This window comes from Petromyzon marinus, chromosome 43 (genome assembly GCF_048934315.1).
Source record: "Petromyzon marinus isolate PM22_M1 ecotype Great Lakes invasive population chromosome 43, UKy_Petmar_22M1.pri1.0, whole genome shotgun sequence".
Lineage (NCBI taxonomy): Eukaryota > Metazoa > Chordata > Hyperoartia > Petromyzontiformes > Petromyzontidae > Petromyzon > Petromyzon marinus.
This window is the reverse complement of record NC_133709.1, coordinates 4,339,258-4,613,013: the sequence shown is the minus strand read 5'-3', so window position 1 is coordinate 4,613,013 and position 273,756 is coordinate 4,339,258. Positions and strand designations below refer to the sequence as shown.

Below are 273,756 nucleotides of genomic sequence, written 5' to 3'. Positions count from 1 at the left end.
GTCGTCTCTTCGCCGCGTCTCAAATATCACAACATCCATTACTGCGCGCTGCGTTCGACACCCTGCCAATTACACACTCCGAGGTGGCGGGGGGGGGGGGCTGTCCTTTCGCTCTCTCGTTTTTCTTTTTACAGCAGTTCCCTTCTTGAGACCATTATCTAATTACTTCTTGACAGCCTTGGGTTTTTTATTGACGCAAAAATAATTTCATTTTTTTAAAATCTGATATACACGTACAGGGGGTGTGTGGCGTAGGAAGAAGAGGAGGAGAGTGGTGGCGGTGGTGGTGGTGGTGGTGCTGGTGGTGCAATAGTGGGGAGGAGGGTGGTGCTGGTGATGCAGCAGTGGGGAGGAGGATGGTACTGGTGGTGGTGCAGTAGTGGGGAGGAGGATGGTGGTGGTGGCGATGGTGGTGCAATGGGGGGGGAGGGTGGTGCTGGTAGTGCAATAGCAAGGCTGGCACGGCCCGGTTTTATTCATTCGGGTTTTTAATCGGTTTTTATATAAAACCGGAGCACCTGGATCCTGCCCCAAATCCGGTTTTATTAAAGTTAAGTCGGGATTTCAGTCACGCGCACCCATTAGCGACGTTCGGGCCGGGGCCCGGGCTCAGCCGCCGTGCGCGTGAGCCACGCGGTGCGTTCGGCCCTCGCCCAGACTTTCGTCGTCAGTTCCTCACTCGTCGGAGGCGACTATCCCGCAGCTCCAGAAGATCAGCCATCAAACTGTTCAGCGTGGCCACGTCGACCGCCGCCGCTGCGTCTGAGCGAAACTTCTCGACGATGGGATTTATCCCATTCCAAGTTGAGGAACGGCCTGACGCCCGACACAGTCGAGAAGCTCGTCTTCATTAAGTCGAACCTCAACGCGTTCTACGACTACTCGACGCCCGACGACAACACCGAGTCCAGCAGCGAGAGCGACGACGAAGACGACGCGGCGGCGGACGACGACGAGGAGCAGATTGAAGTGTGCACGAGAGGCCGATAATAAAACCAGGTTTTAATCGGAAAATCGGGTTTAATTCCATTAAAACCAATAACCTGATTTGTCGGGCAAAAAAAATCGGGTTTTTCCCACCCTTGTGCAATAGTGGGGACGGTGGTGGTTGGTTGTGGGTGGTGGTTGACACAAACTTAAGAGATGCGAGACGAGTAGGGAGCTGCAGAGCTTCATAGCTCATCAGATTCCTCCCGGATAAATAAAGGTACGGAGATGAGACCCACCGCAACCCCCATCCGCCCCGAGCGTTTCACGATGACAGGAGTCTCTCGAACTGCTTTGGTTGCCAGCGGCGTTCGCTCGGTTTGCTTGCTTTGCTTTGCTCAGCGCCACTCGAACGTCCGTACGTTGAACTTCTTTCGCGCCGTACTTAGCCCACCGTACTAATCCGAGTTGCTTTATACACCGACTGACTCCCTTTGCAACGTCCACGGGGATCTCACCTCCGCGCAAAGGGTGGAGCTCCAGCGCTGTCCTTCAGACAGTATCGTCCCTTCACCTGATGAAGGCCGCTTGTGTTGTGGCCGAAACGTCGTGAGAATTGTATTGTGTTATTTTATTTTATCAATTTATTATTTTATTCTCATTCTACGTGACTTTACCGAAAGAACCAAAGAAGATAATTGCGGTATTTAAGAGACAGCGAGGCCGAGACGGAGGTGTTCGTGTTGTGTTTGCGTGTGCAGTTAAAAGCGAAGGGGTGGTGGACAGGGTGGGGGGGGCGAAGCGATGGATAGCCAAGCCAGCCGCGATGCGATCTGTGAAGCCGGGCAACCTGAGTTCGATTACCGGCCACGGCTCTCCATCGGTGGCGAGCGATATGCGAACAGGCGGTTCTGGTCACGCACAATCCCGTCGACCGTGCCCTCTGCCCAGCGTGGTGAAGTATGGCCAAACGGGTTAGGGTCCGAAAGAAAACAGTTTCGAGTTGGCCTTTGTTGAACCGGATCAGAACTCGAGAGACCAGGATGGAGGAGTCTCGTTTGCGAAAGCAAATTCAAGTAATTGACGGAAAGGACAGCAAATGTATTTGGCCAAAAAATAACTGCGTCACTTGGGGTCCCGCACGGTGGCAGGATGTTAACTACCTCGCCTGGTATGCAAGAGGTCGTGAGTTCGATCCCAACCCTGTCGGATTTTTATTGTTTGTAGTTTGCGTGTCTGTCTCTCTCTTTCCCCGTGGTCGCGTGGATTTTTTTCCGGGTCCTCCGGGGTTTTCCCTCCACATTTAGAATCAGAGCATTTGGCCGCTTTACATTTCCACGTGATGATAATAAAGCCACTTCGTTGAGCTATCATTTGTGGGCAGGTCGCTTCTGAAAAAGAGTGGCATATGATCCTTCTTGGCGGTACCTCGGGGTACCAAATAATACAAAATGTCCGAGGCAATTAAATGTTTTATTTCTGGGACACTATTTTTTTCCCAGGGGTGTTACTTCACTCCGCGACTGGGGTAACCAATCAATCCGAAATCAGTGCCACACTCCGCGATGTCGAAACGCAGCGAGGACGATTGTGCTGAAACCCTGAACGCTCGCGGCACGCACCGTGATAATGCATCGTGAGTACAGCTCGTCGAGATGAGTCGACTGCCGCATCGCCGACCATCAACAGGCTCAAAACGACTGCATCACGGACATGATGCGAGAGCCGGGGTTCTATGGCACCCCGGGGGGTACCGCCATCAGGTTCATCTAGCACAGTGGTGCCTTACCTGATGAAATAAAACATCGCTTCGTTTATTCTCGTTCACAAATCGAAACGCGTAACCCACACGCCCTCGGCAACCATTCACCGGGCGATGGATTGGAACGCCGGGGTTTCTTTTAAACGACGCAAAATGCATCTGAAATCCCCATCCACCCCCCCCCCCTCTCCTCCTGCCCCACTTGCGCACGAGGAGTCGCTGGCAGCGTCGGCGGCTGCCCCGCGTGCCGACTCGGGGCTGAATGTCGCTCCCTCCTACGGCTTGCGAGCCGCAGAAAGTTCACGCGGCTCCATCCCCCCCCCCGCCCCCAATTGGCGCTATAATTGATTGATTGACGCAATTAAAATGGTCCGGCTGGGGCCCGATACCCCCTCGACCCCCACCCCCTGGCACATCCCACGCTTCAGCCCCCCGCCCGCGTCCTCCACACCCCCCCCCCCACGCTCCACCCTTCCCGTGATGACATATTTAAGCGATGATTAAAATTGCGCTCTGTCATCTCTCTAGCGGAGAGGCGCGTGGGCCGCGAGTTGGCGTGAACTCACTGAGCTCACTGCGTGACGTCCAATTACTGGGGGGGGGGGGGGGAGTCGTGGGGGGGGGGTGATTCATAATGGCCGTGACGGAGACATGGAGCCCGACAACATTGAGAACATGAGTTCAAGCCCTGAATCTGGGTCTCTCTGTTGCTGTCTTGGGGGGGGGGGGGGGGGGGAGGTCGTCATGATGGAGCCCCAACGGTGGCTAGGAGATGTTAACTACCTCGCTTGCTGTACACGAGGTCGTGGGTTCGATCCCGACCCTGGCACCTGCTGCTGTATATTTGGAGTTTGCGGTGTCTCTCTCCCCGTGGTCGTGTGGATTTTTTTCCCCTCCACATTTAGAAACGTGTGTTGAGAGTAATTTGTCTGCTGTAAAGTTCCACACGATAAGCCACTTCGTTGAGCTGTCATGTTTGGCCAGGTTCGCCTCTAGCTCAGTGGGCCTTTCCTGGTAGAATAAAAAAAAAAGTTTACAGTTTAGTGATAATCTGCATGGGTTTCAGCCTTGCGTCTAAGTGTCGTTCTCCCAGGGAGTTCATGGTGGCCGTGTCGGAGACACACTGAGTCGGTACTGCTGAGATCGTGGTCTGGGTGTGTCCCAAAAGGTTCATAATTGACTTGTGGTCAATTATGAACCTTTTGGGACAGCCCCATTGATGGTCCCCTTTGTTGTCTCCACCGTAACCCTCCGCATGGATTTCAGGATTCACCCAGTTCGGCTTGGACAAATTCTCACAATCCGTACCGTCGTCGTGTATGCGTGATATTGAACTTCTTTTGCACCGCACGTAGCCAACCGTGCTAATCGGAGGTGCGGCAGGGAAGGACATCAAACTAAACATAAAAGGCGATTCTAATAGAAACAAGTTTCCAATGTAGATTTAAACGTGCGTATAGTGAGGGAAAAAAGTATTTGATCCCTTGCTGATTTTGTACGTTTGCCCACTGACAAAGAAATGATGTCTATAATTTTAATGGTAGGTTTATTTGAACAGTGATAGACATAATCAGAATCAGATCAGAATCAGAAATGGTTTTATTCGCCATGAAAGTTCAGACCGACACGGAATTTACTTTGGCAGGATGGTGCATACATTCAACATATAGGAATCTAAAATCTTAAATAAGTTTTAAACAAGTCTTACTATAATAAGGGTTAAAAGTCTAACTAACACCAAGGGGCTGAAGTATATAAAATTGAATAAATATCGAATATAAAATAGCTTTAAGATATAATTAAAAAATACAAATAGGTTAACATACTTAATATCGGCAAGGTGTCATTATGTAGATAAAATGTTAAAATCAGTGTAAGCCCTTGGCCTTTTTTTAACAGGCCAGCAGCAGATGGGAAGAAACTGTTTTTATGGCGTGAGGTTTTGGTCCTGATGGACCGAAGCCTTCTGCCGGAGGGGAGTAGCTGAAACAGAGAGTGTCCAGGGTGGGAGGAATCGGCCATAATCTTCCTCGCTCGCCTCATGGTCCTTGTCGTGTGCAGGTCCTCGAGGGTTGGTAGATTGCAGGCAATTACCTTCTCAGCAGTGTGGATGATACGCTGCAGTCTGCTCTTGGCATTGGCAGCAGCGTACCAGACGGTTATGGAGGAAGTGAGGATGGATTCAATGATTGCTGTATAGAATTGCACCATCATTGTCTTTGGCAGGTTGAATTTCTTCAGCTGCGTAGAAGAAAGTACATCCTCTATTGAGCTCTCTTGGTGAGGGAGCTGATGTTCAGTTCCCACTTGAGGTCCCGGGAGAGAATAGTGCCCAGGAAGCGGAAGGACTCTACAATTTTGACTGGGGAGTCTAACAGGGTGATGGGGGTGAGTGGGGCTGTATTCTTCCTGAAGTCCACAACCATCTCAACTGTCTTTAGAGCATTTAGCTCTAAGTTGTTCTGGCTACACCAGGTCACCAGGTTGTCAGCTTCCCACCTATAGTCAGACTCATGCCCACCAGAGATCAGCCCAATGAGGGTGGTGTCGTCCGCAAACTTCAAGAGTTTGACGGACAGCTGATTGGAGGTGCAACTGTTGGTATACAGGGAGAAGAGCAGTGGGGAAAGGACGCAGCCCTGAGGAGTTCCGGTGCTGATGGACCTGGAGTCAGAGACTTGTGTTCCCAGCTTAACGCACTGCTTCCTGTCAGACAGGAAGTCTGTGATCCACCTGCAGGTGGAGTAGGGCACGTTCAGCTGGAACAGCTTGTCCTGAAGCAGGGTAGGGATGATGGTGTTGAAGGCAGAGCTGAAGTCCACAAACAGGATCCTAGCGTAGGATGCTGGGGCGTCCAGATGCTGTAGGGTGAAGTGGAGGGCCATGTTAACTGCGTCGTCCACAGACCTGTTGGCTCTGTAGGCAAACTGAAGGGGGTCCAGGAGAGGGTCTGTGATGGCTTTGAGGTGTGCCAGGACCAGGCGCTCAAAATACTTCATTACCACAGATGTAAGGGCGACCGGTCTGTAATCATTTAGTCCTGTTGGCCTTAGCGTTTTTGGGCACAGGGATGATGGTGGAGGACTTGAGAGAGGCTGGTACATGGCATATCTCCAGGGAGGTATTAAAGATGTCGGTGAACATTGGAGACAGCTGGTCAGCGCAGTGCCTGAGGGTGGCTGGAGAGACAGAGTTCGGCCCGGCTGCTTTGCGTGGATTCTGCTCTTGAAAAGTCTATTAACTTCTCCCTCCTGAAAGGAGAAAGTCGTCTCTGTAGTATGGGTGGGGGATGGGGCCTCTTGGGTGGGAAGGGGTAGTTCAGGACAGTCCAATTGTCTTTCAAATCTGCAGTAGAACTCGTTCAGGTCGTTGGCTAGGCGGGAGTCGTTAGTGGTGTGGGAGGCTCTGGGTTTGTAGTTGGTGATCTGCCTGAGCCCTCTCCAGACAGAAGCAGAGTCGTTAGCAGAGAACTGGTGTTTTAGTCTCTCTGAGTACAGTCGTTTAGCCTCTCTCACCGCTTTGCTAAACCTGTTCTTCGACTCCTTGATTCTGTCTCTATCCCCACTCCAAACGCTTCCTCCTTCTCCAACCTCAACCTTTATGCTTTGGGGGTGTTTTTCTGCTCAGGGGACAGGACAACTTCACCGCATCAAAGGGACAATGGACGGGGCCATGTACCGTCAAATCTTGGGTGAGAACCTCCTTCCCTCAGCCAGGGCATTGAAAATGGGTCGTGGATGGGTATTCCAGCATAATAATGACCCAAAACACGGCCAAGGCAACAAAGGAGTGGCTCAAGAAGAAGCACATTAAGGTCCTGGAGTGGCCTAGCCAGTCTCCAGACCTTAATCCCATAGAAAATCTGTGGAGGGAGCTGAAGGTTCGAGTTGCCAAACGTCAGCCTCGAAACCTTAATGACTTGAAGAAGATCTGCAAAGAGGAGTGGGACAAAATCCCTCCTGAGATGTGTGCAAACCTGGTGGCCAACTACAAGAAACGTCTGACCTCTGTGATTGCCAACAATTGTTTTGCCACCAAGTACTAAGTCATGTTTTGCAAAGGGGTCAAATACTTCTTTCCCTCAATAAAATGCAATTCACTTTATAACATTTTTGACATGCGTTTTTCTGGATTTTTTTGTTATTCTGTCTCTCACTGTTCAAATAAACCTACCATTAAAATTATAGACTGATCATTTCTTTGTCAGTGGGCAAACGTACAAAATCAGCAGGGGATCAAATACTTTTTTCCCCTCACTGTAGCTCCAGTGGCTTCCTAATGTCGGGAAGGAGAAGAGCGTTCCAGACGGCCGCAGAAGCGCATCTGAAAGCGCCGCGACGCGGTGACCGCCGTCTGTGTTCAATGGCCAGCAAACCAAATGCCGCTTGCTGCCGATGCTGCCGCCGCTACTGCTGCGAGGGTGATGACCGGAGTTCGCCTGCTGGTGGTTTATTCTCCTTGACGAGATCAGCCAAGGTATCGTGGTTCATTTGTGGCAAGCACTTTGTGTGTAAAATGAGTAAAAGAGCGGCGGTTGAAGCGTGGTGTGGACGGGACGTGAAAATAGATGTCTTTATCATGGGACCTTTTTTTGGCCAGTATCAAGGTATTAAACATACGAATAGGTTTTTACCCTTTCTGGTAATACAACAGGTGGTGAGCCCTTGACTTAAAGCTTTCGTGACTGCAGGAATTAATATTATTTGGGTCTTTCGGTAAAGTCACAGTAGATGGGTTTTCAAAAGAAAATAACAAAAAAACTACGACGTTTCGATCGCAACACAAGCGGTCGCCATCAGGAAGAGGGGTGGGGGGGAAGGGTTAGCTTCTCATGGAAAACTGTTTATAAAGGTTTGAAATGGGCGTAGCCCAAATGTTAATGTAAGTGGTGGGAAGCAACCGCGACGGACTATAATAAGGGAGATAGTTAGCTGCTCACCCCGAGCGATAAGTGCTCTGCTCCGTGCATTGTTTCTAGATTGAAAGCTTTCGTGACTGCAAGGATTCATACTCTTTGGTTTTGCGCCCGAAACGTCGTGATTTAATTTAGTTTGCATTTTTTTTGTCCGTGCATTGTCTTTGTGCCGTTCGCCTTTTGGCGTTTTCTGGTCTGACACTGCTCGTGAGACAAGGCCAGGAAGAAGGCTGTCTCTGATGCAGGCCCATCAGTTTCAAGGACAATGCACCATATATTATCAGAACATGTTTGTTTGCATGTTCACCACAAGTATTGCGTGTGGCTAATGCAGACTTGAATCCTTGCAAAAGGTTTTTATTTGGTGATTGAACATTTTAACACCTTTCAAGTTTTATTGCCAGAAAGGGTTAAACCTATACTCTTATTTCTCACAATAGATGTCTGTTATACATTTTCTCTTTCTACTGTTGGAGGAAACCCGCTCCTTATTGCAATTTAACGCCAATCCGACCACCTCTGCCGCCTCTCCCGACCCTCACCTTAAGGAGTGGGGGCGAGAGATAAGATTATACGAAGGGAGATAGGTAGAATTAATTAATTATCGACTTGTTCACTCTCCCTGCACTGCCCCCCCCCCAGCCTCTCCCGCCCCTCCGCTTTTATCAGATTTTCTTATTTGTGTGTCTGTTCATAATTCGAAAACGAATTATCGCATATTATCCGGATTTCAAGACGCTCCGGAAAGTAAATCGCAACTAAAAACTTATACCCGGTGTCAATAAAGTTCTGCAAATGTGGTCTCACATACACACACACATCTACCGGATTATAAGACGCGCCCCCAACTTTTGCTTTCATTCACTATGGAAAAGTGTGCGTCTTATAATCCGGGCAAAACGGTAATAAATTGTACCCTCTTTGTCAAGCCACTGCTGGAAGAAGGCCACCCCCACGCCGCGTCGGTCACGTGGAGTGTTTGACCATACTTCACCACGCTGGTCAGTACGGGTTGTTAAAGGGGTGGTAAGCGGGGGGGGGGGGGGGTGCCTCATGTTAGCTGTCGCCGGGAATCGAACTCGGGTGGAAGTCATCGAGCTCAGAGTGCAGTGCGCTAATCTCTGCGCCACCCATTCACCAGGTTTAATAATGGCCATTGTCAAAGTGTAAAGACACGCGCTTGGGACATGACGCGCGTGGGACGTCACGCTCGTGGGACGTCACGCGCGTGGGACGTCACGAGCGTGGGACGTCACGCGCGTGGGACGTCACGAGCGTGGGACGTCAGGAGCGTGGGACGTCAAGCGCTTGGGACATGACGCGCGTGGGACGTCACGAGCGTTGGACGTCACGCGCGTGGGACGTCACGCGCGTGGGACGTCACGAGCGTGGGACGTCACGAGCGTGGGACGCCAAGCGCTTGGGACGTCACGCTCGTGGGACGTCACGCTCGTGGGACGTCACGCGCGTGGGACGTCACGAGCGTGGGACGTCAAGCGCTTGGGACATGACGGGCGTGGGTCGTCACGCGTGGGACGTCACGCTCGTGGGACGTCACGCGCGTGGGACGTCTCACGAGCGTGGGACGTCACGCGCGTGGGACGTCACGTTCGTGGGACGTGACGCTCGTGGGACGTCACGAGCGTGGGACGTCACGCTCGTGGGACGTCACGCTCGTGGGACGTGACGCGCGTGGGACGTGACGCGCGTGGGACGTCACGAGCGTGGAACGTGACGCTCGTGGGACGTCACGCTCGTGGGACGTCACGCTCGTGGGACGTCACGAGCATGGGACGTCACGCGCGTGTAAAACTCGAACGGCGTCCGTAGATTCAGAGGCGCTCCCAATAATTGTACGAGGTGTGTGGCCCTAATAAGTCTCAAGGCTCCTGCATTGGGATGTTTGACCAATTCAATTTAAAATGATTTTTTTTCTGTGACACGTATCATCACCATCAACATCATCATCATCAGCTATGATTATTCCACTGCTGGATGAAGAAGACCTGCCCCAATCCGCCGTCACCACCTCGCGATCTTGCGATGTAACACTCACTCCGTCCAACATTTTTACTAACTTCTTCGTCCAATCTCACCCTTGCCTGACGTGCGAGTATGCGTTACAAAATAGGAACGTGCGAATATGCGTTACAAAATAGGTACGTGCTCGCTAACATAACTTTCCCCGGCAGTATATACATAGATACTTATAGACAGTATATATATGTTTGTTCGATCTGACCCAAAACAACAACAAAAATAGGCTAGAATGAGTCATTCACAACAGCGGTCGCGAAAGCCAACACGTCTCAAATATTGTGTAATAGGAATTCTGCGCGTATATTGAAGAGATAATAAAGCCATAAACAATAATAAAAAAACAACACTCGCTTATGTAATAAAGTAGAGGTAATGCATCTGTAATAAAAGCACCGGGAGGGAACAGCCTTCAACAGCCGTGAGGTCGCGGTCTGTGGGAGTTGGGGGGGGGCGTGCTGCTGTGGGGTCCCCAAAGACACCGAGTCGAGAGATGGATCCAGGAGGGTCGTCCGGGACCACAAATGACAAGAGAGGTGGGGGAGCGGGGTTGGAGAGCGAGGGGTCCTCAACGGGGAGGAGAAGGGGAGCGCCTCGAGATCGTCGTGGGCCAGAGAGACCCACACATCCCAGCGGTCGTGGGGGATCAGGACACAGATTCTAAAAGGGGACCACGAATCCCCTCTGCTATCAGGGGGGGGGGGGGTAGGGGGAGGGTGGCTTTATGCGTTTTACTGTTGTGCCACGTGTTGTTCGGGCACCATGTCCGACGTTTCGCCGCACCCACGGCCAAGAGCTTCTTCAGCAACCGTAGTCGAGTTCCGGATCTGAAGACTATTCGCTCAGTTCACCTATACGCAGTGTTTGTGTGTGTGCGTGTGTCAGAGGGGAGACTTCGCACAGAGAGTTGGCCATTGCGCGTCTGGTTGGAGTCGCTCACTCGCCCCGCCCCCCCCCCCCCAAGTCTCAACATTGTGAAAAAGCACCCCCTTCCCACCCCGCCCTTACCGGCCCCCCATTTTACCCCCCACGCCTGTTCTCGTGGCAGGGCTGTGGAGGGGGCAGCTGGGGCAGCTGGGGCGGCGGGGGCGGTGGTGGTGGTGTAATTTCTACCCCCACCATCACCACCACCACCACGGCCAGCACCGCCGTTATTTATCGTTCAGTGCGCTTATTGTGCCGCTTCTATTTTATTTCATTTCACGAGGGTTTCATATTTCCGAGGTGAGCCGTAGGGTAACATTTCCCCCGTAATCATTTTAAAGGGGTGGGGGTGTAGGGGCGGGGGAGGAAGGAAATAAATAAATGAATGCTGACAACGGCTGATATAAAAGTTTGCGCCTGGCGAGGCGCGCAGGGGATGCTGTGGACAATGAGAAATGATTTGGGCTGGCGGGGCGGGGGGGGGGGAGAGGCGGGACAGAGGTTATCGGTGCTGCGCTACGAACCCGGCGACCCCAGTTCGATCTCCGCTCAGGACCAGCAGTGCCGGTGACGATTGTCCGAAGCGGTCGTGGGCCTCCCACTTAACTAGGTCGACTCGGCTTTAAATGAGTACCTGGTGCGATGTGTAGTCCTAACGCTATTTACCCAGCACATAGCAGAGCGTCTTGCTCGCTGCGGTCCGATGTCCGAGAGGACGAAACGGAGCGTAGGTGCCAGCTCGCGTGCTCTGCGTGAGCTGGATTGTCACATCGCAGGGTAGCGGCGGCTTGGGGACCCGGGGGAGTCCTTCATCCATCCAGCAGTGGGTTGATCATGGCTGCTGATGATCATCATCATGATTGATGTATGCGGGATGAAGGCCTCCTTCCCTCCCGCACGCCGTGTCGGTCATGGGGTATAACAACAATAATAATAATAATGCCAATACCATTGTCCTGTGTTTACCCAGGCAAGCCTCGGTGAGTCTCAAGACCATGTTTTGCCGAAAGGCTTCCTGCCACACCGTGGACGTGTGGGCCAAATTTCGTGTGCGCGAGGTTCGGCTTCGTTCGGGAAGAAATCCGAGGAACCGGAGAAAGCCCCGCAGGTACACGGTGGGGGGGGGGATGGTGACGCGTAGCGCAAACATCTCGTCCGCAATATTCCTTCTCGCCGAGGAGCACATAAACGCATCTCCTCCTGTGCGCTCGCGCGGTTAAGTAAAGGGCATCAATCAATCAAATCAAGAGGCCGGACCATCTCTCCTCCCCCCCCACCACCCCACCGCACTCTTGGATCATCGTGGCCATGATCCCGTGCGTCTAATAAGAACGGCTCGTGTGGCCGCTCTGTCACCCACGCACTAATGTGCCCTCTGCAAGTCGCCGCCGCCGCCGCGTCTCGCTCCGCCTAAAGGCCATCGTGGTACGGAGCGTGTCGGCGAGCGCTCGCCTCGACCCTCACCCCGTCACCAGCCGCGCTGACGAGCGCCGCGTTGTGACACCGGTTTATAAGGCGCTTCTGAGAGGAAGACGCAACACCACAACCCACCCCCCACTCCCACACACACTTTGCGTCTTAGGAAACCAACCTGAGTGACGAACGTCTGAAACTGTCCCTGTTCCTCTAGGTCGACTTAGCCTTAAAAGAGTGTCCGTGCCTGGGGCTGTCCCCTCCACGCCTCTTCGCGGGGTCCTGTCGCGCCGAGATCGGGTGGCTGTTGCGGAGTTTCTGTCTCCCCTTCTGCCTTTGCGATCGGCACATTGCGCCTGGGGCTCGCGTTGAGTTTCAGTTTAAAAAGAAAGAAAAAAGTGTCCAAAACGAGAGTACATGGGACGGTATTTACACATGTGACAAGGATGATTCTGCTACAATATAGGTTTTTTTGGAGGGGGTTGGATATCGTAAAGATAAATGTGTCGTTGAATCCGCCACCACCCGACACAGCCAATGATCCTCCTATTGCTGTTTTTTGTCCTTCCACCGCACTTCCGATTAGCACGGGTGGCTACGTACGGTGCCAAAGAAGTTCGGCACACATGCATACACGCTGCTGATGCTGTCGATGATGCTGCTGCCGCTGATGCTGCTGCTGCAGGCTCGCTCACAACGCTGATGATGATGATGATGCTGCTGCTGCAGGCTCGCTCACTACGCTGATGATGATGATTATTATTGCCTCTCCACATTAATCCCCGTCCCATTAATTCACTCGCGGCAAGCGGCCTCGTGCCACGTTACACGCGTTTTCACACCAGCCCGTAATCACTGATAATATAATTGTTGCCATCACGTTAATTACTCGCGGATCTTTGCTCCCTCCCTCCCTCCCCCCGGGGTGGTGAGTATTAGCACTGGATCGGAGTGCGCAATGGAGAAGAACGATCCGTGCCCTTATGCCCCCACGTTGAGTGGTGTTGGTATGGAGAATGATCGGTGGGGGTAGGGTCTGGGGTGGGGGGGGAGTGTTGAATTATTTTTGGGGAGGGGGGGGTGCAAGGGAGTGGGGTAGGAGGGGAGGGGTGGGGGGGGGGCGCTGAGATGATGGATGGAATGAGAAGCGGGGAGGATGGGCGGCGGGCGAGGAGTCATGTGGGAGACTCATTTCGCGCTTGATTAGGGGGGTAATTGGCGCGCGCCGAGCCCCTGTGATTGAGAGCATCGCGGGGGGCCCATAACGCGGAACAGCGGGGGGGGGGGTGGGGGGGGGCTTTGGGAGGCGGAAGGGGTGGGGGGGCAGCAGAGGGTGCGCGAGGCGGGCTCTGGGGGCTCTATAACAGCCATATTGAACTGAAGCTTGACTTAAACAAATTTAATCGCAAATCAAATCGCAATATCTGTCACAAAAATCGCAATTAGATATTTACCCCAACTCGTTCAGCCCTCGCGCGCGATGCAGTGGCGCAATCGATTGAAGAATCGATTTTAATCGATGCATCGTCACGTAACCCACAAAGTCTGGTTTGGTGTCCTGTGACCTGAGTAAAATGGCACCTAGCCTGACATGGCCAGTAAGATCGATATTTTTAAATATACTGCATATCGATGACGATTTGTGTAAATACTAACTTATAAGGGGGTCGGGGGGGGGGGTACACCGACAGGAAAGGCGAGGGGATCTGACCCTTTTATAGCCCCCCTACCCCCTCAACCCCCCTCCCTCGGACGCTCCGGGGATGATTTTGAGACTTTAACACCGTGAGCGGTGAGCGGGAGGAGACGCGAGGAGGGAGAGGAGGAGGAGGAGGGGGCGGCGAGATTCGTGCGCGATTAGACACGGGCGGGCGGTCATCGTCTGCCGCCTCACGGCGCAGTTAACGCGTTGACGCTCGAGCCTCCTTCAAGCTCCCACAGCCCCGGGCGCTTCTCTCTCTCACACTCTCTCTCACACTCTCTCTCACTCTCTCACTCACTCTCTCTCTTTCTCACTCACTCACTCGATCACTCTCTCTCACTCTCTTTCTCTCTCACTCTCTCTCACTCACTCTCTCTCTCTCTTTCTCTCTCACTCACTCTCTCTCTCTCACACTCTCTCTCACTCTCTCGATCACTCGCTCTCACTCTCTCACTCACTCTCTCTTCCTCACTCTCTCTCACTCTCTCTCACTCTCTCACTCACTCTCTCTCTTTCTCACTCACTCACTCTCTCACTCTCTCTCTTTCTCACTCACTCACTCACTCACTCTCTCACTCTCTCTCTTTCTCTCTCACTCTCCCTCTCTCTCTTTTTTATAACTACGACAAGTGCTGCACCTGCACGCAGCCCTTCCCAAAGTCAAACGGCCTCCGACGGGTAGCTTAGATCTGCATGCAGAGCTCTCCGTCATCTGCCACCGAGCACACGGCCTCCTCCAGCGCCCACTGCTCCTTGAAGGCCGGCACGGCGTGGGTCAGCCGCACATGGCGGAACTCCAGCCACACCCTGGCTCCGACCAGAGCGCGGAAGATGCCCAGGCTGCTGGCTGGACGTTGCCCCTCCAGGGCTACCTTCCTCGCCCTGTATATGGCGAGCTTGGCGTAGCCGAAGAGCACATTGACCAGCCCCTGAAGATGCTGGGGTCCGTCGCCCTTCGGGTATCCAAAGATGAGGACCGTCGGGGAGAAGTGGAGGCTGAACCTTAGGAGGCTGTTTCTCAGGACCTTGAACAGCGAGTCCAGGCTCTTGCACTCCACGTATTGGTGCGCCACCGTCTCCACTTTACCGCAGAACCGGCACTCCGGGGACGTGTCGGTGAAGCGCGCCAGGGAGACGTGGGTGGTGACGGTGCCGTGGGCGATGCTCCAGCTGAGGTCGCCGATGCGGTTGTACGTCGGTCTGCAGTAGAGTTGCCTCCAGCGAGGCCTCTCCGGAGAGATGCAGGGCAGGGCTTTCCTCCAGGCATGGTCCTTGTGGCTCCTCAAGGTGTCCTGTTGGTGGAACCGGACCATGTAGGAGTAGAGCACCTTCCTCTTTACATTTGCGAAGGCCACCTCCGGTAGGTCTTCTAGCCGGCATAGGTTGTGATCTGCCTTCGTTTGTCGGCATTGGCGATGCAGTGGCACGACTGAGAGCTCCGGTGGAGGGGGATCGAGAGGGGCCTCGTCATCCCCAACGCCGATGGGGGGCGTTCTCCCCGCTGCCGCTGAGAAGGCCCCCTTGGCTTCGGCCAGGATCCGGGCAGCCACCCGGAGCGACTGCAGCCCCCCTGTCTTTGCGGCCACGTCTGCTGGTCCGAGCCACCGGCCCCGTGTTTCAGGCTCCACCAGATCTCCCATCCTGGTGAGCTGCGCATTGGCGAGGCGCCTCTCCATGCCATGGTGGATGGCAGCTCTGTCTGTGGGTTCCTGAGGATCGGTTCGAAGACCAGATCCTCGGCCGATCGCGGTTGGTTCAGCCTCCTGACGGCGAGGGAGCTCCATGTCTGCAGGACGCTTCTGTAGAAGGGTGGCAGCTGTCCCAGTGGGAGGCCCTACAGGTCCATGTAGAATAGTTGCTTGGAGCACTGCAGACCCCCCAGCTGTTTCAGGAGGAAAGAGGCCGTGACGCTCCAGGCCGGTGCCGGGGCGGCGTGCAGGAACTTTTGCGCGGCCTGCAGTCGGAAGGTGGCCAGCTGACTCCGCACACACACTAGCCCGTGACCGCCCTCGTCCAGTGGCAGGGCCAAGACCCCAGCCGCGACCCGGTGTCCTCCACCTGACCAGAAGAAGTCGAAGACTCGCTTCTGAAGTGCGTTGACGAGGCTCATGGGGGGGTGCAGGGAGAAAAGCCGGTGCCACAGCATGGACGTCACCAGCTGGTTCACCACCAACGTCTTTGTCCTGAAGGTGAGGAACTTGCACAGGAGACTCCAGGTGCCCAGCCGCTCCTTCACCTTCTCCTCCAGCTCGACCCAGTTCCTCTGCGGTGGTTCTTCCTCTGGTCCGAGGAACACTCCCAGGTGGTGCAGCGATGTTGTGCTCCAATTGATGGCTTTTGCCTTCTCGGGACACTCGGTCATGTTCCACGCTCCAACCAGCAGGCCGCTGCACTTTTGCCAGTTCATTATTGATTAGGAGGCTTTCGAAAAGACCTCCTGGCACTCATGCAGCAGGGCGACATCATCCAGAGAGCGCAGGATGAGGAGGACGTCGTCGGCGTATGCCGTCAGGACCAACTTGACGCTTGGTTCCCTGAGCACCAGGCCGCTGAGTCTCCGCCTTATGAGACTCAGGAAAGGCTCTAATGCCAGGGCATGAAGTTGGCCCGACAAAGGGCATCCCTGTCTCACTCCTCGCTCGAATTTGACCGGGGCAGTGAGGGCGCCGTTGATCTTGATCATGCACTCCGCCTTGGTGTAGAGTAGGCGGATCGTTTGGACAAAGGCATCCCCAAAACCAAAGGTCTTGAGGACTCCCAGCAGGTATTTGTGGTCCACTCTGTCAAAAGCCTTTTCCTGGTCAAGAGCCAGAAACGCGATTGGGATGCCCAACCTCTGGGATATCGCGATGAGGTCCCTGACCAGGAAGATGCCGTCGTGGATGGCTCGTCCGGGGATGGTGTAGGACTGGTCCCCTTTTACGACTTGTGCAATCACCCCTTTCAGTCGCAGAGAGAGAGCCTTCGTCAATATTTTGTAGTCTGTCACTCTCACTCTCTCTCACTTTCTCTCTCTCACTCTCTCTCACTCTCTCACTCACTCTCTACCTCTCTCGATCACTCTCTCACTCTCGTTCACTCGCCTGTGAGTGATGCTCCCCGTGTCTCGCGCACATAAGCGCGTGAACCCCCCCCCCCCCCCCACCACCACCACCACAATATCGCCTTGACAGACTGTTGGGGCGAGCGTCGTTCGCTAGCGCCGACGAAAGCCGGTGCGGTACACGACGAGAGAGGTGGGGGGGGGGGCCGTGTGACCAGTACCACGTCCGGCCGGCCACCGTTGCTTCCCCAGTGGCTGATACGCACCGCACGAGGTACTCACTTAAGGCTGAGTCGACCCGAGGGAGGCCCCGTACCGATTCAGATAATCGTCACCGGCGTTTGTGGCCGTGATCGGGTTCGTAGCGCAGCGCGCTAGCCACTGCACTACTCTCTCACACGCACACACATAACGAAGACAAGGATCCCTGTAGAGTACAGCATTTGATCGGCTACTGGGACAAGTGTTGTTAGCGAGCACCTATCAAGGCCGGTACGATTCATGAAGGGGTGTAATAACCTGCTGTGTCCTGATTTTTGGGCCACCCTGTACAGAGTTGCTTCATATTCCCAGGGGGGGGGGGGTAGCGCTAACTACTGCTCCATCACTACCACTATAATCTATGAAACAGATATAGGGGGTGACTAGTGTACTCATGATTTGTAAACGGACAAGGATGTACACATCACACGCAGTCTTCTGGCTGGCCATCAAACAAAGGCGGGCACAGTCTCAGATGTGCTTCTGCGGCCGCCAGGAACGCCCTTCCTTCCCGATATAGGGAAGCCGCTGAAGTGATGATGCTCCTTTAAATAATCTCGACGAAAAACTAATTTCTTCACAATCGCTTTTTTTCCGTGTCCACTTTGTGTCGTCCTAGCCCCGGGCACCTGCGAGAAGCACGGTTGGCTACACACGGTGCGAAATAAGTTCAACGTGCGTGTTACATACGTACTGCCACTGCTGCTGCTGCCTCTGCTGCTTGCTCGCTGACAGAGGTTGTCAAAAAAAAGTTTGGCCCCACATCGCACCGGGCACACGGTGACCATGCCCGCACGAGCGAGCTGGGCTAATTAGCGGGCCCGGGTCTCGCGGGAGGAGACCCCCGGGGCCCGTGGGTGCAGCGGGGCGAGGTGGTGACACCGCGTCCCCACCCCACTGTCTCGCATCTCTCATCGCCACTTCCTCCCTGACACTCTTATTGCAACGAGGTGACAACAAAATATAATACATCCGAGTTTTTAAAAAATATATTGTGTGGGTATACATATATACACACACACACACGCACCAGAGGCTTCAAAAAATGTGTCGTGCACCCTCGTCCACCCGACAAAGCCATATTAATAAAGTCGTCACTTGCGAAGAGATGGTGCGGTATAGGGTGCCTCGAACAATTTTTTTTAACACCTCTGAGAATTTGTTACGATACCACGAGAAAGGTGCCTCTGAGTTCTGGAGATCACCTGGAGAAGATTCCAGGCCACGCGTTGACGACGATGGCGAACAAGTGGGAGACTCTTTGACTTTTTGAAGCGACTAACATTACATTTCTTGCTGTGGTTTTCACACCTGATGATGATTGCTTGTGTTGCAGTCGAAACGTCGTGAGAATTTTATTGTTTTATATATTTCTTATTTTATTGTTTCCCTTCTACGTGGTGACTTTACCGAAAGAACCAAGAATATGAATCACTGCAGCACGAAAGCTTTAAATCAAAATAGATGGACTCGTCCATCTGAACAAACTGTCAAATCGCTCTCCGTGGTGCTAACGTTAAAAATAACCGCCACTTTTTTCAAATTTTCTTGCTGTGGTTTTCACACCTGATGATGATTGCTTGTGTTGCAGTCGAAACGTCGTGAGAATTTTATTGTTTTATATGTTTTATTTATTTTATTGTTTCCCTTCTACGTGGTGACTTTACCGAAAGAACCAAGAATATGAATCCCTGCAGTCACGAAAGCTTTAAATCAAAACATTACATTTGTTATCATGTTACAGTGTATTATCCGTTCTTTTTCCATTTAAAACGATAGTCGCATATATGGTATACAACAAATGATTTGGTGATACTGCATTGGCAATGATGCACAAAGCACAAATAATAACTACTGGACATCGTTGAAAAACGAGCTTCATAGCTCATTGGATTACTCTGGTTTAAATAAATTATTCTTGTCAAAGAATCTGATTCTGAATGATAATAAAAACAAGACATGCGTCAATCACACACTGTGGCCTTCAAACGAAACGTATACATTAGAAGACGTTTCGGGCAATTCCCCTGAATTCATAGCGCATAAATAGAGAGGCCAGGGAGAAAGATGGAGTGGATAATGAGAGTTGGAGAACGCACTTGACACCACTGATCATCAAGCCCCATGGCGTAAACAAAGTGTAGTCTCCAACTCTATGTACGTACATATATTGTGTTCGTGATTCGTTTTACCCTTTCCTATACAATGCACTCATATCGTGTGTGTTTGTGCTGTCTATTGTTGGTACGTTCTGACCCGCCCGCCACTGAACATTTGTGAAAAAGAGCTTTATAGCTCACCGGATTCCTCCAATATAAATACATATTCTGATTCTGAAATAGATATATATATAAACTACTATCATTGTAGACGTTTACAGAGAGGGATTCGGCAAATGCTTAGGATGGCATTCATCCACCAGCGGATTGACCATGGCTGATGATGACAGTTACAGGAGTGGGGAGTGGTGGCGCAGTGATTAGCCACGCTGCGCTATGAACCCCGCCACCTGAAATCAAATCCCGGCCACGGCTGACACCGGTGGTGAGTATCTATGGGAGCTTTTTTTGGGCAGCATCAAAAAGATAAATGGTGAAAAATGAGAAGAGGTTTTACCCTTCATGGCAATAAATGAACCTTATGGCGGGACCCCGCGGTCCCAGAAGCCCCGGGCTCTCGCGTAAACTGCGTTGCGACGTCATGTTATGTCTTGTGAAGGCGAACGATGCGGCAATCGATTCCTCTCGACGAGCTCTACACGATGCGCTAATCAGAGTTTCAAAGTTTTGTTTCTTCTGCGCATTCGTCCTCGCCGCTGCGCTTGGACACGACACGACAACAGGACGATCCGCGGCAGGCGGCTCGCGCGGCGTTTGTGTGCGCGGTGGGACGGAGTCGCCAATAATTAATTAATTCATTAATTAATTACTCCCTTTTTTCCGATTATTCGGGACCCCGAGGTACCGCCGTAAGGTTCAAATGGTAAAACCTCTTTAATGCCATAAAGTGGTGAGTCATTACTGAACCGCTCCCCACCCCCCCCCTCAATTCCCCCTTCACCATTATCGACCCCATTACCAACATGGCATCTGAAAGCCTTCATCCAACAGCGAATTGAGAATGGCTGGAATAATTACGAATATATGTGAATTATATACATATATAATGGGCTGGCCAATCGGACTAGGATGGTCACTGCACTTTTTTCAGATGCGCTTCCGCGGCCGTCTGGAACGCTCTTCCTAGGCGATATTAGGAAGCCACCGGAGCGATGATGCACTCTTAAATCATCATCATCATCATCCAGATTGACAAACTCATTTCTTTACAACGGGCTTCCTGTTGTCCTTCCCCCGCACCTCCGACGAGCACGGTTGACTCTGTACGGTGCGAAAGAGGTTCAACACACATACAAATGTATTATATTATGACGGGGTATTGGTGGAGGGGGGGGGTGGGTGTTTGGGGGGGTATAACAATAGTGACGAGTGACCGAGGGGTGATGAACTCGGTATGAGCCTCTCTCTCTGCGTGCCATTTTCAGCTGTCAATTACCCTAATTACTGCACTGCTGTGGGGTGGGGGGTTCATTCGGCGGGTCACGTGAAACGGGGAGCGGACAACGAGAGCAGCTGAACATTTTGAAATCGAGCTGGGCTCTTCCGATTATTTGAGTAATGTACGTTGAACTTCTTTCGCGCCGTACGTCGCCGACCGCGCTACTCGGAGGTGCAGGGGAAGGGCAGCACAACTGAACGCACAGAAATCTGTACGATTTAAAGGTGCGGGAGCGGGCAGTGGCTTCCTAATATCAGGAAGGAAGAGCGTTCCAGACGGCCACATCATTAACATCACCGCCATCAAACGTCAACATCCCCCACTTCCTCATCATGCAGCTACCTCCTCAACATCACCACCATCAACATCGCCACCATCAACATCGCCACCATCAACATCGCCACCATCAACATCACCACCATCAACATCACCGACATCAACATCACCACCATCAACATCACCGACATCAACATCATCACCATCAACATCTCCGACATCAACATCATCGCCATCAACATCGCCATCATCAACATCACCACCATCAATATCACCGACATCAACATCATCACCATCAACATCGCCACCATCAACATCACCACCATCAACATCACCGACATCAACATCATCACCATCAACATCATCACCATCAACATCGCCACCATCATGAATTTACGTTGAACTTCTTTCGCACCGTACGTCGCCGACCGTCCTATTCGCGGGTGCGGGGGAATGACAACAAAACTAAACATACACACAAAGCAGTTTGTAAAGAAATGAGTTTGTCAATCTGTACGATTTAAAGGTGCCAGAGCTCGCAGTCGCTCCCTAATATCGGGAAGGAAAAAGCGTTCCAGACCGACCACAGAAGCGCGTCTGACCACCGTCTTGGTTCCACGGAGAGCCAAAAGCCGCTGCTCGCTGCTGCTGCTGCTGCTGCGAGGATGACCCCGAGTAATCGATGAACGTAAATTTATTAGTAATCGATTACTAGGGGACATCGTGGGTGGGTGACGACAGGTGGGGTGAGGTGGGGGGGTATGCCATGCCGGATTAAGCGAGTGCGGGGCCTATAGAATATGTTATCAAGGGGCCCCAAATCAAATAAAAACACGTAAATATTAAAACACGTAAATGTTTTACTTGCATAGTAAAGTAATTGTATATTTTGTATTTGCTATACAGCCAGATAATCCGAAAATCGCTAAGCGTAAACACCCAGTCGTTAGTAAAAGTTGAAGTCGGTATAGTACTATAGTAATAGAGCAAGTGCAGAATCACTGAAACCGGAATCGATAGCTTGAACGCATTTAGCGTGGGGCCCTTGAAAGTGTGGGGCCCGTAGCGACTACATATGTACTACATATGTAGTAGCTACTACATATGTAGCTACTACATATGTAGTAGCTGCGTGTGCTGCTAGGATAATCCGCCACTGCTGGGGTATGATTGGGGGGGGGGGGCGATAGAGTCAGGTTGGAGGTGGCACGTGGAGTGAAATGTCGGACAATGACCCGAACAACAATAACCGCCATTCGCCACTAAGTGGCGGCGATGTCACCACAACGCTTGTGCCAGGCCATGTGCACCTTGAGACCACGTGAAGTGTCGAACGCCTGCTGACAGGAGGTCACGGGGCAGACCCAGGTGCCACGGGTCGACTGACTAAGATGACTGGCTGATGCACCACCTGTGCCCCCTACTGTGCCAACCTGCTGTGCTTTAGCCACACGGCGCTCCGCTTGTTGTTGTGAGCGTCGCTCCTCTGCCCTCCGTTGTTGTTGGAGGGCGACTGCCTCCAACTGCCCAGTAGCGTCCTTCACGAGCCTCCTCCACAGAGGCCGATCTTGACACCGCTGGTACCAGTCATCGGAAAGTCCACTCAGCTCCACGTCCTCCTGTACCACATCACTCCATCTCTTCTCTAGCCCGTGCCGCGCCCGTTTAGCCCCCTCGATCCGGCCGACCAAAAGCTGTTTCGGCATGCAGTGGCTGGGCATGCGGGTTACATGACCCAGCCAACGCAGCCTTGCCTGCCGAAGGAGCTCACCAATGGGACCTTGCCCAGATCTTTCAAAGATTTGTGAGCTTCTCACACAATCCAGCCTGGTTAAACCCAGGATGGATCGTAGGCAGGCTAGCCTAAATGTTTATAACTGGCGAATATGTTCCATTAGGGGGTCCACTTTTCGGAAGCGTAGAGAAGGGAGGGAATAACCGTGGCCGAGAAGACCTGAAGCTTAGTGCGGAGCGACAGACCAGGTAGCTTCCACACAGCGTTACGCAACCGATGAAAAGATAATGCCACTCGACTGATTCTGAGTGAGACCTCTACTGTTAAACTGGAGCCGGTCATAAGCACACTGCCCAGGTATGGGAAACTCTCCACTCTCTCCACAACTGCTCCATCACCGATTGGGAGTTGTGGGGGTGGAGTGTCCGATGGTACAAAATACCCAGGCAGGTGCTAAGTTTTGGTGGGGCTGATGGTAAGGCCCCATCTCATTTGGCACGCTCCAGTCTCAGCAGCAGCGTCTCCAACTCCTCCTCTGAATGAGCAGCTATTACCAAATCATTGGCATACATGACGTGGTTGAGCAATAGGGAGCCATCCCTTGACCGCACCCGGGCATCGATCAGCCTCCCATTATATCTGTACCAAATGGAGATTCCCCTGGTACAGCTATTGAAGGCTTCACGAACTACGTGGTCAAAATAGATGTCAATTAATTTGGGAGCCAGAGGACATCCCTGTCGCACCCCAAGGAGTACAGGGAATAGCTCTGACTCCCGGCCATGTAGTTTTACCCGGGCCCGCTCACCATCATGAAGGTCCTTAATGATTGTGAGCAGAGGGTCAGGGACTCCAAAAGCCCGAAGAACAACCCAGAGCCCAGGCCTACTGATGGTATCATAGGCTTTGACCAGGTCAATAAAGCAGAGATGTAGATCTTGTTGGAATTCCCTACACCTCTGCTGTAGGAGACGGACAGAAAATATGGCATCTGTGCAGGACCGCCCTTTCCTGAAACCGCATTGGGGCTCCATAAGCCTCTCCTCAGCGTGCCTGGCAGGCGATGCTGAATAATCATTGCCAGGACCTTTCCCGGCACACTGAGGAGTGAGATGCCCCTGTAGTTGTTACAGTCTGTGCGGTCCCCCTTCTTAAAGAGGGGGACCACCAGGGCATCCTTCCAATCCTGCGGAACCTGTCCAGTGGTCCAGGCTGTTGTTATCATGTCATATAGGGCAGTCTGTGCACAAACGCCACCCTCTCTCAGCATTTCGCTTGGGAGATCATCTCTACCCGGTGCCTTTTCTGGTCTCAGACTCCGGATCGCCCTCAGTACTTCCTCAACAGATGGCACCTCAGCCAGCCACTCACAGGAGTTGACTTCTTCCAATATTTGAGGCACTCCAGCCTCAGCAGAGTCATCCCCACTTTGTTCCACGATGTTTTCCTGGCTGAGGTATTTCCCCTCCCCCAGGACCTCAGAAATGCTCAGCAAATCTGCAAACCTGTTGCTGGGGGTCAGAGATTGGATCACCGTTTTTTCCCCTAGTGATGGTAATAGGTGTGGCGCTGCAGGCTACTTTTTTGATGGAGTTAAATAGAGATTTGTGATCGTGGGCCACTGAGGCAGACTCCATCTCCTCAGCAACCCGCGACCACCACCCATCCTTGCAGCGCCTCACGGCTCTCCGAACCTCTGAGCGAAGGCTGCGGTAAGCCTCCTCATTCTCTGACGTGGGATTCTGTAGCTGATGAGAGTGGGCTTGTCGCTTTTTCTCAACCATCCTGAACACCTCCTCTGTCAGCCAGGGTCTCTGGGGAGGTCTGGACCGCGTACCCAAAGCAGCCATTGCAGCTGCATGAGTCACAGTCCTAAACCTCGCCCATTTACCCTCGACATCAGGAGGAGTGGGGGACGATGCCAACCCCAGCCGCACGCGATGATGAAATTCTCGCTTCTAACTTTCATCAGATAACTGAGACCAGGCCACTTTAGGTTGGAAAGGGGTCCTGGGTGTACACCCACCACCGGAGTGGAAGAATGGCAGGCGCATCTTACAGATGACTAGTCGATGGTCAGAGGGCAGATCAGCTCCACGGTAGGTCCTGGTGTCAAGGACATGGGCTCGCATCTGCTGGTCCGTCACTATGTAGTCCAGCAGATGTTCTTGCTTGGACCCGGCATGCATCCATGATCCATTGTGTGGATGCGCCGATGCCGAAACAGCGTGTTGGTAATTACAAGCCCATGGGCTGCACAAAAATCTAGCAGCCTCCTACCGTTGTTATTGAGCTGATCTGGCCCATGCCCTCCAATCACTCCAGACCAGATGCCAGCATCATGACCAACTCGGGCATTGAAGTCACCCAACAAGATGACTCTATCCCGAGGGGCCACTTTAGCCAGCACCTGTGACAGGAGGTCATAGAAGGCATCTGACTCATCGGCTTTGCCTGCATCCCTCCACGGATGTTCGTCTTCAGTGGGGGCATAAGTAATCACGACCACCACTCCTCGCCTCCGGTTGATGGGAAGGTGAGCCCAAAGTAGCCTGGGGCTTATAGCTTCCAACACCTCACCGCCATGCTCACACGCCCCCTTAATTCTGTTGTTCAAAAGAAGAGCCACACCCTGTTGTTTGGCAGTCTGCTGCCCCGAGTAGAGGACTGTCCACCCCTCATGGTGGCAGGAGCCAGAACCGGTCCACCGGACCTCCTGAATGCCACAGAGATCCAGGCGGTACCGGTCCAGCTCCCGACAAAGGAGTGTCAGCCTCTCCTCCGCAGTGAGCGTTCGAACATTCTACGTGGCCACACGAAGTGGCTTTTCGTTGTTTCTGGAGGAGCCCCGAGGATAGAGATTCAATCTCCTGGCTCTGCCAATTGGGGTTTGGCCAGGAGACGTCATAGACGCCTGTCCCCCCGGGGCCTCTGGCACAAGTTTTTTAGTTATATATTTAAGTCGTGGTTTCGTGGTATTTTTTTAAGGTGGAGGGGTTACCAGCCCCTCGCACCCATCCAGAGCCCCTGTTTAGCCACTGTGGTGGTCACAGATGCTAGGAGGGGAGGGGCCAATCGGAATTGGCCCTCCCCCCACAGCACTGTCCACGACAGAGTTGCCCGTCCGGCACCGCGAGGAGGTAGGGGGTTGTTTTGACCCGAACACACACAGACAGACAGACCAGGCAGTCTGCGACGTCACCGCGGTCAATCTCATAAGCATTGTCGGACGAAATCAAGGGAACTTTTGCCTTCGCAATGTGTCCACTCACCTGTGTGTGTTAGGAATGCTGCTCCCCGACTCCTCTCCTCGTGCCGCGGCCCCTCGAATCCGCGACCCCACCCCCTCCATATCCTCCCTGTAAGGCAAAACTCGCGGCGGGTGCTTGGCCACCTGTAATTAATCCCTCGTCTCCCCGCGCGTTGTTGCTCACACTCGCGCACACGCAGTCACTCAAATCCGGCGTCGCCACTCTCACGGCGCCGCGCACCAATTGTACGCGCGGAACGGGGGGTCAGGGGTCAAAGGGCAGTGACGTCACTCGCACCCGCGTTGCCACCGCAAGAGTGTAATGGAGATGATTTAAAGGGGGGCGGTGGGCGGGTTTTCGGGATGGGTTTTAGCACGAGTATTGCTGTGCACTGGGGAATTCAAGAAATGCTTTAATCGTCCTCCGGCTCTTCTACGCAGTGATTAATAACTGACGACGGGATTCGCGCGCAAACTCGACACAACGGCGGACGAACGTCGGCCGGGTTCGCACACAATGGTCGCCCCGATAGAGTTATTCACGCTCCAATCTCCGTGTTACGACGAGCGGACTCACGCCACCATGTGCTCTCCCCACACTCGCAGAAACCACACGAGACTATTATTGATCACTAACGGTTTATTCTCGGCGAGTCCGAGGCTAAATATTACGTAGCCCGGAGTCAATATTAGTAGAATAACTAACCTATTCCCGACGGTCTAAGACCCAACCCGTCCCGCCTATTTCGAATTACTCTTTTTAGGAATTCTCACACTGGTCTCTATCTCTCTCTCCCGTACCCACGGTTCGACTCGTGCGGAGCTCCTGGAGCGAATCCTGGCTGCACTGCGACTCGTCACACGGACGTTCGAGTGGCTGGAAAGTCGACGGCCCCAATCGCTGGCTTGAGGAGAACACGAACTCACCATCGTGCTCTCCTCTTCCATTTTATCCTCCTCTACATCAAAAGAACCCCTCGGCTAATCCGGCGGCCTTCACGGCCAATCAGATCGATGCACCCGCACCGGTGCTCTCAGAGACGTCCGTTTCCCCCTTTACACAACAGAGGGGCCGCCGCTGGGCTGCTGCATTGGCAGTGGTGCACAAGCACACTTGTCCTGCCAATCAGACGCTTACCCTGGTGCTCACGCAGGTCTTTAGCCAATCAGGCGCCTACCCTGGTGCTCACGCAGGTCTTTAGCCAAATTAGGCGCCTACCCGGCTGATTCTGCCTCCTTTGTGCTCGAGCCCATCGTTCATGTCCCCCCCCCTCTACCTGCCGTGCTGTGTGTCTTAACCGCGGTGGCTGAGTAGCCTCGTCGTGACCATGCAATTTCACGTCAATTCACGGCGCCGCAGTGCCATTTAACCTCGGGGAAGCCTCGGCCATTTCCCTGGCCCCAGGAAACCGTGGAGAATGTTCCCACGAGGAGGGCTCCTGGGTGAAAACCTGGAGGCCATGTGACTTCCCCACGAGGTCCTACGTGGGGGTGTGTGTGTGTGGTCATGTGGGGGGGGGCGGTGAGGGAAAAGCAGCGTCGGCCAGGCTGCTTTGTTGTGGTGGCATCGCAGGCGCGGCGCCGACAGAGCGGCTTCGCCGCTGCGGCATCACCGCTGCGGCATCACATGTGCTGAGAGAACAGGTGAGCAACGAGGGATGGAGGGAGGGAGCGAGGAATGGAGGGAGGGATGGAGGGAGGGGGGAGGGAGGGAGCTATGGAGGGAGGGATACATGGAGGGAGGGAGCTCGCCACAGCACCCGCTCATTTGCCATGGCACCAAGGTGGGGTTTCGCGTCGGGGGGAAACGGCCAGGCAGTTTACAAAATTCGCCCAATCTCTGGAGAGACAAAGACGGCTGTGGGTAAGCGCCGCTTATATCCACAACACCGCCCGCAATGCCAAATGCAACGCCGGCCTTTAACAATAGCAATAAGCGCTCGCCAACAACACGTGGCCCTGTGTACGTGTACACACACACACATGTATTATGTATGAATGTGTTACAGACGGGGTGGTTTGTGCGCCGCGTTCAGTAATGAGAGACGCCACGTGGAAGTTACAAAAGTCATCCCAGCGGACCACAGACCCCTCTCTCCCCAGACACCTCCCCTCCCACCTCCCCCCACCTCCTCACCCCCTCCCACCTCCTTCCCCCATGCTTTCACCTCATCCTCCCCCCTCCTCCATTCTCATTTTAATTCCTCTTCCTTCATCCAAACTCCCCCCCCCACTCCCCTCTCCACCCGTGGGCGGACGAGGGCAGAACGGGTCCCATCCTTATTAAGACGCCTCTGTCAAACCGGGGCATTGGGGGGGGGGGTCACCGCAACGGGAGCCGAACCGCGGTCTTCCTCGTCGTGTGGTCATTTCAGCGGGGTCACTGTGGGACTGGGGGGGGAGGGGGGTTGGAGTAGCCGGGTTGGAGGGAGGGGTGGGTGGGTGATGACAGCCCGATGGGGTTGTGATTGTGGTTGGTAGTGGTCCCCAACTCACCAGCGAGCGAGCTAAAACAAAAACAACCACCACCATTGGAACGTCAGCCGCTCGTACACGCGGCGGTTGATTTCGTTGTGCCTCTGTCGGGTGGCGGAGGGGCGGCTATTAACGACGCACACATTTTGGTCACGTGGTTAACGTGGCCTAACCCACCCCCAATAAGTTAGAATTCACGTGAAAAACCACCGAGCGACGGTTCGACTCGGGACGCGTTCCCCAATGTCCCCATCGCTTGCGGGGTGGAATTGCCGAAGCGCCGCTACTGCACGCAGCGTGCGTAGCTGGCGTTAAGGAGTCCGTGGCTTCGTTCGCAAGAGCGAGGGGTTACCGTGCGTGCCGGGATCGTACCCGCAACGTCAACATTGCCCACACGACGTTTTTATCGAATTCAAAGTGGCGATTTGTTGATTGTTCGACGTCGTTGACAAAATGTAGGGCAAGTCCGCGAGCGCTTATCACGTTCACAGCCCACCACAATGACGACCAGCGCCGTGGAGGCAGTGAGGGTTGATGGATCGCACACGGATGATGCCAAACTCTCTTCCCGTGGGCGTCGAGGAGGAGCGCTACCTTGGCTCGTCAGGAGAAGGCAGGACAGCAAAAAATGTGGACTCCACGTGTTCTGTCCGTATGGGATAGAGCGTTCCCCCTCGCGCGTGTGAGTTTTTCGACCGGGTGCTCCGGTTTCTTCCCACATGTGTAAGCACTAATTAATTGTACTATTTGTGTCTTTCCGTAAAGTCACGAGGGTAGGTTCAAAGAAAAAGAACAAAAACGACCGTCGCTTGTGTTGCGATCGAAACGTCGTAGTTTTTTTTGTTTGTTATTTTCTTTGAACCTACCTGCGTGACTTTACCGAAAGACTCTTTGGTCTTTTCGGTAAAGTCACGTAGAAATAATAAAAATAAAATTATATAATAGCATACGACGTTTCGATTGCAACACGAGCAATCATCATCAGGTACAGAAGAGCTAAATTTAAGAGAGAGAGGAAACACATAACCGCAGATATATATACAAACCTTAAGTAGAGGGAATTAACACAGACACACCAGGGGACAGAGAGAGAGACGGAGCAACACTAAATCAAACAGGGTTTAGCAAAATTTGGAAACTATATAAAGCAACACAGACGGTCGGTTAAAACACAATTAACGCATGGTCTGCAGCCACGAAAGCAACCAATCAAGTTTTACCGAAAGACCCAACGAATATGAATTCCTGCAAGGCACGACAGCTTTAAGTCACTAATTAATTGGCCGATAACACCTTGAAATATGTCGGACCGCAGAGAGCTTGGGGAATCGTTGGTGTCCGGCTCATCACGTGGCTGCCTACTTAGCTTCTCTCGAGTCGTCCTCTGTCTGCGGCAGTGAGCGAACACTCCGTGGCATTGGCGCGTTACGAGTTAAACTATTGTTACGATCATCAACATCGCTATTATAATGACCAGATGTGCATTTCTCACCAGATATTTTCCGGAACGCTGCTACTATATTGGCTACCTTGGGAGTAGGGATTTTCGGCTTAAGGCACTGTCACTACGTGTGCACGGCACGATGAACGTGGATAAGCCGCGCCTTTGTTGTAACACCCAGACGACAAGGTACGCTTGTCCGTAATCATTCTACACGAAGGACGCCTCGTCAACCGAAGCACGGTTCACACCCACGTGGTTTCACACACCAGCGCAGCCAACGCACGCACACTAAACCGACATGGATGTAGCTGGCGAACAAAAACAAAATATTCCCGGAACAGCGTTTTGCACCGATTTATTCAACCGACAGAGCTCAGACACAACAGTCGTGCGTGCTGTCAGGACACGGGGCAGATGATCCCCAACGCAAGAAGATCCCTGTGTTTGATCCTCCACGAAGCTCAAGGTCTACCCGAAACCGCATCCGCACAAACCATGGCAGCAGATGCGGATACCGGATGCACTAAATGGAAAGTTCTAAACGCTCTCCGGCGTTCGACTGTGGTCATCCAGCAGAGACCGTACAACATTTAACGACGCGATGCCCGATCCATGAATACGAAAAGGATATCGATACACTCCGCTGCTCCTGACCGGGTCATCTGGCTTGAGCACCTGAACGTGTAGATGACGTCTCGCCAGCGTGGGCGCCGCTTTGGCAAGATGTTAACTACCTCCCCTGGTATACAGGCGGTCGTGGGTTCGATCCAGACCCTAATAACGCCTGTATATTCGGAGTGGTCGGGTGGATTTTTCTCCGGGTATTGCGGTTTTCTGACTCCACGCTTAGAATCAACATCACGCGTTGAGAGTATTTGGCTGCTGTAAAAAAAAAATCCACACGATAAGCCACTTCGTTGAGCGATAATTTGTCCGCTTCTGGGATAAAAAAAAGACATTTTGCTCAGTGTGGGCTTTTTACCTGGTAAAATATTTTTTTTTTCAAAAAACTTTAGTTTAGTAGAATGTGAAATTGTTGTTGTTGCGCTGCATCTACATCAGATGAGGTGAACGGGGCGGCCCACGGCGTGGCCCACAACACGCACCAGCCTTGTGGTCGCTGCTGGCCCATGCAGCGTGTGCCTCTCTCTATATACACACACTACACGGTGCGTGGCATTGCTTGGTCGAACTATATGCCCCCTCCGCCCCTCACTTGAGATTAAAATCTTCACAATCTCAAGGTGGGGGGGGGGGGGGGGGTGGGGGGCATGGGGCATGGCTACCCCCCCCCCATCCGTCCCCAGCTTGAGATTCCAGAAATTGGTTTATTTATGTTTATCAGAGAAAATGCGTGCATTATGTATGTACCAATGTAAGGTCCTCTTTACCATTAGCATATCTGGAACGCCTCCCCACCAACCGCCCGCACCAATGTTGAGGATTTTGTTGCTGCTGCTGTATACGTACGTTGAACTTCTTCCGCACCGTACCTAGCCAACCGTGCTAATCGGAGGTGCGGGGGAAGGACAACAAACTAAACGCACAAAATCACTCCTGTGTTTAGTTTGTCGTTCTTCACCCGCACCTCCCGTTAGTACGGTGCAAAAGAAGTTCAACGTACGTACGTACGTACATACAACCAACATTCTCTACAGGAGCCTGGTCTATCTTGGCAGCGAAGAGGGCAGAGCTGCCACGAGAGACATTGAGGCAATTGTTCGCCTAAGTCCAGGGTCTTCATATAGATGATGATGATGATGAGCAGCCTGCTGTAGCCTAGTCCAATCGAGCTTCTCCAAGAAGAACGTAGCGGTGTCGGCTCCAGACTGACGCCGCTTCAGCGTCAAGGTACAAGTTACTTTGTGTAACCCGCTTGCTTATGGACTGCAGGCAGAGGCCAGTGTCGCACCGGCTTCGCAAGCAAGCCGGGCCTTGGGCAGTCCGGAATCCAGTGTCAGTAAAGGAAAAGTCCACGATTGGCATCGTGCATGCCTCGAGACCAGAATAAGTCTGTGGTCAGTCTCGCTGCATTGCATCGGCAACGGTTCAGGTGGATGCGGCGGAGACACAAAGAGACGATGCCAATAAATCGACGGCGTAGGCTGCTGGCACACCGCGAACAGTACTTTACCATCGCCAGGGCTGCCAACTCTTAACTAAAACTATATTTTATTTTAGCAGGTAAGGCACACCGAGCTATAGAGATCTTTGTTCAGAAGCGACCTGGTCACGAATAATCGCTCGACGACGTGGCTTTATCACGTGGAAATGTCCAGCAGCCAAATGCTACAAACGCGTGATGTCGATTCTGAATGTGGAGGGGAAACCCCCGGAGACAAATCCACGCTAACACGGGGAGACAGAGACACGCGGACTCCAAATATACAGCAGCAGTTGTCAGGGTCGGGATCGAACCCACGACCTCCTGTATGACAGGCGAGGTAGTTAACATCTCCTAGCCACCGCGGCGGCCCCTCACCTCCGTCCACTGTTGGATCTTCCTCACCCTCACATCACCTCCCCCCCCCCCACCCGCCACACCAGATCGTGACTCGTTGTTCATCTTCTCGCCCGTCCGCAGACCGGCTTAACGCTCAATCGCCATCCGTCTGCCGCAAGCAAGGGCCATCGCGATGTTTCCCCGGTCACCTGTGGGGTGGAGGATGAGGCGGGGTGGGGGGGGAGGGGGAGAATTGGTGAGGAAATAGGTGAGCAATTGAGGATGAGGGATCAGGTGAGTAGCACCCGCGGGACAAGAGTGAAACGCGGCTAATCGTCACGGCACCCGGGTCGGTGACCGCGCGCGTGCCCCACGGTTGGGTTCGCGTCGCGGGCAAGCGGCCAGGTGTTTTTTTTTCTTTTTACCAAATGTGCCCAATTACCGGGGAGACAAAGACGGCTGGGCGCGCGCATACATGCACGCACGCACGCACGCTGCTTCCCCCAAGCCACCGCCACCACTCGCTCAAACGCCAAATGCCACCACACCGGGTTTTTTGAAAAATAAGCTCTCGCTAACCGCAAATGCTTCGATGTAGGAGGCTAGGCTTGCGTGTATGTGTAGCGACATGGAATGAGTCACTGTAGCGCGTGCCGCTGGGAGATTGGTAGACAATAGGATTAGGGGTAGCCGCCCGTTCTACCAGTTGGACATGTGGGCAGGGCATGGAGCCCTCTGGGGGATCCAGAGGGGTGCGGGGGGGAAGAGGGCGGAGCCTGGCCACGCTGTTCATGATATAAGGCGAGCTCCGACTCACAAGTCAGGGCTGCTGCGATTGGGAGTGGAACTCCTCGTGCCGTCATCATCGTGATCTTTGCCCTCTTCAAGCTGGGGGGTCTGGCAGCGTGTTGGCTGTCCCGACCCAGTATGTGGTCATCCCCTAAGGCTGTGAAGGCCGGAATAAAAGAAAGAGAGAGTACTTCCTACTCGTGTCTGTCAATTAGGACACTACATATGTACGCTGAACTTCTTTCGCGCCGTACGTCGCCAACCGTGCAAATCGGAGACCAAACATTTCTCAGCAGAAGTATCTCCACCCCCCCCCCCCAAAAAAAAAGTGCAGTTTACCGCAAATGTAAGCGTCAACACAATACCGGTACCAGATCTCGGTACAAATACATTTCTGCCGCGCGATAATGAATACCGATTGCCGGATTGTTTTCTCCCTCGCCTGGTACGCAGGAGGACGTGAGTTCGATCCCGGACCCTGACGATGCCTGTTGTATATTCGGAGCTCGCGTGCGCTCTCTCTCTCTCTCCCCGTAGTGGCCGCGTGGATTTTTCTCCAGGTTCCTCCGGTTTTTCTCTCCTCCACATTAGGTTGATTTGGTTGCTCCCAGAAATTCCCACGTGTGATTTATGATGATGATGATGATGATAATGAGCCACTTTAATAAGCTATCATGTGTGGTCAGATGGCCTCTGAAAAAGAGCTCATAACTTAGTGGATTTTACCTGCGGGTCAAGTATTTAATTAAATGTTTCAACGGTTAAGCACCACCGAGATGTGTAGATATGAAGCGACCTGGCCACAAATGATAGATCAACGATGATGGCTTATTACGTGGAAATTTATACAGCAGCCAAATATTCTAAACACATGTTGATTCTAAATGTGGAAGGAAAAACCGGAGGTCCTGGAGAAAATTCCACGAGACCGTGGGGGAGAGAGAGAGAGACCATGCAAACTCAAAATATACAGCAGCAGGCGTCAGGGTCGGGATCGAACTCACGACATCCTGTATACCAGGCGAGGTAGTTAACATCTCCTCGCCACCGTGCCAGCCTGCCGCCCTATGTCGTATTGTTCTCGAAAGTTCTGGCCAGCTTACCGGCTTCCCTCGTCTACATCCCGTCTTTGAGCCTCGAAGTCACCCCACACCCCACACACCCCACACACCCCACACACCCCACACACACCCCACACACCCCACACACCCACACACACCCCACACACCCCACACACCCCACACACCCCGCACATCCCGCACACCACACACACCCCACACACCCCACACACACCCCACACACCCCACACACCCCGCACATCCCACACACCCCACACACCCCACACACCCCACACACACCCCACACACCCCACACACCCCACACACCTGCCTTGCCATCCCCGCTGGGGGCCCCGTGCCACCAGAGTCTCAATGACCTCTTCGTGACTCCGTGTTTTGTTCTTCGAGCGAGCGCGACTCGCTAATTTCGTCCGCCGGCGGGTTTAGCGCGTCACGCGCGCCATCAAATCTGCCGCAAGCACGGCCCGCAACAGCGTCAAGGTCGCTCTCGTCCCTCCGACGTATTCCTGCTCACCTGTCGAGGACACCTAATATCCCTCTCTCTCTCTCTCTCCCTCTGTCTCTGCCTGCCCGAGCCTGCTCGGGCCTCCATGGTAACAATTTGCCCCACACGATGCAATCGCCAATGGATCATCATCATCATCACCATCGTCATCATCATGTCGGGCCGCACGAAAAATCCGTCCTCGGTTGCGATGGAGCTGGATTCGGCTGCACCTGCCACGCTTGCACGGGGGTGGTGGTGGGTTGGGGGAGGGGGTAGTGGGTTGGGGGGGGTAGTGGGGGGGGGGGGCAATTATTGTGGCCGTCTCTAAAGAATAATACCTGCAGGAACTAAATAAGAATGCGTTATGAAAAATACTTAGACAGTACACGCAAGCAGTGCCGGATTATCCTAGTAGCACAAGTAGCTACAGTGAGGGAAAAAGTATTTGATCCCCTGCTGATTTTGTACGTTTGCCCACTGACAAAGAAATGATCAGTCTATAATTTTAATGGTAGGTTTATTTGAACAGTGAGAGACAGAATAACAACAACAAAATCCAGAAAAACGCATGTCAAAAATTGTACAAATTTATTTGTATTTTAATGAGGGAAATGAGTATTTGACCCCCTCTCAATCAGAAAGATTTCTGGCTCCCAGGTGTCTTTTATACAGGTAACGAGCTGAGATTAGGAGCACACTCATAAAGGGAGTGCTCCGAATCTCAGCTTGTTACCTGTATAAAAGACACCTGTCCACAGAAGCAATCAATCAATCAGATTCCAAACTCTCCACCATGGCCAAGACCAAAGAGCTCTCCAGGGATGTCAGGGACAAGATTGTAGACCTACACAAGGCTGGAATGGGCTACAAGACCATTGCCAAGCAGCTTGGTGAGAAGGTGACAACAGTTGGTGCGATTATTCGCAAATGGAAGAAACACAAAAGAACTGTCAATCTCCCTCGGCCTGGGGCTCCATGCAAGATCTCACCTGGTGGAGTTGCAATGATCATGAGAACGCTGAGGAATCAGCCCATAACTACACGGGAGGATCTTGTCAGTGATCTCAAGGCAGCTAGGACCATAGTCACCAAGAAAACAATTGGTAACACACTACGCCGTGAAGGACTGAAATCCTGCTGCGCCCGCAAGGTCCCCCTGCTCAAGAAAGCACATATACAAGCCCTCGGAAGTTTGCCAATGAACATCTAAATGATTCAGAGGACAACTGGGTGAAAGTGTTGTGGTCAGATGAGACCAAAATGGAGCTCTTTGGCATCAACTCAACTCGCCGTGTTTGGAGGAGGAATGCTGCCTATGACCCCAAGAACACCATCCCCACCGTCAAATATGGAGGTGGAAACATTATGCTTTGGGGGTGTTTTTCTGCTCAGGGGACAGGACAACTTCACCGCATCAAAGGGACGATGGACGGGGCCATGTACCGTCAAATCTTGGGTGAGAACCTCCTTCCCTCAGCCAGGGCATTGAAAATGGGTAGTGGATGGGTATTCCAGCATAATAATGACCCAAAACACACGGCCAAGGCAACAAAGGAGTGGCTCAAGAAGAAGCACATTAAGGTCCTGGAGTGGCCTAGCCAGTCTCCAGACCTTAATCCCATAGAAATCTGTGGAGGGAGCTGAAGGTTCGAGTTGCCAAACGTCAGCCTCGAAACCTTAATGACTTCAAGAAGATCTGCAAAGAGGAGTGGCACAAAATCCCTCCTGAGATGTGTGCAAACCTGGTGGCCAACTACAAGAAACGTCTGACTTCTGTGATTGCCAACAAGGGTTTTGCCACCAAGTACTAAGTCATGTTTTGCAGAGGGGTCATCTACTTATTTCCCTCATTAAAATGTAAATCACTTTATAACATTTTTTGACATGCGTTTTTCTGGATTTTTTTGTTGTTATTCTGTCTCTCACTGTTCAAATAAACCTACCATTAAAATTATAGACTATCATTTCTGTGTCAGTGGGCAAACGTACAAAACCAGCAGGGGATCAAATACTTTTTTCCCTCACTGTACATATGTAGCTACGGGCCCCGCACTTTCAAGGGCCCCGCGCTAAATTATTTCAAGCTATCAATTCCGGCTCAGTGATTCTGCACTTGATCTATTACTATAGTACTATACCGCCTTCAACTTTTACGAACGACTGGCTGTTTAAGGTTAGCGATTTGTCGTATTATCTGGCTGTATAGCAAGTGAAAAAATACAATGGCTTTGCTATGCAAGTAAAACACGTGTGTTTTAATAATTTTATTTAGATCTCCAAACTTTCTTTGCGATTGGTTGCGACGCTGCTGCTGCTGTTGTTGCTGTTGTTGCTGGGTGATGTCATTTATTTATTTTGTTTCCTTCCACTTTCTCGACGTCGACATTTCTATTTTTCTCCGCCGGGTCGCCCACTCGCCTCGCCCTGGCCCGATTATTAAATTACGGGCCACGTCACTCACGGCGCGGATGGCGATGCCGAAGATAATTTATTGGGATCGATCCGCAGCGACGGGGAGATGAGAGGAAGTTGTTGGCTGACGGGTGACGCGCAGCGGCTCGGGGTGGCAACGGGGGGGGGGGGGGGGGGGTGAGGGAGACAGGGGTCTGTGATGTGAGGGAGACAGGGGTTGGTGAGGGAGACAGGGGGTGGTGAGGGAGACAGGGGTTGTGATGCAAGGGAGACAGGGGTTGTGATGTGAGGGAGACAGGGGTTGGTGAGGGAGACAGGGGTTGTGATGCAAGGGAGACAGGGGGTGGTGTGGGAGACAGGGGGTGGTGTGGGGGACAGGGGGTGGTGAGGGAGACAGGGGTCTGTGATGTGTTGGAGACAGGGGTTGGTGTGGGAGACAGGGGTTGTGATGTAAGGGAGACAGGGGGTGGTGAGGGAGACAGGGGGTGGTGAGGTAGACAGGGGTTGTGAAGTAAGGGAGACAGGGGGTGGTGTGGGAGACAGGGGTTGTGATGTAAGGGAGACAGGGGGTGGTGTGGGAGACAGGGGTCTATGATGTGAGGGAGACAGGGGTTGGTGAGGGAGACAGGGGGTGGTGAGGGAGACAGGGGTCTGTGATGTGTGGGAGACAGGGGTTGGTGTGGGAGACAGGGGTTGTGATGTAAGGGAGACAGGGGGTGGTGAGTCGCGAGCTGAAGACATTCTCCATTGGGCCCCTTGCAGTAAGCAGTGCACCTCTTTGTGTCAGAGAACAGCACCTGAAGAAAACGCTAAATGAAGACTATTACGCCTCTTTAACACCGCTGCATATAACCTGCAGTGAACGTTGTTAGTAGCACCGTCAATAATACCTACGATAGGTTTAAATAGCAAAGCTGGTATTTTATCATGAATTGAAAAACCAAATTGAGACGCAAATGTTAATGGACACTGCGTGAGGAGGCCTTCATCCAGCAGTGGATTGAGACAGATATCAATGACCACTGTGTGAGGTCTTCATCCAGCAGTGGATTGAGACACAGATATCAATGAACACTGCGTGAGGTCTTCATCCAGCAGTGGATTGAGACACAGATATCAATGAACACTGCGTGAGGAGGCCTTCATCCAGCAGTGGATTGAGACAGATATCAATGAACACTGCGTGAGGTCTTCATCCAGCAGTGGATTGAGACAGATATCAATGAACACTGCGTGAGGTCTTCATCCAGCAGTGGATTGAGACAGATATCAATGAACACTGCGTGAGGTCTTCATCCAGCAGTGGATTGAGACAGATATCAATGAACACTGCGTGAGGAGGCCTTCATCCAGCAGTGGATTGAGACAGATATCAATGAACACTGCGTGAGGTCTTCATCCAGCAGTGGATTGAGACACAGATATCAATGAACACTGCGTGAGGTCTTCATCCAGCAGTGGATTGAGACACAGATATCAATGAACACTGCGTGAGGAGGCCTTCATCCAGCAGTGGATTGAGACAGATATCAATGAACACTGCGTGAGGTCTTCATCCAGCAGTGGATTGAGACAGATATCAATGAACACTGCGTGAGGTCTTCATCCAGCAGTGGATTGAGACAGATATCAATGAACACTGCGTGAGGTCTTCATCCAGCAGTGGATTGAGACAGATATCAATGAACACTGCGTGAGGAGGCCTTCATCCAGCAGTGGATTGAGACAGATATCAATGAACACTGCGTGAGGTCTTCATCCAGCAGTGGATTGAGACACAGATATCAATTAACACTGCGTGAGGTCTTCATTCAGCAGTGGACTTAGACCAATATCATTGGACACTGCGTAAGGAGGTCTTCATCCAGCAGTGGATAGAGACCCGGTGCTCCGACACGCGACGCCCATGCGTGTGTCCGCAACACTTAATATGGAGACACTTGCACATACCGTAAACTGGGGGTCTGTGTTTTTTTATTATTATCACGGGGTAATTAAATGATTGAAGCGAGTAAAACGTATCCCGCTGTACACGAAGCTGCGTGCAAGGTACAAACCTCGAGACGAAGTTGATGGGGGAGCTGACGGAGATGAAGTTGATGATGATGAGGAGGAGGTGCATGAGTAGGAGGATGAGGGTTGAGAAAGAAGGCAGGGAGGGAGGTGTGAGCGTGAAGCAATGCCGATGATGATGGTGGTGAGGAGGACGACGATGAGGTGCTTGTATGAGTGTGATGTTGTTGAGAATTCAGTTAAGTGGGTGGGAGCGTGGGGGGGGGGGGGGCTTTGAGGTCGATGATGATGAGCAGGAGGATGATGATGAGCAATGTAGGAAGATGAGTAGGAGGATGGGTAGGCGGCGAGCACCATGCCCCCCTCACAATTTCGCCCATGACGTCAACCCCCTTTCTCAAATCCCCCTTTATAAGGCACGGGGCTTACAGCCCTTCGCACCAACCACTGACAGAGATCAGCACCACCGCCACCAACCACCACCGCCACAAACCACCGCCGCCACCACCACGAGCAGACGCTGTCACCACCTCCACCACCACCAAACAGCAGCCGCATCACCACCACCACCACCAACTTACCATCGGCATCATCTCTCGAAACACCATGAAACCTGCTAGCGCTGCGGCCACCCTCGCGTGCCTGGTGCTGGCCACTCTGGTGGCCGACCCGGCCGAGGCGTGGTACAAACAGGCCACCGGTCCTAGCTACTACTCAGTGGGACGCGCCTCGGGCCTCCTCTCCGGCATCCGCCGCTCGCCGTTCGCGCGCCGCTCGCTGCCCCCCGCGGACGGCGAAGCCGGAGGCGCGGCGGGGCCGGCGGCGGCGATGCCCGACGATGACGAGGAGACGGCGGCGGCGGTGGTGGCGGCTCGGGGCATCGCGGACGCTGAGGGCGTGGAGCTGGTGCGCAACCTTCTGCCCGTGCTCATGCAGCAGCATCCGAAGCGCGTGGGCAGCGCTGGGCGCGGCACGGTGCGTGAGTGTGTGAGTGTGCAGGCGTGGGTCGGTGTGTACAGGTGTGTGTGTGTGAGTGTGCAGGCGTGGGTCGGTGTGTACAGGTGTGTGTGTGTGAGTGTGCAGGCGTGGGTCTGTGTGTACAGGTGTGTGTGTGTGAGTGTGCAGGCGTGGGTCGGTGTGTACAGGTGTGAGTGTGTGTGTGCAGTCGTGGGTCGGTGTGTACAGGTGTGCGTGTGTGCATGCGTGGGTCGCTGTATACAGGTGTGTGTGAGTACAGACGTGGGTCGCTGTATACAGGTGTGTGTGAGTGTGCAGTCGTGGGTCGGCGTGTACAGGTGTGTGTGTGAGTGTGTGTGCAGGCGTGTGTCGGTGTGTACAAGTGTGTAAGTGTGCATGCGTGGGTTCACTGTGTACAGGTGTGAGTGTGTGTGCAGGCGTGTGTCGGTGTGTACAGGTGTGCGTGTGTGTGTGCATGCGTGGGTCGCTGTGTACAGGTGTGAGTGAGTGTGTGTGCAGTCGTGGGTCGGCGTGTACAGGTGTGTGTGTGTGTGAGTGTGCAGGCGTTTGTCGGTGTGTACAGGTGTGTAAGTGTGCATGCGTGGATTCACTGTGTACAGGTGTGCGTGTGAGTGTGTGTGCAGGCGTGTGTGGGTGTGCCCAGGTGTGCGTGTGTGCATGCGTGGGTCGCTGTGTACAGGTGTGCGTGTGTGTGTGCAGGCGTGTGTCGGTGTGTACAGGTGTGAGTGAGTGTGTGTGCAGTCGTGGGTCGGCGTGTACAGGTGGGTTGACAGGCGTAGGTTGGTGTGTACACGTGTGTTTAAAAAAAGAACTGCTTTTTTTTGTTTAGTTCCTTATCGTTTCCCGCGCACCTCCGATTAGCACGGTTGGCTACGTACGGCGCGAAAGAAGTTCAACATACATACGTACAGCCGTGGAACGGTGTGTACAGGTGTGGGTACAGGTGTGGATATGTGTGTACAAATGTGTGCACATATGTGCGTCGGTGTTTGCAGGCGTGTGTACAGGCGTGTGTACAGGCGTGGGTCGGTTCACACAGTGTGTCACAGGTGTCTTTATTTCTAGAGCACTATTTCGTGCAAAATATGCAATTCAAAGTGCTGTGCAGATTAACGAAAACATTGTAAAAATACGAAATCACAAGAACAATAAAAGCTATTTCCATACAAAACTATTTTGCATTATAATAATTTGCTATCGAAGGGATATCAAAAAATCTCACACTATAAAAAATAATCTTAAGTAAAAGCAAGTTTTAAAAGATTGCGAAGCCCTCAGATCCGCTGGCAGGCAGTTCCACAAGCCTGATGAGACCCAGAGGCTTAAAAGCGTCCCGGGGTTGGTTTCGGGTTAAACAAACTGCTGCCGGTTAATGTTGGCCTCCGATCAGCGCGGTTGCCTACGTACGGTGCGAAAGAAGTTCAACATACACACGTCTGCAGAGCCAATATGCCCATGGGCTAAACGTGTATATTGATTTATTTAATTGACTGGCATGTGAAAACACAGAGCCTAATGGATGTCTGCTTGTGCCTGTGTGTATACGTACATGCGCCTGTGTACGTAGCCGTGTCCGTATCGGAGTGCCCGTGTATGTATCTGCATGTGTCCGTGTGTATATAGTAGTGTTGCGGTTAGCGCGCTGCGCTACGGACCTGGCGTCCCGGGTTCGATTCCCGCTCACGGCCAACACCAGTGACGATTATCTGAACCGGTCCTGGGCCTCCCCTAGGTCGACTCAGCCTCAGAATGAGTACCTGGTGCGATGTGTAAACATCGCCACTGGGGAGCCAAAGGCGGCCGGGCGTGGTGTTTGGCACCCACCCCCTCGTGCGCCGTGCCTTCACAGGTGCTCGCTAACAGCACTTGACTCTATAGTCTGTGCACCCATGTACCGGTGTGTGTATGTACCTGTATGTATATACACCCGTGTACCTCGTGCATATACCTATATATACACCAGTGTGTCTATATATGCACATGTTGAGGAGCGGTAGTGTAGCACTTCGTGCGCTGTGCTACACGATCCCGGCCTCCCAATCATCTGAAACGGTCCTGGGCCTCCCCTAGGTCGACTCAGCCTCAAATGAGTGTCCACATCGCTCTCTGGGGAGCGGTGGTGCCGGCCACCCACCCTCTCGCGAGTCGCGTCGGCCTCGCTTACAGCACTTTCCCCAACAGTCCGTTAAGGCTATCGCGTATGTACCGCGTGTGTGCGTGTGCGTGCGTGTGCGTGCGTGTGCGTGCGTGTGCGTGCGTGTGTGTGCGTGTGTGTATATCTGTGTGCCTGTGCCGCTCCCTCCGCGCAGGGCATCTGCGTGAAGGACGTGACCCCGTACCTGCAGAGCTGCGAGCCCCTGTCCGAGCTCCCGGCCACTCTGCAGTGCAAGGCGGAGGTCTACCTGACCCTCGACTCACGGGACTGCCTCTACCCTTGAGCGCACACACGCGCCAAGACACACGAGCATACATACACACGTGCACGTGCATATACACACACACATACACACGCGTCAAACCTGTTCGTCAGATGAGTCCACACCACCACGCCCCAAGCACTACTCATCTGTCTCCCCTTTTCTGAGACCCCCTTCCCTCCTAATCACGTCTCCCTTCCTCCCCATGTCCCCCGTCTCATCATCATCGTCGTCACCATCATCACTGTCATCAATACCAATGCTACCAACGGCACCACCAGCATTAACGCTAATTATACTTTACCGCGATTATCACCACATCATCACTAGCATCATCACTACCAGCACCACCACCATCAGCATCCCCATCACTACCAGCACCACAAACATGACCATCGCAAATCATCACCACCATCACAGTCACCAGCATCATCACTACCAGCACCACCACCATCATCACCAGATTTCCGAGACATAGAGTGGCAAATTGTGATCAATACAAAGACACAGGTTCCACCGTATAGCCTGGACATACTATTGAGGCAAGTGCTGTTAGCGAGCACCTATGAAGGCAGACACGGCACACGAGGGGGTGAGTATCCTGCACCACGCCCGGCCGCCTGTCTCTCGAGTGGTACACGTTTGAGGCTGAGTCGACCTAGGGGAGGCCCAGGACCGGTTCAGATAATCGCCACCGGTGTCGTTGGCCGTGAAGCGAGAATCGAACTCGGGTTCGCCGGGTTCGTCGCGCAGCGTAGCGCTAACCGCTACACCACCGCTCCCCACTGACAAACACAAACCACACACGCGCGCCTCGGCTCCTCCAACCCACGGGCCCCTGCGCGCTCCATCGCTACACCACTGATACACAACACCCGCGTAGACCGCTCGGGTTGCAGCGAAAGGACTCCACGACTACGATATATGGCACGAAAAATAAATACAATGTTTACCGATAATCGTATCGTCCGGTTTTTTTGGGGGGGAAAAAATATCGTTGTCGTGATTATTGATGCTGAGTATATCTCTCTTAATAATTTTATTTCCAGACATATGTTTTAAATAACACGCTCAATATTAAAGGTTGTAAATAAAACGCTTATGAGACGTTGTTCGACAATGAAATAGTATTCCTACTTACATAGACAGCAAATCGAATACAAGGACCGGTTCAGATATTCGCTGTAGCTGTTATTGGTCGTGAGTGGGAATCGAACCACTGGACTGCACACAGTCATATACGTGTGTACACAAAGACAAAGATCCCCCGTATAGGCATCACAGACTGTTGGGGGCAAGTGCTGTGAGCGAGCACCTGTAAAGACCGGCACGGCACACGTGGGTGGCCGGCACCACGCCCGACCGCATTCGTCTCCCCAGTGGCGATGTTTACACCTCGCACCGGGCACTCATTTGAGGCTGAGTCGACCTAGGGGAGGCCCAGCACCAGTTCAGATAATCGTCGCTGATGTGTCGACACACACACACACGCATACATACCGATACATACATACAGACCCCCTAAACCTACACACCAAACACAGTCCTACACACAGACACACTCACAAACTAAACACCACGTAGATGCACACGTACTGACAGAGATGCACACACATACACGCGCACACACAAAGGAGCACATTAACGACACATGCACACATGCAGATACACATACATAAACACAGAGACATATATATACAGACACACAGGCGTGCACACACAACTAAGTACATACGTACACCCGGACATACACAAACACACAAAGACAAAGGCAGGCAAACACACACACATTCAGACGCCATAAACACGCCGTGTTTGTGTTTCCTTCACCTATTGCCACGTTGTGCGCGTCGTGCGCCCATCTGTGCCTCAGTGTGTGCGTGTGAGTACGTGTGTGTTTCTTGTGTGTGTGTGTTTGCTTGTGTGTGTGTGTGTTTGCTTGTGTGTGTGGTTTTTTTTGCTTGTGTATACGTGTGCGCGCGTGTCTGTAAAGATCTTCGTGTGTCTATGCGTGCGCACATGTGCGTGTGTGTTGGTGTATAAACGTGTGTGTGAGTGGGTATCTGCCTATGTGTTTACATGACTACATGCAACCAGACTTTGAAAATATCGCGCGCTCTCTCTCTCTCTCTGTGTTCGTCCGTCTGATGCTAAGACTTTGGTCCCCATTAAAATTAAAATAAATCTCTATGCTGTATTACTGCGCTGTTACTGAGTGAGTGAGCGAGTGCAAGGGCGGGGGGAAGAGAAGACCAAAGAGCTGCTGGTGGGAGATACTGAGTCTAAGGCTCTCTGACTTGATTTGAAGCTTTCGTGACTGCAGGAATTACTCTTTGGTTCTTTCGGTAAAGTCACGTAGAAAGAAAATAAATTAAATAATATTTAGTTATTTAACTTATTTTCTTGCTACGTGATTTTCCCGACTTTAGCAAATAAATTTAAAAATATTATAAGATTAAATAAAAAAAAATCTTTCTACGTGACTTCACCGAAAGAACCAAAAAGTCTAAGGCTCTCTCTCTCTCTCTGAGCCTGAGTTCCAGGGTGAGTGTGCCGTTATATGGGTCTCTATGTGAGTTAATGGGCCACTGTGTGAGTGTATGGGTCTTTGTATGATGAGTCTATGGGTCTCTGTGTGATACGTCTATTGGTATCTGTGTGAGGAGTCTATGGGCCACTGTGTGAGTCTATGGGTCTCTGTGTGACGAGTCTATGGGTCTTTGTGTGATAAGCATATGGGTCTCTGTGTGAGTCTATAGGTCTCTGTGTGACGAGTCTATGGATCTCTGTGTGAGTATGGGTTTCCTTGTGAGTCTGCGGGTCTCTGCAGGAGTTCATGAGTCTCTGTGTGTGAGTTAATGGGTCTCTGTGCGAGTTTGTGGGTGCACATCTTCAGTGGTGCCCATTTATTTATACAGCTAACAAGAGTGGATTACTTGATATCCCCACTCCTTCCAAACGGTTATACACAGGCCACGCGCCGTCTCTTGTCAGCTCCGGTCCAAGGCCACGTGCATGGATAGCTGTACACGTGCGTGACCGACGGGTTCACTGTGAGAGAGAACGCACGACGATTGTTCAGTGGCAAAAATGAAACAATTCAATTATGGCTCTTGTTTTGTCAATCCACTGCTGGACGTATGCGCGCCAAGCCTTCACGGGGGCCTACACTGAATGGCTTAATAACCTCGATATCCACTGATAACCTTTGCACATTTCACATTGCAACGCGAAAGAAGAAGAAAATGATGACGACAAGAATGATGATGAGCCGAACTGACTCTCAAGACTCATTTTCAGCAGCGCCCTATATTGGGAATTTTGGCCAATTCCATTAATAGGACATTTGGCTTCGTGTTGGGGAGAAAATCGGAGAGCTTGGAAAAAACCCGCCACACTTATGAGGGGTGGGGGGGGGGGAGTAAATGCTGAAAACTCTGCACAGATGGATTCAATAATCCAATTGCTGAATTGCCATTTCCCAGCCACGTCGCAGCCCAAGTCCAAAATCCTACGAGGTCGGCCGCGTTCAGGGTGATCTGGCCGTAGGTTATAGCCCAAAACGTCAGCCAACTCTATAAAGCAGTGCTGGTATCAGCAATTATGTCCAATAATGTGTCAATCCACTGCTGGATGAAGGCCTCCATATGCCTTTCTTTCGTGGGTGATATGTTGACCATACTTCACCACGCTGATCAGGGCGAGTTGGTGAAGCAGTGTACAGCGACAGCGCCTGTTCAGATGTTAGCCCTGCTCGGGAATCGAACTGAGGTGGCCAGGGTCATAGCGCATTGCAGGGTCCCACTGCGATAATAATGTTTCTGCTATATGAGTTACGACTGCTATGCAAAAGGGCCATTTCTCGAAACGTCATAGGGCACGCATGGCTTAGAACAGAAATTGGGTTCATCGAGATAATTAGAGTGAGATGGAAACATTTTCCAAATACAGGTCTCCTTTTATGGGCAATAAAAGTGAGTTTATCGACCATAGGAAACTTATTGACCGAGGGGGGAGGAGGGAGGCGGGAAGGGGGTAGGGGCAGTGTGGAGGGGGGGATGAAGGTGGGGGGAGGGGCAGTGGGGGGAGGGAGTGAGCGGTGGCTTTGCGCAGTGGTTAGCGCAACCTCCCCGCGTGGTGAAGTATGGTCAAACTCCAACGACCGACACGGCGTGGAGAGGCGTCCATCCAGCAGTGGATCGTCAGGGCTGTAACCGAGTATAAATTTTGACTTAAAAATTTCGTGACTGCAGGAATTCATATTCTTGGTTCTTTCGGTAAAGTCACGTAAATATAATTCATTATTAAATACATTTTTTTAAATTAAAATAATACAAATTAAAATAAAATGAAAAATAATTAATTGAAAATAATAAAAGCAAAAAAACAATAAAAATAGTCAAATAAAATTAGAAATAAAAATGAATTGAAAATAATAAAAGCTAAAAACCCACGACGTTTCGATCGCAACACAATCGAGTATATTTAAATTTTGATTTAAAGTTTTCGTGACTGCAGGGGATTCATATTCTTATTTTATTGTTTCCCTTCTACGTGACTTTACCGAAAGAACCAATAATACGAGTATATATATACGTGACTTTACCGAAAGAACCGCGTACAGTTATTGTTGGTGTACGTAAAAAGGATAACCTTTGTGTGTGTGTGTCCAATAAAAGTTAATATATTGACCGTGTCATTGACTCTTCTTCGTTATCATCATCGGCCATGGTCAATCCACCGCTGGACGAAGGCCTGCCCTCGAAGTCGCCGTCGCTCACCATCACGCGATGCGCTAATCCACCCAGTAACTGCCCCACGAGTTGATTCCATCGCTCCGTCTCCACGGTCAATGGCCCCGTCGATGTTTGCACGCTCCGCAACTACGGAAAGGCCCTGGACCGGTTCGAAATATTCACTGCTAATGCCACTCTTGCGTATGATGGCAATACGTGCTGGAGCCGAATGCCAATATCGAGGTCCGCTTTGCCATGACGAGGGGGCTTCAGGAGAGGGCCCGCGTGGTTTCTTTTTTTCCGGTGCGCCTCCCACGTTAAAGAGTTGCGTGGCCGTGGGGTCCATCGATTGGGTTGCGTGGCCGCAGTCGCACGCGCCACCGCGGCTGGTGTTCGTGATTATCCATCAACGGAGGTAGAAGAGCGCAATCGGTCTCTTGATGCTCCGATGCGGTTCATGGTTGGACGTCTGTGAACGACTGAACGACCGCACATCTGTGGAAAATTAGAGCTTTGTGGCTCATCGGATTCCTCTCAAGTATAAATAAATATTCTGATTCTCAGCTTAACACGTAGGTTTTCGCGACCAATATCATCCATACTAGAGGGTTTTTTTCTGGGGTCAGATCGCGTAAATATATAAATGTGTCGTTAAAAAATATATGGCTGTCGCCTGATTAAGCTAGTTGTAATTACTGGCGAAACGTCGTACTCAGATTGTAAATGTTGTGGCTTGGCTCTCCAACACAACTGGCGTGCTGTACAAGTGCCGAATTGGCCACGTTCTGTTTACGTGACAACCCTTACTTTTTTCTGATCGCTACCGCTGGTGTTGCGATAGAAATGTCGTAGTTTTTTGTTATTTTCTTTTAATCTCCGTGACTCCAGCGAAAGACCCGAAGAATATGAACCCTTACTAGTTGGCTGTGTCGGGTAGTGGCGGGTTTTAACGACACATTTAGATATTTACGCATTCTGATTCTCGTCACGCCACCGAGTGTCTTTCGAGGAGGGATGGCCAGAGCCAGCAGGTGCAATCATGGTGTGGGGCTCGTAATGAGGCGGTGATTCAGGACATCCGCGTTTGTTCCACTCGGCTCGCCACGAGCGTTCTTCCGCAACCGGGCGAGAAATGTTCACCGCTTGATGTTGCCCCCCCGTGAATCGGGACTCTTAACTCATCGGGGCTCTGACTCAGGGAGTAGTGCGCTCACAACAACGACCGCACCGCTCTCCGTAGGTGTATGTACGTTGAACTTTCTTTCGCACCGTACGTAGCCAACCGTGCTAATTGGAGGTGCGTAGGGAAGACAACAAACGAAACAAACAAGCAGTTCTAAAGAAATGAGTTTTTTTTTTTTAATCGAGATGCGAATATCGGAAGGAAGAGCGTTCCAGACATCCACTGGGGAGACAAAGGACGTCCGGGCGTGGTGCTGGCCATATCACCCTCTCGTGCACCGTTCCACCTTAATATGTGTTCGTTCATAGTCTCTCAGGGTTTCTGGGGTGTCCGTGCGTGCGTTTGTATGTGGGGAACGGTGGTGCAGCGGTTAGCGCACTACACACGCTTTGCAATCGCGCGCACCGAGTTTGTTTCGCAACTCACGTCCAACATCGGTGACGAACACATCTCGATCGGTCCTGGGACTCCCCTAGGTCGGCTCGGCCTTAAATCAACACCTTTATGCGGCGTGTAAACATTCGCGCATTGGGGAGACAAATGCAGGCGGGCGTGCCTCTGCCCAACCACCGCTTCGCGCGCGCCGTTTTCACGACCTCAATAGGCGCTCGCTCGCTGCACTCGCCCCAAATTGCCACGCCGTCGGACGTCTGCCCTCTGCGTGGGTTGCTTTGCTGCGCGATTGAACGCCAACGGAGCGTCGCGTGAGTCGCGTGCGTCGCGCGCGTCCGTCGCAAACAAAGTCGCGCGCGGTGAAGCTCGGAACGACGCTTGCGCGGAGACGGAGAGCGAGCAGGATGAGGATCGAGGATGACAGGAGCCGCGCGCGAGTTTGTGCGGGGGTTGAGAGGGGGGTGGGTGGTGCCGCGGGCGGCCACGGCCACGCTCCGTTAACTCCGGCAGCATGCGAGTGGCCCTAGCCTGCCTGCCGACCTCCTCCTCCCTACCCAGTGAGCGCCCTGTCACCGGAGATGCGTGCGATGCCCCTGTCAGAGAGAGAGGGAGGGCGGGGATGGGAGGATTGGAGTGTGATGAGAGTTGCGGTGGTGGTGGTGTAAGTGGTCGCTAACGGCACTTGCCCCAACAGTATGTTAAGGCGATACGGGGGGTCTTTGTCTTTGTCTTGGTGGTAGTGGTGCGTAGTGAGTGGTAAGCGCGCTGCGCTACGAACCCCGGCGACCCGAGTTCGATTTCCCGCTCATGGCCAACACCGGTGACGATTATCTGAACCGGTCCTGGGTTGACTCGGCCTCAGTTGAGTACATGGTGCGGTGTGTAGTAAGCATCGCCACTGGGGAGACAAAGGCGGCCGGACGTGGTCCTGGCCACCCACCCCTCGTGTGTCGTGACGGCCTCTAAAGATGCTCGCTAACAGCGCTTGCCCCAAAAGTCTGTTTAGGCGATACGGGGGATATTTACCTTTGGTGTGCGGTGAAAATGGTCGGAATGTAATGAATGTGCAATGAGATTATGGTGTGCGTGATGATTGAGTGCGATGTGTGGATTGGGATAGCGCTGTATGATGAGAATGTGGGGTGTGATTCATGGCTGGGGCCGTGGTGATCACAGCGTGGTGTGACGAGAGCGTGATGTGTGATGGTGAATACGTAGTTGTGTGTGATGAGAGTCGTGGGGGTGTGATGAGCGAGTGGTGTTTGGCGAGATTCTTGGTGCGTCATGAAAACGATGTGCATGTGTGATGACAGCATGGTGTGATGACGCGTGGTGTGAGTGTGCGTTCCTTGGTGGGAGCATCAGGTGCAAGTAATACCCCCACTCCCCCCGCTCCCCCCCCCCCCCAACAGGTGTTAAGGTTAGAGGTATGTGACTCATCTAAGTCGGCTTCGCTTTAATTCCATCTGACGGTGCGCGACGAGGCCGTGATGACCTCATTCTCCACCCTGGTGCACGCGGAACATGTTTCTGCATCTTTCACAATTTCATTGCATTTGTCCCGTCGGTGTCATGCCACGAGACGGCGCGTCCATCCGGATCTCTTCCGGCAGTGAGCGGCGTGCATCTCCCCGTGCCAGAGAACGGCCCGCGGAACGAGGTGTCACAGAATCACTTTTGTGATATTGATTTGTCCACATCCTGGGGAGTGCTGAACTTTTCGCACACGCCCTGCTCTGGTGAAATGTCCGTTGCATGGCAGCCGAACACATTTATTTTTTCCACTGAAGTGGTATCTAGGCCCTGGGAATGCATTGCTAAGTGGATTGTGCTCACAAGAATACATCTTCCCACGCTGCAATGTGCCAGCGACATTTTTCGCATGTTTACTTTATCATATAAATTCGTTTATGTAGCAAGGCTTTGTGATTATTGAAGAGGTTGTCCGACACTTAGTAGCCACTATTCGTGTAACTATTCATATGTTTATTTTTTAATTGGTCACCAGAAATGTTTTAAAGATGTAATTATCATCAGGTCAATAGTGCAATGTGCGGGCTCCAGTTCTTATTGTCCACTATATATTTGGTCTACATGTTCTGCAAAAGGCCCATTACCCTAAACGTCGCCTATTATATATTTTTTCCCTTCAACGCCACAGCGTTATTGACGAATGTCTTGAGTCTCTTGTCATTTTTTTTGGGAGGGTTTTCAGTTGTAACATTTCGTCAATTGTGAAACGGAATGTCATGCATTCAGTGCGCAGTCACTGGGAGCTGGCGTGAGACCATCACCGACTGGCTACGCTTGGGAATCCGGAATTAGTTAGCGGGCGACCGAAACTCGGATTGAAATTCAGAATCTCAGCGGTGGCACTCCATTCTCTGACCTCTGCGACACTCGGCCACCTCCAACCCCCCCACCCCCACCCCTGGGAGTATGAAGCAACTCTGTACAGGGTGGCACAGAAATCAGGACACAGCAGCTTATTCCACCCCTTCATGAATCGGACCGGCCTTAATAGGTGCTCGCTAACAGCACTTGCCCCAGTAGCCGATACAATTCTATACTCTACAGGGATCTTTGTCTTCGTTATGTGTGTGCGTGTGAGAGAGTAGGGGAGCGGTAGTGCAGTGGTTAGCGCACTGCACTACGAACCCGGTGACCCGAGTTCGATTCTCGCTCACGACCACAAACACCGGTGACGATTATCTGAATCGGTCCGGGCTCAGGTCGACTCAGCCTCAAATGAGTACCTGGTGGCGATGTATAAACATCGCCACTGGGGGAGAAAAAGGCGGTCGGGGGAGAAAAAGGCGGTCGGGCGTGGTGCCGGCCCCCCCACCCCCCTCGCGTGGCGTGCCGACCTTCATAGGTGCTTGCCAACAGCACTTGCCCCAACAGTCTGCGGACGCTATAGGGGGATCCTTTACCTTTGGTGAATGTGTATGCGTGAACATCAGCACTTCAGAAATAAAAGCTGGCGAGCACCTATTAACACCGTACCATCCTTGCTGATGTACCGTATGTTCCGTATTATAAGACGCTCTGGAAAGTAAGACGCACCCAAGACTTGTGCCCGGTGTTAATAAAAGTGTACAAATGTGGTCTCACACGCACACGCATACACACCGGATTATAAGACGCACCCCTAGCTCTGCGTCCTATGATCCGAATGAACGGTCGGCGCACTCGCGAGATGCTGGGTTGCGATGCATTGGCGTCCTCTGCAGGGCCACGTGCGTTACTGCAGGCGTGAAAGCCAGCTGCTGCCAGAGCGCTCGCTCGCTGTCCGAAAATGTCAGTGTTCGTCTCAGTCTATCATCACCATAGCAATAATTATGGTCATTTACAGATACAAATTTACTTGCGAAAGGTTTCGTTCATCGTCGAGAAAAAAATATATCTAGGCGCGTGAAATCGCAATTGCCCCAGCTCTGTGATCCTATATTGTGGCATTTCGATTAGTCACTGCGGGTACACGTGGGTGCAAACTCATTACCGAATTATAATCTCACCATGAGATGAAACGGAGCGAACGAGACAACATAATCGAGCAAGCGAGATAAATAAGCATTTGTTTTGTTTTAATTCGAACCCCAAACTCAATCAAAAGTGACGGGGCAGATGGGAGGGGCGGGGTCAGTGGGGAGGGTTTGGGCCGGTGGGGGAGGAGCGGGACTAGTTGGGGGAGGAGCGGGGCTGGTGGGGAAGGGGCGGGGCCGATTGGGGGAGGGGCGGGGCCGGAGGGGCGAGGGGAGGACTGGCGGCGGAGGGGGTAGACCCAGTCACGTGATTCCCTGGTGACATCATCCCGATGGGAGGGGGGGCGGGGTTTGTTTTGGGGGGAGGGGCGGGGTGAGAGCCAATCACGTGGTAAACGTGGAAACCTCTTTCCCGTCATGCACTGCGCGCGCTCCAGATGTTCCGCCAGCCATCTTGGTAAATAGAAGCGGACAGTAGTCGGGAGAGAAGCGGGCAAGCAAGCTCGGTCGTCATCAGCAGCAGCAACAACATCAACAACACCAGCAACAACAACATCAGCAGCAGCAGCGGGGGAAGGCGCAGCACTGGCCGCGATGTTTCGCAGCACCGGCTCCTTCGACCGGCTGCTGGGTGAGGCCAGTTCCGCGGATGCGGTGGTGGTTGATGTGGTGGTTGTGGTTGTGGCGGTGGTTGTGGCTGTGGTGGTGGTTGATGTGGTGGTTGTGGCTGTGGTGGTGGTTGATGTGGTGGTTGTGGCTGTGGTGGTGGTTGATGTGGTGGTTGATGTGGTTGATGTTGTGGTTGATGTGGTGGTTGTGGCTGTGGTGGTGGTTGATGTGGTTTGTTAGCTGTGGTGGTGGTTGATGTGGTGGTTGTGGCTGTGGTGGTTGATGTGGTGGTTGTGGTTGATGTGGTGGTTGTGGCTGTGGTGGAGGTTGATGTGGTTTGTTAGCTGTGGTGGTGGTTGATGTGATGGTTGTGGCTGTGGTGGTGGTTGATGTGGTGGTTTGTTAGCTGTGGTGGTTGTGGTGGTGGTTGATGTGGTGGTTTGTTAGCTGTGGTGGTTGTTGATGTGGTGGTTGATGTGGTGGTTTATTGGCTGATGTGGTGGTTGATGTGGTGGTTGTGGCTGTGGTGGTGGTTGATGTGGTGGTTGATGTTGTGGTTTGTTGGTTGATGTGGTGGTTTGTTGGCTACGGTGGTTGATGTGGTTGTTGTTGGCTGCGGTGTTGGTTGATGTAGTGGTTGTCGCGGCGGTAGTGGCTGTTTTGGCTGCTGTGGTGGTTAATGATGTGGTTGTTGTGGTTGCGATGGTGGTTGATTGTGGTTGTTGTGGCTGCAGTGGTGACTGTTGTGGTTGCGGGGGTGGTGGTTGTGGTTGTTATGGCTGCAGTGGTGGTTGATGTGGTTGTTGTGGCTGCAGTGGTGGTTGATGTGGTTGTTGTGGCTGCAGTGGTGGTTGATGTGGTTGTTGTGACTGCAGTGGTGGTTGATGTGGTTGTTGTGACTGCAGTGGTGGTTGATGTGGTTGTTGTGACTGCAGTGGTGGTTGATGTGGTTGTTGTGGCTGCAGTGGTGGCTGTTGTGGTTGCGGCGGTAGTGATGTGGTGGTTGTGGCTGCGGTAGTGGTTGTTGATGTGGTTGGTGTGGCTGCAGTGGTGATTGATGTGGTTGTTGTGGCTGCAGTGGTGTTTGATGTGGTGGTTGTGGCTGCGGTAGTGGGTGTTGATGTGGTTGTTGTCGCTGCAGTGGTGGCTGACGCGGTGGTAGTTTGTGGACTTTGTGGCCGCGGTGGTGGTTATTGGTTGTTGTGACCGGTGTGGTTGATGGGATTATGGTGGCAATTGTGTTGGCGGTAGTTGTGATTGGTGCGGTTGTAAGGGGTAGTGTTGCGCTAGTAGTTCTAGTTTAAGTGTTGGTGGTTGTGATTTCGGTTTTTGGTGGTTATACTTAATTTTGTGGTAGTTGCGGGTGTAGCTAATGCGGTTGTGCGCATGGTGATTTTCTTGGACGTGGTAGGTGTGGTCGAAGAGGCGGTGATTGCACTTGATGCGGTTGTAGTCGGTGCCGTGGTGGTGATTGTGATTGACGTGATGATGTTTGATAAGGAGGTGGTTGTATTTGTATCGAATAGTTGTTGTTGTTTGAAATGGCAGTCGTAGTGATTGCAGTTTCATTCGTGGTGTTTGTACTGCCCGTGTGTAATGCCATACGGAAGCTTGACAGACTGAACGAGGCTGCGGCTTCCTCTCGCTGCTCCAGGAGACGGGGGATGGTGGTAGAGGTGGTGGTGGTTGCGTCGTCGGTGCTGATCGCGGTGGTTGTGATGTCGGGATCGCGGTCAGAACTCCTGCTGGACGTGTTGCCGTTGCTGTGGGAATGGCTGTACTGGTGGGAGTAGTGAGTGGTGCGTGGTTTGGGGTGGATGTCGGGGTGACGGTAATGGGGAATCGTGTTTGTGGTGATAGCAGCATTGGTTCGGGGTTAGAGACGAGGGTGTGGTTGGAATCGTTGTGGGGGGGGGGGGGAATTAGGATCGGGGAGTTTTGGAGGAGCCCGGAGATGTCGTGGTCATGCTGTTTTCAGTCGGCATCTACAGTGGCCTCTTTGTTTAGCGGTGTGGTTATTTCGGAACTGATTGCCGTTGTCAGAACCAGGGTGCAGGTGTCGTGTAGAGAGGTCTGGGAGTTGGCCAACGTTTCTCGAGTGCCGTTAAGATATGGATGTGATCGAACTGGTGGTCGTCGTGGTATTGAGAGTTATGTGGTCGCGGTGTCATTTGTATACAGTATCGTGCTGTTGTGCGGTGTGGTCCCGTACAGAATTTGCACACGCACACATGGGGAGGGAATTCCAGACAACAGGACTGACGGCACAGAGGGACCGACCCTCGCATCCAAAATCTAAATCTTTATTTGGACTGCCGGAGCAATCCGATGAGCAGCAAAAAGCTCTTTTCCACAGATGTCCTGTATGGGCGGGTCGGACCAGAGTGGACGTCATTACGACCCGACAGTATTGTCGCGTCATGCTTGCTAAGCCCACTTTAGTGCGGCCCGCACTGGTGGAGTATGGAGCAAGTGATAATCCAGTGCTTGGCGGTGTGTGTGTGTGACTTGGTTATGAACTCGCTCTGCATTCGAATTAAGACCACGCGCACACGTGCGCACTGCATATGTGTGTGGTGGTGTTAATCGTTAAAGTCTTGACTTGTTTGCTGTCCTGGTTTTCAGTGTACTTTTGACGTCGTTTGTTTACTTTACAAACAACTATGTCAGCACACGTCTGGATTTATCCCGTCCCGCTGCACATTGCAAACATGGCAGGGGCGGGGAGTGACCACTTCTCACACTTTTTACACGTAGGCTTTCACGACCAATATTATTATTCTTAATTAGGTTATTTTGGGTTAGATTTAAGTAAAACATATTTGAATCTAACTTGCCAAATGCATCACCGCCCTCAGCACACCGATGTGTTGGAGAGTGATAATGGAGATTACCACATTTATGCGCGACCTAACCCAAAATTAACCAATTATGAATAACATCTAACCATGGTGGTGAGTGTAGACACGTGAAGAGTGACTTGGTTGCCTAGGACCAATTCAGATATAACTTGCCTTTTAATGTTACACCAGTGACTGAGTACAGTCATAATAGTTGTGCACTCGCTGTGTTCTGCAGCAGTCTAAAGAACTTTAAGGAAGACAGCCAAAAATACAGCTCTTGTAGATACTATGGGCATGGGGCCCTGTCTGACATGCGTTTGAAGCCTCATTCGTGAAGGACGAATGATTCAAGTGGCGTTTGACAATCACTGCCGTCGTGCCCGTGACATCACTGAAGTGACATTTTTTTTAAGTGTACGGTAGGCACGACACGGTGAGGTCACTCGACGTTACATGCAACATGCACAAACGTGACTTTAATCTTTTTTTCTCATTTAACACAGCTTGAAGTCCATATCAGATAGCCCTGCACACACAGCTAAGTCCTAGATCTGTAACAATTATTTCTATCCCTTGGTCATTTGTCAAGAATCGGGGTCTCAAATGAATCAAACCATGTCTTCCGCAGACAAAGCCACGAGCCAGCTGCTGCTGGAGACAGACTGGGACTCCATCCTGCAGATCTGTGACCAGATTCGTCAGGGTGATGTCCCGTGAGTGACTTACTCTCCTCATCAGCCCAAGTGACTCGCCACACTGTCTGCATGCCTAACCCTTTCACCAGTCGCTGTGAGATCCACTCCACCTCATTGAGTGTGGATTATAACGTTCATGTGGGGAGGGGGGGGTGAAAGGATGTGTCATGGGCAGCGTGCTCGAAGAAGAATATTTTACGTGACTGCTTTGGCAGTGATGCAGAAGCACAAGTGAAAAACGCAACTCGATGTTTGTCGATAACTGCCTTATGACAGAGAAGTGTATAATAGGTCAACAAATGTTTTCGACATAGCCCCTTTCCTCAGAGTGGCACGGAACAGAAGCATGGAGAGTAACAACGAAAATGGAACAACAAAACATAACTTTTTTCAGAAAAGGATACTGGGGAAAAAGAGGAACATGTGGATGGAGAACGAATGCAAATGAAATACAAACGCGTTGACTGTTAAGAAAATTAAGTGACCTAGAGCAGGACATATGGTCAATAGAAATTATAATAGAAATTATGGCTGATGACAGAATGGTATCCAAAGGAAAATGCCCAAGGGAATGACGACTGTGAAGATGGAAGAATGAGGTCAGTTCATGTGTAGGCCTCATATCCGGCAATGCAGGGCAGTGAGGGATTGCATTGTTTTGGAGTAACTCTCATCCAACAGTGGATAGACAAGTGACTGATGACGATAACAAAGGCAGCGTTAAGGACAGGATTATGGAGAAGTTGGTGAACGTTCTTGACAATTGTTCAACTCGCCATGATTGCCTGGTGGTGGTGGCGGCACACACCTGGTGAGGGGTTGGTGGATCACACAAGTGTGACCAGATTTGTATAACTTTATTGAAGCTCGGCACAAGTTAGAGGTGCTCCTTTCATTTCCGAAATGGTTAAATAATCTTGAGAATGCAGACTTTATTGTCGCAATGCACGTCGTGGGTGTGTATGCAATGTTTACGGATACACGGAGAATCCTCCATTTGTCCTCGACAATGAATGTTTTTCTCCCCTCCAACCACCCCCCCCCCCATCTATGACGGAATTTGCGGTTCACCACGCAGGGTCAAATACGCCATGCCGGCCATCAAGAGGAGGGTCAGCGAGAAGAACCCACACGTTGCCATGTTCGCCCTCCAGGTGGGTGATGCGCCTCTCCGGAGGACAGACGACGAACCGTGATTATGATAGAGTAAATACCTGCGCAACCAGTTTTTTTACAAGAAACACCCAACAGGCGTTTTGCGGTGATGTGTTTAACCTCGTGCGCATAGGTGCTCACTAACAGCACCTGCCCCGGACAGACAGTCTCTTTAAAGGCTCCACGCGACATCTTCGTTTTTGTGTGTGTGTGTGGCCAGGTGCTGGAGTCTGTGGTGAAGAACTGTGGGCAGCTGGTGCATGATGAGTTGGCCACCAAGCAAACAATGGAAGAGTTCAAGGAGCTGTGCAAGGTGGTTGACCCATCTACCTCTTTTTTTTTTCCCATTGCGTCATCCGAGCCCTGTCTGTCCGGCCTGTCGCGGATCAGGAGGCCCGGGTTGCTTTTCCACTGCAGATCCAGAGCCATGCCACTGATGTCACACCATGTGTGATGTTGAGACGCATGCAGATGATGCAATGACGCATACATGCACGTGCGCACATACTTATATGCCACATTGACGTACACTCGCATGTGTACACACTTCCTCAGCACCCCAAAGCTGCGGACACACTGGGCACCATTTTTGCTATGTTCTGGTGTGATTATGTCACACGCGTTGAACGCACAATTAGCCCATTAGCCCTGTTCCAAACCCTGCTTGTCCCCGAGCAAGGTTCTGGTGTCTTGTGAGGTCGGCATATAAACGGTTTGGTTCCAGCTTGGCTCGTCAAATAGCCAGTGGAAAACCGCCTGTACAGTGATGGCCTCATGCTGCCACAGCTCGACTCGATTGTGCTTGTAGAAAGAGGTATTTGTTGGGCCTAACCCTGAGCCTATCATTCCATTCACATCGGAGTCCTGTCTAATGACTTATCCTCTTAAGCTCAAATCCAACACTCATTCTCTTAATGAAAACGCTCAACATTGGTTTACTTTAGTTCTTGGGAGCATTAGTGCACCGCATTAACCAGGTTGACTCAGATAGACTGCCCCTTGTAGTTGGGCAGTTTATAATGTGAGTTGAATGGTGTTCATCTGCTTTTACACTAACAGTTTAACACGTAGGCTTTTGTGACAAATATCCATAATAAAAAAAATGGGTTAGATCACGTAAATATAAATGAGGTGTTAAACCCGCCACCACCCAACGCAGCCAATTATTAAGGTTTGTCACGTAAACAACGTGCCAATAATGTTGGTAGCAATACAATACAATGTTAGTAGCAATACAAGATACGTTTCGCTACCCATGCGTCTCATTCACACGGCCGACTTGCTGTGCAGTCGCAACCAGCGGTGCTGTTTGTCACATCATGTTCGCTGGAGCATGGTGCCCCGGTGTGCCCTCCTTAAACTCTCCCAGGCAGGATGCAACCTGCATGCGGAATGGATATGCGTTGCCCAGCTTTGCGTGCAGCATTGGTGGAACGAAAAGGTGGCCACAGTGCACGCTGGTTCGGGTCGGGCAATAATGCAACAAATCTTCTCTTAGGCGAGTGGCCATATTAGTATTATGCGGACATTCGTGCACAACTAACTTTGGATTCCACTCATTGCATTTGTTCCGTTGTCCTCCGATGCGGGCCTGTGTATAGAACCTGCTAAGCTAGTCCGACAGATGGTGTTTAAAATGTTGTCAGTCAATGTAAATTCTTACCAATTGCAAGCATACAAACAAGAGGGGGTGGGGGGAGCTGTGATTGGAGGCGGCGTGTCACGTTCAGTGGGTGGAGCTGTGTTCTCTCGACAGTGGTGGGTGGGTGATGGGTGGGGTAGTGTAGTGGTTAGCGTGCTGCGGTACGCTACGAATCCGGCAACTCTGACTTCGGCGTGTCGCTGTGTTCTCAGTGAGAGGGGGTAGGGTGGGGTGGGTGAGTGGTGGGAGGCGTGTCGCTGTGTTCTCAGTGAGGGGTTGGGGATTAGTGGAGGGGTGGGGTGGATGGGTGAGTGGAGGGAGGCGTGTCGCTGTGTTCTCAGAGGGGTTGGGGAGATGTGGAGGAGAAGGGGTGGGTGAGTGGTAGGAGGCGTGTCGCCGTGTTCTCAGTGAGAGGGGTTGGGGAGATGTGGAGAGGTGGGTGGATGGGTGAGTGGTGGGAGGCGTGTCGCTGTGTTCTCAGAGGAGTTGGGGAGATGTGGAGGAGAAGGGGTGGGGTGGATGAGTGGTGGGAGGCGTGTCGCTGTGTTCTCGGTGAGAGGGGTTAGCGAGACGTGGAGGGGTGGGAGGGGCACAGCAGTGTGGGGAGGAGTGTGGCCAGACCCCCGTCGGTGGTGGTGGGGGGTGATGGTGTAAGCGTTTCACGTGAGCCGTGACTCGAGAATGGAAATACCCACGTGCCTGTTTGAGAGCCCCGCGATTGGCTTGGGCGCGTCTGGCGTCTTGGGTAATGCTTCACCAGGAAGTGAGGGGGGCCTCCGCTGGGAGCAACCTTTAGAGCCCGCGCACCTCGCACGAGACGCAAAGTCTCGCAATTTGGACTTATTACGCCGTGAGAACCGGTAAGTTTCCTTGGGCATGAGTGGAAGGCGCCTTGTAAATAAATGTAAATTATTATTACTATGCGTACGACTCGCGGGATGTCTCGTTCACGGTCCGGGCGGGTGAGCGCACACCGTTCTTCATGGTCTGTTAGCTGTGGGGTTTTTTATTGTTGAGAAATTGTGAAGTCCCTGACGGCATTACTGTGCGTTGAGCCTGCGTTGATTTATAATACAGCTTGCGTTCATTTGTATTATTATACGTGTGTATATCATACAGGGTCATATATTTATGGATATGAAAGCAAAACGTTGGTAAATTCTTGCTCAAATCAGCATTAGCGGCCATCTCCCTGTTTACAGCCTTGACCCAGTGGTGGATATTTCTTCGTGTCAGCGGCGGGGACGGGTTTCCACAGGGAAACCACCGTTGACCTCCCCACAAAGTGGTACAGATTGTATCTGCCCCTGGAGTGATGATTGGCCGAGTCAAACCCCAAACATGGTTTGAACTCGGTTTAACATGTAGGCTTTCGTGACCAATATCCATAAATATATAAATGTGTCGTGAAACCCGACACCACCCGACACAGCCAACTAGTAAGGGCTGTCACGTAAACAGAACGTGGCCAATTCGGCACTAGTACAGCACACCGGTGTGTTGGAGAGCCAAGCCACAACATTTACAATCTCAGTACTCCGTTGACTGTGTCGGGTGGTGGCGGTTTTTAACGACACATTTACGCGATCTAACCCAAAAAAAACCCTCTTATGGATGGTTTGAACTAGTATTGCGAGTCACTCGCTCTACCGCCTAGTTACCTGGTCGGATAATAGATACCGCACTAAAATAATGTGGTGAAATTATGGAGAGAACTTATGTTTAATCACAGCCTCTGCATTGTCTGCCTCCAATTTCAAAACGCTTGTGACATTTTAACACTCTCCGAATACGCTTTGTGCAAATGAATCTGGTCTGATTTGCTAACGGCAATCCATATCTTTGTGGGGTATCTACGAATGCGTCATGGGATATAAATGTGTAAGGGTATGCGTACACCTTCAGTGCTACGACGCACCAAATTGTGAAGCAGTTAGATTGGTTAATACATTTTAAAAAAGACATTTTTATTCTTCGATTTATGTGTTTTTTAGGCTTGTACACGGGTTTATTTTTAAACCTGCGCTCTCTCCTCCTCTCCCTCGCACACGTGTGACTCTCCACCGCAGAAGTATTCGGACCCAGTGAAGTCGAGGCTGCTGGGTCTCATTCAGGCCTGGTCGCAAGCCTTCCGCCACGAGCCCAAATACCGCGTGGTGCAGGACACCTACCAGATTATGAAGATGGAGGGTGAGAAGTTCGCACGCTCTTGCGTTGGGCTTTGACGCTCGCAAAGTCAAAGCCCACGCTCGCGATGCGTGCGTCAATTTGCGCCCGTGAGAATGGATTATTTGCGTTTAAATCACAGTTGCTGAGCACAGGCCCAAATGCGTCACGTGATGTTCTAGAATGGTATGCCATATGATACGCTACATATTAGTCTAATGGAGTGAACAAAATTGTATAACCTGAGACGGAGAGAAATGGGAGACTGTTCAATAAGACGATAGCATGGCTCGTGTAAACGTTTCGCTGATGTGCGTTTAGTTCTCGGAAAGGAATTGGCGATAACTTTTAAGTTCCGAAACCTCTGTCAACGCGGCACTTGAACCACAGTGGTGAGGTCACGCAAGTTCAGGGGTCTTGCTCGTTAAGGGATGACATTGATTGATCCAATTCGTTGGGAGCAGGAAATGTGTTTTTATTGAGCTGGCTGCGTTAAGCTGACAACTGGTGTTTCGATGTAGTCTTACAATTTGGGATTCGGTGTAAGAATGTATTTTTGTTCTGCATTGCTTTTACAGTCTCATTTGTCTTGTCTATTATAGAGGTTTTTCCGTTTCGCATAGATATTAATACGTCGTTAAACCCGCCACCACTCGACACAGCCAATTAGTAAGGTTTGTCGCGTAAACAAAACATGCCAATTCGTGACTAGTTCAGCACGCCGGTGTGTTGGAGAGTAACCCACAACATTTACAATTCTAATATTACCACCAGCCTCGTCAAGGAAATAATTTAAATACATTGCAAATAATGTATGTTCAGGTGTGTGAGTTGACGTGTGTGTGTGTGCGAACGATGTTGTGTGTTCCAGGATTCACATTTCCAGAGTTCAAGGAAAGTGACGCTATGTTTTCGGCAGAGAAGGTAAGGCTTAGTGGGTGGAATAACCTGCGATGGGGGTCGCGTTCATACAACTTTGTCCTGCTTGTGTTTTTACGGGATGGTGTGTAGCTCCCTTGAAAGATGGAGCGGCGCATGGTGCTGTTGTGTTGTAAGCTGTAGTGGAATTGTCTGTGGTGCATCCGTGTTGGGGGCCTTATGCACGTGCTGTGTTGAGATTCGCATTGCATGAGGTGTTATGCTTTCTATGTCCATGGCGAGTGTTGCGTTTGTGGTCATTGTGTCTTGTTGGTATGTGTTGTTGTTGGGTGCTGTCGTGTACATGGTGTTTTGAATTGTGTGTGATGTTTTGTATGTGCTATGGTGCAGTTGTGCCTTGCATGTTTTTGGTGTGCGTTGTGAAGTGAGTTGTGGTGCGTATTGCGGTTTGTGGTATGTTTTGTGTGTGTTTTGATGTACATTGTGTGCTGTAGTATATTGTGTGTTGCTTGTGTAGGCGTGCCTTGTATGGCCTCAACGTGAATAAAGCCTGGCACAAGCGCCGTGGTGACGTCACCGCCACTTGGTGGCGAATGGCGGTTGTTTTATGTGTGGTGGTGTGCGTTGCGTGTATGGTGGTTTGCCTTGCAGTTACGGTGGTGTGCGTTGCGTTGTGTGTTTGCGGTTTCGCGCTCTGGATCTTACGTTGAGTGCTGCTTGTTCCCGTGGTGACGGTGTGGCAGGCCCCTGAGTGGGTGGACGCGGAGGAGTGTCACAGATGCCGCGTGATGTTTTCCATGACAACTCGCAAGGTGATCTTCCATGACCCGCCCCCCCCACCACCGCACATGCGTCCGTACGTTTGTACTAACCATCGCTCCGCAGGCAGGCAGTGATTGACCGCAGTTCCTCCGTCTGCCGTTATAACCTCACAGCACCACTGCCGAGCATGTGGACAGATCTTCTGCAGCAAATGCTCGTCGCGTGCCTCGACCATCCCGAAGTACGGCATCGAGCGGGAGGTGCGCGTGTGCGAGCCTTGCTACGAGCAGCTCAACAAGTGAGTACCGCCTGCCTTCCACATGGCTCCTACCTGGCACCTACCTGTCTACTTGGGGTAGTAGCATGGCCTAGCGGTCATGCGTTTGCCTTCTTGTTGCAGGGGTTCACGGATTTAATGTGTGCGCACGCATGCGTGTGTGTGTGCTGGTGTACGTGCGTGTACAGGTGTGCATGAGCGAGTGTGCAGGCGTGCGCTCGCATATACATGCGAGTGTGTTTGGGATCTTTGCTTTTCATGTACGAGTTTAAATACATGTCACGAAATAAACACACACACTCCCATTATTCTTGCTATACCCAGGAAGGCCTCAGTGTCACTTTTCAGTAGGGTCCTGCCAAATTTTTGCAGGAGGGGGCAATGATTGATTGCTTTGTATATTCCAATTCAATAACTTACAGGGGCATTTTTTATTTGCCAAATATGGACTGCCTACTCTTGTGAACGATATCACGAGATGGCGCGTAATATTTGTTATGGTGAATACACCCGCAGAATTAATCTGGCTGTCCCTGGGTTAACCTGTACATATTTGCACAGGCACAATTGCAACAGGTGTACAAACATTCACCTACCTGTATGTGCACACACACACCACTCTTACGCACACCTGCCTTTGCTTGGAGAGGCCTCTTTGTCCTGTAGTGGAGACACCGTTGTTGATGACGACGACGACAACGTGTGTTATTGTCGTTGACTTAGGAAGGACCCCAACGCCAAGCCGACAGAAGGGGAACTCCCCCCGGAGTACCTGGCCAGCTCCCTCGCGCAGCAGCCGCAGGTGAGTGGCCGTGCGCGCGGATACAACTGTGGGTTGAACAGCGTTTGTACTCGCGATGCGGTAAAACCTGTCGTAGCCAGACTCGTTGAGGTGGTTGGTTGGGAGAGCCTTTCCAGTTTTGGTGTAAGCCTGACAAACTGTTAATAATTCACCAATTGAGAAAATGTGCGCACTTTGACGTTGGGTGTTGGGGGGGATGTTTCAGAGGTGGGTGGTGGCGTAGATGTGGTAAACGCAGGGCCAAGAGGAAGATGTTTGGGAGCCAGGGGGTTCATTTCAAGCCCATGTAAAGTCGTGGGCTGCCCATCCTTTACTTACAATTTTAATAACAAAATATCACTGCCATACAGTTTAACGTGAGTCACTTTCCGTCACCGTGAAGCAGGAGTTGAAGGCTTGAGGTTCATGGGACGTGGAAGGCTGGAATGGATTTTCAGACACACTCTTGGAGCATTTATTTTGTTGTACATTTAAAGTAAAATATAGAAGTGAAAGCGAAAACAGTGATAGGAGGGGAGCACTGACGGAGGGAACAGATTCCTGAACTGCATAAAAACTGATACCGCAACCGATTATTCGGTGATGCTGCATTGGCAGTGGTAGACAATCACAGAGCACAAAACGCAACGCATTCCTCAATGGCACCGCGGCCTTAATATAAAATATATTATTTATTTTATACCTATACGTGACTTTACGGAAAGAACCAAAGAGTGGATTCCTGCGGTCACGAAAGCTTCAAATCAAGATAAAAAAATATATATCGAATTAATCGGTGACGTTTCCTGCAATGATCCTTCATGGCGCATAACCCAAGTGAAATGTATTCAATTGCGTGCCGTAAAGAAGGGCCATTGGCCAAAAATGTCGCATGTTAAGTCGTTTTCCTTTTTAAGGCCCCCCACACAGTGTTATTAACGAATGTGTGGAATGCTTATTTTTGTACTAGTTGAGTGCACCACGTGTGTCGTACATTGGAAAGTGTAGTGCACATGCACACGTGGTCTCCTACCACATGCAGCTTAATTATTGTGTGAACAGTGGTGGGGAGGGGTTAGGGGAGGGGATTTTCGAGAGGTCTCCTTCAAGCTTACTCGTGTCCAGCTTTCAGAGGTTTTTTTTTGTGAACGCAAGATGTCATCTTCACGTGACCCAGGCCTACCCCTAACCCCTGTCACTAACCCCTTCTTGACCACTCCCAACCTGTCCTACTTACCATCACCATGGCTACACCTGCACTTTTAAATAAGCGAACTTTATTCTAACCACTGTCATCTAATGTGCTAATTTATCATTATTGTAAAGCGCCTTTGACCAAGGCGCTACATAAATCTGTGTAAGATGAGATACGGATCCTGCAAGTCAGTGTTTGACACATCTGCCAACACTTCCGCCACATGTTGCCACACGTCAACAAACCGTGAAATCCTGCATTACGTAAATAAGGGTGGATTTTTCAAAGGTCGATAAGTTAATCATGAACTGCACCACCCCTACGCTCATGAGGCACTCGATGTGGCCATTCATCGATTCCAGCCTGTGAAATGGAAACCTAGGCTCGCAATGGGTTTGCCGAATCGCTCGTTCTCTTCTCGGATGTTTGGTATTTTAACGTAGCTAAGTTTACATGGATTCTATAGGTTCTGTATACACCACAATAGCCAAAAATTATAATAATCGTTTCGTGGATTTAATCGTGCAATTTCGTCAATCCGCATTCAGGGAGAATGATTACCTCCAACCTTACCATTCGGGCAACCACTTTTGACTTCCCCAGAAAATGGTACTTTTTATCTATTCCAGAGGGATGATGTGCCGACTCAACCCCCAACGAGGATTTGAGCTCACAATTGTATATATGTTATATCGAGTCAATTACCTTGTTTTGCCCTTGCTGAACTGCAGTCTCTAATAACGTTGCTAAATTACCTTCACTCATACTCGTTCCTTATGTCTCGTCATAGTCACGCTTTGACCTTTGGTGGGTAAATCGTAGTTGTCGTCATGCTTGATGATCTTCGTCCATTTAATAGTCAGCGTTGGCATCGATATTCGATGACGTCGAGAATGTTCGTCGCCCAATATCGCGAACAAAAATTAACGCGGCTGGGCGCTCACACCGTCAGGTTCCTCCGAAGCGCGACGAGGCTCTCTCCCAGGAGGAGGAGGAGCTGCAGCTGGCCCTGGCGCTGTCGCAGTCCGAGGCCGAAGAGAAGGAGCGGCAGGTGAGTGGGGGAGGAAGCGCCCATCGCGATGACGTCGCGCGCGCACACGTTCACACCACTCGAGATTTGTCATCACCATCGTCGGCCTTTATCATTCCACTCTGGGATGAAGGCCTCGCCAAGCTATCACCGTCTCCCGCGGTCCTGTGATGTTACGTTCCACCTGGCACCTGCACACAAATCTATTCCCTCGCTCCATCTCCACGGTGGGCATCCTCTCTGGCGGGTTCCCTCCTCGGGTTACCACTCCATCATTCGTCGATCACAAGCCATCATTTATTAGACACGTCTCCTGCTCGAGCCCATTGACTTTTTTTTTACTGCAGTCAATATGTCGTTCGCCTGGATCCGTTCTCTTATCTAAATGTTCCACTTTCTATCCGTCAATGTAATTCCAAGCATGATGAACATCACGTGATAAGAAGTAATGCTTCTCATGAGCAAGCGTTCATTTCCGGTTTGTGCTCTTTTCGAGTGTTTGGTATGTTTGTCATCTTCTAGTCCCTTAGGCTTTTGGGCCATTGGGTAGTGCCAAGTGTGATTCGGCATATTGTCTGACATTTCGCTCCACATGCTGGGAGCTTTTTCAGGAACCGAACTGAGACACTGACGTTCTCCCTCTAATATATCATTTCCGGTTGTTGACTTCTATTGGTTCAGCTCCCTGACGAAGGCCGGCGAGCTTTGGACATAAATGCTGAAACAACATGCGGCACAACCTGAAAACACAGCGTAGGAGAGCGCTATAAAGCACAAGCCTACGCATAAGTGACGACGTGTTTTGATGTTGTGGACTCGTGCGTTTCAGCGGCAGAAGGCAGCGATGTCGGCCTACACCCGCTCGGGCTCCCCCGTCGTGGCGCCATCGTCCTCTCCCGCCAACACGCTCTACACGCCCACCACGGTGCGTACAGCTACTGCTGCTCGCGCCGCCGCCGGCCACCAGCCATCCATGGCCACCCCCGCCCCCCCCGTGCCGCTGTGCTGACCCCTACGACCCGGCACTTTCTCAGGGTCTCAAGGGTTGGGGTAAAGCCAGGAGGCCAGAAAATGTAGGGAACGGCTAATATAGTAATTGGCAGATTTAAGGGTCTTTAAGTGTAAGGGGCAGCAGATGTATGGGGTCAAAGTGTTGGGGGCCGGCCATGGTAAGAAGCCAGCAATCCAGCGAACACATCTGGTGCTCCTGTGCACATCCCTTTTTCCTACGAACACCAGGACCTTCTCTTTTTGTTTTACAGGTGTCATCTGCTCCCCCAGCTGAAGAACACGATCCAGAGGTGAGGTCCAAAGGATCTCGAGATTTAATACGCATCACGTGTTGCTGTGCCGCTATTTGGTTGAAGCGGAGCAAGTGCCGTTTCATTGTTGGCTACCAAGCGTTCTCACGATCTGTGTGCGTGTACAGCTGGCGCGCTACCTGAACCGGCAGTATTGGGAGCGCAAGCAGGAAGAGGGTGTGGTGGTGCCCGCCACACGTCGCAGCCCCACCCCGTCCGCTCCTGAGCCTGCCCCGGCCACCGCAACCAATCCGGTCGCGGTTGAAGGGCACGTGTCGCCCATCAAGGTGGCGGAGGTGAGGAGGCAATACATTGGATTGAAGGTTTAACCCCAGACACGAGCAGCTCTTGTCTCGTGGATACACGCTTGGGGCATGTGTTCCTGGCTGTCGGACACGAGTGTGAAGAGTCCTTCAGGACAAAATACCCTTGAAGGTTATGAGCGTGCGCTCTAATATCAGTCAATTTATTGTCATTTTAGAACTGCTGTGGCAATACATATTTGACGGTAACTTTAAAGGCAATCTTTTGATTAACCAAGTTTTATGTTCGACAGCGTAGGACATTGTAGGCGCAAATCGACAACAACTTTCGAACTTTTTGTGTTTTGGATCTCTTAATTGTTAAACGTCGGTCTCTCCCCTTGCCAATGCCCTGAGCTCATTTTGATTTGGACCACGCGCACCCTACCCCAACCCCTGACTTGTCGTCCGCTGCCACCCACCCTCCTCCTCGCTGCAGCAGTACCAGAACGGCGAGACAGAGGAAAACAATGAGCAATTCCTGCGCACGCTCAACAACGCCATCTCCACCTTCGCTAACCGCATGAAGAGCAACCACGCACGCGGACGCAGCATCACCACCGACACGGCCGTGCAGTCGCTGTTCCAAGCCATCAGCAACATGCACCCGCAGCTGCTGCAGCTGCTCAACGAGCTGGACGAGAAGCGCCGTGCGTGCTCGCCGCAGTCCTTTGCGACACCGCGAGACGACAGTGCATCATTTGTAGCCCCCCCCCTTCCCCCCCCTCCCACAATTGATCCTTATGGCAGTACCCCGGGGTACGAAATAATACAAAATGGGCCGAGGCAATTAAATATTTTATTTCTGGGACACTATTTTATTCAGGGGTGTACTTCACTCCGCGACTGGGGTTACAAATCAATCCGAAATCAGTGCCACACTCCGCGATGTCGAAACGCCAAACAGCTTAAAAAAATCCGTTATCGAAAAATTCAACTTTGAATAGTGCATCGTGTACAGCTCGTCGAGATGAGTCGATTTGCTGCATCAACAGACTAAAAATGACTGCATCACGGACATTATGCGAGAGCTGGGGTACTATGGTACCCCAGGGTACCACCATAAGGTTCAATTCACGCATGTCTGCTTCTACTTTCCCAACTCCGCTGGCTCCCTGTCGACTATCGCTGTGTTTACATGTCTCACTCCGAGTCTCTAAATCCCTCCGTGGTCATGCCCTCACTTTATCCCGCACCTCTGATTAGCACGGTTGGCTATGTGCGGTTGTGAAAGACGTTCAGCATACACACATCTTGCTTCTCTCATATCTTACTATGTCCCCTCCCACCCTCTACGCACCCAATCTCTTCTGTCCCTCTCTGTGTCTCCCTCGCCCTGCGCCCAGTCCCGCTCTGTCGTTCTTTTTCCCTTCTTGCTCTTGTTCACGGGAACAAACTCCCACTGCGCATAAAACAATCATCTTGACATTAACCTGCTTCAGTTTCTCACTAAAAACTACCCACCTCTTGCCCATACTACCCCTACTCTCTGCCACCCCAGCCCTCCAGTTGTGACCAGGCCTACCCCAACGCCCTATCACTATTCCTATTACATACCCTAATCACGATCACTACCCCCCCCCAACCCCTATGACTTCTCCAACCTCTCCTTAATCAGTCTCACCTGTGCTCTGCTGTCACCATAACTACACCAGCACTATTTAATAACCCCACTCTTTATTTTAACCACTATCCTGTTATGTACAATTAAATATTTGTAATTCTTGTAAAGCACCTTGAATTAAGGCACTATATAAATATGTAAGATAATATCTGTACAGTTCAATACAAGGGTTACAGAAGAGGGGTGTTGAATATCTGAACCGATCTTGGGCCTCCCCTAGATCGACTTAGCCTCAAATGACTACCTGGTGTAGTGTTTAAACATCAGCACTGGGGAGACAAAGGCATGGTCCTGGCCACCGGTACATATGTATGTATGTTGAACTTCTTTCGCACAGGACGTAGCCAACCGTGCCAAACAGAGGTGCAGGGGAAGGATAACAAACTAAACGCAAACATCAGTTCGATGTAAAAGAGTTTTCACTCTAGATTTAAAAGTGCATAGCTCCCAGTGGCTTTCTAATATCGGAAGAGCATTCCAGATGGCCGCAAAAACGCTAACGGCACTTGCCCGAGCAACGGTCTGTTAAATGGTACGCGCGGATTTCGTTTTGTTTGTTTGTTTCCGCGTGGCGCCGGCAGTGCACTACGAGAGCCTGCAGGACAAGCTGGCGCAGATCCGGGACGCGCGCGAGGCGCTCAACGCACTGCGCGAGGACCACCGCGAGAAGCTGCATCGCGCTGCCCAGGAGGCCGAGCACCAGCGGCAGGTCCAGCTGGCGCAGAAGCTGCACATCATGCGCCAGAAGAAGCAGGTGAACGAGCGGGGGCGAGGGCACCGGCATTCGAGGAGGGTGCGACAGAAAACGAGGAAGAGAAATTAAGCTCGTGCATGCCAATGTTACAGTTGGGCCAGCATTACTCGACCTTTTTGGTATGCCCCCCCCCCACTCCGCACCCACTCCTCTCTCCCAGCTCCTCCCCCCACCCCCCCCGTTTGAGACCATGAATGTTGGGATATCTCTGATCCAACTGCATGTGCAGCACAGTCTTGATCGAGTGTAGATGTTGTGCGGTGACACGCGCCGTTAGCCTGCAGGAGGGTACTGAGCTCGATCAGTAACTCCTCCTGCACCATTCCAAAGCCACTGCTGGCGACCCACCTGTTAAAGGTTTCTGCACCGCCGTTGTGTTTATTCCATTTTCTCCTGTTTCCCATCTTTCGTTGGGCCGTCAACTTCCTTTAAGACTCTGCCGGTATCTGTGCTTCTTGCCGGCGATTGGATTGATTCAGTGAGTGTGTGTTAACGAATGAATGCGTGCATGTGTGCGTGCAGGAGTACCTGGAGATGCAGCGGCAGCTGGCGCTGCGACGGCTGCAGGACCAGGAGAGGGAGCGGCAGATGAGGCTGGAGCAGCAGAAGCAGACCATACAGATGCGCGCACACATGCCTGCCTTCTCCCTGCAGTATGCATCGGTGAGCATTTTATATCCTATGTCCCCAGCCATAGCACCAATTTATTCCAGCCCTGATTCTAATCTTAGCCTTAGCATGGTGTCCGTTGCCCTAACCCTAGCCATAGCTCTGGTTCTGAATTTGGCCATTCATGATGTGGGTCATGTAAGAAATGTGGCGTGTATGTTAGTGGGGAGCGATGATGCTTGGTTTGCTCAGTGCTCTGATTGAGACAAAACTGGGTTCAACTCCTGCCAGTACCATGCGGCATCTGAACATGTCATGGGCCTCTCTCAGGTTACCTCGGGCTTAAATGAGTATTTGGTGCAAAGTGTAAACCAAGGTAGCCATAATGTCATTAATTATGCACTCAATGCATGCATTATATAGGATTTGTACAAATCGTATGAAAAGGGGTTAGATTTAGGCTTGTATAAGTGTATCAACAAGATCGAAAACAACTGAGAACCATTACACACCAAACAAAAAAATCCTGAAAAGAATCGATTCTTTAGCGCGGCCCTGAATCGCGACATCTCATTGAATCGCTGGGGGGAGAGGGCGGGGAGTGCGATGACCGATTTTCTTCATACCCGCTGGGTTCGTGTCCACGGGAGGCATTTGTTTTTGGCCATGTCTTGTGTTTTTAAAGCTGGGGATGCTGCCGTGGTTTAATGGTTTTCACCCTGGACTTGCAATCCAGAGGGTGCCGGTTCGTTTCCGGCAATTGAAACAACGGTTGCAAGTATCTTAAAACCCCCTACCCGCCTCTTTCCACCAAGCAGTATAAATGGGTATGCCACAGTGAGTCGTTCGGCAGGTTGCATGTGGTGGGGTAAAATGTGGGTACTCCCTATTCCAAGATTTATGACCTGCATGGCGGGAGTGGTCTTCCACGAGCAGTGGCCTGAGCAATTACAGGGCCGCGCCTTGACCTTCGCCTGATGAGCTAAAAGGTGCCGCCTGTCTGTGTCCGCGTCTCGTGCCTCTCCAGGGCGTGCCTCAACCCGGCCCTGGCGGCGTGTACCAAGCGCCGCCCCAAGGGCCCCCCGGCAGCCTCAAGCAGGCGTTCAGCCCTCCCAGCTCGCTCGAGGGCTCCCCCATGCACGGCACGGCCTACCCGGGCAGCCTCCCGCCGGGCCAAGGCGGCGTCGCTCCTCCCTACACCACCGCCCCTGCCCCATTCAACCCCACGCAGCCACAGACCACAGGTGGGGGGGCCCGGGTTGTGCGCCAGCGCTGGGCTTGCAACTTTTTCCGCTTCATCGAGCGCTCGTCGGGAAGAGTAGTGCGTGCTAAGTCACGCTAAACGAGCACGTTCCCTGATGAGTTTTAAAATAAATTAAGCTTTTATGCACTTATACTCAACTATTTGGATCTCATTTGATCTTAGAAGCTAAGCGAGGTTGAGCAGTGGGGAGACAGAGGGGGGCCAGGTGTGGTGATTGCCTTAATAAGCACTCTTTAACAGGATTTGCTCCAACCGCCTGTTCAAGCCACTCTTGTACATTGGACTTTTCTCAGCGTTCTTGCTCTCTCGAGTTCTCACCTGGTTAAACAAACTAAACTCGGGTAATACTGGGGGGGGCTTTGGGTGATCTCTGTTGTGTGTGTGTTCAGATGCAAACTACGGAGGGCAGTACATGTACCCGGCGGGGGTTGGAGGCCCACAGCCTGGAGGGCCCAACCCCCAAGGGCCCTACCCCTACCAGCAGCCACAGCAGTACCAGGTGCGCACCCTGCGGCACACGCACACCCACTCACCCGCTGCTGCCTCTTGCTCGAGGAAGACGCAGCCAGCGAAACTACTTTAGTCATGCAGTACCGAGGCTCTGTCCCGGCATGAGTTTGAAGCTTTTTAAATGAGAAAAATGTAATGTTTTAATAGGATACAGTAAGGCGTCTGGTCACATACACCTCGAGTAATATCATTGCGTTTGGAGTGACATATTGAGTGGCCATAATGATGTACTTTAGCATAACTTTCATTAATATTTGTATTTTATTAACTGTTCGTTCTAATGACATTGCAGTTGATGGGCCAAGTTTCTTAAACTGCCCCCCCCCCTCTGTCTGCTCGGCCGCATCAATGGGTACACCGCAGTCGTACGACAGGTCACGTGTGGTGGGGTTAATGTGTGGCTATTCCAACTTCTTTTTAAGACATCTGGCCAGCTTGAAAGAGTAGGCCAAAATAACCTTCTAGATTGATCCTCCAGAGCTCCATCGTGCAGGGCCCTTGGGTCAGCGGCAGCTTAAAGCAAGCAATTGCAATTCCGCATCTTTCCTGAAACATTTTACTTATTCCACCTCCGTTAAATCGGACCACGTAAGCCCGCCTTTTGAGTAGAGACCATCTTTGGTTCCTCAGCATTGCGTGCGTTAGCCATCCGCACCGAGGCGGAGAAACGCGGTTAGCTCTGCGACTGCCTTTTGTAGGAGGCGGTGAGCCAGCCGCAGTCTCTGCCGGCCGCGCCTGCGCCTGGCGTGCTGAGCTACCCGCCGGCCCCGGTGGGCTATGCGCCGTACGGCATGCAGGTACGACGGGGGCGGCTTCACCGTGGGTGCAGACACGCAGCCGCCCTCTCCACGTCATTGGGGGCCGCGTCTCGTTTCTGCCATGCGCACCTCTTTCCACAGCTGTTTGTCCTCGTGCGCCAGTCGCTTATTTACCCTGACTTCCAATTTAATTTGCTTCGAGCCATTAGATAGATCCCCACACTGGTCTATTTGTCCTGATGAATCTCCAGGGATTATGACTTTCAGACGGAGTGGCTTAACAGCTGGGTTACAGAGAAAATTATCAGCTCTGTTAGCCATGGGGAATGTATTCTGGGTTGTTGATGTGAGTATTGTTTATTTTTGTATGCCATTTACATTGTGTAAATCAGTGGCTACTCCCAAGCTTCATAAATGGGTTTTTTTTTAATATTATAATTGCGGTCGTCGTGGATTAATGGAACAGTTGCCGTTGTTGTGATCGTCACAGGGGATGGGGGTGGCACTGCCCGGACAGGAGCAAGTGCAGGGGCAGCAGGGAGGCTTCCCGCAAGGGCCGCCACCGCCCACCCAGCCCGGCTACCAGCAACCCGCCTACCAACCCGTACGCCCCTTGCCCACACAACAACAACCGCCATTCGCCACTAAGTGGTGGTGACGTCACCACGGCGCTTGTGCCAGGCCATGTGCACATTGAGGACCCACGCACCCACACCCCGATGCAAACGCACACCTGCATGTCCACTCGCTTGTTAATGCACCCGTACTACTGCGTAGGTTTTCACGGTCGTGCTGCGTGGCTCTCGAATGTGTTTCCGGGGTTGTGCCGCGTTTTGTTCGGCACGATGTCCGCCGACGTTTTGTTCCACATGTTGGGCGCTTCCTCAGGAATTGAATTGAGCTCGAGCATCATACAGATACGTCTGCGGTCATGTGCCTGTACACAACTGCACAACAATGTACCTAGGTCCCAACTGAGGTTGTAAATGTACGTATGTTGAACTTCTTTCACACCGTACATAGCCAACCGTGCTAATCGGAGGTGTGGGGGAAGTACAACAAACGAAACGCAAAAATCCGTTCTCAAGAAATAATCAGCTATCTATTCCAAGTCGTGGAATCAATGCTCGCATTCAGTTCAGGCCACTACTGGATGACAGCTTCGTCACGCCAGGTTGGTCATTGGGCCATTTTTCACACTAGTCAGTGCGGGTTGGTCAAAGTTAACATGCGGTTATCGATGCTAAATATCCAAAATGAACAAGAATAGTCCCATTTAAGCATTGAGACGGGTCGAGGCATCGTTACAACCATCGCCACCTTCTCGTTGCGGTGAACGACAGTGGGTTTTATCGTTTATGCGTGTGTCATGCAGGCACCCCAGCAACCACTGGCAGCACCAGGCCCTGCGTCCGTCGCTCAGCTTATCTCCTTTGACTGAGACTACACCCTCCTCTCCCACCCACTCTTTCCCTTTCACACTACATCCCTCTTCTCCTGCTGTGGACCGCTTTCTCCCACCCTACTCCTCTCTCTCCCACCTTACACACCCCCATCTCTGGCCCTCCACATGTTCCCGCACCACGCTTATCCCATCACCTTTCTCTGCTGCTGCTTGTCCTGTTCCTATCTGAGCTTCTCATGTAGCTCGATCTGCTCCTCTTCATCCTCAACCCCTGCTCGTCCCTTGCTGCTCACCCTTCATGGACTTCGCCTGTCAAGGGCTCGCTCGGCAGCAATGCCCACCGCCGGCGCCCCTCGACAGTTGCAGGCCGGATCAGTAGCGTCCGGCTCCACGGTAATGACACCTGGAGGAATTCTTCAGCTAGAGACGCCACCCCGCGCGTTTCTGAAGTGGGCCGGGGAGAGGCGGTGAGAAACAATTGTAGGGAGAGTCACTTTTAAATTGCACGAGCGTCGAGCTGGCACGTCATTGCCTGGGGGTGGTCGTTGATTTGTTGACGATTGATGGCCTTGTGCTGTCGGCGAGCGGCGTTCGGCCAGTTTGTCGTGTTGCTTAAACTTCTTAAGTCTGCTTCCAGGAACGTGTAATCTTCTGGGTCTGGTTTAAATGGTGTCCCTGTGCTGGTTTAGAGTAAAGTTTTGCGTGTAACCGCTGCCAGTATCGCATTTTAACTAGTTTTGCCTGAGACAGCAGTGTGGTTCACCTGCGAAATGAGTTGTCAATGCGCCAATGGCAGAGGTGCGGGCACGAGGTTTGTGAGGCTAGGAGTCTCGCACACAGAGCAGCGAGGTTTCTCCTACACTCCTGCTGATTGGCGACCGATGTATGCAGCGCCGTGCTTGCCGCTGGGCAGGCACCAATCCGCGGGGCTGTCATCTTCATTTTCAACCCCTGCATCCTTTTATCTCTTCCTGTCCATTGCTCGCTAAGTTGGTAACGGATCGTGACCCCCTGCTGCACCAGCGGTGTCCCCACAGCTGTCGTTCGGGTGGGTGCCACGCTGCGGTTGATTCTCTTAATATTTTTGTCTAAGTAATCGCTCGAAGTTGCCGCTATGGCCGCACGACACGGCCGTCTGCCAACGTGCACCATGTCCAGCATCGGCCACAGGGCGCCCCCCCCCCCCCCCCCCGACGGTGTTGCCATTCGTAATTTGCCGTGCACGATCATGAACGGTGTTGGTAAACTTAAGAAACGTATAAAGGAAATAAACTTAAGGTTGTAAGCGTGTGTTCGTCGCAGAGGGACACGGTTGTGTCAAGCCATTGAGGCTCATTCCTCCATTAACCTTTCCTTTTAACGAATAAATATGAAACAAATGAGGTTTTTGAACTGAAATGACTTACCGTGATTTCTGGCGTGGCCTAGTCGTGCGTGTGCATCCTTGTCATTGGTAACGCTGCCTGTAAATATGAAGCGGACTCTCAAGCCTCGCAGTCCAGGGCCTCAGCTGCAGCCTGGTCAGGTGAAGTCTGGAACCCATCGATGGGGCCTCGGGACTGCTCCTATATTCAGCCTTTTCCCCTCTCCGTGCTTCAGTTATTCAAAACAAAGGCGCAGTCCTGCAATTACTTGCTCATGTCACTGCTGGCAGAAAAGCTTCCATGAGAGCCCTTTCTAGAGGGTGTCTTGGGATTTGGTGGGTATGTACCCACACTGAAAGATGTTTTTTTTTATTGGTTCAATGTGAATTTGGTTAAAAGAACCGCACAATTTGTTGAAAATGCTTTTAATTTATTCCCAGCATTCTGACGAAGCCCATGACAATGGCACCATCTTGAACGCCAAGCTCTTGATTTCCCCCAATGTTTCTGCTGTCGCGTTGTGCACCATGAGGTCACCACGCCGAATAGGTGACGTCCTGTGGCGGTGACTGCACACGCAAAGCTTTTGAGTTGTGTGGACCGTGGCTGAAATTCCAACATCACAGCAGTCCACATTGGAGGTTGATATACGAGGGTTGAATAACACCGATGCTGCACCCATTCTGAAGGTTTCTCTGAATGTGATACAGAAGCTTATAGATATAGAAGGGGAAAACCTCTGACCTAGCAACATCGTGGCGGAGGGGTGGTGAATTTAGAATAACCAGTGCACAATGCCGCTGACCGTCAATCTGTGTGGCTGCGTGTAAGAGCCTGTCCTGCAATAAAGTAAACTATAAACACTTGCTGGTCCGTTTCATTTTTATTTTAAACACTGCCCAGGTCACCAATGGCTACACAAAACACATGTGGGTCCACAATAATTATCGGTGTCACCGTCATGTAAACAATATACTGGCCGCAGAGCGGGGTTGAACAGTGCTGCCCTTGCCTCTTTGGACCAGAGGTCACTGCAAGGGATGTCAGAAGTAGCTCTGTGGTATCCAATTCCGTGGGCCATTCAACATGAAAACGAAAGGTTGCACTGCTTTGCGAGAGATTGGAATACTTAAGTCTCTGACACCAATCGAAAATGAGATGAAATAACATTTTAGCTAAAGCTATGCTAGTTTGCAAAAAAAATATTAGCAAAACACAAATGAGAGACTCCTGAATTAGCTTCTTGTCATCCAACTGCCATCTCTACCCTGTCTTCTGGAAGACCAGGCACTTGTTGTTGGCTGGCATTTCCACCTGAATGGAATGGGATAAGAAAAAGTTAAAGTACATTTTTTTTTTAAATGGACCTCGTTCATACTGGTCAGTGCACACACCATATCTGATGTATTTAACCTATATTCACATTCTAATGTTACATTTCAGATGGAGCAAACAAATGAACACGTACAAACCCGGGGGGGAGAGAGAAAATAATACAAAGATTTAAAAATATATATAAAATATGCTTTTGAAATTGAATCGGAGCCACGAATTGCAACAATTGATCAAACTGCCCAAGGTGCAAGGGGTGGGTGAGTAGCTGAACCCAGACTCACCATCCTCTGAAGACGCATACCATTGGTGAGCGCCAGCTGCTGGAGCATGCTGACATCCCGCAGTCCCCACTCCGGGTTCCTGGCATGACAACCACAGGGGCTAGCACTCCTCGCCTGCCGTCAACACCCATATACCCACCCCGCCGGCAACGTGACCAGCATGGAGCTAGCTCTGAACACAAGGGCCATGACCAGCGAGAAGACCCCATGGGGCAACCACCAAGCCCATTGCTACCGCCTCCAAAAGCATCACTCGCATAGATTGGTTAACTATGGTAAAGGCCTATAAACTTCAGCAAATGAGGCTGCTAATCACGATGCAGTGGAATGTTTAACATTGTTCAGATATTTTATTCAACATCTAGTCGTTTAAAGCCACTGCTAGACGAAGCCATTGCCACAATAGGTATATTATGGTTGTTTGGCCATCTTCACCACACTACTGGCAGGTGCGGGATTGACTGAGGGAGGCACAGGACCAGTTCTGATATCACTTGCCACCGATTCTAGCCATGGCCTGGAATGGAGCTCGGGTCGACCGCTGTGCCATCAGTCCACCCATCAATTGAATAGTGGAGTACAATTTTAACCCTATTTTTTCAAAAAGGTCCATTCTGCATAAATAAATAAAATATATTTTAATCTTCAATGTAGCACAGCCTTGACGTGGCCAAGAGCCTTGACGATCATAGACGGTATATGCTGGATAGCAGCACCTATACCGGTCACGTACTCGGCCAGAGGCAAGACAATGTGCTCCCTTATCAATCACCGACCAGCATGGTGACATACGGTCAAACAACAACCCCTGGTACCCAGAAGCTCTGAACCCACCAGCCGTGGCGTTGGTTAGGATGTTGATGGAGCAGAGGGCACTAGGAATCACTGGGTACGAACACGACGCCGCATGAATTTGACCACCGCTAGGTACAACGGACGGCGGACTCTGCTGGGTGAATGAAAGCTTTGCTGAACCGGAAGCAGAATTGGTAGAAATAAAGTGCGACGGAGCTGGACTCGGTGAGGAAATGCGGGGCTCACCTCTCGCGCAAGACGGCGTCAAAATCCACGTTGCTCTGCGGGAAGATGATCCCGTTCACTGCGTAAGGCTGTGTGAGGAGGAGTTAAAACAGCCGTTAGCACGAAGGCTGCGTGAGGAGTGAAACGGCTGTTAGGGAGTTTATTTTTGTTTAACCTGATGAGAACTCAAGGGATCAGTATAAGTTTCGTCTGCACGGGTGACCTGCGGCATTAGTCTGCCAGTAGAGCAATGACTATAATCCCAATTTGAGTAATTTGCCGGTCATCTGATTTGTACCGTGCAGCAAGCACGTGGCCCTACTTTTTTTGGAATGACGTCACGGGATCTTTGACTTCCACTGTGAAGCAGACGGTGCACATCTATGGTTTATACACCCGCAGTATTAACCAGGGTGGCTGTGTGGGGGGGGGGAGGGGGGGGGTTTAAACGATGAACCTCTGCAACAAAAACAGCAAATGTGGTAGCACTCGGTCACACTCAGTAGTGAACTTACCCCATACGTAACCAAGAGGCCACTGGGTTTGAGCAGAACACCAGCATTTCTGAACAGACCCTGGAGGACACACAGAGGCAAATATTCCCCATGTATTCTACACGGAGTGTTCAGCCAAGTGCTGCTGGAGAACAGCAATGAAGGTGGGCACGGCATACAGGGGAGGTGTTGTGGCCAGCACCGCACACGTACATGCACACGCATGCATGCATGGCGCGCGCAATGCGCACATACACGCTTGTGCGTGCGTGCACATATACACGTGCATGCACACAAAGTTGACTTCCTTTAACCAAAATGAGAACTCGCGAGACCAGGATACAGTCTCATTTGCAAGTGACCCGCGTCGCAAAAATGACAAAAGCTAAAATAAAATCAACTACAGCTTGGAAACAAATAGAAATCAGAGAAATAACTTTCACATGATAAATGTAAAATATTGTACGTACATAAATCTTAAGTAATAAGTTGTAACATAAGTTGGCTCGGGCAGATTATTTTCAGGCTGATCACTGTAGAATCACGCACAAAGACCCCCCCCCCCTTATAAGGTCTTTAACAGACTGTTGGGGGCAAGTGCTGTTAGCTAGCACCTACGGAGACCAGCACGGCGCACGATGCAGGAGTGCAGCCAAGACCACGGCCGCCTTTGTCTCCCCAGTGCCGATGCTGACAGAAAGGACGACCAGGCACTGCGCTCAAGGCCGAGTAGACCCAGGGGAGGCCTAGCACCACTTCAGGTATTCCCCACTGATGTTGGCCATAAGCGACAGCCATGTATACGTAGGCATGGACACATTCACCAATACACATGCAATCAGAGCAGCGAGCAGGCTGGACATTTCCAAACTTAACACTGGACCTCCAGGCACAGGGCTATTAAAATGCAAGTAACGCAAACGACGAGCTGTTCTTTTGGTCAAACCTAGAGTCGCCGTGACCTGTAAATGTTGCGATGTATCATACAAAATAAGTTCCATGATAATACTATCCTCCGTTTTAATGACAGTAGTCATATGGTGATTATCTTTGCACATATATTTTGTTCTAAAACATCACATTTCCTGACAAAATGTTTATGAAATAACAAACCCAATGATTAATGAATCAAACAAACATTCTATTATCCATTAAATTAATGCTGTGTAAAATGTTTTCATGGGTATATGACGTGGCGATGCCATTATGTAATCAAATTCCGTGGTTAATTTACTTATTTTATAACTTTCCGTGTAACTGGCAGCATGTGTTTTCAGCATTATGGCAGGCTTAAGTTGAGTGAACTGTAGTTGAATAACTATTCTGCAATCATTATTTGCACCGAGACTAAAACAAATTAAAAAAAGGTGCAATATAAATGTGAAACACAATCACGAAGCTACGTAAAACTGAAAATCGTTATCACAAAATGTTACGTGGTATTGTCATCCATCTGCCACGTTCAATCCACAGTTGGATGAAGGCTTCCCTGCGATGTGCCACCCAGTATCTGCACTCATTGTAAAAAAGAGCACACTGCCTTGCCGGGCGCAAAGAAGCTTGAGTGTCTTACAGATCTGAATACCTATGTATTTATTTGAACTTCACGCAGGAGCATATAACTTGAGTATGAAGACTTTATCAGGAAGGTCCTGCCAAGTTTCGCACAGTAGAGGACGATGCTATCATTATGTGCAATTCAGAAATTATCTGGTAATTACGTAAAATTTGCAGGTATTTTTAAGCGTTCAAATGTTTGGCCAATTAAAGCAACAAAATACCCGGAGGAAACCCACGCAGAACAACACAGGGTGAGAACATACAAACTCCAACACAGCGAGGTAGCCCGAGCCGGGAAACTAACTCAAGCTCTTCTTGTTGCGAGGCACAAAGTGTTTCACCACTCCCTTCACGCCACCACCCACACATACTGGTTAGGGGTCACCCCATGACACCGGTCAGGCGTTCAGGCGAGAGGTGAGAGAAAGTGCCTTCCCTTTTACCAAAACAGCACTGCCCGGCATTGTAAAATATAAGGTTAAATAATTATAATTATACCCTTCCCCACCCCCCCATGGCTGACGCACCCAAACCATCGTATCAAATAAAAAACGATATTGTAGCAACCCGATTAAAGACCACTGCTGCCCCCGCCTCCCTCGATTCCACCCCGCCCATAGAATAACCCCAGAAAACCACTCCCTGGGGGATGGGGGGGGGGGCATGGCCTCGCCTCTGTGCAGCGGATCTCGCTGATGTGGATCATGTTGATGTTGAGGATAAGGTCGCAGGAGGACGAGGGCCAGCGGCCGGGCCAGGTCTCGCACGGCTCCCGCACGTCCACCTGTATAGGGGGCAGCACGTTCTGTAGCTGCGTTGCCCTCGCGTACGCCGAGATGCTGCGCCGGGACGGGGTGGTGGGGGTGGGTACAGGGGGTAGAGGCACAGGTGAGGTGGTCACATGCAGCAACATGGGAACTCATTAAATGAGGGTCCAATGTGTAGCCTCTGGGTTAGGGCAGGGCTGGGGAACCTTTTTTTTGCCAAGGGCCATTGGATATGTATAACATCATTCGCGGGCCATACAAAATTCTCAACTTAAAATTTAGCTTGTTATATTTGGTCAAACATTTAATGAACTCACCCCTAATGTGATGGGCTTTAACTGCTGCTCTTTGGTGAGGCGTGCCATTTTGATTTAAAGCTTTCGTGACTGCAGGGATTCATATTCTTGGTTCTTTTGGTAAAGTCACGTAGAAGGGAAACAATAAAATAATAAAAATATAAAACAATTAAATTCTCACGACGTTTCGACTGCAACACAAGCAATTATCAGGTGTGGAAACAACAATTTTCTTGTTGTGTTTCCACACCTGATGATGATTGCTTGTGTTGCAGTCGAAACGTCGTGAGAATTTTATTGTTTTATATTTTTATTGTTTCCCTTCTACGTGACTTTACCGAAAGAACCAAGAATATCAGGCGTGTGATGTTAGCTGGTATTGACGATGTTGCTACTCGCAACTGCTTTTCCAGGTTTTGCTCCTAGATTTATTTAATTTCGAGTCCCGCCTGCGGTTGCCTTGGCAGGGCCAGAGACCAAATGATTTCGCGGGCCGGACGTTCCCCCACCCCTGGGTTAGGATCTTGACCAAGGTTTGTGTTATGGTGGGTCATGGCCATGGTTAGGGGATAAGGTTTCAGAATTTTCGCTCGGGCTAGGGGTTATGGCCACCTTGAAGACGATTGCTTGTGTGGCGATCGAAGCGTCGTGATCTATTATTTTTTATATACCTACGCGACTTTACCGATAGAACCAAAGAGTATGGATTCCTGCAGCCACGAAAGCCACAAATCAAGATTAATTACGAAGGTCATGGTTATTGTTTATGTGAGAGTTATGGATATGGTTAGATAGGGGTAAGGAAAGAGATGGGTGGGGTGGGGGGGGCTATTTGACCATACTTTACCACGCTGATAAGTGCAAGTTGTTGATGAAAAACACATGTAGAATGCGCGAGATTTGTTTTTGTACCAGGTATAAGGCCCACTGAGCTATGCGGCTCCTGTTTCAGAAGCGACCCCCAGCCACAAATGAATGCTCAGCGAAGTGGCTCTGATATCTATCGCGTGGACATTTATATAGCAGCCGGATTACTCGAAAGCAGGAGGAGTTCGCAACCTTGCGGCGGTTCTTTAAGGACCGATTGGTGACGTCCATTTATTAAGAGATCGTCTCCGTATTCCCGTGCATTGCGGCTGTTGAAATATTTCGGGGGTTTTATTTTGCTGTTGACCAAATTGTAAAACACGGCTCCAAACGCGTGACGTTGATTCTAAATAAGGAGGGGGAAAACCCGGAGGGGGAAAAAATCCACGCGACCAAGAGGAGAGAGACATGCAACAGGGGGGGTCAGGCTCGAACCCACGACCTCCTGTATACCTAGCGAGGTAGTAAACATCTCCGAGCCACCGTGATGATGACGATGAGACGCAAACTCAAAATATACAGCAGCAGGCGTCGAGATGGAGCCCACGACCTCCTGTGCACCGGGCGAGGTAGTTAACATCTCATAGCCACCGTGGTCACCCACGGTGTCTACGAGCTGTGGCCCACGGCCCATCGATGCGTGAGACTCTCCTCACGCGCCTCAGACCTTTGGAAGGAGGACGCCTCCAGCTCGCTGGGCTGCCACGTGAGGTGCGGGAAGGCCCGGGCGAGGTGCACCACATGCTGCCCGGAGCCCGACGCAACCTCGAGCGCAAACCCGGCCCGGTCTGCCGGCACCCACTCCCGCAGCACCTCGAGGATCGGCTCCTTGTTGCGCTCCGCCGCCGGCGCCACCAACATTGCGCGGCCGCTTCGCTCCCACGCCCTGCCGACCCGCTTCACGGCGGCAGTGGGAACGGCCGCGGCGGTGATTCGAGCGGCCGTGGAAGCGACGGCGGCGGCGCCGAACATAAACAGCCGATGCCTGCTGCGACCGTGCTGTTGTTGCTCAATGCGAAATCGCATTTCTCCTCGCCGCTCGCCGTAGCCGTCGCGTTATACGACAGTGCTCCACCCCCACCACCACCATCTTGGGTGAGGAGAGAAGAGAGGCGCCCCACCCCCCCCCACCCCGTGCGCCGTGACGTCATGGCGCAAGAACGTGACGTCATTGCGCGCGCGGCCGAAATGACTCCGCGCGCGCGCTGTCACGACGTAACGACTTCGCGCGCGCGCTGTGCCATGACGTAACGACTTCGCGCGCGCGCTGTGCCATGACGTAACGACTTCGCGCGCGACATGATGTCACTGGCCGCGCACGCTGCCATGACTTCATGACTTCGCGCGCGCGACAAACGTCACGGCCCGCGCGGCCTCGCCCAACGGAGGGCGGCGCGCGTCGTTCTCCTGCCACCCGCGCCCGCCCCTGAGCAACGTGGCCGCCGGTGGAGTCGCGCGGCGCGGTCGTTGACACGCAGGCGCGTGCAATCGCCTTCGCCGTGCGGTCACTCCGCCCAGCGAGCCAGGCCCCCCCTCCCCGGCTCCCACCCTCCCAACACCACCACCACCCTCCCATCACCGCCGTCGCCTCATCGCTAACGCTACACCATCACCGCCAACGACAACACCATCGCCGCATCGTCGCCATGGCCAGCGCGACCAAGCCCGCCGCGGCGCACGGTCCGTGCGTGCTCTGCTGCCAGGAGGTGGACGTGTTCGCGTTGGGCAAGTGTGACCACCCCGTGTGCTTCCTGTGCTCCACCAAGATGCGGGTGCTCAGCGAGCAGCCCTACTGCGCCGTGTGCCGCCTGGAGCTCGCAGAGGTGCCGACCCTTTCCACTCGCCTTATCCCCAGGCCTTCGCCAGCCCGCCCGCCCCAGTTGGGCCCCATACGCGTTCTCTCGCGGAGGCCGTGGTTCCTGTCTGGCCTTGTCTATTCGGCTTAACCGCTGCCTTGGTCGTTTGTTCACTCCCCATTTGCTGCCTTCCCCCCCCCACACACACACACGGCCACTGCCCGATCTTCCCCAGCCTTCGTTTGACCACCGAAAACCCTCCCCCGTTGGGAGCTCGCGCGCACCCTCCCGACCACGTTCTCGTGTAGAGGCGCTGGTTCCTGTCTGGCCTTGCCCGGCCCAGCCTCGGTTTGTTGTCGCCTGTCTCTCCCATACACCCCCACGGCCCTCTCCACGGCCTTCACCCGCTCCCGACTGAGGCACCCCCGAATGCCTTCCCTAGGCCGGCCAGCCTTGGACGATCTCGGCTGCCCCCGCCACTTCTGTGCACAGAGGCTGCCGGTTCCCCCGTTGTCCTGGCCCAGGCCGGGTGGCTGTCTGGGTGGGCAGCAACTCAAAGTCAGGTCCAGAGTCTTGTGCTCAGCCAGGCGGGCCCCCCCCACCCCTCCTCGTACCCAACCCAGGTCCACAGGGCACATCGATTGCCATATCATTCAGGTGAAGGCGGTCGCGGATGATAGTTCGCGCCTCTTTGCCTGTAAATCGGGCTAATTGCTTAACCCCGCGTGGCGACATTTAACGATAACAGGCGGCCTAATTTGAAGGAGGTGGTGGTGGGGGGGCGGGGGTCCTCACTTGGATGAGACGCGGATAATTGAGCCACAATTGTATCACCAAGGCGGTGGTGATGATTCCGTTCATGGCCTTGAACCATCACCCGTCATAAAGTTAGTGTACACTGTACAAGGTATGAGTTGACTCAACCATCGGCCATAACGCTTGCCCCTCCCCCCAAGCGGTCACCAATCTCTCACGGTTACCTGTGATGTGCACGGTAGTTTAGCGAGCTTGCCGCACTGCACGCGGGCTCATTTCGTTGCTACATCTCAAGTGGTGATGCGTTCCCCGCGCACTCTGCCAAGTCCATCGTTTGTCTCCCACATCGATCAAACATTCTAACCAAGGCGCGGCCAACCCACCGACGTGTCTTAACATTTGCCTTGATTAAATATGTCCTCGCTTCCAACGCGTTGTTCCTCTTGTCCGTTTCATCACGAGCACCTCTTGAGAGATGAGGTTTTTGTTTCGTCGACGTTAGTTTTTCTGATACGTATAATGTCAACACCGTGGTGGTCAATATTCATTTAGTCAGCATGAAACAATGTATACCGACATGTCGTTTAGACAAACTGTAAGCAACATATGCTAATGCCCAGATGCCTTGAAACCATTGGTGGAAGTTCCACATTCCCACGGCGGACTGCAGGATTTCCATAAAAGGACATCAACATCCACGATTATTCCACAGCTGGAAGAAGGGCTTCCCCAAGCCATTAACTCTTCACAATCCTGTGCGGTTGGGGATAGTTGGGGGCGGGTTGAAATTGTGATTTACGCAGACGGACTACGAACGTCAGCTTGTTGTTGGCCAGGAGCGGAGATTATTTATAGTGGAGAGTGCGTTGAGGGGCAGTACTTGAGAGTCGGTGGTCCATGCGTCTTCCATTGCCTCGGTTGGCAATTCTCAATCGGTCAAATGGGTGTCTTAAGCTCACCTCCTGCCCTGCCCGTGGGCCCTGCCAATGCCGTGCGCGCCGTCCGGCAGGTGGTGTTCACGCACACGCTCGCCCCCTTCGCGTCCTTCGACACGAGCCGCATGACTATCGACCGGGAGCACGGCATCTGCTTCGACTGCGAGGGCACGCGCGACAAGTACCGGTCAGTGCCAAACTGCAGCTTGTGTACAATATTCTCCGGCACGTGTCGTGACGGGGGAGGCATGGCGGCGGGGGGGGTTCCGCAAGATCCGACCTTGTCCGTCCGGTGCTCGCCGAGCTGCATTGGCTTCCGGTTACCGAACGAATACATTATGACGTCGCACTCATTACACACACAAAGTTATTTACACAAATGAACCACAATAACTCGCTGATTTCGTCAAGGAGCATAAACCCTCACGCGAACTCCGGTCATCCTCGCAGCGGCTTTTGGGCTGGCCATCGAACAAAGACGATCGCCGCATCGCGCTATTTCCAGATGTGCTTCTGCAGCCGTCTGGAATGCTCTTCCGATATTAGGAAGCCACTGCAGATATGCACTTTTAATTACTAGGTTGATAATTCATTTATTTAGAACTGCTTTTTGTGTTTAGTTTGCTGTTCTTCCCCCACGCCTCCGATTCGCACGGTTGCCTACATGCTGTGTGAAAGAAGTTCAACGTACATCGTTGGCGGGTTGCTCCTCTTACCTCTCCCTAGCCGGTCCCCAGCCCCCCACTCGGCTCCCGCAGACTTTGTCCGTCTTGGAACTCATCAGCGCCGCGCCTCGCAGGGGCGTTTGCACCGCCGACCTCGCTGATGCTTGCCACGAGTGACGCCGTTGGTGGGCTTTTCGTTGTTGTTTTGTTTCGTCGTGTTTTTAAGTCGCAGTTGCCGAGCAGCGCGAGAGACGAAGCGGAAAAAGAGAAGCGTTGTGACCTGCCGCAAGTGTGGTGCTGGTGGAACACAGTATGGTTGAGACTAAACGGTCAATTCAACATGGGTGGAGGAGTCAATGAGTGTAGTTCATGGGAACAGTAACTGGGCAATTTTAAATCACTGTCGGGGCTCGGCTGTTACCACGGATAACGCAGTTGTACAACTGGCAGCATGACTGTACCAATGGAGATTTGGGGGGGGGGAGTAAAAAACACCAAACAGATATTTTGTCCTGACCCGTCACATCACCGCCCGGCTTCCGTCACGTGCAGGAAGCTGCTGCTGCACGCGTGCCCGCGCTGCCCCGCGCTGCCGCCGTTCTCCACACTGCAGGAGCTGCAGAAGCACATGAAGCAGCAGCACGAGTGCTTCCCGTGCGACCTCTGCCTGCGCCACCTCAAGGTGAGTGGGGACGTACGTTGCGGTGCGACGTGGACTGCTTCCGGGGAGAGAGAGAGATGGAGGGCGCTCTCTTCACGATTTGTGTTCACTTCAGGTGATTCATGTGTCAGTTCACACATGCGCTCCTATATTTGTTCTTGGGATTCTCTTTTTATTTTGTGATTTGCTTAGCTTTCCGAAACTCTTCACTCACATCAGTTTTTGTGTTGTTGTCGCAACTTTCTGACTCGCCCCTACTGGACATCTGTGAAAAAGAGCTCCGTAGCTCATCGGATGCTTCCACTCTAAATAAAGATTCAAATTCTATGCGTATCTGCTTGTGCATGTATGTCTTTCTCTTTATTGCGCGTGTGTGCTAATTACCATACAGCTGTGAGCTAATCGTTGTTACCTTACAACATCCGTCCCAACAGTCTGTTCAAGGCTACAAGGAGGAGGGGGAGGAATCTTCCGTCTGTGTGTGTACATGTGTGTCACACATTACGATTACATTTCAAACGGGAGATGTTCATGCGTTTGTGCGCTCGTGTGTGTGCGTGCGTGCTGCTCAGATCTTCTCAAGGGAGCGACGCTGGTACACACGGAAGGAGTTGGCGCATCACCGGCGCACGGGTGACCCAGACGACCGCTCGCACCGCGGCCACCCACTCTGCCAGTTCTGCGACCAGCGCTACCTTGACAACGACGAGCTGCTCAAGCACCTGCGGCGCGACCACTTCTACTGCCACTTCTGCGACGCCGAGGGCACCAATGAGTACTACAGGTGAAGGGGGCAGGCCCAGTGGCCTCTGGGCCAGCGGTCCCCATCAGCCCTGCCGACTGTACCCATACCAACCCCGACCAGCCCTACTAACTGTAACCCTACCAGCCCTCCCGCTTGTACCCACCTACCAGCCGTACCGACTGTGTAACCTTACCAGCCCGACTGCCTGTATCCCCCCGCCCTACCAGCCCTACCGCCTGTGTACCCATATCAACCCCTACCAGCCCTACAAACTGCGTACCCTTACCAACTATACTGTGTACCCATACCAACCCCTACCAGCCCTACCTCCTGTACGCTCCTATCTGCCCTACCATCTGTTTACCCATGCCAACTCCTACCAGGCCTACAAATTGTGTATCCCTACCAGCCCTACTGTGTATCCATATCAACACCTACCAGCCCTACAAACTGTGTACCCCTACCAGCCCTACTGTGTACCCATACAAACCCCATTCCAGCCCTACCGACTGGGTAACCCTACCAAACCTACCACCTGTACCCTCCTACCAGCCCAACCCGACTGTGTACCCCTACCAACCCTACCCATTGTTTCCCTCCATTTGGAATCAACATGCGTTTTTGAGTATTTGGCTGATAAAATATCCACGTAATAAGCCACTTCGTTGGGCAATCGTTTGTGGCCAGGTCGCTTCTGAAAATCAGAAATATAACTCAGTGGGCCTTACCTGGTAAGATAAAAAAAGTTTAGTTTTTGATTTGCTTGCATTCACAATATAAGCACTCTCGGTGTGTGTATCGTTTTTGGGCCCGCATCTTCTCTTCACTCTATAACCCCGGACCGCGCCGTTGCTTTTAACCCCTCTACCCTCGTCGTCGTCCCCACTGACCCCCCCCCCCCCGAATTTCAGCGACTACAATTTCCTTCGGGAGCACTTCCGGGCGGAACACTTCTTGTGCGAGGAGGGCCCCTGCCAGGGCCAGGAGTTCGTCAATGCCTTCCGCACCGACATCGACCTGCGCGCCCACCGCGCCAGCGTGCACAGCCGCAACCGCGCCGAGGCCCGGCAGACACGGCAGCTGGAGCTGCAGTTTACGTGCCCGCTCCGCCGGCATCTCCGCAACGACGGTGGGCGCCACCGCACGCCCAGAAGCCGGGGTGGGGGGGGGGGGTGACGGTGGGGGGGCAGATGGTGAGGGGGGTAGTAACGGGGGTGTTACATGTGGGGGGGGTGTGTTTCGGTCACGTGGTGACCAGGTGTGGTGTCCAGTTTGTGGTGAGCAGGTGTGGTTTGTGGTGTGTGGTGAGCAGGTGTGGTTTGTGGCAACCAGGTCTGGTGCGTGGTGTGTAGTGAACAGGTGTTGGTGTGTGGTGGCCAGGGGTAGTGTGTGGTCTGTGGTAGCCAGATGCAGTGTGTGGTGAGCTGGTGTGGTTTGCGGTGTGTGGTGTGAGCAGGTGTGGTGACAAATGCGGACTTTGAAGACGTGGAGCGAGATACGAGGAGCAGGGGTCCACCGCGACGACCGAGACCCAGGGAAAACCGGTACACACTCACCTGCTCACACGCTCACCTGCTTGTACTAACACCGGCTCTCGCACTCACCTACTCGGAGAGTCACCTGCTCACACAACAACAACAACCGCCATTCGCCACTAAGTGGCGGTGACGTCACCACGACGCTTGTGCCAGGCCATGTGCACCTTGAGGCCACGTGAAGTGTCGAACGCCCGCTGACAGGAGGTCACTGGGCAGACCCAGGTGCCACGGGTCGACTGACGAAGATGACTGGCTGATGCACCACCTGTGCCCCCTACTGTGCCAACCTGCTGTGCTTTAGCCACCCGGCACTCCGCTCGTTGTTGTGAGCGTCGCTCCTCCGCCCTCCGTTGTTGTTGGAGGGCGATTGCCTCCAACTGCCCAGTAGCATCCTTCACGAGCCTCCTCCACAGAGGCCGATCTTGACACCACTGGTACCAGTCATCGGCAAGTCCACTCAGCTCCACGTCCTCCTGCACCACATCACTCCATCTCTTCTCTAGCCCGTGCCGCGCCCATTTATTCCCCTCGATCCGGCCGAACAAAAGCTGTTTCGGCATGCGGTGGCTGGGCATGCGGGCTACATGACCCAGCCAACGCAGCCTTGCCCTGCCGGAGGAGCTCACCGATGGGACCTTGCCCAGATCTTTCAAAGATTTGTGAGCTCACACAATCCAGCCTGGTTAAACCCAGGATGGATCGTAGGCAGGCTAGCCTAAATGTTTCTAACCGGCGAAGATGTTCCATTAGGGGGGTCCACGTTTCGCAAGCGTAGAGAAGGGAGGAAATGACCGTGGCCGAGAAGACCTGAAGCTTAGTGCGGAGTGACAGACCAGGTAACTTCCACACAGCATTACGCAACCGATGAAAAGATATTGCCGCTCGACTGATTCGGAGTGAGACCTCTGCTGTTAAACTGGAGCCGGTCATAAGCACACTGCCCAGGTATGGGAAACTCTCTCCACAACTGCCCCATCACCGATTGGGAGTTGTGGGGGTGGAGTGTCCAATGGTACAAAATACCCAGGCAGGTGCTTAGTTTTGGTGGGGCTCATGGTAAGGCCCCATCTCTTAGTGGCACGCTCCAGTCTCAGCAGCAGCGTCTCCAACTCCTCCTCTGAATGAGCAGCTATTACCAAATCATCTGCATACATAACGTGGTTGAGCAATAGGGAGCCATCGCTTGACCGCACCCGGGCATCGTTCAGCCTCCCATTATATCTGTACCAAATGGAGATTCCCCCGGTACAGCTTTTGAAGGCTTCATGAACTACGTGGTCAAAATAGATGTTAAATAATGTGGGAGCCAGAGGACATCCCTGTCGCACCCCAAGATCTAAAGGGAATGGCTCTGACTCCCAGCCACGTAGTTTTACCCGGGCCCGCTCACCATCATGAAGGTCCTTAATGATCGTGAGCAGAGGGTCAGGGACTCCAAAAGCACGAAGAACAACCCAGAGCCCAGGCCTACTGATGGTATCATAGGCCTTGACCAGGTCAATAAAGCAGAGATGTAGGTCTTGTTGGAATTCACTACACCTCTGCTGTAGCAGACGAACAGAAAATATGGCATCTGTGCAGGACCGCCCTTTCCTGAAACCGCATTGGGGCTCCGCAAGCCTCTCCTCAGCGTGCCTGGCAAGGCGATGTTGAATAATCCTTGCTTGGACCTGCTCACACGCTCACCTGCTCACATGCTCACCTGCTCACATGCTCACCTGCTTACACTAACACCGGCTCTCGCACTCACCTGTTCAGAGAGTCACCTGCTCACACGCTCACCTGCTCACACGCTCACCTGCTTATACTAACACCGGCTCTCGCACTCACCTGCTCAGAGTCACCTGCTCACATGCTCACCTGCTCACATGCTCACCTACTCACACTAACACCGGCTCTTAACAGTCAACTGCTCACAGACTGATCTGCTCACATGCTCACCTGCTCACACGCACACATCAACTCAAGCACCGAAGAAGGCCAGCACGGTACACAAACGGGAGGGCGGCCAGCATCACGCCCAACCGCCTTTCTCTCCCTAGTGGCGATGTTTACATACCACACCAGGTACTCATTTGACGCTGAGTCGACCTAGGAGAGGCCCAGGACCGGTTCAAATAATCGTCACTGTTGTTGGCCATGAGTGGGAATCGAACTCGGGTCGCCGGGTTCGCAGCGCGCTAACCACTACACTACCGCTCCCCACCGACACACATACCTGCTCACACACGCGCACACGACAATCACGATGTGCCTATGTTTTTCAAAACGTACGATGCAATTATCGTGAGTCTTGTACCGTACGACGTACCGTAGTGTCATCATACCGCGGCGCCCCTAGGTGACGCACGCAAACTACGACTAACCGTGCCGGGTGTGACTTCCTTTCGCGACCAGGGACGAGGGCCGGGAGTTGGTGATGGCGCTGCGGGAGTCTCTGGGTGCCCAGCTGCAACAGCAGCAGCAGCAGTCGGCCGTGGCGGCGGCAGCAGCTGCTGCAGGAAGCGGAGCGGAGCAGACCGCGAAACGATACTCTCCTTCAGGCGACAGGGACAGCCCGGAGCGGGCGCAAACGGAGGCCGAGGGTGAGGTCCCGGAGTGTAACCACACTGCATCGCGCAACAAACAGCACCGCTCTCCATCTGGGGATCAATTATAATGCTTGACGGCAGCAGGAAGCATCTTTGGCCGAGATAACGAAGTATTTGGTCAGACATTTCACAGTTGAAAGTGTTCATACCAGGTCCATCTCTGACACTTGGTCAGTGTCATGCTCTGTGTCGCGCTGCCCAACGTGCCATCCCCGATGCTGTCCGCATTTTCCTGCTCATAACGCCGAGCTGTTCACTGTTTATGAGCCCAACATCCTCTTTATCACGAGCCGTCATCCGCTCTAACGAACCATCCCCCCCACACCCTGTCTCGCCACCAGTGGGCACGAGGGTGGCAGTGACGGGAGACACGGCAGCCAAGAGGGTGGCGCTGGCGGCCGGTCAGACGGTGTCCAACGGGCCGCTCGCCCACGACGAGTTCCCAGCCCTGGGCGCTGTCGCCACCTCCGCCAGGTAGGCCCCGCACGCTGCTGCCACAGCCACTTAACGGGACACTATCTCCTTCCCGGTGATGGGTGCTCAATCCTTTTTTGTTCCGCATTTCTGATCATTGGGGGGTTTGTTTGAATTTCAGCTTGGCGTCGGAGAGCGCGCACGCGCGTTCCAACATGGCGGCCAAAATGCACAAGTCTCAAATCCGGGTGTTTGATGAGGAGTTCCCGAGCCTGACGGGCTCCACGCCGGCCTTCGTGCCGGGCTTCGCCGGGCCACCCTGCCGAACCTTCGCCCCAACGCAGTCTCAGCCACAGTCGAAGCCCCAGCCTAAATCCAGGGAGGAAGAGTTCCCTAGCCTTACGAAACGGCAGAAGGGCCCGCCGGTGAGAACACAGGGCCCGCCGCCTCAGGGCCCGCCGGTGAGAACACAGGGCCCGCCGCCACAGGGCCCGCCGCCACAAGGCCCGCCGCCACAGGCCCAGCAGCCGAGGCCGCAGCCCAAGCTGGAACTGGAAGACTTCCCGAGCCTGACTAAGTTGGGCTCGGGACGCGTGCCACCACAGCGCATGAAGCTGCAGGCCAAGGCTCGGGGGAACACGAGGGTGGAGGAGAGAGAGGATGAAGAGGAGGCGTTCCCGAGCCTGCAGTCGCTCCGCAAGGGATTGCTGCCGACCCCGGACCCACAGAAACGGCCACCCAAGCTGGAGGAGAGGACGGCCGGCATCGCCGAGGACCGCGCGAGCGCCAAGGCGGTCAGGACTGGCCCGATCGGCTCGGCGCCGGTACGGGAGACGGCCAGGTCACAGACGCAAGCGGAGCCACAGAAACCACAGCTGAAGCCGGTGACCTTGAGCCGAGAAGACGAGCCCAGCACCCTGGCATCGCTTGGGAAGGCGCTGGTCTCCAGGGCGCTGGCACCAACGCAAGCGCAGCAACAGCAGGAGGCTCGCAAGACCCCCCAGCCCAGTTCTTCCCATGAGGAGCGTCCCTATCTCTCAGGGGTCCAGATTGGGTCCCGTCCACAAGCGCCGCTGGACGAGGACTTTCCGAGCCTGCCGACGCTGATCCGGACAGAGCATCGCACCGGCGGGGGCTTGCCCGGCGGCGGGAGCGGCGGCGGTGGCGGCGCAGCCCGGCAGTCCACGGTGGCCGCACGGGCGTTCAAGGAGGACGATTTCCCAGTGCTCATTGGGAAGGGCCCGACGCGGCCAGGTCTGGTGGGGGGGCGCCAGCAGCAGCGCGGCACAGGCGGCGCCTCCGCGTGGGGCAGCTCTGGTGTTACCGCGGCCGCCCCGGTTCCTCCGGCACCATCGGACCAAACGTTAAAGTTGGAGCCGCCGAGCTTTCCCACTTCTTCTTCCGGCGCCGCCGCCGCCGCGGCAAACGTGGCCGCAAGCGCAAAAGGGGAGAAGAGCAGCAAAGTAGCCGCTCGCAAGAACCGGAGCGCGGCAATCGCGGTGATGAAGGGCCTGGACCGCGATGACGACGACGAGGAGGACGCCAGCCCCGCTGTGACCTCGCTGGAGTTCCGATCGGCGCCCACGCTTTTCGACCTCTCGTCGCTACTCGCCGCACCCAAGGTTTCGGGCAAGGGCGGCGGGAAAAAGCAACTGGGCGGGGAGCGGGCGGATGAGAAGAGGGCCGCGACCACGACCGCGGCGGCTCCGGTGAGAGCAGCCACCGTCGGCGAAGCCAAAGCGGTCGCGCCCGAGGCCCAGTCCGCCGCGGACGAGGCGTCGCGAGCAAAGGCCAAGCGGAAGAAGGGCAAGGGGAAGGCCGGGGCGAGTACGGCGGCGGACGAGGAAGGGGCGGCTGGAAGCGAGAGGCGGAAGGTGGGAGCGGACGATCCGAAGGGCGCCGGCGGGGGGGCCGCGGAGGAGGCGGGCAGGAGCAGTGGCTCGGAGAGCGAATGCTGGTGGGACAAGGAGTGGGAAGAGGCAGGTGAGAAGCGCTTCAATAAATTGATGTCGTTCGGTCGCATTTTGCTTCGGTGTTGATTTTCCATAGTCTTGTTTGTGCAGTCCCCTTTGTATTGTTTCTGGTTTGTAGGTTCGCCCGCTCGATTGCCCTATAGAACATGAGCATGTAAATTAGCATGGACGTGAATTGATTGGTAAACACGCAGATGGACACGTGTATCGCGGGCGACGTTGATTAGCGACTCGATGCGTCGACTCGCGCCCCACGGGGAGAGCGGTTCGTAGGGGGTTTCCCGCCTTCGGGAGGCATGATGTGGCTGGCAGCGGCCACCACGAGGCGTTTGTCTCCATCGATACTGCTCTCTGACGATTGTCCTCCTCCACTTCCTCCTCTCTCGCCACCGTCATCTCTTTTCCCCGGCTCCAGCCTCCAGCGCTAACCAGACGAACGGCACCGAGCGGCAAACCCTGGCTAACGGCGTCCCTCGACCACCCCCGGGCCTGGCCGCCCCTCCTGGCCCGCCGTCCCTGCTGCTGCCGGTGCGAGCAGTCAGTGGTTTCCTGAGCCTTGAAGATGACTTTCCGGCGCTGACTGCACCTGCTGTACCCCGCAAGCCACCGCCCGGTGAGCCACCTCCACACACCCTCCCTTTTCCCCGTGCGTCAATTTACCCAGGTTTCTTTTGGGTAAATACCTCCTAGGAATACAACTTTATTCTAAAATTGCACTGATTATTGTACGGATATTTGGTGATATTCAACCAGAATAGAGCTGTGCGAAGTCTAATTCCGTGTTTTTGGATTTTAACCATCTATCGCTTATTTCTCCCTCCGTGCCAGGTTTCGTTAAGTCTGGCCCTGTCACCACCGCTGCCGCTGTGGTGAAGCAGCCCCCGCCCGGCCTGGGGGGACCAACCACGGCTCCCCCAGGCTTTGGGGGGTCCCCAACGAGCATCGCCCCCCCGGGCCTGGCCGCAGTGGTGGCCGTGGCCGTGCCGAAAGGGGCCCCTCCCGGGCTGGTGGCCGTGCCGGCCGCACTCGGCGACTGCAGGTGATGCCGGCACTCCAGGCAATCGTCAGCCACGATCTAACCCCAACGCAGTATGTTGATATGTGTATGTCTGTGTGTCCGCATGCTTATGGGGAGAAGCCGTCTAGCTGCTAGCGCACGGTGCTACGAACCCAGCGGCCCGAGTTGGATTCCCGCTCTTGGCCAACACCAGTGGTAATTATCTGTCCTGGGCCTCCCCTAGATCGACTCAGTCTCAAACAAGTACCTGGTGCGATGTGTAACTATGGATATCCACCCCCTCTTCTGCTGTGCCGGCCTTCATAGGCGCTCGCTGTCCCCAACAATCTTTTAAGGCGACACAATGGATTTTTGTCTTTGTACGTTAATGTATCGTGTGCCTTTTGTGTGTGTGTGTGCTTGAAGAGAGGGGGAGGTAGCGGGAGGTGACGGCGCCGGCACTGGCTACATAGCCCCGGAAAACTTTGTGCAGCGAAACCGCTCCCTGATCGATCGCGTGCGCGGGATCCTGGGGGAGGACGAAGCCAAGTTCACCGACTTCAAGAAGCTCTCGGGCCAGTTCCGCCAGGTGGGGGCACAAACCAGCGGGCCACAAAACCAGACAGACCTGGGGTCAATCACAATCGTAATCTCATCTCAACCAATACAATGCCCCGCTGCAGCCAAAGGGGAATCTCCCCTCCCCAATGGCAGCTATCACTGTGCAGCACAAGGTATACGCAGTGCAGTTTGCTACGACTGTCATTCACAATGAACTGTAATCGTAGTGTAAATGTAATTGCAGCTAATGGTGCTGGTGCGTTGTAATATTCATTGATCGCGGGTCTGGACAAATCAAATAGATTATCTGTGGCTTCACGAATATCTTTGAACGTCCCAGACGTCCCTGTGAACTCGCCCATGAACTTACCTGCCACCCCCTTCCCCGCCGGCCCCCCTCCCCCCCCCCCCCCCCCCCCTCCGTGGCGTCGCTCAGGGCTCGCTGTCAGCGATAGACTACCACGCGCGCTGTGAGGCCCTGCTGGGCCCCGTAGGCCTCGGCATCGTGCTGCCGGAGCTGCTGGTGCTGCTGCCCGACACGGAGAGGCAGCGGCAGCTCTTGGACGCCCATGGACAGAGGCGGCGGCGACAGCAGCAACCAGGCACAGGTAACAATGATAACTTGCACGTACGGCGAAGTTATTGTTTGCCATGCGCTTTTACCCAATAAAGTAATTATGTGGGTCATTTATTTTTAGCGAGAGAGAGAGCAGCAAACTACTATCCATCATCATCGTAGTCCGGCTTGTAAAGATTCACGCCGCTCGTCCCTCCTCCCTGGGTCATGATTTTCATTCGATAATTTCATTATTTTTGCCTCGGTTTTTACAGTCGCATTTACATTGATAAGCCAACATGTTGCCATAAGCAATCGTCCTGTGTCAAAATCGTAAAAATCGCGCACCGTTTGACGTGCGAAGCGATCGATGAATCGATGTATCGTCACTCTCCTGGCCTGGAAGTTTACCGCTCCCCCACCCCCCTCTGTACACAAAGTCAAGGCAAGAAGACCCCACAATGGTTCGGAACACGTTACGATAACAAGCTCGGACAGTATCCCAAACTAACTATTAAAGAAACAGGCAGAGAAAGGATCATGATTGAACAAAGTAGAGATTCTGGCTAAAGAAAGGGAACCATTGCAGTAATGTTATTCAGCCCCCAGCATCCCTAATCAGGTGACACAAGGCACGGCTGACGATGCAGTGCTTATTCCTGTGGCATAGAGTATCCGTGAACATCTCGTGAAAGCCTCGCGAGACGTGGCGCTGCCACGTCAACAACGGCGTGCAGAGCGCTCGGTGCCGCCGCAGTCGTTAACGCTTCGCTGCCACCGCCAGGTGCAGTAGGGGCGACCCGGAAGAAGAAAGGGCAGGGGGCAAAAGTCGCGGACTCCGGGAGTGAGCTTGACTGCCGCTGCTGCCCGTCCTGCCAACAGGTGAGCGACGTCCACGCTCCGCCACGCTCGTTATGAACGCGGTCCTGTGAACGTGTGTGTACGTGTGCGCACGTGTCTGTACATGGGTAGCGGTAGTATAGCGGTTAGCACGCTGCGTTATGAACCCGGCGACCCGAATTCGATTCCCGCTCATGGCCAACACCAGTGACAATTATCTGAACCGGTCCTGGGCCTCCCCTAAGTCGACTCAGCCTCAAATGAGTACCTGACGCGAGGACTAAACATCGCCACTAGGGATACAAAGGCGCTCGGGCGTGGTGTTGGCCACCCACCCCTTTGTGTACTGTGCAGGCCTTCATAGGTGGTTGCTAACAGCACTTGCCCCAACAGTTTGTCCAGGGTAACAAATCTTCCTGTTTTGGACTCGCCAATAACTTCGACTAGTGGTGTCAAAATCGGCCTCTGTGGAGGAAGCTCGTAAAACTCTATATTGGAGAGTTCGAGGCAGTCACCATTCAACATTGTGGAGGGCAGAGGAGCGACGCTCACAACGAGCAGAGCTCCGGGTGCCTAAAACGCAGCAAGATGGGACAGTGGGGAGCACAGGTGGTGCATCTTCAGTCATTCAACCCATGGCATCTGGGTTTGCCAGCAAACCTTGGGCAATTCACATGGCCTTAGAGTGCACCTAGCGTGGCACAAGCACTGTGTTGAGGCCACATCAGCCTTCAAAGACACTCGCTGTGTATCCAAGCCGGCTGATGGGCTCCGTGTGCGATTGTCATTTTCATCGTCGTCAGATCGTCGGCCCTGCGGACTGGTCTTGGCACACGGCAAGGCACGGAGGGGAGGACGAGTTCCCAGCACTGCCATCGGCTGCTCGCTCAACCCTCTAACTGTTTCTCACTTAACCCGGGCCCCTCCAGCCCCACCGGCCATCCCATGTGGCTGCCCGTGCCAACGTTGCTGCGGGGACAGCCCTACAATCGCGAACTGTACTGGAGTTGCTGGTGGAGGTGCTGTCACGGTAACCCCACGTCTCCACCCCCACAGTGTGCAGTTCCATTATATTAATTGGAGAAAGGGACAGGAAAAAATTATAATGCTGAAACGGTAATTTGTTGCGAAGGCAGCAGTGCTCTTATTTATGCGCTCAAGGTAAATAAATATATTGGGAGAGCGAGGAAGGCCGAGCGATAACGTTGGGTAGAGGCACGAGGTGGCGACTGCAGAGGGGGCCGAGTTGGAGGGGCGGTCGCATGTTTCCACGAATGTTGCCAATTAAGATGCCTCGTTACAAGCCAATAAGCCAGCGACACAATGCGACAGAAGTACAAAGCTCAGAGTTTAGCTTGCTGAGAATTGCCACGGAAACGTACGTTAAAACAAAAACGGCAGATTCAATTTCTGTTATTTATTGTGCCCGACAAGAGGGTGCAACGTGGTGTTACAGGCACTCCTGCACTTCAACAGAGCTTCAAGTAGCAGTGCAAGGACGCCTTTATCAAGCAGCACTTCCCTGCTCCCCATGGTGCCTCGCAGCGATGAGGCATCTCCGTGAGGGATACACCCTCAAGACGTAGATGTTACCACCGGCAGTGTAGTCGCTTACTTGAACAGGCTTTGGGGGGAGGGGTGGGGTGGCTGGCTAGTCTGAACAAGAGTCGGACAGTCAGACTCGCCTTACTGCTGCCCCGCTCATGCCTTTGTCGTGAATTTCTCCCAGTCATTACCCGACTCACCCATGTTATTTGGTGAGAAAAGAATGGAATTCTTTATTTTACGTTTATTTCTTTTGAGATGCCACATCCTCTGCCAGGTGATAATTTACATCCTGCTGGGACGAGAGGCAAGGGTCAGGGTTCAATGATTAAGAGGTGATGTCAGGAGTACGTAAACACAGGGTGTTTAAATTAATGGCTTACTATTTAAGAACAGCATAAAAAATAAGGCCATTGAATAAAACCCCCAAAAAAATTTATTCTTCAATAAATAAAAGACATGACAAAATATTGGTTCTGAGTTAAAATTGTTTTTTTTCCTGCAAACCTGCAAAATAAAATCCGGTTTGTCCCATCATGGTTTCCAATCGTGAAGTCGGTAGACTGCAGCTTGTGTGCAAGTTCATTGTGAATTAGTCATCCATACAGCTTTCTCTATTTCAAACAATACCCTCGCCACACATTGTTATCACCACTGGATTGCAACATGAAAACTATATTAAAAATAATAATTTAAAAAGCTTCTTAACTTGTTCAACGCTTTATTAACGGTGAGTTGGCGGCGCAATGGTCAGCGCGCCCCACTCAACGAACCAGGCGACCCGAGGTTTGACTCTCGCGTAGGACGGACAGCATCGGTGGCGAGCGATATCTAAACCCGGTCCTGGCTGCGCTCCCCTCACTTCACCGACCCGCACTGACAAGCGTGGCGAAGTATAGGGGAGGAGAGAGACCTCGTCCTGGCAGTCAAAGGAACTCAAGGCTATTCATGACTGTTATAAAGTAGCACAAAACGTGGGTGAATATAGGCTCACAGATGAGTTATACAGGCCCTGATTAATAAAGGATGGTATATTGCAATGCAGTTTGATTTGTTTAGCATCTAAAGGCACTGCACAGAGAGCATGACAAGCACCCCGGGATCTAGAGGGGAGGTGCTTGTATTTTTAAAGGACGATGGGGATTGTTTATATGCAGGAAACGGTCGGATGCTTTCCAGTTTCTAGTTTTGTTGAAGGAAACCAACGATACATTGGGAGGCAGGAGATCCAGAGAACATCGGCAGGACTGGAGCGGTCAGGAGTGGCAAAAGGTTAATGGAGTCACTTGGGAGAGGTCACCCCGCAGTGGATTGAGAATGGCTAACGAAGACTATAGTTTACAGTGAAGTCTCGAGCACGTGTACACTCGCAAAACAAGGCGTGCATGGCAGCATTCTCTTGAGAACGTGCTTCCAAACCACCCCCCAGCACGATGGTGGTGCTGGCGCCAACTTGACCTGACTCGAATTAGAGGTCGCACGCCTGGGGCTAGAGGTCGGCTGGCCACTCCTGCAGCCAGCGCCGCAGTCCCTCCGTCGCCGCCTCGCTGACCGGCCCGGCGCTCCTCGTACTTGCCGTGCGTCGCCGTGCCAACTCCACCTCCGCCTCCTCCGCGGCTAGCCTCGCCTCCGTGGCGACGGCCTTCCTCACCACCTCGGCAAGCGCCTCGTCGACGCTCCGCAGCGTCTGCTCGGGGCACCAGCTCGGGTCAACGTCTGGCACGAATGGGTCGGGCGCCTCCGCCTGCCGGTACCGGGAGCAGCGGCACAGTTCGAGTCAGCATTTGTTTTTATTTCGGTCTCGGCCTGCGAATTAAATGTAGTCGCTCTCAGTCTAGTCGACTAAAGCGGTGAAACACTTGGTGTGAGGGGGTCTGCAATTTATCCCCCCCCCCTTTTATAAAAAAAAACTCAACACATTAGTTGATAACACTACCTTAAAATATATGACGTTTTGGGGAATGGCCCTTAATAGCATTGGCAACGCAGCAAAATTATTTGAATATCTCGTCATCCAATCGGTGACATCGGTCAATCTTTTTTACATACTACACAGCCAATTCCAATTTTTGTTCTTCCTCGGTGTACTGCAGTCTCTTTATATGTTTTTTATTATCTTAGTCTGTGTACAGAATCACTCGTCCCGTCGCAGTCGGCCGTGTGCTGTGGTGCGCGGTGAGTGTGCGGTCGTCAAGTCGTCGACGCGCCTGCACCGTGCGTTCTCCGAGCGGCATGCGGAGCAGCGCGGCGTGCAGCATGGTGCGGTACGGCGCCGTGTCGGCGCGCAGGCTGTACGTGTAGTCCCCGACGATCGCGTGGCCCACGGCGTCGCAGTGCACGCGCAGCTGGTGCGTGCGGCCTGCGCGCGGCGGCCATGCACAAGGACGCAACAAAGAAAGATCCCCAGTATAGCCTTAACTGACTGCTTGTGGACAAGTGCTGTTCGCGAGCACCTATGGCTCACGAGGGAGTGGGTGGCAGAGCACCACGCCCAGCCAGAACAGGAACGCGGACACACGCGGGGATTGATGCGAGTATAAATACACATGGCCAAACACGTGCGTACACCCACCAACGCAAGCCTATCACCACCTATAGCCTGTAGTGTGCAGAATCTCACTGGCGTGTAATGAGTCAAATCTAGGAATTGTCAATATTTGGGGTCTTGATTTTATTCAAACAATCGGTGCTTATTGTCTTACTTGTTCTGTATGATCTATCTCCTTGGTATTGTCCGTCTCATCCGTACTACGTCTCGTCTAAACAGTGATTTGTCTATCTCGTCTGTACCGTGTACAATTGTCTCATCTGAACTGTGTGCTCTGTATTCTGCATTGTTTTTTATTGTCTCAGTCGACATGACAAGGACCCGTTCTCAGATTACTATATTCTCTAGATTATAAGACACTCTTGGAAATTAAGACACACCCCCAAAACGTGTACCCGGTGTAATTAAAGTTATACAAATCTGGTCATGCACAACTGCGAGAATAAAACACTGCCCCAACTTTTGCTTTAAAATACAGCAGGGGAAGTGCGTCGATCCGGAATATTTGGCACATCCCCTGGCGAGTGACCGACTTGCCAACCTTGCCCATCGTGTGCGAGAGAGAAATCACACGAGCGAGCGAGCGGTGGTGGCGTCTCTGTTGGCACCATGCAGTCGCACACCTGTTACGGGCTGCAGCAGCACCTTGGTGGCGGGGTCGTCGCCGTAGCGACCGGTCTGGAGCACCGTGAGCTCCGTGAGACATGGCTTGGGGTTGTCGCAGCCTGTGGGAGCATGCAGCAGAAAGGTCGTGGCACAAAGGCCCCTCCTACACGTTTCCACAAATGTGGCTATTTGCGGTCAACGCGACCACATGGCTTAGCTGGAGTGCTCTTGCCCAGTAATGTTTGAATAATCAGTCTGACCGAGGTGGTGAAAACAGGTCAAGAAATGCTTTGTTTAATTGGGCCCGAAAACCCGTTAGGCTGATACACTAAAATAGTGCGATACAAATGTTTGGGCTTGTGGGAATGAAATTAAAGTACCTGAGGAAGGTTAAACCCATTTGTTGAACTGAAACGCTTTTCACCTTCCAGCTCACCAGAGATTTGGGTATTTCCAAAATCTATATGATCCACCAACCCTTAACTTCAAAGGACTGGATCACACGCCTGTGAATCGCCTGACAGAGCTGTTTAGGGTTATTTGTAAAACCTGGCAAAGAACTCCAGTCCTATGAAACCGGATCATTTCCGGCACCATGCCCCACTTCTCACCTGGGGTGGCCTCCACGCACATCATGTGTGTCTGTCCCTCCCTGGTGTCCTTCCCAATTGCATAGTCAATGGTCATGTGCTCCTCTTTTACGTGTCCCCTCACCTGCACACGTCAGAAACGGGAGTTCGCACCTCAGTTTACATACATTACATGGCAATTATTTTTTACACGATAATTCTCAACAGCTGAAATAAAGCCAGATTAAGTGCAGAACATTTAACATGACCGTCAATGGTGACCATACAGACTCATGCTTGAGAAACCCGTTTTTTTATAATTAAATCATGCGTGTTCATGGGTCCGTATGTCCATGGATTTCTATGCAAGTCTGGTGGGTCTTTATACCAATTTAGATCTCTGTGAGTTAATGCCGTGAAGGGTTGGGGTGGCCATTCACAGGTTGAGAATTGCTGCCCTATGTATACGATGTACTGCATATGAGGAAAGGCTGCGATACCCAACGCTTAATTCAACTCCTTTTCCACTCCAACATTTGACTAAGAATTTCAAGTGGGGAAAGGGGGTGGGGGTTGAGGGGTCCGAGCCACGGCTTTTTGGCTGGCCATCAAACAAAGACGGTCACCGCATCGCGTGCTTTCAGATGCGTTTCTGCGACCGACTGGAACGCTCTTACGATATTAAAAAGCCACTGGGAGTTACGCACTTTTAAATCTGTTTTTTTTATCTAATTGTCCGTCCCCCCCACCGATTAGCACGGTTGGCTAACTACGGTACAGCCGCTTCAATACGGGCTTTGTAGGATGAACATTGATATGTATAAGGGCACGGGGGGGGGTGACCAATAAGGTTTGAATCGGTCTGTAATAAGGTAGGGCACTGCCACATGCAAGCCCACTGCCGGCTCACCAGAGCGAGGTACGCCTTGACGACTCGCCGCTGGCTAAAGGCTCGGAAGGCCCCACCAGCCGCCTGGCGGCTCAGGGCCACGCACAGCGCGCCACTCGTGGCGTAGTCCAGCTGGTGGCAGAACCTGCCGCAGAGGGTTACGACGAATGATACGAAAACACGATGGGAGTGCAAAGTCTTAGGAAAGGTAGGCAAATCGCACGAAAAAAAATTCGTCTTTTGACCAGGTAAAGGCCACTGAGCAATTAGCTTTTTCAGAAGCGACCTGGCCACATGATTGCTCAACGAAGTGGCTTGTTTATACTCTTTGGTTCTATTCGGTAAAGTCACGTAGGTAAAAAATAAAACAAAAATCACGACGTTTCGGCCACAACACAAGCGGCCTTCATCAGGTGAAGGGATCAGGCTGTCTCGAGGACAGCGCTGGAGTGAAACACAGCCACGCTCAGACCGCGGACCTTTAAGTGGCTTGTTCACGTGTAAATAGCCAAATAATCTAAACGCATACTCTGTGGTTCTTTCGGTAAAGTCACATAGGTAGAAAAAATAATAGATCACGACGTTTCGATCGCAACACAAGCAATTGTCATCAGGTGAGACAACGCTTCAAATCTAAACGCATGTTTCTAAATGTGGATGGAAATAGCATGGGTGCATTATAATCTCATACGCGTTGTGCCAATGGTTGGCACACACGACTTGCAATCCATAGGTCCCACCGTTTCGTTCTGCTGGTGCGGCAGTTGAAACAACGGGGCAAGTTTTTTTTTTTTCAAATATCCTCGCCTCTTGTCACCCGGCAGTATACATCAACAGTCGGTCAATGGGGCAGGTTCTGGTGGTGATGGGGTAAAGTGTGGGCAACTCCCACCTCTTCAAAGACGTCTGGCCTGCGTGGAGTGAGGCCGATAATGCCCACGAGAGTGAGTTCTAGAGAGCGGGAGACCCTTTCGCCAGCGGTGGTGTGAGCAAGGAATTGCAGGGCTGCACCTTTATAACATTTGCGTGACAAAAAGAAACACTGCACCGCTTGGCAATCTCTCCCAGTGTTGTCCATTTGGCAATTTTGTAGCTCGACTTGGTGGACTTTGGGTTCCTCTGGCGACGTAGTCGAAGCGACAAGGGGTGAGTTTGGGGGGGGGGGCGGCGTTGTGTAGCAGGCGACACCTGAATCCGTGGCGGGTGCTGGGGTCGAGGAGTTGCGGGTAGCGGTGGCGGAGCTGCTGCTGCACGGTCAGCGTCTCGCGGGGCCTCGTGCTGTCGATGCGCAAGTCCCAGTGCTTGTCCAGCACCAGATAGTCGGCGTCCTCCAGCAGCACGGACAGCTGCTCAAGTCGCGCCGCCTCCATGCGTACGCCAGGGCTCCCCCAGCATCAACGAGGAATTTGGAGGGGGCCAGGGACCTCTTCCAGCATTAAGACATTGGAGCAGGGTGGGGGGGAGCTCCAGCAAACGGCGCTGGGATTACGGAAGCCTCAAGCCTCAGCTTCCAGGAACTTAGACCAGGGACCTCCAACGTGACAAAACTGTGTGGGGGGTGGGGGTGTGTGGACACCTCCAGGAAACAGGGTTGGACGTGAAAGTCGGGCCGATTGAGAAATCAACAAGCAATGTAGGGCTGGCCCAGAGCCCTTCAGAGAGCCGCAGCAACCAGGGCTGGACCTAAAATATCCATGAATGGATCAGTCCACTCTAAAAGCACGAATGCATTCTCCGGAGCTCCGGAAAGTAAGACGCCGCAACCCGAACTCTTGTCTGTGTGTGTGTATTCGGTGTCAATACAGTTGTACAAATCTGTCCGGCGACACACACAGACACACGCGCACTATCGCTCACACACCGGCCGGACTACGAGACTCGCACCGCAACGTTTTTAATTTAAATGCGTTAAATAAAAGCGTGTTAAATGAAACCGCAGAGCCGGCGACAGCGGTGCGTCTTATAATCGGGCAAAGCAACAGCGACCCCCCCCACTACCACGCACACGCCACCGATCAGCCCACATGGCCCCGGCCGAGCGGTCGCGCGCCAATGACGTGCCGGCGCTGACGTCACGCGGGCGGGGGGGGGTGACAGGGGTGTTGTTGGCGGGGGTTGTTAGCGGGGGGGGGGGTGACGGGGGGTTGTTGGTGGGGGTGACGGGGAGGGGTGTTGTTGGCGGGGGAGTTCGCGGTGGGGGGGGGGGGCGACGACGCCATCTTGCTACTTCCCACGTGGCTTTCGTTGCGGCCAATCCCGACGCTCGCCTTTCGTCGCACCCGCCCACGGCGAGCGACGAGCCAATCGGCAGGCGCGCCATGGGCGGAGACAGCGCGCGGAAAGTTTTCCCGCCAAATTCGCGCGGCGGTGACGACGGCGGCGGCCACAAGCAGCGACAGCAGCAACAGCAAGGAGCAACAGCAAGCAGAAGCACCAGCAACAGCAAGGAGCAGCAGCGGCAGCAAGCAACAGCAAGCAGCGGCCTCCGTGAACGTCGTCGTTTATAAACGTCGCAGCCCTCACATTTACGCGTACACGAGCATCGTAAAAAGGAAAGCAACTCTCTCGCCATGGCCGAATGGGACTACTTCGACGAGTTCGAGGACGAGTACGCGGACGAGTTGGAAGTCTTGATGGAGTTCGACCACGGTGCGTGCTCCGTTCGGCCGTGCTCTATCCGCCGCTGGATGAAGGGCTTCCCTGCCCAAGCCACCGAGCTGCACGCCAGCTGATTTCGTCGCTCCATCTCCTCGCGTTGGACGTACACTCTGATGCTAACACTGTTCATAACCAAAGTGAAATACAAAATAGACTCCATCGCCAACACGGTTATATACACACTGTATAATAGACGACGTTTCTGGCAATGGCCCCTAAATAGCACAGAGAGGGAAAAAAAAGTGACGATTCTTGATCAGACGGTGGAATAATAATGGCGCTGTCGTAATTCGAATTGGCACCACGTCGTTGGCTCTGGACCGGCGCCCGTATCGTCATTCCCTTCTCGCGACGTGGCCTAACCCCAGACCCGCAGAGGTCACGAGAACGAACATTGGGGCACTGGGGGTGCTCAAACTCCCGGTCAGCAGCCCTGCAGAGCCAGCGGTGGAAACGTCGCATTCCTATGGCAGGGGAGGAGACGAGGCTATCCATAGGGCAACCAACTGCTGAGTTGACCCGCACATTTGAACTCGTGACCAGGGGTGATGATGGGCCGATTCGACCCAAACGCATAACCGTGTCGTCCCATCACGGTTTACCCCGTATTCTTGTGCAAGGTACATTGAGTTTTTTTTAGGTCCATGCGGCGTACAGCCGTTTTAATACGGACAAAATGTTTTTGTCTATTTGTGATTCTTCCTTGTGAAGGGACGTTGTAGGATGAACATTGATATTTATAAGGAGAGCGGGGTGACCAATAAGGTCTGTAATAAGGTAGGCACTGATAAGGGGTTGACAGGTATACAAACGTACTGGCTTGTGCATTATGGAGCATTCTGGATTAAGCGTACACAGTACTGCATAAGCAGAACTCCATTCTGTCTCCGCACATAAATTAAATCTGGATTTCCACCCTATCTGGTTTCTGTAGGGTAAGTCCCTAATTACATCACATCTTGGGTGTTCTCTACGAGAGATATCGTGACCCCAACCCCCTCTGCAGACAGACAGCGAATGCATTAACATTGTAAATGTTGTGAGTTTTCTCTATTAACACACCGGTGTGCTGAACTAGTAAGTAATTGGCACGTTTTGGTTACGTGACAAACCTTACTAATTGGCTGCATTGGGTGGTGGCAGGTAAACGTCACGTATATTTACGCGATCTAAACCAAAAAAAAACGTTTTATGGACTTTCAACCTTTATTGAGAAGCGCGAATAACAGCCATCTTCTGTTGGAACGTGCCATTTATCATCACAATCATTTTCTCTTCCCATCAGATGAAGGTCGCTGGCCCACGTGTTTTGTTGGCCATTGCTCTCCAGTCCTGTCTGATGAATTGCTGCCATTTATGCTCGCAGAGTCGACCCGAAAAAAGGAAGAGCCTCGGGTCGCCCGTCGCGATGTGCAGCCCACGTCCTTCGAGGAGGCCCTCCAGTCGGGGGACGTCAGGGCCGGGAGGCCCAGCGCTGCCCCCACGAATCCCCCCGGATCCGGAGAGGTCCACTCCAGCAAGAGGGACGCGGAAGACATGCTGGCGAGTGCCGTCGGAGCCCCTTCTAGTAAGAACGCACCGACCCACCCACCACCAAACCAACTGCACGCAGGCCACGCTCAATTTTGAGGGCTCGATCTATCAGACTGACCCGTTTCGTCTCGTCCACACTCTGTTCAACCAGCACACTGCAGGTCACAAACACTTCTCTTTCGGCTTCTTCCTTCAGACTGCTTCAGACTGTTTGACTGTGGAATTCAGGTCCAATAGTTTATTTTTGCACATTCTTACTTCCTTGGTGGCTTGAAAACTCACCTATTTAAATTGGTCTTTAACCACCTAGTTTTCGCCGTTTACCCTGGTTCTGTTGATTTCCTGCTTTCCTTACACGGCGTATTGAGATCTGATTATTTACATAATGATTATTATGTAAATCTGATTATAAATGATTATTATTGCTCAATTCAAGAAATCGATTAACTTTGATATGTTATACCATCAATAGTACTGTGTGTTCCTAGCCACTTGACATTTTGGGTTTTTGAGCCTGCACTTTCCCTTTTTTGTGTTCTGTGTTTTTATTTATTTATAGGCGTATCTCTTCTAAGGTATTCCACACATCTGCCTTGCAAAGCAGCCTGAACTGAACATTAAAAGAGGTCCCATTTCAATCGCCGCATCTCCAACGCCCACCTTGCTCTCGTCATTCCGCTGGCGTGAAATTGCCTACGCTCAAAATTAAAACGCGTTATAGGAGATTACGTGTCGAGACCTGTACAAGTGTGCCCGGAATAAAGTTGGCGATATTCACCAGAGGCTCTGCTATGAATTAGAACTGGGCGTGGCCACGTCTGTGGTGGAGCTTTTGCATCAGATACTCACCTCCAGGACAGCATGTCTGTGCCAATACTATAAACTACATCCTATTTTTTTTATTTGCAAATTTATCGCAGCCAAATACTCAAAACACATGTTTCTAAATATGGAGGGAAAACCCAGAGGACCCGGAGAAAAATCCACGAGACCACAGGTCCAGCATACTCGCGATGGTGAGTTAATATCTCGCCACCGTGGCGGTCCACGCTACGATGCATTGCAGCAATTAGGCCCCAAGACTAATCCGCTTCGTGGTTGCCGTCGTGCAGCGCCCAAGCGCAAGAGGCCCCGACTGGATGCCATCAAGCGGCTGGAATTTACGGCCGATCTCCTGCCCAAACCTGCGCCCACCCAACCGGTGGCCTCCCAACCCGGGGATGAGTCAAGCGGGAGCCACGACAACGACCTCAGCGGCTTCCACTACCTCGACGTCTCCCCGCCCGACGTGCAGGCAGAGTGCGTCCGCGTTCGTTTGCGCACACAACAAAGCCAAAGCTCCCCTACTATAGTGCTGTTAGCGAGCACCTATGAAGGCCAAAATGGCACACAAGGGGGTGGGTGGCCAGCACCACACCCGGTCACCTTTGTCTCCCCAGTGGCAATGTTTACACATCGCACTAGGTTCCCATTTGAGGCTGAGTCGATCTTGGGGAGGCCCAGAACCAGTTCAGATAATCGTCACTGGTGTTGACCGTGAGCGGGAATCTAACTCGGGCCGCCCGGTTTGCTAACCGCTACACTTTCGCACATGCGCACACAACAACAGCAACCGCCATTCGCCACTAAGTGGTGGTGACGTCATCACGACACTTGTTCCAGGCTATGTGCACGTTGAGGCCATGTGAAGTATCAAACGCCCGCTGGCAGGAGGTCACGGGGCAGACCCAGATGCCACAGGTCGACTGACTGAGACGGCTGGCTGATGCACCACCTGTGCCCCCTACTGTGCCAACTTGCTGTGCTTTATATGCGCACACATACACACACGGACACGCACGGACATGGTGCCCAGTAGTAGTATGCTGGTGGACCTTTACAATAAACCGCTCGCATTTGGCCCGGTGAGCCAGGCGCAGTGGCGAAGGCCTGTGAATCCCAGCGTTTTGGAGGTGAGGGTTAGTGGATTGCACAGAGGTCTCTAAAACTTCCAAACACGTTATATACTAGACTTAAAGCTTTCGTGACTGTAGGAATTCATATTCTTTGGGATTTTCGGTAAAGTCACGTAAAAAAGTCGTTTTTTTGTTTATTTTATTTTTAATTAATTTCGACCTCTCCACATAACTTTACCAAAAGATCCAAAGAATGCATTATATACGATAATGTATCATTATCCATGCACCCAGGATAGCCACACCGAGTACAAATACTCTTTTTCAAGAGGCTCCTGCCCTGGGATTTGTATCACAGATAAATAGCATTCCATGCTGTTAGCTGTTAGAGGAAACCAGAGAACCCATGCAGAACAGCGGGAGAACATACAAACTCCACGTGGAAAGACGCCCGGTTCCAGATTACTTGTTATGGGGCACAGGTGTAACCACTGTGCCACCTAAACAAGACATGTGATTGGCATTTTGGGCAGTAGAGAGTAGTGCAGCAATATCCATTGTTCTGCATTACTCCCACCACCTACCAGCACTGTCAAGCGTGGTGAAATATCCCCTCTGAGCCAACGGTACGTCAGGAGGCCTCACCTCGTAGTGGATAGACAATAGCTATGAAATCACCGGGCAATATCACCGACTTCCACCAACCCTCTACAGACGCTATTGAACGGCTTAATAATCGCGATATACACCAATAAAGCTGCAAATTTCACCTTGCCATACGATGAACTGGAATAAGCATTACTTGTGCTGCAGTAGACGCGGCAGCCAACCCAAGCGGGCGGTATCGATCACCGCGGACGCCGTGGCGACCGTCGCGGTGGCTGATGACGTGGAGAGGAAGCGGGTCCTGAAGCGGCCACCTGTGACGGACGACTTTGTGAACGTGACGGTGCCGGGTGGCGACCGCTACTACTTGGCGCTGGGCGCGGACAGCAGCAGCCACGCGGCTCCCATGGTGCGCGCGACGACGCGCAGCTTTTGAGTTTGTAGATAGCGTACCTAGTCCAGCAGGGATTTGTTATTATAAAGATCATTCTGATCCAAGATTTCGGACCATTCTGAGCAACAACGAAAAATCGGTTTGGATTTGTCAGGAATGATGACGTGATACACGTTTGGTGTTGAGTAGTGCCCATCATGTACTGGTCCATTTTGACCTCTGACGTTATGTGACCATTACGTCACATAACGTCACGTGACACCCGGTGTCACGTGACGATCCCAAAATGTAAAAAAAGATCCGAAATAATTCTCTAAATAAGTAGTACCTGCAATATGACGATGGCATGATATTGTACAATATACGATGTGATTCTTTTGTACAGTTTTGCTAAATGCGCCCCGTTTCCACGTGTATGCGTGGGGTCACGATTAGGGCACACGCACATTTTTAAGCTCGCAGCCCACTGAGGTGAAGGGGAGGCCACTCACATGGCTCACTCTAGGTTCCCTATCACTGGTCTGGGTGCCCATCTACAAGAGCAGAACCGTTTTGCTTTGCAGGCTGCAAAATGCTTCCATCTCATGTTCTCGTCAACTTCGTCATCGTGTGCAGCTGCGCTCTCTTTTGTATTTCGACAGAATCCAGACTTGAGCTTCCGGAGCCAAATGTCGCTGCAGCTTTTGAGCGTGCCGTTCGAGATGCTCAAAGACCAAGTAGTTAGGGAGGTGAGTTGTCCAACGCACCTTGCTCTTATCGGCTGCTATCTATATGTATTTACATATGTTGAACATCTTTCGTGCCGTACGTAGCCAACCGTGTGCTATTTGGAGGTGCGGGGAAAGGACAACAGCCTTCTCCAGGGTTTTAAGTGTTACATGAACAGGACAGGTGACATGTTATCATGTAAAGCAACCATAAACACATGAAAATACCTATGTTTAAAATTTATGAGTAAAACTCTACTATCTACACAATATATCTAGACGTAAAATCAGTTTAACACGTAGGCTTTCGCGACCAATATTATTCAGAACATGCTTGTCAACAAGGACACTCAATTGATTTTGATAACGTTGAAGTGTTGTGTAAAACTAATTATTACTGGCAAAGACTAATTAGAGAATCCATTGAAAGTGAGAGGAATAGAAATAACTTTAATCGCTCTGACAGCTACAGGCTTAGTGTGGCTTGGAAGCGTATTATTAATTAATACATATTACAATTCCTTATAGGAGAAAAATACTAATTAACGGATTACTAACGTAGCATATAATCACAATAACACACATTACAGCTAATTACTAATCTACAACTCATTACTAATCATAACCATTGACTGATTACCAATCGATTATATAATTGCAATACCCCCCCCCCCACCTCAAATCACTGCACCTGAAATGAGTTGAATGATGACGTCACCCTGCTGCTGCTCTATTTAAGACCGAGAGCAAGCGAGGGCTTTACCATTCTGGCAAATTGCCCGATGATGCTGGATGCAATTACCAGCGAAACGTCGTACTCAAACTGTAAATGTTGTGGATTCACTCTTCAACACACCGGTGTGCTAAAGTAGTGAACTATTTGTCTTTTGTCAACGTGACACTTTTTTGCTGATTGGCCGTGTCGGGTGGTGGAGGGTTACGACACATTTATAAATAACGCGATCTAACCCAAAAACCTTAATTATGAATAGGCGTAAAATGTAAAAATTTAAATATCTTGGGGACAGTAGCCCATCAGTTGTTCTAATTGTCATTTTAATTCAGGACATTAAAAACCATAATAAACAGCACATTTAATCTCTGAAGCAGATGACGTCTAAAACATTGTAGACCAGTGTAATCGGAGAGCCCAGCTCTAGAATTCTCTGATGAGCATAAATCTGTGATGAATCTCACATCTTCATACCATTTGGTTGCTATACATTTCCAAGTGATGTTGAGTTATCATTTGTGAGAGCCCAAGTCGCTTCTGAAAAATAGCTATATAGCTCAGTGGGCCGTACCTGGTAAAATAAAAATAGTTGCATTTCATCGTTTGCGCGCCTTGTGCCGTCTGAAATGTGCAGAAGCGCGCGAAGGTTCTGGAAGAGGCTGAGAGATTCGTCACTTTGCTTAACAGGTGCGTACACGGACTCGCTTAATTTACACTTTCAAGACAGCAATCGCTTGTCCTTATGCATCAATTTCATTAACGAGCAGGTATGGACGCAAGTAGCGCTTATCATGAATACACTGTAAAAATGTGAACGTATGTTTTAAAAGCACTGACAATTGCAGAGTATTTTAGTGGCGTCACTAAGCCTGCGTTTTCATGGATGTTTTAAATATGTTAACGTTTCACCGCGACGACGCTTGACCCCTGACCCTGGCGGTTCGGATGACAGCCGAGTAGCTCAGGAGATCGAGGACTCGGAGGAGTTGGGTGGTGAGGGCGGTGGCGGTGATGATGATGGAGGCGGAGACGAGGTGGATGGTGACGATGGGACAAAGAGCACGGGGCTCTGGGTTGATCGTTTCACCCCACGGCACTACACGGAGCTGCTCAGCGACGATGTGAATTCCCCTGCTCTCCCTGCACAGCCAGCACCATGTCAACCAGCACCATATCAACCAACACCATGCACAACCAGAATCCTGCATAACTTAGTATAACTTTATTGTCAACGGGCATCGGACTTTGGTGTGCGTGTTACTTTTGGTGGCATCTTTCAATCGAGAAAATACGGTTGTTGATGAACAGACGCGTCGGTACGCTCCTCGTGCCTGACCCCTCTGTTCTCACCCCTGATCCTGCCGTGCTTCAGTACATGAACCGCTGCCTCCTCAAGTGGCTCAAGCTGTGGGACATGGTCGTGTTCGGCCGCGAGAGGAAGAAGAAGCCACCGCCCGTGACGGCAAATGAGGAGCAGCCGCAGCAGCAGCAACAGCAGAAACGGGGTGACAGCAGGCAGCAGTGGGCGCAGAAAAAAAAGAAGGGCGAGTGGCTGCCGAGGGATGAGTGGGAGAAGCAACAGGGCTGGACTCGCAAGGGTGGCGGCACCAACAAGGTGTGTTCATTGCCATGCCGCCTGGGTCTCGTATTGTGTAGTGGTGCCGCAGCACACTGCGCCCCCTGCCGTGTCATTCAATGGGATTTGGCCAAGCATCCCAAGGCAGGACGCTCCTAAAAAAAGAGTTGTGAGACTCGGTGAGGATTTCCTGGGAAAATTTAACACCTTGAGATGCAAATGTGTCTTTTGCAAGACACATACGACACATTACAATTTTAATTTATAAATGGACACTAATGTATTCAAATGTATTATATTTCACATTTTGGCCTTTATGCCGTAACAACACATTTTTATTTATTCGCAAATTATTATTGGAATTATGCACAGCAACATTGCCTGCGACTTTGCAACAGCTGTAGACTATAGGGCTTTGACAATAGCCATGTGCCATAAGAATGGTGTGAACACCAGATGTACTTATCAGGAGTGATTTTTGTGTCTCGTTAGAACTGGAAGAGCAAAGCTCAGATCACGGAGGACATCCTGGAGGATGAGCTGGATGCACACAACCGTCCCAAGTACAAGGTCAAACAAACGCACCCGTGTACGATATCGTACCGCGTGAGCGGTGGGCCAAGAGTACCAATGACAAAACCCAACATGTCCGTCGGTAATGTCGTTGGGCTTGGTATATAAGAGGTTCATGTATTCGATCCCGACCCTTAAGACGCCTGTATATTTGGAGCTTGCATGTTCACCCCGTGGTCGCGTGGATTTTTCTCCGGGTCCATTTTTTCCCTACGCGTTTAGAAACATGCGTTTAGAGTATTTGCCTGTTATAAATTTCCACATAAGCCACTTCGTTGAGCTATCACTTGTGGCCAGGTCACTTCTTAAAAAGAGCTAATAGTTCAGTGGGCCTTACCTACTAAAATACAAATTGTTTAATTTAATACTGCCCTCAAGAGTAAAAAAAGCATGTAACAAGTGATGTGATCTTGACAAATTTCAGTTCTAGAAAGAAGGCTGTTCCAAAATGTTTGGTTAGATCACTTTTTAACTTTAACACTCCACCTCCCAACAGAACAAATCAAATTAAGTTGTCATCTGATTTTGTTGAAAAACACGTTTTATACTAATTTGTTTTCTTTTCGACTTTTCCGGATTTTACACTCCCACCGCTTGCCAGGTGGTGCTGCTGTGTGGGCCTCCCGGGCTGGGTAAGACAACACTGGCGCACGTGGTGGCGCATCATGCCGGCTACAACGTCGTGGAAATGAACGCCAGGTACGCACGCAGCACCACTTGCGCATGCCGTGTCTTGGCGCCGCTCCTCGCACGTGTCTCGTGTGAGTGTGTCCCCCTTGTGGTACCAACGTTTGAGGACCGAAATGTGTCAATATCACTGTTATGGTTAATGTGATTACACGTGGACAGACTAATCTGGGTTGCAGATTAACGACGCTTGCGATAAGTAAATAGCTTTTTGTGTGCGCTGGTGTAATTAATCAATGACTTCAGTGTACACCCCTGAGGGTGAGTTTGCTTTACACGCCGTTCCCAGCGACGACCGGAGCCCCGAGGTGTTCCGCACGCGCATTGAGGCGGCCACGCAGATGAAGTCGGTGCTGGGTGCGAGTGAGCGGCCTAACTGCCTCGTCATCGACGAGGTGGACGGGGCGCCCTTGGTGAGCACCGCACTCACCTTGCCCGCTCAATTGCACGCACGCACACTGGGAGACGCTGCAGGGTTTGACAGCTCGGGGAAGGGGATTTCCCGCGTTCTGTCGCACACGACGTTTCTACGCTGTGCGTCGAAATTATTTTTCCTTGGATTCCATTTTCCTAGTCGTGAGGATAAGATGCGAACTTGAGAGCATTGCCATTCGTTTCTTTATGAGGCAGGTGTCAACGCGTTGATCATATGTATCAATCAAATTATTTGTAGTGTTACTCTGGAATCTAGTCACGACCTTCAGAATTGTGACAGACCAAATCATAGGCTGGTTTTAAATCAGTACATATGCCCTTATTTGCCCTAGTGAAATGCTCCAACGTGGCAAAGTGAGCTTAAAGAACCTCCGCTCCTTTGCACGCTATTTCAGGCGGCCATCACCACCCTCCTGACCCTCGTGAACCGGAAGGACACCAAGGAGACCGGGGGAGCAGCTACAGGGGGCCGACGGCGCAAGAAAGAGGGAGGCCTCTTGCTCAGGCCCATCATCTGCATCTGCAACGATCTGTGAGTGGGCGGCGGTCGCATGTCCCGCCCACACAGCTTGCGTTGTCTCGGGGTTTTGAACATCCACTTAGTGGGAGTGACAAAGACAGTTTGGTGTGGTACTTGATTGAACCACAGTACCTCCTCATGTGCCATTCTGGCCTTAATGTGCGATCACTAATAAAGTCTGAATGACTACATGCGGAGGATCTTTGTAATTGTGATTCTGTGTCGCCGTGCTGTCCTTCATAGGTGCTTGCCGACAGCACGAGCCCCAATGGTCTGTGTGTCTGTGGGGGATCATTGTGTTTTTGTCACCCAGGTATACACCTGCATTGAGGCCGCTCAGGCAGCAGGCGCTCACACTCGCTTTCCCGCCCACCATGCCATCGCGACTCGCACAGAGACTCCTCGAGGTACCCGGAAACATAGCGCCATGACAGACACCCACTTTGGTCATCGTCGTCATCGTCATCGCTTAATGCTTACTCTACGACTCCCATGCGTTACACCCCGAGGCACCAGGCGGCAGGGGACTTCCATTGGGAGCTGTCCCTTTGCAGCACGCCATGGTAGGCCAACTGCCTCTGTGTGCCTCCTGCTTTGTGTTGCGTTTCTCTGGGCGAGGCCAGATCTCGAGCCTGCAGGGCCTCCACGTGGACATGGGCGTGCTCCTGGCTCTCTGTGAGAAAACCGAGAACGACATCCGCTCATGCATCAACACCCTGCAGGTGAGCCTGACTGGCTTGCCGTACTTCCCTCTAGCTCACTGCCCTTCTCTCCTGCTCCCCGCCCTTCCCTCCAGCTCGTTGCCCTTCCCTCCTATAGTTTGTCTTTGCGTGTGCAGTTCCTGCAGGGCCGGCGGCAGAGTGAGCTGAACATTCACACCGTGCAGTCCCTGAGCATCGGCCTCAAAGACCAGACCAAGGGGCTCTTCCCAGTGTGGCAGGAGATCTTCCGGCTGCCTCGGCCACAGCGGTGTGCTCCTCTCACACACCCCCACCGGGACCAGACCTGGGCTCAGTTTTATTCTTCTTCTTTCATGTGGCTGCAGAGCAACAACTGCAATTTCACATTCAGGTGGTCAAGCCAGATAACCTGCGTCAGGAGTAGCAGCGGAGTGTATCATTGCTGCAATGTCTCCTTCCTACTTGTGGGTCGGGCGTTGCCTCGTTATATGTTGTACGGTCTGTTCTGGATGACCACAGTCACACACTACTGGAGAGTTTTTAATTTTACATTTATGCATCAGGTACCCGCATCTGCCATGGTTTTTGCGGATGCGATTTAGGGTGGACTGAGCTTCGTGAAAGATTAAACCCAGGGATCTTGTGTTTTTTTATTATAATTATCAATTTTATTACTATTATTATTTTTACAATTTAAACTGCAGCGTTGTTATATGAAAATACAATTGCAGTATCATTGCATTTCACTACGATTTTCACAATCACAATGGTACTTGACCATCAGGTCTGCCCAACGCTAACCGCTCGCTGTGCACCGACGCTAAGCCCAAGCAGCCAACACTCAACCACGAACCAAGACCCCCAACAACAACCCTGCCCGTAATCCCAAAAACTGTAAAAACTGGTCAAGGTTTCCCCTCTCAAAATGGCACGGGGCCATACTTGATCCAGTGGTGGTAATTCCACATTTCTATGATGCAGGCGAGTCTTTCGGTCAACCACCATTGCCTTCCCCACAAAGCGATACTTGTATTTAGTTCAACCGCAGGAGTTATGGGCTGAATCAACCTCCGAAACCTTCATTTGAACTTCCAGCCTTATATAGATTGCGATCCCCTCCCCCCCTAGTCTGGCCACTGCGCCACCCAACAACGAACCCAAACCAACGTTCATTGCTCCACGCTTTCCTCTGCGTTACGTACGTTTGTAGTCTGGTGTCCGCTTTGAATGTAAGCAGGCAAGTCTCCATTAGGGGCTATCAAAAAGTACGAAGTGGTGGTCGCGGTGTTGGCGGTGATTGTTATTGGTTTCAGTAGGATGGCGATTATCGTTGTTGATGACAAAGGCAAAATCGCCTGATGAAGCTGGTTGTAATTACCAGCAAAACGTCGTACTCAAATTGTAAATGTTTCAGGTTTACTGTCCAACAGACAGGTATGCTGAAGTAGTAACTAACTGGCACATGGACGCCACGGTGGCGAGATGTTAACTACCTCGCCCGGTATACAAGAAGTCGTGGGTTTGGTCCCGTCCATGACGCTTGTGTATGTTCTTCCCGTGGTCGCATGGATTTTTATCCAGGTCCTCCGGTTTTTCCCTGCACATTTAGAAACATGTTTTAGAGTATTTGGCTGCTATAAATTTGCACGTGATAAGCCACTTTCGTTGAGCTATCATTTTTTGATAGCCAGGTCACTTCTGAAAAAGAGCTATGTAGTTGGGTGGGACTTACCTGGTATAAAAAAAATAGTTTACATGATAAACCTCACTAATTAGCTGTATCGGGTGGTGGTGGCGATAATGACACGCTTATGTTTAAGCGATCTTACACAAAAAAGCCTCTATTAATAATACTGGTCGCTAAAGCCTACGGGTTAAATTGTTGTTGACGACGTTGCTATGGTGGCGGCGGTGGTGGCGTGATGTACAGAAAGCGGGTGAGTCGCGACGCTGCCGGTGAGCTGTTCCCCACTGCGCCCTGGGAGGTCGGCGTGGGCCCCACAGAGGGGCGCGCCACGATGAGCACAGGCGCCGCCCGATTCCACAGCTTGCTTCACCTCGTCTCCGCCAACGGAGAGTACGAGAAGCTGACGCAGGTGAGCGACGGTAAAACACGCCCCTTAGCGGGACCTACGCCCGTCCACCGGCGAGTCCGAGCAGAAGGCATCCTTGGCGGACTCCCCTTAAACCCGGCGTCGTACGCCGTTTTGCGCGCGTGCAGGGCCTGTTTGAGAACTACCTGGCCGCGCGCGTCAAGGACCCCCGCATGGAGCTCGTGTGCCTGGGCACCGAGTGGCTCTGCTTCCAGGACCTAGCAAGCTGCTCCATCGTCCGTGGCCAGAACTACGTGCTAATGCGCTACCTGCCCTTCGTGGCCGTCGCATTCCACTTCCTGTTTTCTACCAACTCGCCGCCACGCCTCAACTACCCCAACAGCAACTTCGAGGTGCGCAGCCGTCCGATAGCCAAGAGAGAGAGGGAGGTAGAGGTGGGGAACAGCGCTCGGATTTGTTGTTTTGGCGTGATGTCCCAACGTTTTACTCCACTTGCTGAGAGATTCTTCAGGATGACGAATGGAGCAGCTCGCATTCTCCCTCGATTATGTGATGTTGCCGGCCGCTGCTGGTGGGTGACGAAGGCCAATCGATGTTGTTCATCAGCTTCGTCATTTGCGCATACGACACACAACTGCCGACAGTACAGTCTTGTGCTGTGTCTGTTGGCTGGGGGGAGCTGCGGTGACCGGAGTTTAGAGAGGAGTGTGGATAAGCGATGGCTGCTCAGTGCAGAGGCCCCAAGCAGCGGTGGTCATCCAAAAGTGTGATGTCACAAGAAGTAACATTACTTCCACCGCGTCACTTCTGTGCTTTTCTCATCAGAAGTGTCATCACGTTGGCGTCATTTTAATGACATCTAATATCGCCTATGCTTGATTTATTAAAACGTGGGGAACAGCTATTCTTGTCTTGTTGACCTTATGTATAAGCATACGTATGAATGTGTGGTGCATGTGTATGCACGTGTGCATACAAATTAATGTGTGGCACGTGTCTGGTGGAGTAGATGCAGAGGAAGCTGGCGCTGTCGCAGAACCTGGTGACGAGCATGATCGGGGAGGCGTCGGCACACATCAGAACCCACGTGCCAGCCCTCGCCCTCATTCTCGACTCCCTCTGCCTCATCCTCGACATCGTCTCGCCCAAAATGCGGCCCGTGAGTCACCGCAACCAAATAGTCCCCACGCACGACCAAGCCACGCTGCAGCCGTGCCGAGGTGCCATGTTGTTGTTTCTGCTGCAGAACTCGAGACGGATGTAGATGATGCGGTGACATAACACGCAATGCAATGAACGCTGTCATTAGGCCTGCCCACCTGGCCCTGCTTGAGGCCAGCATAGCACGGTTTGGTCCTGGCTCGGTTGAAAGCCAGTGGAAAACCACCTGTATTGTGAGGGCACCGCACTGGCCAGTGGAAAGGGGATCAAAGAACTACGCTCAACATGGTGTGTGGGAGTAGGGGGCTTCATCTAGCAGTGGATTGACAGATGACTGTAAATGTATATTTTTTACTCTGCCTTCGTCTTGGCTAGGACAAAATGTTAAGACGTCACAGTTTTGTGACTGTTAATAGCAAATGGCTACGGTTATAAAACCCCAGCGTCATTCTGCCGTCTTCACTGTTGTTGTCGCCGCACTCCCTGGCAGGTGAACACGCAGCTGTACAGTGCTCGGGAGAAGCAGCAGCTGTCCGAGTTGGTGGCCACCATGCTCGCATACAACCTCACCTACCGGCAGGAACGCACGCAGGACGGACAGTACACCTACCTGCTCGACCCGTGAGTGGTGCGCGGTACACAAGAAAGTCAAAGATCCCCCCCCTATATAGCCTGTACAGACTGTTGGGGGCAAGTGCTGTTAGCGGGCACCTATGAAGGCCGGCACAGCACACAGAGTGGGGGGCGGGGGGGGGGGTGGCCAGCACAACGCCTGGGCGCTTTATTCTCCCCATTTAAGGCCGAGTCGATCGAAGGGAGGCCCAAGACCAGTTTGGATATTTGTAACGGATATTGGTCGTGAGCGAGAATCGAACTCGGGTTGCCAAGTTTGTATTGCAGTGCGGCAACCACCCCGCTACCCAGTGGCACACAGACAAATACAAAGATCCCCCGGGTCGCCTCAACAGACATTTGGGCCAAGTGCTGTTAGAAAATACCTATGAAGGCCAGCACAGCACACCAAGGGGTGGTTGGCCAGCATCACGCCCGACAGCCTTCGTCTCCCCAGTGGCGATGTTTACACACCACACCAGGTACTCATTTGGAGACTGAGTCGACCTAGGGGAGGCCCGTTACCGGTTCAGATAATTAATTGTCACTGGTGTTGGCTGTGAGCGGGAATCGAACTCGGGTCGCCAGATTTGTAGCGCTGCGCGCTAACCACAGCACACACGCACAACGTGCTTAAACACTCGCGGCTCAAGATTTATGAAAACCGTTATATAAGATCTCTCGCATGTGTTTTCGGATTGTAACGTGTTGTTCGGCATGATGTCCGACTTTTTGCTGAACTTTCTGGGAGCTACTTTAGGAACTGGATCAAGGAGCTCATATCCTTCCTAGATAGCACCGCTCATTTCGCTTCCTGAAGAGGCTCCCAGAATGTGGGGCAAAAACATCGGACATAATTTCAAACAACACATGGGTACAGCCAGGAGAAAATAAACACCCATCGGAGAGCTGTACAACACGACTGCGAAAACTCATGGAGTGGCACTGCTTTTTTTAAAAACACAATGGCGTGATGCATATTTCACAGATTTAACTTTATGGTTGTTTTTCGGACCCCGCTCTAAATACGTTCAAAATTAACGCTAAGCGGATGGACTTTCCAAAGCAGCAATAATCGCACGGGTTGGTGGGTGCAACATGAACCCCCTCGTGCTTTCCAACGCTCATAATCTGTCCCTGCTTTCTCTGGTCAATTTTAAGCCCCTTTTTACCCAAATTCTTGAGTGGGCCTGCCTCTCTTCAGCCAACCCTCCCTTCCCCCGACCACCAAAATAAAAAAAACAGTGAAGAACAAATTTCCATTTCATTTGGATAAACTCCTCCATATCTGCGACATCTGCATATTGAGAGTAAGCTTTTAAGTGTAACGAAATGAAGCGCCCACTGCCTCTGTGTGAGGTGCTGCCTGCCGCGATCACGATGGAGGCAAGGGACAGGTGCCGTATGCGGCGCTCGTCAGCGAATTCAGGGTCGCATTCGGCTGTGCGGAGCGCGGGAAGTGGGAAGCCGCTACCTGTCCCCACATCGTCTTCTACGGATGTCGGGAAGATCCAACGGAAGTGTCCTCTGAATCCTGCTGTTGGCAGCAAAGATTGTCGATTTCGATTGAGACGGAGAGGGCTCTTGTATCGAAACCACGTGCGTGAGGTTGTGGACGGTGTGGTCTGCGGTTATACGGTGTGCAACGTACATACGTGGAGCGTACCGGTGGAAGTAGAACTGGGCCCTCCGATTATTATTTAAGCAAACAATTGCTCTGACAATTAGAAGTCTCTGTTCCCGTGTGTATCGCGGAACTGGAGGTGATGGGTGGGCCCTGTTGACACCATCGGCGTTGTTACGCTGGGCAGGGTGTATGGGGGCGGCCACCATTTTTAAAGGGGCCCGTGTAATCGACAACAATAAAAGGCATCTATTAAAGTTCATCGTTAATTAAACGACTGATTTTCCCCAGCTAAAAATGGGAGGGCGGGAGCGTCGAGGGAGGTCACCATGCTTTGCTGCCCCCCCCCCCCATTGTGGAGCCCAACCCATTGGCTCACAGGCCCCCCTCTGGCTGCTGTGATCCGAGCAATTTCCCTAAAAGGTTATTTTTGCTCTTGAATCCTGGGCTCTGGGAATTTGATGTTAATCCGGACCACAGGTTGCCTGAAGCAGATAGTGGCAGCAACATTTTAGGGGGGGCGGGGGGGCTGCGTTTGTTGTGACCTGCCAAGCCATGAGCCGTGACTCATGCAGAGAGTGATCGCAAACAGCGAAACGCACCCGCTTAATCCCAGCGTTGATTCGCTGAAGGAAATACGGCGTTTAAACGCTCAAGTCTTCGGGTGGAAATGGAAGAGGATTAGGATGGGAGGCAGAAGGGAGCGGCAGGTGGCAGCAAAATGTGTGTGGGGTATTGCGAGCTTTATACGGGGCCCTCTCTTACGAATGATTTGGTGCTTTACGGGCCATAAAAATAACACGAGCAAACCTTTCCCTCTGCCAGTCGTCACCTTGGTGTGGAATTAACCATGCGAGTGGGGAAGTGACGGCTGTGGCAATGGAAGGTCACTCGCCATTGGGGCCGCCCTCTCCAGAGATTGCCGCTGAAGGGATATGCCCTTGACCCTAACTATGAAGTGTCAATTCTTCTTGTCCTCTCACCACTCCTCCCATCTTACACTCACTTAAAAATGGTGTCATGTCCCCTTTCCGTCTTTGCCACCCTGGTCTTCGCGTACATGACACAAGCGGCACCGTTGGCGTGACGGCGGAAGTCGAGCGCGGGCCCCACGTTCTGTCCCGTGGATGTCATTTGGGTTTATGGGCGACACAAGCTGCCGCCACGTGCGCACCAACAGATTGTTTCGACGATGGCTCGTCACGGAAAAGCATGTGCGTGCGTATGCGCACTCACATGTGCCAGATTACCCTCGCGTGTATGTGCACGTGTGTGTACGACTGACGGAGAGAGACGACGGGAGGGAGAGGGAATACCTTACATAAAGGACATTTTCACGAGCAGTGTTAATCCGTCGGACGGGAAGAGAGGGATCTTAGCGCTTCAGATGGAGAGCGGGAAAAAGCAGCTAAACCGACACCGGCAAATATATTTCTACTAAAATCCATCGATGTTTCATTTGAAGCAGAGATATCCTGACTCTTCGTTGTCTCATGCGACCGTGGCCACAGCACGTTGGATTAATCTTCAACTGTGTGGAGACTTGGGTCCAGCCAGCAGCCTTCCGTCCCTCCTGACAGCTCGACCTTTGTCTTCAGGAGAAGAGAAAAGACGTTGTTCACGGCGGGGCTGCTGAAATGCTTCATTTCGCATGGGGATTTCCGTCGTAATGCTGTGGCAGTGTGTATGAAGAAGGTGTGCGTGTATACTTGTGTCGGTGCATGTGCTGTTTTGACTTAAAAGCGCAGCCAGAGTCACGAATTGAGGCAGCTCTCACTCTGCCCATCAGTTGAAGTCAGCATTCGTGCTTGCAGATACCCACTCGTAGTGCCGCCTTTTGTTACTTTCCGCTATTCACCCTCGTCAAATCGGTTTGTCAGAAGTCCACGAAGAGCAGCGAAAAATGGCAGCGGCGGCAATCGAGAAACAAAAAAACCTTCTTTATTAGAAAACCGTGGCCCGTTCTCGGAAAACCATGCTGCCGTTTTGCATCTTAATGTAAGCGCTCGTTTACCGCTCGATCCAATCTGAGCCGCTGGCGCGTTTAGCTAAACCCCCCCGAAGAGCCGGCGACTTGAGACGCATCCTCGGCAAGGTATCCGCTGCGCGCGGGGCCGCGCACGCCGCGGCATGTTCCAAGCACGGTGCCAGGAGCCCATTGTCATCACGGACTGGGGCCTGCCGCTTGCCGCTGCACTGCTGGTGCTGTTGCTCATCTACACCTTCCTCTACATGCCGGCGCACATGCAGCAGCTCGTGCTCAACGAGGGGGCCGAGCTGGCCAACAGGAGCCACGCTGGTGGCGCCGATGCCGGCGCCGTACCCGGAACGCCGTGAAGCGATCGGGCTCGTTGAAGGTTCAGCGCTCGCTGATTCTCACTGCCTTCACTCGCTCAGCTGCAGTCAGTCGTCTACGTATCACTACAACTGTGGTTACCATTCCCGTGAACTTCCTTCCTGAGGATTCGGTCTACGGCGCTGACTGTTTCTTCTGTCTGCTTCTTCCCTCGAACCGCTCGAATTTTAAATTCCCCCCCACCGTCTCTTTACCCAAGTCCTTATACCCTTGCCGATATCAAGAAATGCATTCGCTCTTCGTCTATTACGCTGCCAACGGTGCTCTTTGTTGCTGGCCGCTTGCAGTTTTTTGGGGACCATTTGGGCCCGTGCTCAGCAACTGTGATTTAAAAAAAAAAAAGCTGTGAGGTGATGGCGCGTACAGGAACCCGTTGGGTTGTGACAATTACTCTCGCTCGTCTGGACTCGCAGGCGATGGCTTTGTCCTGCTAGCGAGAATGTGGTGTTTTAACCCTCACAGGGTTGTGTTGGGATAATTGAGGAACGTCTTATTGTGCTCAGTGGTGTGGTGTCTTTTTTGTGTGTGCGTGGCGCTAGAGTTGGGGGTCTGGGAACTCTTTATTAAGAGTCCTCCCAGATGGGGAACATTTCTTAAAATGGATTGGCCAGTCATCTTTCCGCAGAACCCATCATATAGAAGAGTTTTCTCTTTTTCCCCTAATTTTATACTGATTGTGCTTTTTGGTGTCACATCATGAGACCAGGTCACTCTTGAAAATGAGACTCACCCTGGTCACTTGAGTTCTCACCTTGATAAACATTCAGATATTTCTCAAAGCAGTGCAGCCCTTAGTATTAGAGAGCATCCCACTGAAGCGGATATCAGAGCTGCCTCAAAGACTCTTTCATGTGACCTCTGGTCCACACAGTTGAAGGAAGCCGTTACCCATTTGTTTGTGACATGACAGTCAAACTAATATTTAATTCTCAGAGCTGACATTCAGACAAATTAGGTGCAGAACAAATATAGCATGATGGATTTTTTTTCTGAAGTAATTGGGCCGGGGCCTGTGACCATCAACTCTACACTTGAGAAGATGGTAAAAATCACAGGCGACCGCCTGGATTCGAACCCAGCATCTCAGCGGTGCTGGCTCTATGCCATGACCTTGGGCCTCCCGACCGCTGCTGTATAAAGGGTGTTCAGCGATGCTTACCCGGAAAACTAAATAACATTTTTATTTATTTTTGAAATAGTTAAACATTTTGTTATCTTTCCGAATTTCCAAAACGGTTGGTTAATTTTGACGCCGCACGCACGCCTTGTTTACCGACCTGTTACCACGTCCTAACAAGCTCACACCGATTCCATCGATTTATCTCCGTGCCTGTCGGTGCATGCGCAGCAACATGGAGGCGGTGGCACGCTACCCGAGCCTGCCCCAGCGCAAGCAGCTGTCATACCAGATGCGGCAGCTGATAGCGCGCGAGGTGGAGTTGGAGCGGGTGCGGCGCACAGAGGCCGCTGCGATCGCACGCAACTCGACTGAGGTGAGAGGCGCACGCCCATCTCCGCCACTGCCCGCTCGCGCTTTTCTGACACGGTCACTCTTATATCTCTGCCACCGTAGCATCCTTTCCAACCGTCGCATCCCTGCTACCGTCGCATCCCTGCCACCATCACATCTCTGCCATATATCTCGTCCATGCCAAAGAAGTTCAACGTACATACATACATACATCCCTGCTGCCCCTCGTTCACTACTCCTGGCTCGAGCCCTGATCCTTGACCATGATCCCCGTTCCCCCGCCTCCTAATCCTGGCCACTGGCCCATAATCCCTACCTCCAGCACTCCATTTAGTGACCCCTAACCTCCCTTCTACAACCTCTTACCCCTAATCCATAACTTTTAATGTAATCACTTCAGCTTGGCTTTTATCTCTAAACATAACCCTTAATCCGTGATGTCAACCAAAGCAGTACCGGGTAAGTCCCAGTTGCAATTATAATTGGCAATTGAGCAATTGAACATTTGCCTCACAAAGCCAGTTGGGGAGTTGGGCCTCTTCATCATAAGCCACGGTCTATCCACTGCTGTATCAAAGAATCCCCAAGCCGTCACCATTCCTCATGTTCACGCATAGTTACAATCGCCCTTTTGCGTCCCTCCGGTTCCACAGTAGACGTGCTCTTGGACCTATTCCCTCGTTGGGCTGCCATTCCGTCATATGTGACAGCAGGTGGTGGCATGCATTGATTCAAGTATTTGTTATGGATTAGGGGTAAGAGGTTGCAGAGTACTTGGCTGCTATACAATTCCACGTGATAGCTACTTCGTAGTGCTTTCACTTGTGGCCATGTCGCTTCTGAAAGAGCACTAATAGCTCAGTGAGTCTTACCCGGTAAAAAACATTTTTTTAAGAGTTCTTCATTTGGCCCAGTTCATTTTCCACAAACACATCATCATGCTGTCATTTACAATGTTTCTTCCGTTCCCATTTGAATAGCTGTACCTTGTATACACATTCTGATTGTTTAATTTCCATTTGTGTCCCTCTGACAGATCTCATCAATGATACAATCGATTAAGTTGAGAGAGCGACTGCATTGAAAATAACTACTTTGCGTCCGTTAATCAGAACTGATTTGGGGGCCCTCGTGGGTTTGGTTATGGGCGTGGGTCACGATTAGATTCCAGAGTGGTTATTGAGTACCCAGTTGGCACTGTCTCGTTCGTATTGTCCATCTCGTTTGTACTGTCTGTCTCGTTGTATTGTCTGTCCCATTGGTATTGTCTCTCTCGTTTCTATTGTCTGTCTCGTTTCTATTGTTTGTCTCGTTTCTATTGTTTGTCTCGTTTCTATTGTTTGTCTCGTTTCTATTGTCTGTCTGTCTCGTTTGTATTGTCCGTCTCGTTTGTATTGTCCGTCTCGTTTGTATTGTCCGTCTCGTTTGTATTGTTTGTCTCGTTTGCATTGTTCTGTCTCGTTTGTATTGTCTGTCTCGTTTCTATTGTTTGTCTCGTTTCTATTGTCTGTCTGTCTCGTTTGTATTGTTTGTCTCGTTTGTATTGTCTGTCTCGTTTCTATTGTTCTGTCTCGTTTGTATTGTCTGTCTCGTTTGTATTGTCCGTCTCGTTTGTATTGTCTGTCTCGTTTGTATTGTCCGTCTCGTTTCTATTGTTTGTCTCGTTTGTATTGTTTGTCTCGTTTGTATTGTCTGTCTCGTTTGTATTGTTCTGTCTCGTTTGTATTGTCTGTCTCGTTTGTATTTTCTGTCTCGTTTGTATTGTCTGTCTGGTTTGTATTGTCTGTCTCGTTTGTATTGTCTGTCTCGTTTGTATTGTCTGTCTCGTTTGTATTGTTCTGTCTGGTTTGTATTGTCTGTCTCGTTTGTATTGTTCTGTCTCGTTTGTATTGTCTGTTTCGTTTGTATTGTCTGCCTCGTTTGTATTGTCCGTCTGGTTTGTATTGTCCGTCTGGTTTGTATTGTGCATCTCGTTTGTTTTGTCTATCTCGTTTGCTCTTTATATTTCCAATAGCCTAATCGCACATTTGCATATTATATCTGAAAGTCATAAATAATGTATTGTTATGCACACAGGTTGATCCTAATCAGTGATACATGAACTATTAATACTCAATAGCCATGTAACTCGCCACACTGCCAGTTGACTTGCTGGAATGTAATTCTGGGTCATGCTTCACGTCAAGAGCCGATTATTTTTTTAAATGAAATATTTCCCGTCTTCTTTGTATATCGCTTACTGTCTCGTTTTGCGTGGTTTTGTTCACCCCAAAGCATAGTTATTACATTGATTCACCAAATAATTAGCACAGTCCTAAATACTGTAATCGATTACAATTTACGTAGCGTTTGATGCCTAATGCTTTATAGCAATTGTATATTGCAAAGATTGGGTTGTGGTTGGGGAAGAGGGTTAGGGCTACTGATCGGCCAAACCACTGTTTAGCTCTCCAAAGTGTGTTTATTTTTTTAGATTGTACCGTGTGTTGCTGTCCGACATCATGCCGAACAACACGTGAAGCGAAATGCGATAAGCCACGCGGCACAAAGTAATGTTTTTTTCCGAGCGGTTCTGCTGAGCGCCACAGTTCCTCGCCCGTCTACGTGTGCTGCCCTTGTTCAACTGAACTCATACTTCGTCCTTTCTCCACCCCCCCCCCCCAGCGTCGGGACGGGACCAGGGCACAGACAGCGGGACCCAAGAACCACCAGAAGCGCCTGGAGCACTCGCTTCGCAGTATCGTCGTGAACGACAAGTTGGCACCGGTAAGGCAACCGGTCGCCCGTGCAGTGCAGCCCTTCAATTGCTCGCTCACGCCGCTGCTGTCGGAACCACCTCCACTCGAGGGAGCTCTAGGCATTCCCTCGAGGGAGTGTTTGGCCTACGCTACCGTGCTGGCGAGACATCTGGGAAGAGGTGGAATTAGCCACACATTACCCACCACACACCCCCTGCCGGTCGATGGTGGTGTCATACTGCTGGGTGGACAGAAGTGGGGGGGGGGGGGGATTTAAGAAATTTGCACCATTGTTTCAACTGCCACGCAGAGAAATTGATTGAACTGGCGACCTCTGGATTACAAGTGCAGTGTTAACTGTTACACCACGGCAGCATTCCCAATCAATCGTTACCTCTGACTTATTAACGGGTGTTGCTCCTTTGCAAAGGGGGGGGGATCTGGGGGAACGTAGGGGCAGAATAGGAGGAGGGCACATGGTATATTTCAAACCTGCAGCAACAAATTGATTAAAAAAATCAATGTGTCTCCCTACTCAATTTATAATGCGGTGAAAGTCATCACTATTGGCAGTCCCAAGCCAGTGGTCGAAATTCCACATGCCTGTGAACGTGACCAGTCTCTCCATAAGTCAAACACTATTGATGTCTCACAAATTGGTACCTATATTCTTAGCTCTTTCGGTAAAGTCACGTTGAAGGGAAACAATAAAATATATATAAAACAATAAAAATTCTCACGACGTTTCGACCATAACACAAACGGTCGTTTGGTTGAAACGTCGTGATAATTTTTATTGTTTTATATATATTTTATTATTTTATTGCTTCCCTTCAACGTGACTTTACCGAAAGAGCTAAGAATATGAATTACTGCAGTCACGAAAGCTTTAAATCAAAATTGGTACCTGTTCTTGTCAACCCCTAGAGGGATTGCGGTGATGATGGTCTGAGTCGGACTCATTTTTACTTTACATGGCACTGCACTGCTGGATGACATTCCACCCACACATCTTTGAGTTGACCCTTTCCTGGACGTGCGTGCATTGTTCCCCGCTCCCACCCCAGCCCGAGACAGATTTCTTCGGCCGCCCTGTGGCACGACGGGAGCCAGCGCTGGCAGTTTCAGGTGGTTCCCGACCTCACACTGCATCCGCAGCTCCACACCTATGTCACCTCGCTCACTCGTTGCAAGCCGCACATGACAATTAGCACGGTTGGCTACGTACGGTGCAAAAAAAGTGCAACATTCCTACATGACGAGGGTGCCGCTTGCTGTCTAGCCATTGTATTTATTTTTCAAACTCATAATGCATTGTTGTTGTGGAGCATTATACGTGTGTAGTCAGGCTTGTTCACAAATGCTGCTTGATGGGGATTACCAGATGTCATTGGCCAGTGGGCTCGCAACTAAACTACAGCCCTATGCAACACAAAAAGTATATTGCGGTGTTGTTGGAGGATTATCGGTATAAGCATATATAAGCAAGTATCTGTTCCGCGTCTCAATATATACATCAAAATATTGACTTTGCTGATGAGACCCAGAAGGCTGAAACCAGCTTAGAGTTTACTTGGTAAAAAAAAATACTCCTGGGATGGATATTTAACTGGAATGCCAATGGACCCGAGAGACTAAACAAAAGTTTGTATTTGTTATTTTGGCTATTGTCCCTCAGTCGTTTAATTAACGGTGCCGCTACCCCACCCCCACTTCCCCCCCCCCCCACCATCCTCACTGTGTCACCCATCCACGTGGCTGGTGCAGTGCCAGTGGACGGCGTGCCGGTGCCGGAGCCCATCGAGCAGCGCATTGGGAGGGCGGTGGGTGCCAGTGACGTGTGGTTCCGCTTCAACGAGGGCTTCTCCAACGCCGTGCGCCGCAACCTGCACGTGAAGGACCTCCTGTGAACGTTTTGCCTATCGGAGGCGTCGCCGGGGCGTGATTCTCCGTCTGGGGGGTGGCTGTTTGGGGCCACACACCGGCCTTGTGCAGGACTCGGCGAAGACTGCCTTCGGAGGCCACTGCCCGTGAACAACCGATGAGCACCGTTTGACGTGGAACTCGTACATTTCATCACCTTCGTAATACGACGAGGACCGATCCATGCGCGCATCTCACCTTGCTCTCCAACGTGCGGCTATATGAAAGGTCGAAGCAAACGATGCCAGGATGAAAGTACAGTACGCGTTACCGTGTGGGAACGAGATGTGAACGTTTTATTTGGGAAGATAACAGATGCAATACAACGGGTGTATATCACGGGTAAAAAAAAATACTGACATCCATCACACCTTGTTTAATGTTCATAGTTCTAAAAAAATCACAGGACGGGTGACTGACATGACTCTTAACAGCGATTCGCACAAGGGAAAGCGAAGGGGTCATTGTGAAACGGTTGAGCGACACGGGCCCCCGGGGTGCCGCGGTCACAGGATGATGCACTTGCCCTTGTCCACCCAGGGGTTTTCCTTCATGAGCTCGGGGTTGAGGATGGGGTCCGTTGTTGCCCCCTCCTGCACCCAGCCCACCAGACTGTCCCCACGCAGCACACCCACACAGCACACCCCTCCGATGACCACGGTCTGCTGCATACACTGCGAAAGAAGGTTCAACACATACGTACGTGCCCCCGCGTTAATCGCATACAACACATGCACGCAACATGCTGTACATGGTGTATGTGTGTACGTGTACATCTGGTATTTGATTTTTTTTAGTGTGTAAGCCGAGATCTTCACAATAAAAGTCTGTATTGGTTCTATCGTTACACCACTGCTCTGTGTTCTAATGCTTGTGTAGTTTTCCGTGGTCGTGCCGTGTCGCTCTCAGACTTGTTTTCTGGCTTTACCGCGTGCCGTTCGGTTTGATGTCCGACGTTTTACTCTGCAAGCGCAATCAAAGAGCTCTATTTTTTTGTGTCCTGCTCACAAAAGGGCCTTCCAGTTGCAAACAATGAACGCTGTTGTGGAAGGGGTTCATAGGGAAAGAGCCGACCGGTAATACCAGATTGCGATTAAGCTCTGCAGCAAAAGCGCTCTTGCTCGTTCGGAGGTTATCAGGTCAGCTCACTGGCCAGTGGCTGATTGCGTAGAACACCGTGTTGAATTTAGGTATTTGCAGGACATTTAGAATCCTCGTGAAACACTGCTGTATGTTCTCCAGCTGCCTCCGTCAAGGCAGTGCTCCTCCGAGCCGAAAACTTCAATCCAACGTGATGTGACATGCACCCCTTGAGGGGCTTTCTTTTCCCTTGGTTTTTCATTAAAACGAAAACAAGTGCACTGTGAACTCTGTGACCCGAGTTCAGTTCCCGGTCACGGTTAACATCAGTGGGCAAGGTCCTGGGTAGCCACCTTCACCAACCCGCGTTGACCGGCGTGATGAAGTATGGTCAAACAACCCGCATGACCGACACGACATGGGGAGGAGGAGGCCTTCCAATTGCCACTCCCTATGGCATGCAGGCCCTGGCCCTTATGTCGTTATCCTTAAGGAGTCAGTCCCTGAAATGTGTCAGTTATTTTTGGGTTTCTGCTTGCGATGTTTGCAGTTAGAACAGATAAAGTTTGGAAAAAGTGATTAAACAATATACCTCCAGCAGTGGATAAACCGTGGCTGACGATGATGGGTGGAGCGTGCCAACTCTTGTTCTGCCTTTGCCGGGCAAACACTGGCAACATCCTTAATTTTCAAACAAATGCAATTGCTGTATGTGATTTAAATGATCATTTGCTCAACTTTTGTCAACTCCCCACTGTTGGTTGTGGATTGTTTAACCATACGTCATGACCATCACCCTCGCTGGTTGGTGAAGTCGAGAGGCCCACGACTGTCTATTACACGCCACTGATGTTAGCCGTGGACGGGAATCAAACTCGGGTCTCGGTGTGCAGTGCTCAAATCGCTGTACTACTCTTCCACCTTGGTGACTTAAAGGAGCAATAGTACCTTTGTAAAAAATATATATATATATCACTATGGTGCTGTTGTGAATGGAAGAGATGTAATTTGAGAACCGATGTAGCTAGCAGTGCAACAGCACCTTGTGTTGGAGAACAGTCAGACGATGGCATTGACAACGATTATACTTAAGTAACTTGATCAGACGTTTGTATCCACATTCGTGACACATCTTGTAACGCGTCAATAAAAAAACACGTGACTTTCATTGTCTGGTGTATGAACTTATCTGAATTATTCGCAAAATACAAACTAAATTCATTTGATAGGTTTTCGTTTTCACGATAATACATTTTCAGCTACACCCTCCACCATCCGGCCGAACAAATCAAATCAAGTTGTCACGACAATCGATTTGGCTTTTCAGCAATCCGGAGCAAGCCAAGTGTTGGACCGTAGGCAACCGGTTGCGCGGCTGCTTAAGAGATGTCTACGCGGAAGCTAGTCGGTTGCAATGCAACTGAATGCTCACGGGTGCGTGTGTATGCGCGCAGGGCACGGGGGAGTGAAGGAACGCACGCGGGGATGGTGACGGACGAGAGCTCCCGCGCGTACTCCAGCTGATACCGGAGGCTCTCGACCTCCAACTGCATCCGCGGCTCGTCCATCTCATCATCGTCTTCATCTTCCATGGTGGCTCCAGGTGGAGGTCACGGACCTCTGCTCGCGCTTTCAGCCGGGCAAGATAATTGCACGCGGAAGAGGAGGAGGAGGAGTTTGCGGCACTGGGAGAGACGAGAGGAACGTTTGGTTTTCGCAGCCAACGTTATGATTCGTATTTTGAATTTTGGGACGGGCCACGTAACGATCTGGTTCAAATGTGTGTTGTGAAGACCAGTGGGGGATTAAGCTCGTGCGGGGCCTGTAGCATATGTTATAAAGGGGCCCGGAAAAAAAACATGAAAACACATACATTTTTAACTTGCAAGGTAAAGTCATTGTATTATTGTATTCGCTATACAGCCAGATAATATGACAAATCGCTAACCTTAAACACCCGGTCGTTCGTAAAAGTTTAAGGCGGTATAGTACTATAGTCATAGAGCAAGTGCAGAATTACTGAACCGGAATTGATAGCTTGAAAGCGTTTAGCGCGTAGCATTATGTAGTAGCTACATGTGTAGTAGCTACATGTGTCGTAGCTACAGCTACATGTGTAGTAGTTACATGTGTAGTAGCAACTTTTGCGACTAGGATAATCCGGCACTGGTGAAGCCCCTCCGCCACCACACGACACAGCCAAAGGAACTATCTTTTTTTTATTTAAAGCTTTCGTGACTGCAGGGATTCATATTCTTGGTTCTTTCGGTAAAGTCACGTAGAAGGGAAACAATAAAATAATAAAAATATAAAACAATAACATTCTCACGACTTTTCGACTGCAACACAAGCAATCATCATCAGGTGTGAAAACCACAACAAGAAAATTTGCTGTGGTTTTCACACCTGATGATGATTGCTTGTGTTGCAGTCGAAACGTCGTGAGAATTTTATTTTATATTTTTATTATTTTATTGTTTCCCTTCTACGTGACTTTACCGAAAGAACCAAGAATATAAAGGAACCATTTGTCGCGCGTACAATCGTTTGGTTCGGTATTATTCTTCAACTTACAGATGAGCTGAAACAATAGTGGGCGCGTGTTAAACGCTTGTCTCCTGGAAGACCACATTCTCCACATTATAGGACGCATCCCCAAGTTTTCGAATTAAAACAGGGGGAGATGGCTTGTGTCCTATGCGGTAATTCACAATGCCGTGCGCCACACCACTCGACCCTTTACAGCAGTTACAAATTGTATCTAAATAGATCCGAACTAAATGTAAAAACAACTCAACATGTTCGTCAATAAAAGAAGAACCGTACATAATAGGCGACGTTTCGGGCAATGTTCCCTTTTTCATAGCACATGAACGCTGTGCTAAATAAATGTGTCGTCCACAAGGGTATCGTTCACAAGTTGGCTTCCACGCGTCTCGCTCCGATCACGCGCTGTGCATTACGTTCTGTCGAGAAGCGGGAATCCAGCCACGTGGAATCGCCACTACCTTTAGATATTTTTTAACACGCGTTATCAAATTTCGCGATATGAGATTCGCGTAGCTTTGTAATTGTGCATTGCGGTCGTAATGCTTATGGGTTTAGTGCCTCCAGTAGGCACGGGAGACTTAAAAGCGAAGGGTTTTTTTTTTTAACTGCACTTCAACCGACTGCATTCCAAGTCCGCCATGAGTTATTTCTCTAACCCTTGCGACTTTACAATATGTTACTGCCTTGTGACGCACAGAGCTGTCAGTGGGACACAAAGACGCGCTCGCGTGCACAAATCAAAGACAAAGACACACAAAGACAAAATATCCTCCGTGCAGCCTCAACAGACTGTTGGGGCAAATGCTGTTAACGAGCACCGAAGAAGGCCGGAACGTCACACGAAGGGTAATGTAACCAGCACCACGCCCGGCCGCCTTTGTCTCCCTGGTGTATATTTTTACGCATCGCATCAGGTACTCATTGTGGGCTCAGTCGACCTAGATGAATCCCAGGACTAATCCCAGGACTAGTTCAGATACCCGGCACTGGTGTTGGCTGCGAGTGGGAATCAAACTCGGGTCGGTTGGGCTTGTAGTGGGTTCAACTGAGTCGCAGACGGACTCTTTGGAGGCAACACATTTATTTATACCAACACGAAGGGGTAACTGCCCCTTCACCAGATAACAACCTGTGGTGGTGGACCACCAGGCTAACTACACTGGGAGTAGGGGGCCGTCCATAAATGACGTCACGCGATTTTGAACGATTTTTGACCCCCCCATCGTCACACAGGCGTCACAAAAAGCAACCCCCCCTCCTCAAATATGACGTCACAAAGCTCTGCCCCCCCCCCCAAAATACAACATGCTTCATATCGCTTTAAACTATTGTCATTTTAGTGCGTATTTAATGTGCCGCTGCACTCTGATGTTGTAGGAGGAAACATTTATAAAAAAATATATATAAGTAGAACGTGTTGTCTATATTTATTTCAAGTTGCGCATTTTGATGTGACGTTACGTTTCTCAACCCCCCCCCCCTCGTCACACAGCGTCACAAATGTCTGACCCCCCCCCCCCCCCCCCAGCTGCGTTACGTCATTTATGGACGGTCCCTAGATACAACGGACAGGAACCCAGCTTGGGTCCAGGTCCACGTCTTGGTGACTCTTCTCGGACGCAGAACGTAGATTCTTCAGGATATTCTTTGGGTCTTTCGGTAAAGGCACGTAGATTGTGATAACCACAGCAGCCGGTCCCTCTCGAGGACCCGGCTTCTATCCTCCGTGGCCGTGGCTGGCTCCGCCCTTAGCCACGACCACCTTCGAGAACCCTCGAGCAGGATCTCGGCCCTGTGTAGACTGTACCGGTCACGTGTACTTCGGGGTCAACCAGAGTGCCACGGCCTTGAGTAACCCCATGCCCGGCACTCTCACACCCTACCCTGTAGGGGTCGGCACTGCACGCAGAGCGTGGTGCCATCCAGCACTGCCAATGAGTGCTCACCGAGCCCCTCTAGGGCCGGTACTACACCCACATACACGTGGTGCCCGCTAAGTCGCTACATCGCACGCCGTGCCTCTCTGGGGCCGGCATGACACAGTGACATCCGCGATGTCACTCCAAGTTCGTAGCGCGGCGATCTAAACACTACGCCACCGTGACACAGAAGACCGTTATATTTAAGTGATTAGAGTATCCAAACTGCGAATACGATGACGTCTTATAATAATAATAACGACCATGCCGTCAATAACTCTGGACTATGTTTAAAGAGGCACTCATTTCACGGGGGTCATAAGTATACATTTATAACTGGAATCATATTTGCAAATGCGTATCTTGTCCAGTAAATGAAACATATTCATGAAACGAGCAACGACAATCACGATATAACGATACCGTTTCGTCGAACTAACGAAACGGTATCGTGAGATAACACAGGCGCTTGTAAATCGCGTAAGTAGTGTATGCGTGTGCGCGCGCGCGTAGCTCCACGTGTTCACCGAGACTTACCTGCACGACACGGTCTCGTGCACGTGTTTATAAAACGTCTTAGTGGCGAGACGCGAGTTGGATGGATGCGTGTGATCACGTAGCACACAGAAGACAAAGGTCCCCGCGTAAAGCCTACTCGCACAGGTGTGGACGAGGGCTTGTCAGTGAGCACCTATTAAGGGTGGCGCGGCGCACGAGCGGGTGGCGTGGCCGGAAGACAAAAAAAACCCCACCACGTAGCGCACGCTCACAACGCAGCAAACTCACTTGTAGCCCAGGTGTGCTGCTATGCGACGTTAATTCTCCACTGCTGGCTTTTATCACGATTCGTGGTCCGGGGCGGAGTCAGGCGGATGGATGGACGGGCGCTCGTTGGTTGCCGAGAGGTGGCGTTTTGATGTGGATTTTTTGGGGGATTATGACAACAATATTCGTAATGCACGGATTATGGGCCTGCGGAATACAAGACGAAACCCAAATCTGATAACGCCCCGAAGCTTTCACAGCGAAATAAAGCCGAGATTTATGCGACAAATGCGGTCGTGCTGAGCCGCCCGAACATCTGTCCGTGTGTGTGTGTGCGCGCGCGTGTGTGTGGGAAGCGGCGTGGTTCGGTAGCAGCGGTGGTTTCATTTCTTCTCGCTCACAGTTATGCCCTTCCCTTATCTATGCTTGTGAAACGTGGAGCCTTCTGAAGGAACATCTGCGCCGGTTAAAAAAAAACATTCATAGTAGCCTACCCGCGATCCATCCTGGATTTAACCGAGCCGGGTTGTGTGAGGAGCTCGTAAATCCTTGAGAGATCTGGACACATTCCCATCAGTGAGCTCTTTCTACAGATGAGGCTGCGTTGGCTGGTTCACGTAGCCCGCATGCCCAGCCAACGCATGCCCAGCCAACGTATATCAATCAGCTTCTGTTTTGGATGAATAGAGGGGGCTTAACGGGCACGACACAGGCTAGAAAAGAGATGGGCTGATGTGGTACAGGAGGATGCGAAGTTGCGTGGACTTGCCGGTGTGCTGATACCAGTGGTGCATGTCAAGATCGGCCTCTATGGAGGAGGTCCGTGAAGGACGCTACTGGACAGTCGGAGGCAGTCGCCTTCCAAACAACAGCGGAGGCCGGAGGAGCGACGCTCACAACAATGTCCGGAGCGCCAGGCAGATAAAACGCAGCAAGTTGGGGCCGTGGGGAGCACAGGTGGCGCATCAGCCAGTCATCGAATTCAGTCGACCCGTGGCACCTGCAGGGTCTGTCCCGTGACCTCCTGCCAGCGAGCCTTCGACACTTCACGTGGCCTCGAGGTGCACCTAACCTGGCACAAGCGACGTGGTTGACGTCACCTCCACGAAGTGGCGAATGACGGTTGTTGTTGTGGGTCGCTTTTGCGGGTATCGGTGCCACAGTCGGTCAGCGCTACGCTGCGCTACGAACCCGGCGAACGGAGTTCGATACCCGCCCACGGCCAACACCGGTGGCGATTATCTGAACCGGTTATGGGCCTGCTCTAGGTCGACTCAGCCTCAAATGAGCACCTGGTGCGGTGTGTAAACATCGCCACTGGGGAGACAAAGGTGGTCGGGCGTGCTGTTAGCCATACTACCCCCTCGCGAGGCCTATTTGTCTTATAGTGGAACACAGTGGCGCTGTCTTTCTGTTTTTCAGTCTTTGGAGGAGCGTGGTCAGCCTGGTGGGGTGTTGGCTGTTGTGTTGGCCGGCTCTCTGTGTTGTGTTGCATCGTGTTTCTAAGTTTACTATGTTGTTTTTTTCTCATTCATTCTTACCTGATGACGGTTGCTTGTGTTGCAATCGAAACGTCGTATTCTATTATTATTTGATTTTATTTTCTACGTGACTTTACCTAAAGAACCAAAGAGTAATTCCTGCAGTCACGAAAGCTTCGAATCTAGTGTGTGGCTGTTTGCGATGTTTGCGGGGGGGTTCGAGTTTTGTAGATTTTGCGGTGAGTGACGTGAAGCCGTTTTAAAGCCCCGCGCCTAGGAAATTCGCTGGAGTTGGGTTATATATATTTTTTTATCTTTACCTTCGTGACCATGGCAGATGCGGATACCTGACGCACAAAATGGAAAATTAACATTGTCCAGTGTGGGACTGCGGTCATCCAGAGCACATACCTGTCAACCCCTTATCAGTGTCCTACCTTATTACAGACCAATTCAAACCCTTTTGGTCATCCCGTGCCCCTTATAAATCTCAACGTTCATCCTACATAGTCCCATCACAAGGGAGAAACACAAACAAATAGACAAAACAATTTTGATTTAAAGCTTTCGTGACTGCAGGGATTCATATTCTTGGTTCTTTCGGTATAGTCACGTAGAAGGGAAACAATAAAATAATAAAAATATAAAACAATAAAATTCTCACGACGTTTCGACTGCAACACAAGCAATCATGATCAGGTGTGAAAACCACAACAAGATGATGATGATTGCTTGTTATGATGATTGCTTGTGTTGCAGTCGAAACGTCGTGAGAATTGTTTTTATTTTTTAGTATTTTATTATTTCCCTTCTACGTGACTTTACAGACAGAACAATGTTTTTTGCCCGTATTGAAACGGCTGTACGCCGTATGGACCTGAAAACTAAATTTCCCTGTTACAAGAATACGGAGTAAAACCGCGTGGGTTGACTTGGTATGCGAACAGACCGTAACAACGTCTAAGGACGCAATGCCCACGCGTACCACAAATACGAATGAGACATCGCAGCGACGATACACTGTCTGTCTTGGGCTTGACCACCTGAATGTGACATTGTAAGTCGTTGCCCTGTTGCATCTACGTCGGCAGCCGTACATACGACGACGAAGACCTTCCTAACACACTCATCACAATGCTCAAGAATTGGCTGAAAGTTATTAAAATTGCTAGTTTAACACGTAGTAGTAGGCTTTCGCGACCAATATCATCCATAATACAGGGTGGTTTTTTTTGGGTTAGATCGAGTAAATATATAAATGTGTCGTTAAATCGGCCACCACCCGACACAGCCAACTAGTAAGGGTTGTCACGTAAATGGAAAGTGCCAATTCGTTACTCGTACAGCACTCCGGTGTGTTGGAGAGCACATCCACAACATTTACAATCTTGAGTACGACGTTTCGCCAGTAATTACAACTAGCTTCATCAGGCGACAGCCAGATTTGTGGAGAAATCATCCTCCTGTTTCGTTCCTTAAATAGAGGGGTAGTTGTGATGCCGTCGCTCGTGAGCCCTTCTTGTGCGAAGGGGGATTAAAGATGCGAATAAATTACAATGGGTTATCCATTGTCGCTCATTGTTTTTTTCGGTAAAGTCACGTATGTAGAAATACCATAAATTATATTAAAATAAAATCAATCAATCAATCACGACGTTTCGACCGCAACACAAGCGTCTCTCATCTTCACCTCCGTGCAGTTTAACGCTCTCTATGTGTTGCGTTGATGTCACCCGATGTGCTATTTGTTTTTTACACCTGATGAAGATCGCTTTTGTTGCGGTCGAAACGTCGTGTTTGATTTTTTTTATTTTAATATAATTTTATGGTTTTTCTACATACGTGACTTTACCGAAAAAACCAATGAGTAATTTATGCAGTCACGAAAGCTTTAATTCTTTATTACCCATTATCGGTTGGGTTCTTCATATAGCAATCGAATTACATAATGCATGCACCTTTATGCATTACTCAAATTGTGATTACCGTACACGCGAAGCAATATCGCCCCATCCCCTCTCTGGCGAAAATATTGGCCAGGCCCCTGTTAAAGAAAGAGTCGTGGAGACTTTCGCGAATAAAATCTTCAATTATTTTAAAAAATATATAAAGACATGGTTTTTCTTGCTCAGAGCGCAATGAGTTTAACCTGGTAAGAATGCAAAAAAAACATTTAGTTTTGTTTGTTAAAATTTTTAAGAGATGTATTTACCTTTCCTATACTTTTGCACTACCTATCGTGCTTTTGTATTGTTTGTTGTTGTAACGTTCTGACCTGCCACCTACTGGAGATCTGTGTGTTTAAAAAAAAAAAGAGCTTTATAGCTCATCGGATTCCTCCAGATATAAAATAAAATATTATTATGACCCGTCGCGTGATGACGTCACGACCCCACAGCGCCGACGAGGCGCGTGGGGTCGCGGTGACGTCACGAGCGCACGCGCAGCGACGTCGTGACGTCACGCCACAAAGCTCACGAGACGGCGTTTGCTTTAAAATGGAGGGAGCGGAGGAGAGCGGTTTTGGCGCGGGCAGAGCGGGTGGCGTCTTCGACATCGTGGCCTTCTTGAAGAAGCCGCTCACCATTCTCAGGCTGCTGAGCTGGGTGAGCGCGGTAGATGTGCATGAAGTAGAGGAGAGCGGGTGGCGTTGGCGCCGCGGCGTAGCGGTGCGAGGGGAAAGACCGAGTGCTTAGGCCGGCGCCTCGGTCTAGCCTGCGGGACTTTGCCCGGAAGGTGGCTCTCTGCGTCGGCTCACGGCGCGCGCACGAGGGGGGGGTGGTGAGGGTGCGAATTTTTATTTTGTAACACTGCAAAATCGCCACCTCGGGTGTTAATGGTTTTTCATCGTGGAATTTTCCCAGCGTACTGGTTGCTTTGATTCAGGTCGCGAACGTAGACTTTCAACCACTGCTTGAGAAAGTCTTTAAAGGATTTAAGGAAGCGATGACGAGGCTCGTTGAAGGCGCCTCAAGCCGGAAAACCTTTCTCTTAATCCCCGGAGCGCTGAAGATGTCTCGTCAATTGTACACCGTCCGATTTTTTTTGACAGCGTTTTAACGCAAAAAAGATGGTCACATTTAGGCGTATATTGTAATTTTACAGTAAAAAAAAGTATCAAAAAATCTATGGAATCCCTGAAGATGTAACGTTTATACATAACGTTACAAGTACTGCGTGCTGTTTATTACATTGGGCGGCTGTTAACGCTACTTTCGTTACACGCTCTCTGCAACGGCCCACATTGTGTCAGCGTTGTCTTCCACGTTGCCTCCATGGGCCGTTGTCACGCGGCTAAGTCGAGCGCGTTGCGCGTTTACGCTTAACAACAACAACCCCGTGGCGTCTTCGAAGGGCCGCGTGTAATTACAGCAAAGGTGTTGTGGGGGTTTGTCGGTTGGCGAGGCCGTGGCTTTGAATAGTGGCGATGTCGGGGTCAGGGTGGTGAAGATGTTTTGTTTGTTATGACGGCGGTGATCATGGTTGGTCGTGGTGGATGATGATTATGATGAACTTGTCGTGGGTATAATCATTGGACATCCTTTGCCAGTACAAAAATATGAGAATAAGTTTTCCCCTTTTTTTCTGGCAACAAAACAGGTGTTGAGCATCTACGTCATTAGACCTCCTTTGCCAGTACCAAAATATAATAATAGGGGTTTTCCCCTTTTTTTGGCAACAAAACTGAAACCTTTTTACGAGGATTCATGTGTGCATTAACCACAATACCTGCAGTCAGGTATGATAATATATGCATCGTCCTTGAAACTGATTGGTCCACACCAAGGGACGGCTTTCTTTTGAGCCTCGACCCAATTGGCGTACGCCTTTTGGCGTCATCTGGTCGAGCACCAATTGGGTCGAGGCTCAAAAGAAAGCCGTCCCTTGGTGTGGACCAATGAGTTTCAAGGACAATGCATCATATATTATCATAGTATGTTTTTTGTTTGCATTTTGACTGCAGGTATTGTGGTTAATGCAGACATGAATCCTTGTAAAAAGGTTTCAGTTTTGTTGCCAGAAAAAAAAGGGGAAACCCCCTATTATTAGGTGTTGAGATGTTAAAACACCAAACTGAAACCTTTTTACAAGGAATCACGTCTGCATTAACCACGATACTTGTGGTCATAATGCAAACAAAAAACACACTGGTAATATATGCATTGTCCCTGAAACTGATTGGTCCACACCATAGACCGCTTTCTTTTGAGCCCCGTCTGGGGGGGACGGGGGAATCTGCACCCAAACAAGGACGTGGTCGCTGTGGGTTCAAGCGGCGGTCCCACGGCCTTCATTGATACTTCATCTTGCGGAACCGCCGTGATTTTGTCAGAGTACGACGTGGCAGTGCCGCGTTCTTGATGCGGGCAGCCAGGCCGGGCGGGCCTGCCTTGGCCTGTTCCCGTCTGTCCGTCCGTGGTTTTCGTTATCCGTGGCAAGCACTGTTGGGTTTTTTTTTCCTTTCTCTCTCTCGGTGTTTGAGACGAGACTCAAAAGAAAGCTGTCTCTGGTGTGGACCAATCGGTTACAAGGACAATGCATATATTATCAGAGTATATTTTGTATCCATTCTGATCACAAGCATTGTGGTTAATGTAAGACGTGATTCCTTGTAGAAGGTTTCAGTTTGGTGTTTTAACATTAACACCAGTTTTGTTGCCAGAAAAAGGGATACACGTATTCTCACTTGGTGGGTATGTTTGTGTTGTTGATTGACTTGGTGTTTTGGCGACGAGCCTGCGTTACTCGATCTGTAGGGATCACGGCATGAAAAGCGGGGCGGATTATTTTCTTTTTAATGTCGGCAGCTGTTGCGGATGATGGACTTGTTGACACGTTGGTGTTGATGAGTCTACACTGTAGCTGGTTGTGATCATCGTGAAGCGTGTCGCGTGAGGCTGGTGATAATGGTTGATGCACAGCATCGTCGACGTGGATGATTATTTATTAACGAACGACGTTGAGGGACGTGGAGTGATCATTCACGGACGAGCGTGCCGTGGGTGCGCTCACGACAATGATTGATGGTTATGAGGAACGTGTCGGTGGAGTTACCGATCATCGTCGGCCATTATCGATCCACTGCTGGATGAAGATTCCACCCCTAAGATATCGCACGATCCGATTTCATTGCTCCATCTTGGCGCGCGTAACATAACCCAGGCGTGTTCCCTTACCCAAGCAAGGACGCGGTCGCTGTGGGTTAAAGCGGCGGTCCCACGGCCTTGATTGATGTTTCATCTTGCGGAACCGCCGTGATTTAGGCAGAGCACGACGTGGCAGCGCCGCGTTCTTGATTCGGGCAGCCAGGCCGGGCGAGCCTGCCTTGGCCTCTTCGCATTTGTCCGTCCGTGGTTTTCGTTATCCGTGGCAGGTACTATGTTGGGCGGGGGGTTTTCCTCTCTCTCTCTCTCCCGATGGGATTATATCGAATGTCAGTGTGCGTGGGATCCTCACGTCAGGGCATTGCATCTAAAAGGAGTGAGCGAATAACTGTGTGCGGGTTACAAGTTAAAATTATTATTTCGAATTTCTCTCCCAATAAAATGGTCGAGTTTTTTTTTTGCGAACGTCCAATGCCCGCCCACCCCGCCCCCGACAGAGACTCCTCTATCGCCTCCAGAAAGAGCCACGTCGACTCAAACTGCACACTAATTATGTTTGCTTTCGTTAATAAACAACCCGGAGCGCCGCGCGACATTGCTTGCGAACGGTTTACGTCATCATTATGATCGTGGCACCTCCATCGTTGTAATTGCACAGATCCTTTCCCCTGAATGTCAAATTAGTCTCCAGGACCGGTTTTGTTTGCTTCAGACATGCTGTGTAACACGGGCAAGGTCGACATGGTAGCACACTGGGTGCATCTGACCATTGTCAAAGTTCGCTAACACGCCTGGGTCTGTCCATTGACCTACCAGTGAACCTTTAAAACTTGACGCTATCTCAAGTGCACTTTTCCTGGTTCAATGCAGTGCTGACGTCAGTTATGTACTCCCCTGAAGTTTGATTTGAAAAAATATGGTCGTGTTTGTCATAATTATTTTATTACTTTTCGGCCCCCGCATCCTTTGGACGTATCCGTCCTTCCCTCGTACTATAATTACTCCTACTATATCGGACATTTGTCTGATATCGTATGACGTAGGAATCATAGTTATTTTTCAAAAAGGGAAATTGTGTGAAAATAATTCCGCTTGCAAAGCGACCAAGATGTGTTTCCTGTTTTTTTGTGTGTGTTTTATATATTTCCTCGTCGGTTATGTCCATCGCTCTAAGACTCGGGACATTGCTTGACTTGTACTCATGCACGGCTTCAGTAGCCCTTAACGCCGCTATGAGCCCGGCTGCTACCGCTTTCCCAGTCTACAAATTGGACGGATCGACTCTCTACCTCCACCGAGAAATCAACTTCTGCCTCCTTCGATTTAACAACATCAAAAACTTAAATTTGTAATGTTCCCATAACCTAACAACGCCTCAAGAGTGCAACATTTCTTATGGGAAAAAAAAAATCCACGAGCAAATGCAATGGAATGAGCAAGGAAAGGTTTTTAAAAGTTTGACTGCGTTAAGTCGCCTATACGAAGAGAATAACTGCGGTACATGATGTCTGCAGACTGACTAAAAACGGACGAAAATATCTGTAGAGTCAGGTGGTGTGTCCCCCGACTCATTTAAAATTGAGTTGCAGGGCGGGGGAAATCAAGGATGGTTTCTGTTTGACAATTCTAGAAAGTGGCAGCCATATGGCTGCTGGCAAGTCATGTGCTTTGAGTTCACAAGTAAACAGACGAGGAAAAGGAATGCCACCGTGATGAAACTTGACTCGGGGGTGGAGGGGGGGGGGCTTACTGCCCATCATCAGACGCAACTTTCAGCATCGCGATGGTGGGGGGGGGGGAATATATAAATCCATAGAGTTACGGCGAGGATTACAGTAGCGTGCTGCTACTACCACCCGGGCATTGCGCCACAAGCAGTGGGGGTGGCTCATGTGAGTGTCTTGTGATGTGAGAGTTCCTGGCACCCTCCCCCCCACTTCTCTGCGGGTGTCCCGCGTGACCTGCTCTCATGTGACCGTGCCAAATCGGCATCCCGTAAGGCTGATGATGCCACAGGCTCTCCTGACTCATCCCCTGTAAAAGAGGGCCACTTTGTATAAAGTGCCCATGAGCAGACCTTTTCGTCAATCTGCTGCTGCTGATGAGGGCTTGCTATTGTTTTTGTTGTTGCGACTTGCTAACCCCTTCCCCAATACTCAAATCTAAAAAAATAACTTCATAGCTCATCCGATTCCTCCAGTCTAAATCAAGATTCTGATTCATGCCGCGAGGGTTGTGAGGGTTATTGAACCACGCTCCTCCACGTTGGTCAGTGTAGGTTGGTAAAGTCGTGTAGCATAGACGAATCACTGCAGCAGTGCTTCGCAAACGTGTGCCGTGTTATATTTGGAATTATAGGAGAAGACAACCCTCATGTCCCACCTCCCCCCTCCATTGGTCGGTGAAACACAGCACACAGACGTCAGCCCCCGGCCCTCTCAACTCCCTCGGTCGCGCATGCGCAGTTGGGAAAACACACAGAGAAGGAGACACAGAGACATACAGTGACATGCAGAGACACGGACAAGAATACACTCGCACACAGACATGGAGAGAGAGAAACGCAGGGACACGGAGACGGAGCCACTCACGCAGACACGGACACACTCGTGCAGTTGGGCAAATTCGTGTCACGCTTGCAAAGCGACCAAGGGATTGTAAATTCTGTCGCGGCTACAACGCATTCCGACTGATCCACCCGGGCTCACAGTGATTTTGTGGTTCACTATGCCACCAAGATTGAGCTAGCTTGAAAGTGTGTGCTTTGGATTGAAAAAGGTTAAGAAGCTCTGCTGTACAGCACTTGATTTTGCTGCACTGCCTCCTGATACCCACCATGCAATCCCACAATAACACAGGCTGCCCCGCTCACAGTGGGCTTTTGACCACGCCGTAACCATGCTGGTGTTGATGTGGGTTGGTGAAGGTGGAGAGCGTTGATGTGGGAGCATAGAAGAACGATGCAGCGATGGATATTCCCACGTTCTCAGCTGCCCACCGAGTAGCATTGCAGTCTGCGACAACACGTCCGGTTGTTGTAGGCTGCATGTGGGAGTTACCCATCCAAGTACCAGCTAAGCTTTTCCCTGCTTCGCTTCTAAGATATGACGAGATGCACTCAGGGTGATTTGGTATTAGGTGGGGGGGGGGGGAAGTCTTACAATTGACACTCAGCACCCACCTCTTCTCCTTCACCTTCAAGTCAACCTTTAATTTTGACGACAAACCCTCGTTAAATGTCATTTGCTTGTTCTGGGTGTGGTTTTGTACACATACACCTACTCGGATATCTAATTTCATCAATCATTGTACATTTGACACATTCACCTTTGGGGTAACTGCATACTTGGTTTAAGCAAATGCTTTGGGAGAGGCTATGTTGACATTTATAAACAGTAAATAATGTAACTATTTATATCAGAAAAAAAAACTTATGAGTCACAAGACTTTTTTCTGGATCGTGCCACATTGTGGTGTTTAGGCACAATTCTATTTTAGGAGTATTTTGCTTGTGGGAGGAAGCTCAGAACCCAGACGATGTCCACGTAGATGAGAGGATAAAGTTCTACCATAATAGGTTGTTAATTAACCCCACTCGCTGTAATGTCACCTCAATGATCTCCTTGCAGACCCCGGTGAGATTAGCACTCAAAAATGTTTTGCGCGTCCACAATTTCGAGCCTCCGAAGTGGCATGCACCGCCACCAACGCACCCGGCTTGCAGTTTGTTTAATTAGTGAAGCGTGTGTGAGTGGTCATGGGCATCACTTGGGTCGACTTGGTCTCAAATGAGTACCTGATCCGATGTGTAAACATTGCCATTCGGGAGACAAAGGCTGCCGAGCATGACGCTGCCCTGTCCAGCCCTCTCGTGTGCTGGGTTAACCTTCACATGTGCTCAGTAACAACACTTGCCCCTAATGTCTGTTAAGGCTATTTGGGGACCTTTGTTTTGCGCGAGCGTGTACACAAGGGTTTTTTTATTTGTTTAGTCAACAATGACTTAGGAGGATAAATATCATCAGGCATGGTGATGCCTACGATTACCCACTCAAGAATAAAAGCATGACTAAGGCGAGATGACATTAACTAACCTGAATGAAGACGCAGACAATCTCGTAACTATAGATAATTCAGCACACTGAGGAAGACAAAAAAACGAGAATTGGGTAAAAATGTTTATGTAATATTTCCATAATTGGCTGACCTAATAATAATGGGGGAGGGGGGGGTTACTCACCTCTCACACCAACATTTAATGACTAAGAGTTTTACTAAACGTTTGACTGCTTTAGCCAACGATGCTAGGAGAATAACTACATGAGAGCCACAGGTTAAGACTTGACGAGAATTTCACGGTATGCACGTAAGTTGAACCTCTTTCGTACCGCACATAGCCAACGTCCTCATCAGAGGTGCGGACAGTCGCAGGTTGTCGAATAGACTAAGACTAACTGAAATAACAAATGCTGATTACATTAACACTGGTGTGTGCGTGCGCGCGTGGCTGCCCGCGTGTTGCAGCTCTTCGCAGTGGTTGTGCTCGCCTGCATCACCAATGAGGGCTACGCCAACTTCGGTCAAAAAGAGCCCTCGATCCAGTGCATCTTCAACCTGAACGGCGACGCGTGCCGCTACGGCGTCGCCATAGGCGTCATCGCCTTCCTGGCGGCCACACTGCTGCTTGTGCTGGACCTGTACGTGCCAAGCATAGTGGGCCCGCTGGACCGCAAAAACATTCTGCGCGTCGAGGTCGTCTTCTCCGGTGAGCGCTCCCACGCCCTACCGACGGCACCTGTGCACTCATCGCCCGCCGTTTTAGCAAGGCCCATTCTTAAAATGCTTCGCATTTAGATGCTGCGTTAGGCGACTTTGCGTCCTACAGGGTGGTAGATTTACGGCCACGAACCGCCAACACCGTCTCTCCGCGCAGCACATTCTTGCATAGATGTCGTCGCACTTGGACGCCGTAAATCTACGTCATGTTTTTGTGCACTTGATTTGTCACGTAATATATGGGGGGGGGGGCGGGGGGGGGGTCGTGAGGGTCATGGTTCGTCAATTATTTTTTTCTCGTGCGGTGCACGTGGAGTCTATGAATCTGAAACGACGACGCACGCATTATTCGGTGCGCACATGTCGTGGCACCTCTCGTTTTTAGGGAGGGGGGGTGGGCCTGCGGGTGGCAACTGTGCGAGTGTGAACTGAGGCGCGGAAACCGTGGGGGTTTGCCTGCCAGAGGTGTTAACGGCTCGGCCATGTGCTGCTGTTATCGTGTGGTGCAGTGCTGTGGACGTTCATGTGGTTCGTGGGCTTCTGCTTCTTGACCAATCAGTGGTCGAAAACATCGGAGCAAAAGAACGGCGACGCGGCGCGTGCATCCATCAGCTTCGCGTTCTTCTCCATCTTCATTTGGGTGAGCAGACGCGTGACATCTGCACAGAAGTCATGACCGTGACCCAGATGAAAGTGTTTAAAGTATTTTTTTTTTTTACTCCCGACAACTCAAGCCCGCCACGGTGACTTCTCCCCCCCAACCACTGCGTGGCACACGAGAGGGATCCAAGGAGTGCCGTTGCTTTGGTTTTCGAGGCTGTGCTGGGCATCGCTTCCGATGTGGTTTTGGGTCGTGGCTCCCCGTGTGTTGTTGTTCTGCACAATGTGTCCACATTTCCGTCGGCACGCAAAACGACGGGCCGTGCAAACCTGAACTTGCCAGAGAGCGACGTGGGGATCCTTTTGGTGAACGTGTTGTCCAGGCAAACCTTGTCTGTCTACATTAATGCGGGCGGGGGGGTAAGGGGGCGTTTGTGAATAGTAGTTAGGTGGCCTCCACGGTGGTGAGATGTTTACTGTTACCCCCGGTATACAGGAGGTTGTGGGTTCGATACCGATCCTGACGCCTGTATATTTGGAGTTTACATGTTCTCCCTGTGATCGTATGGATTTTGCTCTGGGTCTTCCGGTTTTTCCCTCCACATTTAGAAACGTATTCTTTGGGTCTTTCGGTAAAGTCACGTAGATAGAAAAATAATAAAAAATCACGACGTTTCAATTGCAACACAAGCAATCGTCTTCCGGTGAAAAAATCTAGCAGGCGGACTGCTGAGGCAGGAAGAAATCTATGTGACTTTACCGAAAGACCCAAAGAGCATAAATTCCTGCAGTCACAAAGGCTTTAAGTCAAGATTTAGAAACATCTGTTTAAAGTATTTGGCTGATATTCATTTCCACGTGATAAGCCACTTAGTTGAGCTATCATTTGTGGCCAGGTCGCTTCTGAAAAAGAGCTACGTAGCTCAGTGGACCTTAATTGGTAAAACAATAAAAATGTTTATTAACTATCTTTAAATGGTTTAAGGGCTTTCGTGAAAGGGATGAAGGTGCAGCCCTGCAACGAATTGCTCGTGCCACTGCTGGCAGAAGGGCCTCCGCTAGAGGCAGCTCAAGAGATTTATAGAATGGGTATTTGACCCTACACTTGGACGCTGGCTGTACTTATTGGGAAAGGTGGGAGTACCCCACGTTTTACCCCATCACAAGCAGTCTCCCGTGCCGCTATCCGCGGTTTCCCCGTTTTTACTCCTGAGTGGACAAAGGCGGCGGGATTTAAGAAACTTCCCAGTTGTTGCAGCTGTCATGCTGGGAGATGGAACCGGCGACCTCCACATTGCAAAAACTTTTCAGTAAAAAGGCAAAATATTATGTGAAACTGATAGTGATCTTAATGTCGTGAAATTTTATGTCATTGTGAAAAATGATCGTGTGTGTTTTTCAATTGCCGTGTCACGTGTGCAGGGTTCCCTGACGTACAACGCCTACAAACGCTACCAGGTGTTGTCCGATCCGTTTTCCCAATCTTACGCGGATCCCAGCGGCACGCCATACGCGCCCTACACGGCCGGCAGCGGTGTCGACTCGCGCGACTCCTACCAGCAGGGCCCCTTCACCGAGGCCGGCACTGCACGCGGCTACCAGGACCCGTCGTACTGACGGGGCCCCCCAGCTGGCCGGGCCACTCCCCTTACCCATGCCACCCTCCCTAACCCTCTAACCCCATTTCCACTGGTACATCTGAGCCAGGGCCCTCAAAACTGCAAAACCCTGGCCCTCACAAGACGTGCGAATCTGCCCAAGTGCCAACCAAGCAGGGCCCCTGGGTTGGAGGTCATAAGTTTTGTCACACGTTGTGTTGTTCAGTACATCGTGTGTGGGCATTCATGCGTTGCTTGTGACGTCGGCAGCACGGATCAGATTCTGAAGTGGAAAAACAATCTGGCACCTCCTCTGAGTCTTGTCCGGCTGCCTCGGCATGGCCCCGGCATGTCTCGGTTGTACAGTGGAAAAGGGGTACCTGATCCCCTTTCAATCCCCATCACCCCCTTTCTTCGGCTCACAACTTTAACACGGCACAGGGGATCATCGTCAGGTGGGTCAGACCCTCACCAGGGCACGCCTTGCTCACGCAGAATACAGCAGCGTGGCGGTACCGTGATGTGTGCTAACAAGTCGGCAGGTGTTGTGCCCATGTGCAAAATAATTAGTTTAGTTTGGCCCTTGGTGGTTAATGGAGCTTGGAATGTGGCGACATCCCTGTGAGAATGGAGGACTGACGCTGTACAAGATATATGGGGATCCTCAGACACTCCCATGCCATGAAGCTGTGGAAGGTGGTGAAGGTGCTGGTTACGACATCCGGGGGATGTTTTCTCGAAAAACGGTGCCCCCCTTGAATTTTATTATATCACCTAATACACCTCAGTCGTTGTTTTCACTAGAGCTGGACTATCCCATCCAAGTTTTTAATAAAACTCCGCCGATTATCAGTTTGATCTCTCGAATCATTGGATAATGCAAAATTTAGAAGCGTGCTGCAATTTTTAGTCGATTCGTGGACTCGCTCGGCCCATTGTCCCCAGCTGTAGTTTACAACCTTTGCCTCGTGTCCAGCAACCCCATCTGAGATTTATACAATGTGGTGATACACGAAAGACTGTGTATAGTTTTCGTGATTGTTTGCAGTAAACGTGCGATTACTGGTTTTCATTGTAACACGAGTCGAAACTGCGGGATTCTTAAAAATCTAAACACTTTATTTTAAAAAGCCAACGACAACTCTTAAAAAAACTTGCCCTGGCTTACATCATTATTGCAAACGTGGGCTTTGGTGCCATAGCGCGCATGGAATTTACAGCACAGCAGATTATATGAATTAGTGGTTGTTTAGATACTCTTTATACCACTATAAGCAATGTTAAGTCTCTTTGCCAAATGTACTACAGGGTGGATGAGTTTTGTGTTGTTTTTCCACTCTGTACAAAAGTAATACTTTTGCCAGCGTGGAAGAGTAGGCCAAATACGCACGAGAGGGGCTGTCGAGCACTCTCGAGTGGGAGGCCCTTCTGCCACCAGTGGCGTGAGCGAGCAATTTCAAAAGAAAGTAAAACCAAATACTGTTTACTATATCACTTATGACGTATACCACCCAGAGATGGGATGAAAAATGTTCCGGGCTGGCACAAGGCAGTATTTTGATGTATAAAAGAATCCATAAATATATATATACAATTATACATACTATTTACGTGTAATTTAGTTTTTTTTACAAGTTACATTAAAATTGAGCGGAAGCATCAGCGCTCAAGAGTGAAACGTTTCACAGTTCGGAAACTCGCCGCGATGATTCCTACTTCTGGCCGAGCAACAACCTCGAAATTACATCGTCGGTTTTCTACACCAACCTGTCCACCAAGGGTCTATCTCGCCGCAGCCGTGAAGACCGTTCTCTTCAGCTGTGCAATTGAGCGAGTATTTCCGTCGCATTACCTATCCGTTACTCGGTCGGACAAAACAATTAAGCGCAATGCCAAATTTGTACAAAGGGGTGTTTTTTTTCTCCCCCTATGCTGTCGTTGGCGACTTGACCAAGATTCTCAAACTCGTTGCGCTTCGCAGTCTGGTTTAATCGCGGGCGGATGAAACCCGGATGCTAACGCAGGACCTCGGCCGTGCCAGCTCTGTACACCGACATGCACGTTACACGTCTGCCGAGCGACGCGTCTGCTTGCAGCGATGCGACCGTCCCAACCTTCCAACCGGGGAAACCTGAAGGCCATTTGTGTGTCAGCAGCGCGGCCACTCTTATGGTTGTCGCAGAATAAGCGGCCGAATTTCGTTGCAGTGCCATGTATTTTTCATGGTAATTTTCGTTGTGTTTTTTGCCTTTTTTTTTCAAGGGCTGCTGGCAAAGTTTGGTTTTCATTTTTATCCTCTTTTTCAACAGCAAACCTGTGCCGGTTTTTTTCAAATCTTAAAATATATTTTTTTCCTTTTGACGATAAAATTTTAATTATCAATAATTATATGCATTTTAATTTTGAATGTATGTTTTATATTTGCACTCTGTGATTATTGCCAATGTCTGGTTTGCGTGTCATCCAAACTTTGGATTGTTTATGCAGGTTCTGTAAACTTGGTAAGGTTGTCATGTTCTGTAAGGTGTCACACCTGGGAACACAGTAGGTGCCACTTGGATTGACCAAGACTTTGAGATTTGAAAGTTTCAAAGTAGTCCACTTCACTGCACAATCAAACCATAGATTGATGAGTAGAACCTGTGTGTGTCCACGTGCCATCTTAAAATACGACCAGGGGCATAACCTCACATCTGGTGCGTGCGAATTATTCTCTTAAGTGCATTTTTTTTGTTTGCTTTGTGGGTATAAATGTTTCTTGTGCGAGTGCACTTTAGAATGTGCAGGCGGGCGGCGTAAGAGTTTATTGTGTGTACAATACGGCAGCCCGGACTCGCGTGCTATGCAGGTGGCGTTGTGAACACCAAGATTGAAAAGCGGAAAACAAAAATGTAAAAAAGATCTGCTGGTGAAGCACTGGAATTAGTGCAGGAGGTCGGCTTTGGGGTCATTGGGAGGGAGGATCGTGGCCGGATGGCCAGTTGGGTAGGGATTGGTCGAGCACTACTAGCGGCTAGTTGGGTAGGATTGTGGTTAATGGGGGTGGGGTGGAGGCACTAATACAAGTACAGTATCTACTCGAGTAGGGTGTGGTAGAGCGGGAGGATTACGGCTGGTGGATGGTTAGCTTGGTGGATTGGGCTATTGGGCTAGTGCTCGTGGCTAGTTGTGTAGGATGCGAGTAATTGGGAGGATTAATAGTGCAGTACTTGTCGTTGGGTAGGATTGTGGTAATTGGGAGAACTATAAAATCGAGATTGCTTAGCTAGTTGGGTCGGGATTGGGCAAGTAATAGCTACTACATTTGCTGGTTGGTTAGGGATGGGTCTAGTGATAGTGGGTATGCCTAACGTTTGATTGGTTAATGTGCTGTGCCCCAACACCAATTGCCCTTCCCCGTTGTAGCGTAAGACCTTTTCAGGCTTTTTGGCCGCTTGTTTCAGAATTTTGCAGGGTCCACTTGCGTAGCACGGTGTGCGCGTTGCCGGCTGCCCCGTGGTGGTGGTGGTGTTGTGGTGTTCGTCCGTCAGTGGCAGTCCCCCCCCCCCACCTCCCTTGCTGGTCGTCTCCCCGTGGAGCCGTGTTCTTGCTGGCGTGGTTGTGAGTCGTGCCGTGTCGTCGTCTTCGTGATTGGTGGTGGTGCTGTGAGTACCGGTCGTGGTCGTGCCAGGCCCTCTCTCTCCGTGCATATGTACGCGTGTCTCGATTATCTCTCTGCATTCATCGGCTCATGTTGTCCCATCACCTGCTACTCGTATGGTTTACAGTTAAAAGTACGAGGACATTATTTCACCTGCACGCATACAAATCCTGCTCATTCGCTTCGGCCTAAGGGGCCGTCCATAAATGACGTCACGCACCTGGGGGGGGGGGGGGGGTTCAGACATTTGTGACGATGTGTGACGGGGGGGGGGGTGTTGAGAAATGTGACGTCACATCAAAATGCGCAACTTTAAATAAATATAGACAACACGTTCTACTTAATTAAATATAATTTTTATAAATGTTTTCTTCTATAACATCAGAGTCCAGCGGCACATAAAATACGCACTACGACAATAGTTTAAAGCTATTTGAAGCATGTTTTATTTGGGGGGGGGGGGTGGGGGGCAGAGCTTTGTGACGTCATTTGAGGGGGGTCTGACTTTTTGTGACACCGTGTGACGAAGGGGGGGGGGGTCAATCGTCCAAAATCGCGTGACGTCATTTATGGACGGCCCCTAAGTGCGTTCAACCAAGTTATCACGTGTACGACGCAAGTTATTTATTTTGATGGGGCGCGATGGTGCGTTCGCTACTGTGTTTTGAAACCAGCGACCTATTCCCAGTCATGTCTAACGTCAGTGATGAGTGAGATGCACTGGTCTTGTGCACACCCCTCCCACCCCCTCTCTCCTTTACCAACCCGCACGTATCGGCATGGTGAAGTATGGTCAAACAACTCCTGTGACAACGTTGGGAGGGGGGGGGGGGGGGTTGCCGTTAGACCAGTGTGTACAGCGGCAGCGGATTTGCGATGCATTTTTTCTTTCATCTCCTGCGCTTGGCTAGAATAAAATATGAAGACGCCCATAGGTTTTGTGTCTTGTTAAAGTCGAAAGGTATAACTGGAAACCCACGTGTTTGTATCCAACGCGTCGCATCTCTTCCACTCATCCCCTCTTCATCATCTCGGTGTCTCCGCAATCGCCGTCCGTCCATACGCCTGTCCCCTCGTGGATGTCGATCGTGCATCGCTGATGCAGGTCACACAGAGCGTGTGTAATCGGAGGCAGCACGCGTTATCTTCTCGAGTACAGTCATCGGGTTTACAGATTTGTTTTTATTTCTGGGAATGCCAAGGAACACAACAGACTTTTGAGGTATATCAACTTCACCGTTGATGCCAGCCCATAACTGCGTTTTGCTCCGGTCGGGATTCGGGTTTTTTTGTTTGTTTTGGCTCACGTTAGCAGATACAGCCTCAATGGTGGTGTTCTTGCTCGGGGTGGTGGTGAGAGTCGAGGTTGTGGGACGTGAATGGTGTTCGTCCTCTTAAAGTCTAAAGGGATGTGGTTCAAGTGGCTGCTGCACCACCACCGGGGTGTTGTCGGCGAGCACGGCAGTGAGAAATACGGCTGACGCCAATCGCGGTCGGTTTGGGTCCCACGGGCCTTTTATAAACCATAAAATAGAAGAGAGAGAGGTTTGGTGTTGGTGATTTTATTTGTTCGCCGTTTCTGATTCGCTGCAGAAATGTTGTTTTTTGCGGAGCCATCGGTGTTTCGCCCGTCAGTGGCAGGCAATGTCTACGCGGAGGGTCACGTGTGAAGGAGGCGTGATTTGGTTGCATTATTCTGTGCATCACCTGAGAACATTGGGATGCTGGGCCGCTGACGTCGAAAGTCTCTCTACGTTGAACGCCGGGTTGATTCGGGAACGCTGTGCCTGGTTTTGTGAAACCCTTGGAGGTGGCACCCACTCCTTTGCTCACTTACATTGCAGAGACAAAACAAATGTAGACCGAGGCGTTGTCCTTTTCCACTGGTGGCTCACCGGACCAGTGGTGGAAATTCCACATTCTTATGACAGTGGCCAAATCTCTTTGTATTGTATTCTTACAAACGGTGGTGGTACCTGGCGTATAGATTCCTCACACCAAGCCCACCCTATTCACCGACCAGAATGTTTAACTCGGTACTTTCACACTACGTTATGGGCATCAGAGGGCAGTACAGCAGAATTATTCTGCGCTATGCTCCCCCCCGCCTCCACCAACCTTCACTGATCAGCGTGGTGAAGTATGGTCAAATATGCTACACGTTCTGTCCGGCGTGGCTGGGCCCTCTCGGCCAGTGGTGAATTGTTGACTGCTATTATCTGGAGTAAGGGGGCATGCATGGACAGTTGGCCGTCATATAAAAAAAGTTTGTACATTAACAAACAATACCTATAATAGGGGGCGAAGATGGCATGTCAAATGGTGGTGGAGGGGGGGGGGGTTACCTTTAAAGTAATCTGTTCACTTCGACAAATCTGCAGTGACGTGTGGGCGCTCAAACCACCAGTCAAGAAGCTGTTGACATTGGAACCACAACCGACGCGTTTCTTGTGAAGAAACGCGGTTTATTCGCAAAAAGAAACGATGCTTAATCGATTACACCCGTGTCTCTTGTGTAGCCAGCCACGCGATTTACGCAACGCTGTGGGGAGTGCAGGCGTCTGTCGAGTGTGGTTTTTTTGATATTCGTCGTCAACATCGAACGTGTGCGACTAGCCTCTGTATAGATATACATATAGGTGTTATGTGATGGTGGGTGGGAGGGAGAGCAGACACAAATCTATATATAAAATGTTATGATTGTGATGTGTTTTAGGTTCGTGTTTCGATCGAATGTGTGATGGTCGTGCGCGTGCGCGGGTTTGGTTTGTGGTGGATGTCGACATCTGCTACTGCCACTTTGAAACGACAACAACAATAAAAAATATGCAAACCAATAAAAATGTGGAGAAGAGGGTGAATCAGAAAGCATTCTGTTCCTGCGGTTTACGACGGGTGAGTGTGAATGAGTTTGAGTGAGTGCTAGCGGTACGGAGATTCGACGATTTGCTGAAGTGTAGCGGTGAGCGCTACACTGCGCTACGAACCCGGCCACCCGGGTTCGATTCCCGCTCACGGCCAACACCAATGACGATTATCTGAACTGGTCCTTGGCCTCCCCTAGGTCTACTCAGCCTCAAATAAGTACATAGTGCGATGTGTAAAACTTTGCCTCGAGGGAGACAAAGGCCACCTTCTCGTGTGCCGTGCTGGCCTTCATAGGTGCTCGCCAACAGCATTTACCCCAACAGTCTTGTTAAGGCTATACGGGGGGATTTTTGTCTTTTGGGCTGTATGCGTGTGGGTACACGTGCATCTGAGTACACAATGTGTCTCCTAGAAATATTGGGCTGATTTAGGTTTGGGGTGCCCCAGTAATTACGATTTCTAATTTGTTTTACGATGTTATTTGACCAGCTTAGGCCCACTTAGCGATAAAGTTTGTATTCAGAGGCGACCTGGCTACATGATAGCTCAACGAATGGCATATCGCGTGGAATTTTTTGGCAGCCAAATAGTCTGAACGCGTGATGTTGATTCTAAACGTGGAGAGAAAACTTGGGAGGACCCGGAGAAATACCCACGCGACCACGGGGAGAACACGCAAACTCCAAATATACAGCAGCAGGCGTCAAGACCGGGATCGAACCCACGACCTGTATACCACGCGAGGTAGTTGACATCCCGCGCCCTCATTACGTTTGAATAAAACCCCGTTATTTCGATGAAGACCACATTTTGGGCCAATGACAGCACGCAATGTGATTTGTATAGCGCTTCATATCGTGTATCATGTGTATTACATTCACATTATTAAAGCGATTTAGAAGACAACTACTGTGAGAAGAAAACAAACACACCACGATGCACTGAAAACCACACCAGCCCATTCTGGAATCCGACAGTCGTCGCTGTAACAAGACGTCAGCTCGGCCTGCCTTGGCCACGTTACATTCGTTATGTGGACAGCGTGGAGATATGCGCTTGACAACTTTGCACTGCGCCCTGTATCCGAGTTTTGAGAGTGCGATTTTCATACCCCCCCCCATTAACATTCCTATTGGAGGGGACCCCTCCAAAAAAAACACCCGTTACATGCGGGGCCCAATCTATGGCCACGCGAATATGTTGATCACAAGCATAGTGTGTGTGTAGTGAGTTCAACTGAGTCGCAGACGTACTCTTTGGAGGCCACGCATTTATTAATACCAACACAAAGGGGTCACTGCCCCTTAACACATTAACCTATGGTGGTGGACCACCAGGCTAGCTGCGCTAATTACACTGGGAGTAGCTACAACGGACCGGACCCCAGCTTGGGTCCAGGTCCACGTGTTGGAGACTCTGTAGGACGTAGAACGGAGATTTCTTCAAGATGAACCACAACAGCCGGTCCCTCTCTGGGACCCGGCTTCTATCCTCCGTGGTCGTGGCTGGCTCCGCCCTTAGCCACGACCACCTTCGAGAATTCCTCGAGCAGGATCTCGGCCCTGACACGTGACCACCCCTAGCCCCCACCTGGGGGACCCTGTGTAGACTTTACCGGTCACGTGTACTTCGGGGTCAAACAGAGTGCCATGGCCCTGAGTAACCCCATTCCCATGCCCGCCACTCTCACACCCTATCCTCCCTATCCTGTAGGGGTCGGCACTGCACGCAGAGCGTGGTGCCATCCAGCACTGCCAGTCAGTGCTCACCGAACCCCTCTAGGGCCGGTACTGCACCCACATACACGTGGTGCCCGCGATGTCGCTACATCGCACGCTGTGCATGACAGAGTGACATCCGTGATGTCACTACATGTGTGTGTGCGTGTATATGAATGTGTCATTGTGGTGCCTCAAATATTGGAAGAAGTCACCCCCTGTGAGTGGCTGGCTGAGGTGCCATCTTTGGAGGAAGTACTGAGGGCGATCCAGAGTCTGAGACCAGGAAAGGCACCGGGCAGAGATGATCTCCCAAGCGAAATGCTGAGGGAGGGTGGCGTTTGTGCACAGACTGCCCTACATGACATAATAACAACAGTCCGGACCACTGGACGGGTTCCGTAGGATTGGAAGGATGCCCTGGTGGTCCCCCTATGTAAGAAGGGGGACCGCACAGACTGTAACAACTACAGGGGCATCTCACTCCTCAGTGTGCCAGGAAAGGTCCTGGCAAGGATTATTCAACACTGCCTTGCCAGGCACGCTGAGGAGAGGCTTGCGGAGCCCCAATGCGGTTTCAGGAAAGGGCAGTCCTGCACATATGCCATATTTCTGTCCGTCTGCTACAGCAGAGGTGTAGGGAATTCCAACAAGACCTACATCTCTGCTTTATTGACATGGTCAAGGCCTATGATACCATCAGTAGACCTGAACTCTGGATTGTTCTTCGTGCTTTCAGAGTCCTTGACCCGCTGCTCACGATCATTAAGGACCTTCATGATGGTGAGCGGGCCCAGGTAAAACTACATGGCCAAGAGTCAGAGCCATTCCCTGTACACCTCGGGGTGCAACAGGGATGTCCTCTGGCTCCCACATTATTTAACATCTATTTTGACCACGTAGTTCGTGAAGCCTTCAATAGCTGTACTGGAGGAATTTCCATCTGGTACAGATACAATGAGAGGCTGATCGATGCCCGGGTGCGGTCAAGGGATCTCTCCCTATTGCTCAACCACGTTATGTATGCCGATGATCTGGTAATTGCTGCCCACTCAGAAGAGGAGTTGGAGGCGCTGCTGCTGAACTTGGAGCTTGCAACCAAGAAGTGGGGCCTTACCATCAGCTCCACCAAAACTAAGCACCTGCCTGGGTATTTTGTACCATCGGACACTTCACCCCCACAACTCCCAATCGGTGATGGGGCAGTTGTGGGGAGAGTGGAGAGTTTCCCATACCTGGTCAGTGTGCTCATGACCGGCTCCGGTTTAACAGCAGAGGCTGGATTGTGTGAGGAGCTCACAAAGCCTTGAAAGATCTGGACAAAGTCCTATCGGTGAGCTCCTCCGGCAGGCAAGGCTGCGTTGGCTGGGTCATGTAGCCCGCATGCCAAGCCACCGCATTCCTAAACAGCTTTTGTTCGGCCGGATCGAGGGGGCTAAACGGGCGCTGCACGGGCTAGAGAAGAGATGGAGTGATGTGGTACAGGAGGATGTGGAGCTGAGTGGACTTGCCGATGACTGGTACCAGCGGTGTCAAGATCGGCCTCCGTGGAGGAGGCTCGTGAAGGACGCTACTGGGCAGTTGGAGGCAGTCGCCCTCCAACAACAACGGAGGGCAGAGGAGCGACGCTCACAACAACGAGCGGAGTGCCGGGTGGATAAAGCACAGCAAGTTGGCACAGTAGGGGGCACAGGTGGTGCATCAGCCAGTCGTCTCAGTCAGTCGACCCGTGGCACCTGGGTCTGCCCCGTGACCTCCTGCCAGCGGGCGTTCGATACTTCACGTGGCCTCAAGGTGCACATGGCCTGCCACAAGCGTCGTGGTGAAGTCACCGCCACTTAGTGGCAAATGGCGGTTGTTGTTGTCAATGTATCTCTCATACTGGCCTTCATAGGTGCTACTCGCTAACAGCACTTGCCCCACCAGCCTGTCGCAGGCTGCACGGGGGACCTTTGCCTTTACATATCCTCTATAGGCAGCGGTAGTGCAACCGCGGTGGTCAGCACGCGCTGCGTTACGAACCCGGCGATTTGCATTCGATTCCCGCTCGCTGCCAAAAACCGATGACGAATTTTCAATCAATTCCTTGGGCGCGCGAAACCCGGGGGTCGGCTCGGACTTCGGAACGCGCAGGCCCCCGCTGCGGTGTTGCAAGGAGGCGGCGCTGGGGGGAGACAAATGCGGACGGGCGTGGTGCTGGCCACCCACCGGGCAGCAGTCTGCCCGAAAAGGCTACAAAAAGGGGGGGGGGGCGGGGGAGTGGTACTCGCGTCTTGGGTTTTGGTGCGCGCTGTGGCATTACGTGCAGAGAGATGCGCGTGGCGTCTTCTCCCTCCCCATTGCCCTTTGCGGAGCGAGCGACGCCTCGCCCCCGAACTACTTCGCGCCAAGCCCTCTCGTGTCAGCCGGTGCCCCCTGGCCCACGAGTTCCATTGGCCTCGTGGGGCAGGGGGGGGCACAGCCACAGGGGACGTGGGCCAGAGCCACTGGGCCACTCGCTACCCGAGTGACACGACGCGGAGTCACACACACGACACGTGCCTCTGCGCGCTTGCGTTAGCGGTGCACGTGGTGTCTGTGTGTGTGTGTGTAAGTGATGTCGGGGGGCGGTAGTGGAGCGGTTAGCCCTCTCCACCTGTCCCCAGGTGAGAGCAGCCCTCTCCACCTCTACACCTGTCCCCAGGTGAGAGAAGCCCTCTCCACCTCTACACCTGTTCCCAGGTGAGAGCAGCTCTCTCCACCTCTCCACCTGTCCCCAGGTGAGAGCAGCTCTCTCCACCTCTACACCTGTTCCCAGGTGAGAGCAGCTCTCTCCACCTCTACACCTGTTCCCAGGTGAGAGAAGCCCTCTCCACCTCTACACCTGTTCCCAGGTGAGAGCAGCTCTCTCCACCTCTCCACCTGTCCCCAGGTGAGAGCAGCCCTCTCCACCTCTACACCTGTCCCCAGGTGAGAGCAGCTCTCTCCACCTCTACACCTGTCCCCAGGTGAGAGCAGCCCTTTCCACCTCTACACCTGTCCCCAGGTGAGAGCAGCTCTCTCCACCTCTACACCTGTTCCCAGGTGAGAGCAGCCCTCTCCACCTCTACACCTGTCCCCAGGTGAGAGCAGCCCTCTCCACCTCTACACCTGTCCCCAGGTGAGAGCAGCTCTCTCCACCTCTACACCTGTCCCCAGGTGAGAGCAGCCCTTTCCACCTCTACACCTGTCCCCAGGTGAGAGCAGCTCTCTCCACCTCTACACCTGTCCCCAGGTGAGAGCAGCCCTCTCCACCTCTACACCTGTTCCCAGGTGAGAGCAGCTCTCTCCACCTCTACACCTGTCCCCAGGTGAGAGCAGCCCTCTCCACCTCTACACCTGTTCCCAGGTGAGAGCAGCCCTCTCCACCTCTACACCTGTCCCCAGGTGAGAGCAGCTCTCTCCACCTCTACACCTGTCCCCAGGTGAGAGCAGCTCTCTCCACCTCTACACCTGTCCCCAGGTGAGAGCAGCCCTCTCCACCTCTACACCTGTTCCCAGGTGAGAGCAGCTCTCTCCACCTCTACACCTGTTCCCAGGTGAGAGCAGTTCTCTCCACCTCTACACCTGTTCCCAGGTGAGAGCAGCTCTCTCCACCTGTTCCCAGGTGAGAGCAGCCCTCTCCACCTCTACACCTGTTCCCAGGTGAGAGCAGCTCTCTCCACCTCTACACCTGTCCCCAGGTGAGAGCAGCTCTCTCCACCTCTACACCTGTCCCCAGGTGAGAGCAGCCCTCTCCACCTCTACACCTGTCCCCAGGTGAGAGCAGCTTTCAGCGGTTGTGGAGCAGTTATCTGCGCCGCGCTACGAACCCGGAGCCCCGAGTTCAATTCCCGCTCACGGCCAACGCCAGTGACGATTGTCTTTATCGGTCCTGAACCTCACACCAATATCTGGTACGGCGTGTAAACATCGCCACTTGGCGAGATCTCTGCACCTGATTGGGTTCAGTGACGATCTCCTCCTGTTGCTCTATTTAAGACCGGAAGCAGGTGGACGGCTTCACTCTTCTGGCAAATCGCCCGATGATGCTGATTGATGTAATTACCAGCGAAACGTCACAGCGCTCAGATTGTAAACGTTGTGGATTTGCTCTCCAACACACCGGTGGGCTGAAGTAGTAAACTAATTGGCGTTTTGTTAACGTGACAGCTCCCTTACTGATTGGCTGCGTCGGGTGGTGGAGGGTTAGGGCACATTCATACTTACGCGATCTAACCCAAACAACAAAAAAACCTTTATTATGAATAACATTGGGCGCGAAAAGCCTGCGAGGCGCTAAACAAATGGCAGGTGACAGACAGTTACAACCGTCGATAAACGTGGCCACGTGGCCAAAAGAGATCGATGACGGATGGGTCAGGAATGGTGATGGACAGCGATGGAGTGGAAGCCGAAGGAGCGAGGAGCGTCTGAGAGGACATCACTTGATCAAGCATTGAGACGTGTGCGATGGAGTCATCTCGTGCGCAGGATCTCGGTCGACGTTCTCTGGGAAGGCCTTCATCCTGCAGTGGATTGATCATCGCTGATTGTGATGATCGTCGATGATGACGACGACGACGATGATGATGATGTAGTTAACGTGACGCCTCTCCATCACGCGTGTCCCTCTTCCTGTCCCCGTAATTGCAAGCACCTCCCCTGGCTTTTTTCAGATTTTGTTCCCAACTGCTTTTGACAATCACGTCGTCACACCCCGAGTAGCTATGGCGGCAATGCTGACAATCCTGTGCAGCAGAACGTGGTGTGACCGAGCAGGGCGTCTGAATATCCTCACACCACGTGATGTCGCTTGAGGCGAAGGGCCTCGCGCCTCTCCACCTGGATTCAGGTGGAGAAGCCTCTGACTCCAGGTGAGTTGCATGGCTCTCCACCTCTACACCTGTCCCCAGGTGAGAGCCGGTCTACTCCCCCAGAACCCCCCTTCCCACCCTTCATCCCCCTCCCCCCAACCTCCCCGGCCCCACCACTCCTTCCCCAGCAGCGCACGGTGCACATTTTCTTACCCCGTTTCATTATATATTTCCTCGCCTCGCGCACCGACCAGTTTCTTGCTCGCGTCGCAAGCCTCGAGTGGGCGAGTGACTCCCCTCGGTGGGCGGGGGGGGGGGCGGAGAGAGGGGGGGTGGAGGAGCGGGGGGGGGGGGTCTCTGCATTTCCCCCTCGCGTCTCCATCACCGGGTCGCTCGTGTGGTCGCTGGCTGGGTGAGCCGTCGGTAGAGTTCGGTTTTGGGGGGGGGGGAGTCATTGTGTGGTGTCTGTTTTGTGTGCGTGTGTCTGCGTGTGTGTCTGCGTGTGTCTGTGTGTGTGTCTGCGTGTGTCTGTGTGTGTGTGTGGGTTGGGGGAGCGGTCGTGTAGCGGTTAGCGCTACGCTGCGCTACGAACCTGGCGACACGGGTTCGATTCCCGCTCACGGCCAACGCCGGTGACGATTACCTGAACCGGGTCCTGGGCCTCCCCTAGGTCGACTCGGCCTCAAATGAGTACCTGGTGCGGTGTGTAAACATCGCCACTGGGGAGACGAAGGCGGCCGGGCGTGGTGCTGGCCACCCACCCCCTCGTGTGCCGTGCCGGCTTTCATAGTTTCTCGCTAACAGCGCTTGCCCCCACAGTCTGTCACAGGCTACACGGGGGATCTTTGTCTTTATTGTTGTTGTTGCACGGACTTAGAAACTCGGGGCAGTTCGTGCCGCTCATTAAATTGGATTCAAGGAACTCTGCCATCCTCCGCTCCCCCCCATCGCACCACTGACCCGACTCGATCAAGAGTCGGCAGGGCCGTTTGCCATGGGGTGCCGAGCGAGCCACGCGGAGGGGACTTCGCCTGAGCAGTGACCGGGCGAGGTGGCCTTTGGTGCGCCAATTGGACCGTCAAATCATCGGCGTTGTCTCGCGAAGGAGAACGATGGGGCTGCGTCTCGCCCCGCTGCTCCTGTTGCTGCTGCTTCCTTCTCCAGGTGAGGACCAGGGTCTGCGTACACCTCCACACCTGTCTCCATGTGAGACACCGTCTCCACACCTGTCTCCATGTGAGACCATAGGCCATAATGTCAGTCATCTCGGTAGGGGTCACAGCTGGTGCGTCTGTCAGTCATCTCAGTAGGGGTCACAGCTGGTGCGTCTGTCAGTCATCTCAGTAGGGGTCACAGCTGGTGCGTCTGTCAGTCATCTCAGTAGGGGTCACAGCTGGTGCGTCTGTCAGTCATCTCAGTTGGGGTCACAGCTGGTGCGTCTGTCAGTCATCTCAGTAGGGGTCACAGCTGGTGCGTCTGTCAGTCATCTCAGTAGGGGTCACAGCTGGTGCGTCTGTCAGTCATCTCAGTTGGGGACACAGCTGGTGCGTCTGTCAGTCATCTCAGTAGGGGTCACAGCTGGTGCGTCTGTCAGTCATCTCAGTAGGGGTCACAGCTGGTGCGTCTGTCAGTCACCTCAGTAGGGGTCACAGCTGGTGCGTTTGTCAGTCATCTCAGTTGGGGTCACAGCTGGTGCGTCTGTCAGTCATCTTAGTAGGGGTCACAGCTGGTGCATCTGTCAGTCATCTCGGTAGGGGTCACAGCTGGTGCGTCTGTCAGTCATCTCAGTAAGGGTCACAGCTGGTGCGTCTGTCAGTCATCTCGGTAGGGGTCACAGATGGTGCGTCTGTCAGTTTTCTCAGTAGGGGTCACAGTTGGTGCGTCTGTCAGTCATCTCAGTTGGGGTCACAGCTGGTGCGTCTGTCAGTCATCTTAGTAGGGGTCACAGCTGGTGCATCTGTCAGTCATCTCGGTAGGGGTCACAGCTGGTGCGTCTGTCAGTCATCTCAGTAAGGGTCACAGCTGGTGCGTCTGTCAGTCATCTCGGTAGGGGTCACAGATGGTGCGTCTGTCAGTTTTCTCAGTAGGGGTCACAGCTGGTGCGTCTGTCAGTCATCTCAGTTGGGGTCACAGCTGGTGCGTCTGTCAGTCATCTTAGTAGGGGTCACAGCTGGTGCATCTGTCAGTCATCTCGGTAGGGGTCACAGATGGTGCGTCTGTCAGTCATCTCAGTAAGGGTCACAGCTGGTGCGTCTGTCAGTCATCTCGGTAGGGGTCACAGATGGTGCGTCTGTCAGTTTTCTCAGTAGGGATCACAGCTGGTGCGTCTGTCAGTCTTCTCAGTAGGGGTCACAGCTGGTGCGTCTGTCAGTCATTTCAGTAGGGGTTACAGCTGGTGCGTCTGTCAGTCATCTCGGTAGGGGTCACAGCTGGTGCGTCTGTCAGTCATCTCGGTAGGGGTCACAGCTGGTGCGTCTGTCAGTCATCTCAGTAAGGGTCACAGCTGGTGCGTCTGTCAGTCATCTCGGTAAGGGTCACAGCTGGTGCGTCTGTCAGTCATTTCGGTAGGGGTCACAGCTGGTGCGTCTGTCAGTCATCTCGGCAGGGGTCACAGCTGGTGCGTCTGTCAGTCATCTCAGTAGGGGTCACAGCTGGTGCGTCTGTCAGTTTTCTCAGTAGGGGTCACAGCTGGTGCGTCTGTCAGTCATCTCAGTAGGGGTCACAGCTGGTGCGTCTGTCAGTCATCTCAGTAGGGGTCACAGCTGGTGCGTCTGTCAGTCATCTCGGTAGGGGTCACAGCTGGTGCGTCTGTCAGTCATCTCAGTAGGGGTCACAGCTGGTGTGTCTGTCAGTCATTTCAGTAGGGGTTACAGCTGGTGCGTCTGTCAGTCATCTCGGTAGGGGTCACAGCTGGTGCGTCTGTCAGTCATCTCGGTAGGGGTCACAGCTGGTGCGTCTGTCAGTCATCTCAGTAAGAGTCACAGCTGGTGCGTCTGTCAGTCATCTCGGTAAGGGTCACAGCTGGTGCGTCTGTCAGTCATTTCGGTAGGGGTCACAGCTGGTGCGTCTGTCAGTCATCTCGGCAGGGGGTCACAGCTGGTGCGTCTGTCAGTCATCTCAGTAGGGGTCACAGCTGGTGCGTCTGTTAGTCATCTCAGTAGGGGTCACAGCTGGTGCGTCTGTCAGTCATCTCAGTAGGGGTCACAGCTGATGCGTCTGTCAGTCATCTCGGTAGGGGTCACAGCTGGTGCGTTTGTCAGTCATCTCGGTAGGGGTCACAGCTGGTGCATCTGTCAGTCATCTCAGTAGGGGTCACAGCTGGTGCGTCTGTCAGTCTTCTCAGTAGGGGTCACAGCTGGTGCGTCTGTCAGTCATCTCAGTAGGGGTCACAGCTGGTGCGTCTGTCAGTTATCTCAGTAGGGGTCACAGCTGGTGCGTCTGTCAGTCATCTCAGTAGGGGTCACAGCTGGTGCGTCTGTCAGTCATCTCAGTAGGGGTCACAGCTGGTGCGTCTGTCAGTCATCTCGGTAGGGGTCACAGCTGGTGCGTCTGTCAGTCATCTCAGTAGGGGTCACAGCTGGTGCGTCTGTCAGTTATCTCAGTAGGGGTCACAGCTGGTGCGTCTGTCAGTCATCTCGGTAGGGGTCACAGCTGGTGCGTCTGTAAGTCATCTCGGCAGGGGTCACTGCTGGTGGGTCTGTCAGTCATCTCAGTAGGGGTCACAGCTGGTGCGTCTGCCAGCCATATCAGTAGGGGTCACAGCTGGTGCGTCTGTCAGTCATCTCAGTAGGGGTCGCAGCTGGTGCGTCTGTCAGTCATCTCGGTAGGGGTTACAGCTGGTGCGTCTGTCAGTCATCCCAGTCAGTCGACGCACGCCGCCTCTGCTGTTGTTCATGCGTCTCGTGGTGGCGCGGCTAGCGGGGTTCAATGCGCTATGAAATCAGCGGCAAATATAAATGTTTTTTACCTATCTCGGGTTTTTGTTTAGCATCGGCACTGGGGAGACAAAGGCGGCCGGGCGTTGGTGTACGCCGGCCACATAACCCCATTCGCACGAGCGTCATGCATCGTTTAGACGGCGCTTGACCCACTTTCCTTTCTCCAGCAGTCCAGGACTAACCGGGTGTCTTTGTCTTTATCTCGTTCAGGGACAATATTCGTGCGTGGCCAGGTAAGGAACCGCCTCGCGTTACACCTGTGCACGTGGTCCGGGTGTAAATGTCATGCCAACAATAAGAGTAGTCGATGGGGGTCAGGGATCGGTGGCGCAGCGGTTAGCGCGCTGCCGAGTAAACGTGGAACGCTGGCACGATGTTGCATGTCGAATGAGAGCGCTCTGAACGTGCCGCCCTAAGTTCCACTTCCAGCCACGGCTTGCCATCAGTGGCGAGTGACATCTGCATGCGGAATCTCCACCCCCCTACCCTATCTCTCCCCCCGCCTTCATCAACCCGCAATGACCATCGCGGTGAAGTATGGTCACAAACCAGCACCCCCCCCCACCCCCCCATGACCGACGGACACAGCGTGGGGAGGAGGTCTTCATCCAGCCGTTGCTTGGCAAGGGGGCTGTGCAATGTTAAAATGATTACGTGCATAACCCAGTGATGGGGCGTGGTGATGGGTGACTGGTGATGGGAAGGTGGTGATGGTGGTGATGGTCATGGGAAGGCGGTGGAGGTTTGATGGTGGTGATGATGGGAAGTTGGTGATGGTGGTGGAAGTGGTGATGGGAAGGTGGTGGTGGTGATGGGTTGGTGATGGTGGTATAGGGGTGATGGGGCATGGTGATGCGGGGCTGGTGATGAGAAGCTAATGATGGGATGGTGGTATTGGATGGTTGGTGATGGTCGTGGTGGTGATGGTGATGGGAAGGTGGATGGTTAGTGATGGTAAGGTAGTGATGGTGGTGATGGGAAGGTGTTGATGGGACGGTGGTGATGAGAAGATAGTGGTGGTGGTGATGGGAAGGTGGTGGTGGTGATGGGAAGGTGGTGGTGACGGTGATGGGAAGGTGGTGGTGGTCGTGGAGAGTTGGTGATGGTGACGGTGATGGAAAGGTGTTGATGGGAAGGTGGTGTTGGTGGTGGTGATGAGAGACTGCTGATGAGACTCGGGTACACAGGCAGTGCCCCCCCTCTGACCGCTGCTCTGGTTCGTGTCTCCCTCTCCCTGTCTGTGTCGGTGTGGCCCAAGTCTCAGCCCAGTACGGGTGAGTGACCCGTCCTCCTCACCACCGCTCGCTCATCACGGCCTTCATTCAAACACAGCCTCCTCCTCTCTCCTCCACACCACGAACTTTACTCCGACACGGGATCATTTTACTCCTTGATTCAGACAACGGGGTGCTCCCAACCTCGTCGTCGTCGTCATCATTGTATAAAATACATCGGCGACAATTCGCATCATCGTATAATAACCATCGTCATAGCCATCATCATAACAATCGTCAATATTCTAGCGAACATCAACACCATCATTCTATTTTTCATCATAATCATCGATTGCAAGCGTCATCTCCTCCATCGCTGATAACGCGTGGTGCAGGGAAGTGGATGGATAAATTGTGTTGATTAGAAATGCGTAGACAGTCTGGGCCCCGCCGTGGAAATGCGGAATGCGCCCTGGCTCGGCATCTGTGCTGTTCGTTAAGAGCACAGAACGCAGTTGACAACTCCACCCCCCCCCCCCCGTGTATCACAACCTCCATCCCGCCCCCTACCCCCAGGTGGGTTCAACTGCACTGCTGTGGACACGTGAGTGACGCAAGAGACCAACATCATCATACATCTACACGACATGTGATCATCATCTATATACAGCATTCTTACTTATAATAATTATAACATGATGTTTGACCATACTTCACCACGCCGGTCAGTGCGGGTCGGGTGTGATGGGGTAACATGCCAGATTCAGATTTAATGACAGCACTTGCCACACGATGTTAGCCGTGGCCTGGAATAGGACTCTGGTCACCAGGTCCATAGTGCAGTGTGTGAAACATTGCGCCCACTGCTCCACACTAAACGCAGTCATCGTAACTTTGTCATTTGTTTTCATCTCAGGGCCGTAACATCCAGTAGGCACAGTCGGCACTGTGCTTACGGACTACGGAAAAAAATATGACCGTGTTTTTTTTTTGTTTCTTTCTATGGTAAAATTAGTTTTACCAAGATATCTTCTTGAATAACAAAAAATATGTATTTGTATGTAGCGAGGATAGGCACTGCGTGTATGTACAGAGGCAGAGTCATGTCAATGGGTTTTATTTCATAAGGCGAGAGAGAAAGTGACACCGGAGATTTCTTTTTCGAGATTTTTTTTTATTGGATAATCAGCAAACAACATCTTCAAATTGTGTCCCCCCCCCCCCGCACAATCTCATTGTTCATAGACAGCAGTGCAAGAGACAGTTTTAAAAATAAGTTTATCTTAAAAAAAACACGCGCTTTTATGAAATGTACTAGTAATGGCAGAACTCCACGACTCCAGGAAGTGGCCCCGAAGCTCGCCACAACGTAAGGGGCCGTGACCAGTTACAGCCAACGTCAGTTGAGCGTGGACAATTAGACCCAAGCCGAAACATAACATATTAAAAAAATGTTGAAAAATAGATATTTTAAATATTTTTATGATAGCATATAGTATTGTCATCAGTATGACATAAGCATACCAAGTTTGCAGTCGATACCACATTGTGAAGTGGGTTAAAATTGAGTTACAATATTTGAGGATACAACACCAGACAGAGTGAGTTAATAAAAAGCGTGTAAAATAAAATTATAATTAAAAAAAATTCAGCTTTAGCGAGTGCAGTGGCGTCTCGTGACAATTCCCACTGAGTGTGGCTGTTGTGAGTGACCTCTGAGCATTGCGACAAACCGCGTCGCGTTATTGTCCTTCCCGTGAAAGTGACACAACTGTGTTGTCTACCAACGGTGAGGCATTCATAAACAACACGAAGCAAAACAATAAAGCGCTCAAATGCTGTCCCCATGACCCCCAAGTCCACACATCCCCTTTTGACACCGCCAAAGGCCGAAAGAATAATTAAAGATCAGCTGACACGACTCGACAAATGACGCTCTCTGCGAGTGGCAGCGGCGGTAGTAAAATTGGACCAGCAGCAGCAGCATCAGCGCCAGCTGTAGAAAGTCATCACTGAAGGCCCACGAAGCAGAGGTGCCTCGGGCCTACAGGGACCTTCATCAGGCCCTGGTTTATCGATTGCACGCAAGCCACACCGAGTCTCAAGACTGCTTCTAGGGAGGGTCCCGCGTTGAGATGCTTGGCGCAGTTTGGAATTTTGTTTTTCTCACGACACGGGGTTGTCGTTTCGTGCTGCGTGGAATGACTGGAGAACACCGCACCACGGGCGGCCAGGGGAGAGTACTCACAGGTCCACACAGACGGATTCACGAATCCACGTGGCTCTGACTCCAGCCCCCACGCCGCCTTACTGCCGGGCCGTTTGGCGCGTTTCATAGACAGCGACTGTGACCCACCAACCCTTGCCTCCGACGCGCTCGATCGCAGATGTGCACCACCGCACGTGGTCTGATCTTATCCCTGTTGTTGAACATAAGCCCCAAGGAAAACTTTGCCCTGAATCATGACCCTAAGTTTGACCCTAAGTGCCTAACCTTAACCCTAAACCTAACCCCTAACTCTGACCCCAACTCTGACCTTGATCACGACTCGGACGCTAGCCACTCACTCACCTTTCCCCTAACTCAAACCCTCACCCTGACCTTAACGCTGACCCTAACTCAAACCCTCACTCTGACCTTAACGCTGACCCTAACTCAAACCCTCACCTTGACCTTAACGCTGACCCTAACTCAAACCCTCACCCTGACCTTAACGCTGACCCTAACTCAAACCCTCACCCTGACCTTAACGCTGACCCTAACTCAAACCCTCACCCTGACCTTAACGCTGACCCTAACTGAAACCCTTACCCTGACCTTAACGCTGACCCTAACTCAAACCTTCACCCTGACCCCAAGGCCTGACTCTGGCCGTGTGTGCTGTCCGTGTGCCAGAACCAACCTCACCACGCTCATCACCGTGGGGTTTCCGAGCGTGCCAAAGCTCAGGGCCTTCTCGGCACGGGAGTTCGCCTGTCTCTCCGTGAGTGTGGCCACGGTCTATCCCCTACCGTGGCAACCCATGTGTAATAATGCAGGGTTTTTTGGGGTTAGATCGCGTAAATAGGGGGAGGGCGGGGGGTGATTAATGAATGCATAGAAATTTCAGGTGGCGGGTTTAACGACACATTTATATATAACAAAAACCGTATTATGAATGATATTGGTAGTGAAAGCCAACTACTACGTGTTAAATCAACCCATGCGGCTTACCCATATTCTTGTACAGGGAGGTTAAGTATAATACGAAAAAATAATTTTTTGTTGTATTTCTCCCTTGTGATAATGGGACTTTGTAGGATGAACGTTGAGATTTATAAGGGCACGGGGTGACCAATAAGGTCTGATTTGGTCTGTGATAAGGTAGGGCACTGATAAGGGGTTGACAGGTAGAGCTATCCACTGCTGGATAAAGTGCCATCCACACCATCGCCATCCTTCACAGCCCGGTGTCGTCACCATCCATCTCGCGCAACCACGTGACCCGTTGCAACGTTCCTTCTCGTGCTCGCCTGTGGACACGGAGTCCCCACGCGCAGCGCAAGGGACCCTGGGGGCTGAACGATTTAGAGCAGCAGAACCGGTTCTTTCTGTGACATCACTGAACCCCCAGCTCCTCCCCCTTTCCAATTCCCCCCCGTGTCCCTCTCCTCCTCGTGTCCCTCTCCACCTCCTCGTGTCCCTCTCCACCTCCTCGTGTCCCTCTCCTCCTCCTCGTGTCCCTCTCCTCCTCGTGTCCCTCTCCACCTCCTCTCCTTCTCGTGTCCCTCTCCTCCTCGTGTCCCTCTCCTCCTCCTCGTGTCCCTCTCCACCTCCTCTCCTCCTCGTGTCCCTCTCCTCCTCGTGTCCCTCTCCACCTCCTCGTGTCCCTCTCCTCCTCCTCGTGTCCCTCTCCACCTCCTCTCGTCCCTATCCACCTCCTCTCCTCCTCGTATCCCTCTCCTCCTCCCCGTGTCCCTCTCCTCCTCCTCGTGTCCCTCTCCTCCTCCCCGTCTCCCTCTCCTCCTCCTCGTGTCCCTCTCCACCTCCTCGTGTCCCTCTCCTCCTCCTCGTGTCCCTCTCCTCCTCCTCGTGTCCCTCTCCACCTCCTCTCCTCCTCGTGTCCCTCTCCACCTCCTCGTGTCCCTCTCCTCCTCCTCGTGTCCCTCTCCTCCTCCTCGTGTCCCTCTCCTCCTCCTCGTGTCCCTCTCCTCCTCCCCGTGTCCCTCTCCTCCTCGTGTCCCTCTCCTCCTCCACTTGTCCCTCTCCTCCTCCCCGTGTCCCTCTCCTCCTCCTCCTCGTGTCCGTCTCCTCCTCCTCGTGTCCCTCTCCACCTCCTCTCCTCCTCGTGTCTATCTCCTTCACCACCTCCCGTGCCCCCCTCCCCCCCCAACTTCCCCCCCAGGACTCCGTGCTGGCGCAGGTGAGCAGTGACACACTGGGCAAGGTGGTGGCGAGCGCCGGCCTCCTGCGGGACCCCCCCGCCCTGCGGGAGCTCGTGTCCCGCCTGAAGCCGCGGGACCCCAGCTACTCGCTGGGACCACTCTCCGACTTCCTCGAAAGCTTCAATGTGGAGGTTCGAGTCCGCATCGCGTGTCACTGAACGTTGCTGCGATACACCGATAACTACCGTATTGTTCAGATTTCAAGACGCACTCCACTCCCCCTTATTAAATCAAAGGTTGGGGCTGATTCTTATAACCCGGTAGGTGTGTGTGTGTCTGTGAGTGTAGCGGTTAGCGCGCTGCCCTACGAACCCGTCTACCCGAGTTCGATTTCCGCTCACGGCCAACGCCGGTGACGATTATTTGAACCGGTCCTGGGCATTTCCTAGGTCGATTCAGCCTCAAATGAGTACCTTGTGCGGTGTGTAAACATCGCCACTGGAGAGACAAAGGCGGCCGGGCGTGGTGTTGGCCACCCACCCCCTCGTGTGCTGTGCCGGCCTTCATAGGTGTCCGCTAACAGCACTCGCCTCAACAGTCTGCGAGTGATGGGATTTGTACAATTTTATCGATACCGGGTACAATTTTTGCGGGTGCATTTTCCTTTCTGGAGCATCTTATAATCCGGAGAATACTGCAGTCGACTTGCCCTGCTCTGTCCAAACTTTCGTGTGGGCAACGTCTAGCAATTATTTTTAGTGCCCCCCCCCCCTCTCCCTTTAGTTTTACAAACTCCGAATGAGATAACAAAAAGAGACGAGAGAACGGCAACGAGCCGAGTGAAGAGGCGACAAAGATGGAACAGAGTTGGTGAAACGAGAGAGAGACGTGTAGATAAGAGACAAAGACGGAGTTAGATGAGAAAAGAGGAGAGCGATACGCTCGTTTATGTTACTTATCTCGTTACATTCGTAGTGAGTCCAACTAAGTCGCAGACGTTGTCTTGGGAGCAACACTATTTATTTCACCAACTCAACATAACATAACACAACCTACACTCGGGTGTTTAATGCCCATCTAACCACGCTACGGCAGAACTAGACACAGTTGGCTATCCCGGTCCGGACCACAAGCTGGGTCCTGGACCGCGTGGCTAGAGGCTTCTTTTACCCGACGTGGATCTTCACCAGCCACACGAAGAACCCCGAGCCCCTCACGGGGCCCCCGTTATATCGGCCTGGGCCGGGGGCTGGCTCCGCCCCTCACCCCGCCCACCTTCCAGATCTCTCGAGCTCCTTCCCAAAGGCTCCCGAGAGCTCTTTTATACCACGTGACTGCCCAGCGGCCCCAGTCCACCGGTGGCCCCCCTCCAATATAATCCGGTCACGTGTGGGCAGGTCAACCGGCGTATCATGCCCCAACGTAACCCTGGCTCGCTGACACTCCCTCTCGATCCCTCACCGGGAGCCCGCACCGTACACTGCACGTGGTGCCTCTGCGCTGACCAGCGCTCACCCAAGCCCCGCTAGGGCTGGTGGTACTACACTCAGTAAGCGGGCTGCACATAATGACAAAACAACCGCCGTGGCTTCGTGAGCCCGGCACCACACAGTGATATTCACAGTCACTACACATTTATTACAATTTGAATCAGAGCTGACATTCAATTCGCCCGTAATGGATTCACGAATCCGACAACCTCTTGAACTTACTTGGGGGTGGGGTGGCAGTGAAGGAGGGGGTCGCTGCACTTTGTGATTTAGTTTTCTCTCGCCTAACCCCCCACCGACCAACCCACTCACTCAGGTGGTGCACAGCCTACTGCGGCTGGGCGTCCCGGAGAGCAGGGCCCTCCTGCAGGGCGCCTGGGCCGTCCTCCGCGTCAATGTAACGGCCCTCAGCGACGCCGACGCGGCGCTGTGGTTCAACGCGAGCCAACTGGGTCCGCTCCTGCCTGGCCTCGATGCCGCCACAGCTCTCTCGGTGCCCCTCGCCATCAGCTGCAGCAAGTTCGCCACCATGTGAGGGCCTCGGCTGGACACGTGCCATTGTTTGAGTGATGAAACTAAAACAAGCTACTACCAAACAGTTTTTTTTAGTTTTTGTGTATTTCACTGGGTAAGGCCCTCCCCACCCCAGGGACGTGCGGTCCCTGGGGTGGGGAGAGCCTCACCTGTCATACTCCAATGAAAATAGCTGTTACGAAAAGTAAAAAAAACGAATAATCAAATAAAATAAATATTAAGATTTTTCCACTGATCTGTGTTATAAATGTCATTTCTGTATGATTCCAATCATTTTTATAGTCAAAATCGCCAAATTTGCGGAGCTCCGCTGCAAATACAGGAAGAGACGAGAGAGGTGAGGCAGCGACGTGCTCAGCCTCCCCTCTGATTGCGCAACCCCTCAGTAACTGGATGGAGCGCGGACAATAAGCGCGTGCCTGTTACTATCTCAGTGTGTCACCAATGTAATGTTTGTAGACCCCTTCATTTCACGTCTTCGCCTTCCATACTCCAGGTAACTTTTTTCACTTATGTATATAAAGATATTTAGGCTCACTGGTCTCGTCATGAAACTGCAATGAAAAAGCACCAAGGGAGGCAACTATCACATCTGCTTCACTGAGGGGGACGTGTCTAACACATACCACACACACTCACGCACACCACACACGCACACCACACACACCACACACACACCACACACACACCACACACACACCACACACACCACACACACCACACACACACCACACACACACCACACACCACACACACACCACACACCACACACACCACACACACCACACACACACACCACACACACCACACACACGCACACCTACTTTGTGCCCACAGAGTGGGAGCCTTCAGCCGCAAGACCTACAGCGGCTTGGACGTGGACGTACGCAGGGCCATGGTCAATATGAGCCTGCAGTTCTACCAGCCCACGGGTTCGTGCTGCGGGTCCCCCTTGATCCCCTTTGCCCCGGGGATCCCAATTACCACCCAACTCAGCGGGGGAATCGGGGGGCAGTCGCGGTTTCTCGGGTTGCCACCGCGTGACGTTCGGCCTCAAGGCACGACGTTCCGCTCCACGTCCCCGGGAGCTTCTTCGCCCCGAGTAGAACTTCGTACGCGGGCGCGGTTGGCTACATACGGTGCGACAGAAGTTCAAACGTGTACGTGACGCCAGGTGACCTCCTCGTGACCCCGCGTTGCCCCTTTGGGTGACCCCTCTCACGACCCCGCGGTAATTCCCCGCGTGACACCGCATGTCCACGTGTCAGTACCTCCACCCCTCCCCCACCGTGTGTGAACCGCTGTGACCTTACACGACCTCGGCGTGACCTTGCTTAACCCCGGTGTGACCCTCCCCCCCTCCCCCACCGCGTGTGAACCGCTGTGACCTTACACGACCTCGGCGTGACCTTGCCTAACCCCGGTGTGACCCCATGTCAGTCCCCGCCAGGTGCAGCGTCGCCGTGTCCAGCGAGGAGCTTCTGCGCGTCTATCTGGGCCTCTTTGGGGAGCAGGCCGAGCTGGCGGAGCTGAGCCGCCTGCTGCCCACATTCCAGCCGGTGAGCGCTGCCCCCACTGTCGTCACCCACCACCACTACCACTCACCACTATCACTCACCGCTACCACTCACCACTACCACTCACCGCTAGCATCTCACCACTACCACTGACCACCACCACTCACCGCTACCACTCACCGCTACCACTCACCACTACCACTCACCGCTAGCACTCACCACTACCACTCACCACCACCACTCACCGCTACCACTCACTGATACCACTCACCGCTACCACTCACCACTACCACTCACTGATACCACTCACCGCTACCACTCACCACTACCACTCACTGATACCACTCACCGCTAGCACTCACCGCTACCACCCACCGCTACCACTCACTGGTACCACTACCACTCACCACTACCACTCACTGCTACCACTCACCGATACCACTCACCACCACCACTCACCGCTACCACTCACCGATACCACTACCACTCACCGCTACCACTCACCGATACCACTCACCGATACCACTCACCACTACCACTCACCACTGCCACTCACCAATACCACTCACCACTACCAGTCACCGATATCCCAAGACCCTAACCGTACCGCCCCACTCACCCCTACCACTCACCTGTCCCCCACGACCCTAACCCTGCCGCCCCTCTCAACCCATCACTCACCTGCCCCCCTGCGGCAAGATGCAAAACCAAATTTGAACGCGATGCATTTTAGTGGTGTGCAGAGTCAATGGTAACTGGGCTGAGACAACCAGCTCGCTGCAGCTTCATCACAACTCAGCCAGGTTTGGGCAGCTGAAACCTGGATTCAAACCCAGGTTATCTCAGCGGGGGGCTGGCTCAGTTACAGTTGAGAACACACGTGGCTGAGAGCCTGGTGTTCGAACCCCGGTTCTGAGCTGTGCTAGCTCAGCGCTGTGAACTCTCGAGCCAGCCAGCCACCTCCTCCGCAAAGGTATTTTGCCTCTGCCCGCAGCGAAGGGAGGGCGTGAGCGCGCGGCGTGCGACATCGGAGGAGAAAATTCAGACGGCGCGCGCACGCACGCACGCCGTTCCACTCCGTAACTCGACCCGCACGAGCGCGCTGGCGTTACGATCAACGTCACAGGCGTCTCGGGTGATCGATCGATGATCCGAACGTGCAGCCGTTGGCTCCCCTGCCGCCGTGGCTACCGTCACCGCCGTTCCTCGTCGGTGTCGCTCGTTGGCCCCTTCCGCCCGCGTCGGAGGGCTCGCCCAGCCAGACGCGCGGACTGTTTTCTCTCATGCGCCTCCACACCGTGTTCGTCCACCACCACCACCCCGCTCGTCACAACTCCACAACTCTCCCGCCTGGAATTCACACGGAAGTTTGGAATTCCGTTCCCCACCCCCCCCCCCCCCCGAGCTATTACCACACCCCGCTCGACTCGAGCAACGCGCTTCCCGCTCTTCACTGTTACACTTACGGTGGCGCTGCTTGTTGCTGGCCGCTGGGCGTTTTGGGGCCTTTGGCACCCTGTGCTCAGCAACCGTGATTCCATATATACACACAAAAAAACAAATGTCAGCAATTGTGTCATATTTATTTAATCAATTTGCTTGTTTGTTCGGAGAGAAAAGGTCAAGTTGCGGCACAAAGCGTTGTGCCGCAGGCAAGGGAAGTCTCCGCCCAGGTGGTGCCAAGAGGGCGGTGGGGGGGTGGTGTGTGACGTGCGTGTTCGTGAATGTCACCCCCAACGCGGCCAACACGCCCGTGGTGGCCGTGATGCGCGTACGTGGCCTGCCATCCAGCACTGTGGAGGCAGCGGAGCGGGGGGGGGGTGTCGTACAAATCGTCGTGAGAATCCCATTCCCGTGGGGCATCGTACGCCGGCTCGCCCCGGGAGTCGACAGGACAACAACAACGACAAAATGTGGACTCCGCCTCGCCTCGTCCGCACGGGATACAGTGTTTCCCCCTCGCACGCGTGCGTTTGTCCCCCCTCCCCTACCCGGGTGCTCCGGTTTCCTCCCGCGTGTCAACACTCGACCCGAAAACATTCTTAATATACAGGGGACCGCAGAGCTTGGGGTACTTGCCGGCACCAGCTCACTGCCTGGCTGCCACCTTTCCCCGCTTGCCTGCGGCTCCTCGCGCCCCTGCGTTGTGCGGCGAGCTACCAAGGTGACGTTACGACGCGACATAGGTCCCAGTGTCAGTGTTGGGCCGGAGGGGTCCAGTCTCCGCCATCCTCCTAAGACGGCGGCACTCAACCCGTGGGTCTTTCCGGCGGGGTGAGGGTGGGTGGGCGGGAGGGGGGGGGGCACAGGCTGCGGCATGCATACCGTGCAGGAAAATTTTAAATAAAGGACTCGGTAGCCTCCTGTAGGCGAACGGTATGCCGCTACGCTACACGGCCGCTTACGGAGTTCATCAGAGGGACATCCCAACACATGGAGGTCTCTCTGCCGCCAGCGCTGATATTTGGCGTGTAAAATCATTTTGAGACTAAGGCCTGCATCATCTGCGGCCATTATTCAAAGGATTTTACTTTTACCATCAGTTGGGCTGGGGGGGGGAGGCTAAGGGGGTGGGGTTGGAGGCGCACGGGAATCGATTGGGGGGCTGGCGAAGCATCGTGGCCCAAATTAGAAAAATAATCGGAAAGCGCGGCAGCCGCTGTGAATCGGACAGCGGCCTACGGCTACGGTCAACACACCCGCGGTACTAACCAGGGCGGCCCACGCCGCATTCCAACCACGAACCTCTGCAACGAGCGGCCGGCGGACAGGGTGGCCAGGGCGGGGGGCGCTCCCCGCCGGGCCCCGTCGCCTGTAGGATTTAACCGCACGCCACAGTGTTGCGTTTCGGCACGTCGTAAAGCGTTCAGCGGGTATTTCCGAGCCCCTCGGTGAAATCCGAGGTCCCCCGGGCTGCTAGCCCCCGCAACCCCCTTGCGGCGTTAACCGTCGCCTTCTTGCTCTCGCGTCGCCCGTCCGTCCTGCAGCTGGAAGCGCTGGGCTACCTGGGGGCAGAGCAGCTCGCCGTGCTGGCGGCCCAGCCGGGGTTCCTGGGGAACTCCAGCCTCGTCATCAAGATTTTTGAACTTTCCCTGCTGTCCTACGAGTCCGCGGCCACCTTCCTGGACAAGCTCATTGCCACCGTGAGAATCGCCCGCTCGAGCTCCCGACCCCTCGCTTGCGCTTTGGGGTGCCGCGATGGCGACGTGTTAACCGCCTCGCCTGGCACACAGGAAGTCGTGGCTTAGATCCAGACCCTGACTATGCCTGTTGTATATTTGGAGGTTGCATGTCTCTCTCTCTCTCTCTCTTCCCCCGTGGTCGTGTGGATATTTCTCCGGGTCCTTTTGTTTTTCCCCCTTCATTTAGAATCAATATTCACGCGTTTAGAGTGTTCGCCTGTGATAAATTTGCACGCGACAAGCCACTTCGTTGAGCTGTCACTTGTGGCCAGGTCGCTTCTGAAAACAGAGCTATATAGCTCAGTGGGCCTTACCTGCAAAAACTTGAATAGTTTAGTTTCAGTTTACCGACGCTCTCGGTTCACGGTCAGAGCAGACACCCGCGTTCGTTCGGATCTTCTCAATGAAACATCCCATTCGGGTTAGGATCACGTTTAGATGATTGAACACAAACCTACCAGGTTATTGTATTCAAAGGCTGCTTTCATAATGTTGCAGTAGCACGGTCGGCTTACTTCACGGTGCAACATCATTTCAACGTACATACGTGGGCTGCCCCCCCCCCTCCCCCGCCTTTCCACGCAGGCCAATCCCTCGACGCTGTCCGACCTGAACCTCGACGCCAAGCGCCTGGTGCTCACCTTCGTGTGGGCCCTACTGGAGCCGCGCTTCCCCACGCTGGGCGAGGCCGAGTGGGGCGGCGCGTGGCTCTCGCGCCGCCTTCCGCCGTTCCTCGTCGCCATCCAGCCCTATCAGGTGGCCTCCGTGCCAGCCTCGTTCAACTGCTCCGCTTTCCAGGCCTTGTAAGCGGGGCGGCCGCGAACGGGGGGGGGGGGGGGATCATCGCCGGGCACGTGGGGGTCAGGGTCACGGTTTGGAGAAGGGGCGGCGAGCGGTCAGTTTGGCCCCTCTCGTGGTGGCCTTGGGGTGAACTATGGTGTCTCCTATCTTTCTGTCCTGCCGTGATGGACCGGGACTCAAAGTCGACCCAGGCCTTTATAAACTCACATCGGAGCTGTGGGCAATAATTTTTTAGTATTTTTTTTTAATGGGTTGTGCGACAAACTGTATACGAGATGTTGCGATGTGACAACGTGTTTGCGTGATTTTGCCATGCGATCTCATTGGTCCCATTTGGGCTGGGTCCAAAAAACAAATGGGCTTGTGAGGAAGAATCTTTGGGGCTGCCGAATATATGGGGACTTAATGCCAACTAAGAGCATAAATAAGCAATGAAGCGAACACATTAGAGGTAATAAAACACATTTATTTGTTCTGATCACATTGGCAATTTCCCTGGAATGGACCGGCCCATCGAAGCATTTGCCCGGACTGCCATATAGCCTGTCTAGGCCTGCTGTCCTGTATTTCCCAAGTCCTCGTGTCTCCCTTGTGCCTTTGTCTCCAAGTATCACTTTTGCCTCCCGTGTGCAGCTACGACAGCTTCGAGAGCCTCTACGACCGCCTGCCTGTGCCCGTGCGCACCGAGGTCGCCCGCAAGATCACGCAGCTACTACAGCCAACAGGTGGCCACCGCCCACTCGAGATGGGAAACCTGCCACCCACCATCCTCCTCCCACCACCCTCTATCAACCACTCTCTACCCACCACCCCCTCACACCACCCACCACCCCCAAACCGCCACCCTCCATTCTCCATCCTGCATCCGCTCCCCTTTACCCACAACCCACCACCCCCTACCCACTACCATCTACCCGCCACCCACTACCTCTAACCCACCACCCTCTACCCACAACCCACTACTTGCCACCCTGGCATGGTCAGGCTGGAGTGTTGCGCGGTAACTTGTTGGAACGGCAACGTATTTGTCGCTCTTTGCAAATGTCCACGGTTCGAGCCCAGTGGCTGCGCCGGTTAACGCTGCGGTGCTTAGAAACCATTTATGCTACGTGCCTGTCTGCTTCACAGTGGACGTCACAGGTGACTGCAAGGTCATTCAAAGCCTTCAAATGACATCACGCTGTTTGTCCTGTGTTTGGCGCGTGGCGGCAGTGGCCGAGAGGTGCGGCAAGAACGTGACGAGCGAGGATCTGCTGCTCAAGTACTACGGCTTGTTCTACCGGGAGGCCAACTTCAGCGACTTCACACAGCTCCTACCCAGCTTCAACGGGGTGAGCGCCCATCTCGGATTCGAGGCCGCGGACCCAGGAGGCCGAGAGCCGCAAGCCTAGGCCCAGGCCAAGGCCCCAGAGCCTTTTAGATCGAGGTCCTGTGTGGACCAGTCAAGGCAGGATCCCCTAGGCCAGCGTTCCCAAATCTCTGGGACAATGGGACACCGTTAGCTCTCGGAGAATTCTGACGGACCACCACGCGGTAAATAAAATATGGCTTTGTGAGATGTAAAAAAGAATGTCGCATCTGAAACAGATCCTTGCGAAACATTGCGGAGCCCCAGTGGTCCCCCCGATAGCGGCCGTATGTGGCGCTGGCCAACATCGGCCCCTCTGTGCGCTGTGCCGGCCTTCATAGGCGCTACTCGCTTACATCACTTGCCCCAACGGTCTGTTGAAGGCTATAACGGAGGGGGATCTTTGCCTTTGTTTTGCGCGTGCATGCCCATTTACTCATGCGTTTGTGGGTGCGTGCGCGCGTGGCAGAGCGCGATGATGACGTCGTCCACCAAGCTGACCGCGTTGCAGCTCGCCGACCTCCTGATCTCGCTGGGGCCGCGTGGCACGCGGGCCGACGCCACCCAGGCACTGGCGCAGTTCAGCACTTTGCCCTGGCCCTCGTCGGACCTCGTTGCATTCACAGAGCGCATCGGCAAGGTGAGGGTAGCGTCGCCACGCCGTCCGCACCCGTCTCGCTCCCTCTCCTCCTCCTCTTGCCTCTTCCACCTCTGCCTGCCTCCTGCTTCTCCTCCTGCCTCCTCCACCTCCTCCATCTCCCTCTGCCTCCTCTTGGTGCCTCCGCCACCTCCTTCTGCCACCTCTTCCTGCCTCCTCCACCTCCTGCCACCTCCACCTCCTCTTCCTGCCACCACCACCACTACCACCACTACCACCGCCACCATTGTCTTTGCGCAGGGTGCCGGGCAGTTGAGCGACGAGGTGCGATCCGAGCTCGTGACAGGGCTGTGGGGGCACCTGACTCCTCACCTCGTCAAGATGAAAGAGGTAGAGCTGAGCACGTGGATGGGCCATCTCCTTGGGCCCCTGCTACCTGCCCTCTCGCCCAGCACCCAACTCTTCCCAGCCGGACTCACCTGCTCGTCGTACCTCATCATGTGAGATGCAGCTCAGTCTTCATCAGGGGCACGACTCTTGGGTTTCTGCCCTGTGCACAGGCACTGCCTACAAAGGCATCAGCAGCCAATCACAGTGGTCTCTCACACTACCTACAGAGGCATCAGCAGCCAATCACAGTGATCTCTCACACTACCTACAGAGACATCAGCAGACAATCACACTGATCTCTCACACTGCCTACAGAGGCATCGGCGTCCAATCACAGTGGTCTCTCACACTATCTACAGGGCCATCAGCAGCCAATCACAGTGATCTCTCACACTATCTGCAGGGCCATCAGCAACCAATCACAGTGATCTCTCACACTACCGACAGAGGCATCGGCGTCCAATCACAGTGATCCCTCACACTATCTACAGGGCCATCAGCAACCAATAACAGTGATTTCTCACACTACCTACAGAGCCATCAGCAGCCAATCACAGTGATCTCTCACACTGCTTACAGAGACATCAGCAGCCAATCACACTGCCGATTAATCTGCACTCCACGTGTTCATTTTTCTAACCCTCAACATAATTCAAAATGTCTACATTTATCCTTGCTGCTTTTGCAGATTTTTAAATTTTTCAAGTAAATTGATGAGTGCATTCATTGGTGACTTGAGATCATGATGCTTGAAAATCCGGTTTAATCTCAGGCAATTACCTGGATTTCAACTCAAGCTCTCAACAGTCCCTGCTCAGTTACCTTTTTTCCCCCCAAAAATCAGCTGCTCCCTGGCCGTGCCGGGCCAGCTCAGTGTGACTCAGCAGATGCCAGTTTTTTTTTCCACTGCAGAAGCAGTGCCGTGCCGCTGATATCGCAACAAGATCAACGAGTCGATAGACCCCGCCGCCAGGCCCTGCTTGGACCTAAGTCAGATTTATGGTTTCATCGTTTCGGTTCTGGCAAATGCCCAGCGTGGAAAACCCCACCCATTGCCGTCCAATGCCCCACGCTGGCTTGGCTCGAATGCAGCAGTGGAAAAAGAGGATTAAGAAGCGCCCGTTTAGCTCCCGAAGCCGCGTAGCCACCTCGCCAATTGACGAGAGCCTCGGCCGCCCTGTCTCGTTTAACCGAGGCTAACGGTTGCCTTTTGCCACCCAACAGGACGGCTGCTCTCAACAACTCCTACGACAATTTGTCCGCGTCCACCCAGCACAGCGTTTACCTGCAGACGAAGCAGTACCTGATAGGTGAGAGCTCCGTGCCCGTGGCCTTGAGTCGGCCTCAGCACGACCCACCCACCCACCCACTTCCCCCACAAAAACCCAGCCTCGGGCCGCCGTGTGTGTATGTGTTCACCGATGGGTAGAGCCGTGCTCTCTGAGCTGGGCTGTCCGAGCTGGACTCTCTCTCTCTGGTCACGATTATCGGTTCAGTTTTACTCGACTAATCGGTGAGCACGGAAAATCGGTGGAAACAAAAAGTCTCGCCCCTCCGTTCCCCACACGTGCCGCTGTACGGAGAGGTGGCAGGCGAGGGTCGGTGACGTCATCGGTCCGCCTGTGGCGTGTCGGTGGTTTTGTGCCTTCAGAGTAGTCCATTATAATTCTTAGTCGATGTGTGTCTCGCTCTCTCTCGTGGCCCGCAGTGGAGAAGGGCTGCCCCTTGGCCAACGTGACGAGCGGCACCTTCCTCTCCACGTACCTCGGCAAGTTCAGCCGCCAAGCCGCCTTCTCCGAGTTCACGGAGATCCTGCCGACCTTTCAACCCGTACGTGCACACAGTGAAGCCTCGTGACCTTTAACCTTCCCCCGCACTGCACGCGCATGTTCACAATTAACCCCCCTCCCTGCCACCCCCCCCCATCAACCGTCGCTCTCCCCAGTTGCAGGTGCTGGAGCAGCTGAGCCCTGCGCAGCTCGGTGAGCTGGCGGGGGTGCCCGGGCTGCTGAACAGCACGGCCGTCGTGGACCAGATTTTGGCGAACGTGCACGGCATGGCCGAGCTGTCGAGCTTCATGGAGCGCTACACCAACGCGGTGAGCCACGAAGACTAGGCACAGGCCACGGCCCGGGAGCCTTTCGGGTTGAGGCACGTGCCCCGGCGCCATCGCCCGCTGTGGTGCCAACGAGGACACCGTTAAGCCGGCAAGTTGTTGTCTGGTAATTCCCGCTGCTGAGCAAGGGCCCTGCCAAAATGTTTTTCCCGTTCCTCCGTGAAGAAGGAGGAATCGAACACGCAATTACAGAAGGTCTTGTGTTGTGCGTGCACGTGGGGGAGCAGTAGTCCAATGGTTAGCGCTATGCTGTGCTACGAACCCGGTGACCCGAGCTAGATTCCCGATCAAGGCCAACGTCGGTGACGATTAACTGAACCGGTCTTGGGCCTCCCCTCGACTCAGCCTCAAATGAGCACCTGGTGCGATGTGTAAGCATCGCTACTGGGGGAGACAAAGGCGGTCGGGCGTGGCGGTAACCACCCACCCCCTCGTGTGCCTCGCGAACAGCACTTGCCCCAACAGACTGTCAAAGGCTACACGGAGGGATATCTTTGTCTTTTGTGCGCGCAGAGCACGTCGCAGCCCAGCGTGGAGGTTCGCGCACGCATGATGAGCCAGGTGTGGGGGACGCTGGGCCCGAGCTTGGCCACCCTGCCCGACGCCCAGGTGTCCGTGTGGTTTTCGCGGTACCTCGCCCAGCTACTGCCGACGGCCACGGCGGCCCAGCTCGCCTCCCTGCCGCCATCGCTCAACTGCTCCGCCTTCCAGGCCACGTGAGTGAGGCTCCGCGGCGACAGTCGGTCAAGCCGGGGCGCAGGCACGCGGCGGGTGTCTGTGCTGTGCCACCAGCGGTCATCTCCCCCTGGATTATTGGGTAGATTACATACGCACGTTGAACTTCTTCGGTACCGGAGGTAGCCAATCGTGCCAATCGTAGGTGCGGGGGAAGGGGCAACAAACTAAACACAAAAAACAGTTCTAAGAGGAATGAGTTTTCAGTCCAGACTTAAAAGATTGAAATGCATGGGGAGATTACAAACGGACTCTCTTGCCTCGTGACCCGACGGCGGCAGTCTGATTGAGAACGTTTGACCGACGAAGGCCCGGCCAACTGCTCGACAGCACCGAACTCCGACGAGTCTCTCGGATTGAATTCCCGCGCGCGGTGCCAAACCCCGCCCCCACCAAAAGACCGTTTCCTGAAACTCCGGTGGCTCGATGTCTCGTGCCGCGTGCAGCGTGGGAGGCCTGGACGGGGCCTACAGCTCCCTGAGCGTGGATGCACGGCGCGTGGCCTACCTGTGGATGTCTCGCTTCCTCTCCGGTACGACCTTCCGGCGAGTTCGCTGGCCTTCAGTTGCAAACGCGGCCAGCGGCCTCACCCCGATCTGCACCGCCAGCTTCATTTCTCGTCCAGTGCCATCCTCTCTCTCCACCGCCTTCTGTCCTCCGCTGGTCTCGCTGCATCGTCCGTCTCCATCCCCCGTCGATTTGCTCGCATCATCTGTCCTCGCAATGCTGCCGTCGCGTCATCACCGACTCCCCATCGCGTGCTCTCTATCTCCCGTTCAGTCCTCCCCACAGAGGCCCCGCGCTGTGGGGTCCCCGCTGGCACCGCTTCAGGCTGGATCCCTGCCAACCTCGGCCACTTTGTGCTGCTCGCGAGCCGCTCCGACCTGCAGGGCTTCCTCACCGACGCTCAGCAGGTGAACCCGCCGCCTACACCACCGTGGCGAGATGTTAACTACCTCGCCTGGTATGCAGGAGGTCGTGGGTTCGATCGTGACCCTGACGTCTGCTGCTGCTGTATATTTGGAGTTTGCGTGTCTCTCTCTCATCATCATCACGGTGGTTATGAGATGTTAACTACCTCACCTGGTATGAAAGGAGGTCGTGGGTTAGATCCCGACCCTGACGTCTGCTGCTGCTGCTGTATATTTGGAGTTTGCGTGTTCTCCCCGTGGTCGCGTTGATTTCTCTCCGGGTCTTCTGCTTTTTCCCTCCACATTTTGGAAGCAACGTGCGTTCAGAGTATTTAGCTGCTATAAATTTCCACGTGATGATAAAGCCACTTCGTTCAGCAATCATTTGTGGCCAGGTGGCTCCTGGAAAAGAGTTACATAGCTCAGTGGGGCCTTACCTAGTAGAATAAAAAATATAGTTGAGTCTATATTCGTGGTTCTTTCGGTAAAGTAAAGTAGATAGAAAATGAAACGTCGTGGGTCTTTTGCTTTTATCATTTTCTATTTTTATTTTATTATTTTATTTTATTATCTGTTATTTTTATTTTATTTTCTATCAACGTGACTTTACCGAAAGAACCAAGAACATGAATTCCTGCAGTCACGAAAGTTTTAAGTCAAAATGTTTAGTTGAGTCTAGTTTTAGTTTACACCAGCAACGGCGCTTCTCGGGATCAATATCCCAATGGCCATAAGGGGGGGGGGGGGGTCTCAGCACCCCAGTAGCCGTAGGGTCTCCGAGTCAGGACCCCTATTGCTGCGACATTTCAGGAACCCAATTTGCCGTGGGGGTAACAGGACCCCCACGGTGGTGGGGTCTGAGAACACCGATTGCCAAGGGGAGATTTCAGGATTCCAATGACCCCTGGGTCTCAGGACCCCCACTGGCTCTCAGGCCGGAGGGGGGGGGGGGGGTCTCAGGCCACCAGGTGGCCTCGCTGACTTTGCGCCTTCGTTGCTGGCCGCGTCGCACAGCTGGACGCGGCGCTCACGACGGACGCGGTGGTGGACACGTTCCGGGCGGCGCGTGATCTGCCCTCGGACCTCCAGAAGATGGTGCTGGGCGCGATGCTCAACCGCAACTTCACTGCTGACAAGTGAGGCCAGCGGCCATTTTGCCCGGTGGGCCGGGGCACCGGGGGCCAAGGGTGACCGGGAGGGTGAAATCACGAGGGCCGAGATTCCCCTGAATTAGTCCTAATTGGGCGACGTACTCTACCCACGCCAAGAAGTCACCGCACGGTTGTACTCAGGATTACTCGCACCTCCACGGTGGATCACAATGAGAATCTCGATTTAGACCCGGAGGAATACAGTGTCTGAATCGTACGGCCAAAGTCGCCCAACTGCCCCTGTGCCCGCCAGGATTCCGGATTCCGTGATTTGCGTTTACCCGGACGTGACGACCGTGCCCCCGACGGACGCGGTCCTCGTCGCCAAGCTCAAGGCGTGCCTCCAGAACGCCAGCGCCGTCTCCGCCAGCACCCAGCAGCAGCAGCAGCAGCAGAAGGTACTGGCGCCAACGTCCCCACCCACCGCTGCCCGCCCTCACCCCCTCCCCATCCCCACCGCGTCGGGGATGGGGAGGGGGCGAGGGTGGTGGTGGGCGGAGTTGAATAAAACTAAAAATCCTCCGGACACGGGACTCGTCGGGGAAAAAATAATGCAATGAAAGTGTCGTGATTTTTTTGTGTAAAGCACCGATACGCACGAGGGAGTGGCAATGAGGACAGGGGAAGTGGGAGGCCGTGCATGTAACTGTCGTTCTGCAGTCATCCACTCAAGATGGCATCGTTCACAAAAGCTCCCCGCGCACAGCCACAGCCCATTCGCCGTAAGAATGGCGCGGATAGCAAATGTGCTCGTTGTTTTTATATTAAACAACTTATTCATTTGTCAGGCTCTGGAGCTGGCCCAGAGGTTTGCAAAATGGTTTTCACGATAACATTGTGTACCCGGGAAAACCTAACCTAGTCTCAAGACTCTCTCTCTCTCAAGAGGGTCCGGCGTCAGGACGTTTGGCCAATTCCTTATGGGAGAAAACCAAAAAAACAATTTTATAAACACCCCCACCATGCGTACAAAGGGATAACACTCAAAGCTCCGCACAGACGGAGCACTCCTACTTTGGCGAGTTCTTGGCAAACGTGGGAAGAAAACCGGAGGACCTTGGAGAAAGCCCCACAGGCAGACGAGGAGACAGCGCCCAACACTGAGGACGCACGACCGCCGCGAGACACCGATTGCGAGTGGATTGATAATCACGCCCGAGGGAACAGATTCAGAAAACAAAACAAATGTCTCGACCCCCCCCCCACCCGCGTCGACGGACGAATGACATCCCCACGCTGCTGCCACCTCACCGCCTCTCTGTGCCGCAGGTCGCCCTGGCGATTCTCGCGGGTGCCGGGCAGCAGCTCAGCGGGGCGAAGTTGATAGAGCTGGGGCCCGTTGCCCTGCTCCTGAGCCCCGCCGCCATCGCCAACTTGAACGGGCAGGCGGTGCTGACCGCGTTGCCCACCCTGGGGCAGCAGAGCGGATGGAGTCTTGCGCAGGCCCAGCAGTTGGTCAATAAACTGGTCGGCATGGGATTCAACGTGAGTGGCACAAGCGCACGCGGTGGTCTGTACCCCTGTTAGGCTGTGACCCCCCCTATATGCACCCGTGACCCCGTGTGAACCTGTGACCCCCCCGACGTGAACCCGTGACAGCTCGTGTTAGCCTGTGACCCCCCGTGTGAACTTGTGACCCCGCGTGAACCAGTGACCCTGCTTGAGCCCGTGACCCCCATGTGAACCCGTGACACCCCGTGTTAGCCTGTGACCCCCCGTGTGAACTTCTGACACCCGCGTGAAACGGTGGCCCCGCGTGAACTCGTGACCCCAGTGTGAACCCGTGACACCCATTTGAACCCGTGACTACGTATGAACCCGTGACCTCGCGTGATCCCGTGACCTCGCGTGAACCCGTGACCCCGTTTGAACCTGTGACCCCACGTGAACCTGTGACCTTCGTGTGAACCCATGACGCCCATGTTAGCCTATAACCTCCGTGTGAACCCGTGAACCGGCGTGAACCCGTGCGACCACGTGTGAACCAGTGACCCTGTGAAGAATCCATACTCCTGTGTTTTGTAGCCACCATGCCAAAGCTGTAGGGGTGTTGGTGGAAATGCGCAACGCCGCATATCCCTGTCAGCTCTGATCGGCGGATCGCAACCTGCCGAGAGCATCGTGGGTTTTTGTTTTACTTCGAGTGCCCCACGTGTTGACGCGCGCGCGGACGCAACGCGCGCGGACGCGCTGACGCTTGCCGTCGATCTGCACCCCCCCCGGCCCTCACCGTCGCAAGTTGGGCGACAGCGCGGCCGTCGGTCAGCTCGGCACGCTGGTGTCCGGGCTGCCGAGCAGCGCCGCGCTGGCACTGCCGGACTCGGAGGCGCGCCGCCTGCTCACGCTGCCCGGGATGCAGGACCCCGCCGTCGGCAGCGCCATGCCGCCCTCGGTCGCCGCCGCCATCGTGGAGAAGGTGGGGGGCCCTGGGTTGCACTCCCGCTCCAGGTGGTGCCGTGCCCCTTGCTGGCTTCGTCGTTGGGTGCCCGCTGACGGTCTGTCAGCACGCAATGGGGGGGGGGGGGGGGGGTGGGTGGAGGATTTTTCACAGCTGCTCCCAGAGTGAAGCATTTCCTCCCACTTGACGTCTGTTCATTTGTAACGCTGCTCACTCCATTATTCGGAGGTGCGAGGCACCACAAGCAAGCGGGAAAGCGATGTGATGACGTGAGTGGAGGCAATGTGACGATGCGAGTGAACGTGCGCTTGCCGACAGGCGGTGAGGGCCTCGGCAGACCCGGTGGCGCTTGTGCAGGACACGCCGGGCTGGCTGGTGTGGGCCCTGCCCCTCGACACGATCCGGGCCCTGCCCTCGTCCGTGCCCCTGGGTCAGATCAACTCGAAGGAGTGGACGGAGACACAGGTTCGATACGCACTTCCGCTCCACCGCTCGCTTCCCCTGCTCACCCACTCACCCGTTCATTCACCCGCTTCCCCATCTCACTCACCCACTCACTCACCCGTTCACTCACCCACTCACTCACGTGCTCACTCATCCGCTCACTCACCCACTCACTCACCCACTTCCCCTGCTCACTCACTCACCCGCTTCCCCATCTCACTCACCAACTCACTCATCCGTTCACTCACCCACTTCCCATGCTCACTCACTCACCCGTTCATTCACCCGCTTCCCCATCTAACTCACCCGCTCTACTCACTCGCGTCATTGTTCACTCGAAGCCCCCAGTCCGTCTTCACTTCGGTGGGGAGTCGCTCATTGTCTTCTGCTTCCTGCATTGCTCTGGAGTTACCTTCCCCCAGCTGGCAGTGCTGACGACTCTGCCTATGCTCCAAATTGCAACTGTATGAAAGTTGTGGTGAGTTCAGCAGAGTCGCAGACGTACTCTTGGAGGCAACACATTTATTAACACCAACACACGGGGTAACTGCCATATAACAGAATAACAACCTATGGTGGTGGACCACCAGGCTAACTACACTAATTACCACGTGACTGGTGTAGTTAACCAGGTGGTGACCACCAGGCTAACCACACTAATTACAACGTCACTAGCTACAACGGACCGGGACCACAGCTCGGGTCCAGGTCCACGTGTTGGAGACCCTGCAGGACGTAGACGAAGGTTGCTTCAGGATGAACAACAACAACGCCGGTCCCTCTGGGGGACCCGGCTTAGATCCTCTACGGCGTGGCCGGCTCCGCCCTTGGCCACGCCCACCTTCCAGAACCCTCGAGGAGGATCTGGACCCGGACCACGTGACCACCCCTAGCCCCCCACTTGGGGCCCCTATGTAGATTTAACCGGTCACGTGTTCTTACGGGTCAAGCGGAGTGTCATGGCCTTTAGTAACGCCCCCCCCCAAACACCCTATCCTGTAGGGGCTGGCACTGCACGCCAAGCGTGGTGCCATCCAGCGCTATCAGCCAGCGCTCACCGAGCCCCTCTAGGGCCGGTTAGCACCGAGTAACATTCAGCTAGCGATGTAGGGACACCACGATGGTGTGGGTGACTACACGGTGATGTGGGTGACTACACAGTGGTGTGGGTGACTACACGGTGGTGTGGGTGACTACACGGTGGTGTGGGTGACTACACGGTGGTGTGGGTGACTACACGGTGATGTGGGTGACTACACGGTGATGTGGGTGACTACACGGTGATGTGGGTGACTACACGGTGGTGTGGGTGACTACACGGTGGTGTGGGTGACTACACGGTGGTGTGGGTGACTACACGGTGGTGTGGGTGACTACACGGTGATGTGGGTGACTACACGGTGATGTGGGTGACTACACGGTGGTGTGGGTGACTACACGGTGGTGTGGGTGACCACACCATCGTGGTGTGGGTGACTACACGGTGGTGTGGGTGACTACACGGTGGTGTGGGTGACTACACGGTGGTGTGGGTGACTACACGATGGTGTGGGTGACTAAACGGTGGTGTGGGTGACCAAACGGTGGTGTGGGTGACCACACGGTGGTGTGGGTGACTACACGGTGGTGTGGGTGACCACACCATCGTGGTGTGGGTGACTACACGGTGATGTGGGTGACTACACGGTGGTGTGGGTGACTACACGGTGGTGTGGGTGACCACACCATCGTGGTGTCCGCGATGTTGCTACATCGCACGCCATGCCTCTCTAGGGGCCGGCATGACACAGTGACATCACGTGATGTCACTACATCACGTGATGTCACTACAAAGGTACAAGGTGTTTACGAGTAACATTCAGCTAGACAACTTGTTATTTTGAGAGAAAAAAAATCATCTCAAGGTTACTAATTAAATGTTACTTCTCATTTCAGTCGATGATTATTTTTAAAAGTATGAAACGAGGCTACACGTGGACTGAGACCGGAAGGTACGGTGGTGATGATGGTGATGATGGTAGTAACGGTGATGATGGTAGTAACGGTGATGGTAGTAACGGTGATGGTGGTGGTAGTAACGGTGATGATGGTGGTGATGATGGTGATGATGGTGGTGGTGGTAGTAACGGTGATGATGGTGGTGATGGCAGTAACGGTGGTGATGGTGGTGGTGATGATGGTAGTAACGGTGGTGATGGTGGTGGTGATGGTGATGATGGTAGTAACGGTGATGATGGTGGTGGTGATGGTGATGATGGTAGTAACGGTGATGGTGGTGATGATGGTAGTAACGGTGATGATGGTAGTAACGGTGATGATGGTAGTAACGGTGATGATGGTGATGATGGTAGTAACGGTGATGATGGTAGTAACGGTGATGATGGTAGTATCGGTGATGATGGTAGTAACGGTGATGATGGTAGTAACGGTGATGATGGTAGTAACGGTGATGATGGTGGTGATGGTGATGATGGTGATGGTGATGATGGTAGTAACGGTGATGATGGTAGTATCGGTGATGATGGTAGTAACGGTGATGATGGTAGTATCGGTGATGATGGTAGTATCGGTGATGATGGTAGTAACGGTGATGATGGTAGTAACGGTGATGATGGTGATGATGGTAGTATCGGTGATGATGGTAGTATCGGTGATGATGGTAGTAACGGTGATGATGGTGATGATGGTAGTAACGGTGATGATGGTAGTAACGGTGATGATGGTGATGATGGTAGTATCGGTGATGATGGTAGTATAGGTGATGATGGTAGTAACGGTGATGATGGTAATGAGGGTAGTACCGGTGATGATGGTAGTAACGGTGATGATGGTAGTAACAGTGATGATGGTAGTAACGGTGATGATGGTAGTAACGGTGATGATGGTAGTAACGGTGATGATGGTAGTAACGGTGTTGATGGCGATGATGGTAGTATCGGTGATGATGGTAGTAACGGTGATGATGGTAGTAACGGTGATGATGGTAGTAACGGTGATGATGGTAGTAACAGTGATGGTGATGATGGTAGTATCGGTGATGATGGTAGTATCGGTGATGATGGTAGTAACGGTGATGATGGTGATGATGGTAGTAACGGTGATGATGGTGGTGATGGTAGTAACAGTGATGATGGTCATAATGGAGAGATGATGGTGTCGATAATGTTAATGGTGTTGCTGGTGATGATTAACGTGGTAACGGTGTTGACGGTTATGCAGATAGTAACGCTATTCAATTGCCACTGTAAAACATATATCGTTCTGACGCATCATTGCATTGATTTAAACGAATGTTTACGAGTGTAGCGCTTTCGTGAACTTGGTGATTGTTTTGTGCAGTCCCTGGCGACCGGGCTGAGACCATCAACTCGCCACACTCGAGAACCCAGTTCAATCACTGACCGATAGCGATTTGAACGTAGTCACTGATATTGTGGTTATCGGCTTTCTCTTTCGCTTCGATTTTGTCTGTACTTGTGAGTGGACACCACGGTGGCTATGAGATGTTAACTACCTCGCCTGGTATACAGGAGCCCGTGGGTTCGATCCCGACCCTGATGCCTGCTGCTGTATATTTGCAGTTTGCGTGTGTCTCTCTACCCGAGGTCGTATGGATTTTTCTCCGTGTCCTCCGGGTTTTCCCTCCACATTTAGAAACGTGCGTTTGGAGTATTTGGCCGCTATAAATTCCCACGCGACAAGCCACTCCGTTGGGCTATCGTTTGTGGCCAGGTCCACTTCTGAAAAGGAGTTCCATAGCTCAGTGAGGCCTAACCTGGTCAAGTAAAAATTGCGGTTTCATAGTTTTAGTGTGATTTAAAGCTTTCGTGACTGCAGTAACTCATATTCTTAGCTCTTTCGGTAAAGTCACGTTGAAGGGAAACAACAAAATAATACAATATATATAAAACAATAAAAATTCTCACGACGTTTCGACCATAACACAAACGGTCATCATCATGCCGTTTGTATTTCACACCTGATGATGACCGTTTGTGTTATGGTCGAAGCGTCGTGAGAATTTTTATTGTTTTATATATATTTTATTGTTTCCCTTCAACGTGACTTTACCGAAAGAGCTAAGAATATAGTTTTAGTGTGGTTCTATTTTATTGTTTTACGTACAATTGGAAAGGCGCTTTATAAAACCACATGCTTTATTTATTTATGTATAACCACTCATTCATTCCACAGGCAGTTCGGTAGCCTCCTGAGGGGCTTCACGTGCAATCAGCTGTCCGGGCAGGTGGACGCGCGCGACTTCGCCATCGCTGCCAACGGCAGCGAGGGTCACATGACCCGCTCCCAGGTACTGCGCTCCCCTGCTTTGGAACGACGAAAAGTTGGATATAAAGAAGATGCACACATGGTGTCAACCCATACGGTCTACCCCGTATTCTCGTAACAGGGAAACAGAGTGTTCAGGTCCACACGGGGTACGGCCGGTTCTATGCGGGCTACAACCAATAAAATGTGCCTATTTGTTTGTGTTTCTCCCTTGTGATGGGACTTTGTAGGATGAACGTTGAGATTTATAAGGGGCACAGTGGGGTGACCAATAAGGTCTGGATTGGTCTGTAATAAGGTAGGGCACTGGTAAGGGGTTGACAGGTATGAAGATGCGCTCGATTTAATCGACAGGTTGTAAGTTGTTCACCGGACTAATTGACGACATGGCGATCGGTGTAAGCCAATCAGTTTCAAAGACAGTGCGCATATTATGTATTACCAGAGTGTGTTTGTTTCCATGTGTCACCACAAGTGCTGTGTGTGGTTAATGCAGTACTTGATTCCTGTAAAAAAACAAACAAATTATTTTGTGTTTGAACATCTGAACACCTCCTGTTTTAATGCCAAAAAAGGGTAAAACCCATTCTTATTTTACATACTTTGATACTGGCAAAAAAGTCACATGATATAGCTACTCACCCCGAGGTATAGTGCATCGTCTTTATATTGTTCGCCGTTTGGTGTTCTCTGGTCTGACACTTTTGAGACTAGACCATGAAGAAAGCTGTCTCTGGTGTAGGCGAATCAGTTTCAAAGACAATGCATCAAATATAATTATCAGAGCCATGTTTGTTTGCATGTTCACCAGAAGTGCTGTGTGTGCTTAATGCAAATTTGATTCCTTGAAAAAGGTATCCATTTGGTGCTTGAGTATCTTAACACCCTTTGTATTGCCGGAAAAGGGTAAAACCTATCCTTCATTTTCATACTATAGATCATAGGATGTCTTCGTAGTTAATTTCGTTACTTCACGGCGATTCGCGTGGTGGACAGCTTGTGCCGTCAAAGGCGTTATGCAGGCCCTGCTGTGAGTGAACTCTGTCTGAAGAACCGTCAAGTGATCCTGCTCGCACTGGAAGTACAGAAATAGCACGGACGTAGAATTAACGGGAAACCCAATTGCAGAGTCACGGTGAAATTAAAATCACGGCAACAATCGCCACACCACCACTCATAGCCGCGCAGTGGTGGCTATGCACGTGGCCTGTAGTTCAGCGCTGTGGAGGCAGCGAGGAGGATGGAGTGATGCCCCCTCCTCACGCGTGTCCGTTTTCCTCCGTGCGCTCCGGTTTCCTCCATTGATTGCCTGAAAACATCTTAATGTGTAGAGGACTACAGAGCTTTGAGAACTTTCGGTAGCATTGGCTCACCGCCTGCCTGGCTGCTGCTTCCAGCTCGAGCCTGTTGTTCCTCGGCGATTGCGAGAGACGCAATCTGCACGAATGGACGACACCGATGCTGTGTCGACATAAACATTGTAATCACGTTGAGAAAGGTAACGCCGCGTCGTGAACAGCAATTAACGCGGCAACCCTCGTGTCAACCGACGCCGCCGACCGGGCCCTTCGAGGGAAATATCGGTGCCCTCGGTACGCAATAGTGGCGGCAATAATGATGTTGCCTGGGGGTCCCATCGCTTCCCATCCGCCTATAATGCGAGCGTAGCAACTCTGCCCAGGCATGGCCTGTAACGCAGCGGCACGGTGTTCACTACGCGCACACTTCTTTACCAAATCCTTATTTGGGACAGAGACTTGAGGAAAATATTCGTATCATAAATCGGTGGCTTATAATATTTTGGGGCAGCACCCCTCCCCCCACCCGCCCATCCACCACCCCTCTCGGCCTCGTCGTTGCTCAACCCGCTTTCCCGCAATTTTCCAGCTCAAGTGCATGGCGGAGGCGGTGGCGCCGGGCCCGGGGACACTGAGCGAGCCCGACGCCCTGCTGATGCCCGGCGGCGTCCTCGCCTACGTCGAGTGAGGCTTATGAGCGCACGCACTCCCGACCGCCCCCCCCCGCAGCGTGCCGACCGGTGCTCGCTTTCACCCGGGGACAGTCCGGGATGCTGGTCCGGACAACCATCGTGGTGCCCGCCGCATCCATCCACCGCCCTCGTAGGAGTACGGGAGGAAGATTGGATGCGATGACGTAGGATTATTATGGACAGGCGCACCTTGTGTTCTAGTGGTAGTGCCTTACGCCGATAATCCCCACTCCCCAGCCAAGCTGCTAAAGCGGCGCTCTGGAACATACCGAGTGTGAAATGAAGCACTGAGTGAGGCCGATGGGCGGCCAGGACCCACAGCCCTGCAGCGTCAGTATGTTTACAGGGGGGAGGAGTGGTGGGAGTTAGGGGGCTATACAGAAACTCAGGTGGGGGGGACGACGACCAGGACAGAGTTATTGTGAAACAGATTTTATGAAAATTGATGAATGCTAAATGGAATGAGTAACACAATGTGACCTGTTTGTGTCGACCGTGCGTTCTGCTCCGGCTCATCCAGCCCGAGTGTGTACGTGGGACGGCCGTGACTTTTGTGAATTTTGTCCAGCCCCTTGCAGCTATGGCAAATTAAAAGGTGGCGGTGGTCGGGTGGTAGTGAGGGCGGTGGCGGTGGTCACGGTGCATCTGTCAATCATCTCAGTCAGTCAACCAACGGCACCTGGGTCTGTCCCGTGACCTCCTGTCAGCGAGCCTTCGACACTTCAAGTGGCCTCAAAGCACACCTGGTGATGGAGGTGGTACCATCCCGCCCCCCCCCCCCCCCCTCGTGCGTGGCGGTCGAGTGCAGGCCGGACGAGATGAAGAGGATGCCTCAGTGCCGGGAGGTGCTGAGACGCGTGGGGGCCTCAAACCCCGAGACCTTCCCTCCCAACCACAGTCGCCCAAAACGGCTCCTCAACGCCACCTTGCACTGCCTCGTGAGAAGCCGCACCTCGACGACGACGACGCCGCCGCGGTTGACTCTCGTCACATCACTGGGGTCGACTTAAATGAACGAAATAGATGGACTTTCTGAGGTTCACCTTTGCCTCCTGTGTCTGGAGAGCGATTCAGGCGAGAGAGGGGCGTAGAACCGCGTGCCCACGTGTGCTCACGTGTACCCACGTGTGCTCACGTGTACCTACGTGTGTTCACGTGTACCCACGTGTGTTCACGTGTACTCACGTGTACCCACGTGTGCTCACGTGTACCCACGTGCGCTCACGTGTGTTCACGTGTACTCACGTGTACTCACGTGTACCCACGTGTGCTCACGTGTACCCACGTGTGTACACGTGTGTTCACGTGTACCCACGTGTGCTCACGTGTACCCACGTGCGCTCACGTGTGTTCACGTGTGTTCACGTGTGCTCACGTGTACCCACGTGTGTTCACGTGTACTCACGTGTGCTCACGTGTGCTCACGTGTACCCACGTGTGCTCACGTGTACCCACGTGTGTACACGTGTGTTCACATGTACCCACGCGTGCGTCTGAGTGACCACAGGGCTCATGTGGTCCAGCGGTCATTGCACCTGAGCTACGAACCCGGAGACCGGAGTTTCGTTGCCGCTTGTGACCAACGCCAGTGACGAATATCTGCATCGGTTCTGGGCCTCCCCTAGATTGACTCAGCCTCAAATGAGTAACTGGGGCAGTGTGTAATCAATGGCACTGGAGAGGTGGAGGTGGTCTGGCGTGGTTTTTCGGCCACGACGCCGCCTCGTGCGCCGTGGCGGCCTTCAGTGGTGCTCGCTAACAGCACGTGGCACGACAGTCTGGTGAGGTTATAGCTCAGGGGTGGGGAACGTCTGGCCCGCGAAATAATTTGGTCTCTGGCCCTGCCAAGGCAATCGCAGGTGGGACTCGAAATTAAATAATTCTAGGAGCAAACCTGGAAAAGCAGTTGCGAGTAGCAACAACATCATCAATACCAGCTAACATCATCACACGCCTCGCCAAAGAGAAGCAGTTCCAGCCCATCGCGTTAGGGGTGAGTTAATTCAATGTTTGACCAAATATAACAGGCTAATTTTTAAGTTGATTATTTTGTATGGCCCGCGAATGATGTTATAAATATCCAAATGGCCCTTGGCAGAAAAAAGATTCCCCACCCCTGTTATGGGGGGATCTTTGTTTCGTGTACCCAGTCATCCGAGGCGGTCAACCCACAACAACTGAGTGTGTCCCCGTGACCTGTCAATGAGCCTTCGACGCATCACGTGGCCACAAAGCGCACCTAGCCTGGCGCAAGCGCTGCGGCGACGTCACCCCCCGCTAAGTGGCGAACGGCGGCGGCCATCGCCGCTGTCTCTTGTCGCGGCCCTGGGCGTGCCCACAGGGCAGGAGCGAGGCTCTGAGGGCGGAGGACGTGGCCGTGCTGGGCTGGATGTCGTGCGGCCTCTCGGTGTCTCAGCTTCAGGGCGCCGACTCGTCCGTGCTGGAGGGAGTGAGCGCATGCGGCCACTACTCGAGCGAGCAAGTCGTCGCGCTCCCGCCGCTCCTCACGCGGCGCTACGGGTGCGCCACCCACCCTCCCACCCCCATCGACTATGGATTTTGTCGGCCGACTCTCTGTTGCATGTGCATATTTTTTTTTTTTACAATTATGCCCCAAGACGCGATCGGTAGAACCGTGAACGTGCGATCCAGAAGTCGCAGGTTCGATTCCATCGCCCAAATGTTTCGCCAACTGATATGTCCACAGTTTCCTTTGTGAAGTGTTGCAACTGACTTGACCTTTGGCCCAACAGGTACGCGATCGGGTGGAGCGGGAAGACTGTGAAGGGCCTGAGCGACCTCCTCACCGTCCTCAAGATGAGCATGCTCGACTCGGTGCCCACGGTGAGGCTCCGCCGGGAACACGACACGGGTGGCAGGGCCGATTAGCAGGGCCGGTCGGCCGGGCCGGTTGGCGGGACCGGACGGCGGTGCCGAGCGGGAGGGACTGGGTGGCAGGGCCGGGTGGTTGGGCCGGGGGGCAAGGCCGGACGGCAGTACCGGGCAGGAGGGTCCGGGCGGCCGGGCCGGGCGGCAGCGCCAGCACCACTTGCAATAAGAACGACTTGACGTTAATAATGCGCCCATAATTGAACACACTTCTTATGAGAAGGGGACAGCAGTGTTGGAAGAGGGGGCAGCACTTTTGGCGAAGAAATTCAATCGGCAAAATTGTTTTTATTAATCCGGGAGAGCCACACAGGAGGGGGTCCTACCGCATTGGGGTTTTTATTTGAAGACGCTAGTCAGCCAATTTAATGTTGAGCGTTTACACACGTGGGAGGAAACTGGAGCACCCGGTGGAAACCCACTCGTGCGAGGGGGCAACGCTCTATCCCCGTAGAGATGGAAACACGTGGCGGTGAGTCCACTTGCGGTACCGGCTTCTCTCGGCCAGCCAGGGGATGGCACCTCCTCGACTGCCCACGGGGATTGAGTTTTGACGGCATTCGTGCTGCGATCCACCAAGCCTCGCGCTGCCTCCACAGTGCTGAATCAGGCACCACGTGCACAACCACCACCACTGGCGAGACGGGCGGGGGGGCCGGCACTGTTGGAGAGAGGGGGCCAGTTTGGTTAATGATGCCGATTACCGAGTGTCGTTATCGTGCAGGACGTGATACGGGAGGGAACCCAAGACCTGCTGCTCAGGGACGTGCAGGAGAAACGCTTGAAAACCCAGGTGCGGCTGCGCAGGGGGCGCAGCGTGGAGGACCTGGGGGTCCGCCTCGTCAAGAGGCCCATCAAAGCCAGAGGTGAGCGACCCTTCCGCCACATTTCAGCCTGCTGGGCTCTCGATCGTGCTGGTGCCTTCACCGACGATGAGCCCCCGCGCACCTGCATCGTCCGTCGTCGTAAACATCAGCAGGATCTTTTCAGGGCAATCAAGCATCTCCCGTGCTCGTCACGGCTCATGCGCCCTCGTTGGCCACCACTCCTCGCCCACCTCGAAGGCCGGGCATTGGACGGTTCTACGCGTGCGGTGCAACACGGTCACGGGCACGCGTGTGCGTTTCGCGCTTACATTGTTGATTGCTCGTGCGTGTTTGTGCTTTGTGTGCATTCGTGTGTGCGTGCACGTGTGTGTGCGTATGCATTTGTGTCTGCGTGTGTCTGCCAGTCATCTCAGTCAGTCAACACACGGCACCTGGCTCTGTCCCGTGACCGAGCAGCGAGCCTTCGACACTTCACGTGGCCTTAAAGTGCACATAGCCTGGCACAAGCGCCGCGGTGATGTCACCTCCGCTTATTGGCGAATGACGGTTGTTGTTGTTGGGGTGTACACACGCGCGTGTATTGTACCTATGTATGTATGTATGTGTGCGTACGTGCGCATGCGTGTTTGTTATAAATGTCGTATCTGCGTGTGTGTGTGTATACGTGCGCGTGCGCGCACACGTGCGTGCGTATGTTGTTTGTACACGCGCGCGCGTGTCGTCTCTGTGCGTGCGTGCGCGCGCAGTTCGACGCGCCGCGTGCACGGACACGCCGTACACGCGCGCCGACCTCGTGGATCTGGGTTACGGGCTGCCCTGGCTGCCGCTCACCGACCTCGTCGACTGCATCATGCCAGCCACCATCGCCGACACCCTGGACATGCTGGGCGCCGCCGACTTCTCCGCCGACAAGCTCCAGGCCCTCAAGACGGTGAGGGGTGTGTGGACACGACAGTCTCCCCATAATCATTTGTATTTTATAACTGGAGGAATCCGATGGGCTGCAGAGCTCATTTTCCACAAATGTGCAGTCCGGGCAGGTCATAAAGTTGCAACAATAAACAGTAAAAAAAAGTACGGAGTGCAAAGTATAGGAAAGGTAAGTCAATAATGAAAATAAAATGTTCCTATTTTTGTTTTGCCAGGTAAAGCCCACTGAGCTATCAGCTTATTTTTTCAGACGCGACCTGGCCACAAATGTTAACTCGACGAAGTGGCTTATCACGTGTAAATTTATAACAGCTAAATAATCTAAATAATCTAAACGCATGTTTCTAAATATACTCTCAATGGAAGAGTATCAGGGTTCAGAGGGGATCAGAGTTGAAAGGTTAGAAGGGTTGAAAGGGTATCGGTAAAATGGTATCAGGGTTCGAATGGTGTTGGAGTTCAAAGGATATCAGTCAAAGGGCATTAGGGTTCAAAGGGTACCAGGGTATTAGGGTTCAAAGGGCATCACGGTTCAAATGGAATCAGAACTTTAAAGGGTATCAGGAAAAGTGTATCAGAGTTCAAAGGGTACCAAGGTTCGAAGGATATTAGGATATTATCAATGAACACGTCAAGAGTTAAAAGCGTATTATGTATGTTGAACTTCTTTCTCACCGTACGTAGCAAACCGTGCTAATCGGAAGTGCGGGTGGGGGGGAATGACAACAAATCTCGCTAATTGTGCGAAAGAGCGTGTGTACGCCGTGTGCATGCGTGTGTGTCCGTGCAGGCCCTGGGGGCGCCCAGCACCAACGTGGACGCCGTGGGGCTGCGCCGCTTGGCCCTGGCGCTGAACTCTAGCGAGCTGCGGGCCCTCGACCTCACCCAGCTCGACCTCGTGTCCGTGCTCGCCACCATCCCCGGCTGGAGCCAGGGCCAGGTGCGGACCATCCACATGCCCCCCTCCTCCGCTGCCCCCCCGGGCACGGCTCGCGGGCCCGTAATGGGGTTTGCAATTCGGGGGGATCCGCCGCTTGAGTCTCCCGGAGCGGCGGGTTAAACAATGGGGACGTTTCTCAAGTCCCCCAGCCTCTTGTGGTCCACCCAGCTGTTGCGAATGGTTTTGGCGAAGTTAGTCGATCGGGCAGGTCATGGTTGGTGGAGTAAAATTTGGGGCGTTCCCCACCTCATCCAAGTGGTCTGGCCAGCGTGGAACAGTAGGCCAAATAATCTCTAGACGGGGGCCCTTTAAGAGCTCCCACGAGCAGGGGGCGCTTCCACTATTGGTGGTGTGAGCAGGCAATTTCAGGGTTGCACCTTTACCGTTCGAACACCGCGCCTTCATTCACTCATGAACACATCTTGCAAAGCACTCATTTCACGGGTAGTAAACGCTTAACTTTGAACGTTGTCATCCCCATTGCTATCTCAGAAATATTTTGTCAGGCAATTACGCGTGAAATCATCAACGTGAGCAACAATAATCGCGATCTTACACGCATTTGCAAGCCAGACGATACGATTATCGTGGACCTCATGTTGTACGATCCATCGACGTACCGTATCACCGAATCGCGACAGCTCGAGGCCTGGGTTCGACACCCAACTCACGTGCCTTTCTGCGTGGAGTCTCTGTATGTTCTCCCACACTTCTGCAAGAGCTTTCCCTCCGCGTAGTGCGGTTATCTCTCGTGACGAAAAATAACACGACGCAACTGGCATCGGCCAAAACATTGCAACGCTTGAAAAAAGTGACCCGCGAATTACTCAATTGGGATCGTACGTAGTAGGAACTAGCACCCTTCTATACGCGAAAAAGCATGGGTGGAACCTCCTAAAAAAACACACGATTGATGCTCAGTGAGGTTTTCCCCGGGTAAACTAGCGCAATAGTAGGAATGGAATCAATGACGCGCGACTCTGCGATTGCCGCGCTTTTTGACAGCTGGCGGTCGTGGCCGAGGGTTTCCTGGCTGGACGCCCAGTGTCCTCGCTCACTGCCCACGAGATCTCCTCCCTGGGGATATTCTTGGCAGGAATTCCGGACCTCTCGGGCATCAAACAAGACGCCTACAAGTGAGCAGGTTTCCTTTCATCCACGAACATTCAGCGTTTTGGGAATTATTTGTCAACTGAACGCCTCTTTATTTATTCATTACGCCGACGGCGAGTCTTTAATTGGACGAAAATCATCGAGCGTGACGATGGCTACGACTAGCGACCGGAGACCAACGCACGACCGACTTTGACGAAAGCAAAACATGTCCGAATGAAGGTGCAGACTTAAGATAATTTTAGTAGCGTTATTAATTAGACACTGTAATGCACCGAGGAAAACCAAAAAAGTGGTAATTTTCTATGCGCATGAAAAAAATTCATTTGCATTGGGGGGTACAATCTAGGCCTGGGCAAAGTTTGCCGCCTTTGACAATGAAGATGGGGGATGGGAAAGGATGGGAAGGGATTTGGGGGGGGGGGCTTCTAGCCGTCGAACCGCCGTGAGTATTTACTTCACTGGGGCCCCCACGCTTCCCTCCGTGCGCCTGGTTGGTGGTGTCGGTTTGGCGGTGGCGAGACGGTGGTTATGCGCGTGCGCGCAGGCTGGCGGCGGAGAGCGTGGGCAACGTGGACACCTTCAGCCCCGCGCAGTTGCAGGCCCTCTTCTCCGTGGCGAAAACCGTCTGGGGCTCGAACCTCACGGCTTGGACCCCCGAAACGATCAACCAGGCCGGATGCCTGCTCGGTGAGGTCCGGCGTGAACTCGCGACGAGTACTCGCTGGGGTTGCTACCTTGGCTGTTTTTTTTTTCCCCCAGGATCATTCTATTGTTGAGGTGGTTGGCACGGGAAACCCATGTCAGCCTTTCCGAAACAGTAATTGCCCCCCCCCCCCCCATTTGTTTGTCGGTTGTGCATCGATACACCACTGAAAACGATGCGCTTGCATTTGATTCTCCCCTCCTCCTGTATCACGAGATATTCTCCTTCACGTGGTGCGTCCTGGTGGTTTTTGCACCTCGGGTGGCAACCGTGGTTCACGCGCACACGCACGTGCGTATTGCCTGGGTTAGGGTTCAGGGGTCAGAGACACTGGGCTGGCACTGCTGAGAATTCCGACTTGGGACCTGAGTGCAGTGAGACGATGGTTCTCAGGCCGGTCGCCAATGACCGCGCGAACAAATCACGTTCAATGTGATCGTTCACCCCAGATTTGGCAAAATTCCATCTCTGAGAATGACAACCATTTCGGATTGGCTGCCCTGTTGGCGATCGTTTTTTTGTGGTGGGACGTTTGGGAAAGCGCGGCGTCCTTCCCACGTGTGGATAAATAAATGTGGCTTGAAGGGCTTTCAGAAGTCGTTTTGTTGCCACCTCCTTCCGCGGGCCTTTCTCTAACAAATCATCCTACACGAGATCTCATGTGCATACTGCATCTGGTGACATTACAACTGATATTATTGGAACAACAACAAAAAACGCCGATAACAATTGTTAAAAAAGGAAGACTCAATCTCAACACATTCACCATCAACGCTACATTGTAATAGAATGATATGTAGTAGGCTGACGTTTCAGGCAATAAGCCTCCTTCAGTAGCTAGAGAGAGGGCAGAGGGACTGGCCGACTTGTAATCGGGAATCTCCCACAATCTTGAGATGCAATAATTCATCTCTGTCTGCTCGTGTACTCGAGCAGACAGATATTAATAATGGACTATGCAATAAGTGTCTTGCCGTAGCATCTTAAAGGTTTTTTTTTTACTCTATTTAGATACTATATCTTTTAAAACTGGAATTTTACATTGTAAAATGTCAGCGAAGATGGTATAAGTCCTCATCAGCCATGGATGAGGGGCCTCTCCAAAACGCCGCCACCCGACATAAGCCTGCGATGCAACGATCTATCCAGCGCCTGCACACGAACCGATCTCGTCACTCCACCTCCACGGTGGACGTCCTCTCGGGACACATTCCAGTCGTGCCAGTGGCAGAAAATCTATATCTAACACTTGCCGAAAGCCCAGCAAGACGAATTGTTTCTTTGTGAAGGGGTGGCGGGGAAAGGACCTGGGAGGGATGGTTTGACGAAGCGTGGTTTCTGGTGGGTTTTTTTTGTTCCTGGAGAACAGCTGCAGCATCTGTGGACGAGTGGAATTCCCTGCAAAGCGATGTAGTCGGCGTCATCAAACCTGTGGTCCTCCTCCTCACCCCGCCGAGCACGCTCGTGGTGGGATACGCGCTCACGCTCGCACGCTCACGCTCGCACGCTCACCATCACGCGCTCACGCTCGCACGCTCACGCTCGCACGCTCACCATCGCACGCTCACCATTGCACGCTCACCATCGCACGCTCACCATCGCGCGCTCACCATCGCACGCTCACCATCGCACGGGTCTTGGCTTTTCCTTTTTTGACGGTCTGCGCTTATTGTTTCAACGTTGCCCTGGCTAAATCCACCTACATTCCTGGTCGCATTGCAAAATAGTGATAACAATCCTCGGACTTTATTTTCCTGTACCAGTCAACTTTTGAATAAGGAACTAAACGTAATCTCCCACTCCTCTGCTGATTTTATACTAAAATTCAACCATTTTTTCAGGCTAAAATGTCCATTATCAGGTCCAGATGACTGTTTCTTCTACTTGCCTCCGGCTTAGTTTGAGGGCACAATGTTGACCAAGTTTTCCGCAATTTCAACTGCGGAACTCATCTCTTTATTTGGTGTCTGTCGACCTACCAGCTGTCCACTGGACCCCTTTCCTCTAAGGCTGTTACGGGACAGTTCCGGTCCCTCAATACTAGCACAGTTCCTGCCTTGTTTAAGACGGCTACGGTCACCCCCCACTTTTCTAAAAAGCCGGGTCTTGATCCCGAGCTTTATAAAAATGTTCACCCAATATCGAACCTTCCGTATTTGTCTAAGATTCTGGAACGAGCTGTGGTCACTCGTTTACACCAGCACCTGGCCTCAAACGATCTGTTTGACCACTTTCAATCGGGGTTCAGGCCTGTACATAGCACCGAGACTGCTCTGGTAAGGGTGGTCAACGATTTACTTTGTCAGCAGATAAAGGCTTTATCAACCTCCTCATTCTGCTCGATCTAAGCATGGCATTTGACTCCATTGATCATGGGGTTCTCCTTGAGCGACTGGAAGTCTCATTGGGGATCTTTGGCAATGCTTTGTTGTGGTTCCACCCTTGCTTAAATAATCATGGGTACTTCGTCACAAAGGATGGCTTCAAGTCACCAATTAGGCCGGTTCTCTGTGGTGTTCCGCAGGGATCTGTACCTGGCACATCACTTTTTAGCATCTACATGCTATATTCTGCTCCGACATCTTGGCTTATAGCATTGTATGCAGATGACACTCAAATTTATGTCCGGTTAGGACCAGACAATGCAACAGCTTCTTATGCGCTGTCTGCATCACTAACAGCAGTGAAGTCATGGTTACGCCAAAACTTTTTGCTACTCAATGCCGACAAGACCAAAGCCATATCCATCGGCTCCCCTCTACATCTTTATAAAATTAGTCCGCCTCGTTTGTTGATGGATGGTCACGATGTCTGCCCTACACGGGATGTCAGAAAGTTTGGTGTTCAGTTTTAGCAGTCGTTATCCTTTCAGACACATATATCTAAGGTGGTTAAAAATGTCCTTGTTCCACCTAAGAAATATTTGCCAGAATTCATCTCTTCCTGTGACCTGCTGACTTGGAGAGACTGGTCCATGCTTTTGTGTCGTCCCGACTCGATTACTCCAACGCCTCACTGGTTGGGATTCTGAGCAAAGTACTGGGCAGACCCCAGTTTGTTCAGAATGCAGCTGCTAGAGTGCTTATATATGTACACTATTCCGTGAGTACATTATACCAGTCCTCTTATCTCTTCATTGGCTACCCGGTCAAATTCCGAATGGATTTTAAGATAATGCTATAACCTATAAGAGTTTCAAAGGGCTCACTTTCACATTACTTGTAGGAAATAATACATTTATATATCCCATCAAGGTCCTTAAGATATTCTAATCTCCAAATGCTCAGCACTCCCAGGTCTAGGTTGCGTTCTTTTGGTGATCATGGCTTTTGTTAGCATTGCACCCAAACTATTGAAAGCCTTAACCACTTGAAATCAGAGTCGATAGATATGTTCAAGTCTGTTTAAATAAAAAAAATCCATCTCTTTAAACTAGACTTTCCTCTTCATTTTGTTTTTTGTTTCCTGCTTTTCATGCGTTGCGCATTGGGATCCTGGGATGGAATGCGCATTAAACACTTTTATTATTATTATTAAGGTTATACTGGGGATCTTTGTCTTCATAGCGGTTAGCTACAAACCCGGCGACCTGAGTTCGATTCTCACTCACGGCCAACACCAATAACTGTTATCTGAACCGGTCCTGGGCCTCTCCTAGGTCAACTCAGCCTCAAATGAATACCTGGCGCGGTGTGTAAACATCGCCGCTAGCCAACCACCTGCTCGTGTGCCGTGCCGGCCTTCATAGGTGCTCGCAAGCGGCACTTGACGCAACAGTCTGTTGAGGCTATACGGGGGATCTTTGTGTGTGTGCTCACTGCAGGCACTCAGCCCGGCCGTGCTGTCATCTCTGCGCGTGGAGAGCGTCGCCACCATCACGGACGAGCTGCTTAAACTACTCAATCAGTCGCAGCTCAACTCAGTCTCAAGAGTCTGGGAAAACACCCCAGTCCTCATGGCCACCCCCACCCCCGTCCCCACCCCCGCCACGAACAACACCACCTCCAGCAACACAAACAACAACACCTCCAACACCACCTCCAACAACACAAGCAACAACGGCTCTAGCAGCTCCACGAGTTCCAACACATCTTCCACCACCACCCCCTCTGGCTCTGGAAACACAAACAACAACACAAACAACAACACAGGCAACAACACAAACAACACAAACAACAACACAGGCAACAACGGCTCTAGCAGCTCCACGAGTTCCAACACATCTTCCACCGCCAACACCACCCCCTCTGGCTCTGGAAACACAAACAACAACACAAATAACAACACAAACAACAACACAAACAACAACACAAACAACAACACAGGCAACAACGGCTCTAGCAGCTCCACGAGTTCCAACACATCTTCCACTGCCACCAACACCCCCTCTGGCTCTGGTAACACAAACAACAACTCAAACACAAACAACAACGGCTCCAGCAACTCCACAAGTTCCAACATATCTTCCACCACCACCACCCCCTCTGGCTCTGGCAACACAAACAACAACACAAACAACAACACAAACAACACAAACAACAACACAAACCACAACACAGGCAACAACGGCTCTAGCAGCTCCACGAGTTCCAACACATCTTCCGCCGCCAACACCACCACCTCTGGCTCTGGAAACACAAACAACAACACAAATAACAACACAAACAACACAAACAACAACACAAACAACAACACAAACAACAACACAAACACAAACAACAATGGCTCCAGCAACTCCACAAGTTCCAACATATCTTCCACCACCACCACCCCCTCTGGCTCTGGCAACACAAACAACAACACAAACAACACAAACAACAACACAAACAACAACGGCTCCAGCAGCTCCACGAGTTCCAACTTGCCCATCACTTCCAGCACCCCCACGACTGCAACGACCCGCACCACTACGGCCGCCAAGCCCAAAGAACCTGGCGTTGGCTATATGCTTGTTCCTCACGTCTCACAAAGTGAGTAGAGACGTTGACACACGGAGAGGGGAAGAGGGGAGAGAGTGCATAATTGTGAGACAGAGATAAAGGAGATAGAGTGAAAGAACGCGTTTAAGGTGGCAATAGGCCTCGACAAGGTAAGGTAATTTACCTTTTTACCGGGTAAAAGGGTAAAGGTGTCGACCATGCCAAGGGGTAAGGTAAAGGGTAGGGTAAAGGTAGCGCAGAAGAATTACCCGATAGGGTAAAGGTAGTGCTAAGTATTACCCGGTAAATACCCTGTTTACCGCTCACTAATAGCTCTGTGGCGCAGTCCGTGGTCTCCATTTTAAATTTGGATCATTGATGTGGGACCAGATGGAGACAGACCACGTTCTTGATGTAGAGGATGAGGTCGAGGATGCCAGCAACGGCATTTCCGGGGTCGCCGCGAACAGCAATCGAAAGAGGCAGCGGGGGGCGTTCCCGTGGGAGCACACGCACGACTGGATGGAGGGTGATCCCCGTGTGCAGCAAGCAAAACGGCAGTGCGTGCACTGCTGCGAGTGGTTTTCCTCCCACACGAACGCGTCGGGGTGCAAAGCCCACCTCAAGAAGCACAAAATGCTCGCCCCAGGCAGCGAGGTCGGGACGTCGGCGTAGGCGAGCCGCCTAATGCAGCAAACGCTCAGCCGGCCAGCAATGCCGGATCGCCTCCTGATAAAGTTTGAGAACGCAGTGGTTGATTTTGTTATCCAATGTGCAATATCTTTGCGAGCCGCGGGCAGCGACAATTTCAAGACCTTGGTCCACACACTGACGCAGAGATACGAGGGCCCATCGACCCGCACCGTCATTCGCAGGATTGTCGAGCTTCACGCCATCATGCTGCCCATCGTCGGAGCGGTCTTCTCCAACCTGGACGTCGCCATCTCGCTCACCATCAACGGGTGGTCGAACCGCAACCTGAAGGGATTTTGGATGGTTACGGTGCACTGGATCGACGCCAAATCTGATGCGTCGAAATCCATGCTGCTGACGATCATCGATGTGCAGTCCGGAAGGGGTGTCGGCAAGCGCATTGGCGCCGCTCTGTCTGAGTACCTCCAAAGCCTCGGGCACAATGTCTCGACCAAGCTGCTCGCTGTCACCAGCGACATTGGCTCCGATGCGATCAGTGCTGTCAAGACGTTCGCTCTGGTCAACGCGGATGCTGGATATGAGCAGTTGCAGGTTCGCCACCATATTCGCTGCGCGGATCATTCGGTCTAGATCGGCATCGTCCAAGTTCTCAAACTGATCAAGTCGCCCAACGCCGAACTGTGCAGGGCGCTCGTCAAAATCAGGTGCAGCAAGGTCGTCCGGCAGTCGCACCGCCACGAGGCCGAGATCGCCAAGCTCGCCAGCGAGGAGCCGACGCACCAGGACTCGCTGACCAGGTGGAATTCGACGTTTGACGTGGGCGACGACGCCATCAAGAAGCGTATCCCATTTGACATTATCATGGCGCGCTTCCAGGATGTGATCGGCGTCGGTACTTTCTCTGACGTGCAGTGGGCAAACATCGAGGGCGTGACAGCATTCCTGCGAATGCCGCGCCAGGTCATGACCTCGTTGTCGGCGAACCGCAAGTCGACATTGGATCTCGTGCCGGTGACGATGGAGCACCTGATCCGTAATTGCGATTACGGTGAAACTGCTCTTAGAGCGTATGATGAGTCCTTGACCGTGACGGGGGGATAAAAGGCCGAGCTGGTGCAGTACCGCAACTTCCTGTTTCAGGAACCTGCCATTGTGGCGTCCTACTTGAATCCACAGCTGCCGAAAACGACAGACCAAGACGAGCTGGCGACACTGAAGGCCACGGTCCGCTCTGTCCTGCAGCATCGCTACCCGGACGTACTCACGATCCCTCCGACGGCAGTCGTTGCGAATATGGAGGAGGGGTCGCTGTTCAGCACCCTATTCAGCAACGTCAGCAGCTCCATCGACGACGGCTATGAAGTCGATCGTTTTCTGAGCATGGGCGTCACAACCGCCAGCACCTTCATTGACGTAATGCGGTGGTGGTCTCCCCACAAAGAGCTGCTCCCTGCCCACTACAAGATGGCCTGTGACTACTTGGGTGCGCCGGCGACATCAACTCCCTGCGAACGCGCGAATAGCGGAGCCGGGCGGGAGTTCACATGCGTTCGCCAGTCGCTGTCATTGACGCTCTTCATCCAGTCCATGTGCTTGCGCTCGTGGATTGCGGTCGGCTGCCTGAAGGTCCCGTCTAACCGGGCTGGAGCGGCGCAGGATCTTATTGCCTGTTGTTCGTCCGAGGACAACGGCAATGACGAACTTGATCAGGTTGTTGATGAGATCGTCATCGACCAAGACGACTGGGACGATGAGGTTATGGAGGACAGTGTCGTCGACAGCCTCAACGCCCGATTCGAGAGTATTCTATATGAATAAAGTGCTCATGTGTAGTACCCCGGTAATTACCCTGTAATCGGGTAATTTGTATGGGATAAGGGTAAAAGGTAGGGTAAAGGTTGGCTCGTTGCTTTTTTACTTTTACCTTACCTTGCTACAGGATAAAAGGTAAGGGTAGAGTGATTGTTTTGTGGTAAGGTAAAAGATAGGGTAAAGGTAGGCTCGATTTTACCTTTTACCTTACCTTGCCGCGGACTAGGTGGCAAAAGAGGTGCAAGACAGAGAGCGTGAGAGTGCCAAGACATGAGACAGAGAGAGGGCATAATACACCAACCCGCACCATCTGAAACAAAGATCCACCGTATAGCCTTAATAGAGGTTTTTTTTGGGATAGATCGCGTAAATATGAATGTGTTATTAGATCCACCACCACCCGATACAGCCAATTAGTAAGGTTTGTCACGTAAACAAAACATGTCAATTCATTACAAATCAAGGGCGTCAAAATCACCATGACTTTGTGGGCTGCCAAAGATTAACAAACCTGACGTCCCATTAAGACCCATAGTACAATAGGCTCTGCCACATTATGCATGCGCATTATGCATGCACACCATGCTTGTACATTCTGACGTTTTTTGTGTCTATGAAAATCGCAGTACCTGTTGTCTGCTCACAGTTAATCACCTTCGACATATGGTGACCTCTATAGACATGCAGTTAAACCGTGTAGTACTATTACTTGATTATTTGCTTCCAAGCAGCACTTAGCCTGTAGCTATCCGAAGAGTATTTTTTTTAGTTCTCTCAATTTTGATAGATTCTATAATTAGTCTTGGCCAGTAGTAACTAGTTTTGCACAGATCTTCAACATTATAAAAATCAATTGAGCGTCCTTGTTGGCACGCGTGTTTTGCCACTGCTGACAGTTGTATTTGGGAGTATGTAATATTCCTTTGATGTTCTTTTAGTCTCGTGCTTATCATTCGTCCTGTCTGACCAACATAGCATTTGCCACAAGAGCAATTAATCCGGTACACATCTTATATTGATAGCTTTGGTAATACATCTTTAGTACCACAAATTAGTTTCTGTATTTTATGTAACCTGCCAAATCTGACTCACATGTTTTGTTTTTCCCAAAATCTGGCTAGTTTATCAGTTACTCCTGCAATGTACAGTATTCTAATAGTTTTAATTGCTTGGTCAGTTTCAATGCTAGTGCTATTTGTTTTGGACATGGCATTCAGTGCCCTGTTGATTTGTGCATCATTGTAGCCGTTCAATTGCAGCACTTCTTTAACACGTTTAATTTCACTTGACTATCACCATCCCACACTTTCTTAGCTCGATGTATGAACATCTTGATGCGAGATTTTCTGTGCGGGGTGATGGTGTGACTGCATTCAGATCGGCATCAGTGTGTGTTTTCTTTCAGTAAACGCTGTGTTAATTTACCGTTTTGGCCGCACCCGCAGAATATCCATAAAATGGGAGAGTTCTGTCAACTTCCACTTCCATGGTGAACTGGATGGACGGGTTTTGGGAGTTGAGATTATTTAGAAATTCGTTAAGTGTTTCTTTGCTGTGTGGCCTAACCACCAATGTGTCATCCAAATATCTAAACCAAGCAGAGGGTTTAAGTGTGCTTGAAATGATTGCTTTTGCTTCAAAATCGTCCATGTACAAATTGGCAATCACGAGAGATGAAGGAGCGTTCATTGCCGCTGCTTCCTTTTGTTTATAGAAATCATCTTTCCAGAAGAAATAGGTGTTCTATAGACAGTGCTCAGCTAGTCGTGAGCTATATTTGGCTACACCTGTCTTCGTTACCAGATTATGGAATAATTTAATTGTCTCGTTCACCAGAACCCTCGTGAACAAAAGAAGTCACGTCAAAACTTACTAGAATATAATTAAGGTTAAACTTAATATCTTTAATTATATTTAGAAGATTTTCTGAGTTTTTAATGAACGAAGAGCTCCTACTGATGTAGGGCTGTATTTGTTTTGTTACGTATTTTGCTCATTTGTATGTGCAGAGCCTATTGTACTAACTATGGGTCTTAATGGGACATCAGGTTTGTGAATCTTTGGCAGCCCACAAAGTCTTGGTGGTTTTGACGCCCTTGGTTTGTAAAGGAATTGGCATGTTTTGTTTACGTGACAAACCTTACTAATTGGCTATATCGGGTGGTGGCGGGTTTAACGACACATTTATATTTACATGATATATCCCAAAAAAAACTATTATGGATATTGGTCGCGAAAGCCTACGTTTTAAACCGTATTGCCTTAACTAACTGCTGGGACAAGTGCTGTTAGCGAGCACCTATGAAGGCCGATACGGCACACAAAGGAGTAGGTGGCCAACACCACGCCCGTTCGCCTTTGTCTCCCTACTGGCGATGTTTACACACCGCACCAGGTACTCATTTGAGGCCAAGTTAACCTAAGGGAGGCTGAGGACCGGGACCACCTGCACCACCCCTATCACTCCAACCAGCCAGTGGTGACCGACCCCCGTCTGTGACATACTGGCTCCAGGAACTCGACTACATTGTGGAAAGTGGGGGGGGGGGGGGGGGGGGGGGGGCTGCTAGCGAATAGCTGCCAGTGATTATTGGTTACATGACAGATGGAATCCCTGAAGTTGCCCCCCCCCACCCACTTCGCCATGGATAAGAGGTTTCGACTGTGCTATAATTGTATGCAATCTAGGCAACTATCGGCACTTGGTTATTCTCTGGGGTGGGTGGGTTTGCCCGATCACTGCATGGTTCCGTGTGTGCGCCACCTCCTCCCCCTTCGCAGGTGCCACCTTGACGGACTCTGGAGCAGCTGCACGACACGTGGGAGCGGTGACTTGGACGTGCGCCCTCTCGCTGATGCTCGCCTGCGCCGCGTGGCCGGCGTGACGGCACTCGCCTCGCGTCTCCGTGTCGTCCTTCCCTGTAACACTTCGCAATCGCTATGAATGGTGGTGACCAAAGCCGTCAACGTTCATCTGAGACGGATTGATGGATGGACGAACGAATAAACGGATGGACAGGCGCGACGGCACCCGCTTCGCATCTCCGTGTCGTCCTCATTCCCTTTAACACTTCAGAGTCGCTCTGAACAGTGGTGACCAAAGTTGCCAACGTTCATCCTAGGCAGATGGATGGACGGACTTATGAATGGACAGATGGACGGACTTATAAATGGACAGACGGACGAACAGATGAACCTACGTATGAATGGACAAATGGGTGGATGGGACTGAGAAGTGATTTTCGACGCAAAATTTTGGGAAGTCAATCGCCACTGGGAAACAAATCACCACTTTGGGTGACCACACACGCAAGACATTATCACGCTCACAATGTCACACTCATGCAACCGGGGAGAGGCAAGGGATGGTCTGTAGTTTTGGGGGACCACAGTCCAGGTCTGCTATTCTATCTCACTAATGTACATACACATAGGTTACACAGCATGAGAATGTTTGTAGTGGCTTATTTTTACGTCTAGAACCTTGGTACCATTACTCAATGTACTTTTTTTGTTATTGTAGTTACTGTTACCACGTTAATCTATGAGCTCTGCCCGTTCGTCTGCATGTCTGTCCAACTCTTGTAAAGATGATCCACAATGAACTCGACTGCATTGTAAAGTGATTCGATTGATGACTCAACCGATATAAAAACCATCGAAACTAATCAATGGGTTTCCCCTGGACACAAAGATCCAGCACTGTCAGAACGCACCGTGGTGTCACGACCCTGCTGGCCGAGGTGCGACCTCCCAGGCAGGGCCGCTACCCGATCACCGTTGTCCCGTCGTGGCCTACAAACCTGCCCCCTTCACGCCCGGTGCGATCGCAAACCATTATTACTATCATCGTTGCCGCCAAATACCTTCGTGTTGGAAAGCGTTTCCGAAATTCACGCAAACGCACGCGTTTTCTCTCCATTTTGTGTAAGGAGGCGTGCCAGTTTGTGCGCGACGAACCGCACGTGACATTTTGAATCTGGAGCCAATGGGGTGCGGCCGGGGGCTCACTCACGCTGTGGTGTGGGCGGGGGCAGTCGCTTGCGCGTGCGCGGGTCCCCTTTCGTCTGCGGTGCGTCAGCGGAGGCTGCGATTGAATTGGCCCAGCAAAGGAGGCGGGGGGGGGTGCCACAGGTGGCGCATCTACCAGTCATCGCCGATGGGGGCGGTTGGCTACGTGCGGCGCGAAAGAAGTTTAACATACGTACGGTCAACCCATGGCACCTGGGTTCTCGGTTCCGTGACGCTCCTGCCAGCTCGCTTTGGACCACTTCGCGTGGCCTCAAAATTGCGCAATCGAGCACGCCACCTCGTGGCGAACGGCGGTAGTTGTTGATTGAATGGGCAGTCTCGTGGAGCGCGCGTGGGGGGGGGGGAGTTGGAGACGCGTGCGCTTGTGGCTGTCGAGTCACAATCTCGCGCGTCTCTTGTGCGGGGCCACAAACCCCCCCCACCGCGCGCGCGAATACTAAACGAGAGTCGTGGCTGTTGCGTCGAGCGGCTTCGTCGTCGCGAGCGGTTGCCTCCATCGAAGCGGGGAGTGACGGCGAGCGGAACACAAAGGGAGTGGAGAAGTTACGAGCCCAGCCCCGTTTGTTCAACGCCCATTCCCACCACCACCCCCGGGACCACTCCTCGTGACCTGGAGCTGAGCAATCTTCGTGGGTGCCGAGTGGCTCGAGCGGCGAGCCGTTGGATCAACGTCGGGCAGGTCACGGTGACGAATTGCAAACAAATACCTCGAGTTGAAAACGTCTGCCGTGTATAAACACCCCACAAATAAACGCTATTGCAGCATCGTAGAGTGCGGTCAGCCTCTCGTGTGTGCTGCACGTACTTGTATCTCTATTATAAAAGCCCGGCGTTCCGTTTATCCGTCAACTGAATGATGAGAACTTTTCACAAGGCCTGAATCAAAACGTTATAGAAAGTGGACCCCCCCTTCCCCAGATGTGGGGGTAAAAGATTGATCCAACAAGTTTCAACAATTGTCGACCCCCCCAATTTTATTCATCTTGTAGGCATATATGCTTACACACCCTACATACAATAGAGTCAGTAGTATCTACTGACTCTATACATGCCTACACAGAAGGCCTGGGGTCTTGACGAGGAATAATAAAAAACAGGTTTTTTTAATGTAGACACATTGAGTCTGCTTCATTACACGTACGATATACAGTAGTCATTTATTTGCAGAGTTCTCATTTTAACCGAATGTGATTGGATAGATTGTTACGTGTAATTCGCTTATTTAGACTCAAAACCAATTCAGAGCGTCCGAAATTCATCCCACAAAACATGAAGTCCCTATGTACACTGCCATCCAAGCTCGTCGGTAGGGTAATAATAATCTTTGAAGACCGTGAAAAATTATCCGATCTCACATCGATTTAAAAATAGCTTCGTATTTATTCGTATTCATACTGGTAGGAACCTCCTGGTTACACCAGCCCACAGGGGATTATTGTATCCGTCCGTCGTGCATCCAAAAATGGGAGGGGTGGGGCTGGGTGGAGAGGGGAGGGTGGGGAGGGGAGGGTGGGGAGGGTGGGGCTGGGTGGGGAGGGGAGGGTGGGGAGGGTGGGGAGGGGCTGGGTGGGGAGGGGCTGGGTGTGGAGAGTGGGGCTGGGTGGGGCGAGGTGGGGAGGGGCTGGTCACCCGGTGGTGCCCTTATAAAACTCAACGTTTAACCTACTCACGCCGGCTTGTGCCCGCCCTCACAGTCGGGCATATTTGCGGAATACACCACGTGGTGCCGCCGTTGACCCTGGCCATTGACCGAGCAACCAAACGTTCCTACCAGTTCCCTCCGCAGGAATGTGTTTTTTAACGTGAATTAGAAATCGGGCAATAGTTTGCTGTCGTGCCGGTTGGTTTGTGCAGTATTTGGGTCGTTCAGACACCACCAAAAAGACAAGATCCCCCATGTAGTCTTCAACAGACTGTTGGAGCAAGTTCTGTTAAGCGAGTAGCACCTATGAAGGCCGGAACGTCACACGAGGGGATGGGTGGCCAGCACCACAATGTTTACACATCACAGTCGGTACTCATTTGAGGCTGAGTCGACCTAGGGGAGGCCCAGGACCAATTCATATAAATCGTTGGCCGAGAGAGCGAGAATGGAACTCGGGTGGCCAGGTTCGTAGTGCCTCGCACGAACCGCTACACCACCGCTTAGAGGACACCCCAACACACCAACATCGCTTTAAATAATAATGTCAACTTGTCACCGCGCCGCCGCACAATATTCGCTAACTCTCGCGAGGAGAAACCACAAAGGCAGCAAGCCAGGCTGTGAGCCGGCGTCAACAATTGCCCAAGCTCTGCGGACCTCTCTGTCTGCTGAATATGAAGGCGTTATCGACCAATCTGTACGGGTTTACATGTGGCAGAAAAATATGGAGAAATCCCATGCGAGGGGGCAACACTCTATCCCATGCAGGTGGAACAGTTGGAGATAATTCCATATGTTTTGATGTGCGTAGTGTAACCCCCTTCTCCTGGCAAGCCCCCCTCCCCGATAGGGAATGGATAGCTCTTCCTTGACGCCCACGGGAAGGGAGTTTCACAACATTTGTGCGATCCACCAACCCAGGCTGCTGTCTCCAACAGCACTGGATTAACACATTCCTGCGGAGGGAGCTGGTAGGGACGTTGGGTTGCTCGGTCAATGGCCAGGGTCAACGGCGGCACCACGTGGTGTATTCCGTAAATATGCCCGACTGTGAGGGCGGGCACAAGCCGGCGTGAGTAGGTTAAACGTTGAGTTTTATAAGGGCACCACAGGGTGACCGGCCCCTCCCCACCCAGCCCCACCCCTGCCACCCCCCACCCAGCCCCTCCCCACCCTCCCCTCTCCACTCAGCCCCACCCCTCCCATTTTTGGATGCACGACGGATGGACGGACACAATAATCCCCTGTGGGCTGGTGTAACCAGGAGGTTCCTACCAGTACAAGCCACGTGCATAGCCACCACCGTCCGGCTGAAATGTAGAATTATTGTTACTGATTTTAAAAAGCACCTTCATTTATTGCCATAATGGGTTTTTGTCATTTTGATATTAGCAAAAAAGGCTCCCGTGTATGATTGTTACTCCTTATAGTACAGCCATCAACATCATCACGATCCATAAGGCAGATAGCCCGTAAGGTGTTCACTTCACATTTCGTCATTTGTTACCACTTTGGGGCCGTCCATAAATGACGTCACGCACCTAGGGGGGGGGGGGGTTCAGACATTTGTGACGATGTGTGACGAGGGGGGAGGTTGAGAAATGTGACGTCACATCAAAATGCGCAACTTTAAATAAATATAAACACGTTCTATTATAGTCTTGGTTCTTTCGATAAAGTCACGTAGAAGGGAAACAATAAAATAATACAAATATTAAATTAAATACTTTTTAATGTTTTCTCCTACAACATCAGAGTGCAACGCCACATTAAATACGCACTACAATGACAATAGTTTAAAGCGATTTGAAGCATATTTTTTTTAGGGGGGGGGAGAGCTTTGTGACGTCATATTTGAGGGGGGGGTCTGACTTTTTGTGACGCCGTGTGACGAGGTGGGGGGGTACAAAATCGTCCAAAATCGCGTGACGTCATTCATGGACGGCCCCTTTCCTGTCTTGTGCCAATATGCTCAAGGACTGCAGTGCCACGTCTTTCTGGTAACAATGTCTTGATGCCGGTCGAGCCATTTCTCTTTTAGTTTTTCCCTCACTTCCCGTGCTCCTTCCATCTTCTTTCGTGTGTCCCCGAACAACAAACAACAACGCATCGTTTAATTGACAGCACCCGCGCGTTCACATCAAATCCTCGTGTCGCGTGCGTTGTTTGACATCGCAAACGCCACGCTGCCAAACCACGTGCGGGGAGCAGTCGTCGCAGAGGCACGTGGCCTGGCGGGGCGTGGCCGGGGGGGCGGGGCGTGGCCGGGCGGGCGGGGCGTGGCCGGGCGGGCGGGGCGTGGCCGGGCGGGCGGGGCGTGGCCGGGCGGGCGGGGCGTGGCTGCCTGGGCGGAGCTGACCTCGCGACCTCCGACCCACCCCCTCCGCTGCGACCCGGTAGCAGTTGGAGGGGAGGAGGAGATCCCTTCATCATGGCCGCGTCCTCACTGGTGCCACGCGTCTCCGCTCTCGGCCGGGTCGCGCTCCTCCTCCGCCGTCTCCCTGGCCCGTGCCCGCCCGTGTGAGTGCCCCCCCCCACCACCACCACCTCCTCCCCCCCCGTGTGAAGAACTTCCTGGGGCCTGGAGGGAAAGGAGGGACAGCCCCCCCCCCCCGTGCTCACTTGCACCTTGAATGACTTTCTGTCGGGTCTCCGTTTTTATTGTTGCGGCTTTGAATGGCGAATTGCGGGGTTCTGTTGCAGGCGAGGCAGTGGAGAGGAGACAGTCTAGGCGAGGTTGACAGCGTCGTGCAGACAATACACACGAGACTGACACTATCGTACAGACAGTACATACTTGACAGTAAAGCAGAGATTGCAGACGGTGTACAGTACAGACGAGACAGTATGGATGAGACTGACAGTGCAGACGACACGGTACAGACGAGACAGTATAGATGAGACTGCCAGTACATACGACACGGTAGAGAGAAGACATACCGTACGGGTGAGACAGTATAGGCGAGATTGACAAACTAAGATGTATAAAAAATATATATAGCGAGTACACTTAAGATTTAACGCTTAAAATTAATGGGTAAAAGTATTTGACGCGTGTCTGTTTTCCTTCATTAAGGCAGTGTTACTAATTGTGTGATTTTACAAGCGTTGTTAGTGGTGTGTTTTAGGGTAATTTCCTTTGCCAAGGCGTTTTCTGTTTACCCCCTCACAGCTTAAAAAAGGAGGCGACCTGCGCTTGGCTTTCTTCAAGCTCGTCATTCTCCGTGGTGCTAATCCCTCATACTAACATCATGCTAATCCCCTAGTTACATGCTTATTTACTGTTGATATGTAAACTGCTGCTAATCCCTCACACCAACATCATGCTAGTTCCCTCAGTTACATGCTCGTCGCTTTCCGTGGTGCTAATCCCTCACACCAACATCATGCCAATCCCCCAGTTACATGCTAATTTATATGTTAACTCCTTTGTCAAGGCGCTCTGTTCCTCCCACACAGCTTAAAAGACACGGCCCATGCTTGGGAGTGTTCACTCAATCGCTGTCTTCTGGACAGTCCTGTTTCTTCACCTGTTGAAGGCTACTTGTGTTGTGGCCGGAACGTCGTGATTTTTGTTGTTTTATTTTTACCTACGTGACTTTACCGAATAGAACCAAAGAGTATGGATCCTTTCAGTCACGAAAGCCTCAAATCTAGAAGTGATTTTACTTGTTTTGGTGCACTATATTTCTTTAAATCGATAGGTTTCAACATTTTTGGTGTGGTGCCACCCCTCCCAATCCCCCCCATTCAAGACTGCTGGGCTTCTGCCCTTACTAATGCCACAATGTCATCACATAGTTTATGCGCGGTGTTCGGCATTAGTTAAGCAATTAACGTGGATTTGTGCTTTTTTCATGATCCCACTCAGAGGTTGGGAACCGCTGGTTTAAAATCTGGATCTCTAAAGCGTAGTTTGTTGTAACGTGCGCTTGCGCTTCGCCCACCCGGACAGGCTGATGCAGGTGCGTGGCTCGCAGTACAACCCCTACTTCCTGCCGCCAGACCCCATAGGGGAGCACAGCCGCTTGCAGCAGCCCCCCGCGGAGCTGAGCGCGGAGGAGCGGGAGCTCGACCAGCTCAAGGCCGTGAGGCCCATCAAGGCGGCGCCGCCCAGCCTCACCAGCTCCGTGTTCTACGATGACACGGTCAGGTGAGCAAGCACCGCCGTCACGTTCTGCCTCCGCCGCACTGGGTTAGTGGACACCCTGGGTTAGGAGCCACCCTGGGTTAGGGGCCACCCTGGGTTAGTGGATACCCTGGGTTAGTGGACACCCTGGGTTAGGGGACACCCTGGGTTAGTGGACACCCTGGCTTAGGGACCACCCTGAGTTAGGGGACACCCTGGGTTAGGGGACACCCTGGGTTAGGGGACACCCTGGGTTAGTGGACACCCTGGGTTAGGGGACACCCTGGGATAGGGGACACCCTGGGTTAGGGGCCACCCTGGGTTAGGGGCCACCCTGGGTTAGTGGACACCCTGGGTTAGGGGCCACCCTGGGTTAGGGGCCACCCTGGGTTAGTGGACACCCTGGGTTAGGGGACACCCTGGGTTAGGGACCACCCTGAGTTAGGGGACACCCTGGGTTAGGGGACACCCTGGGTTAGGGGACACCCTGGGTTAGGAGCCACCCTGGGTTAGTGGACACCCTGGGTTAGTGGATACCCTGAGTTAGGGGACACCCTGGGTTAGTGGCCACCCTGGGTTAGGGACCACCCTGGGTTAGGGGCCACCCTGGGTTAGGGGACACCCTGGGTTAGTGGACACCCTGGGTTAGGGGATACCCTGGGTTAGGGGACACCCTGGGTTAGGGGACACCCTGGGTTAGGGACCACCCTGGGTTAGTGGACACCCTGGGTTAGGAGCCACCCTGGGTTAGTGGACACCCTGGGTTAGTGGACACCCTGGGTTAGGGGACACCCTGGGTTAGGGGACACCCTGCTCCTTAACAAATATTCCCCATTGTTCTGTGTTGAGATACAGTTGCATGTAGATGCTATATAAATCCAGATTGCTTTGTGTAACAGGATTTCTCGTCGTTCCAGGACATTTCACTTATAATAGTGTGAAAATTGGGCATACATTTCTCAAAGACCCAAAACCTCATCTGGAGGGCTCGGTGCTACCGTTTTCGGATGAGAGTGTGCACCTGGAAAAACGCTCTGTCCTCTGTTTAATGACATCTGCGGTTCACTTTGATCCACAGCAAATTCATCAACATGCTGATGAAGGGTGGAAACAAGGTGCTGGCCAGATCCATTATGCAAGAGGTAAGGGAGCAACAGCCACAGTCCGGAGAAGCGACCACCCTCGCACGGCAAGACTCGCGGCCAGCGGGAAGCACCGACGATTCAAATGGCACTTCCCCCTTGTGTGCAGACGTTGGAGCTGATTAAGCGCAAGCAGCTGGAGACATACTATAAGACGCCGGAGCCTGAGCGAGACGCCATTGAGTGCAACCCCTACACCATCTTCCACACGGCCATGGAAAACTGCAAACCGGTCATCGGCCTCGTAACGGTCAAGAAGGGAGGCAAAAATTACCAGGTGAGAGGTCGACTGATACCATGTCAGAGGACCGAGCCGACACCACTGAGAACCTGGTGACACGTGACTCATAATGAGAACCAATAATGTTTTGTATCCACGTAATTCAACTCAATGTTGTATTGAGAATTTAAAATGTTCAGTTAGATTTGCATGTGCTGTGCAGGGCATGTAATAGATTGTGTCCCTAGCATGGCACAGAGGCCTTCTGATGTCATTTCAGAAGTAGTTGTGTGATGTGCTACAAACTGCGAGAGTTTTGAATAATAACGTAAGCATTGTAATATAATCCAAGGGGAGGCAGTGCTGGGGTGTAGGAACAAAAATAAGATACAATCTGAGATGACATACACATTAACAACCTTTTGTCCGATTTAAGTAATTTACCACGTTCTTTTTGCACAAAAGATAGAAGCTGCTCACATCGATCATTCCGTCACATCCCACCTCTGTGCCATTATCATTCTCCACCCTCTCCCACTCCCACGGCGCCCACAGGTGCCGACACCGCTCAAGGACAACCGGCGGCGATTCCTGGCGATGAAGTGGCTCATCACGGAGTGCCGCGAGAACAAGGCGCGCCGCTCGCTCATGCAGCAACGGCTGTCCGTGGAGGTCCTGCGTGCGTTCACCAACGAGGGCAACGTCATCAGGCGCAAGCATGACCTGCACCGCATGGCCGAAGGAAACCGCGCGTTCGCGCACTACCGCTGGTGGTAGGGAGGGTGCCAATGCGAGCACCACTCGTCCGCCCACCAATACCCTCCCTCCGTCTCTGCACCGCCACCGCCATCTAGTGTTGTGGGAAGAAGGAGGCAGAGCAGCAAAGTCCATTGTTCTGTACCCCCCCCATCTTCATCAATCTGTGCTGACAGTGCACGGTGAAGTCCGGTTAAATAAGCCTCACTGCCTCCATGATGCGGGTAGACCCTCATCCGGCAGTGGGTTGATACGCAGGCTGTACGTGTGACAGTTGTGGCAAGTGACCTATGCTATCCTAAACTCCAGTAGTTTGGCGCTTGAGGATGCGCCGATCTCGGGGTTCGGCTGTGCGGCAACCTGGACGATGGGAACAGACACTGACGTGCGCGGGGTTGCCACCTGAGAGTTACAAAAAAAAACGGGACCTATCATGGGAAGCGGAATATTTCACAATATAGCAAGAGGGGAGAGCTATGCGAGTGGTGTGTTATTGCACAACTGCTCAAATTCTGGGACTATTAACGTCACGGGAAGACGCAGACATTTTCTAGGACAGCCACCTCAAAACGAGGACGATCCTGGGAAAATCAGGACAGGTGGCAACCCTGGCCAATGCGGTACTCTCCTGGAGCCGCCCGTCCCAAAGCGTGGTGGTGGTTATGGGTTGTAATTATGCATCGATTCATGATCGGTTCTCTGAACGTGCGATTCATTTAATCGAATTTACGTGGGTAGGAATCGAGGTGTTTTTTCGATTCCTACATGTATGTAATAGGTTCACGTGATCATCCCCTGCAGTTGCTAGATGCCGCTACGTTCATCACATTGTAAATATATGTAATGGAATCGCAATCCTGAATCGCGATAATTGAGTGGATTGCCGGCGAGATAATCTCTCTGCTCCTAATAGTTATCAGCAACCACGCGACTGCCCTGTGCCCTCTGTATTTACGGTCAATATTTTGTGTACTTTAATGTAACCTTGTTCCGCGTTTTGTTTTCACGTGTTCAAGTTATATTTGTGGATTATAAATTTCTACCAAAATAAAACGCGGGAAAGTGTTTCAGATTTTTTTAGGAGTGTTTTGTAAGGTGCAGTATCCATCTTATTCGGTTAAACAAATTATTTGATGCTGCTGGTGTTGCTGCTGCGATGGCATTGGTGCACACGCAGAACAACAAAAAATCAATATCTGTCAATTATTGTTATTGACATGTATTGAGTTATTCAGTTACAGATGAACTTGACATTAATTCAGATTTCCAATGAAGTCATAAATCAGTATACCTAAAGATATCCAGGAGGCACCTGTAACATTTAGCGTTGGGTGAGAGTACAAGGGCTATGTTTTAAACAGGGGGGTGGTGCAACAATATCTTGTACTCTACTACACTCCAAAGGCTACGCTCCCCACCTTCAATGGTCTGAACTGACCAGCGTGGCGAAGTATGGTGAAATAACTCCCAAGCGTTGTACATGGCTATTTGTGCATAATTAGGCGTATAAGGTTCAGAGGAGTGCGGAGTGATGGTACTTTGGAAGAATTAAACATTTGAGCAGATTTTACAATTGCCTTTTTGGTTTCACACGTAGCAGGCTTTCGCGACCAACGTTATCCATGAGAGGTTTTTGGGTTGGATCACGGAAATATAGATGCGTCGTTAATCCTGCCACCACCTGACACAGCCAATTAGTAAGGTTTGTCACGTACACAAAACATGCCAATTCGTTACTCGTTCAGCACACCCGGTGTGTTGGAGAGTAAACCCACAAAATGTACAATTCCAGTACGACGTTTCGCAAGTAATTACAACTAGCATCATCAGGCAACAGCCAGAGGGATAAATGTGATGGCACTTGTGAGCCAATGTGGGGGGGGCGGTTAACGTATGCATATACATTACAATGATGTACACCATGCATGTACATCCTGCCGTTTTTAGAAAACGTTACTTGTGATACAATGATGAAATGTGACTTAACCAGATATATGGCTCGAATCATTCCCATGACTAATAAAACACACAGGCGTGGAGTTGTGACTAGTTTACACTGCGGGACACTGTTTTGATAAAAAAAAAGTTTAGCCGTGTGTTGCTGGCGTAATTGTCTAAAACGTGAACACAAAATTATCCGCAAATAATCAACGGCAACATCACTCCTCCATTGGCAGATTCGTGCCCCCAACCCCAAACCATTTTTTTCTGCCCGTGCCACCCAACCACCCACCACCCCACCAAAACAAAATCCTTTCGGTGAATTCGCAGGCTACGGCATGGACACCGTGCAGGAGAAATGTCGACTGAGCCTCGTGGAACGCCAGTGTCATCCAGCAGGTGGATAAACCACAGCTGCCCGACAATGGCGATGACGCACCCAAGCAGCGGTTATCGCGCGAGTGCGTGATGACGTAATCACGCAGGGTAGCTCCTGTTGCGCGAACACCGCCCATCTGGTGAAAGCAGAGGTGAGGGGCGTGCGTGATGATGTCATCACGCAGGGTAGCGTCTGTTGCGTGATTACGTCATCGCCCATCAGGTGAAATCAGGGAAGGTCCGTGCGTGAATACGTCATCACGCAGGGTTGCGCCTGTTGCGCGATTACGTCATCGCCCATCTCGCTTCGGAGAAACGGGGGGGGGTAGATGGGTGGGGAGGTGCGCGTGCGTGCGTGATGACATCATCACGCACGGTAGCTCCTATTGCGCGATCACGTCATCGCCCATCTCGCCCCTGTGTAGCAGGGGGGGGGTGGGAGGATGCGTGCGTGCTGACGTCACCGCGCTGGGGGCGGAGGCCGCTGCCACGTTGCGCCGCCCTCAGGGTCCAGGTTGGAGTCGCGTGTTGGGGTGGGGGTAGCCGATCCCCTGGGGTTGGAGCGACACCCCGAGCGGACCGGGGTCACAGTGAGGGGCCACAGCGGGGTGGGGGAGCCCACGCCGGGAACAGGGCCGTGCCGGAATTACGGCGAGACCGCAAAGGTGATCGGGGCCACATCGATCGGAGCGGGGTCTCAGCGCACAGGGGAAGAGGGTACCAGGGCGTGAGGGGGACCAGGGAAGAGCAGCAGAGAGTATCATCGGACTGGGGGTTCGCTCATTATTTCATTCACAGCAGCGCTGTCGAGTTTGACGTAACAATAAACAACGCGAGTGCGTGCCTCGTCTCATCTGACCGCCTCCAAAGTGAGACCGGCACCGCAAGGTTGAGACCCACAGGGGGGGGGGGTGTTGGGGGGTGGGTCTGTGTCCAATGGAGACATTCAACAGCAGCAACAGCAGCAGCAGCGCCGCGGGACAGGAGCGATGGATGGAACAGCGCGACCTGGAGCGTGGTGAGTGAGGGAGCGCATCAGCACCATCATCATCATCAGCACCATCATCATCAGCACCATCATCACCACCATCAGCACCACCAGCACCACCATCATCACCATCATCAGCACCATCATCACCACCATCAGCACCACCATCACCCCCATCATCACCACCATCAGCACCATCATCACCACCATCAGCACCACCATCACCACCATCATCACGATCAACAGCACCACCACCATCACCACCATTACCAGCCGTGCTCGATCCACTGCTGGATGAACGTCTCCCTTACCCCTGCCGCCGCCGCCCATCTCGAGCACCTTGCACGGCACACGCGAGGCGACTTTCCTCGCTCCCATCGTCGTCGTCTCCTCTCGGCCGCTTCGCTGTCATCGGCGATGGCGCGGTTCGGTTGTTGGCGCGCGGTTATCGTGTCGCGCGCATCGAGAGTGTTATCGATAGATCGATGTTAATGTGCCGTTCTGTTGAGGGACTACTGTTGTGTGGTGTTATCGATAAGATCGATGTTATTGTAACGTTCTGTTGAGGGACTACTGCTGTTGTGTTATCGATAGATGGACGTTAATGTGCCGTTCTATTGAGGGACTATTGCTGTTGTGTTATCGATTGATCAATGTTAATGTGCCGTTCTGTTGAGGGACTACTGCTGTGTGGCGTTATCGATAAGATCGATGTTATTGTAACGTTCTGTTGAGGGACTACTGCTGTTGTGTTATCGATAGATGGACGTTAATGTGCCGTTCTATTGAGGGACTATTGCTGTTGTGTTATCGATTGATCAATGTTAATGTGCCGTTCTGTTGAGGGACTACTGCTGTGTGGCGTTATCGATAAGATCGATGTTATTGTAACGTTCTGTTGAGGGACTACTGTTGTATGGTGTTATCGATGGATCGATGTTAATGTGCCGTTCTATTGAGGGACTACTGCTGTGTGGTGTTATCGATAGATGGACGTTAATGTGTCGTTCTATTGAGGGACTATTGCTGGTGTGTTATCGATTGATCAATGTTAATGTGCCGTTCTATTGAGGGACTACTGCTGTGTGGTGTTATCGATAGATCGATGTTAATGTGCCGTTCTATTGAGGGACTACTACTGCTGTTGTCATCGATAGATCGATGTTAATGTGCCGCTCTGTTGAGGGACTACTACTGCTGTGGTGTTATCGTGGTGTGGTCAGGGATTGTTTTGCTATTTTCTGCCTCGCCTAAGCGCGATAAATCGGACTAAATGTGTGTATCGTGTAGTTATATTTAGTGCCTTCCCTTTCAAGCATTTTCTCACATTTTTTGCACCCCATATCGTTTGCTTCATAGCTCATCGGATTCCTCCAGTCTCTCTTAAATAAAGAGCCCACCCCCTCTTTGTCATTGGGGTCATTGTTGAATGCTTCACTAGTGACGAGGGTGCATTCCGGATTTTAGGGCTAGGCACAGACGAGACAATGCCCTGTGAGGCTGGCGCATATCGCAAATAACTCGACGCGGTAACATTGAGTGGCCCTGAATTAGATATATTATCCAGTACAAGTTCCCCCCCTCCCTCCCTCCCTCGCTTTATGCGGTAGTTGGTGGTAGATGCGTGTCAAAAAAGATGTGGGCGCACAATTCGAAACCGCACGAGGAGACAACTGCCTGCCGAGTCTCGAGCGCGCACAGTGCACACACACACACAATGTTGTCCCACGTCCTCCGATTAGCTCAGTTGGCCACGTACGGTACGAAGGAAGTTCTACGTATAGGGGCACAACGATCTATTTTCAACGGGGGTATGCAAGCTACGACATTCTCCCGACTCTTTTACTGAAATAGCTACGGATGTGTTTAACCCGTATACAATAATACGTAGGCTAGAACTATATTATTTTAGTTGCACCGTGCATTGGGTTTAGAGGAAGACAGTTTCACCACAGTGACAGTATTCATCAAAAAATACATCTTGAAAGGTACAATACTCACAATTAACTTACCATGCGTTTTGCTTTCATGCCGGCTCCATCGGTCTAGGATTGTCTCAAAGGGGGTAGATCGCACAACGTTATGCTGCTAAATTGATAAGATAGCCACGGATAAGTTAATTGTGCTTGGTCCATAGTAGACCGCAGGTAATTTTTAATTAATAGATTTTAAAAAAATCGTTTTGTGACCGACTGGGCCCCTATGCGTCGCACAACGCTGCACAATAACCTTATTCAATGCCAGGCATTGATTTTCGCCCAGATCCTGTGCTATTGTGTTGAACTTTATGAAAATATATTCCACAGTTTTGACAATATTACCAAGGCTGACCTGAGAAATGTGTTTTATTGTGGAAAGAGTGACAATCTTAGCTGTGATAGTATAGAAAGTCTAGGTGGGATAGCATAGATTACACTACATATAAATGTAACGGTTTTATTGCCTTCCTGCCAAATTACCTGTCACAATTGCTATGAACGCTTTAACCAAACTCGGTTATGTCCGAGGTTGTTGTACACGGCCTATTTACAAGTGTGACAATATTATTTTGGCACCCTTTTTGATTTATATCAAAGCACAACGTACTTTATAAATGTTGTATCCTGTTTGCAGTAAGTTCTGGCGTGGGTTTCGTGTAAATATTTTGTTGCTGTTGCTCGTGTTCGTTTGCACATTCCGATGCGTGTGTCACATCCGGTAACTGCCATCACTGCCGACGTCCTTGGTCTTGTGGTCTTCCTTGTACAAGAGCCGGTTTAGCTCGGTGGACCTTAGCAGCTGAAATACAGTACCGAGTCTCAATTTTAAAATCGATGGAGCGGCAGCCGAGGGAGGGGGGAACGCCTGTGGCGGTGCGTACCGCGGAGATGGAGCGATGGAATCGGCACTTTGCGCAGGTGCTTCGGAGAGCAATGCGTGAGAAAACAACGCGAGATTGTGACTGTTTAGGGGAAGGTTTTTCGTCCAGCAGTGGACTGATCATGGATAATAATATACCGTTGTCATGCGGGGGTACTGCTTGGGAAGTTGACAATTGTTGGGCACTTTTGGCAAATTTCAAAGGGAGAGCTTGGATGACATTTGATTTTCGAGAGTTGTGTAACATGTGGTTAACGGCACAGGGCAGTTCCAGAAAACAGTGTATTTAACTGGCTTTGTGTTCATGTAATGCGATAGGACTACTGTCCCCGCAGATGTGGGACAAGAAAACAGTTTTACCTACTACTGCCCCTAACCATAAACCCTAACCATGAATCCTAACTGCAAACCCAGACCTCAAACCCCAACACCTAACCCGAACTTTATTTATTTGCAGCATCTGCAGGGACAGTCGTAGTCACTCCCAGTGTAATATTCAAGTGCGTTTGGCCATTTGTAAAGACGGATTTTCATTTTGTTATTTGATAAATCCTGTGGGATTTAAATTACCGTTCTTGTGATTGTGCAACTACTTAACATACCAACCTGAAATTAGTCCATTCATTCAGTAATCCCCAAACTCGTGTTTCTAATCATCGAGAGTATTTATCAAGGAAAGGCTCGGCAAGTCTCACGACACTTTTTTCACGAGGTGCCTATGCCGTGTCGGCTTTGGCCAATTCCATGTTTGAAGGAGTCCTCTTTTGCCAACTGCCGTGGATGTAAACATAACAAAATTTCTCCATTCCCAACGCAACACTTTCAACCAGAATCTGCATTATGGACTCGCAATACAGGAAATTCTCACTGAGCCTCAAAGGCCCATTTTTAGCAAGCAGGTTCTTGCATTGGTACGTGTGGCCAATTCCACTAACGGGCGCTCGAGTGAAATACCCAGCGATACTGCATTGCTCGTCAGCATTGCTTTCCCTGTGTGCGGTGAAAGTGAGTCGGCTAGTGCAGGGGTCGGCAAACCGCGGATCCGGAGCCGTACGTGGCTCTTTAAGGACTGCTTCGTGACGTTATTCACATATATTGAGTTATTTACCGAATTATTTTGGTTGCCAACCCCTGGGCTAGTGAGTTAAACGCATTTAGCCACTTTCCCCGAGTTTGTGAAGTTGGCTGCTATTCGTTGGCATACAACTCATCTAAAGTGCAACATTTTGCTTGCAAACACAACCTCACTCATTATTGGCTGCACTGCTAATAAAATCACACTGAGGCTGTATTGATCCAGAGGAGCGCATTCCGCGCGGTGAAATGTCTGTTTCACATGACGCCGCTAAACCCCCGCCAGGGACCGATGCTCGGCCCACGGGGGCTCCAATCACAACGCCGAGCCGGTGATGCCGAGCAAAGTACCGTGGGTAGACGCTTGTGTGCGCTCGCGCTCGGTTGTGAAACACCGGCGGGCGCTAACGGGACGTGCTGGCCCGCATAGGCTCCAATCCCAACGCCGAGCCGGCGATGCCGAGCAAAGCACCATGGGTAAACGCTTCTGCGCGCTCGCGCTCAGTTGTGAAACACCAGCGGGCGCTAACGGTACGTGTGTGTGCGTGCACGCGTGTTGCGTGTGTGTGTGTGTGTTCCATGCTGTGGCGTGTGCAGACTTGCAGCTCGCTGCCAAGCTTGGCAAGTCGCTGCTCGAGAGGAACAAGGAGTTGGAGTGTTCCCTGCAGCAGCTGTACATCACCAACCAGGACCACGTGCTGGAGATCGAGGTGGGCAACGTGCGTGTCTATCGCTCCGTGCGCGTCTATCCATCCGTGCGTGTCTGCCGCGCCGTGCATGTCTACTGTGCTGTGTGTCTTGCCGCGCTATGTGTGTGTGTGTCTGTCATGCCCAGGTGTGCCGCGATAAAGGTGTCGGTTAACGTGGCAAAATCTACCACATTGTGTGGATTCGTGATTTCTCGTTTTATTTCTGCACTATTCTTGCGGGTGATGGCAGCAATATGTTCAGATGCCAATGTCGAAGTCTGCTGGCCATGACAAGAGGGCTTCAGGATAGAGTTGGTGTAGTTTTCCCATTTCTCCATTGAAGGAGTGCAGGCTACAGTGGTTTTACTATGTGGTCCATAGTTTGGGTTGCATGGCCACAACTGCACGACTGCGATTTTCTTAAATTTTCTATTTATGAAAGAGATGTGTGCATCGGCCTGTGTCTTGTAGGAGGAATGTTAAAGCCAGGAGGTGCGATGTTTGGGTCTCGAATGAGGTATTTTAAAACATTTATAGAAATGTTCAATGAACATTGCAGCCAGTACAATTTCAAAAAGTGCTTCTTTAGGTATCTTCTCGGTTCGTTATAAGAATAAAAATTATAACATTTAATTGACCATCTAATCAGCAGCTAGTCTGAGGACTCCTACTGAGGAGGGTCCTGCATTAGGATGTTTGGCTAGTTTTATGTGCGGCTGGAAACCGGAGTACCTAGAAAAAGTCCACTCATAATTTGATAGGATCACTCTCCCAGCCCAAACACATGATTTCATAAACCTATATGCTTAGTTCTTTCGGTAAAGTCACGTTGAAGGGAAACAACAAAATAATTAAATATATATGGAACAGTCATTTCTTTTATTATTTTATTGTTTCCCTTCAACGTGACTTTACCGAAAGAACTTAGAATATGAATTACTGCAGTCACGAAAGCTTTAAATCAAAATTCATAAACCTACTTACTGTTCTACCATCCCCTTCACTGATGCAATTTTCACCAGGTACTAGTGGAGAGTGTGTATACAATGCACACGTGATGTGCTTTTGAGCAAAGCATCCTAAGTGCGTTCGATATCATCAGCTCTGGGAAGCTAAGCAGTCTCGAGCCTGGTTGAGAGAAAACCACCTTATGGGTGGGTTTTCTCCGGGGACGACAGTTTTCTCCCACAAGACGAAAAACTCATTAAATGGAATCGCCCAATCTTGCCGAGGCTTTAATATTTACCGCGTGCGGCACCCGGCCAGCGCTCGGTGCAGCAGTAAAACTTGCCAACGGCGCGAGTCTACCCTCACTTACAAGGGGAGGCATTGGTGGAGCCACACGGGAAGCAGTGCATGTCTGTGTGTGTGTACAGTCGCATCGGCGATAAGCGAGTCGTCAAACGTGATGTGCAAACAACGGGGGTTTTTATCGCTTTTAACATTTTATTGCTTCAGACGTTAACAATTTGGGTGTCAAAGGGCACTGATTGGTGAACACCAGCGTCCTCGTGCAATGGGGGGCCAAGGTGAAGGTTGCGCCGTGGGGATTGCGGCCTTTCCCAGGCTCCTGCGTCGCCCACGTTGTCCATTCGGCTTTGGGAAGAGCGCCCCAAGTCTGTCGTTGTGCGGAAGGTTAAAGGGATTTATTGTCACGTTTGCAGAAACAAGTTTGAGATGAAGCTGCTTCAGGTTGGTTGCTGTTGCGGAAAAAAAGGAGCCGCCCCATCCTACAAAATGCATCGCCCTGATTGCGTGTTGGCACGACTGTTCGGCGCGCAGGAGGAGGAAGAGAAGGAAGCAGAAGGGGCAAGTTGCCCCAGGCTTCACACAAAAGAGGGCCCTGACAACAGACCCGTTTTCTTTTTGTTGCTTTTGATTTAGGGGGCCCCACATAGCCTCCAGCCCCCAGGCCTTGAGACTCCAAGAACCTCTCCATGGCCCTGATTAGGCATGCAGTTATTCACTCTGTACCACCCAGTGGCTCGATAAATTGTCACGTTTAGACAATTAGAGGTCTCGATTCGATTTAAGAATCTATTTTTTTTACCACATTGTTTTGTCCGGCACAAAGGTCGACTAAACAATCATCGATATCTGTTGAAGGGACGCAACTGGAATGCACAGGAGAATACGCGTACCTAGTTATTAAAGGGAGACCAAGATGAAAATACTGAAATGAAAAGGTGAATGGGAGCCGACGAACTGAATAAAAAGCACCATCGCAGGGTGTCTTGAAGAGGAAAGTTTTCAATCGTGGCGTCTCGCCTGCTATAATACATGGATTAGAAATGTGGATAATAATGAAGAGGATGGAGCAAATTTAATCTTCTTTGCAAGCTTGGTGTTACACCGCGATATATAGAGAGCATAGCATGGATTTGAGAAACATGCAGAGTAAAGGTATAATATTTGACTGTTAAGAAAAATAAGTGGGCTTTGGCAGGACACATCTCTAGAAGGGATGTGTGTATGTATGTTGAACTTCTTTCGCATTGTACGTAGCCAACCTTGCTTGATGGCCAGTGGTGAGAATAACTACCTATGTGGCAGCCAAAGGAGGAGGTCTCCCATGGAGTTGGGAATGGTGGGAGCTGCTCGTGTGCAGGTACCGGGTGCATCGTTGCATCGTGGAATGGGGGAGGCGTTCCTCTAACAGTGGATTGGTCATGGCTGATGGTAATGTTGTTTCCTGCATTTACTGAAAAGGCACCAATAAGCATAGCTTTTACACGCAATTTTCATAAATAATAAATCACCGATACTTACATGTATGACATGATGCGCGTAGCATGAGTTTACGGATCGCTTTCAATAAAAGAATCTGCAGCATTATGCGGTTCTCTCAAGCGGTCTCAGTCGTCACGGCCAGGACAAGCATTCATTATGAACGACCTCGCTCGGCTTTCAGTGAAACCATTGTATTAGCAAATGAATAATTGAGAATCATGCAAGACTTGGGGAATCGGCCTCGCCATTGCCACGGTGACCTGGCGGGTTGGGGAATTATTATTTTTTTTGGTCTGGGCGGTTCGTTAATGGTCGCTTAACGAGCAGCCGGAGTTTCACGATGAGCTCGGGCGCACCTCTCCTCTGTAGCCTCCGTCTGTGCTTGTGGCTCCCTGGGAAAGCCATGAGGTCAAGAACCACGACCATCCATTTACGTTACTTGAAAGACGGCAACGGTGGTGTCGCGTGCGCATGTGACCTGGATTTGTGGAGTCAGCGAGGGTTGGGATGGATCGCGCACATTTTTGCGACTCTCCTTTCCTGTTGGGGTGTCGGGATTCCTATACCCTGGCTGCCCAAGAGAAGGTGGTGTACAGAAAATTTGGATTCATTTAATCTGTTCCTGGCTGCCCTACGGTCTCCTCCCATATGCATTATTAACACTAAATGATTGGCTAAAAATATCTTAACGTAAAATGCAGGAACCCCCTAAAAAAAGGGTCCTTGTACTCGGTTTGGCTTCCTGGGTAAGTAAACTATAATTATTAAACTAAACTTTAGTTTTTTACCAGGTAAGGCCCCAGAAAGATGCGGTGGGACGTGGGGAGCGGGAGCCAGGGGCACAGTGACCCCAATCTCACTACTGTTCCTCCACCCCCCCCACCCCCCTTACTTGACCAATCGCCTGTGCAGCATCTGACACGGCAGCTGGAGCTTCTGCGCGAAAATGGCGAGCGACACGCGCAGGTGTACGAGCACCTGGACGTGGCGTCACGTGACCTCGAGCTCGCCAACCGCCGGCTGCTGCTGGAGGGACGCAACTCGCAGCAGAGGATAGCCGGGTAGGCACCACTACCGTCACCGTCACTGCCACCGTCACCGTCATCACCGTCGTCACCGCTGTGGCACAATATGCTCCAACGCGGATGGAAAACCGCGTCGTCATTGTCATCGTCGTCATTGTCGTCATTGTCGTCATTGTCGTCGTCGTCATTGTCGTCGTCGTCATTGTCGTCATTGTCGTCGTCGTCATTGTCGTCGTCGTCATTGTCGTCGTCGTCATCGTCATTGTCGTCGTCATTGTCATCGTCGTCATTGTCATGGTCGTTATTGTCATCGCCGTCATTGTATTCGTCGTCATTGTCATCGTCGTCATCGTCGTCATCGTCGTCATTGTCATGATTGTCATGGTCGTCATCGTCATCATCTCGCAGTCACGACCACTTGGGAAGAGGGTCTTCGTCCAGCAGTAGATCTATTGTCGCTGATGATAACCATGTTTTCAGTTTTTGTTCCACCACCAGATTAAGAATTCGACTTGGGAAGTAATCGATGACTCTAACGATTATATTTATCGGTTCAGTTACTCAGCACACAAGTAGTTGGGGGGGAAAAAAAGTCTCACCTCTGTTTACACATATGCCGCTTGACAGGAGGTGATGGGCGGGGCTCGGTGATGTCATCGGCATGATCAGTCTCATCACGCTGGGCATGGCTTGTGGGGGGTTTCCGGCCTTCATTTTTAAAGGGGCTCAAGTAATCGACCACAGATAAAGTAGATTACGATTTTTCGTCGATTTATTGACCTCATAATTTAATAGTCCCAGCTCTACAGTTTCTTTAGTTCTGGGGTGGAGCAGCAGTACAATGATTTATGCACTACATTGTGAACTCAGCCACCTGAGTTCTGGTCCTTTCGCATCGGTTGTAGTCGATTACAATTTTTAGTCAAGGAATCATCTTGATGGACTAATCCCCGCAGCCCTAGAGAGTGAGTACCTGGCCGTCGCGTGACGTGTGCATGCGTGTGTGCGGCGGCGGCGCAGGCTGTCGGAGCATGTGGAGGGCCTGCAGGCGCAGGTGGTGGAGCTGCAGAAGCAGCTAGAGGAGCTGCGCAGGTCCGGCGAGGCGAGCGCGCGGCGCGAGAAGCGCGAGCGCCGGCGCACGGTGCACGGCGTGCCGGTGCTGCACGACATACGGAGGTAAGCACGCCAACGTACACGCACACGCGCATACGCGAGGACTATTTCGGATCTTTTTTTTATTGTTTTTTACGATGTGATTTTGATGACGACGGTGATGATCGTCCGCCGTTTGTTGCCACCGACAGGTATTTGGGAACGGACCGCGTGTCGGCCGATATCCTGGTGAGCGGCCAGGACGGCGGCACTGACCAGCGGGAGAGCGAGGTGCAGTGCCTACAGCGCTCGGTCAAGTCTCTAAGCGCCAGCCTGGCTCGCGAGCGGGAGCGGTGCGGAAACCTGGATCTGGAGCTCGCACTGGCGCTGGCGGAAAACTCCGACATGGACCAGCGCCTTGCCGACCTGGAGCCCTGGCTGGAGCGCACCCAGGAGCTGGAGAAGGAGCTGCTGGAGATGAGCCGGATCCGGCTGTCCGAGGGCGAGCGCCTGCAGCGGCTGCTGGCGACGGCGGAACTTGCGGCCGAATCTTTGCTGAACGGGGACCGTGGTGTGGGCGACATGGATATCGCGAAGCTGCAGAGCCTGCTGGGACACCCCGAAGCCGACACGGGGTCCAGCGCCGGGAGCTGCCGGGAGCTGGGGGACAGCTGCGACGGGGACAAGACCGCAGCGCACCATACCCATGGCTCCGTGGAAGAGCCAGGTCCCACAGCCAGGGGTCCCGTGTCCATCCTGAGCGAAGTGAGCGAGCAGTATGCCGCCCTGCAGGCTCGCTACGAGGATCTCCTGGCCAGGATGCACGACCGGAGTGTGAACCTGCAGCACCGCGCCGTCCAGACCGGCTCCACCCACTCGGTCGGGCGGAGCAGAGAGATCGCTGCCGCCGCCACCCAGGCAACCGCCGAAACCTCGGACGCCCCGGGAAGCTGGGTGGACATCGGCACGGCGGCTGATTGCGGTGCTTCACACGGTCCCGACGAACTCCCGGCAGGAGCCGGCAGCGCGGCAGCGCCGTGCGCCGAGCACAGCGCCACTCGCGCCCTCAAGCGCGAGGCCCGGAGTGACACGCCCGCCGGTCCTCGCAGACGCGCCGCGTCAAGCGATGGCAGCCGGAGCGCGGGCGGCGGTGCCCGTGGGGAGCCGGGGGAGAGAATGGCAGTGGCAATGGTGGCGCAATACGTCCAGAGGGCGGAGCGGGGCGAACAGCCCGAGTACAAGGCCCTGTTCCAAGAGATTTTCATGCACATTCGGAAAACCAGGGAGGACATTTGTGCTGCCAAGGCTTTGAGGGGCACTCCCAGGCCCCAGCACTCATAACGCTGTCTCTGACTGCCCTACGGTTCCAGGCACCCACTATGCTCTACATTCAGGTGTAACTGAAGGTGGCACATTGATAGATGCAGTGAAAGCTTGGATATGAGCACAGCCCTTGGGAGCAAGGCCATGTGTGTTGATATCCGAAGTAGTGTGTTCGTTTTGCCCATCCCCTCCCCCCCAACCAGTGCAACGTAAGCATGTGTTGCTTATATGAAAACTGTGCTCATATTAGTTGTGGTTATATCCAGTTTATACTGTATTTCTAAGCAGTGATGTAAGAAGGTATCCCAACACTGAACAATTAACACTGCAAATTATTCATTTGGGATTACACATGGCAACCACTGCCCCGACTGCAAAAATTTGGCAAGCCCCTCCTGGAAAAGAGGTGAAAATTTAGTGAGGCCTTCCTTTGCAAACAAGCATAAAAATAATACCCGGGCGGGCGGGTGAATCTTCTACGTGCCGAACGAAAGCTCTGCAGCGTGGTTCTGTTGTAAGGCAGTGCTGCTGCTGATGATGGTGGTGACTTTATATTTTTGCTTTACACGTACTGCCCACACAGCCCCTGCTGTGTTGTGAACCAAAATCAGTTGTCATCAAGTTACTTATTGTTATTTTGACACCTAAAAGAGTGCGGTAAAGGTTTCCACCAAGTGTTGAAACCAACCAGGTCACTAATTCATTCATAACGAATGCAAATGTCTAACTAAGCAGTAATTTATTTGTTTTAATTTATTGTGAAATTAAAATGCAGGTATTTCTTGAGTTTGTAGAGAAATGTTTATCTGCAGAATTGTAATGAACATGAACAGCATCAGACCATGCGTAGGAACAAACAAATGCTACGTCGTGTGAATGAAAATGAAGCTGAATTATTTGAGGTTCTTTAAAAATTATTACTGTGTACACTGCCTATAAACATAAATGTATAAAAGTGTAGTCTTGTGTCATGCATATCTCGACTTCTCTCAGTGGCTTGGGTGGCAGCTGTGGAGGGCGGCACTAGATCGCACACTTTGGTGGCACTAGATCGCACACTTTGGTGATGTGGAGCGTAGACGCTTGCGTTGAAACCGACTCCTACTCTCGCGATGCGTACAGCGAATCGTGCGTGCAAGGACGATTTGTTTTTAAAGATTCAAATGACGTGCAAATCACACCTTTAGGCCAGTGCTTATTAAAACTTGTGTTGGCCCGCGGCCCAATCAGCCGATGCAAACATTTCCGTGGATCACACAGCCCCCCTCCCATCCCTTTGTGACAAAACGCATTCACTTCTCTACCGGAACATAAAAAAAAAATGTAAGGCAGCTATAAGGTGTGGGGGGGGGGGGGCATTTTAATGTCCGAAACAAAAGGTAAAAACGTCTTTATTTCCGGATCCAGCTGCATTCGCATCACAGCCCAGCGGACCACCTGGAGGACTGTCGCGGACCACTGCTGGTCCGGGCACCACACTTTGAGAACCACTGCTTTAGGCTAACGGGGGCGAATGAAATGGAACAAATTTGAAGAATGGACAGGATAAACGATTCTCGACTTGAATAGCAACGCCGATTTGTGATTAGTTATTAAATTGTGTAGGAGTCGGGGCGAACCACTATATGCCTCGTGAAAAGTAAACTCGTATATATTTGATTTTTTTTAAATAAATCATCTGTTGTTGCTACCTTAATTCCAATCGCCATATTTCTGGCTCAAACGTGTGTAAAAAGAACAATGTACACGCACACAGCATCCCACATGAGCATAAACCGTATGCTATGACGGAAGCTGCTGGTGAGCACCTATTTTAATCACGTGAGAACACAGCATCACCGACACGCAATTACGCGTGACTAAGTGACACGGCTTGACTTGTGCAGTGGAAAAACTGTGACACGACTTGGCTTTTGCAGTGGGGAAAAAATAACCTGTAGCCTCCCGTGCCGGGCTGACTTGATACAACAGTGAGTGCCAGTAACACACAGACCTGGCTGTATTTGCCACTAACGTATACGTTAAGTTTAGGTCAAGTTATCCAATCTCAGGTGCCCACTATAACAGGGTGATCACTGCAGGCGGGACCACAGTGCAGTGTGTTTGCTCAACCAACCACAGCAATAAACTCAATTTGGGCGGACCAGATTATTGGGGCGAGTGCTGTTCGTGAACACCAATTAAGGCCCGGCACGGCACACAAGAGGGTGGTGTGGTGAGCATCATTTCGGGCTGTGTCTCCCCATTGGTGAGGTGTACAAACTGCACCAGGTATTAATTTATGGTTGAGTAGAATTTGGTGCAGTGGTGTGGCATCACAGAAGCCTAGGATAGGTTCAAGGCCAAATACCACTCGCCACTGATATTGAACATGGTTGGAAATGTAACCGGGGTTGCCAAACAAACTCCACCGCCACTCTCCCCATAAATACATACACTCGCACACAAAGACAATTACCCCCCCCCCCCCCATTTACCCCTTCAGGCTGTTTGGGCAAGTGCATTTAGCGACCATGTAGTAAGACTCGCACCGTGCAGGAGTGGGATGGTGTTAGCTCAGGGTGACCAGCTACCAAAATGGGACCTATAAATGCTCGTGATAGTGCGTTGTCTTTGTGCTGTGGTCTAACACTGTTTGAGACGAGGCCCTAAAGAAGGCTGTCTCTAGTGTAGGCCAATCTTTTTCAAAGACAATACATATTTTATCAGAGCATGTTTGTTTGCATGTTCACCACAAATGTTGTTAATGCAAACATGATTCCTTGCAAAAGGTGTATACAGTATTTGGCGTTTGGATCAAACGGTACTGCACAAATGAGACAGGAATAATGGCAAACATGAACGAGACGGGGTTCTTTCCTCCGGGTCCTGCTGTATGAGCGTCATGGTGGCTAGGAGATGTTAACTACCTCGCCTGGTACACATGAGGCCGTGGGTTCGATGCCTAACCCTGACGATGCCTGCTGTATATGTGGAGTTTGCGTGTCTCTCTCCCCGTGGTCGCGTGGATTTTTTCTCTGGGTCCTCCCGTTTTCCCCTACACATTTAGAATGAACGTGCATTGCGACTCTTTGGACGCTATTAATGTCCACGAGATGAGCCACTTCGTCGGCCCACCATTTGTGGCAGTGGGCCTTACCTGGTAAAATTAAAATAGTTTATCGTTAAAAACATCGTTTTTTTTTACTTGTGTGGAGTGAGTGGAATCTGATTGGGGGCCATCTATTTAGTAGTACGCTTTGAGGGGAGAGGGGGTTAACCCAAATGCGTACGCTTGCGTATGGGGGGGGGTCTACTGACAATGTACGCATAGGAAACGGGGGGGGGGGGTGAAGCCTCAATAATTTGTCTACATTGGCCTTCAAATGAGTTAGATAGTCCGGCGGTGGACTATCTGTTTGCTTAAACACGTTAATATTATTAATCCTTGATCGTTTCTGCGTGGATTAAATATCGGCCGTTCTATAGGATTCGGGGGGAGGGAGGGGTGTGCGTCAAGCTGTACGTACGCAGCAGGGACGTGCAGTCAGGGGAGGCAGAGCCTCATCTGTCATTCTAATTAAAATAGCTGTTACGAAAAAAAAATATTAATAGTTTTCCACCGATCTGTGTTATAAATGTCATTTCTGTACGATTCCAATCATTTTCATACTCAAAAGTCGCCAAATTTGCGGAGCTCCGTTGCATATACAGGGAGAGACGAGAGGTGAGGCAGCGACGAGCTCAGCCTCCCCTCTGATTGCGCAACCCCTCAGTAACTGGATGTAAAGCGGGCAATACGCGCGTGCCTGTTACTATCTCAGTATGTCACCAATGTAATGGATGGCTTCCTTACGGCGCTATTTCAGGAATATTTTGATGTTTTTTTCCTGGATTTTCTGTTTGCACAGTCGCATAGTCACTTTAAGATGTTTTCTTGTTCATGTTTTTTGTTTGTTGCGGTTGCACCCGATTCAAGAGCCGAATGGCTCACAGGGCTGTACCAAATAAATGGAACTATGAACTATGAGCATGAACCGGTGACCCCACAATCAATATCACACGTGGCTCTCACGTGCTGCTAGCTCTGCCAACGTCACGTCTCTACCTCTTCTGGAAGACGGATTCTTCAAACCTGGTCGATTTTTTTTAAATCTTAAAATCCCGGAATAATCTTCCGGAAGACAAAACTATTTTTTTTGTGTTATTTGACCAGGCAAGGCACACCAAGCTATATAACTCATTTTTCAGAAGCTCGCTCAACGAAGTGGCTTATCACGTGGAAATTTAAAGCATCGAAATTGTCCCCTGCCCTTTCTTACCTATATAACCTCTTGCCACGGCAGCTCTCTCGTCTACTTCAGCATTTGCTTGCTGTGGTTGTTCCATCCGATGATGATTGCTTGTGTTGCAATCGAAACGTCGTGATTTGTTTTATTTTATTTCTACCTACGTGACTTTACCTAAAGAACCAGAGTATGTATATTTCGATTGAAAGCTTTAAAGTTACGTAGAAGGGAAATAAAAAATTTTAATCAAATTCTCAATTCTCACTGAGAATTTTATTGTATTTTATTTTTATTATTTTATTTCCCTTCTACGTGACTTTACCAAAAGAACCAAGAATAGTATGTATATTCATTCTAAATGTGGTGAGAAACCGGGGTTAGGGATGGAACCCACGACCTCCTGCATACCAGGCGAGGTAGTTAACATCTCATAGCCACCGTGATGATGATGAGAGAGAGACACGCAAACTCCAAATAGACAGCAGCAGGCGTCAGTGTTAGGGATGGAACCCACGAGCTCCTGCATACCAGGCGAGATAGTTAACATCTCCTAGCCACCGTGATGATGATGAGATAGAGACACGCAAACTCCAAATATACAGCAGGAGGCGTCAGGGTTCGGGATCGAACCCACGAGCTCCTGCATACCAGGATAGGTGGTTAATATCTCGTCAACATCTTGCCACCGACAAGCATCTTCACTAATAAATAAATAAAACTTCCCAATTAGACAAAAGCAACTTCCGGAAGATTATTCCGTCTTCTAGAATATTTTTCCCTACCCTGGAATATTCTTGTGGAACATTACCTCTGTCTTGTGGAAGATAAATTTGACTTCTGGAAGTTTATTTCCGTCTTTTGGGAGATAACTGTGGAAGATGTATATATTATTGGTTACTCTTTGTTTTTTTTCGGTAAAGTAACGTAGAAGGGAAACAATAAAATAATAAAAATATAAAACGAAGAAATATGTATCCTTCCTCTGGGAGTTTCGTCGTCTTCTGGAAAATTTGTGAAAGTTTATTTCCCCCTTCCAGAGGAGATCCCCCTCATCTCCCCTTCTGGAATAATCTTCGTCTTCCGGAAGATTATTTCGTTTCATGGAAGACCTAATCCGTCTTTTCTTGAAGATGTATCCGTTCTTCCGGAAGATGATTGCGCAATATCCTTACGCCTATCTTGGAAGATCCACCACATCGCTCCTTCTGGAATAATCTTCGTCTTCCGGAAGATGATTGCGCAATATCCATCCGTCTATCTTGGAAGACCCCCCCCCCCTCATCGCTCCTTCTGGAATAATCTTTGTCTTCCGGAAGATGATTGCGCAATATCCCTCCGTCTATCTTGGAAGACCCCCCCCTCATCTCCCCTTCTGGAATAATCTTCGTCTTCCTCCTCCGGAAGAGTATTCCGTCTTCCGGAAGACGCTTCCGGCTTCCGTGCGGATCGGAAGCTGGAGTATCAACATGGCGGCGGCAGCGGACGACCCGCGGGTGGATCACGAAGACGCCCTCGAGTTCTGGCTCAGTGAGTTCGCGCCTGGTCCCCTGGCTGCCTCCACCGTGCCCCTCCAACCCCGGCTCTGCCCTTGCTGCCCCCATCCCCCCCGCCTGACGCCGCCGCTGAGGAAGAGGCGCGCGGCGGCGGTGGTGATGGTGGGTGGAGGGCAGCCGCCATGGGGTGTTACGCGAAATTGTGGCGTTACGTGTCGAGTTGAGTGGTCGTGTGTCAGTGTGTTGATGTGGTTGTGTGTCAGTGTGTTGATGTGGCTGTGCGTCAGTGTGTGTGTCAGTGTGTTGATGTGGTTGTGTGTCAGTGTGTTGATGTGGTTGTGTGTCAGTGTGTTGATGTGGTTGTGTGTCAGTGTGTTGATGTGGTTGTGTGTCAGTGTGTGTGTCAGTGTGTTGATGTGGCTGTGCGTCAGTGTGGTGATGTGGTTGTGTGTCAGTGTGTTGATGTGGTTGTATGTCAGTGTGTTGATGTGGTTGTGTGTCAGTGTGGTGATGTGGTTGTGCGTCAGTGTGGTTATGTGGTTGTGCCTGTGTGTGTCAGTGTGTTGATGTGGTTGTGTGTCAGTGTGTGTGTCAGTGTGTGTGCCAGTGTGGTGATGTGGTTGTGTGTCAGTGTGTGTGTCAGTGTGTTGATGTGGTTGTGTGTCAGTGTGTGTGTCAGTGTGTTGATGTGGTTGTGTGTCAGTGTGGTGATGTGGTTGTGCGTCAGTGTGTTGATGTGGTTGTGAGTCAGTGTGGTGATGTGGTTGTGAGTCAGTGTGTGTGTCAGTGTGTTGATGTGGTTGTGAGTCAGTGTGGTGATGTGGCTGTGTGTCAGTGTGTGTGCCAGTGTGGTGATGTGGTTGTGTGTCAGTGTGTGTGTCAGTGTGTTGATGTGGTTGTGTCAGTGTGCTGATGTGGTTGTGCGTCAGTGTGGTTATGTGGTTGTGTGTCAGTGTGTGTGTCAGTGTGTTGATGTGGCTGTGTGTCAGTGTGTGTGTCAGTGTGTCGATGTGGTTTTGAGTCAGTGTGTGTGTGTCAGTGTGTTGATGTGGTTGTGTGTCAGTGTGGTGATGTGGTTGTGAGTCAGTGTGGTGATGTGGTTGTGTGTCAGTGTGTTGATGTGGTTGTGTGTCAGTGTGGTGATGTGGTTGTGCGTCAGTGTGTTGATGTGGTTGTGCGTCAATGTGTGTGTCAGTGTGTTGATGTGGTTGTGAGTCAGTGTGGTGATGTGGTTGTGAGTCAATGTGGTGATGTGGTTGTGAGTCAGTGTGGTGATGTGGTTGTGTGTCAGTGTGTTGATGTGGTTGTGTGTCAGTGTGCTGATGTGGTTGTGCGTCAGTGTGTGCGTCAGTGTGTTGATGTGGTTGTGTGTCAGTGTGTGTGTCAGTGTGTTGATGTGGTTGTGAGTCAATGTGGTGATGTGGTTGTGCGTCAGTGTGTTGATGTGGTTGTGTGTCAGTGTGTTGATGTGGTTGTGTGTCAGTGTGTTGATGTGGTTGTGTGTCAGTGTGTCAGTGTGTTGATGTGGTTGTGTGTCAGTGTGTGCGTCAGTGTGTTGATGTGGTTGTGTGTCAGTGTGTTGTGTGTCAGTGTGTTGTGTGTCAGTGTGTTGTGTGTCAGTGTGTTGTGTGTCAGTGTGGTTGTGTCAGTGTGTTGATGTGGTTGTGTGTCAGTGTGTGTCAGTGTGTTGATGTGGTTGTGTGTCAGTGTGTGTCAGTGTGTTGATGTGGTTGTGTGTCAGTGTGTTCATGTGGTTGTGTGTCAGTGTGGTGATGTGGTTGTGCGTCAGTGTGCTGATGTGGTTGTGTGTCAGTGTGGTGATGTGGTTGTGTGTCAGTGTGTGTGTGTGTCAGTGTGTTAATGTGGTTGTGCGTCAGTGTGTGCGTCAGGGTGTTGATGTGGTTGTGAGTCAGTGTGTTGATGTGGTTGTGCGTCAGTGTGTTGATGTGGTTGTGCGTCAGTGTGTTCATGTGGTTGTGTGTCAGTGTGTGTGTCAGTGTCGTGATGTGGTTGTGCATCAGTGTGTTGATGCGGTTGTGCGTCATTGTGGTGATGTGGTTGTGTTTCATTGTGTTGATGTGGTTGTGTGTCATTGTGTTGATGTTGTGCGTCAGTGTGTTGATGTGGTTGTGTGTCAGTGTGCTGATGTGGTCGTGTGTCAGTGTGTTGTTGATGTTGTGTGTCAGTGTGGTGATGTGGTTGTGTGTGTGGTGTGTTGATGTGGTTGTGTCAACGTATTTGCTCGTATCAGTGTGTGTGTGTCAGTGTATTTGCTAGTGTGTCAGTGTGCGTCAGTGTAATTGCGAGTGTTTTAGTGTGTGTGTCTGTGTTTGCGTGTCAGTGTCATTGCTCGTGTGTCAGTGTATTTGCTAGTGTGTTCGTGTGTGTGGTTATGTTTTTAAGGATGGATGTGTTTCGGTGGTAGTTGAGTGGTAATGTGGTTGTATCTCAGTATGGTTGTGTAGTTTATTATTATTCCTCTGGAGTGTCAATTTAGGTTTTTCACTGCGGGTGTATTTCGTTATGTGTGGTTGTTGGCACAGCTGATGTGACGTCTTTTGGGGCTTCACGTTGCCGTGTTTGCATCTTTTTTATGCTCGTGGTGTTTTTGGTGGTGGTGTGTCCGCGTCATTTTGTTTCTTGGTATTGTATTCAACATTGTTTGTATAACGTTATAGTGATGGTGGTGTGGTTGTGTTTACGTGTGTTTGTGTATTTAAAGTTTGTATTTCATTGCGTTACGTTCGTGGCATGCGATGGAGCTCAGGAGAGAGATACGGTCTGGCCCCGCGGGCTACAACGTTTCAGAGTGGTTGTGTGTAATCGTGTTTGAGTGGTTATGTTCGAGCTGTTGTGTTTCGCGGTGTGGTGATTCTATTCATAGTGGTTGTATTTTGTTATTTGTAGCGTGTTTTTTTACAGCAGTACTGTATTGGCGCAGTGGTGGGCGAGATGTTTACTACCTCGCCTGGTATACAGGACTCCGTGGGTTCGATCCATAACCCTGACGCCTGCTGTATATTTGGAGTTGCGTGCCTCTCTCTCCCCGTCTTTTCCCTCCACATTTAGAAATATGCATTTAGAGTATTTGGTTGCTATACATTTCCACATGATAAGCCACTTTGTTCAGCTTTCATTTGTGGCCAGATTACTTCTGAAAAAGTGCTATATAGCTCAGTGGGCCTTACCTGGTAAAATAAAAAAGTATTTTTTTATAGTACGGTTGAGTGGTTGTAGGTCATGTCACCTTTGGGAGCTGGGTTGTTGTTTGTGAGAGTTGGGTTCTGGTCTTGTGTTGATGTATGTTATGGGTGTTGTGTTCCAATGTGGTTGTGTACCACTGTTGTGTTCAAGGGATTGTGCTTCATGGGGTTATGCGGTTCAAGGTGTTTGCATTTCGTGTTGGCATGTAACGTTTTGAAATGTCAGAGTTGGTGGTCGTGTTTGTGAGCGATGTTGCCAGTACGGTTGAGTGGGTTTCAGAGAGTGATGGGCATTTCCACAAATTCGGCAACGTCTCAGTGTCAACTTAAAAAAAAAATCATATGAGGTGTAATTACGACAGTTTTTTTTTCAATTCAAATATGGCTTAATTATGCAATCAAGCAATGCTTTGACACGTCCACGAAATTAAACGCGCCATCGCCATCCCAGCTATGCATGAAAAAGCCAGTTTGTCTGAGCGCGTCCGACACCCGTGTATTTCATGAGCATTTCGAACCTTTGTAGGGAAGGTGTACAAACGTTGGCGATCTGAATCACAGTCCTCATTGGTTGAAACGCTGTAACCAACTAAAAAGTGACTTTGTGGTTGTACGCACAACGATTACCCACATCTGTAAGTGTCTGAGATCGTGAAACTGCCGTGATGTCCGCAGCGTGCTCGAGTTTGTGATTGATATTTCACGTTGTCAATATGGCCACGTTCCTTGATGCGGTTATAGCTTTGGAGCGTCGGGTTTGTGAATGAGGAAGACAAAAAGAGTACCTTGTAAATGAGACCTGTGCTTTCCTCGACATGGACAGCTATTTATAACCACCTGTCAAGCATCACTTGGCCACATCAGAGCATGACTGGAGCAGCAATTGGCGAAGAGAGGGGTCTTCAAACCACCCCATGGGCTCGGTTGCATTTGGTGAAATATTGACAAGAACTTTTACACGGCGACAATACGTTGGCCAAGTGAGGACGCAGCAGACTTAACTTGGTAAAGCATGAGCTAGGCCGCATTGATTTTGAAAACCTGTAGACCCGAGTATTAAAGTGTACGGTACTTTTATTAATGTGTCGGTTTTCACGTTCGTGCTGTGTTTTCTGGTTGTACCGTGTGTCGTTTGGCATGATGTCCCCCCATTTCTCTCCACGCGATTGAGTAGCTCCCAGCACGTGGAGGAAAATGTCAGACATCAATCCAAATAACACACGGTACAACCCGACAATACGTCGGAGATCCACTGCAGCAGGTGATCCATGTCAGGATGCCTAGGGGGATTGTTCTTCATGAACCAGGCTCCTGACCTTGGGAAAAGCCGATCGCTGATTCTCAGGAGGCACTTTGTCACCCACGAATTAATCCTCTCTTCGTTCACCCTAGATGCCCAATGCCATAGTCTTCTTTCGTTTGGTTGATGTAGATGCAGAGCAACAACTACAACTTCACATTCAGGTGGTCAAGCCAGATAACCACGTCAGGCGGAGCGGCGTGTATCGCTGTGGTGTCTCATTCGTATTTGTGGATCGGGAATTGCGTCGTGATATACCGGATTGTTCACACAGCTCGACTCGCCCGTCATGTGGCCACCGTTAACATCGACGAGAATCAGGAAAAGGACGCGACTTCTGCAACGTGACGTTGTCGTGGCGAGAAGATGGTTGACCTGCCTGGGGCTCCTGATATATCGCCGACTCTTACGAGAGACGCTCGCCGCTTACGAGAGAAGGCGTGAGCGCACCGTACAGTGCCCCTTCAGCAAGCATCGCCCCCGCTTCTGAACCGCTCTGTCCATTTTCCGTCTGAGCCCTGGGCAGGAAGAGTGGTTTGCAGGGGACTTTTTTCTCTCTCTCTCTGAAAGGAATGCAGAAACACAGCTGTATGTCAGTTCTGTTTGCACTCGGTGGAGTTGGAAACGCTGTGTAAAGTACAGCAAGAAAAGGAGTTTTTTTTCTTAACTTGAAACGTTTGAATTTCGATTGAAAGCTTTCGTGACTGCAGAGATTCATCTTCTTGGTTCTTTCGGTAAAGTCACGTAGAATGGGGATAAAATAAAAAATATATTTTTATTATTTTATCCCCATTCTACGTGACTTTAACGAAAGAACCAAGAAGTTGAAACGTTTGAGTTATTTTTAATCAAGGAACCACAGATTATCGGAAAAATCCCCATGAAACGGAAACGTAAAGCCACCTCCAGATCCATAGACCGCTCACAGGTGTTTGCCAGTAACTTTAGTGAACATGAGCTGTCAAGTTCACATGATCTGTCATGAGCACGGCTAATCAATTATACAACCATGGCTGGAAAGGAACTCTCCAACACGCCTTAGCGCGACAACTTCCATGGCAACGGCACTGGGCCCTCCGACGTGTGTTCAGGTTGTTACCGCGTGTTGTCCAGCACGTGAAGCGAAACGTTGGACATCATGCCAAACAACTTGGAACAACCTGAAGACACATCGGAGAGCCCTGCAGCACAACTTGAAAAACTTACACAGTAATGGCACCATGCCCTCTTGACTGGGCCCTGTCAATGAGATTGCATTGATTTTTTTTTGTTTACTCTCATCACTGGAGTGCGACATGTGGCCACACTCGAGGTCCGCGTGTGCGTCAGCCTCGTGTGAAGCCCTTCACTGTTTTCGGGAATGCGCTAATTAAAGAGTGGGAGAATAGATCGGTCATTCGGAACGTTCTGACGAACATGTACACGAGCTTGCCTGGCACCTTATCAAGCAAATTAAACGCCACCATGTGAGATTATCTGTGCAGGGTGGGCGGGAAGCCCCCCAATGATACCCCTGTTTGGTTTCACTTTTTTAGACTCGAAGAGATTAAGGGTGTAGGGACTTCACAGCCACCCTGTAAATGTGAAGCATAGCATGTTCACGATGGCCATATGATTCGCTTTCACTCTCCTTGCTATATAATACATTCTCATTATTTGTGTTGGGGGATCGGATGTCATCATATCCCTCGCGAAGATGATCCAGTATGGGCAAAACTTGAGTGTAAAGTTGTGCTGCTATTCAGAACTATTGAAAACTGGCCAAATCGATCAAAGCGTTTCCCAAAACCTGGAGCCAAAAACCAGCGCTCGAAGTACCTGACTCACAAAACCGGCCCTCCCAGGCAGGGCCACAATCCGGGCCGCATTGTTTTTTGTGGCCTAAGGTCATAAGCTACTTCCTGTGCACATGGCGTGAGCGCTACCATTACTGTCTCTAATTCATCACTTGTGGGGGATAATCCCGTATCGGAAAGTGTCACGTGATCCATGGCGCACACATGTTTCGTCTTCCTTGTTTTGTAATTTGGTGTTCTTGTTTGCAGTGCCTGCCTCATGTTTGTCTCATTTGCTCACTCCGTCCGTTAGCCGAAGCCGTAACCTTAGCATACCTGTAATAGCTTTCATTATAATAGCCGCGGCGAACACTTTTCTTGAATGTATATACCTTCATAAAATATATTTTTAAATAGAGAGTATTAAAATGCAGATTAACACAATTGTAAACCGTTTTTAAGTTTATATCAATTACAGTTATTTGTGTGCTGTAAATGTAGTACCGTATAATTTGTATATAATTTGTGTACATTGTAAATTAATCATTTCTCGTGCACAGGATTTTATGCATGTGTCGCAAGTATAAGAATGAATTAATCGACGAGTTGTTACGTGCCTAGTTCAGTTGCTTCAGATGTTGCTATGAAGATGGACGATTGCACGAAACGTGGCAGTGTTATCGACAAATGTGTTGAGTGGTTTTTCAGTTGACGAAAACGTGTGCTCTGTCTCCCCTTCAGACAAGGCCACCAACCCCCTGAACAAGAAGGAGGAATGGGAGGACATCATGGGATTCTGCAACAAAGTCAACCTGGAGCTGGAAGGGTGAGCCCTCTCTGGTTTCTCGCGCTCTCCGTGCACAGACAACTGTCCTGGCGATCAGCGAACCGCCCCGCAGTTGGGCCAGCACCAGTTCAACACCAAGACGCAGCCCGTTGATGAAGAACGGCGCTGGATGTTTCCAGCGGGTTTCGTTATCCACTTTTGTACCTGGAATGGCTCCGAAAGCCACTTTGGCAAAACATTTGTTGCTTTGGAAATCAAAATAGTCACTAGATCACTAAGTTTGGCAACACTGCACTCCCCCGGCACCCACTCCGCCTCCGCCTACCCCCCCCACCCCCCGCGCTCCTTGCATGTTCCACAGGCCTCTGCACGCCACGCGCCTCCTCAGTCACAAGATCCAGTCCCCGCAGGAGTGGGAGGCCATGCAGAGTCTGACGGTGAGCGGCGCAGAGACGATGGGGAGAGACCTGGCCGACGATGAACAAGTTAACGTACCTGGAGCGTTCATGACAGTCTCCCACTTTAGCTCCTAGGCTCTCATTCAAGCCTTAGGCATAGTCTTGAACCTTACAAAATCATAACCATGAGCCCTACCCTTATCAAAGCTTTAACCTTACTAGTCATTACCAAAATACCAGCCTTATACCTAACCACAGCCATTAGCTCCAGTCAATCCTGAAACCTAACCAAAGCCTTAACCCATACTTTGACCTTAATCCTAATCGGCGTCAATCTCCTAACCTTAGCCTTAAACCAATTCTAACCATAGGCTGTAACCTTAGTTGTTACCCTAACTCTAGCCCTAACTCGTAACCCAAAACCCAAAGCCTATCTCTTAACCCTGACCCTTAATCTCTAACCCTCTGTGTATGAGGGCAGGTGCTGGAGGCCTGCATGCGCAACTGTGGCAAGCGTTTTCACGACGAGGTGGGCAAGTACCGCTTCCTTAACGAGCTCATCAAGGTGCTGTCGCCAAAGGTGTGTGCCCCCCACCCGGATAATATTGTGGGGGGCTGGCAGGAGAGGGGGGGGGGAAATTTCACGCCCCTCTCACCGACACGTAGTCACTCGGATTGGACTAGCTGACCAGACTAAGAGAATGGCCGCATTAAATCCATAGACCTGGCGAGAATTCCACAGGTTTGCTGTTCACTCGACTAAAAGACTACGACTAAAATATATATTTTTTTAATGTTTACAACATTGACTGCACTGTGCTGAAGACTGCGCTCCCGCCCAGGCGGACTAACGGCGCGATCCTCGATTTGCACTGCACGCAGTACCTGGGCTCTCGCTCGCCGGAGAAGGTGAAAAGCAAGATCGTGGAGCTGATGTACAGCTGGACCGTGGGCATCCCCGACGAGACCAAGATCCAGGACGCGTACCACATGCTCAAGGGCCAGGGTAGCCATTGCGCCCCACCCCCCCCCCCGACCCCCCTTATCTTCCCCTCTCCCCCGCCTCCAGATTGCCCCCACTCCCCGTGTCGTTTCTGTGTCCTGCTATGTATGCGTGTGTATGTATGTGTCTCGGGGAGCATTAGTTTAGCGGTTGGTCGGCGACCCGTGTTCGATTCCTGCTCACGGCCGACACCAGAGAGAATAATGGGAACCGGTCCTAGGCCTCCCCTCGGCCGATTCAGCCTCAAATGAGTACCTGGTGCGGTGTGTAAACATCTCTGGCCGCCCACCCCCTCGTGTACCGTGCTGGCCTTCATAGGTGCTACTCGCTAACAGCACTTGCCCCAACAGTCTGTTAAGGCTACACGGGGGATTTTTGTCTTTGTTTTGTGTGTCTCGTGCAAATACGTCTTGTTGTTTGCGCGTTTGATGGTGAGAGTTTTTTGTCGGCGCCAGTGTCCCTCTGTTTCTTTATCTTTGTTGTGAATGTGCATACATGTGGTGGTGTGCCAGAAAAAAATGGTTTGTGTGGTTGGGTTGTCGCTGCATTGTTGAATGATTGGTCTGGTCGAATCGTTGTGGGAGAGCAGGATGGGTGTGGGTGTCAGGAAAACGAGTGGCTATTATGGCTGGGTGTCAGGGTGAGTGGATATCTGTCTTGTGTGTCCCTTTCAGCGGGTATCAGTGAGAGTGACTTCTCGCTTGTGGTTCATTGTAAAATGTTAAAAAGCAAATTTGACGTGCGTATCTATGATGAACTTCTTTCGCACCGTACGTAGCCAACCGTGCTAATCAGAGGTGCGGATATTGATATTTTAGTGAGTGACTGTGAGCGGTTGTTAGTCAGACACGAAGCCACTCCCTTTGACCTTGCGGGTTGCAGGCATTGTGAAGGCCGACCCCAAGCTGAGCGAGGACAACATCCGCTACATCTTGCCGCCCCCTCCACCCCGCCATGACAACACTCTCTTCGAAGACGAGGAGAAATCCAAGGTATTGCTGCCCCCGGTCACCTGACACAGTGAGAACCTCACCGTCCTCATCGCAACAGTTTCAGTTATTGCATCATATGTCTGTCATTGCTAACGCCACCTTAATCATCTTAATCGGACGACAACAGTTTAGCGTCTAAATGCAAGGGCATCTCAAGACACTTACAAACATCGGGGGAACAAGGGGAGAGAGGAGAGTGAGAGAAAAGCCGCAGAACAGACCGGGACGAATAATCCGTGGCCCAGCACCAACACCGACAATAAGCCCCAGGGACAGCCGGGGCAGCCAGGGATGGGTGGGAGAGGTCAGGCAAAGGTCAAGATTCAGCGTTGGAGGTACAGCTAAGCGATGGGAGGGAAAACAGCAACGCATGAGGTGGGGAGAAAAATAAAAAGTGAAAATAAAAGAGATGGAGGCAGAGAGGGAGGGGACAGTGTTTGTCATCGTTCTTACCATTGCTGTTGCTTTCGCCGGGTTGTGTCTGTCCTGTCCGCGCCGCCATCGCAGCTGCTTGCGCGGCTGCTGAAGAGCACGCACCCCGAGGACCTGGAGGCGGCCAACCGGCTCATCAAGACCGTCGTGAAGGAGGTGTGGTCAAGGCGGGGCCCCCGCACCACACCACAGTGCACGGGGCCCACTAAAATAGCCACACCCACAGTTGGTGCCGTACAGTAATGTGGCATTAGTCTTGCATCCATCCGTTGGCTCACTTCTCAGACACTGTGAAGCTTTTCCTAAGCTTGCAGCAGTTCATACTTTTCTTTTTTTTCCAATAACGTACCTATGCACGGTGGCGTAACTGACATTGTCTGTGGACGTTCACACAATCTGATCTTTTCACATGTGACATATCAGCCTCTATCAGCCCGCAGAAAATCAGATATGCATAATAAAGTTTTTTTGCGTTGGCGATTTGCCAGCATTGTGAAGAAGTCTTCCGAAGAAAGACATGGTGCGTATAAATCGCCTGAAGCTGGTTGTAATCACCGGCGAAACGTACTCAAATTGTAAACGTTGTGGGTTTATTCTCCAACACACAACCGGTGTGCTGTAACGAATTGGCACGTTTTGTTCACGTGACAAACCCTTACTAAATTGGCCATGTCAGGTGGCGGTGGGTTAACGACGCATGAATATTTACGCGATCTAACCCACAAAAACCTTTATTATGGATAATATTGGTCCCGAAAGCCTACGTGATAAAATCAGATATTGCGCGATGGCGTGCTGGGTTTAACGTCAACGGGGGTGGCGTGTATAGGACCAAGCCAAGATGGAGCGCGTGGCCAAGCGTATCAACGCGCTGGAGGAGGTGGAGAAGAGCGTGCGGCAGCTGCGTGAGCTGGTGGCGGAACACCGGCGGGGCGGCGGCAACAGCGGCAACACCACCTCCGCGGCGGACGGCGCCAGCATCTCGGGGAGTCGTGCTCCGTGACGCGGCTCCCAACGTCGCGGGTCTCCCGACCGGCGCCCACGCTTAAAGTTTGATGGGGGCCCAAGGATTGTTGTAGTTTTGGCAGCCCTTATTCGTGTGCAGTAAAACCTTGGATTGCGAGCATAATTAGTTCCGGAAACGTGTTTGTAATCCAAAGCACTCGTATATCAAAGCACTCGTATATCAGTTGTGATCACGTGACGCTCGGCAGACAAAGCGTATACGTACTACTCGTATTGCCAAGACCTCGCTCGTTTATCAAATTAATATTTACTCGCAATCCATAACTTTTCTTTCCCCGACTGCAGTGGTTCTCAACCTCTCTGGACCCGCAGTCCACTGTCAGACCTCCAAAATGTTCACGGACCACCATGCACCAATATCACTTTCAAACACTTTATACTCCTTTTAACGAAGGTGTCTGCAACAATTCCTCGATGCCACTCCCCGTGGCCTAGCAAGTATTAACATTTTTGAGGGCTGTTCAAAATCTCGAGGCCCTAGGATGTGGCCCATACGAAGCTCCCTGCGTGATTCCGGCCCTGCTTGCGGTGGGGGCGCCGGTTCCCCGCTGCTCAGACCCCGGCTCCGTGGGTTGACACAGCGATGGCGGCGTTGTTTCTCGGCGTGCAGGAGGCGTACAGGAGGTGTGAGCGGATGAGGCCCACGCTGTTCAAGCTGGCGAGCGACACGGAGGACAACGAGGACGCCCTCGGTGAGCGGCGCCGCCTCCGACTCGTGTCACCCCGCAAGGGTTTACTCCGGGTCCTCCGGTTTTAAATCTCCACATGAGAAGCCACTTCGTTGAGCTATCAGTTGTGGCCAAGTCGCTTCTGAAAAAGAGCTATATAGCTCAGTGGGCCTTACCTGGTAAAATAAAAAATTGTTTAGTTTAGGTAGCCCTTGTGTAGCCGTGGGCTGTACAGCAAGATGCGTACTTACTTGCTGTGTAGTTTGCTGTGCGATGCTTTGTTGTGTGTTGCGTGGTGTGTGCCGCCCACGCTACGTACTTGGTGCTACTCGACAGCGAGGACAATATTGTAGTTGCTCAGGGATAGTGGTGACGCAGTCGCGTTGACGTTTGCCATGACCCGAGACTTTCTCACTGTGCTCCACGCGTCTCTCCTTCCCCCCTCGCCCTCTCTGCCCATCGCAAGCCGACATCCTGCGAGCGAACGACGAGCTCACGAGCGTGATGGAGACGTACAAGTCCGAGGTGGAGAGGCTCTCGACGGTCAACGGCATGTCCAGCCCCACGGCAGCCCCCACCAAGGGTGGGTAGTCACTCACGCACGCGCATATGCGTGCTTAATACATTATTATTAATAATCATGCTCAGCCCTTTTGTAAATCTGCTGCTGGATCAGGACTTCATCATTCCGTGCAGGCAGTGAGCGTTGTTTGGCATACTTCATCACACTTGTCATCAGTGCAGCTTTGTGAAGGTGGGGTGCATAGAGAAGAATAATAATGGGTGTCCTGCGCTGCCCTCTACTGCCCACTGTGTCTAACTTCAACTGTTGTATCCATGGAGGTCACAATTGTAAGCACTCTCGAGGCTTAAATCTGATGAGCATCGTATGCTAATCTGGTTTCCGGCCAGTTGGACAATCAAGACAGAACACAGAAAACACACGATACGAACCCTAACTGTGACAATCCAGGGAGGTGATTCACTGCGTGCCTATGCACTGCAGAGCCAGCCAAAGGGGTTTGACTCCTGCGTTTGCGATTGAGAGGCAGGCTGCAAGAGAGCACGTACCGGTTGCCGTCAACCCCAGCAGGTGCTCGCGAACACCACGTGCCTCTGCTGTACTCTCCAGGCCTGCAAGAGTAAATGCGTGTGTGTGTCGTGAGTTTGTTTCCCAATGACAGCTTACGCCATTGTCGAGTGATATTTAAACCAGTCCCGGGTCTCCCCTCGAACAACTCGGCCTTTAAAATGATTACCTGGTTTGGTTGTAAATACGAGCGCTGGGGAGGCAAAGGTGGCCGAGCGTGGTGTTTTTCACACCCCGCCCAATAGCGAATAATTATTCGCATAATTATTATTCGCTATTGGCGTTCTAACAGCACTTGTCTCAAGTCTGTAAGGTTACACAGGGAGTCTGTCTGCATGTGTAGGTGGTATCTCATCCCTGATCGAGCTGGCGGGGCTGGAGGTGGCAGCATCGCCAGCGGCTACTCTCCTGGATGACGAGCTCATGTCCCTGAGTATGCAGATGTGTACCAATGCCATCACCACCGTCATTGCCACCATCACCACCAGCACTGTCACCATAATCATCGCCACAACCAGCACTATCATCACCAGCACCACAAACAGCACCACAATCACCACTGTCTATGCCAGCACCAGCAGCATCACCAGTACCAGTAGCACCACCAGCCCCGCCACCACCAGCAGCACTATCAGCGCCAGCACTAGCACCATCACCTCCAGCACCATCATCATTATCAACACCAGCACCACCATCAACACTACTATAAACACCATGACCACCATCACGATCGCCACATCACGTTGACAGGGTGCGGCACGTTTTCGTGTGTGTTCCAGACCTCACAGACGCGACTCAGACCTCCACCGCACCCACGCCGCTTAACTGGACTTCATTCCAGGTCAGTGTGAGGCCCCCGCGAATATGGAGCCGATTCAAAGCGACGCAAGCGCGAGATGAATTGTTGCATCGCAAGACCGTGAGAGGGTGGCGGCAGCTTGGGAGGTCTGTATCCATCGGCGGATAGATCACGGCTGATGATGATAATGGCGATGACGAGCGCTTTCACGGTGATGTCACTGGAGCGCTACGATGGCGCTTCAAACGCTGGGCAGCTAGTGACACAGCGCGCGTGCGCACAACCCCCGAAACCATGCGCTGTTTGGCCGTGATCTGTCCGCTTCTGAATACAGCGACCAGTGGTGCGTCCGAGGGACCCCGTATGGGAAGAGGTGGTGCCCCCCTTTGCGCGTGCGGTGGGTGTCGCGCGCGAGCGATTCTCCAGTCGCCGACCTCTTCACCCCCGGTGTCTCACAGTTGGGCTCGGCGTTGATGGACGGCGCCACCCTCTCGGTCACGGTGGGGACGCCGGCGGAGGCAGCGCCGGCGGCGCCAGCCCCTGTGGGCGGCCTGCAGGAGCTGGAGCAGATCGGCAAGTCCCTGCTGCAGCAGGCGTTGCCTCCCGGCACGCAGCAGGTCAAGTGGTAATGCCCCAACTATGCGCACCAAAGACAAATTTCCCCCGTATAGCCTTTACAGACTGTTGGGGCAAGTGCTGTTAGCGAGTAGCACCTATGAAGGCTGGAACGGCACACGAGGGGGTGGGTGGCCAGCACCATACCCGGGCGCGTTATGTCTCCCTAGTAGTGACATGTACACATCGCACCAGGTACTCATTAGAGGCTGAATCGACCTAGGGAAGACCCAGGACCAGTTCAGATAGTTACCGTTGTTGGCCGAGAGCAGGAATCGAACTTGGGTTGTTGGGTTTGTAGCGCAGCGCGCTGTTACACTACCGCTCTCTACACTATGCGCAACACGCACACTCGTGTGTGAAATAGTACAAATATTTATTGGAGCTGGGCTATGCAATGAGTTAAATAATTGATTACCGATTACGAGTTCGATTTCTGAATCGGGATTACACAAAAATAGTTAGGGGAACAAAAAGTCACATGTTCACACGTATGCCACTGGACGGGAGTTGACGGGTTGGGCATGGTGACGCCACCAACATTACAGTCACGTCACGCTGGCTGTGGCCTTCGAGAGGCAAAATGTCGGGGCTGCTGCCATTTGAAAAGGAGACCGTTAGTTATCGACTTAAAAAAAGCAGTCGATGACACTTTGTTTTGTCAATAGATCGACCAATCACGTTGCAGCTCTGCAGCTTATGTTTTCTTCTCCCCTTTCCCTCGCCTCCGCTGCAGGGCATCCACGGCCCCTAAGCAGACGCTACGAGAGCTCCAGCAGAGCAAAATGGAGACGGCGCCTAAAGGGGCGGCACCTGTGACCCCCGTGGGGTCGTCGCCCGTCCCGACTCCCGCCGCCGGCTTGCTTGGTGGGGGTCTCCCCCCAGCGGCGTCCCCGAGATCCTCCTTTGCTGCCGTCCCGTCATCGTCCGTCCCCGTCTCCGCCTCGCTCCTCACCCCCGCGGTCGCCACGCTGCCCACCTCGCTCGCCTCTCACACGGCGTCCAGCCCGGCGAGGCCCGGCGGCCCGGTCGGACAGGCCGACATCTCCCTGACCAATGTGTTCGTGCCGCTCGACTCCATCAAGCCCAGTGAGTGGTGGTGGTGGCAGTGGTGGTGCCGGCTGTCACTCCTCAAGTTTAGCCACCAGTTCTTGTCGAAGTTTTGGTCTACGTCAACCAGTGGAATGTTAGTCAAGTCCTCGTCTGTGGATTTCATTCAGTTTAGCTAACTAAAACAATCAAAAACACTCGTTGGTTCTTTCGGTAAAGTCACGTAAAAAGAAAATAAATTAGACTTGACCGAAAGAACCAAAGAGTAATTCCTGCAGTCACGAAAGCTCCAAATCAAATCAAAAACTCGTACACTCTTGGTTTTTAAATGTTCGATGTTCGGTTTAGCCTAATTTTTACTCTCCAGGATGAATGAGGCCAACCAATCGGTGAACTCTGTCTTTTAACATTACATTTGTAGTTCATTACCATGTCTTCCTCGTCGTCAGCACACTGCTGCCTCTTATAACGACACTCAATTATAATCTACTTCCTCATTCAGATTTGTTGGTTTCGTATTTGTGATACGTTCATGCTTCGGTCTTTGGTGGGTAGTCATCATCGTCATCATCGTCATCGTTGACTTAAATCAACTTGATCGACTCATTGTCCTCGCTCTGCTCCTGGCATATGACACGGGCCCCAAAGCGGTGGCTTGTGCAAGTGGCTGCGCGTGTTTTGTGTGCCCATCCAATTGTGCCCGTTCACGTCCCTTTGCGCGTCCCTGTGCGCAGGCAACGCCGCCCCCATCACCGCGTACGACCGCCACGGCCTGCGCGTGCTGCTGCATTTCTCGCGGGGCTGCCCCCCTGGCCGGCCAGACGTGCTGGTCGTGGTACTGTCCGTGATCAGCACGGCGCCCCAGCCCATCTCGGGCCTGCTGTTCCAGGCGGCCGTCCCCAAGGTGCGCCCACGTCGGTACTCCGCTTTGGGCCCCCTTCACCCCCGCGCAGCGCCAGGCACTCCACGGCAGCGTCTCGATTTGTGTTTTCTTTCAGCCAAATCGCCCTGAATATGCTCCCCCGATCTCATGAGATCTTGGAGGGCAAAGTGGAGTTCAGCCTTGGTTAGTGCCAGGACGAAAGACAGCCTGGGAATATCAGGTGTTAACTACCTGTGAGGTGGACTAGATGGCAGTAGAGTAGTGAATTACACAGCCTATCTGTGAATAGGCTTGATAATGACCACCCCCGTGTGGTGGGTTTTCTCCAGGTACTGTGGTTTCCTTAAACAATCATTAATTAGCCAAACGTCCCAATGCTTGACCGTCTTTAAAAATAAGTCGAGTGACTCGGTTAAGCTTTCCTCAATTAACAGACATTATTATGTTGCAGTGATGGATTATTCTTCTCAGCAATTGTTCCCAGGCTGTGCACAGAACGAAGCGTTTTTTTTTATTTTTGAGACCTCAATACCGCTCATTTTGCTCTGCTGGAGCTCTCGATGAATTAACTCATCTGATTCTGAGGGCACCACCGTGGCAAGATGTTAACTACCTCGCCTGTGGGTTAGATTCCGACACTAACGCCTGTATATTTGTAGTTTGCATGTCCTCTCTGTGGTCGCGTGGATTTTTCTCATTTAGAAACATGCATTTAGAACATTTGGCTGCTATACATTTCCACATAAGCCACTTTGATGAACTATCATTTGCGGCACGGTTGCTTCTGAAAAAAGAGATGTAGCTCAGTGGGCCTTAGCTGGTAAAATAAAAAAAATCAGTTCAGTTCAGCTTCAGTCGCTTCCCTGAGCAGAGCTGCTGAAACATGTGCGTGCGTGCGTGTGCGTGCAGAATATGCGCGTGAAGCTGCAGCCAGCATCCGGCACGGAGCTCCCAGGGTTCAACCCCCTGCAGCCACCGGCGGCCGTTACCCAGGTCATGCTGCTCGCAAACCCCAACAAGGTAGTAGCCGCCCTGCCACAGCCCGCGGACACCCTTCACCCTCCCCTCACCCTCCCCTCACCCTCATAGCTCCTCTCTGGCCCTTGCACCTCTAACACCGGTGCCTCCGCTTTGATCCCGCATCCCAGGAGAAGGTGCGCCTGCGCTTCCGGTTGGCGTTCACGCTCGGCGAGGAGGTGTTCAGCGAGGTCGGAGAGGTGGTGGACTTCCCGCCGGCGGAGAGCTGGAGCAGCCTGTAGGTCCCCCCCTCCCCGACTCGTCGTGTTCCACCACGCCATGCGTGGCGGCGGCGGCGGTGGTTCAACCCGTCCACCCAGAGGCGTCACAGCGCCCCTTGTCAAGCTCGAGAGGGCCGTGCAGCATCCACCAAACGACTTTAAACAACAATGGGGCATCGCCGTTTCCTGCCTGGGAGACGCCAGTCTCTTGTAGCCTCACTGCACGGGGTAGTGGGGGAGGTAGTTCACACCGGTAGTTCACGCCTGCCGCTCGGCAGCAGTTTCGCCGAACGGCGCAAGCCTCAGTGCTTGCCGTGCTGTTCCCTGTGTGTGCGTGCTTTGCAGTGAGTGTTAGCGTTCCTTCTCTGCAGCGGAAGCTGCTGCTGTTCGTGGCATTGGCTGCCACACGCGTCCGCGAAACGCGGCAAATAACGCGAGGTTTTTTTTTTTGGTTTCTTCGTAAACGGCAATATGTAAGGAGTGAGGCAGCCAGCCTCGTTCCTTCTGATGGGGCCCCTCTGGCCGGGCTGCGAGGATGTTGGCGACACGCCGGTGTTCAGAGGCACCAGGGGGATGAAACTGGGACTCTCCCAAAACTCTGAACACGTAGAAACCACAGGATTCTTTACACAAGACTCGCCATCTCTTTACAAGTCGCTCGCCCAATGGGCACCATTGGCCATGATGGATCGTGACCCTGCCTTCATTCCCTTTTCCCCACCCGGCTGCACGCCTCGCACCTCTGCCCCTATTGCACATGAAGAGGTGGAGAAGGCAATTGCTGTTGTGAGGAGGGGAGATGGGGAGCGTGGGTTCGGGGCTGGTGGAGGGTGATGGCTGTTTGTACAGAATCGCTTCCACTCGTGCAGCCTCCTGAGAGTTTGTGCGGGGGGGGGGGGGGGGGGGGTGTTGGTGGGTGGTGGGGGGTGTCGTGGCGATTACGTCAGACGGCTGAGGTAACCTGCACGCCGTTGGCTGCACTACCGTTGGGCTGACTGTCTCGAGTGTCCACCAGGAGACAGCAGCGGACACCTGCAGGCTCGAGGATAACCGTGCGCTGCACACGATCGCTCAAATGTGTCCCTCCTTTTCTGTAATAAACAGAGGAAACTTTCTGCGGACCGTTGGCTTGTAAATGTACCGTTGTTACCTTTGGCCCTTTGTGCATGCACAGATGCGCACACATGGCAATGTATATACACGCGCGCACGCACTGGGGATGCCGGGAGGGTGCAGAGTGGGTTTTATTAGACCACGGTTCTTTGAGGCCTCCCGATGGAATCGCGCACGGGATCTTTCTTACACAGTGTATATCTCTCTTATTTTCTCAAAATCTGTAAATTGCCTTTTGAATTCCAAATTAAATTCCACTGCTGAAATGGTGCACGGTCGTGTGGCTGATCGATTAATGTTTTTTAACGTTCATTACGATAACCCCCCGCTTTTTCCACTGCAGAAACCGTGCTTTGATTGGAGATGGCTGAATGGCCTACCAGGCTGCACTTGCCACGGCCTAATTTTCCTGCTCGGTCACCTCACCCGCGCTCGCTTAATCGCGATTGGTCCACGCGAGCTGGAGTATGCGTCTCTTTGCTGTCGGGTCAACCCAGTCCGAAATTCGCACTCCGAAGTGGGTGCTATCGCTGTGGCGACTGCGTCACAGCGAGTTCTTGCAGTGCTCGGGATTGGCGGCCATGATTCTGGCGTTGAAGGACGTGTAGATCCAGGCGAGGGAGGGTATGGCCACGAACACCAGGCCGAGGCCAGCCCGCAGCGTCGCTCCGTGTGGCCTGCACGCTCACGCGGTCACCGCCACGGGCTGTCAAGACGCGTGCCATTGTTCCCGACCACCGCAATCTTGTTTTAAACAGTGCAGACTGTCCCACACATTGGCTGCAGGAGGCAGCAACATCAAGTCGGATGCCGACCTATCTGCGAGGAGTTGCTCTGTCCCTTTTTCTGGCTACTCTGGCTCTTGTACCTCCTCCGTCACTCAAAAAGGGCACTTGGCCAAATGACCAAAGCAGCAGGAACGTCCGAAGCGAGTTGCGAGGCTCCGCAAAGATTCCGTCAAAGTGTACGTGGCTCGGCATGGCGTCGCCCACTTCTCAACCGAGGCCCCCTTTTCCTGTGACCCTGCATAAGTTCCTGCAAGGTCAAGGGGTCAGTGGAGGTCGCCCACGCCATGTTTGTTTTTCCATCCAAACATCAGGAGCCGATGAACCCTCGCGATAGGCGTGTTTTAACGAGCGATGGTCACGGTGGACATGCGGAGCGGTGCCTCGGCTGTAACACCCCCCCCCCACCCCTCCTACGCTCATGCTATGTGATCCTTACTCGTGGGAGTTGCGGCAGAGAATCATCCAAAAGACGACGAGGAGGAGCCCTCCGATCTCCCTAGGACGACAAAACCACGAAGGATCAGAGATCGTGGTGACGGATCATGAGAAATTGTAGGGGTCATTGCGAGGCAGCATAGTAGTGCATGGCAGGAATAGTAAGAATTCATAGTTATACTGTAGTATTGAGGGATCGACAATTCTAGTCCAGGACTGTAGGGATCGTAGCGATAAAACAGCGAGGGATTGTAAGGGATGACGGGGATTGTGGTGTTAGATCGTGTCAAGGGATTGAGGACTCATTGGAAACGTAACGAGAGTGTAAGGATGATGGCAGTGGATTGTAGTGTGAGATACGGGGATCATAGCAATGCATAATAACCTGGAATCATGTTGATGGACGACGGCAAGGGATCGTGAGGAATCGGGGGGGGGGGGGGTTAATGGGACAGGGAATTGGCGAGCGATAATTTGCGAGCAAACGATTCCATTTGAACGATCCGAGGATTCGGGCCGGGACCTACCTGCCCTCCTCTGCCTCCAGCACGTGCATGCGCTTGCCAGATCTGTGCGCCACGGCGGCGAGGAGGCACGCTCCGAAGAGGCACGCGGCCACGTGCATGTGCACGACGCTCTTCCACGCGTGGTTGCCTTGGGCGAGAGGTGGCGGGGAGGGAGAGGGCCACGTGCTTTTAGAGTTGCCACAGTGGCGAGACGTTGCCCGCCACGCATTGTGTTTACGGGAAAGGAGGTTCGTGGGTTCAATCCCGACCCTGACGCCTGCTGTATATTTGGAGTTGTCATTTTAAGTTTACTAGGTTTTTGTTTTGGGTTTTTTTCTTATTCATTCGTACCTGATGATGATTGCTTGTGTTGCGATCAAAACGTATTATTTAATGTATTTTCTTTCTACGTGACTTTACCGAAAGAACTAAAAAGAAAAGTATTTAAGGCAGATTAAGGGAAGCGATCGCTGGGTAGGGGGGGGCTTAATTGCGAAGGCGTTCCTCTTGTTTTAAATTGCACTGATCCACCGAAATTACCTGCAGCTGAAGGCGACACCGCCACCACAAGGCTGAGGGCAGCTGGGAATAGATACGCTACCTGCAAAGACATCCACGCATACAGAGTCACTTGGCAGATCTCCCACAAACTATTGTCGTTTAAAAATGCAAATACTGTTGCTTGATAACTTCGCTTGCAATTGCATTTTGACATATGTCCGTATTTGGACTGTAGTCACCCTGTCTGTGTGTTTAACGTCTCTGTAGCTCACTATTTGTCATGTATGCCGTGCTAAGTCTGGAGGCAAATCTGCCCGAGCCGATTTGCGCTGCAGGGAATTGGATATTTAACGTTGATAACGCGCAATAAAGTAATCAATTATTCGATTACTTTATTGCAGTGCTTAATTGTATTTGTTTCTTTTAATTTTTTGTGACCGATGTCATTCACAAATGAGACCCATGCTGATTTCCTTTTGAGTTATCGCTTGGTTAAACAGCAATATATTGAAACTTGCTTGCTAACAGGACAAACATTACGGCCTTTATAGTTTTTTGGAATGCATTTAGGGTGTGGGGAATAAGCGACACGTGATGGATCCCATTACAATCACCGGGCGGTTATGATTAGGAATACAAGTACAATTGATTATATATCGATTATTATCGGGCACCGCACAATTATCCGGCTGCTTCCAACATTATCCGGCGGTCCCGGGTCGATCCGACGAACCGCTCCAAAGGCTGTGACCGGTCCGGCGATAGGCACCACCATGTAGCCAGTGCCGGATTAATTATCCTCGTCGCAAAAGTAGCTACATATGTAGTAGCTACTACACATGTAGTAGCTACTACATATGTAGCTATGGGCTCCGCACTTTCAAGGGCCCCGCGCTAAATGCTTTCAAGCTGTCAATTCTGGTTCAATGATTCTGCACTTGCTCTATTACTATAGTACTATACCGCCTTCAACTTTTATGAACGACTGGGTGTTTAAGGTTAGCGATTCGTCGTGTTATCTGGCTGTATAGCAAATTAAAAAATACAATTCCTTTACTATGCAAGTAAATGTATTTTTTTATTATTTAGGGCCCCTTTACAACATATGCTACAAGCCCCGCACTAGCTTAATCCGGCACTGCATGTAGCGTGACAAAAAATGTTGCTATGTTTGATTTTAGTGTCAGATATATATACAGTGCATTATACACTACACACAACTACATGCAGAGTTTTGATTTAAAGCTTTCGTGACTGCAGGGATTCATATTCTTGGTTCTTTCGGTAAAGTCACGTAGAAGGGAAACAATAAAATATTTTTTTTATTTTATAATTACTTTATATAATTTTTATTATTTTATTGTTTCCCTTCTACGTGACTTTACCGAAAGAACCAAGAATATACATGCAGAGTCTTCGAGATTGGAGTGGTAAGTACGGCACAGTAAATAGTGAATTTTGATTTAAAGCTTTCGTGACTGCAGTAATTCATATTCTTAGCTCTTTCGGTAAAGTCACGTTGAAGGGAAACAAAATAATAAAATATATATTGTTTCCCTTCAACGTGACTTTACCGAAAGAGCTAAGAATATAAATAGTAAATAGTGACTTTTTTAAAGTAGGATATTAGTTGTTTGTCTATTTGCATGTTTATTTACGCCAATTTCATACAGTAAACAAATTTAAAACACAAAAAACAACACCTAAAACATGTCATACAAGAATGTGCAAAAATAAGCATTTTTAAATCATGTAGTGGTTTATCCGGTGCTTTTGAAAATGGGGCGACCCCTCCGCTCCCCCCGAAGTCGTCAGATAATTTATCGATGATCGGTCATAATAACAATAATAATAATTTACGTTGATATGTAAAGGCGACCTTGTAAGAATAAAGGAAAAGGCCAAGGGAGCCGGAGAAGCGAAATAGTATGAACGTACTTAAGAAGGCGAGACTTCAATAGAATAAATTGACTTAAGAAGACTTTTAAAAGTGTCCACACTGTCGGATGGACTAATTTCCAACGGTGAGGAATCCCACAAAATGCATGGCGCTGACTCAAGCAAAGAACGCAGCCGGCCGGGATCGAGGTACAAAGACGCCGAAGTCTGCGGATCTCAACGACCTTGAATGGGGTGGCGTGGATGAATTAACTGGTGAACACTTGGTGGTGCATGCCCATGCAAGGCTTTAAAAAAGAACTAGCAAGAGGGAGGCTCTTAAAAACGCCTGTACAGTGGTACCTCGGTATACGTCGTTAATTCGTTCCAGAAGGTAGGAGGACTTATACCGAAAACGACGTCTACTAAAATAATTTTTCCCATAAGAAATAACGGGAAAGGAAAGAATCCGTTCACGAGTATAAGAAATGATATTTTTTATATGGCATATTATACATTAATGTGGTTGTATAACATAATGTAGACACTACTTTTTACTAAAATGCAAACATACATTAAAATAAATGCATAAATTAAAATAAATTGAAATAAAAATACAATTTTTTCATCACTTTACCTTGCTGAGAGGAGTTAAAATGACACAAAAAAAACACGTGAAAATTCACAGAGAGTTACAGCAAGGGTTGTGCACTGAACGAGATCTACAGGCAGACTGAGGGAGCGGCGATTTGTCTCAGTCGTGAACCGGGGTCTACGCGTGGACGCGGTTACTACTCATCCCAACCCATACAAGTTCTAGCAAGCGCCTCGTATCCCAAGCAAGACGTCGTATCCCATGACTCGTTAAAACACGACGTACACCAAATTCGACGTATTCCAAAGCGGTCGTATACCGAGGTATGACTGTACTCGTTTCAAGACCGAAAGCCGCCGGTGTGTAATGAATGATAAGAGAACCGGAGAAATGTGGTCACGTAATGCGATTCATGTGAGCACACTTGACTGACGCATTCTCAACTAATTTGTAGTCCGCCAAAGAACGTATTCGATTGATTCCATCCAATCGGGGTCTATCGCCACCGTGAAACTAGCCACACGTGGCAAGATTGAAACCAATTCCGTGCTAAATTATAATCATGACACCCAAGTACACTCGGCCGTGGAATGAACCACACGCGTGGCGGATTACAATGGCAGCTGTCATGTGGACGCGACTGTAAATAAGTAATATTTAAAACTATTTAAAAACACGCTTTTATGAAATGTACTAGTAATGAACGAACTCTAGGAAGTGGCCCCGAAGCTTGCCATAACGTAAGGGGACCGTGGCCACTTACAGCCAACGTGAGTTGACCGTGGACAATTAGACCCAAGCCGAAACATAACATATACAAAAGAATGTTGAAAAAAATGTTTTTTTTAACGCTAGAATATGGTATTGTCATCAGTATGACGTAAGTATACCAAGTTTACAGTCGATACCACATTGGGAAGTGGGTTAACATTGAGTTACAAGATTTGAGGATACTACAACGACAGACGAAGTGCGTTAATAGAAAGCGTGTTAAATAAATAAAAAGAACAGCGCCTGCGAATCGTACAGCAACAGGAGGAGTCCCGCCATGGAGAAACCCAGGCTGAAAGTTACTCTGGGGTTTAAGTTTTGGGAACGGGTTTAATTTAAATAAGTTAACGTTTATATTCTTGGTTCATCACACCTGATGATGATTGCTTGTGTTGCAGTCAAAACGTCGTGAGAATTTTATTGTTTTATATTTTTATTATTTTATTGTTTCCCTTCTACGTGACTTTACCGAAAGAACCAAGAATATGAATCCCTGCAGTCACGAAAGCTTTCAATCAAAATTTAAGTTAACTTTGTTTAGTTTTGCTCTCCTCTTCATTGGAACCCAGTGGTTATTCCGCACAATCGATTAGCACGGTTGGCTACGTACGGTGCGAAAGAAGTTCACCCCTACATGCAGTAACATTACAAGCGGCATTCCTAATCTCTTGATCCGGATACTTTTTTATTTTAATCCGTTTATAGGAGAAGAAAAAAACGTAATTCTAACATCATACCTTGATTTGATATCATATTCTTGGTTATTTTATTATTTCCCTTCTACGTGACTTTACCGAAAGAACCAAGAATATGAATCCCTGCAGTCACGAAAGCTTTAAATCGAAATTTGATATCAGTCACACGCGCAGCATGACAGTACACTGAATATGTTAATTGACTAGAAGGTGTGTGTTTAATTGTACGTTACCGTCCACAGGCTCGCATCTGGGTCGTTTTTCTTGCAAGCCACACACACACACGCAGCACCAGGGGGGAAACAAGAGCGCGTGTGAGACAACGAGTTCGACTCCCGATCACGGCGAATTTCCACTGCTCCTTGGCCCTCTGCTTTGACCAGGGGGTCTGGGGGTCCCATACCCAGAAAAAAAAAATCTAAATTTGAAAACGAATTTTATGCCTAAAATATAAAAAAAATCACTAACACACGGGATGGACTTTATTTTATTTTTTACAATAATGTCTAATAGTGTATTGTATTACATTGCTCTGTTTTTTCTTTTTTTTACCTTTTCTTGTTTCATTGTATGTAATGGCAGAGATTAGGGATTAATAAAGTACAACCATAAACACAATCATATAAACAGAAATATATTTTATAGCAATATATTGGGGGGGGGGCGGGATATTTTGAGGATATTTGAATATTTGGGGGGATATGTCCCCCCCAATATATATTGTAATTACGGCCTTGCTTTGCACAAACACCCCCCAACTCACCTGCACGTACGCCGCGAGCCCAAAGAACCCCGCCATGCACAAGCAGCAGCCTCGCCACACGCTCTGCTTCCAGCCGTCGGCGAGACCCCAGCTCGAGCCGACACCGCGAGGTCGGAGGTCTCCGGCTGCCGGCTGCGACGTGGCCATGGGGTACTACGGTGGGGGGGGGGGGGGGTACTACGGTGGGGGGTCCCCGGCAGAGCTGGGAGTCTCTAGGGGCACTAGGAGAGGGGGGGGGGGGTCCCGGCAGAGCTGGGAGTCTCTAGGGGCACTAAGAGAGGGGGGGGGTCCCCGGCAGAGCTGGGAGTCTCTAGGGGCACTAGGAGAGGGGGGGGGGGGGTCCCCGGCAGAGCTGGGAAGTCGGGAAGCGGCAACTGGGACAACACGAGACCTGGGGCACCCCCCCAGTTAGTGAGACCTGGGGCACCCCCCAGTTAGTGAGACCTGGAAGTCAACTGATGCTGCTTGGTCTTGCTGCTACTGCTGCTGCTATTGCCCCCCTGTTCTTCGCCTTGCTGGTCTTGTTGCTGCTTCTGTTGTCGCCGCTGGTATTTATTGCGGCCTGTGTTTGCTGAAGTTGTGGTTTTTTGATGTTTTCGTGTCGGGAGTGTTTTTTTATTGCGGCAATTACAGCTGATGTTCTTCCTGTTTCTTACCCTCGACTGTTCCTGTTGCTGTATATTTTCGCCGCTGCTGGTGTTTTCCGCCGGTGCTGTTGATTCTGCCGCTGCTGCTGCTGTTGATTCTGCTGCTGAGGCTGTTTCTGCTGCTTCTGTCGTATCAACTGCGGCTATTTCTGCTACTGGTGTCTCTGTTACTGTGGTGGTGGCGGCTGCTACTGGTGTATCCACTGTTGCCGATGATGATGTATCCACTGTTGCCGATGATGATGATGACGATGATGCCGCTGCTGCTGGTGATGTGTCCGCTGCTGCTGATGTATCCACTGTTGCCGATGATGATGCCACTGCTGCTGCTGATGTATCCACTGTTGCCGATGATGATGACGATGATGATGCCACTGCTGCTGCTGATGACGCCGACGCCGCTGCTACCTGCCGAGTTGCTCTTCCTGCCGCGTCACGTGTGGCGGCGCGCCGCTTGACCAAAGTCCCCGCAAGCCCGCCTCTTGGCACCGCGTGCACCCAAGTGGACATCTGTTGCATCGTCGTGACTTTTACGCATTGCCACCGGCCTCGAAAGTCACCGCCAAACGTCACATCGCAACGTTCACGGCGTCTCGCTTGACTTCGACATCCTTGAGTAGTTGCCGAACATTTTTTTTAACTTGATGTTTACACACAACAACAACAACAAAACCGACGCAAGATCCTAAGCAGTCAGAACCGGTGCAGGGAATTAATTGTCCACTGTCGTTACAGCGTTTGAACATTCACCGCGGGACCTGTCCCGCGAAGGATGTTGTTGTCTTCTGTTTTCACCACCGAGGAGGAGATGGAGCGATGGAATAAGCTCGGAAGTGCGCAGACTGCTCTCGCGAGTGTTCGTTACATCGCGGGAGAGCGGTGGTGCCCGCCCTGGGGGGGGGGGCAAGCTTTCATCCATCCAGCAGTGGATCGAACACGGCTGTTGTCGCTGCCAACGACGGCGATGACGCTTCGACAACGAAATCGTCGCAATGAAAAACCCGCAGAGTCGCTCCAATTCGGCGACAAAAGCGCAAAGTCGCTACAAGCCACTCCACTAGTTAACTCCACTGCAGCCGTGGAATTGATTCCCAGAGTGTTTGAGACCCGGCTCCGGGACTGCGGCGGTGCAACGAGGCCACGTGGCGGCGCTCCATGTCCATCAATCATCATCAGCAGCACCTTCATCATCATCAGCACCATCGTAATCAGCAGCAGCTTCATCGAGTAGCATTGTCATCCATCAGTCAAAGGCATCGTCACTATCGGGTGGTTGGACTCGCAGTAGCAGGGCGCTAACCACTGCGCCACCGCTCCACGTTACGCATATCGTAGAGTAACAATGCACGTGGGAATCTAAACGTTTCGTGGGGTTTTAACCAGGGCCCGGCCCGACCCCCCCCCCGAAACGCCATGTCCACCGCGCCTGGTCAAGTGCGATGTACACGCGCGGTGATGGTGGTGACAATTTTCTTTAGAACTGTTGCTCGTTGTTGTTGTGTTTAGTTTGTTGTCCTTCCCCCACGCACTCACATTAGGACGGTTGGCTACGTACGGTGGTGTGAAATAACTTCAACATAAAATATAGCAACAAGCGATATTCCTAATCTCTGATGTCGATGTTCCTTTTCAGACGGATATTGGTGATGATTCACAAATATAATAAACTGTTAATCCTAATATCATAAACAAGTCACATACAGTACACAGTACACTGGATATGGCAAATTGTCATTTAATGTACACACGTGTGATGAAGATGTCGGCACATGATGATGTGAACATATGATATCCATGGGCCCTTTGATCATGTTGGTGATGATGATGTGAACACATGATGCGATCTATGGGACCGGTTGATGATGATGATATCACACGTGATAATATACACGTGATGATGTTGGTGATGATGATGGTGGTGGTGGTATTGATGTGAACACATGATAATATCTGAGACCCTTTGATGATGATATACACACATGATGGTGATGATGATGATGTTGGTGATGATGATGTGAACACACATGATATCTATGGGACCCTTTTATCATGATCATGTACACACATGATGACGTTGGTGATGATGTGAACACGTGATAATATCTACAGTGAGGGAAAAAAGTATTTGATCCCCTGCTGATTTTGTGCACTTGCCCACTGACAAAGAAATTATCAGTCTATAATTATAATGGTAGGTTGATTTGAACAGTGAGAGACAGAATAACAAAAAAATCCAGAAAAACGCATGTCAAAAATGTTACAAATTGATTTGCATTTTAATGAGGGAAATAAGTATTTGACCCCTCTGCAAAACAATAACTTAGTACTTGGTGGCAAAACCCTTGTTGGCAATCACAGAGGTCAGACGTTTCTTGTAGTTGGCCACCAGGTTTGCACACATCTCAGGAGGGATTTTGTCCCACTCCTCTTTGCAGATCTTCTCCAAGTCATTAAGGTTTCGAGGCTGACGTTTGGCAACTCGAACCTTCAGCTCCCTCCACAGATTTTCTGAGATTAAGGTCTGGAGACTGGCTAGGCCACTCCAGGACCTTAATGTGCTTCTTCTTGAGCCACTCCTTTGTTGCCTTGGCCGTGTGTTTTGGGTCATTGTCATGCTGGAATACCCATCCACGACCCATTTTAAATGCCCTGGCTGAGGGAAGGAGGTTCTCACCCAAGATTTGACGGTACATGGCCCCGTCCATCGTCCCTTTGATGCGGTGAAGTTGTCCTGTCCCCTTAGCAGAAAACACCCCCAAAGCATAATGTTTCCACCTCCATGTTTGACGGTGGGGATGGTGTTCTTGGGGTCATAGGCAGCATTCCTCCTCCTCCAAACATGCCAAAGAGCTCCATTTTGGTCTCATCTGACCACAACACTTTCACCCAGTTGTCCTCTGAATCATTTAGATGTTCATTGGCAAACTTCAGACGGGCATGTATATGTGCTTTCTTGAGCAGGGGGATCTTGCGGGTGCTGCAGAATTTCAGTCCTTCACGGCGTAGTGTGTTACCAATTGTTTTCTTGGTGACTATGGTCCCAGCTGCCTTGAGATCATTGACAAGATCCTCCCGTGTAGTTATGGGCTGATTCCTCACCGTTCTCATGATCATTGCAACTCCACGAGGTGCGATCTTGCATGGAGCCCCAGGCCGAGGGAGATTGACAGATCTTTTGTGTTTCTTCCATTTGCGAATAATCGCACCAACTGTTGTCACCTTCTCACCAAGCTGCTTGGCAATGGTCTTGTAGCCCATTCCAGCCTTGTGTAGGTCTACAATCTTGTCCCTGACATCCTTGGAGAGCTCTTTGGTCTTGGCCATGGTGGAGAGTTTGGAATCTGATTGATTGATTGCTTCTGTGGACAGGTGTATTTTATACAGATAACAAGCTGAGATTAGGAGCACTCCCTTTAAGAGTGTGCTCCTAATCTCAGCTCGTTACCTGTATAAAAGACACCTGGGAGCCAGAAATCTTTGATTGAGAGGGGGTCAAATACTTATTTCCCTCATTAAAACGCAAATCAATTTATAACATTTTTGACATGCGTTTTTCTGGATTTTCTTGTTGTTATTCTGTCTCTCAATGTTCAAATAAACCTACCATTAAAATTATAGACTGATCATTTCTTTGTCAGTGGGCAAACGTACAAAATCAGCAGGGGATCAAATACTGTTTTCCCTCACTGTATGGGACCCTTTTATGATGAAATACATACATGATGACGATGATGTGAACACACATGATGATATCTATGGGACACTTTCATGATGTTGGTGATGATTATGTGAACACATTCTTTTATCTTTGGGACCCTTTAATGATGATGATATACACACATGATGATGATGTTGATGGTAATAGTTCATAGTTTCATTTATTTGGTATAGCCCTGTGAGCCATTCGGCTCTTGAATCGGGTGCAACCGCAACAAACAAAAAACATGAACAAGAAAACATCTTAAAGTGATCATGTGACTGTGCAAAACAGAAAATCCAGGAAAAAAACGTAAAAATATTCCTGAAATAGCACCGTACACCAACGCTGTCTGCAAAAATCCCAGTGGGATGCAAGTCAAATAACAACAACAACCACCAGACAACT

The 273,756-nt window shown here is 51.6% G+C and overlaps 13 protein-coding genes across 22 annotated transcripts; 9 read left to right on the top strand and 4 right to left on the bottom strand.

The window, feature by feature from the left end:
- The first annotated feature begins 39,366 nt into the window (after positions 1 to 39,366).
- Positions 39,367 to 44,528, top strand: LOC116951529 (neuropeptide B-like). The gene is made up of 2 exons (XM_032970223.2): positions 39,367 to 39,920; positions 42,233 to 44,528. Exons 1-2 carry the CDS (start codon positions 39,552 to 39,554, stop codon positions 42,359 to 42,361), a joined length of 498 nt encoding a protein of 165 aa, XP_032826114.2. The 5' UTR covers positions 39,367 to 39,551; the 3' UTR covers positions 42,362 to 44,528.
- Positions 44,529 to 52,534: 8,006 nt separating this feature from the next.
- On the top strand, positions 52,535 to 76,925 carry HGS (hepatocyte growth factor-regulated tyrosine kinase substrate). Of its 5 annotated transcripts, none has more exons than XM_032970155.2 (21): positions 52,535 to 52,768; positions 56,218 to 56,302; positions 57,363 to 57,438; positions 57,660 to 57,752; positions 61,151 to 61,271; positions 62,119 to 62,171; positions 62,870 to 62,938; positions 63,062 to 63,186; positions 63,889 to 63,967; positions 66,094 to 66,192; positions 67,001 to 67,096; positions 67,434 to 67,472; positions 67,601 to 67,768; positions 68,217 to 68,424; positions 69,980 to 70,152; positions 70,675 to 70,815; positions 71,789 to 72,005; positions 72,415 to 72,524; positions 73,234 to 73,332; positions 73,784 to 73,897; positions 74,669 to 76,925. In XM_032970155.2, the coding sequence occupies exons 1-21, from the start codon at positions 52,732 to 52,734 to the stop codon at positions 74,732 to 74,734; spliced, it is 2,268 nt and encodes a 755-aa protein (XP_032826046.1). In that variant the 5' UTR covers positions 52,535 to 52,731; the 3' UTR covers positions 74,735 to 76,925. The 5 variants fall into 5 exon arrangements, with proteins under 5 accessions (XP_032826046.1, XP_032826047.1, XP_032826045.1 ...); XM_032970156.2 differs by having other exon boundaries at positions 52,536 to 52,768; positions 61,154 to 61,271; positions 68,214 to 68,424; XM_032970154.2 differs by having other exon boundaries at positions 52,536 to 52,768; positions 68,214 to 68,424.
- A 1-nt stretch (position 76,926) lies between these two features.
- METTL26 (methyltransferase like 26) lies at positions 76,927 to 83,783 on the bottom strand. Its single transcript, XM_032970214.2, has 6 exons — positions 83,350 to 83,783; positions 81,426 to 81,591; positions 79,214 to 79,273; positions 78,720 to 78,787; positions 77,679 to 77,757; positions 76,927 to 77,376 (listed from the first exon to the last, which is right to left on the bottom strand). Exons 1-6 carry the CDS (start codon positions 83,706 to 83,708, stop codon positions 77,326 to 77,328), a joined length of 783 nt encoding a protein of 260 aa, XP_032826105.1. The 5' UTR covers positions 83,709 to 83,783; the 3' UTR covers positions 76,927 to 77,325.
- A 204-nt stretch (positions 83,784 to 83,987) lies between these two features.
- Positions 83,988 to 99,790, top strand: ZNF598 (zinc finger protein 598, E3 ubiquitin ligase). Its single transcript, XM_032970122.2, has 15 exons — positions 83,988 to 84,505; positions 86,244 to 86,356; positions 87,387 to 87,516; positions 88,068 to 88,279; positions 89,152 to 89,369; positions 89,697 to 89,784; positions 92,176 to 92,363; positions 92,711 to 92,843; positions 92,965 to 94,766; positions 95,172 to 95,369; positions 95,585 to 95,795; positions 96,180 to 96,342; positions 96,751 to 96,922; positions 97,655 to 97,752; positions 98,514 to 99,790. The coding sequence occupies exons 1-15, from the start codon at positions 84,329 to 84,331 to the stop codon at positions 98,607 to 98,609; spliced, it is 3,999 nt and encodes a 1,332-aa protein (XP_032826013.2). The 5' UTR covers positions 83,988 to 84,328; the 3' UTR covers positions 98,610 to 99,790.
- On the bottom strand, positions 99,669 to 105,932 carry RPUSD1 (RNA pseudouridine synthase domain containing 1). The gene is made up of 6 exons (XM_032970207.2): positions 105,056 to 105,932; positions 103,889 to 104,012; positions 103,021 to 103,123; positions 102,427 to 102,528; positions 101,463 to 101,614; positions 99,669 to 100,999 (listed from the first exon to the last, which is right to left on the bottom strand). Exons 1-6 carry the CDS (start codon positions 105,235 to 105,237, stop codon positions 100,745 to 100,747), a joined length of 918 nt encoding a protein of 305 aa, XP_032826098.2. The 5' UTR covers positions 105,238 to 105,932; the 3' UTR covers positions 99,669 to 100,744.
- A 268-nt stretch (positions 105,933 to 106,200) lies between these two features.
- CHTF18 (chromosome transmission fidelity factor 18) lies at positions 106,201 to 133,051 on the top strand. 2 transcript variants are annotated; one of them, XM_032970135.2, is made up of 23 exons: positions 106,201 to 106,516; positions 107,892 to 108,092; positions 109,171 to 109,357; positions 110,767 to 110,968; positions 111,595 to 111,681; positions 113,028 to 113,080; positions 113,346 to 113,514; positions 113,766 to 114,008; positions 114,462 to 114,539; positions 115,144 to 115,241; positions 115,519 to 115,642; positions 116,060 to 116,196; positions 116,498 to 116,591; positions 116,808 to 116,906; positions 117,023 to 117,153; positions 118,795 to 118,960; positions 119,086 to 119,310; positions 119,928 to 120,077; positions 120,570 to 120,700; positions 126,020 to 126,164; positions 128,807 to 128,908; positions 129,948 to 130,008; positions 130,648 to 133,051. In XM_032970135.2, exons 1-23 carry the CDS (start codon positions 106,438 to 106,440, stop codon positions 130,788 to 130,790), a joined length of 3,105 nt encoding a protein of 1,034 aa, XP_032826026.2. In that variant the 5' UTR covers positions 106,201 to 106,437; the 3' UTR covers positions 130,791 to 133,051. The 2 variants fall into 2 exon arrangements, with proteins under 2 accessions (XP_032826026.2, XP_032826027.2); XM_032970136.2 differs by having other exon boundaries at positions 106,202 to 106,516; positions 110,770 to 110,968.
- On the bottom strand, positions 131,077 to 137,760 carry LOC116951541 (guanine nucleotide-binding protein G(I)/G(S)/G(O) subunit gamma-13-like). 4 transcript variants are annotated; one of them, XR_004404251.2, is made up of 3 exons: positions 137,139 to 137,760; positions 133,363 to 133,568; positions 131,077 to 131,477 (listed from the first exon to the last, which is right to left on the bottom strand). XR_004404251.2 is itself a non-coding variant. In XM_076073714.1 (3 exons), the coding sequence occupies exons 2-3, from the start codon at positions 133,473 to 133,475 to the stop codon at positions 131,310 to 131,312; spliced, it is 219 nt and encodes a 72-aa protein (XP_075929829.1). In that variant the 5' UTR covers positions 133,476 to 133,568; positions 136,890 to 137,132; the 3' UTR covers positions 131,077 to 131,309. The 4 variants fall into 4 exon arrangements, 1 of the variants encoding a protein (XP_075929829.1); XR_012946741.1 differs by having other exon boundaries at positions 133,363 to 133,512; positions 137,139 to 137,727; XR_004404250.2 differs by lacking the exon at positions 137,139 to 137,760 and adding an exon at positions 136,890 to 137,132 and having other exon boundaries at positions 133,363 to 133,512.
- A 3,285-nt stretch (positions 137,761 to 141,045) lies between these two features.
- On the top strand, positions 141,046 to 157,185 carry LOC116951531 (synaptogyrin-2-like). Its single transcript, XM_032970224.2, has 4 exons — positions 141,046 to 141,204; positions 148,228 to 148,468; positions 148,989 to 149,119; positions 150,502 to 157,185. Exons 1-4 carry the CDS (start codon positions 141,097 to 141,099, stop codon positions 150,694 to 150,696), a joined length of 675 nt encoding a protein of 224 aa, XP_032826115.1. The 5' UTR covers positions 141,046 to 141,096; the 3' UTR covers positions 150,697 to 157,185.
- A 6,889-nt stretch (positions 157,186 to 164,074) lies between these two features.
- Positions 164,075 to 216,718, top strand: LOC116951364 (uncharacterized). The gene is made up of 41 exons (XM_076073650.1): positions 164,075 to 164,129; positions 164,595 to 164,881; positions 167,866 to 167,888; positions 168,914 to 168,929; positions 169,446 to 169,473; positions 171,766 to 171,853; positions 173,255 to 173,425; positions 175,041 to 175,255; positions 176,096 to 176,190; positions 176,699 to 176,817; positions 179,763 to 179,918; positions 180,543 to 180,760; positions 181,392 to 181,483; positions 181,971 to 182,089; positions 182,576 to 182,746; positions 183,005 to 183,204; positions 184,319 to 184,404; positions 184,803 to 184,924; positions 185,040 to 185,192; positions 185,724 to 185,926; positions 186,392 to 186,477; positions 186,726 to 186,859; positions 187,871 to 187,992; positions 188,261 to 188,405; positions 189,175 to 189,492; positions 190,247 to 190,423; positions 190,724 to 190,870; positions 192,785 to 192,840; positions 195,044 to 195,158; positions 197,024 to 197,118; positions 197,935 to 198,064; positions 199,468 to 199,646; positions 199,880 to 199,970; positions 200,740 to 200,881; positions 201,589 to 201,773; positions 202,563 to 202,712; positions 203,718 to 203,848; positions 204,373 to 204,515; positions 205,901 to 205,998; positions 208,355 to 209,501; positions 214,698 to 216,718. The coding sequence occupies exons 2-41, from the start codon at positions 164,830 to 164,832 to the stop codon at positions 214,799 to 214,801; spliced, it is 6,222 nt and encodes a 2,073-aa protein (XP_075929765.1). The 5' UTR covers positions 164,075 to 164,129; positions 164,595 to 164,829; the 3' UTR covers positions 214,802 to 216,718.
- A 3,242-nt stretch (positions 216,719 to 219,960) lies between these two features.
- On the top strand, positions 219,961 to 224,905 carry LOC116951528 (small ribosomal subunit protein uS7m-like). The gene is made up of 5 exons (XM_032970222.2): positions 219,961 to 220,113; positions 221,549 to 221,746; positions 222,801 to 222,864; positions 222,974 to 223,141; positions 223,640 to 224,905. Exons 1-5 carry the CDS (start codon positions 220,025 to 220,027, stop codon positions 223,859 to 223,861), a joined length of 741 nt encoding a protein of 246 aa, XP_032826113.1. The 5' UTR covers positions 219,961 to 220,024; the 3' UTR covers positions 223,862 to 224,905.
- Positions 224,906 to 226,620: 1,715 nt separating this feature from the next.
- Positions 226,621 to 239,629, top strand: LOC116951504 (cerebellar degeneration-related protein 2-like). Of its 2 annotated transcripts, none has more exons than XM_032970183.2 (5): positions 226,621 to 227,177; positions 231,678 to 231,790; positions 235,412 to 235,560; positions 236,545 to 236,700; positions 236,829 to 239,629. In XM_032970183.2, the coding sequence occupies exons 1-5, from the start codon at positions 227,096 to 227,098 to the stop codon at positions 237,955 to 237,957; spliced, it is 1,629 nt and encodes a 542-aa protein (XP_032826074.2). In that variant the 5' UTR covers positions 226,621 to 227,095; the 3' UTR covers positions 237,958 to 239,629. The 2 variants fall into 2 exon arrangements, with proteins under 2 accessions (XP_032826074.2, XP_032826075.2); XM_032970184.2 differs by lacking the exon at positions 226,621 to 227,177 and adding an exon at positions 227,198 to 230,044.
- Positions 239,630 to 243,583: 3,954 nt separating this feature from the next.
- Positions 243,584 to 262,343, top strand: LOC116951500 (ADP-ribosylation factor-binding protein GGA1-like). The gene is made up of 17 exons (XM_076073712.1): positions 243,584 to 243,734; positions 250,720 to 250,804; positions 251,127 to 251,202; positions 251,645 to 251,743; positions 252,046 to 252,169; positions 253,049 to 253,158; positions 253,666 to 253,746; positions 254,420 to 254,576; positions 255,228 to 255,308; positions 255,751 to 255,867; positions 256,718 to 256,807; positions 257,154 to 257,215; positions 257,632 to 257,798; positions 258,525 to 258,877; positions 259,573 to 259,742; positions 260,631 to 260,741; positions 260,870 to 262,343. The coding sequence occupies exons 1-17, from the start codon at positions 243,674 to 243,676 to the stop codon at positions 260,978 to 260,980; spliced, it is 2,055 nt and encodes a 684-aa protein (XP_075929827.1). The 5' UTR covers positions 243,584 to 243,673; the 3' UTR covers positions 260,981 to 262,343.
- On the bottom strand, positions 262,180 to 270,809 carry TMEM220 (transmembrane protein 220). The gene is made up of 6 exons (XM_076073713.1): positions 269,005 to 270,809; positions 268,475 to 268,504; positions 264,342 to 264,402; positions 263,823 to 263,949; positions 263,297 to 263,356; positions 262,180 to 262,749 (listed from the first exon to the last, which is right to left on the bottom strand). Exons 1-6 carry the CDS (start codon positions 269,149 to 269,151, stop codon positions 262,617 to 262,619), a joined length of 558 nt encoding a protein of 185 aa, XP_075929828.1. The 5' UTR covers positions 269,152 to 270,809; the 3' UTR covers positions 262,180 to 262,616.
- Between the last annotated feature and the right edge of the window lie 2,947 nt (positions 270,810 to 273,756).

Bases quoted from the DNA above. Each gene is read 5' to 3' on its own strand.
- LOC116951529 (XM_032970223.2), top strand. From the start codon at position 39,552: ATGAAACCTGCTAGCGCTGCGGCCACCCTCGCGTGCCTGGTGCTGGCC. The intron at 39,921-42,232 runs GTGCGTGAGTGT...CCCTCCGCGCAG, and splicing joins GCAGCGCTGGGCGCGGCACG to GGCATCTGCGTGAAGGACGT.
- HGS (XM_032970154.2), top strand. From the start codon at position 52,732: ATGTTTCGCAGCACCGGCTCCTTCGACCGGCTGCTGG. The intron at 63,968-66,093 runs GTGAGTGGCCGT...TCACACCGTCAG, and splicing joins CCCTCGCGCAGCAGCCGCAG to GTTCCTCCGAAGCGCGACGA. The intron at 73,333-73,783 runs GTACGACGGGGG...TGATCGTCACAG, and splicing joins ATGCGCCGTACGGCATGCAG to GGGATGGGGGTGGCACTGCC.
- METTL26 (XM_032970214.2), bottom strand. From the start codon at position 83,708: ATGCGATTTCGCATTGAGCAACAACAGCACGGTCGCAGCAGGCATCGG. The intron at 79,274-81,425 runs GCGAGGCCATGC...TGTGTCCTCCAG, and splicing joins GCGAGATCCGCTGCACAGAG to GGTCTGTTCAGAAATGCTGG. The intron at 78,788-79,213 runs GTAAGTTCACTA...CTCCTCACACAG, and splicing joins GCCTCTTGGTTACGTATGGG to CCTTACGCAGTGAACGGGAT.
- ZNF598 (XM_032970122.2), top strand. From the start codon at position 84,329: ATGGCCAGCGCGACCAAGCCCGCCGCGGCGCACGGTCCGTGCGTGCTC. The intron at 92,364-92,710 runs GTGAGGTCCCGG...TCTCGCCACCAG, and splicing joins GGCGCAAACGGAGGCCGAGG to TGGGCACGAGGGTGGCAGTG. The intron at 96,343-96,750 runs GTGGGGGCACAA...GGCGTCGCTCAG, and splicing joins TCTCGGGCCAGTTCCGCCAG to GGCTCGCTGTCAGCGATAGA.
- RPUSD1 (XM_032970207.2), bottom strand. From the start codon at position 105,237: ATGGAGGCGGCGCGACTTGAGCAGCTGTCCGTGCTGCTGGAGGACGCC. The intron at 102,529-103,020 runs GTGAGAAGTGGG...ATGCTCCCACAG, and splicing joins GTGCGTGGAGGCCACCCCAG to GCTGCGACAACCCCAAGCCA. The intron at 101,615-102,426 runs GTGTGCGACTGC...CGCCGCGCGCAG, and splicing joins GCTGCTGCAGCCCGTAACAG to GCCGCACGCACCAGCTGCGC.
- CHTF18 (XM_032970135.2), top strand. From the start codon at position 106,438: ATGGCCGAATGGGACTACTTCGACGAGTTCGAGGACGAGTACGCGGAC. The intron at 119,311-119,927 runs GTGCGCAGCCGT...CTGGTGGAGTAG, and splicing joins ACCCCAACAGCAACTTCGAG to ATGCAGAGGAAGCTGGCGCT. The intron at 128,909-129,947 runs GTAAGGCAACCG...CTCCCACCCCAG, and splicing joins TGAACGACAAGTTGGCACCG to CCCGAGACAGATTTCTTCGG.
- LOC116951541 (XM_076073714.1), bottom strand. From the start codon at position 133,475: ATGGAAGATGAAGACGATGATGAGATGGACGAGCCGCGGATGCAGTTG. The intron at 131,416-133,362 runs GTGCGTTCCTTC...GCGTGGGGACAG, and splicing joins TCGTCCGTCACCATCCCCGC to TCTGGTGGGCTGGGTGCAGG.
- LOC116951531 (XM_032970224.2), top strand. From the start codon at position 141,097: ATGGAGGGAGCGGAGGAGAGCGGTTTTGGCGCGGGCAGAGCGGGTGGC. The intron at 148,469-148,988 runs GTGAGCGCTCCC...CGTGTGGTGCAG, and splicing joins CGTCGAGGTCGTCTTCTCCG to TGCTGTGGACGTTCATGTGG. The intron at 149,120-150,501 runs GTGAGCAGACGC...TCACGTGTGCAG, and splicing joins TCTTCTCCATCTTCATTTGG to GGTTCCCTGACGTACAACGC.
- LOC116951364 (XM_076073650.1), top strand. From the start codon at position 164,830: ATGGGGCTGCGTCTCGCCCCGCTGCTCCTGTTGCTGCTGCTTCCTTCT. The intron at 182,090-182,575 runs GTGAGCGCCCAT...CGCGCGTGGCAG, and splicing joins TCCTACCCAGCTTCAACGGG to AGCGCGATGATGACGTCGTC. The intron at 199,971-200,739 runs GTGAGGCTCCGC...GTTATCGTGCAG, and splicing joins TGCTCGACTCGGTGCCCACG to GACGTGATACGGGAGGGAAC.
- LOC116951528 (XM_032970222.2), top strand. From the start codon at position 220,025: ATGGCCGCGTCCTCACTGGTGCCACGCGTCTCCGCTCTCGGCCGGGTC. The intron at 222,865-222,973 runs GTAAGGGAGCAA...CCTTGTGTGCAG, and splicing joins CCAGATCCATTATGCAAGAG to ACGTTGGAGCTGATTAAGCG. The intron at 223,142-223,639 runs GTGAGAGGTCGA...CGGCGCCCACAG, and splicing joins AGGGAGGCAAAAATTACCAG to GTGCCGACACCGCTCAAGGA.
- LOC116951504 (XM_032970183.2), top strand. From the start codon at position 227,096: ATGGAGACATTCAACAGCAGCAACAGCAGCAGCAGCGCCGCGGGACAG. The intron at 227,178-231,677 runs GTGAGTGAGGGA...TGGCGTGTGCAG, and splicing joins ACAGCGCGACCTGGAGCGTG to ACTTGCAGCTCGCTGCCAAG. The intron at 236,701-236,828 runs GTAAGCACGCCA...TGCCACCGACAG, and splicing joins GTGCTGCACGACATACGGAG to GTATTTGGGAACGGACCGCG.
- LOC116951500 (XM_076073712.1), top strand. From the start codon at position 243,674: ATGGCGGCGGCAGCGGACGACCCGCGGGTGGATCACGAAGACGCCCTC. The intron at 254,577-255,227 runs GGAGTCGTGCTC...TCGGCGTGCAGG, and splicing joins GGACGGCGCCAGCATCTCGG to AGGCGTACAGGAGGTGTGAG. The intron at 257,216-257,631 runs GTCAGTGTGAGG...GGTGTCTCACAG, and splicing joins TTAACTGGACTTCATTCCAG to TTGGGCTCGGCGTTGATGGA.
- TMEM220 (XM_076073713.1), bottom strand. From the start codon at position 269,151: ATGGCCACGTCGCAGCCGGCAGCCGGAGACCTCCGACCTCGCGGTGTC. The intron at 268,505-269,004 runs GTGAGTTGGGGG...GTGGCTTGCAAG, and splicing joins GGCTCGCGGCGTACGTGCAG to AAAAACGACCCAGATGCGAG. The intron at 264,403-268,474 runs GTAACGTACAAT...ATGTCTTTGCAG, and splicing joins CAGATGCGAGCCTGTGGACG to GTAGCGTATCTATTCCCAGC.